At 38.8% G+C, this 288,358-nt stretch overlaps 3 protein-coding genes across 9 annotated transcripts; 1 reads left to right on the forward strand and 2 right to left on the reverse strand.

Annotated features, from left to right (window-relative positions):
• Positions 1 to 17,485: 17,485 nt before the first annotated feature.
• LRCH1 (leucine rich repeats and calponin homology domain containing 1) lies at positions 17,486 to 130,925 on the forward strand. Of its 7 annotated transcripts, none has more exons than XR_009114180.1 (21): positions 17,486 to 17,846; positions 70,752 to 70,896; positions 73,792 to 73,918; positions 79,212 to 79,317; positions 79,809 to 79,945; positions 81,150 to 81,277; positions 83,104 to 83,188; positions 87,513 to 87,618; positions 88,744 to 88,856; positions 90,352 to 90,419; positions 91,478 to 91,564; positions 94,406 to 94,442; positions 95,147 to 95,260; positions 96,571 to 96,618; positions 97,813 to 97,885; positions 103,696 to 103,803; positions 107,972 to 108,081; positions 111,567 to 111,704; positions 113,188 to 113,265; positions 120,796 to 121,053; positions 130,371 to 130,458. XR_009114180.1 is itself a non-coding variant. In XM_058019076.1 (20 exons), exons 1-20 carry the CDS (start codon positions 17,600 to 17,602, stop codon positions 130,482 to 130,484), a joined length of 2,169 nt encoding a protein of 722 aa, XP_057875059.1. In that variant the 5' UTR covers positions 17,486 to 17,599; the 3' UTR covers positions 130,485 to 130,925. The 7 variants fall into 7 exon arrangements, 3 of the variants coding, with proteins under 3 accessions (XP_057875059.1, XP_057875060.1, XP_057875062.1); XR_009114181.1 differs by having other exon boundaries at positions 103,699 to 103,803; XR_009114183.1 differs by lacking the exon at positions 103,696 to 103,803.
• A 3,847-nt stretch (positions 130,926 to 134,772) lies between these two features.
• On the reverse strand, positions 134,773 to 145,431 carry ESD (esterase D). The gene is made up of 9 exons (XM_058045644.1): positions 145,365 to 145,431; positions 143,908 to 143,983; positions 142,885 to 142,973; positions 141,449 to 141,547; positions 138,781 to 138,905; positions 138,334 to 138,453; positions 138,059 to 138,157; positions 136,078 to 136,245; positions 134,773 to 134,996 (listed from the first exon to the last, which is right to left on the reverse strand). The coding sequence occupies exons 2-9, from the start codon at positions 143,973 to 143,975 to the stop codon at positions 134,916 to 134,918; spliced, it is 849 nt and encodes a 282-aa protein (XP_057901627.1). The 5' UTR covers positions 143,976 to 143,983; positions 145,365 to 145,431; the 3' UTR covers positions 134,773 to 134,915.
• Positions 145,432 to 155,906: 10,475 nt separating this feature from the next.
• Positions 155,907 to 182,668, reverse strand: HTR2A (5-hydroxytryptamine receptor 2A). The gene is made up of 3 exons (XM_058019025.1): positions 181,191 to 182,668; positions 177,072 to 177,272; positions 155,907 to 161,034 (listed from the first exon to the last, which is right to left on the reverse strand). Exons 1-3 carry the CDS (start codon positions 181,588 to 181,590, stop codon positions 160,220 to 160,222), a joined length of 1,416 nt encoding a protein of 471 aa, XP_057875008.1. The 5' UTR covers positions 181,591 to 182,668; the 3' UTR covers positions 155,907 to 160,219.
• Positions 182,669 to 288,358: the final 105,690 nt, after the last annotated feature.

Below are 288,358 nucleotides of genomic sequence, written 5' to 3' on the forward strand. Positions count from 1 at the left end.
GCCTTGATTCAACAGCTTCAGCTGTAGCTGAAATTGTTCTGACATGGGCTTATAATGATTTAATAAGCAAATCAGTACATCTTAGCTTGTTGAATTAACTTGTGGTTGACTTAAAGAGGCAGGGCAAAGGACAAGGAAAAGGCAAAATTATCTGTCATACCACAACATTCTTCACTGAACCATGACTCATGATTTTAAATCAATATATAGCTATTGTTTTTCATCCCTGTTTCCATTTCTTGTTCAAAAAATACCTAATAAAAAAAAGATAATAAATCAAGCTCAAAATGCAGCTTGAGAAAAATTGAGGGTATTTTTTAATCATAGAATTGTTTTGATTGAAAAAGACATGTAATACCATTGAGTCCAACTATTTTGATTCAGTTATAGCTCAAGTTTCTCAGTTCTGAATCTTTATTGCTATGGAATATATATTATATATAAATATATAACAACATTATATATATATATGTATGTGTGTATGCAAACCACAGTGCAAGAAGTATCCTCTTTTCACCAGTGCCAAGGAACTGCCAAAGGAGCTACCTTTGATTTCCCAGCTAATCATTGCCTACAGGGGACAACCTGCTTCTGGAAGTGATCTTGGTTCTTGGAGCTGGGAGCATGCTGGAGCCTGGCAACAAATCTTCTGGAGGGAGACCCCTGAGGCTGAAGTGTAGCCGTGACACCAGGCATCACCGCTCACCCCCTCCAGCCCTCTGTGCACTGTGGGAGCTCCTGCAGGGCTGCTCCTGCCACAGGCAAAAGGCCCTGGGGGAAAGCTGGAGCTGCTGGCTGGCAGCAGCTCTCATGTGTGCTTGAAAACCTACTGGAGTTCAGAAATATTTCAGTAAAACAAAGCAACCAGCTCTCTTTTGTTACTTACTGCATTTAAAATAAAAAGAACAAAACAGTGAAGTGTGAACACATTTCAGAAAGCCTTTCATGGTCTGTCTTAGGCATCCTTGCTGCAAGGGAGGTGATACTTCCTCCTGTGTGCTAGCAAATGTTTGCAGGGCAGTGTTCAGGCAGAGGCAGTCTTTAGCAAAACTCAGCCAGCTGAAGCTGTTCTAAGGAGGGTCATTTCTATTTGAAAATAAAAACTGGAAATTGCTTGGGAAATTGATGCCAAAGAGAAAGCTAAGGAGTTGATACACTTGAGGTGAGGGTCAGGAATACAAATAGGTTACGAAGGGCTAAGGTGAAATACACAAGTCATTTCCTTATGGCACAAGTGTACACTGCAAACCAAGAAATTTCAGAGTAAAGAATAAACTTACCAGAAAACAGCCTAAACAAAATATGGTGCCATATGGAAACTTACAGCAAAGGCACATAATTAATCTTACCTCTGTCCTCGTAATGGGACTTGGCACTCCCTGTGCTTATGAATTATAAATGCAGCAATGTTTGCTACAGATCAATGCCTTTGGTCCAAGAAATATCAAATTAGTTGTTAATCAAAACAGACTGTTCATCTCCTTCTTTGTGCCCTGTATCCATAATGCTAAGATAAGGCAGTTTATCCGCTCATTTGGAGATTTTAATGTGCTATAAGAATCCAGATTTAAAAAGAATTCCAAACCCTGAAGATAAAATGAATCTGTTAGAGGAGCTACTAGGTATTCCAGCCAGCAATGCTGATCCCTCATGTGGCATTGACACTTGTGTGGAAGTGTTAAGCCAGCAGCTGCCTTCTCACCCAGCCTGCTAGCTCTTTGTTCTTCCCTAAAAAAATTTTCCTATCTTCTCATCCAGTCCAAACACCCAGTCTGACTTCCTCACCTCAAAAACAAAAAATAAGTAAGTCCCAAACTATAAAATCCAATGCATTTCCCTGAATGGCTCACTGCATGGCTGCATAGATAACTCTGGGGGAAGGCAGAATAAATAGGACCTTAGTAAACTGCCACTGACGCTGTATGGAGCTGCTTCTCAAGTCACTCTCTCATTGTAATGACTCTTCAGCACTGCAGCTAAAAGCAAACATTAGAGGCTTTTAAGGCTCTAAAGTTACCAGAATTCCCCTGTCCCTGGGTGATGTTTGCTGTGACTTGTATTAAACACAGGAGCAGATCCTATCGTGCTGTTTCCCTAAGGGTTGGTTTGATTCTCTTCCTCCTCATGAGCTATCAAATGAGCCTTGAGAAACTGTAGATGAGGAATACTTGGGGTAATGATTTTGGAAAACATTGTTAAACTCCAGTCACCCCCTGTACAGATAGAACTATAGATCCTTGGGTGTGTCTGAACTGCAAATTTTCTTGCCACGCTCTTTTCTTTTCCTCAGCTGTAAAGCTGAAGGTGGACAGGCTCTTTCCTCCCAAGAATACTTTATTTGCTTTTCAGTCCTGTAGCTCCTGCCTTTAGAGCTGTCCTGAACACTCTAATCCCCATGGGATGAGTGCCATGGATCAAGCTCAGCTCTGCAGAGGGCAGAGTCTCCTGCTTTCCTTACCCAAAGGTTATAAAACACCGCTCTGTTGCCACATTTTGGAGACATGCAAAGCTGGCACAGGTATTGGTGTAAGAAAGAGAAGGATTTAGAGAGCTGTATGAAACTGCAAGGTGTGGGAAGGCAGAAGGACTTGAAGCTGCTCTGGTCCTTTCTGGAATTACTTGATTCATGTGGTGTGTGGCAAATTCTCCACAGATGCATTGTATTGTAGTGGAATCGCACCAAAATTCTACTTCTTACCTAAGCCCTTTAGTTCTCTTTAAATTTATAACTTCCTTCCTTAAAGCTTGCATCTGATCCTGGTGCAGGAGTGTTTTATGTACCGTGAATTTTTGCTACACTTAAGATTTCACTGATCCATGAACTACAGAGACCATTTCTTCTGGAATGCCTTTAGCTTATATTTTAAGCTAATATTTTTATGCAATTTGGAGATCATCACAAAAAGCAAGTTTATGGATGTCTTGGACCTTGAAAAATTTGCTATAATGAAAATAACCCTTTTATGGCCTTTTCTCATACTACTGGCTGCTATGCAAAAAAAAAAAAAAGTAATTAAATTCTCTTTTAGGGAGGGTTATTGAACCACAGTTCAATATAGTTTTGTATAGAAAGCAATATGGAAATGATGTTCTAGGTCCCAAAGCTGGAAGCAATATTGTTGTTTCTGGCCAAGAGCAGCATGAACATTATTTCTTCTGTCTATTTCTTGCTTGTGCTAACCCACTGGAGGCAAACAAAAATTGGGTATTTTTCTTAAAGCACCTTTTAATTTAAGGAAATTTTTATCAGTAGCAATGTGTAAAGAAGAGCCCGGTCAGTCACATCCATTTTTTTTTTTTAATTACTGCTGTTGTTGAAAAAGCTTACAATTTTGCAATCACAGCACTACTTTAAAAAATATATATCCAAGCATTCAAAGGATGATAGATGACTGCTTTTAAATTGACAAATTTCTGCCATAGTTTTCAAATTCTAATGTATTCAGCTATATCTAAGCATGAACTTAACCCAGCTTTTGCAAGGTACTGAATGTTGGAACACCTATTTCTATTACATCTTTTAAGATGCCTTGTTGGTAACCAACAGGCTGAGTCATTTTCATTGAGGAATTAAATGTTGTTGTTCCTGTGTTAGTTAAAAAGTAACATGAGATTTTCAGTACCCAGGCTCATGTTTCTATTGTTCTGAATCTATTTTATTCATAACCTACATTACTGTTAAAAGGCCCAGACAGTAGAATCATATATTATGGAAATAGAAGTGTTAAACATTGTTTCCATGTGTTTTGGCAGTAATGACTCAGAGCTAAACTGATGTCTCTAAATGTCTCCCTCTTGTAGGTTATAAACTGTGCCCTGCAGTTCTGTTGTGTTAAAAGCCTGCCTCTCTGGCCTCTCTTTTCTGCAGAAGGTGTTCAGCTCACAGATGCCCCTGCTGCTGGCACAAGTGGGATGTCACTTGCCTTGGGAGTTCTGAAGGTGGAAATGCAGTGAGAAAGGAGTTGTCATTGCAGAGAGAGATGCTGTGGATTCTCACATCTTTGTGTCACTGGGGTAGTGACATGAGGTAGTGGATGAGCAGCACCTGACACTTGGGCTTGTCTTGCAATCCAGGTAAGCAGCAGCTCTGCAGGGTTTGATCTGTAGAGACATGTTCAGCAGAACCGAGTATCACCACAGACTATCCCCAGTAAGTATTATTTTTTTCAGACTAGACACCTGACCTTTGCTAATAGCTGCAGATTGAATGGTTTCCTTAAGTTTTGCCTAAAAATAATTGCACTGGGACTAGATAAAGCACAAATCTCTTTGAATAGTATTGCACAGTCTACTTAAAGGTTCTTATTTTAAGAGTCAAAGTGCACTGAGAGTCTTAGTGCAACAGATTAATCCTGAGCATAATTGCTGTATGATTTAGCTTTCATCATCTTGAAAGCTATGACCCACTTTCAGAGCATATGCCTGTGCTGCATTCAGAGCCATAAGTGCAATGCAGATGCACTGAACTGACCTTGAACAGAAGTGCTGAAGTGCCAAAAACAGCTGAGGCGCCTGCAATCACCTGGCTACAGCAGCAGCCATCCTAGAACAAATTACTTTGATCCTTGGGTGGGTCTCAACTGCAAATTTTCTTGCCACACTCTTTTCCACAGAAAAGATTTTGGTTTTGATGAATCAACACTCTCACGAGAGGTTTCCTCCCAAATATTCCTGAAGTTGAACAGTCTCAAACATTATCATTCAATGCGGAAATGCCGTGTCAGGATGCCACTAATTGCCTATGCTTTAAGGGGAGATGGTTGCTACAACCTTAGAGTAGGACATTCTAGACCTGGATTCTGCCACTTATTCTGTGTCTTTGGGCAAGTAATTTCAGGTCAGTGGGAACAAAATACAGAAATGATTGCCTAATTCCTGCTTAAGGCTCCTACTGCAATATCTTGGTCTTGCTCTTCCAGATTCCTGTCTATTAAATGAGATTTTCCAGCCTCACTGTGTTGCTATCAAGAACTCATGTATCATGGTGTGAGGCAAATGGCAAAAGGTAGCTGAATTTCTAAGATAGATAAATATAGTAACCAAAATGAGGACAAGAGTAACCTAAGTCTTCACTACATGAGGTGAAGGCTGCACTTGGCCATGCCTGGTGCAATTCTCAGTAGGCTGAAGGATCCCAGCTCTGATGCACTTGAGCACACAAGAGAAGTGTATCAGTGCACATCTGCTGTCTTAATGCTCTTAGTATTTAGTGATTACTGGACCACGGAAAGGGGACTTTCCATCCCTTCTCACTGCTGTCTGTCCACCTGTGTAATTAATATAAATCTGAGGGTACAATGCACTGTCCCAAGTTGAAAATTTCTTCAAGTTTCTCTTATCTCTTATTCCCTGTTTATAATTTTGTTCATAACTTCATAGTATTCTTATTGTTATTTGTTTTCTTATATGCAATCAAAATAGATTCTTGGTTACTATAGTGGTGAGGGACACATAAACTCAACTAATAAATATTGAGACTTTACTTCCCTTAGCTTTCTCGTATATTTTTGCTCTTTCCCCCTCCACTTCCCTCTCCTCTGCCTCCAGTATTTTTTAACCAGTAGGTCCAATTTCATAACACACTATTTGTTATTATAAAGCTGTCTCCAAAATCTCCTCAACTTGTATCCGTCTCAGCAGTTGGTTTGCACTTTATTGGTGCTATTAGCTCTCATTGATTCCCCAGAGGTTTCAGTCAAATGTTCATGTAGTTGCAGTGAAGAACAGTATTTCAAATTCTTCACATACTTAATGGAGATTTTATAGGAAATCTAAAAATAAAAATATTTGTATTAATGGTGGCACCATCTATTGTTTGTCCAATGCTTTCCATGATGAGCTCCTATTCCCTATGTTTATAACTTTGCAAAATGGTAACAATAGAGAATAAAAGCTTCCCTGCTGGGCATTTGCTCATTTAGCTGAAATTTAAGTGCATACATAAAACAGTTCAGTTGCTTCCAAGAATGTGGCTAGAAAATATGTGTTATTTTATGATGCTAATTTCTGTCTTTAATTTGGAAACTCCAGTTGGTCCCTATGCTTATAGAAGGGACATGAAACTAACTGTAGATGAGTTTTGTATACTTAGTATCTCCAGAAAAATGAACCCAAATATGGCTAAGTTGTAGACTTTTTAGGGCAGAAAAAATGCAGCTAGCACGCTTCGTAAATCTCTGCTGCAGCTGTGTGCTAAATACCTTGAAAAGTCTGTCTGAGCTGGACACCATTCCTTCTGGACTGTGTAATTGCAGCTCTGGGCTGTCATGGCCTTGGGTTCTGTTTTTCCTGGCCTTCTAATGTCCCTCTTTTTCTGGCAGGTGGTAGTAAGGAGAGATAAGTTCAGTTTAAATATAGGAAAAATCAGAGCTAGAGCTTGGATACATGACAGCAATTTTGAACAAGTATAGAGCAAAGGCAAAAGGGGATAATGAGGGGAGATTTGGGCTGGGTGAGGAAATGTAGGAGGTTGGGACTGGGAATGAGAAGTCAGGAATGGGAAAAGATGAGTCTGGACAGGCTGGGAGCAAAAGAGGTCAAATTTGAGAAGGACTAGGAGGAAAATGTGTCTGCTTATACAGGATCCCTGCAAAGTTGAGGGGAAATCCATGAGGGGGCCACAGACTTTGATTAATCCACAGACAGATTTGACCTTTGCCTGTTCTCTTGGGGCAAGACCACTGAGACAGTCACATGCAAAACACTCTGCAGTGTCCTACACTCCTCTGGCTATTGCTGAGCCAGTCAGCTTTGGCCCTGGTGCTGGCCATTCCACTGAAGGCAAAATCGGGCATTTTCAGGTGTTTTAAAAAAAGGAAGAATAGGCAAAAATTTCTCTGCATTCCTACCTTCTCTCCATAGCATTATATTAGAAGAACATGCAGGTTTGTTGTAAAAGGTAGGAACTCCTGGAATTCATAGAATCTCTATGGCTTTAATTTAGCTGTTGGCTCAGGATTTGCATTACAGTTTCTGTTCATAAAAAAGAATTAATGGCTATCATGGAAAGCTTTGGTTGCCTCAGGGTCACTAACCATGATCTGACTATGTTTAATATGGGCAAGAGATGCATACAGGCCACCAGTTGTCTATGTGTACTGGTTATCCTGAAAATTAAATTCCTGATGCATGATAAATTAAGAAAAAAGTGTATGGGAAATGAAATAGAAATACAAAAATAAAAATAAATATGGAAATTTATTTTGGAGACATTTATTCAGATAGAAAAGTGTCACATTTTCCCCTTTGTCAATGAAGGACTAAACACCAGTTATGATTCAGTGGCAGAAGGAAATCGGTTGTTGAAAAGACAACATCTATAGTGAAAATAAAGAACAATCCATAAAAGTAAGAAGCCATCAGGTGCTGAAAATAAGTAAATAAAAATCTTCAAATGACAGCCAAGGATAATATGAAATCATTCTATTGCTAGGAACAATGATAATGGTTTAGGCCCATGACTAGTAAAAGCAGAAAAAAATCAAAATCAGTGATGCAGAACAGGCAGAAATATTTCAGAAAATTATTCTTCAGAATATACCAGGGTGTGCTTGTATTCTGGCAGAATCATACACGACTTTCAACATATCAGCAGTTAAAGATGTTCAGAAAACACCTTGCAATCAGAAAATTCCAGAAGACTGGGAGTCTGCCAGAACTCAGAGGGTGTGACAAGCCACTAATTATAGGCTTGTTAGCTTACATCAGTTGTAGGTAAAATGACAGAAAAATGACTTGAGGCTTCAAAGGAACTGACATATACAAATATAATTATTGCCATCAATATGGTTTAGTGAAAATGAGTTATTGTAAAGCAAGCCTGATTTAATGCTTGAGGAATTTATATCGTTAGCTGATAAAAATATTGTAATATATTTAGATTTATTAAGGCTTTTGACTTAACACTGGGTGGTGTTCTGTTAAAAACACGAGTGCTGGCCAACTTTCAGAGGTTTTATTGCAGATATGTTGCAAATATGAGGCACACCTGGTAATTAGGCTTTAAATATATGCTTGTCTTGAAATCAGTCTTCCTCACTTCCATGGTTAAATATCCATGACCTGACAAAAGTCAGGTAATTTGGAGATGCTGTCTGTGAGTGAAAGGTGAAGTGTTGCTATGAATAAGTGCCTAAGACATGTACCTCAAAAACAGCTCAGGAAAGACAGAAATTTTCAAAAAGAAAATTTTATGAGTTTCATGTGAATGTGAATATCCCAAATTCTAGTTTTAACAAACTGCTGTGTCCAAGACTAGGCACACTTGGCATAACCATCCACACAAATGCAGTTTGAAGAGGTCCTACAGGCATTTAGAAGTTTGCTGTGAAGCCAAACTCACTCAAGGACTGGACCAAAAGCTCCCCATGCTCCAGTGCTGGTGGGCAGTGCTTGCTGAGAGATGTGGAGTCCTGTGATTTGTCCTGTAAGAGATGCTGCTGCAGAAGGACTCGCTGGCCTGAAAACAAGGAAGTGGCCATAGATCAAAGATGTGAGGAGATTGCTGCTGGTTTGTGTGAACTTGAGCTGTTTTGTATGTTCAAAAAGAAAGGCAATTTATAAGTTCAGAATCAAACTTTTGAAATTGTTTATGAAACACGCCTCATTTTTGTGGCCTGTGATTACAGAGAATGGTATCTCATCAGAGCACAAGATATTATAGTAGCATTGTAGAAGCTTCTACAATATAGAAGCATTATAGTAGAAACCATCCTAATAATTTCCCATGTTAGTATCTTGGGAAAAATAAATTGTTTTTTTGCAAAGATGGAGAATTCAGATTTTTTTTTGTGGATGAATAACCAAACAAAATAACAACCAACCAACCAACCAACCAACCAGTAAAGCACTGGTCTCAACATCTAGTTCCTATTTCCATTCTTTTTCTGTAAAAATAATCTCTATCCCCTACCTATCATGGAAAGTTTTAAATGGATGCTTTCCCTGACTAGCACTTTCCTTCTTTTATTTTTCTTTGGAGTACTAAGAACATTTGTTTCACTTTGTTAGCTATTTTCATTCTTTCTAAACAGCTGTCTAGGCTCTCATGAATCAGATAAAGGATATACCCTTGCCCAAATATATGCCCAAATGAGTTCAGGGAAAGGCAGCAAGATCCCTGAAATGTATTTTTCCAGGGAGTTCTGCTACTTCTCTTTCATTTGTTAGAATTGCTGAAGACCAGTAATCTGCATTACCGCTTGGGTGTTGTAGTAATAGCAGTGTTTTCAGTGCCATAGGCAACACATGGAAAAAACATCCCTACTTGAACTGCTACATGTAATGTAGGCTGTACAGGCTGCTCTGTGTTTTACGCATTAGCAGAGATGTACTGATCACAGATGGGGGGATGGGTGAAGAATTGCTTTTCCTTCCCCTTCTCTCTGCATACATTTCACTTAGCTCTTTCTGTTTCAGTGTTCAGCTCCTATTGTTCAAAACAGAGTGTGAGACATTAAGAAAGCACTTGAAGGCACTTGAAGGTAAAGGAGATGGCTGAAACAAAACTGGGAGAGAACAGAAAAGGACATTGATGCAATTGTCCTTAAATGGGTGCACATTGAGAATGAAAGGCTGTCCCTTACAGACAGATTCTGCAGGAAGGTGAGCACCCTTCACTCCCATCAGCTTCTGCAGCATGGGAGGACCTGGCATCTCCCAGGAGCCAAACCATTGGGAGAAAGTGGCCAGAGCACCACCCAGACTGTGGCACTTTCCTGGCCTTCACTACATGCAGGACATGAAAGCCTGCAGCTAATAGGGTTGCCTTTATTTTTCCATAACCAAGAGCAGGCTGGACCTCCACCTGCCAGTGAAAAGGAAAGTTATTTTGCTGGCTGAGCATTGCCCATTCTGACACTGTGTATCTGGAAAGAGGGGAGGAAAAGGGAGGAGTGTAGTCTGCTCAGCACTTCAAGAACCTGGACTTACCCCATGTGAACCATTTTTGAGCTCTTTTGCAGACAGTATTCCTCAAAACATTGCATACCTTTTCTTCCCAAGAGGAATCTATTGTTTCCATCAAGATCCTTGGTATTATGCCTCTTACTTCATGGTATGCACTCAGTCACCACACATGCAAGCCTCTATATATGAAATATTATTTGATTCTTATAGTGCAAGAGATTCTAGCCATTAATTTTCTTCTTGCACTTTTTAAATAAAAATAAGAGAAACTTGCCCTAAACACAATCTGTCACTTACTGTTATCTTTGGCAAAGACTGAGATGCTCTCATATGGTGGTGTGATTTGAAAGGTGACAGGGACAAGGGACAAGTTACATGGAATTTGGAGGGAGCCTGCAGTGGAGAGTGCTACTTCTCTAGCACAGTTCATCTGAGCACTGGTTCTGTCTGTGGTTCCCACCCATCTCCTACAGTGTCTGGTCACTCTCTTGTACCTAACACATGAGATTTTGGAGTCGTGGAAGGTTCACATCCCTGTACTGTGATTGCAAGATCCAGACTTCACTGGAAGGCACCAAGGGTCTGCTGAGTGAGGATTCTGCTCACTTCAGTGATGCTGCAAGCTTGGGATGCAGTGCTGGGAAGTACTCCCTGCTGCAGGTGGAGCAGCAAAGTCACACCTAGAAGAGCCATCTCACCTCCTCATGTCCCCCCCTCCACATTTCCACTGCACCCCACCTCAGCCCATGCTGAGCTCCAGTGACCCAGATCACAAACTGGGAAATAATGTCAAGTGATTACAGGTTGGAGGCTTTGTTATGTGCTGGAAGAAACTAAGATTGCTCTAAACTAAGTGGTGTGTTCTGTATCTAACTGTGAATAGAATGCCTCTAAAACATTGCTTACAAACTTACCTGGTATAGGGTTATTATAGTTATTTTAGATGTGTTAAAGAGTTATGATGAAACAGGATAAATTGCTGTTTTTCTGTCAAAAACCCAGTAAATTATATATTTCTTGCTAGTTATGCAAAATTATTGTTTTTGGGAAGTTTAATATGAATTGCTGAATGCCTTGATCTTTATGGAAGGGATGAGGACATAAATTGCAATTAAATGGTAAACTTTGATCTTGATTCTTTGCCACTGATTTTCAAGACCTGTACCACAGTATTTGCAGCATAGCAAATGTGGATTTAAGTTATTTTTGATCACCTGTAAAACACTATCAGTTGCTCTGGCATCATATATGAAATATAAAAGAATCAAGGTTGCTCTAAGACATTAATTTTCTCTGTAGCCATGCAGCCACAGTTCTTGAAATACAAAGTGTATTGAGTATCCCCTCCTAGCCAGCACTTCCCATGGCCATGTACCAAGTCAACATCCCCATGTGGGCCAAAATCTGTCTATAAAACACATTCAGTTTCACTTCCATGGAAAGTGATTCAAACCAAGTGATTAAACCTGAGAGCACATAATTTACTCTTCATGAAATATTGTATCTTGCCATCCTTATTGATGTTTGGGGGCTATTAGGACAACCAAGGAGAAGGTTACTCTTTGCTAGTAAAAGTCTTATTCTGATGGTGCTGTTATTGCAAATAACTCTTGTTTCAGAGGCCCTGGATACATACTTGGAAAACAAAGATACATCTTACAGGTGGAACACCTTCTGGACAGAGAGGTGCTGCTGGTTGCAATGGATCCATATTTGTGCACATTATCAGAGCATATCTGGCTACTAACATGCTTTTGGATACAATTCCTCATTCAAGAACTGCATGCATGGTGTGTTTTTTTCCCAGTGGCAGGTACCCTCTTTGCAATTTCACCTCGGAATTTATTGCTACCAGTTGGCTGGTATCAGCAACATGGCTGGAATGAGTGAGGACAAGGCCTAAACACAGCGCTGGTCAACTAAAATCAGTTGTCAGCTGAGTGGTTTGCAGCCACCAGGTTTGTATTGGTCCACAACTCTACTGAGTTCCCAGGTGTCTCATGAACTTGCTTATACCAAAGAGATGGTTTGTGTGGTTTGCAAGGAATATATTTGGGCTTGCATGTAGGATTGAGCTGTTATTTCATTTCCACTGCTGCTTTTGGCCTTTAGGCCTTCACTTTCCCCTTTCAATGTTACAACTGTTTACCAGGCAGTAGTTTTCTTTGGTCCCAGTACTCTTGCTTTTCTTTAAAGGGATATGAATCATGCTACCTGCTGCCTTCCCCATAATCATTAGCACAGGTTTTACAAAGTCTTTGCCTTATGTGCTCCACCTAGAAACCCGAATTCAGCTGGCTGGCTCATGTCTTCTATCTCCTTGCATTTTCTGAATTTTGCAATAGACTGATGACTCGCTATTTCAATTTTCATTTCATGTGTCTGTGCTAATAGTCTGATGTGGGTAGGAAATCAGGTTTGCATAGTTTTTTTGCAACAGACATATAAACTGATTTATTTCAACAGCATACACTGGAGGTATTGTGAGGCTGCCAGCAATGTGTCTCCATAGATGTCTCATTGCTATTGACAATAACTGGTTTTTCTCTCTATTTTTGTTAGAAGACAGGTTATATCTTACCCTGATGGCTTCTTCCCTTACCAGATGCTGTTCCAAATTTTCATAAAGGCAAACTCGTGGAAGACCATCTTTCCGAGCTTAGGTGTGTCTTTGTTTTTGTCTCCATAGTTCAAACACCTATCAGCTCTTCCTGTTTGCAGAGCAAGGCTCCCATCACAGTTACAGTCCCCTGAACCTCTGCTGAAGTTGATACAAGGTAAGAATGGCTATAGTTATCACTATCACATTGCATATTTCAAGGTTGTCTGAAAAACTTGAAAAAACTCTGCCAGTTAACAACTAATAATGTGAGCTAAATTAGTATTTCAAGTATGGCCACGTAAGTGCATTGCCTTTAACTCCTTAGTCATTTCCAGTATTTCAGTGATATTAAGTTTCTTTTTGGTTCTAGTTTGCATTCAGTTCTATGTTCATGACCAGTTAGCCGAGAAGTGAGCTTGTGGACATGATCTTCTGCAGCTTCTCTCCTCTTGCATCAGTGTCTGTGCAGAGCATCACTACCATGACAGTGGCAGTGAACCTTGCCAATTTGCCCAGTGTATGTGAGGGTGTTTGATATCCATCCTGTGGCAATTGAGTCCCAACAACCATCATTCAGGGTGTGTTTTGAGCCTACCCACCTGCTAGGTCTCAGGACACAGTGAGGGAGATGCTTTCCTGAGCTCCCAATGCTTGTCACAATCATTGGCAGGCACCAAGAAGTGCTTCTTTTTCTGTAGCATTTAAATAATTCTGTTCCCTTATATAATGAGCTTGCTTGAGTCTATGTAAGGAGGAACCTTGTTTGTCTTCTGAGTAGTGACTATCCTGCTTTTCTCCTTTCTGAGCTCCTGCTTTCTATGTAAGCTTCCCCCTGATCTCTTGTCTCCTATCAATTATTTGTTCTCTTCTTCCCCTCCCCCTTTTTTATTTTCTTTCTTTCTGAGTATTCTGATAGGTAGGTGGTCTGTAGATGGATTTTTCTGAGCTATTTCCTGATATAGCTTCCTTGCCTTACAAACTCCCTTCCCCAGCTTCGCTGCAAGGAAGCTCCAGTGCACTGTCTGCTCTGCGTAGGCTACTCATTCTCCTGGTGGCTCTGCTCTGTGTAGGCTACTAATCCTTCTGGTGTGTCTGCTATGAACTGCTCGTCCCAGAATGCTGTCAGCAGTGTAGGGAGTCTGTGCTCTAATGGAAAGGAACATCTTTCACTCTGTGCCACCTGATGCTTCAGTCTGCATACTTTTTCTTTTGAGATTCCTCTAGTAATTTTCTTTGTCCTGGTGCTGTTTGTCAAGCTACCAAGGATGTATAATGTGTCCTGAGTTGTAGCTGCTCTTTTGTGAGGCACCAGAGGCAGCCTTGCAGGCTGAGTGCCGCACACTTTCTGTTTGATGTCTTACTTAATGCAGGTGTTGTTTCTGTCTCCAGACCAGACAGCCTTGTCCACCTGTGATAATCATGTGAAGAAAGCACTGGTGTACCCTGACTGTGTCTGAACTACTTCACACAATTCCTTCTTCAGCGTTATCTTGGAGCACATGGAGCATGAGGTGAATGTCTTCATGCTGAGGTAAAGTAAGGCTCTCCTGCTGCATGCTGTGAAAGTGCCATGTCTAGCTCAGGACAGGTACTCACACTGAGGTCCCATGCTATCTTGTGAGAGACCAACTCCCCGGACGTAAGTCCCCACCGAACTCTGATCTTCACAAGGCACATAGGCCTTGCCATTTGCCTTTTTCTTGCCAATTTAGAGTCATAGAAATTCACTCCAAAACTCTAAGGCTCATGTCTCCCCTAGCTGTGGTACTTTCTGTGCATTTCTGGTATGAATTTTCTTCTCACAACCATTATGTGTGACTGGCAGAAGAGTCACCTGTCTTCTGATACCATCCATAAGACTTCCTTCTGCATTCTTCTCTGCTACACTCGTATCAGCTTGCTGAAGAGTATCCACTGTTTTCCTCCTAGAGCTGCTCCTTTTAAGCTGTTCTAGGTCTTACTGAAGAGACAAACAAATGCAAATACTGTCACATAGGAACTAGTGGGGGCAAGGAATGGAAGGAGGCCTGCTTGCAGGGACACCTTGCCACTAGCTTAGTTTAGCTGCTGTGCCAGGATGTGCCCACTTAGTGATCTGACCAAAGCCAAAATATGGAGTGTGACCTTCCAAATGCACCTGCATAGATAGGAAACTGGTGCTGGTGTGATTGGTCTTTTTGCTTTCTGTAGTGCTTCCAGTTTCTAATCCTTTGTATCTATAGGAACAGAGTTAGATCTGGCACAGTGCTCAGGCAGAGAGGAAAGTGAAGGCAAAGTACAGCCTCAGCTCTCTGCAAGTTTTGCAGGTTGCTGTGGTTTTTTTTAAATTTTTTTTTAATTTTTTTTTTTCTTTCTACAACCTTGGTAACATGGACTGTTTTCATCGTATTACTTCTAGGAGTTTGAACTTAGTGTGTGATAAGCACAGGTCATGCCTGCATTGCAGATCAGCTGCTCAGATCAAAAAGCAGTTTAAATCAGTCTTGATCCCTGATTATTGCTGTGTGCCCTTGCACTCCTATAAAGTCAAACCTACATCTTTAACCCCTGCTAGGCCAAGTGCCCGTGTAGCCTCAGCCTTTCTGTAATCCTAGCTGTCCTCATGCTGCATGTCTTCAGAGGGAAGGCTGTGCTGACTTGTCTGCCTTTGCCAGCCACAGCCCCTCATGTGAGCCCAGCAGGGCAGGCAAGGTGGGCACACGGTGTCTGCCTGCAAGCAGGGTAACCTGGTGGCTCCTCTGGGATTTGGGTACCTCCTGCAAAGGAGGATGAGTTGTCCTTGAGTTGTCCTTCAAATAAGGCTGAGAAAGGTATCACTGCTAATGTCTCTTCAGTGAGATGCTGTGAATCAATTCTCAGGATTGGTGTTATGGTGTGAGGTCAATGAAGAGAAATATAAAACCATCTTTTTTTTTTTTTTTTTTTTTTTTTAATAAAAATAGTTTTTAGAAATAATGTCTTACCAGAAGTGGGAGAGGAAGGGACATGGTGTTCCACTGGTGAGAAAACCTCACCAGAAGACAGACCTGATTCCTGACTGTAAAGACCTGATGCTGGAAGAGGAATTTTTCATCTATGCTGCCTGAACGTTTCGTTCTATATTTAAAATTTCCAAATAAAATTCCACAATGCTGGGTAATTTAATACACAGGAAATCTCCCATGCAAAGTAATTTACTGAGTTATAAAACCTACAGTATTTCAGATTTATTTAAGTGTATAAGAATGTAGTACTTAGTTCATTAAACTTGCATTTAAGAAATTCCATTTAAAAATATAGGGGGAGCCTAGCAGTTAGTTCTTATTCACAGTTTATTCAACTTGAATTGAATAATGATTTTATTACTTACTGTTTATCAACACTTTTCTTCAAATTGCTGAGAAGATGTAGCTATTTATCTATTTCTTTATGCTTTCCAGCAGCAATGCAAAGATTGCACGCAAACTGGAATTAAACATTTTAACAAAACCAAAGCATGCTGTGACTAGTGGAAATTTGTGGGTAATATGATCTTCATAACCCACCAACAAGCTTTGTCAAAAGCAATGTGATATCTGGGCACAAATGTTGTGGTAACTGTTGGTTAACTTTGGCTAGGGACTCTTCCAAGGAATGTTGTCAAGGCTTACCCTCTGGTGCATCCAAAATTTTCTTGAACTGGTAGTACATTGATTTAGTCATGCCAAAAACTAAGATCTCTGCATCGAAATAAAGAACTGGCAGTAGTAGGTGCTTGGGTAGCAGTAGTAGGTATGAGGGGAATTTGCACTGGAAATTAAGTTCAGGGGTTGTATTTTAGGTGCATTATAAATGTAATTACAGTAAAATAACATCCTTTACCCATCTACCCTACAGCTCTTTCCTCAATGTAAGGCATCTCTTTAAAAACACTGCTGCTTGCTGACACTTTTGCAGTGACACAATGCATATAAAACAAAAATGAAAAATTCTGTTACTGAGAAAATATCTTAATTATAAAGAACAAGTTTTTAATGGATGCTATGATATTTTTATGTGAAGAGGTCCACTTCTAACACCCTTTCTCCCATTCTCGTTCCCCAGTGCTGTTTCTGGTTGTGACTGCTAAACTCGCTATGATGTCTCCTGTTCTTCAGGAACTTGGGGTTATTTCCTTGTGCCAGTTAGGTCTTCCTTGTCCCTGTAGCACTCAGCGGCTTCACTTCCTGGAGCTGGGAAGGCTTTGGTTTAACCATTGATCGCGGCTCAGGGTGAGTGAAATGTAATGGTCTGTAAAGCACAGGTCAGGGGTGACGTTGTACAAGTCCTGTGTTAACTTTAAACTCTGTAACCCCTGTGGGAACACCTGGTCTTGCTCCTCTCCATCTCCTGGGCTCAACTTTGCCAAGCTGCAGAGAGGAAGGGGAAATAAACCAAACCCACCACCCTCACCTCTCGGAAAGGTCATCCCAGCGGAAACTGAACGGATGGTGGCTCCTACGCTTGGTTTGTCACTACAAATCCTCCGAGGGTCCCTCTGGGGCAGGAGCCACAGCAGTTGTGCACCGGCCGCTGGGGAGAAGCACGGCACAGAAAGCCCTTCTGCAGGGCAGATGCTCCCGAGGCCTCGCTCGGTGGCAGCGGCCGCTGCAGCCTTTAACTTCCCACTGCGGAGAGCCGAGCCCGCACACGCCGCTGCCGGCACACCTGCAGGCTCACACCGCCCACCGCCTCCCATCCAGCCCCCGGGCCCTGCCGGGGGACAGCTCTGCCGGCTGCCCGCAGAAGGGGCCCAAGTCGGCTGCGGGCAGGCCTCCCGGGCTGGCTTTCCAAGGAATGCTGTGGCAAGGAAACAATGGAGAGCCGCCCCCTCTCCGCCTCCCCACTGGTACTTCCAGCGCCGGGAGCACCGCGCCGCCGCTAGGTGGCGCCGCGGCGGGAAGCGCTGCCGGGAGGGGCGGAGCATGCGCAGTGGGCGCGCCTCGCCCGGGCCGCGCGCCTCCGCCCCCTGCTCGCGCCGCCGCCGCCGCCGCGAGCGGGAGGAGGAGGAGGAGGAGGAAGGAGAGAGAGAAGAAGGGAAGGAGGGAGGCAGGTCCGGTGGCCCTCTCGGGTAGCCCCAGCGGCGAGGGAAAGATGGCGACGCTGGGAGGCGAGTCGCAGCCCTTCCCCTCTGCTGCTCTGGCGGCGGCAGCCGGGGTGGGCGGCGGCGGCAGCGGCAGCGGAGCGCTGGGTCTGCAGGCGCCGCTGACCCGCGGTCTGGAGCGGGCGCTGGAGGAGGCGGCGCACTCCGGGGGGCTCAACCTGAGCGGCAGGAAGCTGAAGGAGTTCCCGCGCAGCGCCGCCGCCCTCAGCCACGACCTCTCCGACACGGTGCGGGCAGGTGAGCCCGGGCGAGCGGCGCGCAGGGCGGGGGCGGCCGGGGAGCGGGGAAGGCGGGGTTGTTGAATGGCCCGGGATGCCCTCCCCGCCCCCTCGGTGCCCCCCGACCTCCCGCGAGTGGGCGAGCACCCACTCCCCACCCTTTGGTTCGCCTTCCTCGGGGCCCGTCCCCGCACGGAAGCCGAGGCCACCCCCATCTCTCCGTGGACCCCGTGCTTTCTTTATTCCCCCGCCTTGGTGTATGAGGTAGGTGTTTGCTTCCATATGGCTGGATCTGTGCACGCTCCCCTCCATCCCCCCGCTCGGCGCTTGGTGAGGCAGAGCTGCCTCTCCTCTGGCACACTGGGGGAATGTGTGGGGAATTCTTGCTCGCCCCGTCCTCTTCTCTCTCTGGGGGATGTGCGTGTCTGTGCCACCCTTCCCTGACTGCTGAGGTTTGCGGTGGCAGCCAGCCCACCTTTGATTCAGCCGCGGCAGGAATGCACACACGGTGCCAGGGTGGATACCTGCTGCTTGTGACCTGCTGCTCGCGGGTGAACCCACCTGGCACGGAGGGGATGCAAGTCCGTATGTAACCACATTGAGATACTCGTGTGCCTCTCAACGTGTCGCCTGTTTGCATGCCGCAGGGGAGCCATGTCCATAGGAAGCCTGTTTGCTGTGCAGATGCCCCAGGGGACATGCTACCTTTCGCAAATGCCACTTGTTCAGCACTGGGGTTGACGTGCCCCTCAGTGTCATTACAGTCATGTAGCCGCAAGTGCCAGCTCTATGCAATGCTGTCTTCCAGGGCAAATGTAGAGAGAAATCCTCATCTTCACAGGCACTGTATGTACTCTACAGTGGGGGACACCATCATTACATAAATCTGTAAGGGGACAGGCCTGACAACCCTGCAGGCAGGAGTGGTGAGGGGACATGTATTCAGTCTGTGTTAACTTGCTCTCACACCTTTTTTCCAACATGAAAAAGGGCACACTTATTTCTCACCTAGGGAGGCAGACCCAGCTCAAAGGGTCATGTGAGTTTTCCTGCTCCTGTTTATCCCAGGTGATGGAACCTAATCCCTTCTTTACATGGTGTCACTAGGTAGAAGGGTGTAAACCCGCATTAGAGGAACATTAGTGTATTGCTAAGGTCTTCAGCATACAGCCTCCACATGCCCTTGTGTCCCCATTTGCCTGCTGGAGACAGTTGTATTGTGCAGCAGAGCAGGAGACATGTAGTCACTTGTTCTTGTCCCATAAAACAGCAGGTGCTATACCTGCATGCAGACATGTGATAACATAAATCTAAATTCTCAGCTACTGCTGCACATGAGGGCATTTATGCCTTCCTGTATATGGAGACAACACGTGGTTGTTGTGTCTGTCCCAGAGTTAGTGCCTCAGATGTATGGTAGGTGTCATGTGTTATTGCTGTTCAACTTTGTTACTTGATGGCTGTTGCTGAGTGGATTTCACACTGGTCTGTGTGAGCACCTATATCCTGATATCAGTTAAAGAAGTGAAGGAAACTTGATGAATGAAATTACCATTCTAACCATCAGCTGACTCAGTAGCAGAAGTGAAAAGGATAGGCATGGTAGGGGAGCTCTGTGAGGTTAGAAGAATGACTTTCAGCTTGTCATCCCAAGCATGGCATTTTTTATCTCATTTCTTTTTCAAAGTTGAATTTCAGCAGACATGCTGCAATATGAGATAATAGTTTAATAGAAGATAATAGAAGTTGAGCTTGTTCAATATTGAACCAAATTGTTGGAAAACCAAATTGTATGCTGAGGGGGTTGTATACTGGAAAGAAAATAGTTTGATTGGTAGTGATTGCATGTTAGTATTTGTGTATTGTGTAAGTATGTGCTGTGCAGGCATGAGCTGTGTGTAGTATGTAGAGGTAGCACCTGCTTCTTACATGCTTGCTTGTTCTACTGGTTTTTCTAGGGAAAAAAATAGTCTCCGAGCATTATTGTGCTTTTGCCAGAGTTTGCATGGAAAACATGTAAACAATATGAATTCAATATGAAATTGAATGTAGGATTGTGTTTTCATTCTCTTTTTGTTTGATATAAAAAGCAGTGTAGATCAACCCTTGTCTTAATCTTGTGACAACAGCAGCCCTTTTATCATTGTCCCTTTTTAGAAGAACACTGTGTTAATCTATAGTTGCTTTAAGGTTTTGTTTGTAACAGCTTGTTGTAACTGTTTAATGGGAACTGCCTTGAAAGTTGTGTGTTGATATATTTCCAAAATATCCATGTTTTTTTCCGTTTGTTACATTACATAACAAATATATAAACAGAAGAGATGCTTGGCTTAAGGCCAAGTTTCTGAAACTCTTGATGGGAATTTTCTCTTCTGCTTCCTCTCCATAAATGTGCATAGTATAAAACTTTCTTGTACTACTTGGAATGGATCCTTGAAATGAGTGATTTGTAGTTTTGGATCTGATGTGCTGACGTATCTCTGAAGTCCTGAAACATTGGTTTTTGGGGTAGTGGGTAGCCTTTCGCTGGTTTTTTGAGGGGAGGAGAGGATTGCCAGGCTCACTGAAAAATGAAGTTACTTCTTGATGTAGAGGAGATGATTGAGGGGGGTTAAGTTTAGGGCTCTGAGGAGGAGGGAATTTCCAGAAAACTGAAACCCTGTCTGCACTTGACAGTGTTTTAGTACTGCACACTGAAAATACTTTTTGATTCAGAAAGTGAGCATCTGCAGCTTCTCTCAAATAAAATATTTTCAAACTTGTTTTCTAGAAAGGTTCTGAGTGCTTTTTGTAGGTCTGAGGAAGAAAAGAGTGAACAACTTCAAGTTCTCTGTTCATGCATTTATTTTGTTCCTGAAGTTAGAAGTCAGATTTTCTATAGCAATTGATGCACTTACGAAAGGGACGTGGCTTGTTTGCCTTTTTCAGCTGGGATGGGATAGTTTGATTTTTCTAGTTCTCACTGCATTTACATTCTGTAATAGCTACAGAGGCTGAACTGTACTTGTCACTTTCTATTCCTGCAGCTTCTGGTTATGCTTTTTCTTCTGTGACTTTTCTTTGCATTAAATCCATCTTGGTTATAGGAATGTGACAGAGCATTTCTTCCTCAGCCTTTGAGAGTTCTGCTCAAGTGCTGAGTGACCTGGTCAGGTCTCTGCACACAGAATGGAGTTTTCATGGTGTACAGTACTGTTAGAAGAAAATAAAACCTCTATGCAAAGTGTCTTGAGTTTAGTCAGGCATTTTAAACCACATCAGCGTGAATGCAATGCAGAAACCATTTCAGAAATAATAAATGCTATTCTTATCACTTTTATTACAGGCTGGGTTATGCGGAAGGCAGTGGCACAGTAATCACATAGTTCTTAAGTAATAGCATGCAATTATATTCCTCCAAACCACTGGGAATGCTGGAAGCATGTTTCTTTATAAAAGAGCAAGCAAAGGCCCAAAGATGTAACCATGGCTGCCTGCTGTATTACCTCAGCCTCTTTCTGTGGGCTTTGATTGTGTATCTGAAGACAGATCTTCTGAACCTGTTCTGGTGAATGACTGCTTCATCCATTTCTATTGGATGAATTTGCACATGGGGAGGGATTACTTGCTGCTGCTGGTAGGGACCTGGCAGAGAAGAAAATCAATTCTTTAAATTGCATACCAGATTATTAGAAAATAATTACTTACTGAAGTTTTTTATTGCTACATTGGGCAGTATGAAATTTTGGAAGGAATGTGTATTTTTTTTTGTGCAATAAAATGCTCTCTTGATAAAAGAGCTCCTGCCTGCTGTTTTTTAAAGTGCTTCTGAGTGGACTATACTTGTCAGACAATGCTGTGTTGAAGACACCTTTGCCTGGCAGCATCTTTGAAATAGTTTTTTCAGCTGTAATGATGGACTTGCTTTCAAGGTTGAAAAATCATAGTATTGCTGTGAGCCTTGATGCTGGTTTGGGTAAAAATGTTCCTTTCATTCCTCTTTGCTGATAACATCAACAGTAGTATTTCTTGTTTTCCCCCCCTTTTTTAACATTAAATATGATGTGCATGGATTGCTCAGAGCAACCTTATCTAGTCAAAGATGTTGCTGCTTCATGCAGGGGAGTTGAACTAGATGACATTTAAAGGTTCAATCCAACCTAGACCATTCTATCATTCTGTGTACATTAGATTGCTATAATTTATTCTTACTTATTTTCTCCACCTGCTTTATTAATGTAATTCTTCCTTCACATGTGAGAATTCTCCTAATTTCAGCAGCAGATGTGCAGTTGGTTCCTCCTCTTCTAAGTGCAGGTTGTACTGGGCAGGATGTCATGGCTTGTTTGTGCTGCTGCACACTTCCAAATACCAAATATGCCCATTATATGGACTCTTTAGAATTTGATTGTTATTTGGCCATTAGAGAAAAATATGTTTGATATGCCCTGCTCCTTTTAAGAATTCTCTCTGATAATTACTTTGAATAATTCATAATTTTGAATTAATATTTTGATTAAATTGTGGATTTTTTGGATAAGGCTGAGAGCCTCTCATTATGGTCATTTAACTTAAACTCGTATCAATAAATAATGTCTTTATAAGGCTAAAAAATAATAGAACTCAGTTTCTTTTTAATTTCAAAAGTCAGTCTCTTCCTACAGCCTTTCTGTGTTTATTTGAAGATTTCTAACCTTACTTACTGTTTTTTTACACAAGAGTACCTTAAGTATATTAGGACAGGGAGAGAGAGTAAGTATGTTTGCTTATTATCACCAATGAATTGAGTATTACCCTGCAGCCAAAACTTAGGAGATGTAATTCTTATGGCTAAAACATGAACATAAATCAATTTTGTATTCATTATTGTGTATTTAACAGTTTCTGACACCACCTAATCGTGTGGTCTGTCTGGGCATCTCTGTGCCAACATATTCTAATTTCTGGTTTTTTACTCATAAGCAATACTTTGCCAAAGAGCTTTACCAAACTAAAAGAGTTCTTTTAGAAACATGGATGTGCATAGCAACTTCTAACTGCAGAATACCATCTAAACCCTCTTGGTCCTTTTGTTCCTCCTGAAGCCTAAATGTATCCTTGCTTGTGGATCTTATAAACATCAAGCCTATTGAGTTCTATTGAAAACGGTCCATTAGTTCTCTTGCTGTGGAGTCTAGTCAGTGGTGCGTTTGAAAGTTACCTCTTTTGTCTGGAGATTGATGCTCCCATAGCTGAAATGTAGCCACTGACTTTGCAGGCACTGTTACACACTCCTCAGCACAAAATAAAGTGAATTGGCTCAGGCTGTTTGTTGCATGGAACAAATTGTGAGTACACAATTGTCTGGTTACTGTCTCAGAATGTGGCTTGAGCAGATTAATGGCTTTCTACCACTGGCTGTGTGTGTGTGTGTTTCCCTTGTATTTGTTTGTTTGTTTTTTCTTTTTGACTTGCTTGCTAGTCAAAACTAGTGTGCAGGCTGAGAGGTAGGAGAGATGCCAGCCTAAAAACCATGGGAAGGGGTAGGAGAAAGGGTGAAACCCCTCACTTTCAGCAGGATTAGGCTCTGCTGTGAATTGAACCTTTACCCCCAAAGAGAACTTCCCCTTTGGGGTGGCAGTTATTTAAACAGCTCTGCCTGGAATTGCTATGTTTGGACATGCTGTGCATGTAAATAGATAAAAGCTGAAGGCTTTTGTAGAAATATTGTTGCTTTGTGCATCCTTGGCCAATCTGTTTGGAAAATATTGATTCAGCTCCAGAAGAGCTGTTATGGAAGTCAATGTGCTACAGGTTCCCTTTCAAATGCTTTTAGACAAGCACTTCTGCAGATCCATTCACCTGTGATCACTGGTGGAAGGTAGAAGCCAAATATCCCTGCATTGTTTGTGAGCCTTCTTTCAGTCCTTCCCTGGTCTGTTTCTATTGTGTCTTCAGCAAAAAAAGGCATCTTGGTTTAGACATCTCTTAAACAGGAGAGATTGTAGGAATCTTAACATGGTTACTGTACAGAGAGTTTTGAAAACACTGAATATTTCTGTGAGGGGAAGAGGCTGGGACAGAATCAGCTATGACAAAGTGGAATGAATATTTGCACAATAGGCTTGGAAGAGGAAAGGGACAAGTGGCAATGCAATACAGATTTGAACAAGGAAATAGGTAAAAGATTATACTGTTAAAGGTAGAAGTGTCATAGGGAGTGAAAACCTAGGAGCTATTGAAGAAAATATATGAAGTCAAAGAAGAGAAATGTGTGTAAACTATTATTCATGCTACGAATAATAGTTTCAAATTCATACTTTAAAATACTAATTGTTGAATTTAAGTTTGGAAAGCTTAGCATCTATTCGTCTGCATTTTGAAAACCCAGTGATTTTGCTGCTTGCAGAGTTACAAGATCAAACAAGATGGAGAGACTGGTGTTTTGTGTATCAGAATGACCATTCTAGGAAGGATGAGTAACTTCTCTGGGCCACAGGCTGACTGCTCATCATTCTGCCTGCTGTTTTCTTGCTGACTGTTAGTAAGCATTTATTAGGTTTGTGAACATTCTCAAGCTGCTTAGATTGCTAATTCACAGTTAAAATCAATAGGATTTAAATAATTGAAATGGTACTTCCCAAACCAGAGATATCTTAAATTTGTTCTGCTGAGACCAGAATTATGGCAAGTGCACCCATTTATTGTCCTCTGATGTGTAAAAGTGAAAGAGCCAGAAATGTCATCCCTGCGTTCAGTGAGCGGATCGCTGTCAAAACTGGGAATAGTGGTACCTCTGACTTCTGACTGTTCTCTGCTGACCATGTTGTGCAAGGTGTTATACACCCATCCGAGCAGTTCTTTGGAATGCAACTGAGGGGTTAAGCTTCTGGAGGAATAATTCCTTTCTGCTAAACTTGTGCGTAGATGTTTCTTTGTGGGAGGAGTTCATTTATGAAATTCTGACGCTTTCTCCCCAGCCTCTTTCTCTAAGGGTGTCTTGCTGGCCAGCTTTTTATTCTTTTTTTCCTTGTATGGTGCAGAACACCCTAATGCCTATAAACCTCCTAACTATTTAAAAATAGAAATAACAATAACAGTCTTTTGTCCTCCTGTCCCAGGCTGTAGGAGAAATATTCTTAAAGGAAAAAACAAAAAGTCAAAAGTTGTGAGTTGATGATCGTGGCAGAGCCAAGTGGGGATTAGTTTTGCACTTAATTTGGAGCCTGAGGAGGTTTGCACTTGCTTTTGAAGCTGCATGAAAGTGTTTCATGTTCAGCTGAGCTTATGTGAATTTAAAACTTTTAAAAGCTAACTGCTAAGTTCATGGTGATTATGTGAGGTGGTTCTTCTAGGAATGGTTAGAGAAATTACTGGAAGTAGCTGGAAGTTTTAAATGTCAGAATAGAGTTCTTGGTCTTTATGAGAAGCAGAACAAGGGCAAAATAGCTGAGCACCAATGTTAGCAGTGACCTGTGCTGCTGGATGGAGAAGGTTTTTATGTTGATTTTCTGTAGATGGGTGATTTTATTCCTTGGTGTGAAGTGCAGTAGTTGTAATATTTTTATTTCCTTTCAGGACCATGGTGCTTTAAAATACTAGATTAGTAACTGCTATAATTTCTAGGTTTTGGATTTAACCATATAAACTAGGTATTTTCTACTACTATTGTCGTCTGGTAAATACTTTTTTCTGGTAGGAAGTGACATTGCTGGAGCAGCTGGCATTCATATGTGTGTGAAGGATTTAAGGCAAATAGTTTTTTGAATTAAATAAAATTCAGCAAAGTGTATCTTGGAAATATATTTAAACATAGCATGTGACTTGATTTCTTTATACTGTAAAGAATACTAAAATACTATTATAATACTAGTTTATATTCTAAAGTAGTATGTTTCAAAAGTAGCCAAGTGACTGCAAATGACATTTTCACTTCAATTTATCTTATGTGATCGGATGTGAGGTTTTTTAGCATCTAAAGTGTGCATGTTTGGTTGTGCTATTTGCAGTGACACCTCTCCTTTGTAGCATTACATTAGACAGCCAAAAAGGAAAAATGAAAAATAAATAAGATGAGGGGAAAAACCCCACCACATTTAAATGTGAAGAGAAAAGCATGAGTAAGAAGCTGGATCTGTTGTTTGGTGAACAGAAAGAAACAGGTTCATAAAATGTGTGTGCAAATAAATCACTGAAACTGATAGAGAAGTTTTGTGAAATGGGCAAGAATTGGGGTAGGAAAAGAAAATTGAATCAGAGGGTAAGCTAAGGAAAGACATGGAGCAGAATACACACTTGGGTAACCCTTACAGGGTAAGGCAAAATACCAAAAATGCAAATACAATAGTTTATTGTATTGTATAGTAAGAACATTATGTCCCATTTTAAAGACAGTGAAATATCATGGTCAGCAAAGCTTTTTTTTTTTAATAACTTTTTGTACTATTTGAATTTTAAAACTTAATGACAAGAGAAATAGGGATTATTGAGCTATAGACAGGTAGTACCTATCTATTGCTGCTGTTATATTACTGTATTTTGAGAATAGTGAGGCTTAGCTGAATTCATTCGATTCAGTCTTTTTAAGGCAAGGCAAATGAATTAACAACAAAGCTGTGTGTCTATTCAGTGGGGAAGGAGGAAGAACGTAGTGTATTTCATATGTTATATAATTTAAAAATGCAGACTGTTATGAAGATTTCTGGAATGGGTGTCTGGTCAAAGCTGAAAGGAGCTTTCTCAGCAGTTGGAGCAGGACAAGGATGCTCTGGTTACTAAATACAGCTGTGATTGATCAAGGGGAACAACTTAACCCAGGGTTTCCCATGCTCATTTTATGTTGTGTTGCTAGGGCTTCTTGTTTGCTTGTTTTGTTGGGGTTTTTTGAGTTCATCCCAGTTCAAGAATAATGTCCTTTTGCCTTCCACTTTGTACAGTGTAGTTTCCCTGCTCAGTAAGTTTTGTCTGTGATCCCCTTTCCAAGGTTTGAATTCCAGTCTGGCTGAATGCCTACTCCTTGCTTGTGTTCCACTTAGCAGCCCTTCAGATTGCCTTGTGTTACTGGCTTGATTTTTTCCTCACTCACACATGTCCTGTCACTTGCAAGGTTTGCTAGACATGGTATTTTATTTCCCCCTGCTTACTAGTGTGTTTGAAGGGAGATGTATGAACAAGAACATCCTTGTGCCATCCATCTGAAATGTTTTGACTTGTTTTGAGACCCATCAGTACCATTTCCTTCTAGTTTCTATACAGCATCAATATGATGATACAGCTTCTTAGTCATAATGTGCAGAAATTAAGACTGATTTACTGAATTGTAGCCATGTTATAATGGATGTTTCTATTCACTGTCTGAACTTTCAATTGTGATGGAAAACTATTATGTTAATTTGGCAATGTGTAGTTTTATATGTTATTTTTCTGAGGTTTTATTTAGGGGGGGACAAAAAAGACTGCAGAGCCTAAAATTGTTTTTCATTTTAAAAAATTGTCAAGTTTCTCCCTCGTCTTCAGAACTTTCTTTTTTTTTTCTTTTTCCATGTGCTGTCTCAAATTCACCACAAAAAGTGAAGATAATCTGGCAGACTCTCTGCAAAAAAAATCTTTCAAGCAAATGGTGTGGATCTTATGATTTGAAAGAAAATTGGAAGTAATTTAAAATAACCAATAACTTTAATTTGCTGACATTTTTGTAAGTGAATTTAGAGATAAGACAGACACTATCATGGTGTAGACCATGAGACACCTTTATATCATGGTATTGCTGCTATTACTGATCTGCTGAAGTGTGCTGTGTGTGACTCTGACATTCAGCCAACCAGTCAGGAACTTCTAAGGGTAGAGAAAGTAGTCTTTTGAATTCCTTGTAATTTGGAAGCCTTTTATGTAATTATATTGATTGTTAATGTAATGAATTTAAGAGCTAAAGTCTTTAAGTCATTAATATAATGACTTTAAGCTTTCTACTTTTAGGTGTTCCTAGCATAGCTCTTGCTCCATGTTTCCATTAAAAAATTACCGTGCAAACTTTGCACAGTGAGTTATTTCATTGTTCTATAATGATGCAGGTTATCCCTGGTTGTATAGATTGGAAAAACTGAGAAGCAGGAATTTTGAATGGCTTAATCCAGATTTCAGAACAGATCAGAGACAAAACTGTGAATGGAATCCAACTTTGATTCTCTGGTATTTTTTGAAGATTTTTTTTTCATGTTTTTTAACTGTCAGTGTATGATATCTTGAAGAATGGATGTTGAGGTATTTGAATTAGTTTTGTCCTGGAAGATGTTGGGATAGCAGTAAAGGCTTAAAGCTTCCATTCAGGTCTTAAGTCCTGGGAGTGGTTTTAAATGTATTAACACAATGCAGAAGCTCACTTCATAGTAGCTTCTGGCACAGACCAACAACTCACAAATAGTCTCAAAAAGAATATCACTATAGATTTGCAATCAGTTAAGAATCGGGTAATATGAAAGAGTAGTAACTGTACACAGTGAAAAAAAAAATCAGTATTTTGGCAAGAAGTGCTGTACTCCTTCTGCCAGTTTTCATATCTTTGTACATTTGGCTTCCTAGAGAACTGAAAAGGTTATTTTTGGCCTAGTGCCCTGGGCTAAAAATGGCTTCTGGAATCTCATAGCTCTGTTTGGTGTTGAGCAGTTCTGTGCGGTAGTAACAGAACTGCAGTAATTGGTAGTCTCAGAGAAGCATTTTAGTTATGCACTTAAATGTTAAGCTGTGGGAGATGTGGCTCTGGGATCCCTCCAGCATCTCATTTATCAGAAAAATTTAAGCCATGTTTATCTATGAAGCATTGGTAGCCTGAAGAAAAAGAGGCTTTTCTACAAGTACTTGCTAAAGAGAAGTAAGAGACAGTGTAAGGTTTAGCCTCTACAGGGAAAGGCTCTAAAATTAAGAAATAAATCAGGGTATTACTGTGGGAACTCAAGCATTGCAGTTGAGACTGTACATGTAGGCAATAGAAGGAGCCTGTGAAGTTTCCTTGTGTTTCTATCCAGTGTTGCAGGGTTTACCTTTAAAAAGGAAAAAAATCCACCATAACCCTAACACTGCCCTCCCCCAAGAAACAAATGTACCAGTTACTAGATGTGAATGTTGGCTTATTATAAATATATGTTTTTGAATGATCTCTAAATACTTTGGATAGAGTTTGAAATAGTCAGGGAATAGTGAACAGGTTAGTTAAATCTGAAAAATCTTACACCAATAAAAGGTCTGAAACTTGCAAAAAAGGCAGGAGGTTGCTTCCCTCTATATGCCTCACAAATCTGTTAACTTTTTTCCCAATATTTTGAATTAGCCTAAATGGAAGTAATGCATGGTGCTGCAAGAAAGTAAAGTTTTCAGGAATAGAATTCATTTAAAAAACCACATTTTCTTTTCTTCTTGTGTGTGAAGTCAACATGGACAAATACTGAATGAGAATCAGAGGGTTTTCTACATGTAGCTCATAAACATCCAAAGAACCTCATTTTAAAATCACCCAAGAAATCAGTAGCAGGTTGTGTTCTAACTTTGCAGTGTAAGGCTTTGTTAACACAATCATCTGGAAATATGGCCATACTAAAGTGAGTTCTGATCAAATTTGTGATCACACAAATTTGAGATGATCAGTCTAGTGTATAGCTTTTCAAAGACAGTTATCAGATTTTGTTATTGCTGCTAAGGCTCTAAAATGAGGAAATAAATAATGGTGTTGGTATGGGAGTAGTAAAGCATGAGCATCTCAGAAAGCTATCTATCTCCAAAATTACAGTTTATTTTTTTTTCCTGTGGAAGAGTGTAAATAAATAATTGGGAAGCAGTCTTGCGCAAATGAAAATGGTAGAGGGTAGTAAGTTGCCAGGGTTTTTTGCTTTATGAACAGAACTTCTTGCTTTTAGAGGAATTTCTCTAATACCTAAAGAGTATTTAGTCAGTCCTGTTGTTCCAGACTGTCTCACCTTATTTTGTGCTGCTGTTTACATTCTGATGTAGTGGACTATCCTTGCTGAAACATGTTGAAGCAATTGATTTGTCTTAATAAAAGAGACTTTTATGTTGATACAGTTTGTCCCTCTGCCTAATGCTGGCCATCAATTTCCATGCCTGAGTCTGTGTTTCTAGATCAGAAATTTATGGCTCATGTGTCCTGTCTCAATTTTAAAATATGCCAGTGATAATAGTATGATTGATTATATATTTCCTTTGGAAACAAATAAGAGATTACACAGCAATTTTGTATTTTAGCTTCAACTCGTGGTCACGTATTCTTTTTTCTTAACAAGATCAGCTAATCCACTGTAGCAGGCATTTACTCTCCTGCAGTTGTTTATACACTTTTTTTTACTTTTGTATCTGATGAACTTCTGTATTTGATTAATGAGGGATAACTCCAGTTACAGTAATTTAGGATGCCATTGCAATTGTCCATGTAGCTTCCTGCTGAAAACTTCTGCCCATGTAAATAGGATGAAGATCTAAATGGTTATGATGGTGGATTTAAACTCCTAGGCCAGGCTTGGAATTGTGGCATTAAGGAGCTGGCATGTGATTTTGCCTGCTGTGCCTTTTCTTGGGGAGGAAGCTACCCTCAGAGCAGTGGGGGACAGAGTTGAGGCTGCTCCTGTCTTACATTGCTGTACTAAATATTGCAAGGGCTTGTGAGACAGTCCTAAACAGATGAACCTTTGGTGTTCTGCTGTGAAATATGACTTCAGATCCCCAAGTCTTGCAGTTTCATGAAACTCTACAGATTTTGGGGTGTTTTAACAGTTTTATTGTCTTTTGCTTCGTTGTAAACAACTGGACATAGCAGTTTGTGAGCTGCTTTGTAAACACCTTCCTTCGGATGATGTGTGTTCAGTTTATTTTACAGTAGTCACTGTTAGCGCACCCAACTTTCATTTTAGTAACTTGCACCTCTAGACTTGGTGGGAGCTCATGATTGCCATTGTTCCAGGCTTATGCTGTCACTTGCCAAGACTGTGATTCTATGATTATATTCCTCCTTGTTGTATTTTTAATTTTCCATATGACAGAGTTAAATATGACCTTGCTTGTGTCTGACCTCCCATGTGCTCCAAGGCCCCATGTATCCATAACTTGGCCTTGCGTTACTTATAGCACCATTACCGTCAATCACTCGCAAATTTTATCAGCAATGGCTTTGTATTCTAAGGAGGAAGGTCTTGAAAATCCTGACTGATGCTGGGTGGTGAAGAAATAAATAAAACTAATTTTTTGTGTGAGACATTTAATGATTTCCTTGAGGGTATTGGTCATTCTCTCTGAGTAGATGTCGGATTAACATTCTACAATCACATCAAAATGATGATGTTCTGGTGTGAGCAAACAAAAAATCTCTTATAGTAGATAGTGTATTTGTATGAGGCTGTAGAATATGATTTGTTTCAATAGTCTACAAATCCTAGCTTATGACCATGTCTTTTTAAAGATATCAAAGTGGACTTTTCTTCTTGTGATAATTTTTCACTTGTGTCTCCTTTCGTATTTTGTATTATTAATTAGGAACATAAAAATGAAGGTTTTGCATAATATTGAGGAAGGTTCTAAATGAAATAGAGGTAAAACTGCTTTATAATTAAGAATTCCTCCCTGAGTATCTGTCCTAGAATGGATTGCTTGACAACTCCATTTATAGAAACAGGATGTTTTGGTTTTATGAATGTAGATTTCTTGGGAACTCATTTTGAGAAAGTGTTTGTCTGCCTCCACCCTTGGTGGAATGCAGATGACATCAGAATTTTTTATGTACTGGTGCTATGGATACAGAAGGACCAGCTTTAGAAGTGTCAGTGACATAAAAGGAATTGCATTCTAAGCAATCTTACTATTTAAGATTGGTGGTACAGATGTCCAGGTGATCAAATCTAAGGCAATAGAGTAGTAGGTGATTTGGATTTTTACCTATTCCATAAATAGTAGAGTAGATTCCAGGTAAAATTTTTTGAGCTAAAACATAACTGTTCAACTGCCTTTCTTGTACAGCAGAGCTCTGCTGTTCCCTTCGTTTGGATCTCTTATATGTGCTTTTCTCTTACTTGTGATAATTTTGGTCCCACTGGCATTTGAGTTGTCCTTTTAAAAACTTTAGGTTAAGATCTAATTGCAACTTCACAAAAACAGCTTCTTTAAGAGAACATTTGTTTGTAAGTAAATGGTAAATATCACTTAGAATGAAGTTGTTACTAAATTAACTGCATATTTTAACTTTGTATCTAAATTTTATAGGATCACAGGATAATTATGAAAGGACCTAAGATGCTGATGAAGGGACCCCTGTAGGTCGTCTAGTCCAACCACCAGTGCAAAGCTGGGCCAATTCTAAACTTGTTCAATCTGTTCTTGTCAGCTGAAGCATATTTCATTTAGCTGAGGCATTCCCAAATATCTTGAAGTCCCAGGTATTCCTTCTGTTATGAATTCCCAGCATTTTTGTGGTGAAAGAATACCCAGGTTTGGAAGCCCTTAGTGCTCCAATGGGTGATGTGGAAGCCTCAGTGGAAAACACTGACCCTCCTGAAGATGATGAACCATTTACCAACCAGGTAAGGGGGGGGGGAAGTCTCAGGGGGGCAAATGACACCTGGATGCCCAATGTCCCCAGGGCTGAGAGGCATCTTTTGAACTTTACCAATCACACAATGCTTTTGCTGGAGTACCAAGACTGACAGCTCTCAGCAGGAGGCAAGGGGAGGGGAAGGGAGAGGTTGTTGGCACACCTGGGGAAAGAACCAGGATGACTGAAACAGGCTATTACATCACACTGCAACACCCAAGGTGATTAGATTTGTTTTACAACCTTGCTTTGCAGCTATGCAAAACACACGATTCAGACACCTTTTGTTTGCTGACACATTTACCCACAGGCCTACTTGTAGAGTTTTGCTCCAGTTGTGTATTGACATAAATTCTGAAACGTTTTGCATCTATATTACCAAATGTAGATTCTTATTGGTAGTCTGTTAAGGAAATACTGAAGAGAGGACCTAGATTAATGCATTTTGGAAGTGCTTTTACAACACTTCAAAAGAGAATGTGATGGGAGTCTTAATTTTAAATCCTATTCTGTGTGCCTTGGTGTTCCTCCATTAGAAAGATGTTCATGAGGAGCTTGTAGCACTCAGGACTGGAGTTCTCAGTAAAAATACTCAGAGACACAGACTTGCTTATGTTGAGATTAGTGTGTGGTGTTTTTTTCCCTTTAAGTTCTGGTGGCAGCTGTGGAATGCCTGTGTTTAGAATTGCTAAACTGTTTAAAGTTGTATGGCAGTAAATTTTACTTATTTGTACTGGGTTAAGCCCAGTAGGCAGCTAAGACCCACACAGCTGCTCACTCACTCCCCCACAGTGGAACGGAGAAGTGAATCAGAAGGGTTAAAAGTGTGGGTCGAGCTAGGGAATTTAATAGACAAAGGAAAAGCTGTACATGCAAGCAAAGCAAAATAAGTTGTGGGTGGGTTTGTTTGTTTTGAAAATTTGGTATGCAAATGCAGGTAGCATGAAATGTGGGCTTGAGTGAAGTTATTGGCAAAATCCCTTCTGAGTGATGTATGTGGAACTTTCCCTGTTCTAGTGTTCTAAAACAAATGATATTTCGGACTAGGTTATACCAGTGTAGGGAAGTTTACCAGTCTTCTTTCATCTGTATAACCCTCAGCACAGGCTTGTTTAACCTACTTTCTGGGCAAAGTCTCCTGTCATGCAGCTGTACTTAGCCTGCTCTCAGCATCTGAGTTTAGCCAGTTCAGCAGGAGTTTGAATACGTCTGTGTCACCATGACTGTAGTAGTTGGTAAATAATGTGACTGTAATGCAGTGAGAGCTGTTGGAATATGGTTATTCTTGCTCACTAGTTAGTGTGTATGGTCTCACATGTTATGCTTTGGTTTTCATTCTTTCTCACTGTCTCGGGGAATCTGTAACAGCAGGAATGTAAACAATAAAATATTTAGGAAAATTTGTTCTTATATTCCGGGATCTGAGTGTTAGAAAATTATTCCTGATTTTTCTGTTAACTGCCAATGTATTTTAATGGTATGCAGTGTGTCTATTGTATAACTTCATGAAATATGGTTTTAAGATGTGAAAGGTCTCCTCCCACACAGATGGAGCAACAGAATATATGATACATGACAAATCCCTGTTTTTCTTAGGTTTCTTCCCTTTGGTTTCTTCTCTTTAGTTTCTTCAACAAATTACCAGAAACTATAGCTATTAAAAGGAGCCTGTTTTCTGTATTAAATCAGATGAAAATCTGCAGGAGAACTCATCTGTGGCAAGATGATACCAGATTACTTTCGTGATTCAGCCATGTATTAGTGTGTAATGAAATGCACTGAGGACTGTGCTATTAAGCATCACTATTGTCACATTGGATTTTGTTGTTTGTTTTTTTTTTATTATTTGTACCATATTTTCTTGAAGAACAGTAACATTTAATCAAATGAAGTCTTAGAATGTTATTCTCACAAAACTCTCTTTTATTAATAAAATTTTCTACTTCGTAACATGGTTACCAGTATGTTTCTTCCTTGTAAAACATTAAGGCATCATTTAACAGTATTTGAGGTTTTTTGTTTATTCCCATAACAACTGTCAAGGGCTATAAACCTTCAGAAAGTAGATTTCAACTAGTGAGAATTTTGCTGTTATAACTGGAGAAATTGATGAGAAATGGAGCAGGCAGTAGGTGTAATGGGAAGTGACAAGTTTCTAAATAATGTTTAAATGCTATTAGTCCTCTGAATGCCTTCTTTTTTGTTTGTTGTTTGGGGTTTTGTGCTTTCTGTTAGCCTTTATAGCTAATGGTGAAGAAACAGGGAGTAACTGTTAGGCAAAACAGTAGCAAATAGTTATGGTTTTATGGGAAGAGTTATGGTTTTACTCTCTTAGGTGCCTTGAATAGTTTTGAACTTGAATGTGAATAAATCTGAAACTGCCTCTTATATTGTTCTCATAAAACTAGTAAGCTGTAAGTTTTAAAGAAAAAGGAAGTACAGTGAGTATAATAACTGAGCTTATATCCCACCATGCTGTATTTCTGTAGTTCAATAACATATATGTATTTTCTTTGGGAGATTGCTCTTTGTTCCTCAGTTTTTGTTTAAAATGTTTGTCAGTCAGTGTACCTGGCAGTAAATTAACTGGAGGAAGTTAGTGTTTAAATATAAAATCGTTTGACTGTTTCATCTATAAATTTTAAGGGATTTTCCACTGGATTTCTACTGTGGTCATAGGTAATTTTTTAGACGGCAGCTTGTTTTGCTGTTGCTGTTAAAGAAGCTTGTACTTCTGGTCTCATTAAACGGCTGTGTAAACACTGAGCTACCGTTACACTTTTAGCTATTCTCAGGGAGTTTGCTGGTTTAGAAAATTTGTAAGTTTTGCATCATGAAAGCAGCATGAACACTGTTTTGCACAGTGTTTTAGTAGCTGACTTGGAGTTGCAGAATGAATAGAGCTGTACTGTATATGAGAGTAAGATGGCAATACTGAATTTTAGGATACCACTTGGAAATTTTTTTCTCCCCTCTTTTGGTTTAAGCTCATTTTACAGTGATGAAACCAGTTTGTTGATTGAAAAGCTGAGTCTTGGTGCAAATGCTTTCTGGCCTCCCTCTGACACCAAGGAAAAATGAGGGGAACAGAAGATTGACCCCACCGTCTCTTTTTGCAGAGAAACGAAATCTGAAGTGTAACAGCTTGAAAAGAGCATCTTCTAAGAATTTCACTTTCCTTTTTAGTAGTGCTTCATCAGATATAAGCCTCTCTAAGCCTTGCTAGGATTGGTAAGATACCGTGATTGGTATCTTTTTTGCCAGATAAAACTACAGTTAAGCCAGGAGAATGTATCTTCTTAAAGACTGTTCCCTAGGATAACTACTCACATAAAGACACATCTGTTCAGAGTTTCATAAGTACATGCAGAAAAATATTTCAAATCATACTGGCTATTGAAATTACTGCTAACCAGAGTTCTGTATGATGCAGTTTGTCAAGCAAGGGTGGATTTGAATAAAGAACTGCCCCAGACTTTGTGCATTGTATTCTCTCATTTGTAGGTATGTGCAAGCCAATATCCATAGATGTGTGGGACATGATGTAAACACATGTACACACTTCAGACATATGGACTGAAAATTTTGGCTTTCATTTCCTTGTAGCTGGAAGGAAAAATAGGCACATTTTTATGTCCATAATTTTGAAATTAGAGGTAATTAATGTAATCATTGGAGCTTTTCAGGATCAGTTTTAAATTTTTGTGATTTATGCAGAATTTATTCACAGAAACTATATATATATATATATATTTCATATATATTTCATTCGGATTTTGGTTGCTACTCACAATACACACTATGTTAGTTTTACAGGAATTTCTTCATACCTAAACTTTATTGTATTTAGGTAATAATGTGGCATTAGCTACTTTGTTGTGTAACTATATCTTATGTAGTAATCTTATGTAAAGGATGCAGCTGATCATTGTTTAAAGTCCCTATTCTGTTTTTACAGGTCAAGTAAGTAGTAGAAGAGTTTTAGCACCTCATAATTCTATCCTATTGTTTTTAATTTTGTGTCCTTGTGCATTTGTTTTTCTAAGTATGTCTGGTTACAGTTTAGCAAGAAAAAATATATTTTACCCTTCACTCATGATTTTATGATTTCTGTGAGTATGTCCATATAGGTTTTAATCATTATTTCCAAGATTGCTTAGGGTCTGAGAAGAAGAATATAATGCTGATACAGGTGTGTCCCTAACTGTGGTGGTAGTAAATGCCTAAAGTCTCTTTAGACAGTCCTGATGCTTTGGAGCTGCAGAAATGGGACCACTGTAACAGCCAGGGCATCCCTGTGTCTTTGTCAAATCAAGATGTATGATGTATGCAGACTTGAAAGAATAGATGAAGGTAGGAAAAGTATTTAAGAATGCTGTCAGATATATAATGGTCAAGTGTGTGTAAAAATTTACTCAGATGTGACTTATAATTTCTTACTGAAACAAAGGTATGGAAAACCTTTTCCTTTGAGCTTGTGTTGCTGAAAATTTCATATCAGGGAGACTTTCTGTAAGTGTTTTCAATCTGTTAGAATTGGAGATGGAAGAGATCTTGTTCTGATTTTTCACTGCAGAAGACATCTTGTACTGATTTTTCACTTTGGACTATTTCTCAAGAGCAGTGCTTTCCAAGTTGGAAAACATTGATTACATGAAAGTTAGAAAGTTGCATGCCATTAAAACTATTTGTTGATCCTTGACATGAAACCTGAGAATTTTCTGAAGAATGTCCTCTTTCTCTTATGAGTGCTGAAAATACAAGCAATAGCCAGAAACGAAACAGAATTCTCTATTAATCAGTTTTCTAAAGGAGAACTAAGCAACCTAGTAAAGAGATTCTAGAAAGGATTTTTTTAAATTGATTTAACAACTTCAGCTCTCTGGGTATTTTTTTGCACTTGATATGAATATTCTAGACTCAGAAAAGATCCTTGATTTAAATATCTGGTTTATATTAAAGTTCAGAAATACTCTGTTTTAATTTAAAAGTATAGTATATTTTTAAAATATACTTAGAAATATTCCAAATTAATTTTTTGTTTGAGAACTAGAAGTAAGCTTAATTTTCTCTTCTGGCTTGTATTTTTTTATGGTGCCTTATTAAAGTTCTTCTCTGCCTTTATAATTGAGGTGCCTAATTTGCAAGGCTTTGAACAAAAGAGAGGTAGGAAAGAATGTAAGTTCTTAAGGGTTATGCTGAGGTCCCTGACACTGGCAGTGCTTGTGTGTTCCTTGCAGAATTGTCTGAAATGAATGTGAATGAAGATGGGACTATTGGGAAAAGGAGGAAAAGTAAATAAAACTATACAACAAAAAGGTAACCTAGAAGTAACTTAGCAAATTAGTAGCCTGTGGTTGACCATAACTAAATAGACTAACCACAGCATAGACACAGTTTCTGGACAATGTTGATAGTAAATGTTAGGACAGACCCATTTTTTGACATGCAATTACTGTGTGATATCTAAATTGTCAGTAGAACTGAGCCTTTTTTATTATTGGATATAGTTGCTATGTGAGAGCACAGCAGAAAAGCAGAGAAGAATTTGGCTGTTTAAATGAATGCCTAGCCTTTGATTCTATATAAAGCACTGCAAATCACTTTTTAATTCTGAAAGAAATAGTGCCTTATTTAAAAATGGTGTGAAAATGTTGAAACCAATCTCAAAATCATAGGATTTTTTTCTATCCTTTTATAGGATCATAGGTAAAAAGACCTTTTAAGGCCATATATCATAAGACATGCCAAAAGGTATCTTGGATACTGCTATTAGTTTATGGTCTGCACTCTTACTGTTGTTAAAGCACCAGCACAAACCAGAAACCTGAACTTTGCCAGTGTAGGCATGTTTGCTGAATCTTAACATTTACATTTAGTAAATGCTGGGCAATGGAACTCTTCAATCTTCAGCAAAAATAAACTGAAAGTGTCTGGGATTTTTCAGGCAAAAGTTGGCTTCCTCTCCTGGTTTTTAAAACTGTGTGTGGTAAAGAGGGAGAGTCCCTCTCTCTTACACTCTTTGTTGCTTTCACCAATATTACTGTGCATTTTTTTCTTCCTTTCAATCCTTTTACAGCCTCTGTGCCTGATAATTTTCCCTTAGGGAAACAAGATGTCATCTTAGAACATACATCTAGGGTAAAACAGACAAATCTGGCTTTTCTCTATTAGTCTGGCTTTGCTGGCTTGTGTTACTTATTAAATATGGATAAAACAACTCCCACTGTTCTTGAAGCAAGTGATGTGTGGTGTCTTTGAAAAGCTAATTTCAAGGAAGTCACTGTGTCTCCAATTCCATGTAAAATAGACATAGCAGCAATTTTTATGTACTAGAAGCATGAGAGCAAGTATGATAAAGAGGGATACACCAGTATCTCAGGACTCATTAAAATGTGTCAGCAAGATACAAGAATAAGTGCTGGAATTAATAGGGAAAGATGGACAAGAGTTTGGAACTACAAGTGGGGGAAAGATGGGTTGTACTGTAGTAGGAAAGATTAGCCTTGCCCTCACCTGCAGCTCTTTTAACAGTTTGGTATAATTTGCAGCTGCATTAAACTGCCATGAAGGTTTTCTTTTGACTTCTTATTTTTCAATGATTACACTACACTGAAAATATGAAATTATGTGTGAAAATATGTGTATAATCATGCTTATTTGTTAAATCATGTTTAAATATTTTTAAATAAAAACAAAGCATGATAATACAATAAAAAAGCTAAAATGTTGGTGAAATTGTCTCAAAAGCTTGTTGCTTTTTGAGGTATGTGTAATGATATCTGATTAATGGCTATTCAGATAGTTAGATAATGACCAGAGGAGTAGTCATAAGATGAAAAACTGAGCCACTTAATCTCTTAATCTATTCCTAAAATGAGCAAAGTTGACCCAGTGAAGCCATTATCCCTGTTGCAAAACCTGCTGAGGTGATTCACTGGAAGAAACTCTTTGGAATGCCAGGCAAACTGGGAGAGGGGGGTAACTGTTAAAAAAGGTGCATAAGATGTATTAGAGTGGCACTGGGGACAGGGTAAAAGAATTTTGAGGTTGTACAGGTCTGATGTGTGTTATTTAAGGCAAGGATCAGAAGTGGAAAAGCATTCAAATGAAGTGGGGAGGAAGGAGTGTGGGAAAAGGAGAGGAAGAAGGGACAAAAGGGGACAGTTACATTTTAAAGCAGGCTAGTACATTTGCCTGGTGAGGCCCTGTTGGCCTATTACCATGGCTTATTTTACAATTATTTTCTCTTGTCATTCCCCTGCCTTGTGAATGTCTGTGGGATGCGTGCATGATCTTCTACCAGGCTTCAGACTGGAGTAGCCAGCAAGTAGAATGAGTGAGAGAAGTGGAGGAACAAAAGCTTGTAGAGAAAACAGTGAGAGGATTTTATCTCTTAGTATTGATCCTTAGGAGCAGCATGGATTTGTCTGTGGTGTCTGTGTTTGTGTAGACATTCAGTGCAGTGTTGCTCCCTTCTATTCAGTTGTGTGTTTGTGGTGAGATGTGTTATCGACAGCATGTCTCTCTGTCCTGCTCCACCTTCCTATGCTTGGAAAGTTTCTAGGGAGCAATAGCTCTTACCAGACCAGGAGAGGAGGGCTTCTGTGAGTCCCTCAGTATGCCTTATTTGCCTGCCCCTAACAAATAAGCTTTTTGCTTCAGTTGTTAGTTTTCTGTGAGGGATCCTTTGCAGGTTTTGATGCTGCCCTCAAGGCAAGTTTTCTGTGTCAGGATTGCATCTAACAGTGTAGAACAAAATTTTCAGCATTGGCAGCCTGGTATTCAAAAAATGGTTAACACCCTAAGCTCTTCTGGAATTTGATATGTCCTTTGGGTGATTATCACTTCTGAAAGTTAGGGTACTCTCAGTTTTGGATTTTAATGCCTGCAGAGTCCTGACAACTTTCTTTATATAACAGTGAATAAACACTGTTACTGATTTATATGTACAGTGTGTTTTTTTAGCACATCAGCTAAGTATCCTAGTTTGATTTTTTTTAATTAGTCCTCTGTTATTGCTATAAAAATATGTAATAGAAACAAGTAGAAAGTAATAGCAAGGGAGAGAGATTAAATGACTTATGCAAAAACATATGAGAAACGATGCAAAACTGTTTTAACACAAACACTGGTAAAGTTGTAAGCATGAGTAGTTAAGTGTGTTTTAGGATTACTCCCATTCCTAACCCTTGTTTTTCAATGTTTCCTGAAGTGCTGTTAATATAAAACTCAGTTTCCAGTGTAAACTCCAGGAGATGAATTTTCTGTTGGGTATACCTGCCTTCCTTCAATCGCAGTTCAGTTGTCCCTTTTACCACAAGGAATCCAATTACCTTAACTCAGGGATTAACTCAGTGATCAACTCAGCCATCCAAAGGACTGATCTGCTGTACAGCTGAGTTGTGAAGCACCGTCTATGTCAGGGGAAAGAAAATCTGCAAGATACATTTGGGGGTGAGTTTTCTTAATGGTTTTCATAGTTTTATAATTAGGTTTTTCAGGGGCAACTCTAAATATTGGTTTGAAGAGGAACAAGCAGCAGTTGTATGATTTCCTTCCATTCAATTTGTTTCCAACATAACTGGAAATAGGGGGCACTGCTTGTGTGAGAGAAGTTTGCCTCCATACTACAGAGTGTGATTAAAAGTAGTGTAGTGGGAGATTCAGAAAGCTTTGCTGTTTATAATGTTCTGGTTTTATTTTAACAAAAGCTGCCTGGTTGATTTGTCAATTGTGTTAATAAACACAATGACTGAAGTAGAGAGCTTCTATAACATGATTTTAATCTCTGAAGCCTGAACAGTTTGTTTTATGCCAGCTTTATGCCAACCAATGTTCTTAGAAAGCTGGTTCTGAATTCTTAGAATACTTAGTTCTTAGTCATCTCCCCTCCAGCTTGAAATGTAAGGCTGTCCTGCTCCACTTTACTGTTTACTTTCCTTTAGTTGACTGAGTGTTGTGTTCTCATGCAGTAATGAAGAGAGTTTAACTCATTCATCATCTCCAGATTCATTTGGTGAATACTGTCAAGGTTCATGTGTATGGCATCAGAGTGCTCCCTCTAGTTTTAGATGCCCTGTAATAAACAAAGTGGTACAACTTTGCCAGGTGCTATGGCAAGACACATGAGTTTTACCAGGTCTAGTTAAGACATAAAACATTGTTTGTTATGGATTTGACAGAGAGTAACTGTGATCTAGAAACATTGTAGAAGTATCTGACTGCCAAGAAACATAATGTCTTCACTGCATCCTACTAATTTAAGTCAGCTCCTTCAAGCAGGGATGGCAAATTTTATAGTAATTTGCCACTTGCAATTTAAAGCAAGGAAATTGGAATTAGCAGTGTTCCTGCCATTCTATATGGGGCGTAGCTTCATTGTTTGGGTACATTTTACCAATAAGAAGCATGATTGTTTACCTAGGTTTGTGTTGCATACTGCCCTGATTCCTGGGTAAAGGCTGTGCTCCCTCCCCAGTGCTAGTAATGACTTTGAAAGAATGCAGGTAAAAAAAAAAAAAAAACAAAACCATACAACAAAAAAGTGAGGGAATTGTATCACTTATCACTTTTTCAGTTGTTAAAATATTGTTTGATGTTGTTAGGTTGAGAAGTTCAACCACTTTCTCTGCTTTATAAAGAGTGTGAAAATTTACTAGTCATAAAAGATACAGAATTCTTAGGACTTAAAAAGACCAATGTATAAGCCATAGGCTCAGTAATAAAGCAGTAAATGCAGTGATTGTTGTAGGTACCCAAAACATAATCCTTACATTAGGAAATGGCTGATGGAAGACAAACTGTGCTATTGCTGTGGAAGTGACTGATATCTGGTGAGCTGCCTGAAAGAAAGAGGGCCCAAAAAGACAATGAGGAAATAAAAATTTCGGTCAAGCTTGCACTGTTGCTATATTAAAAAAAAAAAAAAAAACTTTTGACCAGGTTCTTGCACAGCTGTGTTAGTTATGGCACTGACAGCCAGGGACAATTTGAGCTGTTCCTTTTCTTTTCCTAAAGGATGCCCTCACCAGAGCATGCTTTTACCTGAGATTGCAGTTCAGCTTTCCTGCAGTTCATGTAGTCACAATGTCCCTCATGGACTCTGCTCATGAGTTACAGCCTTGCCTTAGGTTTTCCCTTCTGGAATTTCTCATCTTGTACCAGGTATGTAAGCCCAAGGTCTGACCTCATTTCTGACTAAGATGGGGCACCCTTTCTTTTCAGAACAGTCATATTTAACACTAAGGTGTTATAATAGGTCATCCTTTTTCAGATGTTAGGTAGTCTTGATTTCAGTTGCCTGTTGGAGTTGTAGCCAACAAAATTAAAATATTACAGGCAAATCAGAACCATGATATGTGGTGTTTTTATTGTTTTTATTTATTATGTGGTGCCATTTTTCCAGCCAAGAAAGACTGGAAGTTTTTGAAAATAAGTTTTCTCCAGTGGTGCTCTCTCCTATTATGTGCTATCAATCTTTATTTACTTTTTTTTTGCAATTCCACAGCATTGCATGATTAACATTGCCATAAAACCCTCTCAGATCTTCCAACTCTTAAAATAAATGTGGACCAGAAAAAGAAACCCCTAAAGTGTAAAGTATTTTATTAGAAGGAAGAAGATAGAAAGCGAATGCGGGGTGCAAAATTTGTGTGTCCTCTGAGTTAAGTATGTTGCTTATATTATGGGGTTACTGAATAACTTAATACAATTAAATCTGGAGGTAATGAATTTGAACTAGTGTAGAGAGGCAACCCCGTTGGTGTAACCCAGGGATTGTGATTGGTGGGCTCACTTATCCAGTCTGTCTTACTGACTTGATAGTATGTTTGCAGAGAGACTTGCAAAATTCCAAGAATTAGGCAATTTGTTTCCCTATTGCCAATTGGCATTTTCTGTGGGCATGTTGCATATATTGCATTTTATTGTCTACATTGTACATTCAAGCTCTTCAACATGTGTTCTTTATTGAATACTTAGTGAAGACAATCAATAATAGAACAAACAACTGTATTGACCTCTTAGAAATAAATTATGTGGGTAGCTTGTTCAGTTGTGCTCTGAAAACACTTAAAATTCTGATGAATGGGTGGCTCCAGTTTTCCTCTCTGAGTGATCCATTATATAACATTCCCCATGTGTTTGGAATAGTCATATTGTTATCATGTTATCTCTTTTACTTAGCAATAGAGAAGTCTGTTTGCTCAGATGGAATTTCAGAATCAGCGTTTACTGGCACAAAAATCTAAGCTTTATTTTGCCAGAATACAGTTGGTTTTACTTCTGGATGCACCAGAATTTTAAAAGCATAGTTGAATTTGATCAAAAGTCATATTTTCATTAGAAGTAAAAAAAAAATTTAAAAAAATCCATTATCTGCAGCCTGTAAGGCACTCTAAAAACTATTTTTTTGGTATGTAAATTGTACATGTCAGTGGCATACTTCAGATTCTTTGACTTGTCTCTCTAATGGGGTGATAAAACAGGGAATTTTAAAAAAATAGCAAAAAATTATTTTTCATAATAGCTACCAACCATTTCAGGTTTTTAAGAAATTAATTTCAAAGAACTTTGTTCATAACAATAAAAGAAATCTGTTTTGCTATGTATAATGGTTATTAGGAATTCCCTTACAGTAAATATTTTTGTTTCTGCTTTTCAGTGTTTGTTTTTTTTTCTCCATTGAAAACTGCTATCGTCTGCAACTGGCAGAAGCAGTTTTTCTCTGAGTTTCATGGCTGAAAATGCAAATCGCTAATGAATTTGATTATAGTTTAATATTTAGCATCTTTCTATTTCTAACAGTTTTGAAAATGCTGATGAATCTTTATGGTACTATATTTACTTTTTAAAAAGATTTTTTTCAGTTTTGTTTATAGTTCTCTTAACTGAAGTTGTTCTTCTGTGGTACAACGTAATTACATTCCTCAGGAAATGAGAGTCTTTTACTTGGAATAGTGTCAAATGCAAAAAAGCTAAATCATGACTTTCATCAACTTCTTTTACCTCACTCAAATCCTGGAATTTCAAAGCTTAAAGTATTTTTTGTTTTTGTTGTACAGCTATGTTTGACCATGAAGAAACAGGTTTTGTTTGGCTGGGTTTTTTTATCTAGTACAGGCATTTAGACTGTTTGGTAAATGTTCATAAAAAAGTTTGCTGGGAGCCAGTTGCATTAGTTGGAAAGAGCTGAAGGAAAGAGATTTGTAGGTGTGCAATTCATACGCCACTGTAAATCATAAAATAGTGCATATATGTTTTAATGGATTATACACCTAGATATTATGTGCTTCTTATGGGTTTGAAAAGTGGTTATGTATATAATATATCATTAAATAACGCACTTTTTGTGCAGTATAAATGACTTTTTATGGGGTTTTTCCAACTGATTCTTTACCCCAGTCATTATTTCAAAATAAAAATTTAGTAGTTTATGATAGCTGCTCACTTTCTGTTTTGTTTCTTCAGTTTAACCAGTCTGATGTAAAACTTGGAGGTACTCCATACGTCTGCCTTGAATGATTTTGTCCCCCTGCCCTTTGGTCTTCATGTTAGAAATTCAGGTGTAGCTTTTTTCTGGAAGGATTTTGAAACAGCTGAGTTTATAGGATTGTAATGTTAGAAGTGCAAAAAGGAAATTCAGAAGGGAGCTGGGTTGGTTTTCAAGTCTCAGCCATTTAAAATTTTTGCATCACAGAAATGATTAGACAGAATTTTGCTAAAAGTTGTGCATTTCAAAGAAACTGCCTGATGGAATGTTAGGTGGGGTTGAGCACTGTGCTTGAGCCAGAACATGCAAAGCCAAGTTAAATTTGGGCTTATTTATCTTTTTTTGCTGGTTTGTTTTTGTTTGTAAGATGGACCACACGGGACAAACTACCAAAAATACTGATGACTTCTGTAACTATGTGGTCACTTGCTATCTCTTTCTTTCGATCAGGATTTGTTCCTGTGAGTCATGATTTTTTTTGCAAGTAGTTTTAAACTCACTCTGTTCCTGCCAGGCACTTCTGAGGTAGATGACTGTGAGGAACAAAGACTTGTACGATGTGGGAGTGTGAGTTGTGCATCAGTCTGCCTTGCTTAAAATGTCTAGCTTCCATTTGTGAAGGTGATAATTGGGTAAAGATGTTGTTAATTCAAGTATCATATGTTCTTCTTCTATAAGCAGAACTTTTTTCATGTTCAGTTCTCTTCTGATATTATGTGAGTAACAAAGTAGTTCTTCAGGGCAGAGACATTTTGATTCAGGAGACCTGAAGCCATCTGGCCAAACTGAGGCTTCACTTTCACAGTTAAAAGAGAAAAATAGTAGTGGGAGTGGCATGGGCTCAGATTTTTTTAACCATGGTAACTGTGCGTGGGCAGTGCTGGCAAAACAATGAGGACAAGTGTTTCTGTTTTACTGAAGTAAACTTGCTGAGGCAAGACCTGTATTTCTGAGACTGACCTTGTGTTTAGTTCCCTAGAGGTAAAAATTTTGCTACCTTACTCAGCAGTGTTGAACAAACCTGAAAACTTGAGGCTGTAAAACCAGTTTGGAATTAAGTTGTTAAAATGCAAGTGGCTTGAACTGTGCCTGTTTGTTTGTTTGTATATGAGCTGTTACTCTGCAGTGTGAAGTTTCATGGTTGCTGTCTAGTCATTTTCAACGTATTTTTCCTTTCCTTTTAGAACTGTTTTTGACTAACATGCATATGTATGAGATCTCTGATTATTCTGGATTAATGTCATGCTGTGAAAACAGGCTAGCATAAGATTTTGAAAGACTCAACTGATGAAGAGGTCTACCTTGAATTTCATCAGAGGTGAAGGAATTTTGGGAGTTCAGAAAGATACTGAATGCCTCTTTTGGTTTGAATTCCTCAGTCAAAGTCTAGTTGAAAGATGTATCTTAAGTTAAATGGATGCAGCTGAATAATGAATCATCTCTGAGGAAATGTTTGGGTTTTTCTTTTTTCCTGCAAAAAAAGCGTGTTTGGTCTGTATTATCTATGGACAACTGCTAAGAAACAATAGAAATTAATGTAAAGATTGACATATTCAAAGACTCATATTGCTGACTGTTGCAGGGAAAAAAATGCTCAGATCATGTAGTTTAAACTACAAAAAGCAGTTTAGTGACTTATTAATGCAATGTAAACAGCAATCAGAAAACTGTGTACTTAGGATTGATATAAGGAATGCAACTGATAAACCAGACTGTCAGACCATTAGAAAAATTAATAAACATCTACAAATATCTGAACACTCTTGATAATTTTTCATGAGAAAAATTATAAAAAAGAGAAAAATTCTAATCCCTTTCTTGCCCCACACAGTTACTGGCACACAGGCTCCATGGGCAGTGTGGGTTACAAGCAGCACTTGTTCTTCCAGGAGTGTGAGTTCACCTAATTGCACACACATCTTCCAGGAGTGTGAGTTCACCTAATTGCACACACATCTTCCAGGAGTGTGAGTTCACCTAATTGCACACACATCTTCCAGGAGTGTGAGTTCACCTAATTGCACACACATCTTCCAGGAGTGTGAGTTCACCTACTTGCACACACATCTTCATGGCAGTAAAGTGTGTCCCAGCTTTATGGCAGGGCCCCCCAATCTGCTAAGCTGCAGGCTGGCAGGAAAGTGTGTTCCCCATCCCAAATCACAGAGCCCAGCCAAGCCATGGCCTCCCCCACTTCCTGCCCTCCCAGCTGCCACCGTGCTGATTGGAGTGTGGCTGCCCGTGTCACTCTGTGGGGAGGCTGATCCCCAAGGCATTGAGGGGGTGTGATGTGTTGGGAAGGATGTGGGGTGATTTCTTCATCCTCTGGTCAGGCCTTGGTGATTCTCTCTTGCCATTATGAGGTTCTTCCTCTCCTCCATTATAAACAAAGCACAAATGTTTGTCCTTCTTTTCAATGACCCTTTGTTTTAAGTGCTCATCTTGTGGTTGTTTTATATCCAAGGTCTTCAGTAGTATAAAATCTGGGGCATGGTTCTGGCTCTGTTAAAATGGTTTAGTCTGCTTTGCTTTTCTGGAAGTGCTTTTACAGCAAACTGATTGGAGAACATCTTAATCAGGCGTGCTGCTTTTTTGTCTTTTTAATGTTGTAGTTTGGTAATGAATTACTGAAGTAATCTAGAGGGGTTTCTCTTCCCCTGTGCCTTAATATGCAGAGTGCTCTGACATGCTGAATTAAATTGAATTTCCTGATTCGAAGGCCTTTTGGACTGTTATTTATATGGCAATTGCTTATATGCTTCTGTGTAGGTGTTTTTTCAAAACATCAGCTTTCTTAGTGATTTTAGACTTTGAAATCACTGAAGGTGGAATTTGGTCTCCTAAAGTATCTAGGCACATATCTTTAAATGTTTTGTCATTTATTAAAATCAGTCTTTATATGGGACATACGTTCTTTTTGCATCTCTTAGGCAACATCATGTGGTTTTTGAGTAAAAAGTCACTTGACATCTAGTTTGCGCTTATTTTTTTCCACGTTGATCAAGTTCCATTCCAGGTAGAATTACTTTTACTCTGTCAGCCTGCAATAAAGTAATTTAATATAAAAATTAATGTTGCAGGTCCAAGCTAGGCAACATTTTACATAAAAATAGATTTTACAGCAATTGAATTTGAATTATTTCAGATCTTGTCAGTAGATGAGCCTTGCTGAAAGCTGTTCCCAATTTTAATTGAAAGTTTTACCAATCCTGTTTTCTTGAAAAGCTTTACAAAAATTCATCACCCTTCATAGATCCATTGTGAGGTTTGCATTTTTGTCACCTGCTGCTGAAAAAAAAAATTGTTGCAGGGGATTGATTGATTTTTGCCCAGAATTACCAAGCAACTGTTTTTCTGTCTATTGACAGTTTATGAATCAGTTTATTTTATTTAGGTAATGATTTTCTTAGACAGAAGAGCATGATGTTCAAGCCAAAGGGGGAAGCAAATGGGAATAGTTACACTTGAACTCTCTCATGTTTGCAGAATGGTGAATATATTATTAATGTGGTTGCTGTGAAATACTGTAATTGAGAGGCAAATAAATTCAGTGTACCTTTGGTTCTTCATAGGAACTCAGTTTCCTGTGTTAAGCTCACTGTCACCATTGTGCTTGTGAACCAGTGCCCACCAAGGTGTGAGATGCGTGTTCAGGCTCATCCCCTTCTTAGGTGTAATTGCTGAATTAATTGAATAAAGCAATTCAAAACAAAGCAACAGTATGTTTTGTTTTATCACATATAATTTATGGAGAATTTTGGAGCAAGCATATCAAAAGGCCAACCAGAGATTCAAGCAATGTGGTTTTTTTGTCTCGACTTCACACCTATTATGAAATCTCACAAAGCTGGGAATTTCAGCATATAACTTCACAAGGCTTAAGAGGAGTGGCTGAGGGAGCTGGGAGTGTTCAGCCTGGAGAAGAGGAGGCTCAGGAGGGATCTTATCACTCCCTACAAATGCCTGAAAGGAGAGTGCAGCCAGATTGGCCACTTCTCTCTGGCAAACAGTAACAGGACAAGAGGACAGAGACTGAAGCCCTGCCCAGAGGAGGTTTAGGTTGCACATCAGAAAGAATTTCTTCATGGAAAGGGTGATGTGATACTGGAATGGTTGCTCTGGGAGGTGATGGAGACATCATCCTTGGAGCTATGTAAGTAAGGAAAGACTGGATGTGGTCCTTAGTGCCATGGTCTAGTTGACAGGGTGATGTTTGGTCATAGGTTGGACTTTGTGATCTCAGAGTTTTTTCCAACCTAATTGATGCTGTGATTCATTTATTGTTACATGTGAGGTCCTATCAGAAAGGTGTCTTATTTAGCACTTTTTATTGCCTACTGAGAACTGCTTATAATCTTATGCATATTACACATCTTCTGTGTGTAGTTGTTTATGTCTAGATTTCATAACTTTCCAGAAAAGAGATGATTTTGTTCTTTGTGTAACGTGATTGTTATTTGTATAAAGTTACCAACTCTCCTGTAGAGGTTGTAGGGCTGATGTGCCCCTAAAACAGTACTGCTTATTATCTTATTAAATGAGTATATTGCTGGAATGTGAAGAAGCTTTTTTGCAGTCTGGTTTTTGTAGAGTACATATATGTTCCATTCAAACTGATAAGCCATCATTACAGTGGCAGAGGGGCTGCAACCATTTTCCCTTAAAAGTGTTACTTTCATTTGTCTGTCATCTTAAAATATCAAGCAGTTGTTCATACAGAACTTAAGTTTGAAATCTTGAAGTATATTGACTAAATGTCTGCTTTAACCTTAAAATAGCTGATATTGAAGTAAAAAGTGCTGTATAGCAGGTTTGCAGTGCAGGTAGCACAGTGAAATGACAAGAGTATGATTTGGGCAGTGAAACAGACTTTGCTGTTCATTTTTGTGCAGCAAAAAGACTACAGTAAATCAGTGAACCGCAGTCATTAATCATAATGTATGACTGTTAATTGGCAATTTTAACAAAGCCATTTCTCTGAATTTTTTCAGGCTTTAACTTAGTTTGAGCTTTTTATATGCTCAGAAGAGCATGAAAAAGATGAAAAAGAAGAGTTTGGAGCAGTAGGTGTTGCTTAGCCCAGGAGCCCATCTCAGTGGGCCCCATGTGCCTGGGGAAGGGAACTGATGTGCCTGGCACGTGTTCTTACCCTCCCAGAACATATGGCCTATTTTCAAAAATTTTCAGCTGAGGGACTTCATGAGGCAGAAGTGTTGCCTTTAAATCTTTGGTGGCTATTTCTTTCAGAAAGTTTGTGTTGTTCCTTTTTGAATTCCAGTAAACACTTGTAAGGAGTTCCATGCTGTGTTTTGGTTTGGTTTTTTCCTTGAATTACAGAGACAGAGAGACAGTTGAATTACCATTCCCTACTGACCAAGTTGGTTCCATTCCTGACTTTGACTCCAATATCTCTTCCACCAGGTTGTCTCCATCCCAAACAATCTTAAACAACTTAATCTTCCTTTTCATGGAAATTGTTCTGATATTTTCATTGTTTTTTTTTAATCTTCTTTGACCTTGTAGTTTTGGCCATATTCTTTTGGTAGAGTCTGCTAGAACCATATACAGTCTTCAAAATAGATCCATAGCTCTGTGGATTTATTTGGGACATAGTAATTTGCATTGTCTGTTTATGCTTTGTTCCTTGCTTGCTTTTCCAAATGATTTAATTACTTTTACAATTCATAATGAGCACTGCTGAGTACTGCTCTTTGATAATCCTATATAAGTCGAAATCCCTATCCTCTGAAGTAACATAAGTGATGAAGGAGGGGACAAAAGTGTCATACAGCTTTGCTTAATGAATGCCTCTTTCTAGGATTTGGAAAGGTATTAAACACACCAGAACACCGCAAATCTTCTGTCAGTACTTTGCATTTTTTGGGGAATTTTGTATGTCAGTCTAATATGCTGTGTTGGAGGAAGATTTTATTTTCCCGTTAAATCCCATTATTTGATGTTTAAATCAATTTTCCACCCGCCCTATGCATTATTCTTATGCTTCATTCATCTTTACATGTAGCACTGGTTGTGCAGTGTTCATGTTGTTTGGCAACACTTGATTTGGCTTTTGTCTTTACAGGCATAAGTGTAGTGTTATCACTTGTGGGGCTGGAATGGGTAACTAAGTCATGATCTGGCAGGCCACTGCTAGACTAACAGAATGCAAGCAGCATTATTGACTTAGCAAGAATATAGAGAAATATATGTATGGGCACTGGAACAGCTGCTCCCAATTTCTCCCTTTAGTCAGGATAGAATTTCTTTACAGCTGCAAAATAGGTGTTAAAAGCTGAGCTCCTTTAGAAATATAACAGCTTATAAATCTGCTTTGATCTGACCCTGATAACTTTATCAACCTTCTTCACATTCCTTCCTCTAATGTCCTTTTTTCATCTTGTAGCTGTAGAGGAATAAAGCCAAAGGCCTTGTGGTCTGTTCTTTTACTATCTTGCATGTATGGACACAGGAGCCTCTTACCAATTTCCCCTTATTTGATTTCAAATAAGGGGAATGTTGTGGCAGTCCTAACTTCTAAAAATTCTGAAACTAAATTAATGGAGGATGAACAACTTCTTTAATACAGTGGTAAAAGGCATTGCTCAAAATCATATAGGTGAGAACTTTTCAATTGTAAGATCAGACTAAGATGGAATAGTAATAAAAAGCAATACATGTAGTTTCTTCTCATAACATTATTTTAAAGTTTATTTTATTTTTTAATTTAGATTCTTAAACTTGTGCAGAGTAATTTGTATTAGATTTCTGTGATGTTAATTTCAATTTCTGTTCAGCTCTTTAAGTTTGTTTTACATAGACATTTAGTACTCAGATGTTCTGTTTGGGACTTCCAGTTAAGGCAGTTGAGATGGTTGGGCATGTTTGATGTCAGTGTAATGTGAGTTCATTCAGCTGGGTTTAGCTCTAGTGAGTATTATATCTAAACAACTTCTCACCTTCTGACAGCAAGGGTAGGGATAATAGGTTTTTTTCTGTAGGGAACAATAGTATATTTGAGTTTCTATTTAAGAAGTTATTTGTTCAGTGTAGAGTAAAATGTAGTGTGTTTTGGATGTACACAGTGCAAGTTACTAAATTAATTGTAGTACTGTGAAAACATCAGTATAAACTAAAGCTAAACTTCTGTTGTGTATTATGAAGTTCTGAATATGGTTTTTTCTCTTTTTTTTTTTTTTACTTCCTTTTTCTTTACTTGTGTTGAGTTGTTGATTTTGTGTTTGCTTTAGTTCATATGCTTAAGTATTCAAAACAGCATTTGGGGAAGTTCAGTTCCCTGGGAGTAAATGCATTTGCAGTGTTACTAATAATAGCACAGTCAACACTTTTCCCTCATACACTCACCACTTTGAATAGATTTGGACAATAACTTCAGAAGGTTAAGTTGAAAACTACATATCATAATGGTCTTGTTTTCATTCCTGTCTACTGGTAGTCACCAGCTACTGATTGCAATCTACAGTGAGGATGTTTGAACTCCTTCAGAATTTTGTACATTATGTTCATATGGACTGCCACTTTGATCTGCCTGTGATTTAGCTATTCCTGGAGCCATAAAATAGCATGCTTGTGAAGCTTTATTTTTATCACACTGGTTATTTTTTTCTTGTTTTTTTTTTTTGGGCAATTGTTCTCATCTTCAGACTTAGATTAGTTTGCAGTGTTCTAGGAAGATATTAATGGACTATATTGCTCTGTTGAAGATATCTGAGTAATTGCTGGTGAGTTGAAAAACTGTCTTGAAGAGGAATCAGGATAGTGCTGGTATGAAATAGGAAATGGAGTGCTGTAATTTGCTGTCACACGTAAATCAAAATGTAGATTTTTGTGTAGAGCAAGAACATGATGAAGTCCTATGACCTCTTGCTCTCATATGTGTGTCCCTGAATGCCAGGGGCATACCAGAGTTCCAAAACTAATTACAAAGTAATTAAAAAAAAGAAATTCTTTAAGCCCTACATAGTGAGTTTGAAGAGGATACCTTCATTTTTACAGTTCCTTGGCCATTCCAAACTACTTCAGTCATTTGGTGGCCTTTTTTTTAAACTGCGCATGTTAAAACTCCTGGCCAGAAAATAAAAAATAAATAATTCTTCAAATAATTCAATAAAGAAAAATGTTAAAATACTTTTTCCCCTGCTGTTAGGATGGCTGATTCTCTGTAGAAAATAGGTGAAAAGTTGTGTGAGAAATTGAAGTGGAATTAATTCATTGTATTAATAGTGGTTCAGGAAGCTGGTAGGAAAATCTTAGGGAATCAGTGTCTGGCCTGTGTATTTGGGCATTTGCCATGGCAGGATAGTATTAGGGGTCACATAATCTCAGTCAAGAGGGCTCAGCCAAGGAATGTAGCCAAAGCAAACTGGAGAGGATTTGTGTAGAAATTTGGATGAGAAAAACTGTGGATGGTTTAATTGAATTTAAGAAACTTTTTTAAATTCTGAAAGACAATGTGAAACAATGCTTTGTTTCTGACTGAAGTATACTAGATTGCTGATTAGAATGTTTTTTACCTCATCCATTTCCTGCAAAGAGTATAATCACCAACTTACCTCTATCATGCTGTACGGAGAGTAATTTAGAGCAGTGTCTGAAATCAGGATTATTTTTTCCATCGCTTCATTAATTTTTTGATTGAATTAACAATCTGAATACTCTATGGGTTACCTGTCAGTCTGTGTAATCCTTCTCATATTTACAGTACCCAGACAGTGATTTGGTTAAATTCTTGGTGAACTTTATGGTTCATTGACCATTGCAGTGGAGTTAGGGGAAGCTTTATAGCTTACTGAACTTAGGACTCTGGAAAAATTATGATTTACAGTCACTATATAAATTTTTTGAACACTCTTTTCCTAAGTCAGTGCATGATTAGTTGTGTTTCAGTCAACACTGGAAACCCATGTGAAGGCAAAGAATATATAGTTTCTTATACAGCTGGATTTTCTTGTAAGTATTTAAGACCAGAAAAATTATAGGAACAACTGAAAAGTTAATATGAAAGTCTGGAAATAAATTTTGAAGAGTTCTGATAAACGTTCACCAGCTGCTTTTGTAGTGCAGTCGTATGTATAGAAACTGGAGTTCATTTATTAGATACAAGTTTTTTGTTGTAAGACTTCTTAAAATCAGTATGTGACTTACTGAAAATATATGAAGGACTCATAGAAGTCTCAAAAGGCACTTTACCCTACAGCTTAATTAGTTTTAAGCAAACTTTGAGGCCTAAAAGGGGCTTTTAGCCTGTCAGAATTGGGCAGTGAAAGCTGCTAAAGCACAATTGAATGAAAGCTACTGAGTTGTTTGCTTTGGCTGGCAAGGAAAGGCTATATTTCTTGTTTGTTATACCTTTTAATGATTGGGAGAGAGGTTTTGCATGTTTGGTTGTGGTTTTTGGAAGATACTGTTGCTCGGAGGCCAAGTTTCACTAAGCTGTACTGAAAGCTGTTATGTGCTGGTGGAAAACAGTAAGGACCAAAGAGCAGCTGGAAATGACATGAGTCTACCACATGCAAATAATTTGGCAATCTGTATACAGAGAATGCAGAAACAATTTCAAAAATGTAGACTGCTCCTGCTGGCAATAAATTCCCATCTACATCTAGAAGCAGCTTGAGGCAAATCAGTGATATGCTTTTTATCAGTTGCTTTATGTTCAAGTGCCAAAAGAAAAAAAAAGAAATATGTATTAAGAGACTTCAAGTAATTACTTCTGTGCTTAAGGAGATTTTTTTCATGCTGTCACTTAAATACATATACTATTACATGTATAATAATAATACTTAGACTATTGTAGTCTAAAGAGTTAGTGTGCCAGTGACATTTGTGCTTCTGAGAGGGGTTTTTTATCCATGCTTATTTATGAGTGTAGCATATGCAAGGATTGAAATTTCCTCCTTCCCTATTTTCTTGTTCCAGTCAATGACAAACTGTTCTTGTAACAGTCATGCAATGTCTGAATTGAAATTTACTTCCTTTTAAAGAAATCCAAAGCCATTTGGGTACATTTAGACTATGATAATGTCTACTGACAAAAAGTATGATAATTACAATGTTTAAAAAACCCCACACACCTTAGACCAACCTTTTTTATATCTCCTTAAAATAATGCTATCTTATTTATAGAAGGATTTTATTTCCTCTAAAGCATGTATCTATGTTGGAATCTTAATTTGTTCAGGTTTTACCTAAACCACCTGCATTTTACATGGTGATCCCAGACTGTCCTATTACTAATTAATTATCCTAGAAGGAAAATTCTGCTTTCAGCTTTGACATTGTCTTTAAGCATTCGAGAGCTGATAAATAGATGGCAGTGATGAAAATTTTTCCTCTTCACTATCTGTAGCATGAAATAATACAGGAGGGTAAACTCTTTACTCTAGCCGAAGCAAATAGTCTGCATGCATTGCTCATGTGAAGTAGAACCGCAGTTAGAAGAGAAAATTCTCATTCTGTTATTATCTTTTATTTTTACATTTGAAAAAATTGGGGAAAATCATCTTTGCTTCTTTTGCTTGGAAAACAAGGGCAAGTGAATTGTTGAATACACTCTACATTGGCCATTCACATGCTCAAGGCAGCAGAATTTGGCTCTACCTTCCTTTCTGTCAAGGGCAGTGATCTCACAGATCTGTTAATAACTCTGATTGAGTCATTCTTTAATTCATGGCCCTGAAATATTTATAAGTGTTGTGTTCTACATGGTGCTGAAGATCCCTTGTTCAGTGGAGCTAAGCAAATAAGGGTTTTCCATCTTGGGTGCTGTTATTCCCTTTTCCTGCTTTGTCTCCAGTGTATGCAAAGAGGACTCCAGCGGGACTAGGCTGTGTATTTTTGTTACGATGTTGCCTGAGGAAGGAGATGCTGGTCCAGGTCGTTGCCAGCTTGTCCCTGCTCCTGCCAATGTCCTCTTGGGCAGTCCCTGTGTTTGTTCAGAGAGCTGCTGGTGTGGACTCATTACCCAGTTTCTGTGCCACAGTCGCTAAGACGCTTTGCTCATCATGCCTGAAGGAGAGGCTAAGTTCCCTCCTTCCTCTGTACAGGCTAGTATTTGTTTTCCTCTTTGAAAAATATTTGCATATAAATCCAGTGTGCATATAGTTTATAAATGATGTTCTTGGAATTTGGCTACAATGTCCAGACTTGTAAGTTACCTCGCCTCCTTGAAGCATTTTTTTCTTGTTTTTCAGTTAAAAAATGAATTGTGGGATAACAAATGAGTCTTCCCTGATGGGAGTTGCTGAGGTTGTTTGCATGGATTCTGTCACGTTGGAGAAGATGCAACATGAAGTGAATATGCTCGTGCATACCTCTGAGTTGTTGATGGGGAATTGCTGATGTCATTTCACATCAGCAGACTGACCCATGGGTATAATGTTCTTTATTAATTTATAAACTGTATCTATAAATGATATATGCTTTATATTAAAAAGTATTTCTTAATAAAATATGCATACTTTATTAAAATAAGTTTAATCTGTTCATACTTGATTCAAGCGTTTTTATGTTGTGAAAGTTTCAATAAACATTGTTTCAATAACATTGCTTTAGACCTTTATTACCCTCTAAAACAAACCTTAAAGTAAGCCTAAATTTTTTTTCTTCTTTTTTAGAGGTTTATTTAACCTCTGGAATGAGCTTTGCTAGTGGAAAATGTCAAGAACATGTTTCATGGTTGAGATATGGCTGGTGTGTTGGCAGGAAGGAAGCATGTGGGCAAGATGCTCTTCAGATGTTTGAGAGAAGCAGACCTAGTGATGCTTAGTAACAAATGGCAATGCTCATGTTTTCAAATAATCTACTGATAAACCAGTGGTTTGGCTATTGGCATAGTTTATTAAAGGATCATAGCTTTTATCTTTGGAATTACAACTGAGATTTGTAATGCTAGATATGCTTGCAGATACTTGCCAAACACTTTGTTGTTACAAACTTGTAGGAGAAAATGCTGTGGTTTACAGTCTACTTGTGAGCAAAAAAGGTTTGGTGGTGTTTTTTCCATTCTTTATTTTTATGGTGTTGGTTGTTTCTGTTTTCTTTAATTTAATTTGAAGTAGGTAAATTAGTTATGTGACCTGAAACTTTGTTATAGAGACAAAGTATTTTCTATTATCAGGGTTTGGGTTTGTGTTTCCCCCCCACCCCCACCTTGTTTTGTGTTTCTTAAGCACTTTTACATCTTTATGGTGAGAACACTGTTTTATGACAGCATTCAAGATATGTTTAGCACTGGAAACATTCATTGTTCTGTGAAGAATGCTCCAGAATAAAATTTAAAGGGTCACAAAGTGGAGTGTCTGCTCTAGGTTACGGTTTTATCACTGATAATTAGTGAAGGAAGAAAGCTTGCATTTGATACTTGTAAAGGTGGTCACAAGCCACCAGTATGACAAATTGTAACCATCTGATTTTGTCTTGAGGCTTTATCAGAAGATGTGCTCAATGCAGGTTAGAAATTCTTCATGATTTTATGCATGACAATGGTGTAACATAAAGCTTCTATGGTGGTTTCTGTCCCATTCATGTTCAAGGAAGATGGCTTGAGACTGGAACAGGTGCAGAAAGACTTGAATGTGGTAAGAGGAAACTAGAAGAAAGTAGCTTGCTCATTAGTCTATTAGGGGAATGACTGGGAGAAAATAATGTTCTCATGAATATCACTGGGAAAAAGTAGGGGGAGGAATTGTTAAGAGGACAGTCTTTGTCCTTAGTGTTACATATCCATGTGGGTGGTTGTGTAGCAACTGAGCTGTAGAATCAAGAAAAAAGCATGTCAGGCATTGGAAAAAGCTGGAGGAGAATTTTTTATTCACAAATGCTTCCAGTAAAAGACTTCAGATGATATAGCAGACCTTGACAGAATATATCTTAAGCTTCCTGGCATTTAAAATCTTGAGATGCTTGATTTGAAAGCACAAATTAACTGTTTGACAAAGTTTTAGAACCTTTTAACCTTTTCCACTTGTTACAAGACCATGGTATAAAATAGATATTTCTGTCCTCAGTCAAGAGTTAAAATTAGGTTTCTGTGAAACCAAATCCTGTTGTGTACAGAAAACAGATTAACTGACAGTTTATAGCACAACAGTTGTCTCCTATCTTGCACAGAGTATATAACTCTGGAATAATAGTCTCAAATAACACCTTCAGTCTGTCTGCAGGTGTGCTGGCAGACAGCTCAGCACAAGCCACATTAGAAGCTTTTTGTGTTAGAGTTGATTTTCTGCTATCTGCTAATCTGGAATAAACAAACTTCAGAGATGAGATTTTCATTAAGCAAGCATAGGAAACACATGGGGGTATGTGATGTTGTCATCTCTGCAGAGAAAAAACTGCTGGTTGAAATGATTCATAGTTTCTGCATAATCAGAGCTTTTTTTTTTCCTGAAGGAAAATGCATTTATAATTGTACATTTTCTGGTGAATCTCTTTAGAAGTTCTTCCCAAAAGAATGAATTTCCTATCCAAATGTTTTGATGGTGCAGAGGGAAGAGGGGATGTGAGCTGAGGAGAGCATGTGTCAGTCACAAGGATTACACAGTTTTGGAAAAGTCCAAAAAAATTTTAGAGCCTCTAGTGAGCTCTTGGCTTTTTTTTTTTTTTTTTTTTTTTTTTTTTTTTTTTTTTTTTTTTTTCTTCTTTTTTTCTTTTTTTTTTTTTTTCTGGGTAAAAAGAGGCTGAATTGGGAGTGAGTTAGATAAAAATGTGAGACTGTTGGTTTTTGAATGCAGAAAAGAAATAGTAATGTGAGAATGCCAGGCATTTTTTTAATTAAAACCACAGTTTTCTCAATATATGTAACCTTTTCTTCCTAGGTATGACTGAACTACTTGATGTTGAGTCATGAGCATTGATTTGGTATGACTCCAAGTCCTGACAGGATGACTTTTAGTGTTGTATGAAAAGTCACAAAGTTGTCTAAATCACCAGTGGGCCTCTTTACCTGTATATTAATGAACTTGTTGGGGGTACCTTTGAAATACCAGTTATTGAGCCAGAATGTTTAAAGGGTACAGTTAAAAGTATGTTATTAAATCAGTGAGTTTTGCAGTGCATTAATGAATTAAAAATGGAATTAACTCAAAATTGCACTGTTGGAATGATGTCAGTCTGATATGATTAATAATATCAGTAGAAGTTTAGCCATTGAGTAATAGATGTGGTAGTATAAGGTTAGCAGGTTCAGCATTCTGAACAACCAGGTTCAGCACCTCCTCTGGAGGCAAACTTAAAAGTTAGCAGTTCATCTCGTAGTAAAGATTTTAAAATGCATATGCTGGTAAACAAATCAAGCCAAAAAGTTCTTAACCTCCCACCTAAAAAATCTTTTACATTTTCTGGTGTTATAGTTTAAGGTGTATTCCCCAAATCTTTAGCCTTCTAGGCCTGAAGCTTTTAGCCTTATCTATTTTTCACAAAACCTGACCTGGATTGGCAGGAGCATAGGTATGAAAATGTTACTTGTCATCGATTTGAGAAGGTTCCCAGCTTGTACGATGAAGATGTTTGTCTTCTGACAAGGGCAATTTAACTCCAACTGCTTCATTAAAGCATTATTATATTTGTCAACAGGGAGAAAGTGGATTGAGTAGAAGGTTGAGGTTTTGCGCTGTTATTTTTTAAAATACAACAACAGTGTTATGTTAAAAACAGTTACTGGACCTCTTAAATCTAAGATCTATTAAATCTTGCATAGACTTTGCCATGTACCCATCAGGCCATGATAACTGAAGGGAAATGATGCTTCCATCAGCTCTTCACAGGACTCCTCATTATCCACCTGCAGGGGTCTCATTTGGGCATAAATAAATGAGCTGATGTGGCCTCTTCAGGAAAAGACTTCTGAGTCTTGTAATGTAGTTCATTACATTTTGTTTTAATTATTGATAGGGATGGCATTGTGAATTAACACTTTCCGTTCCCTTCCCTGCTTTCGATGCAACCTGTTCTGTGTCTGTGATAAGCCACTGTTACCACAGTGAGAGCACACAAGCCATCAAACCAAGATAAATTTGTGAGGTAAGATATGAGTAAAAGCAAAAGCACAGCAGAATTCCTTCAGAAAGAGTACTCAGCCCAAAATCATTCTTATAGAAAAATATAATGATAATACTTAAGCCTGTAAGGTGGAACTTTGACCTCGTGAAGGGTGGTTTGAAAGGAAAATGAATAAGGAAGTAGACATTAATCTACACCAGAAGCAGAAATTTAGTCCAGGCTTAGTAGACTATGCTGTGTTAAATTATTTTACGCCTTTCAAAAGACTGACTGTGAAGTATACCCCCCAAAAAAACACGAAATGGAAGAAATTAGACCAGAAGGAGACTTTTCTTTTGTCTCTTCAGAATACACATTGAGATGCAGTTGTTAAACAGCAATAGCACTGATACTTACCTGTGATTTCAGGCTGCCCACGAGTGCCATTGGTGCGTGTTGGCTTGTTCCCACTTGTATGCCCCAGCAAGAATTATGGCAAACATTGGGCGCTTTCTACCTGCCTAGTCACAGGCACTGGGTTGTTTATAAGTAGAGATTGTATGTCTGAATTTTACTTCCCCCTCCCAAATCTTTTTGGAGTCTGTGTATCTGATGTGTCTCATCTTGTAAAGATGTTAGATTAAAATCTTGTTGTAAACTATGACTTGTTAAAACAAGTTAAAAAAAGAAGTTGCACATGTTACCCATCCAACCCCTGCCTGACCAACAAGCAGCATACTGGATATCTATTTTGGTTTTGTTTTCCCCAAAGAAGGCAAGGTTCTTTGATTATGAAGGAAAGAAAAATTAGAAGGTTGAGAAACATTGTCTTAAACTTAAGGAAGAGCCATGGGAACAGTTACATAGGATAGAGATCTTAGTACAAAAATTACAGGTCTGTAGTTCCAGTGATTCCAGCTACGTGGTTTTTAGTTTGTTTGGGGTTTTTTAAAGGATGGATAAAATATGTACTGTGCTCATTTTGCTTTCAGTTCAAGGAAGTATGTTTATTACTTTTCCTTTTGTTTTTCCCCTCTGTCTAGGAATAGACATCTGATTTTTGATTATTTATTACAACATAATTTGTTTATTCCAGGATTTTTCTTTCTTGGTACCTTTTTGGTAATGTTTTAATGGATTTCTGTTCTGTTTAAAAGTCTGGAATACTTCTTAGCCTTTCTTTCAGATGTTGTACCTCCTGTGTAACAGGCACATAATTACTTTATTGTTTAAGGTTGTGCTCAATAGTGTAAGTCAGCTTTCATGGCACAAAACAGATTTGTATTGATAAATTGTTGCAATTATGTTGTGCTGACTTCAAGAACTGTTGGGGAGAAGGACATGAATAATGTAGATAAGGGAGATTAACCCTGAGATCTGTGGGAGATGGGCAGACAGAAAGGGAAGTGATTAGATGAGTAATACTCTGCTTTCCTGTGCCACTGTAAATTAGCATCAGGTAGCTTTCTCATGTCTTTGCCCTCATGCCTTTGATGTACTTAAAGATCAAATAACTTTTGCTCATTTCCATGATTGTAGCAAATTTTCTTACAGAACAGTGAGACTATTCGTGTGTAAAATGAATTTTAAATAAGCAAATGTAGCATTTAAGTCTGTCAGGTGTGAAAAATAATTTTCCTCAAAGTGTGGGCAAGTGAGCTACTTCACAGGAATTGGTTTATGTGCTACTTCTACCAGATGGTAAATGTGAGGTACCTCCTCTTTCAGCAGGTCACTGAGGCAGATAATGCATAGCATAAGCAGTGTCCTCTCTTCACAGCTTGAGAGGAAAAAATAAATAATAGCTATTAAAAGAGTGAATGGCATGAAAAACAAATCTGGACATGGCATTTGTTCGTTCTTACTAGTGATGTCTGTGGGCTGGGAAAGATTCTAGACCATTAGATTGCATCCTGCTGTTTTTGAGAACATCATGTGGAATTCCCCAATGGAGGTGGAAGGTGTTGACTTCCAAAGTAGACAGCTTTAAGAAAGATGATCTCTGTGGCTAAAACAAGAGATTTGTACTACAAGGTATTGGAAGAGTATGTCTCTGCAGGGATCCACTGCCTTCTTTGGGCAGAATGTAATTCCTGGTTTTATTTCACATCTCTTTCAGTTCTTCAGTAGGTGGAAGTTGCTTGAATGGAATAAGCTTGTGTGCCTGCACATGTATATACATGCAAATGAAATTTACATGTTTTTCAACTTTACTTTTGTATTTGATGAAAGTAGTGGTCATTGTTGCTCTTTCAGAAAAGAATTACATAATTTCTTAGTTCTGTTAGACATCTCTAATATACCTGGAATTCCCCTTATAACTTGCCGTTTTACCTGATCTCTTATCATTCCATGCTAATAATTTCAGTGTATCTGTGGTGGCTGAAGCTAATCTTGAGGACTTTCCAGTATCAAGATATACTTTTTGTTTCCACAGAGAAGGCAGGGAAAGCCCTGCCCTCATTTGTGGGAGTTCACTGTGAAATTTTCTTTCATGTGCCAATAGGAGCAGTTCAAGCAGATGAGGGGAATGTAGTTCCATACAGTAGAGGGGGAATTCAGCTGGACAGAGTATGATGTTTACACTTCAGTTCCCCAGTGCTATGAGTCAACCTACTATAAAGGCTAAAAATGGGAGCTAGATGGCAGTTGTAAAAGTTTTTAGAGTTGAATGAGGATTTATTTTTACTGCTACTGTCTGAAAAAACACCTGAAATATTTGTACTGCTGAGGCTGATGCATACAATACTGGCATGATACAATCCATTGATCCTTCCTAGGGCTGGTTGTTTATTGAGTGAAAATTAATGACTTGTATCCTCCCTCTTGTGCAGAAGGCGTGGGAGAAGGAGGAATTCTTCATGAGCCGTGAAGTGGGTTTCATACCAAATGTTTGTTGTGTTGGTGGAACATGTTTGTTGCCAGATCCTTCTTTCCCATCTCATAATACAAGTGTTTGGGTGCCTATGTGAGGTTCACATGGCAAGAGGACACACACAGGAGCAGTTCTTGAAGGATGCCAGTCTGTGGGAAGGACCTGTATTGGAGAAGTTAATGAAGGACTGTAACCCATGGGATGAACCTGTTCTGGAGTAGGGGAAGAGTAAGAGGAGGAAGGAGTGACAGAAATGAAGTGGACTGCCCACAACTCCCATTTGCTGTTCCTTGCACCACTGAGAGACATGGAGGCTGGGAGAGAAATAGCAGAATTATCAGAGAGGTGTAGTCTGGAAAAGGAGTATAAAGTGATTTTAGTTGCTATTGTTTCTCATTACCCTACTCTCTTATTAATTGGCAGTAAATCAAATTCCCCAAGCTGAATCTGTTTTTTGCCCATGACAGTGATTGGTGAGGATCTCTCCTGTCTTTATCTTGATCCCTGAGCTTTTGCTTTGTGTTTTCTCCCTCTGTCCTGTTGAGGATGGGAGTGATAGAGCCACTGGGTGGGCAGCTGTTGGCCAGCAAGGGTCAGTCCACCACGGTCCACATCTCTTTGTACCCACATGGAGGTCTGCAGGAATAATCCTGTTGTTTTACTCTGTCTTTTTAGGGAGTCTTATGCACTTTCACACCAGATTCATCTCCCAACAGTATTTTTTCTGATAATCTTAACCCCAAACTGCTGTTGTCCTAAAGAGGAAGGAATAGAAGATGAAGGAAACATTTAAATGTTGTATGTTGTCACATAAAAGCAGGTGCAATAATTAAGCAGGCTACCATAGTAACTTTCATTTTTTTTATTCCTTCAGACTTGTGATACTCTTTTTGAACATGTTTCTTGCAGAGAAATTTAGTCTCATGTCCTTTGAACTGCAGTGTGCCATGGAGATATTAATATCTCAGTGCTAGCCTATTGCTTCCTCCTTCACCTTTTATTTCATACAGAGGAGACAACCCTGAAGTGATGTTTGCACAAAATTTGGGGATCACTGGGAGAGCCAGTTTAAGCTGCTGGATTGCTCCAGGCTAGTTAGGGCACTACCTGAGGAAAAACGTAGGGTGCACATTTCTTACATCTGGCCATGCTTCTCTGCAGATTACTGTGGAAAAGTAAGCTGTGTATTGTGGAGTGATGGATGGAATAGAGTAAATAAGGATTGCTGGGGTGGAATGCAAGGAGGATGTTTGTTAAATGTATCATTTTGGCCATACTTTGCTAGCGTTGTACAACAGCCTTCTATTCTTGCATCATCTGAGTGAATGTTGGGGAGAAGTACTTCAATGTGACTATTTCAGAATAGACTTTCTTTTTAAGGGCTTCCTATAGTAATGGTTGCAGCTGAGCAGCAGCATTTGTAATCTTTTCAAAACTGTGGTGTGCGACAGGTTCACAGGAGGGCCCATGAGTGTTTTAAAGTGAACCTTCCTGTTTCTGCCCCCTGCATCCGCTGGGGATGGGCTTTGAAAGAAGCAGCAGAAACACCCGTGCAGGGTGCTGGCCAAGTCGTGAGATCGAGGCCCCCTCTAGCGGTGACATCTCTGCCTGGCTCTGCGATTTCCTGCTCTCAGCCTGTTTTTATTCAGTCCGGGGTTTTTTTCCCCTTTCTCTAAATCCCACATTTAGTTCCTCTCTGTATTTGCCTTTTAACTTGTCCACGTATTCTACACAGTGGTAAAGAAGAATATTTTGGTATGTTAAATCTAGTGATTAAAAGTGGATACAGAAGTAGATGTATGATCACTTTTAAATGTCCTACATTTCTAGTGTAATCTTAATTTAACTGTGGCTTAGGTGGAAATTTTTAATGTTGGTTCTTAAATTAAGGAATGGGAGCCAGATGGAAACATGCTGACAGTGATGCAGCATGCTGACAGTGCTCAAAAGTAGTGCTAACCAAGTGTATGAGATGGCAGAGTTCCTTCCTAATCTCTTCAACGTACTCTGTATGTTTTTGTCTTCCTGCCTGAGACAGATGCACTTTCTACATATTTTGATTCGGCATCTGTACATATGGATTCAGGGCTGATCAATATTCAGATGCTATTGTTGCATACTATGGGATCAGTAATGATGACTTTGCTAGGAATCAACTTTAGAGCTACCCCTATTTCTATCTGATACAAGTTGTACTTTTAGAAAGAAAAACTTTGAGCCTATGCATTACTATGTCATGTTTTTTTCTAATAGGGAGCAGAATTGTTTTTACTTTACTGGATGTTGTTTGTCTTCTGTTATTTATTACTCTGTTTGCTAAGTAATTGAGATAGAAATGTCTCTTAGTGAAGAAATGCCATTCATTTTTTTGGTGTAACTGTCATGAGTAAAGCAGAATGCATTTGATGCCAGAGGCAGTGGAGGTCTTTGCTGCTTCTTTTCCACTTGTGTAGCATCCCTGTCCTAGAAGCTGCTGACTGCAATAAAAGCTGGCTGTACACCCAAGATATTATTCATAAATTCTGGTGGAGAGAGAGGATGAGTAGGTATCCTGCCATGAGTATGGAGATCATGACAATTTGTAGGACATGTCTTAAATGTGTGTAGCACTTCATAGTTCCATGAGTGTTCTTATGACTAATGGATAGCCTTTGCCTCTAGAGTGGTGCATTTTCCTTCCATTTGGGGGGAAGGCTAGCACAAAGTAATTGCTTCATTAGAGAGCATTGGCGTTTGATTGATTCTCATAGGTACAATTACATTGATGGTAGATGACTTGCCTTCCTTGCCAAAGTGGGGACAGCATTGCCAAAGATCTGAAGTGCACTTTAAGTAGGTATTCTAAAAGGTGTCTGAGATACAGTGCCATCATTTGTGGCTTCAGTTCCCAATGAAGATGTACCTTGCTAATGAGGAAATACAGGCTTCCACAAAGCCTGATAAAACTATGGGGAGCTTACAGTATAAAAGGAAGAGCTCCATGTAGCTGTGCCTTTATAGACTTCTTTATGTATTTTTTAATGTTCTTATTTGCATTATGAAACTAGAATTGAACTGACTGATTTTTTTAGGCTTTTTCAGTGAATTGTTTGAATTCCTTGTCAAATTTCAGACATCTCATTTGAATACCTTGAATGGTATCTTAGTGCAAATGCAAATAGCTTCTTCAAAATGATTCCTGTCTTTTATTCAGTCAGTGCTGAATCCTGCAGAAAAAAAGGAACTTAGTGGCCTGGAATTAAGGTTGTTTGGGTGACATTTTTCCCTTGCAATTTCTTGATTTCAGGACTTCATAGCAAATACAGATATTTCATATATATATATATATAGGTAGATTTAATTATTTTTATTGTTCTGTGGTGGATAGTTTTTCTATTGCAGGTTTGTGTTCTAGAAACATAAACTTAGACTGAATTTGTCTACCATCTGAAATGTGTAAATCACTTCCTTTTAATAAGCTGCTTTCTTTAAAGTTCTTTGTCAAGATTTATGATGTAGTAGTGCATGTGCATATTTGTTTAAGGAATTAATTTTACTATTTAAACTCTTCAGTTGTTTAGTTGTCCCATAAATAGTGTGCAGCTTTAATTAAATAATGCACTAATAACTGATATTTAAACATCTATTAATCACTACAAAGTAGTGAAATTGGAGCACTTCAGGAGTTTTAGTGAAAGAAATGTTACTATTTGACTTCTAATTTTTTTGGGGTATTTTGACAAAACTGTTTTGGTCTCAGCACTGCAGTTTTTTATAGCTTGCATACATAGTACATATGTGTATAGTGACACTTGTTTGTCTGGCTGTAAATTGTGAAGTCAGGAAGGTCGTATGCCATGGCAGCCCTTCATTGTGGTGGAGGTTGTCAGAGCTGTAGGAATGAAAAGGTTTTGCTGCAGGGATGGGGGCCAGTAATTACTGCTGTAATGGCAGTGTGGTTCCTGGCCATGCAGTGTGCCAGTTACCAAACAAGGCTTGGAGTCTCCTGTTAAATGCTTATTTACCAGTGTGAACTTTTTTGCTTTTAATTGTTCTCTCCCAGCTAAGGAAGTGCTTATTTTGTGTAGTTCCTGTCTGGCTTCCAACATAGTAACACTTCTCATACAAAAGCCAAATCATTGTTCCAGAATTCTGCTGACTCTTTTAAAGATCAAGATTCCATCTAATATTTTTCTAAACTGGATTGCTTATTTTTTTGTGTTCTGTTACTTTATTTTGGAGTTTTAACAAACTTGTTCTTGGCAGGAAAAGATGAAGTGAAGCCAGATGTAGTTTGAAAATGTCTTGGTGTCACAAATAATGAATGAATGGTGTATTTCATTTAACACAGGAAACTCACTCCATTGCATGGACTCCCCTGCCCCATTGTTTCGTGTTTGTGTCACCTATTTCATAATGGAAGTTACAGGAAGTAGTGACCTCAGGTGAAACCTACCTGTACTGTCTTGGCAAACATGAAATGTTCTTCTGCTGTCATAGATTGATTTATTTGTTAGATCTCCCTTATGTTGCATAGTCAAAGCAAATTGTTTAAAATTCTTTTAAACACTAGCAAATTCCACCTCTCTGTTCATTTCCATTTCTGTAGCAAAAGCCAGTCTGTACAGTAACTTATTATTAGTAATTACCATCAAGTGTTATTCTACAAATTAGTCATGTAAGGGGTCTGTGCAGCTTAGCAATTTGGGAAGGGTAGAGTTAAAGAATTGCAGGAAGAAACGAAAGGTTTGCCAACTAGTTGTTTCTGTACTTTAAAAGTATTGTCACAAGTGGTTTAAAAATGTAGTTTCTGCATTCTTTTCCCTAAATAACCCAGGAATGCCTTAGCAAAAAAAATTCAGAAAGTTTATGAATGGTGACAAAACCAAGGTATAGGCATACTGTTTTTTTCAGTATGCCTCAAATGATTCTGCAGTTTCCTAAAGTCTGAACCCTTGTATTTTATGCTAGAACTTGTATTTCAGGTTAACTCTGAGTTTTATACAGACTTACTGTAAGATGCAGAAATTTGAGGCAAAAGTGCCTTCATATAAAATAGTATCATAATAATTATGTGAACTTCAGAGGTTTCTCTACATGTTTGTGTGGGCTTATAAAGTACAGTATAAAACTGTTATGCAGGCTGTTTTCCTTTTAGGTTCTTACAACATGTGCCTTCCTGTGTGGAATTTTCAGAAAGCTGCTAAGCTTTCTTCACAGCTGCATCATGTTCAGAGGCTTGCATTCATTCTCGGATTGTACAAAAGCGATCTGTTTTCTTCTTTAACTTTCATATGATTGGGGAGGTCTGTTTTTTGGCAAAAGTGATACCACTAGTTAAAAGTATGATGGGCATTCTGTATGTCAGATTCCATTGCAACACTGTGTAGAATGAAAGATATTCAGGTTTCCTGTTAATTATACCTTCTATCAGTAAATTATAATGACAAACTTCCGCTTTTTCTATTAAGTTATATTACAACAATGTGTAAATAAAATGTGCAGTTTTTATTACCCTGCCCTATACTGTGAATAGGTTAGGTTTTTTTTTAAATATTTTTATTGTCATCATTATCATTATTTAGGAAGCAGCAGTTGATAGAAGTGTTGAAATTATCTTACTTTGATGACTACACAGCAAGAAATAATTGACTTCCTTTGTTGTGCATGTAGTGTCTCCTATAACCCATGGTCCTGTGGATGACAGGAAGGGATTTGTCTCTGATGATCTGTATGGTTTTTTGTTTTTCTTTCATCAGTTTAACAAAATTAAAACCTTGAGAACAAAAGATAGCAATAAATAATGGGAGAAAAGGCATTTAACTGTGTTAGTAATGCCTGTTTTAGGAGTGGGGTCAATCTGGTTGCTATTTTGCTTTTTTGAGATACTAGAATTTTTGAAGAGTGAGTCAAATATTGTGGCAACAGTCTTTTGTTTGATGTGTAGATAAATGAGAGCAGGCATGAAGAGGGAGTTAAGGTGGCCGGCTGCAGTTTTAGGAGCTCAAGAAGAAGTAACATTTTAGTGTTCACAGGTTTTGAGCTGTGTATCACTGGAGCAGGATCAGGTGAAGGATGGGTTGTCACTCTTATCTAGTGCCAGGTTGTTTTCACCCTAGACAGAAGAGTTCACTTGTCTAGATTTTGCTGCTCCTTCCACTTTAAAGGAGAAAGTAAGCAGGATTTTCCTGGCAATGTCACCCCAGAAAAGCATGATTTTAAAAAAGTGAGGTTTTCTTTGCACTTGAATTGTAAAATATGAATAGCCCCTGCATTATTTGAAAAGTTACAGCATGGCAGTCTTCTGTTAATATCTGATAATGAACATAGCTAGAAAGGCAGCAGAATTCTTTTGGGATACTGTGCTAATAAACAAGTGCTCTCAGGATAAATAGAAAACAGTAGAGAATTAAAGCACTAAACCAGAGGAACAATGAAGAGCTTTCTCCTGCTTTGAAACAATAATAAGAGTCGCTCAACAGGAAATGCTTTAGTTTGATGTCAGAAATGAAGGGAAGCAGAAGGTGAGGTAATGCTGTGTGTAACCACCATCAAAGCCTGGTAGGAGAAAGCAGAGCAGTTAGAGTTGCTGTTGTAGAGTAACTTAGAAGTGAATAATTTTGGTTGCAGTGCTCAATTCGATTGTGCTGCCATCAGGGTCAGCAGAGCTGCTCTCAGTTACTGTGCCTGCAGGCATCACAATGGCCTTGGTAGGGGATGGAGTAATGAAACCAATTTCTTGTTGAAGCAATGAGGTGAAGCCACGTGGAGGCTGACAAGACTAGAATGTGCTGAGTTTCAGGCTCACATTGCAGGAACAAGAACAAAACTAATAAGTCCTGGCTGGTGATAGGTTTGAATTCAAGCTGTGCTGCAGTACAGCCAGCTTCAAAGGAAGTTAAAAAATTCTTCTGACTTCTATCTGTTTGTTCACAAAAAGCAAAAATATGATTTATGGCCGTAAGGACAGGGCCATGGAAATAATCCATACTTTAGCTGCTGTTTTCTTTTTATTTTAAGTAAGCTTTGAAATAAGCTTTGAAGGATCAGGCACTAGGCTTAAAATAGCAGCAGTTAAGTGAGGAGATCATTAAGTTCTATTTTTTCCTTACCATCAGACATTTTGCTTTTTGCATAGGTGCATTCCTGTTCCTTCCACTTCACAGGTGACCATTCTTCAGGGCAGGTTATCAGGCTGGTGACATGGCCAGGTAGCATTTGTCTAGTTTCTGAGGGTAAGATTTATTCTGCCACACTACTTAAACAATGATTTGAACCCAGTTGGTTCAGTTGAATGCTGGTATGCATTATTGTTTTATGACTTGAGCTCACATCAGTACTATGATACCTCATTCTTCATACAGTGGTAGTTAAGTAACAAAGCTCAGTAAAATTTTTCCCTCTTTATTTTCCTTTGTGTCTGTGTGCTTAGAATGGCAAATGAAGAATGAATAACTAATCAAAAGTCAAAAGCTTTTGTTATGTGGGTACAAGCAGGGTCTTGGGGGTTTGGAATCCATCACTTATATAAAATCCATTCTTGAGGACCACCACTGTTTCTTTGGGTAGCATTCATTTATAAATGGTTTAGACTCAGGAAATACAGGCCAATTTGAAGAATTACTTGATTTATTTATTAATCTGTTTAAATAAGTTAAACATGTAATCCTGGTTGCTTGTTTTTCTCAATGCTGTCATTATTTGCAGATGTCTGTGTATTGGCTAGATCTTTGGGTATATTATATGAGCTTTGGAATCTGTTTGCAACTATTTCCTCAGCATATTGAGTCTTGAAACTAATTACTTTTTATTAGACCAAATAAATCATAATTGAATGTTTGCTCTTTTATATGCAGCCTGTTCCATTCCAAAATTGTAGAAGTTTGCACTAGCTTTACTTTGCATAATAAAGACACTGATCTAATTTGCTGTGTCCCTGTAAATTATATTTATTCACTTACTTTAATAAAGTGCAGCTTTTCAAAGTATAGCTTTCTAATGGTTCAAAATATATACCTTCTCTTTTTCCTTTTTTCAGATTTATCCAAGAATAGGTTAACTGAAGTTCCTACGGAGTTGTGCCATTTTGTGTCACTGGAAACACTAAATCTATACCACAATTGTATCAAAGTTATACCAGATGCCATAGTAAACTTACAAATGCTAACTTACTTAAATTTGAGGTAAGTTTATCTTTGCTACATTTTTTTGTTTATTTGCAAATATGTAAAGCTTTTTTTGTCTGCACTTTATAATGTTCTGGGACAACTGATTGCATTTTTTCATGTTACTGAAAAGGGTAACACAAAAGCTCATTGGCTGCAAACACAGCTCTGCATGAAGGCATCATAAATACCAAAATGTAAAAATAATTGTTAAAAGAAAACCAAGAAAGTTAATCCAGTTCTGTCCCTTAATATTCCAACAAATCCAGAATGCTAATCACATCCACACAGTTGTTTTCTTTTAATTCACTTCTGATGACAAATTTTGTAAAGCTTGACATACTTTTTGCAGCTCAAAAGATGGAGGGACACAAGATTTATATTTTTCACCATGGGGAATAGAATGGAGGAGTGAGATACTGTATCTATCACTAGCATAGTCACATTATGAAAGAAATATAGCTTCTGCCGTTTTGAGGAGAAAGTGGCAAAGAGTTGGACATCTTTGCCTCCTTTACAGGAAAATTCTATGTGAATACTAATCAGTACAGAGAATTGGTACTAGTTAAAGTGCATATGAATGAACATCTGCTCTTGATGGAGGGCAAGTGAGCCCTTTTTCCGTTGGGGCAAGGTGTGGAATTTTCTTTGTAGTTTAATGTGTAAAAACTGTAATAGTGAAGCTCTATCAGTCTGTTCTTTGTGAGAATGAGGTCTGAGTAGAAGGTGAAGTGGCTCTCAGTCTTTTAAATTCAGGTAATGAAGTCCTGATCATCAGTTTTATCAACAATGAAGATCTTTCTCATGTCTTTTTTTCTCAAGTCTATATTATTACTATACTGCAGTTTTGGCCACTGTGGAACAGTATTTTGTCTCAAAAATTTAAGTAGAACAGTGTGTCCTGAGTATCTACACACATACAAGAAATAGGACTTGAGATTTTGAATTAGTGTTTGCTAGATATACATGAAGAACTTGAAGCTGGATTAAGTCATTAAATATAGATAAAAGATCTTAGTAAATTTAGGAATTAGAATTAATTTGTGTCATGAAACACTGAATTAGAACTCTGTGTAGTGATAGAATTTGTCTGAATCATCACAAAACTATAATAGATTTCATATCACATATGGCAGTAAATTGGACAAAATAAAAGCGATTTTTCATTTGATTAACTAAGGTGATTTCTCTCAGTTTAAAATCCCCCCTTTACTTGGATGTGCCCTTCCCCATGTTAGCTGAATGCATTGAAGAGTCTGAAGAAGGAAATACATCCTTGAGTTTCTAACCACGTTGCTTCTTGGCAAGAAATAAATGATGGATTTAAAATGTGTATTTTTCTGCCTGTTACCAGCAGAGCCCATATGTTGAATAGCATTAGAAAGTGATGCCAAGAGATCTATATATAGTTTTTGGGCCTTGGTGGATACTGTTCATGTTTTATTTAAAGAAATTCCTTTGAAACTAATGATGATTTATTACTCACTTGCCCTGGTTATGTTCTGTTCCTTATCTCTTACTGGGTTCTTGTGAGTTCTGTGGAGCTTAAAAATTGGTTTTACTTTTTTTTTTATCTGTGTCTGATCTGCAGCATAGGGGTTACTGTTTTAGACTCTAAGCTTCCTCCGTTTGAGTTCTTTAGAACTTGAAACAATACTTCCAGGTCATTTTTCAAAAAAGTTGTGTCTTGGTCTTCTGTAAGGACATTAGAATTAAGAAACCTGGCTCCACAATAAGTGCTCATATTTTTTTCAGCTTCTGCTGGTTAACAGTCAGACTTCTCATTTTTATTTTCTTTGGGTTTGTTACTTGATGTCAGTCTGTATCCTGGCACGCAGAACAGAGATAAGATGGTAGTTTGCTTTGTGCAACATTTTGAGACCATTTTTTAGAGCATGAATATGCATCCCTATATGCAGCTTTGTAGTATGCTGCTGGCCTAGCTCTTGAAGAAATGCTTTGCAGCTTGTGGAATTTTGATTTTTCCTTGTTTTTGTTTCATGTCAATATTGCAACTCTTACTGAAATTACACAGGACAATTTTTACCATGTGTTCCAGAATGGAGTCGTATGTCTTTGCTTTCTGAAGCTTTAAGATGTAGGCAGGAGCTAAAAAAAATGGTTTATACTGGGGTACCACTTCAAGTTACTGTTCGTTGTTTTACTACATGTTAACAATCATAAGAAAGAAAATGTTGTATTTTAAGGAAATTTTTAAATATTCCAGAAGAGAGTAACTATATTATTCTGATAAGCATAAAGTTTCTTCTGGGAATTGAGCCACGAATTACTATTTTTAATCTTGTGGACATCACAAAGGGTCATGATATTTGTCATCTTTAAGCTCTAGCCTATGAATCTTGGGAAGAAATGAGCCATTGATAGTCCCAGAAATTTTTGCTGTATTTACCTGAGTTAATAGCACAGAACCATAGACCAAGATGTACCAAGTCATCTTCAACTATAAATGTGCTTTAAATTAATTGAGAAAATAACCATTTTGTCTGTGATTTATATATTTGTCTTTCCGCTGGAACAAAAGGCATCCATTTTAATGGCACATAAACCCACAGGAATGTTTAAATATTTGCAAAATACTGTCTCAGTTGACTTTCCTGTATTCATTAGGAAGGGAAACAGCTGTTCTTTGTGGCAAACAGATTTGTTACAATGTTGTTAAACTGATACAATGCATTTTTTTCCACAGTGGTAAATTCTGCAATATTGTTAGTCAATAATCAGGTGTTTCTAATATGCAAGTGTCTTCTTAATTATTGCCTATTGAAAATTTCAATTTTATCTGCATAAAATATGACCCACAAAAATGAAGACATTTTGCAGCTCTCAGAGTTTGTGAGTATACAGTAGAACATCACCAATGGTTTTAATATATTTTGTTTTGTTTTGTTGCAGTCGAAATCAGCTTTCTTCTTTGCCAGCTTGCCTGTGTGGTCTTCCTCTAAAAGTCTTAATTGCAAGTAACAATAAGCTAGGTTCCCTTCCAGAAGAGATAGGTCAGCTAAAACAGTTAATGGAATTGGTATGTTACTGATCTTTTTTTCACTTTTTATTTTGACTTCTTTTTAATTTAAATAGAAACAGTAAAATTCACTTTTCACATATATTTGGACAACTGCTTTATACTATAATGTAGTTTGCAGAACTTAAGTTTTTAACTTCTCAAGTGTGTTGGATAGTAACATAATAGGAGTTTCCTTTATGTTCTTCAGGACTCTTCTAAAAAACATCACTGCCCTTGGTTCATTCAAAACTCAGTTTCAAAGTTCCTCATCTTTACCAGCGTTTCTCACTGCCTGCCTTGGCTCCTTGTTTCAGTGTATCAAGTCCTTAAGTTCTGGCATCAGGCTCTGCAAGGTTGTACTCCCCTCTAGCACCCTCCCCTCCCTCCTGCTTCCTTTCGGTGTTTTTACTATCTGCTTACCACACTGCATTCCACTCGAGCTACTAGTCTTATCAGTCTATTTTCATTTTATTTCACTACATTTGTCATGCAACCTTCCTTTCCTGGAACACCCATCTAAACAGATCTACAAAATGATTGTACTCCTTGTTTTCAAAGCTGTCTACACAAGTATTGTTTCTACAAGAAGTAGATCATTTAGAATATATTGTCCAGTCAATGACAGTCTGAAAAAGCAAAACTTATTTGATGCTATAGCATAAAATTAATGTAAGTGCTCATGTTTGTGGAAAATATATTTGAGAATGCTTCCCTTTCTCTCCCTTTATCTTCCTCTGCTATATATTGTAGGCTGAGACTCTGAATTCTTTATGACATAAGTCTTCTGGTTATTTCTATTCATTTTGACCTTTTGAGATACAAATTGACAAACTGTATTTTGACATTGGTAATTTATGCATAGTCAGACAATCAAATTTGATCTTCCTTCCAGCTCCTGTTATCTCCATTGACAGCATTTACTTTGCATTGCTTTTCTGTGCCTGAAAGTGCCTTATTATCATAGTCTTGTTTTTATAACAGTAGTTCCTCCAATAAATTACATTACAGAAATTAATAACATTGAGGCCCCAACCCTGCTATTGATTCTTCATAGGTAGTATGAAATAGCAACTTTGGGGCTTTTTCCTTTTGATATTCTTGAGCAGAATCCTGTGGTATCAGGCTCCTGTTCTATATTAGAATTGATGTGGCTGTTGATGAGGATGGTTAGGGTAGTTACTTTTTCCTTTGTGAGTTATGAGTGAGTTCAAGACTACCAAGTTTGTTTTCTTTGGTGAGCATTATTAATTTATCAAATATTTTAAATTTTTGTGCGTGTGTGGTGGGTTTATTGAGATTTACACAGATGGTTCTGATTTAATTATTCCTAAAAATATGTTAGGTGATAGCACTGTTTTTGTTGTGCTTAAAATAGACACAATAGAAGGTGATGGTTCCAGTTTTATAAATAATTTAAGCTAAATTTAGTAAAAACTTTAGTAAAAACTAAAAGCTTGACATCAATGTTGATTATACCCAGAGCAGATTTGGTTTGTTTGCTTCAAGCATATAATGTGTTTAAATTCTGGAATTCTGGATTTTCATATTGCTTTCCAGTTATAATATAGTTTGTGTTACTATTTGTCATGAAGAGCAGAACAAATCTTGCTCTAAAAGTATTTCATATGAGAGCTCTAGCTACATGTCACTTTGGTATCCTAGAAGATACATGAAAACTGAAAAAGGTCTGATGCTTGTTCTTTGTGACTTAGAAGGCATTGGGGGGGCTGAATGAAAAACAAGTTTTTGTTAAATTGAGCATGAGCCTGTTCAGATGACCTGATTGAGTGCCACCATGTGTGTTTGGTACATTTCTAGTGAAATGAGTTGCACTATTTAACTGGAAATGACATAACTGTGATGTATTGGGAGAAGCAAATAGTGGTAGGATTGAGAGTGGGGAATCTGTGTTGGCATGTAAACTGTAAAGCAGCTTAGATAATAAGGTGATCATTGTTCTAAAACGAGTAAAAGAAACAAACAAAAAACATGAAGTCATATTGCAGTTGTTGCACAAAAAGTTCAGCTGTGAGAGCAATGCCAGCCTGAATAGCAGGGGATTCAAGCAGAGGCATCACTCAGCCCTCTGACAGGGAGTGTTGTTGTTTTGGTGTGTACACAGAGCTGGTGCTGGCCTGGGCCAGGGGATAGACCCTGAGATGCCACCTGGCTCCGTGCAGTTCTTGTATCCATAGGACATTTCTGAGCTACCTCAGGTTCCCCAGCTGTTCCATAAGTGGCATGCAGTGAAATCTGTATCTACATAGCCAAGGGTTCTTTTTCTCTACTTTTTTAATACAAAATTTACCCCTATAGTCACTGTAGAATGATGCAAATGTAATTTGCTACAAATTAGATCTTTCCAATAAACTCTGCATTTTCCCTTCTATCCTCCAAAATGGGGTAGGTAATGGTTTTCCTTTTCCAGGTATGTATTTTTATGAATTTCATACCTGTAGCATAGAATAGCTTTGATATTACATGCAGAAAACTTTCAGGTATTTTTATATTTAGGGTTCTGACAGCTAACTTATTTTAGTGCTTGTAGCATAAGTTTTTGTCCCTGCAGAATACATTGTAATTATTTGGTAAAAAATTTGGTGGGGAAGTTTACTTGTATTTGCTGCAAAAAAAAATCTTTGACTCAATCATGCCTCTACTGTCAGCCAGGAGAGTGCAAAATTAGTGTGAAGATAGTCTGAAACTTACTTTCTGCCAAGGAAAAGTAATTATGCAGAGATGGCTCAGTAATTGTACTCAAAACTATCAAAACAAAAATTCCATTCTCCATCCTATCAGGCAGTATTGCACTTCTGCCTTCTTCAGATAACAGCCCTCTCTAGCTCTGGGATGCTCCTATCTCATGTTGGAAGCCTTCAAATTTCTCACTTAAGGATTTGTCTTTTACCTCACTCATCTAATCAGAGACAGCAGCCTGACCACGTGGGACTTGCTGCCTGCTGTTTTCTAAAAGGGTCCATGTGTTCACATACTGTCTAGCTTCTTTTTACTCTTCAGTATGGCTGCTGTGTCACAAGCTCTGACTGAACCCTGGTGCTTTTTAGGAATAATGACTCAGTCAGGAGTCCTGAGTTTAAAGTTATGTAAGGAGGAAGTTTGCCTCAATTGGAATGGTTTGGATAAACTTCTGTGTGTGTATGAATAAATGTGTTAATGTGGAGTCAGAGTACCTTATTGTTTTTTCTGTTTATCTTGCTGGACATACATGCTGAATTGGATTGGTTTAAGGCCATTTAAACATTGCCATAAGCAAAGGGAAACAGTTGATGATTTTGCTTTCATGCTACAGAAATTAGTGTTAAATTTCCTTAATTTAATAAATGTTAAATAAAGCCCTTACATTTCTCTGATTTTGACAAATTGCCTTGTCATGGCAGGACATGGTCTATCTGGTGAGAACAAAATAGAATTAATACCAGAAGTCTGACCTCAGCAAATACTAGTTCCCCATGGAACTTGAGTGTTTGCACTTCAGTTACCTGCAAATGCCCCTGAAGCCGAATTCCAAACTGCTGGTTGCATAATTCCTTAAAAAATTAGTAGCTTGGAAACCATAGGTGTTTGATAGTATTGCTTCCATTACTGCCAAAGTAATGAGAAAGTTTAATGCTGTCTCTGTCACAAACACACTCATGAAGTCTAATAATAGTCAAGAGCATAACTATGAGTAATTGTTGCAAGTCTTTGTTTTCCATGGCTATTCAAACAAAGTATTAAAAAATGTAAGTTGGACTACAGTATTTAGTAGGCTAAAGGATACTGCTGTCTCTAGAGATGTTGTGAGTGCTGACATGCTGTCACAACAGATCAGTCTTCTCAAGGATGTTTTGAAAGGCTGTAAGTGGAAGTGGACTTTGTTTTTGAGGTTCCACACTGCCAGCTTGCTTTTTCTTTTTTTGATGCTTCCTCTAGAATTCTCTTTCCCCGACTTGTTCTGGTATGTGTACCTAAGTACAATTGGTCTAGGGTTTCTTTGCCACAAGGTGACTTTAAATTCTGTGCCCTAAAAATCAAGTATCTAATTATGAAGTAATTTAAAGACTGTAAATTAAAAATAGGACAGTAAAGCTTTAAAAATAAATTATCAAGGAACAGTGCAATTAACCAAACTTTGTGACAACTTGGGCAAAAATGCTCTCATTAGCTGGGATTTCTAATTTCCTTGTCTAAAAGCTACAGTAATTTCCTGACTCTGTTTTGAGAAGGGAAGGAAGTCTTGGCAGTAATAGGATTCTATTACAAGAAGAAACTTGTTGGATACAGGCAACATCATTGCCAGATCATATTTTGGTTTTACTATAAGTTTTTTGTTAAGTAGATTTTAGGCTCAAAGATAGGGAGTTCATATAATGTTTTTGACTGGCATTAAGCAAGCATCTTCAAAGACATGACTTGGAAATCTGGCTTCTCAAACTTTTGTAGTTGAAGAGCTCCCAGATAGTTTTAAATGCATTTGAAACATTGAGAGAGTAGGAGTATTCAGTTGGCTTTTCAGGAAAATGGGGCATTACTCCATTTAGCTTTCATACTGAGAGCTACTATTTCCTTCTTTTAGTACTGAAATGACAGCATAATTGGGACATCTCTGAAATTTGCACGTTGCCTGGGATGTGAGCAGAGGTTTCAATGTCCATTTGGCAGCAAAAATGATAGCTAGTATTTAACAATTGTCTCATCACAGACTGACTTAATCCAAGAAGTTGATCTTTCATGCACATTCATAGCAGTTTCTTGCTTGAAAGAGTTAAGTAATGCCTAATAAGCTCTATCCCTTTTCATTATAGTCTACTACATGCCCTGATGATCAAATATATGCCTTTACTGAGGATCATTACAGAATGTTATTGCTGTATTACTATTATTATTATTACTATTATTTATTTTGCTTAAATATTCCATCAAGAACAAGAACCTTTTTAAAAACTCAGATTCATTAGTATTTTTACATTTCCTCCTAAGATATGTGGTTATATAATCACTATACTGAATTCTTTACATGAAGAAAAGAGCAAAAAACTGGAACTTGTTAAATAAGTAGTTTTGAATATTTCTATAGAATTAACTTTCAAAATTAACTTGTTTTCCGAATAACAGTTGACTCTGGTTTTAACTCATGTGCAAATATTTTCCCATGTATTTTTTATTTTGTTGTCACCACAGGACATAGATTGTTGCATTTTTTCTGGTTAATAAAATGTCACAATGATAATAGCATATTAGCTATGTTTGTATTATGGAACATGTAGGAGCTGAAAGTTCATTATTATTTTTTATTACTGTTTTACTGTAGGATGTCAGCTGTAATGAAATCACAGCTTTGCCCCAGCAGATAGGCCAGCTGAAATCTTTAAAAGAACTGAATGTCAGAAGAAATTACCTCGAAGTTTTACCCCAAGGTAAAAGCAAATGAACAAAAAAAAAATCTTTACAGTAGCTCTTCTTATTATAATTTTGACAGTATTTTTAATCATACAAATAGAAATAATTAAAAAGTAGCTATTACCCTGTGTTCAAATTTATTGCATTTGGGTCTGCAGAACATAACATTCAATGGTATCTACTGAAGAACAGTGTGTGAGGTTTCTTCAATGTATCTTTATGATTCCAGGCAACTTTTAAGTTAAACAAGTGTCTGAATGCAGTATGGGAACTGTCAGCTGAGTTTCAGGGGAAAAAAATTTGAAGTATTTGGTTTAGAATTTCTTGTCACTTGTATAACAACACTCTTTTATTTCCCAGTATAAAATGGAGTAAATGTTGATCTCAATTCCTCCCTGAGTTTGTATTTTTCCTGAATGCAAAAGAAGTGTTATTCAAAAATACTTTATTATTTTATGCCAAAAATAAAAACAGATATAACACTTTCTCTCCTTTTTATTACTTTTAGAACTAGTACAGCTTCCCTTGGTAAAGTTTGACTTTTCCTGCAATAAAGTGCTTGTGATTCCAATTTGTTTTAGAAAGATGGTGCAGTTACAAGTATTACTGCTTGAGAATAATCCTTTGCAATCTCCACCAGCACAAGTAAGTAATAATTTAAGTTGTGCCTTAATATTGGATGGCTGCTAACACATTTTAGAGTGTTAAATGTCACCTTCTGCAATTGCAAGCTTCTGAATTTCAGCTGTTGATAGTTGTTGATATTTAAATAAGACATAGGATATATCTAAATAAGATACAAAAAATATCCTCTGTTCCCAGTATGAATTTGCACAGCACTTAAAACAACACACATCTAGAAGATGTCCATTCTGATAGCTGTTAATTTTTGTGATTTCTATCTGCATATGAAATTTAACATTGGAATATGCATGTAATTTTGGAAAAGACTTGTGATAAACTTCCTGGGTTATTTTTCTTTCTGGTAAAATGAATACAGTTCTAGAAGGTTCTACAGTGATTTGCTAACTTTAACTTAAAAAATATGCCTAAATAGTCTAAAACACAATCCATATGAAATTTATTTCACTTTAAAGTGTAAGTTCATAAATTTTGATGCACAAAGAAATAAAACTCCTCTTTGGAACTGTAGGCCACTCTGAGTAATAAAAGTAAATTAATGCATTCTGTGTTTGCTGCTTAAGGACAATTTTGTTGTTAACTTACTGGACAGTAAATTCAAACTGCATTTCTGAAAGCCACAAGTGTTCTGGCTCAACAGTTGTTGAAATACTTAAGAATTTTTATTCCAATTATTATTGGAGAAATGCTGTTCATAATTGATAGTGATTATGCCTTTAAACTAAAAAATACAAAGCAAGAGGTGTGCACTTAAAGAAAATCCTAAAATGAAGGTGAATTGCATCGTAAGTGTGCTTGAACACTATTACAAACAATGTGACCAAGAATATAAAGAGCACACTAGCTAATTAAATGTCATGATACGCTAATTCTGAAAATAATTAATTAATTAATCTATTTATAGTGAGTAATAGGCCATACCATATATTTTAATGTCCTTTTTTTGAGTTAGAAGCTCATTTGGATTTTTTTAAAGAAGAATACATTATTTTCTTGTTTTCTGTTTTAGTCTCTGAGGGTATTTATACTGGTACACACAAATAATTGAGTATATAATTGAAGTACTTAGTAATTTAAAAAATCTATTTTCTTTTAAGTGAAATTTGTAATATTAGTTGAATTTCAGGGAAGTTTATACTAAGTGACACTTGGAATAAATTGCTTTTTAAATTCTAGTTATAAACCTAATTTTTTCCTTGTTCCACAGATTTGTACAAAGGGTAAGGTGCATATATTCAAATATCTGACTGTGCAAGCATGTCAGATTAAAACAGCAGACTCGCTGTATCTTAATGCCATTGAACCACAGCATTTGCCACAACCTGTGGAAGAGAGGTATGTATGAACAATAAAATAGTATTTATCTTTGTGTTTCACAGTTTTGTTTCTTTAGATGCTATTCAGCATCTAAAGTACCTTTTTGCACAGAGATTTCATTTACTTTTATTCTAATGCAATCCCCGTAAGAGTTCAGAAAATTAAAAATCAATTCTGATTAAAGTTAGCAGCACATTAGTTAAGAGCTTAAAAGTGAACCTTAGTTTAAATCTAACCTCTTTCTAGTGGACTCCTGGAATACATTGGAAATAATCAGATGGTAGTTACATCAGGTGTTGGCTTGATCTATCTACACATTAAATAAATTTTATTTTCATGTGTTGTTTTGTGATTTTTGTGATATATTTTATGATTTATATGTGTTTGTATGTTTGCACTTTTGTGACATTTTAATCTTTTTTAATTCATCCAAAGTCATCTGTCAAACAAAGTGAGTTGCATGAATGCTTTTTAAATGAAGTGTGCTGATTTATTAGCAGAATGAGGCAAAATCTTCTGTTTCATATCAGACTTGTAGGAAATAGCATCTTGTGCCATGGTTTAAGGACAGGAACCAGACACAAAGCAGCTCCTTTCTATGAGAATCTCCATAGCTGGTTGGAAATCAGCTTTTAGCCGAGTCTTTCTCTGCTAACAAAGACAGAGTAATATAACCAATCAGAGAAAGTATGATACCTTTGAAGAGAAATACTCAATGAAAACAAAGTGTTGATATGAATAATAGTAGAGATGTTACTGCTAAAATCCTGAGAGAAAAAAACCCAAGAACTGTTACAGAATCTCCCTCTCAGTCATCTCAATAAGATTTGAATGAAATTGGTTTTGTCCATGTACCTTTGGAGATCCCTGTGTGAATTTCTATCAGATAAGTGAGAAGAATCCAGGATGAGGAGTAGGTATTCCATTTGGGAAACACTTACTGGTTTTCTGTTTTGTTCTTTTAGTATACAAGAAAACTGACAGGATTGTCATGTCCTGTTTGATATTTGTTCATACTGGAGAATGTAGGTTAGGGTAAGGGGATGGTACAGAGTAGATTTCCAAAGGCAGTTTCTGCAAAACAATCTTCAGTGTTTACTGGCAAGAGGTAATTTAAGATTAGAATTATTGAATCAGATGTCTTGTTCATGTGAAGACTGATAAAGCACTTTTCTTGGGGTGTCAATCTGAATTTAGTATCACAGCTTTCAGGATAGCAAATAAAGAGATAAAAGATATATTTTTTAAAAACACTTTAGGTGATGAGAGTACTGCATCTAATAGTGCACTTCAAAATGAGTAGAGGTCATATTGGGTAATGAAACCAGAACAGTGAGCCTTTGCTGTTGTTACAGTAATTTTCTCAGAAACCTAAATTCCAAAGTCTATTTTAAGGCACCAAAAGGAGGTTTCTGTGTTAATAATTATTTCAAGCCTGAGGGAGATATGAGTTCTGTTTTAATGGATCAGTGATTGCAGTTGTATCAGTTGAATCCACTTTGAGTTTTACCATTTTGGTTTCTTCTCCCATGGCTAAATTGCTTCATTCCTGTGCTGCTTAGTTAGTAACTAAGTAGTTTTGCATAGTGTATGGACAAAAACAAGCTTAGCAGCAGATTATTTCTGTTGCTTCATTAATCCTTAGGCTAATTAGCCATTCAGTCTGATCTATTTTACCATCACCAGATCAAATGTTTGGTGTTTTACTGTACTAGGCTATTTCACCTTCTTCCATTAAGGATAGTTTGAAACTTGCTCAGAGTTAAGTGAAATTAGAACAGAATTTGAATGTAAATGCTATGATAGCTTTTTACTGAGTTTTAATTTTTTTTTTCCACATCTAGCATTGATGACATCTATCCAAGTAAAAAGGACTCAGATTCAGGTGTTGGTAGTGATAATGGTGATAAACGTTTGTCAGCAACAGAGGTAAGTTACCTGCCTTTTGTGTCAAACTCCTCTCCCAGCACTCGTATTTTGATTGTATTTTAAGTTTGGTAAGAATGTGAAAAGATTTTTAGACCTCTGCAACCATATCCTTGACATGAATTTTACACTAAGAAATGGTTAAAACAAAGATAAAAGGAGACTCTGGGGTTTTAAATTTTTTTTAAATTTTTTTTGTCTGTGCCCTGTCTGGAGTGGGCATGAGATACTTGCTTCCAAATGGTTACAGGCTTACCAATAGTGCAAATCCTCTACAGTTTTCTGACAGTTTACATAATCTAGAGAATGAGAAACAAACCAGAATTCATGTCTACTGTTTTCAACAAAGTAAACACTGTAACAGGTTACAAGCTGATGACTTCTCACATATTTTTCTCTTTGCCTGATTACTCTTTCCTGTTGGGAATTTATGGTGCCCAGTTTCAGTATATTGTGTGATGTGGTTATGAAACATTGTTGTAGTGTAGAAACTTGAGAAATTTTGCAGATTTTAATGTGTTTAAATATTCTGTCAGTTAGGCAAAGCTGAAAATAAACCTTCAGGTCTTTTCCTGAACTTTGCTGTCTGTCTGAGCAAAGAGAAAGGGTAGCTTTGTGGGACTAGTGTTGTCCTAAGCTGTTAGAACTGATTCACAGAGGTTTTTTTCTGAGGCATTCTTTAGCTGAATAGGGCACCAAATCTGTGTGGAGTTGAACTGAATAGATAATGATAAATAAGTAAATAATTAGTAGTATAAACCAGTGATGATTGTCTTTCTGAAATATACAGTAATGGGATTTGTGGTCTGACTTAATGGGAAAGGCCTCACATTAAAAGGGTGACCTTCTTGCTACTTAAAATATTTTACACTGATTCTTTAGTGGTTTTGTCCTCCTTTGAGGAAAAGGGATTTTGTTTCTTTTGGAACAAATGTATGAAGAATCAAGCTTAGATACTGAATTTATAGTTACTCAAAAGCAAATTGAACATGAATCCACTTACTCACTGATTGGTCTTTTAAATACAATAGTACTTTAAAAAACCCCATGTGAATTTCCAAGTATTTTGGCAAGTTTCATGGTAGGTGGAAATGAAGTAGAATTGTTATGAATTCTAGCCAAATCTCTAATGGTTTGCCTCTAGCTGTAAGAGTATTCACTCTGTTCAGAGGCATTTACAAACCATTTTGCCAGTCTTACTCTTCCTGAAGCTCAGTTGGCTTGTTAATGAAACTTTTATCCCAGAATTTCCTCTTTAGCTATAAATATCACCTTTAGAAAATAGATCATGCTACCTGTAATCAAAAGATAGCAATTAAAATACTGCAAAAAATATTTTTAAGTCTACCAACAATGAACCAATACATTTTTAATAGCACTAAACTTTTAAATATAAGAACAGTTTACTCATTCTATCACCACCTGACTGCTGCTCTGCTTTTAAGGAAAAATAGATGCTGAAATCATTAATCCCAAATGCATTTGTTAGTAAATTTACCATGCACTTCTGATGTGACCTTTAATACCACATGGGAATTGTGCAAAAAATACTAGCATGATGCAAATACAGGCTCACATGTGTTGTTAATTACAGTCAGAAAGTTACATACCAAACTTTGGATAAACATTAAATGATCAGTCATAATCATTAAAACATGATTCTGGAGGTTTTTTTACGAATATAAACTACTGTTCAGTGCGGAGGGTAGTGGTTATTGAGTTTCTATTCTTTTACAGAAAATACATTGTCATTTTTCATGTGTAACTTAATAACATAAATGAATCACTTGTTTGAACACTAATGTAGTCTTTAGGAAGCTTGCTAATTGACTTTGGATGAATACACAGAAGAGGGAATACTTGATGAAATGAACTGTTTTATAAATCTCTCTTGGACTTTGTAGGGTCCCTACAGCATCAGTTTCCCAGCTGTAGCCATTCTGGGCACTTCAAGTGGAAGGTATCTTGTAGTGTTGCTGTAAAATTGATCATTGCAACTTGAAGGCAAATTCTGCCTTAAGGCAGTCTACCATTTACCTCACCTTTTAGGAAAAATACAGCATTTTGATTATTTTTCTCCCTTCATTTGACCTTATTTTTCCTTTTGTTAAAATTCATTAGAATGAAATTAGTATGTCGTCTGTGCTTTATTATGTGTATGAATAATGCATTACTACCAGCAGGAATATATGTAAAGACTCTTTCAAAATGCATAATCTCAATTCTGTCTTAGAATAATGTTAAATATTTTTTATTCTGATTTGTCTATTGTCTTCTCTTGCTGTCTCAATAAAAAATAAAACTGTGGAAGAAGGAACTTGGATTCAGTATTTCACCTGTGAAGGAGCGGTACTCTTGTATTATCCAAGGCTGCTTTAGATAGTTTTTCTTTCATTGTTTAGTGGCAGTTTCATAGTATAGTGGTGGAAAATAAGTTGCAGAATTCTGTAGGTCCTGAAAGGAATTGGTTTCCAAATTGAATGGTCAGTTCCTTTTTTTATGCCAACACTCCAAAATATTTTCCTCAAAGTGTGTGTTACGCTGGTAAGAAAAAATATTGTACTTGTTTTGGATCCAGAACTTCTAATAAAGTGTGTAGGAACATTTCAGTGTACTATTTTCAAAATTAACACACCATCAACATTGATCAAGAATAATGAACTTTAATACTTAAATGTCATATGAGATACAGCCTGAAAGAGAAGGAACTTCGCTGTAACCTTGGTTGTCTGAATGAATTCATATTGTACCTATCTTATTTCTGTTTTTTTAAAGTTGTTGGATTGTCATTGCTTCAGATCTAAAAGAGTTTTGTGCTTAGAATACTTGGAGTGTCATTTATTTTCTGTTGTAGTTTCATTTTAAAATATCACTAATTTTAAAATTTAAAATTTATTTTTAAAAAAGCTTTATGAAGTCCCTGAACATCCTTTTTTCCTCCTTAAGCTGAGAGTACAGCCAGTGAATTCATAGAGTTAATAGCATGTAGTTTATTCATCAGAAAGAACATTCATCATTGTCCATGTTTACGTGTTTTGGGTCCAATGTATTCTTGGAAAATAGGAATAACCACGTGTATCTTTGATTGAGGTTTTAAGAGCAAGGTGGATTTGCTCTATCCTTTATCACAAACTTTAGCTTCAGGAGTAAGAAAAAATATTTTCTACATAGATTATGAACATCTAAAAGTAGCAGGAATGGCAAACTTCTACTAGAAGCTAGTGAGAATTAAATAACTGATTATATGTAACACATTTCATTACAGATCTTTTTTGTTACAGCAATCTTAACTGATAAAATGGGGAATATAATTTCCTTAAAAATGTATTTTTAAGGATATGGAGCAGAGTGCTGTTTGTATTATGTAGGTTATAATTACAGAATACATGTGTGGAAAATGTATGCACAGAGTAGCAAGTTACAGAAACACAGGGCATTTAAAGAATGAGAAATACTCATGGACTTTCTGGAAAATATATTTGCAAAGTTCTGAGACTCTTGTGGTGGTAAGTTCTCTGTCTCTGAGGAGCAAGAATAAAATCTTGGCCTCTTCTGCAAACTGTGGTTTTGCTCTAGCTCACCTCAGGAGAGGATGTGAGCAGGTTCCACTTGAGCAGGTCACTGTTGGCCCTGCAGAAAAACAGAGCCATAGTGACTTAGAGCAGAATTGTGTCTGTGCTTCCTTGTGCAGCTGCTATCTGTAAAATCATAGACAGGATAGGTTTGTTAGATACACGTCAGTGTTTTAGTGTACCAGCCAATAGAGCTGAAAAAATGGGTGAGCTTTTAAGTCAGAAAAGGCTAGTGTACATGAGAGTCTGTGCTTTTTTTTTCCCAGCTGTGTCAGTTAACATAATTAAAGACGGTGCCTTCCTTGATGTTGATCTTGCTTGCTGTAGGCGTTCAGTTCAGAAGCTGCATGGTAAAGCAGGAAAGAAGAGTCATGGAAGGAAAGGAAAAAAAGGGCTGTGATATAAGGCTCAGTGTTTCTGCAGATTTTGGTGGCTGCAAGGAGGCCCTTGTAGTTTTCAGCTGCCCAGGGAAGCACAGAGAGCAGCACAGTGCAGTGGTGTCAGTGCAAGGAGAGGACTAGTGCCATGAGTAAGACAGGAAAAGAGGACATGTGAATTATTCTACTTGGCAAACCTCATGTGAGGATATATTCAGCATGACTATAACTTCTTACAACAGGATGTGGTCATGTTAGATGCTCTAGTATCCTGTTCCATCTTAATTTGCAGCCCTTTGGTGAGCAATCTTGTTAACATGTACATTTTTATCATTCTTGGTTTGAGCTTGGACTAGTGTTTCTCTTGCTTTTTCCTAGCCATCTGATGAAGATACTATCAGCTTTAATGTTCCAATGTCGGACATTGTGGAAGAAGATCATATTATAAAGGATGATTCAGGTCACCATGCTAACTCAAGAAAAGGTTGGAATGTAAAAAACATGGAAGTTAAATACAGGGAAATTCTGTTGTTGATTCCATGCCTGCCTGCTTACCCAGAAGGCTTTGAGCATGCATATGCAGTTGTGTAAAAATAAAAACACGTATGTTACTTAGAAAATCTTTACTATACTGAGTCTGTCTAGTAATTTTCAACAACAGTTCCAAAAAACTTGCTGCACCTTGTCTCAAGAATTAATAAGATCTGATTCTGACTGGGTGGAAAAAAGTTAAAGTTGGTTTGAGCCATACTATCCTTCAGCTAATATCAGTGTTCAGTAATTTAGCAAAGTGCAATAATGGAGTCTATTTCTATAGCTGGACTTAGTGTATATATAAAGCTTTTTTAGTCAGTCAGCATCACCTCTGGAAACAAGTAAATTTATTTGTATTTTATGAGAGATCTAATTTTATCCAATTTTTTTTAAAGTAACTTACGTTTTTCTAAATTACACTACATACTGATAGATAAACATTTGTTCTCCCAGTTCTGCACATACTAATGATAAATGGCAGGATGAAGTCAGCAAGCTGCATAGGGAAACCACATGGATAGGAGATGGCATACCCTCATTGTTACCCACTTTAATGAAGTTCCATGGAGAACTCATCAGAATTTGGTAAAATATGAAGAGCGTTAACAGGATTTTATCCTACAGTGTTTATTAGCAAACTGGAGAGGGTAAATCATAGCTTCATATCCTTGGAAATAGTATGCATAGGGAAAAGATTGGGACAGGCTCTAACTAATTTTGCTGGGTGTTTGGTTTGTTACAGCATGGTAACTCTGAAATTGCATTCAGTTGCAAGTAATTGCAAGTCACTGCCTAAAACATCTGAATTTCTTAAAACACTGCACAGCTCTCCAGCTGTGTTGTTGTATTACTACTGGCAAGACAGACTTGGTGTAGTTCAAAACTGGCTTCTTCATGCCTGCTTTGGTGCTTCTGATATACAACTGTATGTGCCCAGGAAATGGATTTATTACAACTTAGAAATTGGCATCACTGGTTACAATGACAGGATCTTAACCTGTTTGAAATGTTTAATGTGAATTTAAACTTCATTTTTAAATCATTCTTCTAATTTTTTTTTCATTGCTGTTCCTAGTGGAATTCCATCAAGGATCTGCTCACACGTTTGTCAATGATAAGTCACGAGAAACAGGAAACCAGTTTGATGAACAGGATACTCTTACTACTGAATTTATGAGCTACATTAAGGCAAGTTTATCGCAATGTTAAGTGGGGAAAATATTTCTGCTACTTTGGTAAGTGCAGAGTAAACAGGAACGATAAACAGCAGGTATTTTAATGAATAAGAGATGCAGATGATAGTAATTGTTCTAAAAATACGGAAAGCAAAAATAGGCAGGTAAGTTTAAAATTATTACAATTGATCTAGGACAATTTACCCAGAACTCTTTTTAGGATATGTGAGAGTTATCCTTTAACTATGTTTAAGGCTTTAAGGAAAATGGCAGGTTTTTTCTGTGCTATTTGCTTTATATTTTTAATTGAGTGATTTATTGTGTTGGTTTCATTGCTGAAATGAGAGATGACTTTGTTCTAGCTGTGGTGGCTAAAGTTTTGAAATAATGTTATGGTATTAAAATACATTTTCTCAATTTTTTAAGTATTATAGTAGCATTTGAGAGATCCTTAAAGACAAATTATATCAAATCACCTTCTGCTGCATTTTTGTTGTCTTATGGTATGTACCCTTGTTACAGGAAAACATCATGGTCTTTATTCCTGTAAGGTGAAGAAAGATGAAAAAGAATGGCTTTATTCATTCTAGTAGGGATTGTCACTGGGAAATGAGCCATCATTGGAGAGTGTTAGAGAAGCTGGTACAGTCTTCAGTGTCACATACAGCAGAATTGGGCAGAATTTATTGGTACAGGATGATGCAACTGATGTGCCAAACACATGACATGAAGGAGGATGAGCCTCTGTTTTCTGCTGTGTTTTCTCTAGAAGTACAACTACATATTCATTCAGAGAGCTTCTGTCTTTACTGGCAGCTGAACTACTTCAGTGCTCCTGCCTGAGTTGAAGGAGTTGCTAAATACCAAGTGGAAGCATAAAAAAGATTCAGGTTTTCAGATAAGAAGCGCTTCATGTTTATAGGTGTGGGAGATCTAATTTGGCTACATTGAACCCAAAATAACTGGCTGACTGATAGGAATTCCTGGATGCAACTTTTGTTCCAATTTGTTCTCTTTAAAAAATAAATTATTCATGGCTGTCAAAACTGTAAAATATGAATCCTGTTAATAATTATGCATGAAGTATGTAATTGCCACTGTTTGCATGTTTGGAATTTCCTTGCTTTGAAAACAAATCTGGCTGCAGTAGGAGAGCGAGGAGAAGGAGAGTTGGGATCATGCTTAACTGAAGCATTGTTTGTATGTGCCAGAAAGTCACAAATGGAATCTGGGACATAGAACAAAGAATTGTTATGCTGCTTGACTTTCTTTTCACAGTTAAGAGAGAGTAAGGGCTGTTGGCCTCAATAAAATCTTCTGAATAGAAGATCTTGTAATCAGTATCTTAGAAGGGGGTAGAGTAAGGAATAGAGCAGAAGTGTTGGATTGCTTCAACCAGCCAGCCTAAAATGTTACATAAATTAGGTCAGTACTGAGTTGGAAAGCAAATTTATCTGCCTACTTAATTGCAAAGTTCAGGTCTCATTATCACTTTTGTCTGCTTACAGAGCAGAGCAGCAGAGTGTGATGAATTACTGAGAATAGAAGAGGACACGCAATGGCAAGCAGACGAAATGTGAGTATTTTTTATGCATCTATTAATAATTAGCTATGTCTTTTAATTAGTTTGACCAGGACTGGTATAACTTTGCTGATTAATAATTCTGCAGATTTGGAGGCAAGGCAATAACAACCTTGCATTTTGTGTGTGCTCAGTATTTTACATTTTATTGCTAAATAGAGTGGATGTTATATTACAGCTAATTAATTTGTATTCCCCAATAACTTTTTATCTATGTAGAATGCAGTCTTTTTTAATTATGTACTTATTTTGTTTATTAAAGGCATTGCTGAAAAAAGATAATCAAAACTTGCAAGATCTAAATTTAATGTACATTTAAAAAATCAATTTAATTAGAAAACATATCTTATTCTTTTTCTTACTTGTCGTAATTTTAACCTTGAAGCAATCATTAGTTTATAGATATTAATTCCAGAGTAGTACAAATGAGCATCAGTTGCTAAGTACATAAGGAAAGGAAATTCAACATGACTGTACTGTGAAGTTGTCACTCATCAGAACAGTGTAGTCCTACATAGTATTAAAAAAAGACCCAAACCTGAAGGGAGGAAAGAATGAATATTTTCTGAAAGAGCCTTATTGGCAAAACTAATGGGAGGTTATATTTCTAATCCCCAAAAAGAACTATAAATGTTGAAAAGCAAAAGAAAGCAAGCTGGCCCTTATAAAAACTCATTGTATTTACTATTTGTGCTGAAACAATACATGGGATGAGTGCCTTTAAGAGCACTCATAAATAAATGCTAAATGGTAAATAAATGCTCAACTTTAAGAAGTCATTCTGTTTAATTCAGTGCTAAAAGTTTTAGCTTCATTGCATTTATTTATGTATGTATTGGGCTGGGAGGCTTTGTTAAGGACAAAGTGTTGAAAAGTTTTTTTCAGAAGGAGCTTTTCCTTAAGTTCAGTACATCCCAGTGTGCAGAGAGGCTGTTTTTCTCCCTGTAGTATTTGCATGCCAGCTGGAAGGTAGACATCTCACACTGAAATTCAGACTACCCTTGATAATTGCTGTTGTACCTTTTTTTGAATGTTTTTGTTTTCTGTTATAGAATAAATTTATCAGAAGAACAAACTATTGATATAGCAATGATAGAACAACTAAGAGAAGCTGTAGATTTATTACAGGATTCCAACAGGTATGCTTACAGTAGCTGATATATAGTAGTATAATAATATAATGTAATATATTTTATTTTTTTTATGAATTACATTAGAATTCTCTTTTAACTGACAGCTGAAAGCTCTCTGGAGTTAGCAAGTGCTTTGTTAGCATACCAGTGTGTGCAAGGTAGTTAAGAAGGAAACTCAAATTCTCTCTCGAGTATCTAGACAAGATTCCCAGTAAATTAAGAAGAGACCAAAGAAACCAGAGGCGAGGACACCCCTTAACCATTCATCTCATGCACACTACTGTGATTATCTGAAGTTTTGTCTAGGATTGTCACATTTCTTGTAGGGACTATAAATTTTCCTCTTACTCATGCTTGGTATATATTGTTGGAATGAAAAGAGCTTCTGGCCCATCTTCATGCCAATTCAATGACGCACCTAAAGGAGGTGCCTGAATTAGTGGTGGAGTTTCTTTAGTTTTCTGAAATCCAAAGGAGGAAGAGGCAAAGAAAGTTAGTTATGTTTCCCCTGACTACAAAAGACAAGCTTTTATAATTTAGATGCCCATTTTAAGTGGCCAAAGTCACGTAGAATGGCTCTGGAACTGTGGCTAAACAAAAGAATAAGCGTTTAGAAGAAAGCAAATGATTGCCCTACTGGAGAAGTATGACAGTAGTGGTGCCTGTAGTTCTGTCTGTCTGGATGCTTGCTATTGCTTTTCTTAGTGTAATCACCTTCAGAAATTAAGTTCATTTCAAAACTCATTTTAATTCTTACTTCTATGAAGTAGCTGGTTTGCAGCTTCATTTATTTGAAGATTGGAAAACCTCCTTGTCGCTTCAGCCTTAAGTATGCTTGGTTCTCTTTCCTTCCTTGATAGCTACTTGCTTTTGTGACTACACTGTTCTTACTTTAAATGCCTGTTTTGAACTGCTTTTCCACCTAGTAGACTTTTGTACTTTTAGGACAGAAGTTGATTCCTGATAGTATTTCTAAAGAGACAATTAACTGGTTTATTTTGCATCATGTAAAGAATACTTGAGTGTTTGAATCATACACTAAATACTTGAATCAAAAATATTTTTGCTTAATAAAATATAAAATTAGGAAATAAACAATTAGGAAATTTCTTTAGCTTCCTAGTACCATTTTTTCTGCATCTCATATGAGGCTTATTACTTTCTCAGAAGAGTCTTGTAGTTAAAAAAGGAAAGCGTTTGTTTTGGAAAAAACACCAGCAGAAATATTTCAGTTGATAGCCTGATAAATTTAGTCATTTTGGTTTTTTTTTGTTTTCAGACATTGCCTTAATATTTCCTACATAGTTAGTACTTCTGTTAAATTAAGAAGGTCAATAAAATACAGAAAAACTGTTTTTTGTTTACACACAGATATACTTTCATTAGTAATACTATAGTAAATTTCAAAAATTACTTTTAGAGGTGACTAATCATGTTATGTATGTCTGTATTTCTCTACTGTTGTTTTTACAGCATGTTGGGGGGTTTGTGGCTGCACTTTCTTTTTCTAACCTTAAAATATGAGCATTTATATTTAATTTTCTGAATGCCTTATAAGCTTTTGAATGTATACCTCCTGTGTATTAGTATCCAGTCCTAAGCAGCAAGATACCTTTGAGTACCCAATACTTGTCAAATGATGCCATAGACTTTCAGTCCTCTGAGCCATGGGTTCCTCATAATTTTTTTAAAATAATTATTTTATTTTATGGCATTTTGTATTTTTCTCATACTCAAGAAGTTTTATGTCCAGAAAGGAATGTAAATGCTATTGTTGCTCCATATTTTTAAGATGCACAAAACTTGTATTTGCTTTTAACTTAAATCTAGAGCGTGTCAGCAACTGTAACTTTTTCCAGTTTCCTTTGTGCATCCATATAACTCTGGTGGCTTAGTCAAGGTAACCTGGTTGAAATAACTAACTCTATGCAGGACCATCCTTATCTCACACTGAAGGCCCTTTAGGAGAAAACACTGTAGGGGCTGGAGCAGTTGGTGATTCTGGTGTGCTTAATGTGCACTGACTGGAATTCTTTCAAGCTGTTTTTGCTAGTGGATGTGATTATTAAACTTGTCCAGTTACTGTTCTGCAGGACACTGTTTCCAGTGTTCTGCAGAATTTAAAATCTGCATACTCTATTACACATAGACAGCATTTTGTTTCTGGGAAGAGACTTCGAATTCAACCTTTTTCAGTATTTTTGATGTTTGCATTGTATTTCTATATTTGCCTTCCTATATTTCCTGCTTTCTCTCATTTTCTGTTTCACTGCGTTGTTTTCAGCCACTGTAAATTAAGTGGAAATATCTGGGCAGGGCTGTGGCTTTCATTTGAATTCTGAATGCTAGAGATTAGATACAGAAATCTGCAGGTTTCTAGATAACAACATGGGTTTTGGTAATAAACAGGTCCTTTTGTTTTGATACAAACCATTGCTCAAGGTGGTACTTTGCAAGTGAAATCATGAATGATGCTTCAGACTGAACTGAAGCATCAGGAGGCATTTCCAAAAGCTCTTAAGAGATGACACTGAACAGGTTAAAATGATAACTATAAAAGTATTTCATGTATATATTTCTTTGTAATTAAATATTAAACATAATGGTTGCCAAAGTTATAGTCCAGTACAATGATTTTATTTCAAACCTTGCAGATTAAGCATGGGTATTTCAGAGATCAGTGCTGTGAATCTGTATCCTATAGAACCAGCAACAGTTTTAGAATTTCATGAGTCTACAGTAAAGTGTGTTTATATACCTTCTTTAGAAAAAAAAATAATTGTTAGATGCATCATGTTCAAGTTGCTACACAATGAATTACATATTTGCCTTTGTCTTTATACATAGTGGTCAAATGCACATGGACATGTCTTCTCTTGGTCAGGTATGTTAAATGAGGGTGTAATTACAAAATATTCTGGGGGGCGAAAGACAGAAAATGAGTCCACAATTTCAATTTCAATCGGTAATCTGCCAAGTAGGGAAGGTATAAAGTAAGTAGGCTGAAGGGCAAAGCTAATTTATGGAATTGTTGTGGGGTTTGTTATTTTTGTCTGTGTGTGTGTGTCTCTATATGTGAAGGTTTTCTGTGTTTATCTGTTACTTTTTCATTTTAGTTTCCCCACCCTGTCTCCCTGTATGTCAGTTCAGCTATTCATCTTCAGCTACCATTAGATCCCCCCCTCCTACCAAATCTCCTCCTTTTGGTTTAGGAAAACAGTAGTATATTCATTAAGAATAACCCCAAAATAATTTGTAAAATAAAAATTAGTGGTTTTCCAGACTACTGTCACTATAGTTGCAGAGAGTATAGTTATAGTAAGGGGTTTGAGTTTTACAGTGTGATATATGTTGCTTATTATTTGTTCTGTATCCTGTCTGGTGAAATGATGTTTTTTATCAAGTAGCTGGTTTAGATTTACATTATCCACCTGTTAGTGCTGGAACTGCTCTTACATAGTATGTACTTGCTTTTCTGTCTGCTTTTCATCACACTATTTGTATTAAATACTTCAAGGTAATGCTATGCCAAAAGGAAAAAAAAATCTATTTCCAGTAGTACAGACAGAAGAGTTACTTGTCTTACAGAGAGAAAATGTTGAAGAGGAACTGGAATTCCAGAGGAGGAGGGACTTGATTATGGAGAAAGCAAAGCCTGAAGCAAGACCTTGTGAACAGGGTGAAAAATGGTCATTGAGCCAGGTATGGAAGTGTCCAGATACAATAAATGTGGAAGCATTTGGAATGGATCATTGCATTCTCTCAGTTGTATGTGGGGATAATCGGTTTAGGCCCAGTGTGGGGATTGAGCTTTTTTTTGCCTTAGCATGAATCTCAAGGTTTGACTGTAAATGGAAAGTTGATTAAGACCTATCCCTTTGGAAAAAACTTATATAACAAATATATCCAACAAAAGAATAGTAGTTGCAGGGGTTGCATTCCCCTGGAAAAAATGTCGTCACAAAGTTTGATCTTCAAGAAAATGGAGTACCTGACTCCTTTTCTCCCCTTACCCCAAATACTCTTTTGTAGTTATATAAGTTTCTAAGTTCATGTTGACAGCAGGTTTTTTTATTGTATTTAATATTGCAAACAGACTGTATATAGGTTGAGATGATAGTTTTTAAAGTTTCAAAAATATTTGAAGATTTGTACATTGTAATGATCCAGAAATGTAGAGCTACAAAAAAACCTTGAATAAGGAGATTGTGAGTACAAAATTGCAGAGGATGCTGTCTGTATTGGCAGTACCTTAATATTGTCTGTTCTATCCAGAAATAGGTGTTTTTTTTTTTTAATTTATCTTGATGCTTTTCAAATATTTGTATGTATAATCATAATATCAAATACTACAGTGATAAAGCTCTGTGATTGTTGGGACCTAATGTTCCAAGTGCTCTCTTGTGTTTCTATGTTTTGTCAATTAAAAAAAAAAAATTGATACTAGGGAAGTTGTTTTGGATTGAATTATAATTTATGTAGGCCAGTTGTCTTTCTGCTGAGTTATGATCACTGCTGAATTAATGATTTTGTTTCATATTTATCAATGGGGTGTACATGTTTCCTATGTAACTATAACAGAAGTGGTAACAAAAGGTATGTTATGCTGTAATTATAAATGTAATTGTTTACAGAATTTATCTCTTCAAATCTGCATTTGAAATAATCTGTTTTTGCTAATGAAACCTTTGTGATAGTTTAATTAAAATTGACATTTTAACCAACAAACATTAAAATCTTAAAAAAGTACTTTTAATCCCTTAGTATTGAAGCAAAAAATTAATGACAAATCTGTGTGAATCGTTTCCACATGCTTTTTAATAAAGTTCTTCAGCTAGCAATAGATGCATTTATGATTCATGCAAATTACTAATTTCATTGGAAAAAATAATTAAGTATTAATATGTATCTGACTGTAATTACTAAAATTTCCCATTGCAGTGTATCACTAATACAGGTTCTGAAATGTTTTTTGTCTTTTCTTCTTTTTTTTTTACTTTCCAAATATGCAGAATGATCTAATTGTTTGGAACACAAGCGGGCAAACCTCTCACAATGAGGTAAGATGTCATTTGTTTGTCTCTTATATGTTTTATATTAATGTTTCATAGACTAAATGAAACATAACTGAATTCCACAGAACATATGGCTGAGATTTGCATCAGAAATGAATATGTGGTTTGCTTGGCATGTGGTTTAATCTTGTCATCTCAAAGATTTTCTAGGGTATAAAATATGCTTTCTAATAGTTTTGTTTCACAGTTATGCAGTTTAGTAGAAAACATTTAATTTTTTTACATTTTCTCCATTCAGACACAATTTTTATTTTCTTTTTTTAATTCTGCCTTGTTCAACAAGATTTTCTATTGATTTCAGTGCAGTTTCTTTTTTGCACAGTTGTGTCATGTCCTTGATTAGTTATCAGAGAGGAATCTAATTTTATTGATCCTGTAGCTTTCTAGTGTAAATCTCATTGGAAGATCAAAAAGGCAAAAACCACATGGAGCTCCTTATGGAGATTATTTACCTTCTTTCTGGTTTTTTTGGTGCAGAAATAGGCCCTCTCTCTCTGTATTGCATTGGGCATAAGCATATTGCAAATTTGTGAGCACCCAGCCACCATCCACCAGTCTTGGTGATGGGAATTCTGTAGTTCCCAGCTCCCAGTGAAATCACTTTTTAAGTGGGATTATCATTATAGGGTTTGGTCACAGGACTCTTTCTGTGTTGCCATTGGTGGTATGATGCTGCTCCATTCTTCCTGCTGCAGCTCTTAGCTGAGTTCAGGGTCAGGGGAGATCCTACTCTGAGGCATAAGCTTAATTTCCTCTTTTCTGTTTTTAATGCAGAAATTCAGTGTTACCATGCAGAGTAGTAATTAATTCTGTGAAAGAAACAAATGTGTCTAAGGAAAAAACATGCCTTTACTTTGGTTTTTTAAATGTACTCTGCCACAAAATGTATGTTTGATGGAACCAAGTGATGACATGGGAGAAAACTGATAAATAATTGAGCTTATTTATAACTAGGGGGAATATCTTGCTGTCTTTTGTCAGAATCTAGTCTTTTCTACCAGAGAAATAGGGTGCAATAAAAAAGGGAGATTATCATAGGTTTAGGACTATATTGTGATCAGATTATGGGAATAGTTATAGCATGCAGTAGTGTTAATTTTTGCATTTTGCATGGTCAGATATGCTAAGATATTTTCTGGGTGTTATTCTAACTTTGATGTATGTTCTGGAATTACGCAGAATAAGGATAAAAGTCCAACAATGTCTCCTACTACAAACACCACAATCCCTTTTGGCCTGAAGCCTCGATCAGGTAATATGGGAAACTGGTTTGTGTGTACTGGTTTGGAGTTTTTTACATCTCTGTTATAATTAGGTACCTCTTTTTCTCCCCCTTAAGAAGTAAGCAATGTAACATTTTCCATACAGTTAGGAGAAGCTTAGAATATTTTGGAGTTCTCTAGTTTTGAATAAAGATTGAATTTGTAAGAAGTATTTATTTGGCATGTTATATATGGAGCAATTTTCATCCATTACTAGTAAACTGGGTGTTCTATAAAATTGTATGTATATTAAAAATGTGTTTGGATATAACTACACATATTTTATATACATATATGTATTTATCATCTGTGCTGACATACTAATTGAAATAAGATTTTTTGGTTGATTGGCATGTGATGATACAATTTAGATTTTGTTCAATAATATGTGTGAATAATTAGGCTATTTTGGAAAACATTTGTGTTGCTCTGAATATTTTTCACTTCATTGAGTCTGTCAGTAGTTAGGCTTGAGTAAAGATCAAGCATTATAGAAAGATTACATCTTTACTTCAGCCAGCAACTGAGTTCAATGAATTTGCAATGCACTGTATCTAAATAACCGCCAGTCTTTTAACAAGCAGCAGTTTCTTTGAAAACAAACAAACTAAACCTAAAACCAGGTAACAACAAAATTCCTCCCAAACTTAGAGATGTATTTGAGGACTTGGTAACCGCTTCCCTTAAAAATTGGATTAGCTACATGATTTAATTCAGTTTTTGTCTTCTCTGTGTGGAGGTAGTCAATATTAAGTCATGCCATATCGCCTCTAATGAGTGGCTGTAGGTTTTCAATATGTTTCAGCATATTGAGACTGTAGTTCTGGTTTCTCTCATCCACCACAAATGCTTTTAATCAAGTGATGGTAAACCCCTACAAGCTTGTAGTTTCCATAGCAAAATACTTGGTAATAATGGCAGCAGTTTGTGAAACTGCTGGTGGAACATCACGAAAAGGTTTAGGAAATTGTACCCATAGATTTAGTTGGTTTTTGTTGTTTGGTTGTTTGTTTTTTTTTAAGTATTAGAAAGCTGTTTTTGTGAAGGAATATACTTTAAGTTTCTCATGTAGTTGTGATATATAGTTAGACAGATCTGTTCAACTGCATTTCTTTGGTTGTTAGAATGTTAAACTTGGTCTGTCTTGTTTGTGATGATTTAGAAATGTTGATATTTCTACATAAAATTAAAATATAGATTAAATTATTAGCAAATGGGTTCTTTCAGAATCTGTTGAAAATAAAACATTGAGTAATATTGCGTAGTCCAGTGGCAATATTGCAATATCGCTGTCAGGAGAAAAAAATAAAAGGAGCCTGGGCCATGTTGCTGCTTTCACAGGATGTGGGCTGTGCTCTGAGCCCACAGTGAAATCTGCTGAGGATTGGAAGTTGCTTTGTGGAAGAATGTGCAAGACTGTGACTTCTTGTTCACATGCACTTTTGAATCTTGGCATGCTGTGCCTGAGTTTCTTATACTTCATGACTAGAATAGGTCCAGGTGAAATAGCCTAGTGACTCTTTTTGAGAGAATTTCTAGAAAGACTGGATTGCAATGTTTGCAACAAAATCTCCAAGTCACGTGATTCAAGACCAGGTGTTCACAAGTCCTACACTTCATCCTTTTTTATATATTGCAGCTCTGTGTAGCCTCATTGAATACCAAAGGCAGTTGGTTAGAACATGCTGATTTTCTGCACTGTACTAATTGAAGTTCATATATTCTAAAATCTTTGAGCATGCCAGTACTAGGGATTCTTTTGGTCATGTTATGGTTGCATTAAACTTCATAATGTGAATTTATTTTCTTTTCCATATGAGGTACTACAGGGACTAAGATGAACCCATTACTGCACAGTTTCTCACCTGATCATGTCTAGCTTCAGTCAACTTACCTTAAATTTATACCCTGTAAGATAGAGGAACTTGTCAATACTAAAACTTTATGTCCAGTTTCAGATAAAAATACAGTATATTAGCTATGTAGCACCATGCAGCAAAATGAAACCTTGCACAGGCATAGGAAAGCTTCATATTGTTTCATCTTCTGCTGTTTTGCTAACACATGAGAAATACTCAGAGGTAGAAGTAGTACATGTCAGAGAATACTGGCATGTTTGTGAAGCCTGCATGTTTTTCCTTTTAAAGCTGGTTTGCTTGGCAGGTCTGTAGTTTCTTCATTGTATTTCCTTTAAAACTTTGTACAACTTTTGTGCATTTGAACCATTCTACCACTGATTGGAATTTGTACTTGTTAATTGTACACTGCTTTGTTTTCATAGAGCTGAGCTAGTGAAGAGGTCCAGCATTTCTGTGACCCAGGATGGTTTTTCAGCTTAGTTTGTAGTGTATTTTAATAGGTTTTTTTATTTCAGTTCTTAATGGCCTTTGGGGAAATGTTAAAACTTACTGGAAATGTAAGCTTTAATGAAGTTAAATAGTCCTAATGAGTTCTAGCTGTTTAATTTTGTTAGAGCTTGCATTTGAATTAATTGGCTCTATAAATCTCTTAAATCCAAGTGCAACATTAAAAGGACATTGAAGTGTTCTAACTAAAATGTGTCCACCATGCTCTGTGGAAAAAATAGTGGCAAATTTTCAATGAAAATATATGCAACTGTATTTTTTCTGAAATTGCAGAGTTTATTTTCACTGTGTTTATTTTCATCTGTTTAAAGTGAATGTTGCTTTCTATTTGACTTTCCATCTTCCTCATCATTTCATAATGGTTTATGTCTCTTGGAAAGGTGAAAGTAAACTGTTCTAGACTTGTGGTAAAGATTCCAGTTTTTTGAAGTACACACACAAATATAAGTGCTTCCACAGGATAAACCACAGTAGCTTAAACTTCTGTGTCAGTACATACTGATATGTGTTCAGGACTGAAGGTCCTTTTATACTTTCATTTTTAAGCTAGGCAAAACATCGGGAAAATTCATATCTGATGGCTGACAGAAAGAATCCAAAGTACCCAAAGAAAATACTTTGAAAGGTAATGAATGTGCTTGCATTTCTTGAAAGATTTTTTCCAAGGGTCAGAAGTTTACATTGCATGTAAAAACGATTTTTAAATTTTTCAGATTATTTCCTTCTGTATTTTAAATATTTGCGAGAGTATGGACTTTTCAAATTCATATTAATTTTGAAAACCTTGAAAAAATTCCATTGAACAGAAACAATTTGTTAGAGCTGTAGTTCTCCTCTTGGGAAGTGCATTGGCTCTCTGAAAAGGAATCACTCAAAATAGCAAATAAATTTAAATTCTCTTTTCTTCATCCATGAATTAATTAAAATGTTCAAGGTGGTGCCAAGGTCTTGTGTTATCTTTAATATGCCAGACCTTCAAGTCTGGCTTGAAGCAGACATTAGAACAGCTTCTGTATTAGAACATCTTGCAATCAAGAGTTGTTTTTCCTTTGTGTTGTGCCATTTCTAGGTCACTGTATTTCTTAGTTTCTGCTGAAAAAAGTGACAACACAGACAAAAAAATTTCTATTGTCAGAGGCTGAAGCAAGCACTGACAAAACTCGAAGTCGCAAAGCACTTTGTATTCTGAAGTGAGAAGTTGTTCCCTTGCTCCTGTTCATGTAGTGTGACATTACTTGTGAATCTAGTGCCTTCAGTTTGGGTGGCTTGTAGAGACCTTGAAGCCCAGTGTTAGTAGCTATGCTGGGACATGCTTGTATTTCAAGTTAGTTGGAACATATAACGATCAATGAAACTTGACAGTATTTTTTTCTCATCTGAGTGCTCATTACTTTCTTTCTATCTCTGGATATTTATTCCTTCAGTTTGTTTTCTTCCCTAACTGCATTATCTGTGTACTTTGAAAAATAGTTGAGAATCCCAATTGCTACCAGAGTCAGACTGTTTACTTTTTGCCATAAATCTGTGTACTGTTACCCCCCCGGTGTTGACTCAGAGTTTGCTGTGCTGACTCTGAAGTTCAGCTGGTGTCCCAATAGCCAGAAACAGTGACCCAGCCTTGGGAAAGTCTAAACAGAGTGAGCTGTGGAACTCTGAAAAGAAGTTTAAGGTGAAGTTTTATATGACACAGTCTGAATTACTGTCATGTTAATACAGATTCCAAAATTGTGGGAAGGAAAAATCCTACATGAATAAGATCCTTCTGAATATTAGTTGGGAATGTTAGAAAAGAGAGACTTCTTGTGCTTACTGAAACTTTAATTTGGACTTTCTTCTAATATTTGGGTGATTTTAGTTGCTTTTAGATCTACACAGCAATCTTGAATTGATTTGTGTTTATGGTTTAGCATTTAGAGTAGAGGTAGTTTATAGCCTCTAGTTTGGTCTGAGGAACATGAATGTTACTAGTGTGTCAGATTCAGTAGATAAATATGAGGATACATGTAGAAAAGCAAGAAATGAGTGAATTAATTTTTCTTTTGTAGAAGTAATAAAGGAACACTGTGATCAAATACAGAAAGAGTTCGTTAAGGAGCAACATCACTGTGAAAGGCAGAAAAGACATTTAAATCTCTGTCAGAAAATAGGAAACCAGGGTGAAGCTTTGAAAGGATGGATGATATGCTGAAGAGATTCAGGAAGGAGATATTTTAAGTGTGTCAGTATCCAGTTCTGAAACAGTGTAGAATGGAGGTTTGAGGAAAGCTTGGGGAGAAATCCTTGCCACAATTCAGACAAGAGAGAGAACTGCAGAGTAGATGTGGTGGGGAAGGAAAAAAATTTCCGCAGAAGGATCTGAGGATCAGTAACAGGTGGTGTTGTGACTAGTTAAAGGAGAGAAGGCAGAATGGATAGGGAGAACAGGAGCTGTATTGCTGCCCCAGTTTAGTTCATGAGTGGTCATGAACTGTAGACATGATATGCTTTTACTGTCATCTGGTGAATAGTCTGCAGACTGTTGCAGCTTCTGTGGAAATGTACAGTTTTGTGTACTTCAGGGACCCACGTTGAATCATTAATGATGCTGTGTTTGTTAGAAGACTGTCTGTGGTGCAAGTTTGCCAAAGCTTGTTGTGCAAACTCAGGATCAGCCTTTGGGGGTATTCTATGCCTATTCTTGTCCCTGGGAAGCCTCTCCAAAAGTTGTGGAGGACCAGTACTTACATGACATGGTGGACCCATTGTAGATCTGAATTTATTGCTGGGGGAGTTAGCAAGAAAAAAAGGTAGTGCTTCATTGATTATTAAGTGAATTAAAATGAAAGGAAAGCATCTGTGGTACATGTACTTACTGAACTTCCTTCAACAAAATGAGAAGTGATGTCCAAGTGACAATGTAGTTGCTACTTCCAAAATCAGCTGGGAAATTGTAATGTAATAATATTTTCATATGGATATGTAAATTTTCTTTGTGAGAAATGTTCTTATTATGTAGTTACACAAATATATAAAAATCCTGATTCTGTGGTAGTTTCCTTCTTGAAACTTCACAGCTAGTATATTTACCTCCTGACTCAGAGTAAGGGTTTTTATCAGGCTATAAAGTAAAATCTATGGGTACTTTTTCTTAAAACTTGGTTGTAACAAGTTTTGTGAAGTGCTATGGTTACAATGATCTTGCTAAGCTTAACAGCCTTAACTGCACATATGATGTATGATTTGCAAGTACTAACATTTAACTCTTCGTTCTTTTTATTCTACACCATCTTTCATTCTTTTCTCAAAATTTATGCATTTTGTATTAATCACCTTTGAATTACATCTTTGCCATTACCATACAACCCTAATGCCATATATGAATGCTGCTGCCCACTTTTATCCCCACTCCGGTCCTTATTACCACCATGGTTGGACTGGTTATCACTCCCCTCCAGCAGACCCATCCCTCAGTTTTCCTCCTATCTCCTTCAACACACTTACACAGGCACAAACATGGGACAACTTTAGCTACAGTATCCCATCTGAAGGAGACAGTGACAATGGTAGGTGTTCCATATATAACTTACTTTACTTATTTTCAGAAACATGAGTGTGTGGTGAATGCCCCACATGGCTAAGAACAAAAGACAATACTCTCCAGGGGTTGTTTATAAGACTCAGTTCCTCAGAGGATGCACCTTAATTTGCTCTGGAATATGTAGTGTTAAAAGTCACAGTGAAGTTTCACTCTCTTCTACTCTGGCAAAACAACTTTTCCCATGATATTTATTCCAAGAACTGTTTTCAGTGTGGGTTTATTTACTTGCTTAATTTTCAAGAGTTGTAAAAGTTGTACTCAAACAGCAGTTAATTTTGCTGCTCTCTCTTCTGCATTTTTTTATTTATTATTTTTTGAAAGTTACTTAACTATTAAAATATCCTTCTTCCATCTACATTTATTGGTGCAGATGCATAAGTAGCATAATAGAAGAATCCATAAAGAAACAAAGCTGAAACAATCAGCTAAGCAAAGATAGTGATTTCTGTCCAATAGAAACTGTTGTTAATAAGCTGTTCACAGTGAAGGTCAGGTACATTAGTGGACTTTTGTTACTGTTGCTTTTGTTTTGTTTTTCTCCAGGGGTTTGTTGTCAAAATACACTGAGGCACAGCACCAATATGCAAAGTGGGCCATGTTTTGCCAGTTGCCCTAAAGTAGAAAGGTATTTAGATATTAAAAGGTTGCAAAACTTTCACAAGCATCAGATTGAAACCAAGACCACAATTATTGAATGATAAATGCAAACATTTAGCTTACAGTTAAGGAAACTTTCCTGTCTGACTATTCAGGTGCCACTCTGGAAGTCACACTTGTACCACACGAGACTTCAGGATTGAAGCCTCTTCACAAGAGGGCATTTTGTTCTTAGTTCAGGTCTTTAGTTGGGAGTATTTCCTATTTGCCTCAGTGTTCTTGATTATAAAACCATAAAAGATAGCATATGTAAGGAAACAGCTCCATAAGGAAAGTGAGTGTGGAATATAAGAATTCTGATACTGGTAACTTGAAAAAACTGGATTTAGTTCATGATGGTTTTAATCTAAGTTAACATTTCACTGATGAATAGCATAACAGAGAGACCTAGAGGTGCTTCTTCTATCAGTGCAGAATTTGATCTGTGTTAACCTATATTTTTTAGTGTTTTAATCTTCTAAATGAAAGGAGTGGCACAGACTAGCTTGTGCATTTGGAACAGATAGACGTTTCATGTCACTCAAATCTTAAGCCAAATGCAAATGTTAGCATTTATTATCTTAGAGTGTTACAGCAGAAACTGCTTTTGCAACTGCATATTTTTTTTTTATTTGGGACTATTACATTTCTGTTACTTAAATTTAGACTGAATAAATCAATCAAAAAGAAAAGTAACTATGAACTTGCAGCCTGATTTCAGCTCTGCCTGTCATAGTCCAACCTTCTTTTTGTCTGTTATATTTAGAGTCAGGTTAATTAATTTTGTGGTTTGCCTGAAGGATGACATTGTTACACTAAGTACTCAGTACACTGAATTCCTTGATTTACAATTAATAGTGGAGAAATGTGCACTGAAATTCAGTGCAGAAATGAAAATTTTCGCCAGGAAGTTTGTCCTTGACAGTGGTATGTTGAGCATGTTATTAACTATGTTATTAACTATTACTCATCTAACTTGTTGACACTTTTGTTGGCAATTTAAAAAAAATTTTTTTGCAACAAATACTACTTAATAACCTGGCTTGAGCATGGATTCAAAAAGCAGAAACTGATTCTTTGAAAAGAGTGAAAAATAGACATTCAGGTGTGTGTGAGGTATGGGCTCCCCTTGCTGGAGATTGTGTGTAATGCTGAGAAGCAAGCAACACTTAGGACTGCCAAAACTTCCTCTCTGGGAACTTTTTAAAAAAATTCAGTACATAACTAAAACTTATGTAGTTAATGCTTTAGAGTGTGGAAGTTTTTTAATTCTGTTTTTAATAATTTAAACTTATTTTATTGAAAAGCTTCTTATTGTAGGTAAGGTACACTTGTAATCTGAAATTGGAAGGAAGTAAATCTTGGAATTTTGACTTCACAAAGGCCTAAAAAAGCTGTGGCCTGAATGAAGACCATAATGGTACTCTAATTCTATGAAAATTGAACATAATTCTGTACCACTGTTTTTGTAGATAATTATTTGAAATTTTGCTACTGCTAATAAAGCTACAGTGGCTTTTAAGTACCATTTAAAAGATGGTTGTACTCTTCAAGAAGGATTTTTGTCTAGGTATTTCATCTATGATAGGCAGCAAAGCTCAATTATTAGACTTGTATAATGAACTAGAAAATCTTAGTAATTGCAGCTACTATTTTTAATTAATGTGATAGGAAATTTTTATTTCGCCTCTTAAAAATTTAGAAATAGCCTCCAGTAAATTATTACTGAGTTGCTAATGCAGAAATTTTAATACAGTACAGTTCTGGAGTTAATTGAAGTCCTTGATAAGGGTTTCTGCTCTTGAAAAACTCAGAATTTGTTTTGTTTTGTTGTAGCCATCTTAAATGATACAATTTATAAATAACATTTTAGGTATTTTTCACCATATATCCATGTTCTAACAGCCTCTGGTTTTGGGCATGAACAGTCCTAGTCATGGGTCACCTTTCTACAAGATGTTAGGAAGCATGGATCTGTTCATACCCCCTACTTTGGATTTAGAATTCAATTCCAAATGTTGAGTTTGCCTTCAACAGAGCAGAAGATTAAATATTAAGTAAAACCTTTGTATCTGAAGGCATGGCTGTGGTACTTGCATGCACTGTGTGGCAGGTCAACATGAAGAATGTTTTTATTTATGTGTGCACCTCTGTGTAGAGCATTTTGAGTGATGACAGTACTGAGGATGTGTCGGAGAAGGGATTTGAGCTGCAGTCACTCTCTGTAGTTCTCAGTCCTGTACATTCTCTACAGGATGCTCTCCCACTCTATCCCTGGGATTTCTGATGACATTAGTTTGCTAATTAATATAGAACTGTAATATTAGGTGTTCTGTTTAAAAGCAGTTCTGTTTAACAAATAGCATTAATATGGCATTCCAGAAATTACTGATTTTACTGAAATTATAGCAAATTTCAGTTCACTGAGAAAAGTTAAATCAGGACTGTATGGGTCAAGTAGTGGAAGGAAGCAAGTTTGGTAATTGGCCATGGTTTATTCTGTCTTGATACCTAAGATGAATAGCCTAAAGATATACAAGGAGTTTGTTGCCTTAAGCTTATAGTAGCTAGGGGAAAGACCTCTGCCTATTGGCTGAAGTGCCATAGGTGCTGTCTGTCTGTCCCTTTGGCTAGAGAAGTAACTTAGATCAATTCTCTCATTACTTAAACAGCCTGCATACAGGTAAACCTACACACAGTTGGGTGAGATTCCTCGTGACCACACTTGTGTGAGGTGGCAAACAGAGTCACAAGCAGGGACAGTTGCATTTTGGCTGTACATCCTCTTGTTCTTCCAACCCATTCAAAGCAGTCACTGCTCACAGAAATGGAAGGGTGGAGGTGCATATTTGCAGAAATGTCATGTAATGATTTCTAGGGACTGTATTGTGGGCAGTGAGAGTTGACAGGACTGGTAGGAAGGAGAACTGCCAAGGGTGTGTGCTATGCTGCGTTTGCAATATGACTTTTTAGTGTAGGTACTTACTGAATGGCTGAGTCTTCCTACATTTGTCTTTGTTTGGTGGGTTTGTTTTTGTTTTTTATTTTTTTAGCATAACCTTATCTAGTAAGCATTTTGTTCTGTGTAGGAGGCTTGTCACAGCTTTTTACACAATTCAGCATCTCGTTAGGAGAGAGTTCTACTTAAGAGTAAGAGGTGTTTCCTGCCATGTTAAATACAGAGCATTGTAGAGATCAGACTCTCTAAGGGACACTGCTGGTGCTTGATCATCTGACAAAACTTGCCTGTTCAGATTAGGATTTGGATGATAAATTATCTGCACCATTGCTGCCTCAGGACACTGTCCACAGCAATATCCCAAAAGCAGCCATTCATAATTGTAATCTAAGATCAGATTTTTCTGTCCTCTGGAGGACAAAAAAAAATTTCTAGCTGTTTTTGCTGGAGGCAATGCCTAAGGATTTTGCTTAATTTAGAAATAAAAAAATAAAAGTGTTTGTTCTTAAACTAAAATCTGTCTTTTTAAAAATCACAGTGTTCTTAAGACCACAAAGAAATTTGGAATCAATAGACCCACAGTTCACAATTCGAAGGAAAATGGAGCAGATGAGAGAAGAGAGAGAGCTTGTGGAGCAGCTACGTGAGGTATGTGAGTGTTGGTAGAATTAATTTATGCTGATGGAATGTCTTTTTTAGTTTTTCTTTGGGAAAGTTGCCGAAGGAGAAAAATACAAGAAAGGTTATATGAGGCAATATTGCTTCTGCAAATCACATTGATGAGACTATTGCTGAAGTTCTTTATCACAGTCAGATGTCTGTATTTCAGGAAAGACTTTGTAAAAATGAGAAATAATAATGGGAGTTACCTGAATGACATCCAGTTAATCAGCATGGCTTGCACTGGTGGAATTAGCTACTTGTTTAATTTAATCAGAAAGGATGAAGTGAGCATTTGAGACAGAGAGAGAGGTCTAGGAACTATTTCCAGGCAGCTGGAGAAATCCTCAGTTTTGCATGTAAAAGGCAGAGTGAAATTTATTAGTTCAAGCTGAAAGTAGATAACTAATGCTTGAAGTGCTTTCTTAGAAATTAAATCAGTATTTCATCAGTGGAAAATCTGAATACAGAAGTCGATTTCCTGATACATTGTCTTGAATGTAAGAGCTAGAACCTGATGGGAAAATTGGTGCATAGGATTTGTGTTACACAACTAATACTGGGGTAGCAATGTTTGTGTGACACCTGGTTGTGTTGAAAAAAACAGCTGACAGCCTTTGCTGTGAGGAATGTCACAAGCCTGAACCTGTCAAGGTTTCCAGTTACATCCCATTAACAGGACAGAGGGACAGACATTAACATAACTGCAAATCCTGAAAGTGATTGCTGATTTTCACTTCACATCTGAATTACAAGACTATTTGTTCTTATCTCATTAGCTTCATGGAATAGTCAATTGAAAAATCATCAGTTTGTTTTAAATAACATATCTTCTATTATTTAATTTTAAAGCAACAGGGTTCTTCTCTTTACCAAATAGTGCTTAAAAGGTGGAATTTTTAATGCAGAACGTTACAGACTTGTAGATTTGCTTTGTCTTACCTCAGGCCCTCACCTGTTCTAAGTATGAATTAACCTAACTTTTCCCTGCTGATTATATATATTTTTTAACAGAACAGGTCTTATTAAAGATTTAACATAGTTGATAGAATGTAGTGTATTATCAATTCTAAACCTGAATGATGCCAAAAGGACAAGATGCAGGAATTAGTTGAGAGAGACTTGTTGGCAGTGGGAAAGAAAATGTGGTAATGGGGAAGTAGCAGTAATAAACTGCAGTAGTTTGTAGTTATTCTGAGCCTAGTCTGTTCAGCAGCATCAATGCAGCTTTTAAACATTTCTTTGAAGAGTTACCATAGGTATGTAGCAAGCCTCAAGTTCCTAAAAATAATCATAGCTAATTTTTGCAAGATCCCTGCCTTGTGCATTAGTTCAGTTAATCCTCACAATGAAAAGTAGAACAAGGTTATTCACTGTGTCACAATCAGGCATGATTGTGGAGAAGTAATAAGGATGTCTCTACACAGTATTAGGTATTACCTAATGCTACTACCAATAATGCTGGTTTAATGTGTTATGTTTTAGCTCCACTCACTATCCTTCTTTACTCTCACCCTGAAATAGCATGACCTGGAATGCAAATTATTTTGTTTCTTGTGAGAATTTTGATTACAAGTCATTGAGGTAGAAACTGACCGTGTTTGAAAACACAAAGTGAGATTTTCAAATTAATGAAACTTATTTAGATATACTGGGTCCTTTAGTGACATTGGTAACCACCAGAACATTTGATTATGTACTGCACAAGAAAAAAGCCCAGAACATACCAGTCATTAAGTTTTTACTTTATTCAATAAATACATATATTAGTAAATTTTGCTTTTGAATTGTTTAATGGTAAGTTAGCATGTAGTGAGATTCCACAGAGCCATGAACTCCAGCATGAAATGGTATTGAGTTGGTATTGTAGGTGCACTGTGCTCCTGTAAAAAGCACACCCTGAGCTACACTGAATAGTCTCCCAACAGACAAATTAGTGTTCTAACAAATACATTTTTATTTTATTAACTTTATATGAATCTTTTTGTAACAAGTTTTGGAAAAACAGTCTCAAAGTGTATTTTTTTGTGTGTATTACTAAAAATGTTTTCTGATTTGTGAATTAAACCAAGGTGAAAATGAAACATTTTATTAGTGAACATGATGAACTCCCTTATTTGCCAGTTGAGAAACCTACATGCAAGTATTTGAGTAGTGTGTCTAGTAAAAGAAAAAATGGGAAAATATAATGAAACCCTAGAGTGCTTCAGTGGAGGCTGTTTTGTGGTGAGGCCACCCAAATAAACAATGAATGAGAAAGAAGTGAAGAGCTAGATTTCTTTAGATTGGATTTGTTGCTTTAGAGTGCTGAGAATATCATGTGACTGCCTTCAGCTGCCTGAAGGGTAGTAAAAGAGAAGGTGGAAGGCCAGGCTTTTCAAAGATTAGCAGTGAATCCATGAAAAACAGTGGCATAAATTGCAGAGAAAGACATTTCTAATAGTTATAAGGAGAAAATTCTTTGCCATAAGGACAGTGAAACACTGACTAAAATTGCTTGGAGATTCTGTGGGCTCTCTGTCCTTGCAGATATCCAAAACTTAACTAACCAGGGCTCTGGTGTCACTTCAAATTTGTTACACTGTGACCTCCAAAAGTCTCTTCCAACCTACTTCCTTTATTCTAAAAAGAATTACCTATTCATAGGTATTCATATTCAACCAGTATAGGTTGAGGTAAGATATTAATAGAGAGTAATGACATTAAGAGGTTCAACAAAGAAATATCTATTTAAAGACAATGGAGAGTAATTATCTCCTAATGTAGAGTTGGAATGTTTTCAAAATTGGAGCACAGTTCAGGAAACTCATCAAATATAACAATCTGTTGGGTTTTCTGGATTTTTTAAAATACTTAAGTATTTTCAAAAGTATTTTATTTTACAATATCAAATTCTGTTTGTTGAGACTTCTGTTTTTCTTATAACGTGTATCCAGAATTTCTCTTTTATATCTGAATGTTTTGCCTTCCCTTACCTATTTTTCTGATCACTCTAAAGCTTCCTGAGTAATTTTTAGGCTACTAGGGAAAGATTGCCTTTTATTCTCTGCTTGTTCAGTCATTAACACAATGTAGTTCTGTTTCAGTTTTCTGCTGATAAAGAAAATTTAAGATGGATAAGTAGAAGACTTGGGGAAATGGTAAAAGGAAGGAGTCGCATACAGTCAGTCACATGACTAATTGCATGAATATGTGTTTCTATACCTCTCTGTGTAAAAATAGTTGCATATTGTGGCAACAGCATTGCAGTGTTGAGTTCATTTAAGGAAGTTTATGTAGTTGAGTGACCAGCATAAAGGAGGTTGTGGTTTAGTTTCTAAAGAATTAGTTATATAAAGGAACTGTGGGTTTTGGTAATAAAAGTTCCAAACCTAGCTATGTGCCCGACAGCATAGGAGATGAGGATATTTATTGCCTTTTTGTCCCATTCATGCATTTCTATATCAAGGTGTGCCTGCATTCTTCCTTTGCAGAACATAGAAACAAGGCTAAAGATCTGTTTGCCCGAGGACCTGGGCTCGGCCCTGATGGACGGCGTCGTTCTGTGCCATTTAGTGAACCACGTCCGCCCTCGCTCTGTCGGCAGCATTCATGTGCCCTCACCAGCAGTAGTGAGTTGCAAGTTTCTTGCTGCACTGAAGTGTTTTATTGATTACTGTTTCATTCCCAAGTGATATGTGGGTACATAAACCATGTTACTGTTCAATGAAAGATCTCTGCTGTTACAGGCAATTTTTGTATGATTGCAAATGTTCATTAACTTTTATATATAATTCATTTATATATATCATCTAGGTATATGTGTGTGTATATATACACAAGCACACTTATAAATGAACAAAATTATCCTGCCTTGTTCCTAACCTAGCAACAAGATCAGGTATTTTCATGACATTTCTGTTCAGAACAATATGAAAAGCTTTGGTTACAAGTTTTCGTTCTAGTACACCCTTAAAAAAGAAAACTAGCCTGTCCTTCATTGATTGAAAAAAAGTGAGGTTGGCTTCAGCGGTGTATGGCTTAGCAGATGTCATACCACTAAAGCACTTACAACAGTTATTGCTATATTTGTCCTGTTGGGTAATACGTAGAGGTGATTCCTTTTACCCGCAGACAGAACAGAAACTTGCACTATAGTGATTTAATATTGGCTTACCTAAATCTAAGGACCTGAAGATTACAGTACATAAACTGTGTATACTTATTAAAACTTAAGAAAACACTATTGTGTTTTCTCTGTTTATATCTGTTTATTGGATAGATCATTGTTCCATGTTTCTGGTAACAGTCTGGTTCTGAAGAGGTTTTGTGTGTTTTCAACTATTTGTTTTTTTTTCTTTTTAACATAAAATTTGGTAAAAATTTGCCATGTGCACCCTGATTCTCAATTCTGAGAATACCATGTGGATTTTGGAGGCAGTCTGTAAGAACTTTCAAGAAGACAGATTTAAGAAAAATATACTTTTTCAGATATTCTGGTGCAATTTCTTATGCTGTTCCTTGACTTGAAATAATTTCTATCTTTGGTAAAAATATAACATTGCCAAAATTTGAAAACTTGAATATCTGGCGTAAAAACTTCTCATGCTGATTTTGAAAAATAAATATCTTGTGGTATTTTCTGTAACAAAAGGCGCATATTTTAATTTTTTTTTTCATTTTGTTTCAACTTTATATTGATATTCTCTTCCTTGAAACAGCCTTCAAATTACTTTAGCCTGGAAAATCAGTTCTTTGAATTCCTTGCTACTGCAGTGAATTCTTGGTTTAAGTGAATATTCAGGAATTACAATTGTTTCACATCTGATAAAATTAGAAACTAAAATAGTGAGGAGTTTGGGTTTTGGTTTTTCTTTTTGGTAACATGATACTTTTGTAAGTATTTGGTAAATAGTTCTGAGTGAGACAAATTGTAGAAATGTTTGAGATTCTAAAGTAATGAGACATTAATACTTCTGGGACATTAATATAATGTATAGCTACTATAAATTTGTGAGTACATAAAAAATTTTAAAGGTGTGAGCCTGTTAATTACAGTTAAGTCTGTTCTTCATGACTTCTTTAGCCATAGACGATTTTTTTTCTGTTCTACAGCCTAAACTTAGCATGGCCAAATGCAGGAGAAACGTGGAAAACTTTTTGGATGCATGTAGAAAACTGGGGATACCAGAGGTAATTTAATTGACTGTCATTTCTAGATGTTCAAAAATGAAAACACATTAATTACATGAAAGCTGAATGATAATTTTATGCACTACAGGTTTTTAGCAATAAAGACACAATTTAAAAACTGAGCTAAATAATGTGATTTAATACTACTTTAGTGCATTTAAGTGGCTTATTTCATAGCACTTAAAAATTTCAGGTGTTGTCTCAAAAGAGTAATTCACTATTATCTCTAATATATCTTTTTTGCTATGAAAAATAAATAAGGAATTATGATAATGTATTATGTAAGTAGCCAAAAGCTTGCTATTTTTTTCATTGCACAACATAACTGCATTTTTACCTCATGCTTTTAGAATATGAACTTCATCCTTCTTAATTTTTACTTTTTTTTGCAATATTTCCATTTTTTACAATGTTAAGTACTCTATGCATTGATGACTAATAACAGACTCATCTCTTGTATTGAAATATTTCTACAGCGATTTGAAGAAAAGCATTGTATGTTAAGTATGGAAAGCATGTATGTGTAAGATTCTATCATGTAGTTATAAGTATTTCAGTAGTTGGAGACAGGGAAATTGCAGTGCTTGGTAATTCTGATTTTCATTTAAGAATGGTATCACTCATCATGTAATTTATTCTCATCTTCATAACTAATGTAATGAATACTGCAGTTGCATTGGGATTATTTCAAAGACTTCCTTCTTCTTTAGAAGAATCTATTAGAAAAAGTTAAATTTCAAATACGTGACCTTCAAAAGAAGGTAAAGGTTATATAAGGTCATTTTAAACTGAACACAGGAAAATTACATGATGTATTTTCACTGGTGCCTACATATGACAGTATAACTAAGGCTGAGTTCTTTTTTGTCTGTTTCAAGAATGCTGAAATGTAAAGATATTTTGTGTGATTTCCACCACCATCCCCTTGGGCAGCAGATGGTAATGCAAGATTTCACATTGAGAAAGAATTATAGTGTCAATTCTTTGTTTTATCTATATTTTAGCACTTGATTTGGAGGACAGCAAAAGTGACAGATAATTTTTGCTATTTGTAGGAATTTTGAGGGGGAGACTTTCTTACAGTTCCAATGAATGGTTCATCATGAATTTAATTTGACAATTCAGTGAAATGGCTCTTAAGCTGTAATGGTTCATTTAGTTCTTGTAGTTACATAATTTATTATGTTAGAATGATTTCAAATTAAAGGTAAAATTTCACTTCAGAGAAGATGAAAATCTTGTTGTTGTGGACTTCTAGACATGAAGCATTTTTAAAGCAGCCCCAAAATTTTTCTGATATATCATAAATCATCAGTGAATAGAATACAAGTCAAATTTTCTTGGCTGTAGCCTTTTGGGAAAGAAAAGGCAAAGATCTGTTTTCATTGCTGCTCTGAGATCTTTCAGAAAGCTTTCCTTCTTTTTGATTCTGGATTTCTCTAAGTAAGCTCTCTGGAGAAATATCTTCTTCGTATTTTGTGAATAGGCATTTCCATATATATATATTTATTACTCCTCCTTTTTAATCCTTTTATCAAAATTACTATTGAATTCTTTTGGATTTTTACAATTTTATTAAAGTTTATTTGTTGAAGAGTTGCATGGAGGCTTGGGCTCAAAGCCACATCTTACCAGTCTGATTTGTAAACTAACCATCTTTATGTATCTAAACAAGCTTTAACTTCTCTTGAAGGGAAAAACTCATTCACTTAAATATTAAATTAACTGCTTGCAATTGTAAACTTACAATAGGTTTTAAGTACTCTGAGCATATTCTTTTTTATTAGCCATTGGTAATTTGCAAATGTATGTTTACAAAATTTGCTATATTTTGTGAGAACACATTGTGTTGTGGAACTAGCTAGTAGATGCTAGAACTTTGCTGTGTGTTCCAGGGACATGGATTAGGAATGCAAAGTTGTGTAATAGTGAGTATGGCAGTCAGCTGTCAAAGTTTTTAAAGAACTACAGATGGCATGCTCATGCTGCTTCAGATGGATGAGCTGTGCAGTACCTAGCTATCTCTGGAGAAACCAGGAAAAGAAGTGACTTTTTTTTTAAAACAAGCACCTTATGTGGGAAAGTGATGGGTTCTACTTTTGAGTCCTTATATATCTGTAGGTATTGGGCTTTTCTGTGGTACTTATGCCCATGTCTAGTTCCTGAGAATTGACTTGAAATTCTGCTCCATGGGTTTGAAAAGGCTTGTAAATGGTCATAATTTGTGTTGGTTCGTTTTCAGTTATTTAAGGAATAGAGTATGTGCTGTTTCTTGAACTCCACAGGTTTGGAATAATTTCCTGTTTAGTCATGTAAAATGAAAATAAGAAAATAGCTAAGTAATTGCTGTGCTGTGCTGATGTACATGGTCTCTTACTTCTGTGGTTTTCAGCATTCAATTCTTGGATCAAAATTACTTTCCCAGAATGATCCTGGGAAGTTTCATACAGATGTAGAACAATGCAGCTGCTATCTAAATGTGTCACACTGAGTATTTGGCATCTTGACCAAAGAGTTGCAAATACAAAATTGAGGAACATCCTTGTCTCTTTATCATGACTGGTATGTAGAAGACTCTGAAAGCCATTATCTGCCAGGTGAGAGTTCCAATACAGTGGGGCACACATTGAAATTGATTTCTGTGAACAGCCACATGATGCTTTTGACTGCATGCAGAAGGGACGTGCTGGATCACACACAAGAGGGAGGTTTGAAGTCTGACCCTTAATAAGAAACTAAATAGCAATGCTCTGGCTGCACCAGGAGGCTGTTAAAAGTGTGAGAATTGCAAAACAATCAAATTGTGTCCAATTTTGCTACTAGGCTTTGCTGTAGCACTGTATCAGTGAACCTCTTAAATCACTTTTTGAGACAAAACAACCTTTTTGTTTGATGTGAGAAAGGGATGTTGGCAGGTAAGTATCTGAAAGTATGAAGATTCAGAAAATGTCTGCTGTATCCCTCAGGAGTTGTGTTACAAAAAGGTTCAATTCTTGTTTCTTAGAAAATTGCTAAAGAATACTTTATTTTACATTGTTAACTAAAACCCATCAAATTACCTGATTTACCTCAGCAGGGCTGAGGTCCTGCTGCATTTTTCAGTGACATACAGTACTTGGATTGTGCCATTCACTGGACTTAACATTGTTAATGTCATGTGAGCCCACAAATAATACCAACCTCACTGCTAACTCAGTTCATCCATGTTGCACTCACCCTCTCACACTTTGTGGGTTTGAAAAATAAAGCTGGATTTTTTACTTCTCTTTTGCGTGGCAGCGTGGCCCCCAAAGTGTCAAATGTAATGATTCTATTGCAGTTTTACTCTTCCTAATGACATCTCATGCCAAAGATATTAAAAATTGTCAGAAGAGTGAATTATCATCACATTACCTTGTATGTGAAGTTATTGAAGTATTTTGTTTACAACTACTCTTTCATAAAACCAGTAACTATATATGTAAATAAAGGCAAAAATATTAATGCAGTTTTCTTCAACTTGTCATTGCAAAATCAGTATTCATACTAGGAATAAGGACATAGACTTTGCTATTTCAACCTGCAAATTAATAACTCAATTAAACTTGAGCTTTTATTCTTGGTAGCTGTTATTCCTGGTAATCCATATTACAGGGTGTTATGCAATTTCAGTAGTGTGAATCAGTAGTCCTTTCAAAAGTTAAAAATTGATTTGTGGTGGGTTGAATGATACTTTACTATAAGTAATATTTAGACCAAAACAAAGCTGTACATGCAATATGTGTGAAAGACAAAAGTTACAAGTTTTGGTCTACATATTTTCTGGTTCTCACTTATGAACAAATAAGGGGTATCAGAAGTAGGATCTTTTAAGCATTTTTTGAAAAAGAAAATGTAGTCTTTTCAATGTCTGTGAAATTAGCTTTTTACAAAGACAGGAATTAATTTTTATAGTATTCAGCTTACACTAATGTAATATCTTAAGAAGCATATTTTGACTCTCTATTGGGGTCAGGTCAGAAAAGTACAATTTATCTTTTTAAAAGGAAAATAAATACTTCCCCACATAACATACTGTATTGATCATGATACAGTTTATCTATTTAAAAATAAAGATATACTGAAGTTATCATGATTACTAATAGAATGGTAATTTCTATTTGTAAAAGGTAGTGATAAAATGAAATCTTTCACAGTCAAATGTTCCAGTGTCTGTGTTCCAGCACATCAGCAGTGTGCAGCATGATTTGGTATGACAAATAATACCTTGGGTAGGTATGACAGACTTCTACCATATCTCTTAAATTTTCAGTCATTTACATTGTGTAAACATATTGAGCAGAAAAGAGAGTGATGATAAGGAATGGCTTTTTGGATCTCACATCATTGTACAAAGATGCAGACTACAAAAGGTTTATCTGTGCCCCTTCTGAGTGACTTTAGTCCTGCAAATGGGACCTAATACTATGTATCAGGCTCTCCTCTGATAATGAGATTCACTATGTGGCAATGTCAGACAGGATTATTCTAAAAATCAGTGTGACTTGAGTTAGTGTAGGAATTGCAAAATAAGTAAAACAATAATAAAGAAAAACATAACAGGAGGCTTTTGTATTCTAAAAATAACAAAACAAAGGAGGCAGCCAGGCAGTGACTGTAAAGTGTTTTACCTTCTATCCACCTGTTAGTTGTTCAACTGGTAATCATGTTTTTCAGTTTAATGCAAGGTATATTATCATTGCCACTTATGCTTGTTTTCTAATCACTTCACGTAATCAGTTAACTTCTCCATAGTTTCATCATGAGACATCCATGAAGTTGCAGTAAGTTTATCAGGTATGACTCATTTCTCCACCTTTTCCCTCTGGACTCTGTAATGGACACTGTGTGGCCTATGGTATGGAGTTAAGTGATTCAATACACTCTCAATTACAATCCTGAAATCAGAGTTCTGAGCTTCCTTTCATTTATGTTTTGAGTACAGTGCATATGCACTACAGATTTCTTTCTTTAATGCACTTCTGCAAGCTTACTCTTGACTTTTTTTACCAGAGTGTAGATGCGAGGAGGTCAGTTCTGAAATGCTCTCTGTTTTCAATTACTGCAGGGGCATGCAGAATGAGGGTGGTTTGTGCACGCAAAACACCTGGTTATGCTTTTGCTGTCGTATTTCTGTCTTACTGTGTTTATTCTGTGTGCATGATTGACAGCTCTATGATTTAATCATACAGCTTCGTAGATGTAATGTCAGTCCATAAATGTAATTATTAAATAGGTGTATCTTTGTCATTCTTACTAGCAATCATTTCAGTCCCCTAAATGAGAGGGGCAGTATTTGTCATAGATGGGTGGATGAGTGATTATCTTTGAGACTTTGTATGGAGGTCATGTGCTTTTACACTATTTCATGATGTCATGTTTTAGTTTTGTATTTTTATTGCACAAGATCAGTGCAATAAGTGGAAATACATCTACTGTTTTAGAAAAGCTATATATTTTTAATCGACAAATCTAAAATACATAAAGTAGAAATATTTTACATTATAAGGTGTGAATAAAACACCAAGTTATCCATCAACACAGAACACACAAAAATAGATATTCCTCAGTCTTCCCCAAGTTTCACTGAATTTAACCTAAACACATCATGGCAGTTTCTGTAGAAAGTTTCTTCTGCATGTGTTGGCTGGTTTTGTACGCTTTGGCTTCTCCTTATGCTGCTTAGGATGTTAATCTTGGGTTAGCAACTTCATCAGTATCTGTAAACAGTCAACCTATGACCATCTCTCAGTCTCTAAAGTCTGAAATTCCTCCCTTTTCCATTTGACTGCAGTAGGTACTGTTGGCATTGTTTTGGGGTTTTTTTGGACAAAAATTTTTAAAGGTCCTTGATATAAAGGTCTGGCATTTTATTTTTAAAATATAAATTGGACGTCTCTTAGATATTTACTTTTGATATGTATTTGCAGTACATAGGAATTGAGTCTTGGATGTTGTTCCAAAATTAATCCAGCATTTACTGGGTTTATTGGTGTCTTTGGTATAAACGCAGTATATTATGTGGTTGGTGATAGTTTGCACTAAAACTTGTTTCTGTGGTAAGCAGCTTGTGGATGTAGGTGTACTCAAATACAGTACTAAATCTATCCCGTTTTTAAACAAGATCAGCATGTTTTTGTGCTGTCTGTGAGTTTTCATACTCTAAAAAATAACAGAATTGCTCTGAAGTTTATTATCACATTAGAGTTTTGAGTTAAAAAATTCTGAAAAAGGACTGCAAAAAAAGTGCTGTTGCTAGGCAGGTTGGTTCTCTGCTCTGTATCGGCTGGCCTAAGTAACACAATTTTGCAGCTTTTGACTCCTGGTAAAGCTAGAACCACTCATGGTAAGCAAAAATAAAACAAAAAAAAAAGAAAAAACAAGTGTCACTATTTAATTTGTGTATAAATGACAGTCCTGACTTAGAGTTTCACTAGCCACTTTTCAGGATAGAAAGGCATTGAAAATATTTTAAAGTTTAATTTATTTAAAACTAGAGCTTGAAACTTTGCCCTAACAGAAAACAGACATTGAACTTCCATGTCTTGGTTTATTTGGTGTACTGTCAGTTCATTAAGGAAGTGGCACTGAAAAGCTTCCACGGGAGCAGTGTTCTTTCAAATTCTTATTGCATGTAATTTTGTTCAGTAAGTATTCATTATCTCAGTAAGGCCTTATTTACAATGTAAAATGATATCTTAGATTGCATTTTCAAAGTACTAGTGTTGCTTGGTTTGATTTAAATGTTAAATATTATGTGAATATATTGGTACTATTACATATTTCACCTCATATTGTATAGCTAGTCCAGAGTAAGTTGCCACATCAAGTCATTGATACTTTCCAAAAAATGGATGGGAATCTAACCTGCTAATAATTTAAAAAATGCTATGTAAGAAATTTAGTGTCCAATGCTTCAATTTAGAAACTTTACTAAAATTAAGTATAGTTAGTGCTACGATGCTTTTTTGATTTCCTATCCCTGGGTATCATTTGAGGTGATATTTGAATACCAAGTTTAGATTACTATATTAGAGAATTTTGCATACTTCTAATGATTTCTTTAAGTACTTTTTCTTTAGACTTCATATTGCTGCTGCTTGTGCTTTTAACAGCTTTCTAACCCACTCTTTGCTATTTTTAAGTTAGTTTTTTCAGTTGGTTCCATTTAAGCATTTGAATAAGGTCTAGATGGACAAAGGTGTGCAGACCTTATTGGAACGAGCGGATCACATGCACTTCCTAACCCTTGTGAACTTGGGCACAATTTTGGAAGGATTAGAAGACTTGAGCTTTTCTATCTTAACATTCTGATGTTATATGATAGATTCAGTATTTAGAGGAAATAAAAGAAAGCTGGGATGTCTAGTGACTAAGGCAACACTAGGAAGAAACTATTCCTACATGTTTATGCTAGAATATTGTGATAATTTATTTATCAATATCTTTCTATTTTTGTATTTTTAATTTTTTGCACTCTTTTTCTGTTCTAATGGCTGCCCTTCGGGATAGGCTGACCTCTGCTCTCCGTATGACATCCTGCAGTCGGATATTCATCACATTCGAAAGACTGTTGACACTCTGCTCGCCCTCGGGGAGAAACCCCCACAATCAACTTCTACTTTTCGCTCCTGGGATCTATTAGGCTTTTGTCTTTTCCATATACTTTTTATAGTCTTGATGTATATAACTTATCACTGGAATTTGCTAACAGCATAACCTGTTCGCATGTGCGCACAAACTTTCTGCTTTGTCTCTGAAAAATTACAGGTACTTAATTTCCTTCCTTTGCCTTTCAAACTTCTCCCTTTCCCTTGCTTCCTCGTAATATCTTTACTAATCTCTTGAAATAGAAGAGAGGAGTAGCATCCTGAAGGCTAGTCCCATGTCTTCTATCCCCTCCAGCTGTAGTTTAAGAACTTATGTATCTCCTTATTTATAGCTTTTCTTTCATGTTGCCTAGACTACTCACTAAATGTGTTGAAGCAGTGAAGCTCCTCTTATTCCATATTTGGGTGTAGGCTAGATATGTATCACAAGCTAAATAGAGCTGAGCCTCTTACTTTTTGTGAAAATCCAAGAATGCTGCAGATACTGAAGCAGTTTCAGGTGGAACTTCCAGCAGGTGATAGTATTTTCCGAGTGGGTGCCAATTATCGCTGCACATACTATGTTAAGAGCACTTGGAGAGCTATTTTTCAAATTACTGTGATTTTTTAAAAAGTCTTATATATTAACAAGAGTACTGTAACTTTAAAGATTGTTGTTCATCTCTACTGTTCTGATTAAATTCCATACTGGAGTAGTTATGTTTTCCTATGGTAGAATAATCTTTTTCTTCTGTCACACAAAACAGTGTTGGAGTCCTTTTAAACACTTGCTACAGTAGTCCCCAAAGGCGACTGTAAATTAGCAGTGGATATGAGCAAGACTTTAGAATGTTTCAGGATGAAGGTCATGCAGTACAGTGACACAGTTTGGGAATAAGCTATTAGATTCCTTGACCTGCCATTCTTTAGTGTGGCATCAAGCAAGTCCCATCATTATCTTCTCTGTTTCATCACCTGTGAACATGCAGATACTGTTTGTTTGTTTGTTTGTTTGTCTGACCAATGGAGCAAAGACAATATAGCTAGGAAAATGGATACTCTGGGAAGACTCTAGCTTTTCCATCCTACAAAGTTTTAAAGAGCAGTTTAGACGTACATTAGGCAGGAACTATTTTGGTATGTTTGAACTCTGCCTGTGGTTAGACTGCTGGACTGATGACTTCTATTTCCCTACCAGTTCTGGGTTCTGTTCATCTACTCTAAACTTAAAATAAGACAATTTTGGGATTTTCTCCTTATTGACATGAAATATTAATTTGATTGAAATTTAAATGTATTTATTATTTAAATTTATAATTAATAATATTAATTATTTATTTTAATTTGACAAATTAAGATTTATTGAAAAATGCAAACCCTCAAGAATAAACCTATATCGGCATTGCAATATTGGCCTAGATGCTGTTGCCTAAATTTGTAATTCAGGCTAGCTAACCAAAGGACCTCAGTTTTGTGTCTTGGAAATACATGCATTCATTTCCCCCCATCTAGTATATAATAAAATAAGTAATAGACTTTTAGTGTATAACTAGGATAAGAATTTGTGTGTTACTGATTATTCTGGCCATACAGCTGTTATTTAATGCTGCTCTCTAAATATTCCCACTCCACAGATACTTGTAAAATTTTATTAAAAAACTTTTAAGTGCAGTTCTATTCCTGGTTTCTGTGGCTTAAATATGTAGATAGATAGATATAGACAGATATACATAAAAATTAGCAAGTGTATTAGATATATGTTTTACAATGGAAAAATTAGTTTCTGATGATGGATAAATCAAAATTTTTAATGGGTTTGGTGTGGCAGCTTCCAGTGCATACATATAACAACTTTATTGTAAAGAGTGTCATCTGTGACAAAGCGAGAGTTCAGTGAGTGCGTCTAAGCTTTTTATTTGGTATGTAGCTGTAGACTTGTGGCTTCATCCTGCACAGGCCTGTCTTCTAACTGTGAGCCTAATCTCAGCAATTCCAACACCAGACACTTGTTTATTCAATCACAGCTTGACATTTAAGCTTTCACTTTGAGCAGATCTTTGCTTTGATGTTTTTGTTGTCTTGTTCTAATTATTTTGCTGTTCTGATTAAACTGAGTGACATATGGCTTGAATCAGTTCAGAATCTACTAATATGTTTGTTTATAGTCCAGTGTTGACATTTGAGACAGAAGTGATGTCTTCTATAGGGTTGGGGTTTTGCTATTGCTCCCATAAGTGGTAAACAGGTCTCCTGTGGATGGTTTGTGTTGTGCCCTCCTTATATAGTGCTGAGCTGAATGTATGAGTACATCTTTTCAAATGAGAAAACCATGTGGAGAAGGGTTTTGCTGCCATCCTGTAATACACATCTGTCTCTGTCTAATAACACATCTGATTATCCACTGTATCCAATAGTTTGGAGGGCAGTAAGAGGAGTGTGTGTTTTGCATTTTCAGTGTGCAGAAATGGAAGTTCATGTCTTCAGTGATGAATGCTTTATCAGAGTAGACACTGGGCTGGAAACTGAACTACTGTTGTGCCAGTGTTGATCAAGTGAATGTGCCCCAGTGACACTTAACTCTCAAACTTGTCTGAAGTCCTAACTTTGTATATGCTTACCATGCAAACACAGTCATCACTTAGGGACCATTTTCTGTGTGTTCTCCGCTATGACAATATCTGGTATTTGAAGTGTAGCATTATGTGCAGTTTCTGGTAGTTAGAGATGGTAAAGCCGTCTTGAAACAGATTGTGAAAAACACCAAACATACTTGGTTCATGACAAGCACAGCTGTGCTAACATACATGAAACTTATCCAGTTTGGTATTTTTTGGGTGTTGTTATTGATTACACTTCCAAATATCTATAAATCTTACAGGGAAAGAAGTAGTGAAATTACCCTTACATTTTCTGAATATAGTAAAGTTTTTCAAAATATATTTCAAATGTAATGCAAATATGAAAAATATCTGTCTTTCCATCTTTGAAGTCAATAATTCCTACACTAAATGGGGAACTGGAAACTAAAACATCTTTGATCTACTCTAATAGGTTTTTTGCTAAATTCAGAGTCCCACTTCTGTGCTGCTGTTCTGTGGCTTTAGTACTTGTGAACCAAACAGTTCAACTCTTTGATGGTTCCTCACCTTTGAGATGTCAATATTGAGATACCCAGTTAGATATAATTGGTACTTATTGCTCATAGCTAGTTACATAATAAGGTTGATCACCTTGAGTTAAAAAAAAAAAGTGCACTGTAGTTCACCCTAATATTCATTAATAACATTAATTATATTTGCTCCTCTGTTTCTTTTCCCATTCATTTTTTTGCATTGCGGTGATCGTCAGATTTTCAAACCATGGCATCCTAATAAATGGGTTTCCAGTCTGTACTGTGCCCATCATACTCTCATGTCCTGTGGAGGTCATCTCATCCATACTGCAATAAAATAATGAATACAGCTTGTAGTGGATATTCTTGCAGGCAAAATTTGTTTGCACTGGATCACAAGTGGCATTTTGATGTGAGAATTTGGCTTTTTCCTTGATACAGAAAAAAAAATATTTTCAAGTTCAGTGTAATGCAGTGTAGTAGTCCTTTAAATGCCTTTTACAAATTAACAAATTTTTATAGCTGAAAGCTGTATATAGATCCCATTGTGCTCCTAATAAGTGTTCTGAAAGTTGAACTTTTAGTGAATGGGGACTGAATTAGATGTGAGCAAATATTCAATAGGGTTTCTACTCAGTATACATTAATAAGTTACCAAAGAATTGCCATGTCATTGTTTTTCACAAAAATTTTTCTCCTGTTACAAAAAAACCCCAAAAATTCCAGTCATACATGCAAGTTGAGACAAAAATGGTACAGCTGGTTTTGTGAACCTGTGCCATTTCCTTCATTTCTATAACACAAGCTGTATTATGCAGAAAGAGCAGTAGAAAAATACTGTAAGATAATGATGTATGCTGCTTTGATGATACAAAGCACTCGTCACTTTCTCAGAATTTCATATGTAACTTTTTGGTATAATTGGTATTTCCCTTTTAAGACTGTGTTTTCTCTTACTGTTTCATGTGTGTCTTGTCTTTATTAAGATTTTTGTTCTTGAAGTTTCAGCTCACTGTTTTCTAAGCTTGTTAGAATAAAACTGTGAGGGATTTTATAAAATAACGTAGTCTACTTTTAAACTTTATGGCTCAATGTCATAATTTATTGAAGAATCCAAAGCCCATCATCAGCAATTACAGTTTTGCAAATATCCAATTTATTGGATGTGCAGAAGATGCATCCATGTAGATGTCTAGCTGGCTATGACTCCAAATACATGATTTTGCAGCTGCAGTGTGGTGTGAATTACTGTGCTTTTTTATACCTCTGTTCATTTTTACTTGAAATGGTAGTTCAGGGCATCTGGGCATATACAAACATCAACAGTAATAGTGGAAAAGGAAAAATATCTAAAAGGACATAATTTTAAATTGCCTTAGATATATGAAAAAGTAAATATTTGCTATAGCTTTCTTTTCTGACCTTTAGAAAGAAAATTAGTTTTGTCCTAAAAAATGCAAAGGTTGTGTATATTGGACATAAGTTTGCCTAATCGTAATGCCCTGAAGTTTCTTTTATTGACTTCTCACTTCAAAATAGTTGGCTTCAAACATGAAATCATGGGTATTACATGGACTTAGGTTTTTTAATATGTACTTTGAGAAATTGCACATTCCAATATTCATTGTTTTATGAATATTTTTCCCCTGTAGATCTGAAATCTCACATTCTACAAATACAAGGAAGAAAGAGAAAGGCTCTTGCTGAATCATGGGATTCCTTTCCTCTGTATTTTTACTAACAAATGCAGATAGTTGGGCCTTGCTCTTATCATGATGTGGTCATTTTACCCCTTACCAATCTGGCATTATGGCAGCAATGTCTTTTTTATAAATGCTTACTGTGTTTGAATTGCCAAGCTGCTTGCCCTGCCATAAACTAATTCAAACAGTTGTCTTGACTTTGAAGTCATCTAGTGTCGAATAAAAATAGATATGTCTGTGAAGTGTGTCACATGTTTTTGAGGGATTAGTGTCATTGTGTAGTCCTGACTTCTATCCTAAATCAGATATTTGTTCCAGGATTAGAGGCTTGCTGTGGCAAGCACATGCACACGAGCACATTTGTGTGTACATCTGTGGTACTGTCTCTTTGTGCTGCTTTGTGATTCAGCCTCCTGCTGCTGCCTCCTTTTTGTGCACTTCACATTTTTTCCTTCGGGAGGACTTTGTTCTTTTGCTTCATTATGAGTTTGAAGACATCTTTATCCATTCAAAATGTGTGTCTGAAGAAGGTGGTTTGCTTGCAACAAGTACTATAAGTTCCTTTATGTTCCTAGAGAGAAAAAAGGCAGTAAAAATATAATAGATTTTCATTTGTGTAGTGGATAGAGAATAGAGGGATTGGTGCTGCTATGAGGAGTGGCAGCCCTTCCCACCACAATTGTTTTAGGCTGTCTGTAGAATTAGTATCCACTTCTTCCATCTGTTCTTTTGGAGTTTGTTCAGTGATGGTTTCAACAGGGGTGTTTTTAGAGAGAGAGTTCACATCTCTACACAGAAATGCTATGTGTTTACATCTATTGTAATTGGGACAAGAATTTTATTTAATGTGGGGAGAAGTGAGTGGAGTCTCCTCAGAGTCAGGGGCAGGTTCTCCTCTTGCTTGGCCAGGCATTTGCTTCAAAATGCTAGGATTTCAGGAAAGCTTTGAAATCTCCATGGCTTGCAGCTTCGCAGCTTTGCTGTTGGTGGTTTCCAGAGAGCAGTTGTATCTGGTGAGGGAATGAGGCAGAGCATGGAAAGCAGGGACAGCAGCTGAACTTAAGTGCAGAGACACCTGGGATGGTACTGCTGCTATGGAAAGCTGTTGTTTGTGCTTTGGATTCCATCCTTGGCAGGATTTGCCTTTTCTTAGTCTGAGAAGTAAAAATGTGACTCAAAAACTCTGTTTTGAAAAGTGTGGGAGACAGAGTTGATGAGAGCCATTTACAAAGCTTTTAAAATAGTGTTTAGGGCTTACATATCAGAACTGATTTGTGACACATTAAGAGGAGCTTGTCATTTTTAGGCGATGGCATTGGTCTCATTGTCAAGTTTGGAAAGTTCATTGTAGCCATGTGTTTAGCTGCAGAATTATAAAATAAGAGCCAAGTGTGCTTCATAAGAGAAGGCTGTCAAGTATATATGTTTTGACCACTGGCATAGAATGGTACATAAAAAACTTATGTGGTGGGAAACTTTTCACTCCTACAACACAGTTGTATGGTCCTATTTTTTTTACAGACCTCCTAGAACAGCTTTCCTGATTGGAGTATGCATCTTGTAAATTCAGCAGGTAGAGAGAGGTTGCTTCATACAAACTAAATTACTCTGCTGTCTTTAAAATAATTAGATAATGCTTGCCTTTAAAAACAGAAAAAAAACATATTGGATGGGTTTTTTATAGGAAATAGGGCATGCATTTCCTTATACTTTAAGTACAAATGTGCTTACAAGCAACTGCAAAAATCCTAGCAAGACAGCATGACAGAACAGCTCAGTGAGTGCTACGAGGTGCCACAAAAACGGTGGGTTTGGAATTTAAATTTTTCTAAGTAAACATTCTTTAACGCTGGTGGATTAAGCAAATCTGACTTCAATAGCAAAATGCAGAATATTTTCAAACATAAATATCTAGCAAGGTAGGTTTTCTTAGTGTTGGGATTTTGGGTTCAGCCCATACCCTTCAGCCTTGTAATGCCAGTACCTTAGTTTTCAGATACTGGATTCAGCAGGCCTTCTTATTAAATGCCTTTTGTCTAGCCTGGAAGAATAATGAAATATTGGCATGCTAAGGGCCACCAAATCTGTGAAACAAGAGCCTACTCTGCAAGGACACTGGAAAGAAGTAGAAGAGTGTGGAAGAATAACATTTCACTTCAGGTGTCTGATTTGTATTCTCAAATAAAATTAATATAGTTCCTTTTAAAAAAAAAATCTAAATCAGAGCATCGTGGATTTCTAGATGAACTGGCTCCCAGGACAGTAGATTGGCAAAATGTCTGGTAGAAATCACACCTTTGAAGTAGAAGAGTATTGGGTGGTTTTTTTCACCCTTTTATTTGATATCTCTGTATCTACGTTCTTATGTAACTACTCCAGAGCTAATCAGTATCAGTTTAGGAGTTTGCATCCTAAACTGTATGATTTTCTGGAAAAGACACTTTTTTAGAGGAATAAAAGTTGGGGGGAACCATCTCTGAAAGCTTGCAGGTCAATATTTCAATCAGAAGAACAAACAAGAATGAACTGCTGACTCACTGTCTTTATTTAAAGGATCAGTTTATGGTAGGTAGGTTTGGAATGGAAATATGGCTGATGACCTGGAATGGCTGCAAGATGGGGGTAGTTCCTTGGCCTGACTGGACAAATAGTTGCAGCAGGGAGGGGCAGAGTGGCTGACAGGAGCAGGAGGCTGTTGCCACAATAGTTTGATTAATGTGACTCAGAATCCACAAACTCAATGGAAGTAGTAACTCAGTGTTAGCAAGAATATTACTATATATACTCTCTTCCATGTGGGAAATGTATGTTGTCCATCTCCTGCAGACCTACTCAGCCAAGCTCCCTGAAAATTATCTGTTTGAAGATGTTTCTTGGGTCTTAAATAAATCTTTCAAACATAAAATAATAAATACTAAAACAGCTTCAGTAGTAAATATAAAATGTAAACAAAATGTAGATAAATTGCAGTTACCAGTATCAGATGCTGTCATTGTAAATGAAGTTTGCCTCTTCAGGTAGTTAGTAAGTATGTTTTATGCATAAGGGAAATATTTGTTAACAAAAGAAAGTCATAAACATCAGAAGTAGTGGAACAGCTGTTTAGTGCTGATACTTTTCTGGAGCTGTGGCCCACTGGAGGAGGTCTCCTGAGCAAGGACTGGACTAGAGTGAAGGAGAGAAAAACAATTAAACATAGGTGCATAACATAGTAAAGAATGTATGAATTGTTCTTCTGTGTACCAGAAGTTCCATTGTATTTAGTTGTAAGGTCCACAGGAGCCAAGGACTAGAACTGAAAAAATGTGTCATGAGAGGAGAGGTTGAAGAGATCAGAGAGGTTTAAATTGAGGAAGTAATCAGTATGAGGAAGTGTGGAAAAGGACCATAAATTATATAAAGATTCAAATAAAGGACCCTTAGTTTACATTACAGACTCAAGAGGAATATTCAGTAGAAGACAGGTAGTTAATTAAAACAGAATCTCAAATGCATCAGTAGTTTTAAAAGCTGAAATTTTATTGAATAACTAAGATATTCAGTAGTAAGAATATCAAAACCACCCTCTCTGCAAAAAGTCAGTATTCCAAGTCTGTTGATGGTTATGTATGGATGTTTTGGGAAGGAAGAGGTTAGATCACACAGATGGTGCCTTTTTCATGCTTAAAGCAATGGCATAGAGCTGAAGTACTTCATGAGCCAGGCACTGTTTCCATGTGTTTGTGTTTAATAGCTCTGTTTGGATTTACTCTTACTTGTATATTTTTGTCATCTCACTTACGCTTTTGGCTTCTATGTTGTGGCAGTGAGTCTCACAGTTGTAATTATGGTTTATGTGATGTAGTCTGGCTTTTCCATTTATTTATTATAGACCTGCTGCCCAATTTCATAATTTCATTGATTTCTTAACAAGAATACCCAGCAACATTGAGAAAAACTTTCTAAAGAGAGGGCCAGTCATGGCACAAGGCTGCCTTTCTAACACTTTCTCTAGTTATTCATGGGTGGGTGTCTTGCTGTCCTTGTAGGAGATAGAGTATTTCCTGCTTGCCTGTCTCCTGCTATAGCAGCCTCTGTGCACAGCTAGTGAGCTCCATCCTGGCCATGACTGCTGTATCCTTATGGTGAATAAAGTCAATTCCCAGGTGTTTCAAATAAGGTGCCAATACTTGGATGAAACACTTGGCCATTGAATGCCCAGCATTGCACACATTTCCCTGTATGTGCTAGTGTGTAGTTTTCAAGGTGCATATCCTGGGCCCTGTCTAGAGCTCAGTGGGAGAATGGGGGTTTTTTGGTTTGCTTTTTTTTTAGAGTCAGCCTTCCATCCCCCATCTCACACATATGTCATAACAGGACAAATGCTGTGTTGTCCTGTTTTGTAGGTGAAAGTTTGGTGCGTGCTTGCTGGCCCTCACTCTTAGCTGTTTACATGCTGTAATGACTGCAGAACAACTTGGCTTCTGGGGCCCAGAATATTAACAGATCTCTCACTAACTCTTAGGGGTAGCAGGAGGAAAATCAGAGACTTTCTGTCAAAATCACAGGAAGTTCTTTTTAATTAAAACTAGGAAATGATTCCTGCTTGCTGGAATTTGTGTTCCAAATGTGATCATGTGAAGTGAGGTTCTGCAGTGAGTATTGAATATTCTAATTTTTACTCCCTTTTTTGTCTTTTTCTAGGAGAAGCTCTGCCTACCACATCACATCCTAGAAGAAAAGGGCTTGGTAAAAGTGAGCATAACAGTTCAAGCATTGCTAGATGTAACCACAGTGAAACAAGCTTTATTCACATGAAACTACTCTCTCTGCTGTTACCAGCTACACTGTGCCATGAACGAATCAAAAAGCTGCCCATTTTTACAAACTGCATTGAAAACAACTCCAGTACTCCAAGAGTATTCTTGTGATTTTAAACCCGTGTTTCAGACTGTACATATGTGTCAAACTACGAAGCAGAAACTGAACAGAAACATTTTCTAGAGGAAGTTGGCATTTCGCTGCTTTTCTAGCTCACTTTGTACAGTACTTACTAAAACAACACCTCTCTGCCACTTAAAATCGTGTGGAGTACACAGCTGTCTTGCAGCAAGATACTTTGTATTACTAAACTGAGAATCACTGTAATCACCTGGGGGGAGGGAGAAGGGAGAGTAAATCAGACTGCTACCACCTTAGGTTTTTCTGCAGTTGCTTCAGGCTATTGCCTTTTAAAAATATTCAGACATTAAATATTTATATAAATATTATTTATTAGTGAGTTGTTATTCATCCTTTGGATGCAAAATGTAAATTAGGAAACTGTATTTTATTACTGCTTTTTTTGTGGTTAAACACTTTATTTTAATATAAATACTTAGTTATTTTTTATTCTACTTGGTGTGCAGTAGCTCTAGATCTCAGTAAATTGTATTTTCTAATATGTAAGATAAAAAGCAAACAAAATAGGTGCTTCTATTAAAAGAACAGCTAGCTGGAATGGCATTCTTTATTTCTCGAATCTGTGGAATATTGGTAAAAAATTGTCTGCATTCCATTGAGTTTCCTACATTCCAGTAACACCTCTCCCCTCACTAGATAGACTAAATTGGCTGAAAGTGAGAGCACACCCATTTTATTTGTATATAGATGTTTAAAAACAAAAGGAAGTATGTAAACTTGAAAAATAAATGTGAAAAAATATTTTTGATTGCTTATTTTGCTATGCACAAGACATTTAACTTTTGCCACAACAAAATTATTTATGTGCATTAGGATCATGTGTCTTGAAATGTAATTTTGCACTGTAACTTGACTTCTTTTAAAGATTACAGCACTACAGAACAAATAGTAAAAAATAGCACAAGAATGTTAACAAGATTAACAGGTAGCCAAAAAATTAATTTGTTTTCTTCAGTGATTCCTTCAAGAGGAGACAAAATGACTGAAATTGCCAAAGGCAGTCTCAAAGACCTGATCTTCCAGATCCAGTCTGCCTGGGTACACTGCTTGTCTTTAAAAGTATCCACAGAATTAAGCACAATGTTCTGTAGTGCACATTTGCAGCACCAGACCTCTACTTCCACGTCAGCAATAGGAAATAAAAGTTCTTCTCCTTCTTTCCACTTTACATTTTTCAAAGAGGTTTTTAAAAGCATACTTTATTATTAAGACATGACTCATTTTAGATCAAAAAGTTCCAGCACAGCGATTCTTCTGCTATCTGGAACATCCCATTTTCATTCACACAAGAAGCCAGTGATGGGACTTGGGCAAGCAGGATGGGGCAGCAGCATGTGGTGAAAAGAGAAGCTGGCTGGGGACACACAAGCAGGGAGTTTGAAATGTAGAGTGGCAAAAAAAAGAAGTAAGGGGTTGTGAGGACTAAATATTTAGGCAAGAGGATGTGGAGAGAGCTGTTGTATGAAGGCTTTTGGGCAGAGTGATGCATACTTGTCACTGCCCCCTCCCGAGGCGCTGCCTTTAAACCCACCCACGTTCAGCAGCAGATCTGCTGAGCTCAGACGGTGTCTGAACACAGAGCACACACTTCAGCACCACCACTTGCTCCAGGGCTGGGAGGCAGTGACAGCAGCGTGTGAGGAGGAGCAGGAAAGGGGACTCGCAGACAATGAGCCAGGCAGTATGTATGGAATATCCAGTTACTTCAACCAAAGCAAAACCATTTATTTTATGGAGGGAACATAGACTTAAATTGTAATTTGATTGGCAGCTAGCATATTGTTTCCTATAAAATGTACTGTGCACTTTAACACTAAATGAAAATGTATTTTAATATTTTACAGAGCTGCACAAATATCTGTTTTGTCAAAAAGCACGAGCAATGTAAAGAAAATAAGTTTTCAAGTCAGAGTTTATCAAATTTTAGAAGCATTCAAGGATCAAGTATAAAAATAGGAATATTGATTTCTGCATCTTGAGGGTAAAAATGCAGGTTTCCTGAATATTTTTTTACAATGTATATATGGCATCATGAAGCTTTGTAATTATTATTATTTTGACAAATCTTGTTTTTTCATAATTAAAATTTTGTTTTCCTCCTGATAGTGTCTTTCAGTATTTGCTTGAAGTTGGCTGTAAATAAATAGCTCTAAGTATTTTGTAATACAGCTTTTTTTATGCAGTCTTAACCTGTATGGCTAAAAACAGAATCTTCATGATCCTTTGTACAATATTTATATGTGCAATAAAACATGCATGGCAAATCTGTAATACCCTCCACAGTGAACATAATGTATATAGAAAATCTTTACTGTAGCTACAATTAAACTATATTATTTACAGAAACCCTTTAATGCCTATTCCTGTGCCTGATGATTTCTTGTAAAAGACATGGTAGTTGGAGAGTGTAACACTGGAAATGATGGGTTTGGGGATGGGGGAAGATGATGATGTGATGCAAATAAAGGCATTTTGCAGCTAAAGTGGGCATAAGATCCAGCTGGTAGGATGTTGGGTACCTGGAATGTTCTCCCTGCAGCTTTCCTGCTGCTGTTGTGAAGGCCTCCTGCCAGTCAGTGGCAGTGAATTCTCTGCCCTCTGCTCCCAGGGCTGGGCTGGGCTCAGGGAGATGGGGGAGACCCTTCCTTCAGCTTGCTCCTGCTCACATTGGTGTGTGAGTTGTTCATTTTACTGCTGCAGGGCAGCCTTTTCTCCTCCTGAAAGGCAGAGATTGTTCTGCAGCCTTCTGCTTCAGCAAACAAAACCTGAAGATTCCTGGAGAGTGCTGAATCCAAGCAGCAAACACAGTAAGCCTTTGGCCCTGGGGATAACGCAGTGTGCCAGGGCTGTGCTCAGCTGCTGTGCTCTGCCCCTGGCTGCAGAAACAAGGAGCAGCTCACAGCATCCAGCCTTCTCTTGCCCATGCAGATTTCTGAAGTCAAAGTACAGATTCTCCTAGATTCCAATTTCTCTAAATGGAGTGTCTTTACCTTAGTGAACAGGTGAATTTATGGGCTGTCCTTTTTCACATTTGATAGGGGATTTTGGAAGCAGAGGATCCCTCTGCAATAATTTCCTTCTGGAGAGCTCTTGCAATGCACACAGTTGTATCTTCCCAGCCTTCAAAGCTTAATCATAAATTATTAGATGCAAGACTGATATAAATCAATGCATAATTTAAGGCTGTCACCAGCACCAGCCTCCCTGTAACTTAGAATCTAGCAGGAACCAGAGACACAGGAGATCATTCAGCATTGCCTAAAAAGAAACCCATCCTACATCTGTGGTAGCATTTCCTCTGGCAAGGGTGAGCCAAGGTTTGAGCAAGGATTCAGGTCCAGCTGAGCCTGAGAAAGCTGAGTTCACAGGTGATTACTTGCTGCTTTCTGGAACAATCTGTGTTCTTGTCCAAGGTAGCTGGCAGAATTATATCACCAAGAGCTATTTTAGATCTACAACTGTCAGGACTAAATTCTGCCATCTTTTGTAAAATAAGTATACTTTATTTCAGCCATGAGATACTAGATATTTAGACAGCAATTGCTTTTTTCAGATCTATTTAGCAGTTTCTTCTCAGTCCTGTCACATCTAAGATACACACTACAAGTTTTTCACACTCTAAGAATCAAAGGACAAGTGGAGAAAAAATCCTTTTTAGTACAGACTGCTTCCCTCACAGGTTTTTTAAGTGGTCTTTTCTATAAGTATCATCCATGGAATACTCCAGATCATTTGCTTGATAAGGCACAGGACAGTAAACAACTGTGCACAGCAGGCGTCTGTCTGCATTCTCCACCAGACCTTGTCCTTGGAAGGTATTTACACAGGCAAAACACCTAACACTTCAGATTAATTAAGGAGCTTGATTAGCTGTGCCACTAACAACTTCCTTCCTATTAAAGGCTGAAGTAAACCCCAGTAATTAATTAGCTGAATGGGCACACTGTTGTTAATGACAGGCTTTGCACAGTTGCACTAGAAGCTGTCTGCAGGTGCCACATCCACACCCACACTCATGGTGTGAAAGGCACTCATCTGCTGGCTTACATTTTGACCCAAAATGCAGCAGATGTAACTTCATGGCATCAAGAGTTTCCCAAGCATGCAAGAACACTCCCAATACTTACTCTAAAGCACACACATCAAATTAAGGGGAACTTTTATTTTTCTTAGAAGTACAATCAGAAGAGCTCCATTTTACAAACATTACTTCAGCAAATGATTTTTGTTTAGTTCACCACTATCTCTTGATTCATATTGTCCAGGCAGCACTCGCATCCAAATGGTTCAAGCATTGAGGTATTTTGCATGGTGTTTGATGTGGTCATTAATAAATGAAGCAATGAAATAATAGCTGTGATCATAACCCTAGAAAAGAACAACAATAAAGAAATCAGCAGAGAACATACCCCTCATGATAAAGTAATCATGCTAAGCTCTCTTAAAGAAAATGTAATGATTCTCCTGGTTTTATCCATCTTAAGAAATACCTGGAATATATATAAAAATGGCAAGGGATACATAACAGGCTAAGTACAGATGAGCACTAGGAAGCTGAACAAACAGAACGTCCCTTAACCTGCCCAGACCTGGGCCTGTAAGCTGGAGATGGGTAACAGCAAGGCTCAGCTGCAGCAAGTCCCTCCTGCCAGAAACAAGAACAATGCCTCCCAGGCACTGTTCTTCTGGTAAAACACAGGGGGGATAAAGGAGAGCACTGCCCAGGTCTGAGTTACTGCTCCATCACTGTGCTGAAATGTCACCCTCTGGTCCACAGCCCTACATCAGCGCTAACTCTGTCTTTAGGTGCAAGGCTTATGATAAAGCAGAGAGGAAAATCCTTCACTCTCCACAACTGAGCTCCGCACTGGGTCTGGGTGGAAGTTGCCAGTGGCTTACAAGGACTCCACTGCTCTCAGGACAGTCTTGTTCTGGGTCACTGTGCTACAGGTAAGAGTGATGTGAAGCCATGGGTCTTTACATGAATCTAGGATATCAAGCAGTTCCACCCCTTCCCTAATTTACACAAACACATGCAAACGAAATATGAAGTTTTATGGCAAACAGTAAACCCACAGCACAGATAAGGGGTGCAGCAGAAGGCCACGTCTCACTTTGGCTGTACAGTGACTGCAATACTCATTAGAAGTGATTGCTGCTGTGTCTCCACCCGAGCACCGGCAGCCCCGCGCAGGGATCAGCCTGTCCAAGCTGGAAGCACGACGGCACCTAGTGGTGACGCGCGGCTGAGCCGGGTGGGTGATGCACACCTTGATGGCCCATGCGACGACAGGAAAGTGTCACTTCTCACCCTCCTCCTTCTCAAGTGGCCAGGGACAGACCCACAGTGAGAGCAGGCCTGCCCCCTTACAGACACTCTTCACTGCCTGCTGTACAGAACCAAAAATCACAAAGAATCTGACAACCAAGGAGTGCAGGAGCAACTTGCCTGCTGCAGCCTGAAGACTACTGGGACTTTCCGCTCGGTGCAGGCGGCGATGAAGTTATCGGGCAGTAACTGGCCTGCAGACAGGAACTGGTCATCTTTGCCTTGGTCAATCAAGATGTCCAGGCGAGCGCCCGAGTAGGACTTCACAAGCTGTGTGGCATCATAGGCCTGCAGAAATCAAACAGAAATTACTTCAGTTACGTGTCTTTCACTGGCTTCAGTTTGTTGACTGCAGGAAAAGAATGGCACAGACAGAGCCCTGGGCAGTGTTGCTCAGGACACCAAGCTGCACTTTGGAAGAACGAAAAACCAGGAAAAATCCAGGCAACTGAAAAGTAATACCCATTGCTTTAAAAAGGGCAAATGTATCAGCTAGATAATTACCAAGTTGGCAGTTTAACCAAACAGCACATCCAGCCCAGGGCTGACTTCCTACAGAATGGAAGAGCAGCCATATAGTCAGTACTAATTCACACTCTTCTGCAGAAATTAGATCCTGCTGAAAAAACTTGGTGTCTTGGTGTATTTATTCTGGCAGCTAGAAGTCAAAATACCAGTGTGGCACAGCTAAGCTCATGAGCAGGCATTTAACCTGAAGGCTCCCATGATGATTTGACCAAGAAAATTTGGTTTCACTGAGAAACAAATTAAAAACTCTAAACATATATGTATCAGAATGTAATTAAGATGTGGAACATGTTACCCATGGGGTCCTGTGCTTATTACATGCTCAAAATAAACAACTCCTTTAAAAAGACAGCAAAGTGTTTAAATACTGTGGAGAAGACCAATCACCAATGGACAGCAAAATCCAAAGTCCTACACCAAGGCATCAGAGCCATCCTTCCAGGATGCCACCAGATCCAGAAATGACACTATAATGGAAGTGGGAGCTTGGGTCCAGCCCAGCACTGTGGCCATGGTATCAAGTTATCCTGACCATATTTACATGGCAGTTTTAAGGCAAACTAGAGAGATCAGAGGTTGTATATCTGTTTCAAAGGCAGATCCAGATCCTTTCAAAGGTATGCTCCTGATGACTGCTGTTGATCTATTGGACTAGGTTTGCAGAAGCACTCCAAAACAATTTAAGGGGACAGAAAACAGGTTTTTGGGAGGTTGTTTTATTTTGCTTCACAACAAATCCATTACACTAATTCTAAGCAAGTTTAACTGGTGTTTTCTAAATACACAAACTACTCAATTAACAATTAGAAAAGCAGAGAACACTCTCCAATCCTGTAAAGTTTTAATCAGACCTGGAAGTCTTCCTAAGACATACTTTAATCCAATTTACAAGGGACTGCATTGCAGCTTGTGCTTATTTACAAGGAAATCTGAGTACATGGTCACAACAATCCCTTCTAAGTTAATTATAAAAATACAGTGCAATGTTCAAGTTGAGATTAAAAATACTGAAGGGCTGCCCAAATAATGCAGCAACCATGCAGACAAACATTTTTATGTCTTAGCTATTCATATACAACTACTGATATCTCCAAATTAAGGTCCTGGAGCTAAAATCTAACTTTGTCTACTTTAATGCTGTTCTGCAGGATTCCAATTTCCAAGTGTCTGCCAGGCTCCTCTTGGAGGCCTCCCACAGGCTGCCCCTGCAAGATGTCATGAGGCTCATCAGGCTGAACAGTTTGCAGCAGTCTCTCTTCAAAATACAAAATATACTACAAAAATACACTGCTCACAATTGTTCTCAGCCCAGACTTTTAAATCTTCATAAAACTGGGAGGAATGTAGTTGATTTGATGAGAGGCCTGTATCTCATTAAATTTTCATAAGCACCCTAAGGCAACAGCAAGTCCCTCCTGCCAGAAACAAACAATGCTTTTCTGTGCTTAGGGGTGCAGTAGAATATCAGTACCAGCTCATGGGCAATCCAGAATTTTTTTCCAGGCTCCTGCTGTGAGGTATTTACAGATCACTCATTCATCTGTCATTAAAGAACTGCAGCTGCAACACATACCTCCCATTTGCTTGCATCTGGTCCCAGATATCCACCAAGGGCTTTCTTCCCCCACTGACACTGAATTGGGTTGCAGATAGGAGCAAATGCTGACACAGACTGTTCAGAAAGACAGCAGCAAAAAACCAAAAATTATGTAACAATGAACAGCGACAAATGAAATTATTTTTATATTTAATGCCCTCAAAGAACTCAGTATTATGTTTTCTTCTGTCACATTTACAGAAATCTATATAAGCATTAGTATACCTCATATAAACTATAATTCATATTACTTTGTACTTCCCAGGATTCTTCAGAGCAAGAATAAGAGCTCCATGACCTCCCATGGAATGCCCAAAAATAGACATCCGTTCAGGGTCAGTTGGAAAATTGGCATTTATTAGTTTAGGCAGCTGTAAAGGAAACAAAAGCATAATAAAAATAATGTTAAAGCAACTTGAGTATGTTTAAGAAAAAAGCACACAACTAACCAACTTTTAATGCCACTGAAACCAAAGGCAATCTCTGGTTGTAGCCTGACATTTGTGATCATGGCCTGAAAGCAGCTTGAAGGGGAACGTGAAATCAAAAGGAAACAGTTGAGCTGATAATAAGTAACCCAAAGTATCTCTCTAGAAACTCCCATAACCTTGTAACACAAGAAGTGGGAATTTCCTATGACTGAGCCACACCCCTTTATCTTACCCAGCAACACCAGGAGAACCCAACAGCCCATTTACCTCATCCTTTATGTAGGAATACATCCTGTAGTTTGTTTTCCAGGGATCTTCAGTGGCATCCACATAAAAACCAGCACCGGTGCCAAAATCCCAGCTTTCATCTTCTCCTTCAATATTGCAGCCACCTAGCATGACAAATCTTTACTTTACTGCATGTTCAGAATTGGAGAGCCTGCCATACAAATCAGACTCGCAAGTTTCTCAATCACATCTCTACCCCTTCAACTATAAAACAATTCAGATTTTAATTCATTAGTACAATGTTTTCAAGTGCTATTTCAACACTTTCAAAATTACACTTATATAATACCTACAGATATATCCAATTCTAAAGAGTGTATCTCCATAAATAGATATAGCATATACATGTCTTCTAAATTATTTCTGTTAAGCTTTGTCCAATTTACTCAGGAACTTAATCAAAAGTTGGCACTTGTTAATTGGGGCTACCATCTTATTTCAGCCATTAGACCTGTGTGACAAACAGAAGAAAATTTCTTTTTTCCCCAGAATGACAGAACCATGATTCACCAAATGGTGTGTCCAAGCCAGTTTATGTGCTTTAAATAACGCCTGCTACACCTCCCTTTATAAGATTCTCCAGAAGAATAATTCACTATTCCTATCATTTCACAAATCCACCTTTTCTGCAATTCATTTCATTTCTCCCACCCATAATTTCCATGAAACTTACATAATTTCTTCTTTGAATACCTGCAGGATTGTATCCTCTTTTCCAAGGCTACACTTTCAAACTAAATTTGCAAATGTATTCTTGAAAGTCAGTACATCCCACCCAGTCCTCCCTTTGCTTAGTCTGTGACTGACCAGCCTGGTCTGCAGAGCCTAATGTAATATTTCAGGGTATATGTGAGAGGAATGTTTTGGGGAAAGAGAGGCCATTATTTCCTACCTATTATTTTACCACAGTCAGATTACACTGCAAACCCACGTGTAACTCAGCAGTCCCTCACAATTTGTGCAGAGATGGCTGCTACCCTCCCACAGTGTGCAATCAGGTTTGTACAAGGATCAAAGCTGACTTTGCTCCAGTGACATGCCCTTGGACACTGAGTGATTCTGTAACTTAACAGTCCAGCAATCACAGGGACTGGGGTGCTTAAACATGTTGGATGTAAGGAGTCTGTCTTCAGTACCTCAGACATGGACAGAAACTCAGGAAGTCCTGACAGGCAATGAAGGCATAGTGCTCATTATGCTAAAAAAAACTTTCAGGAAGCCTTGAAAAAAAGAAATTTGAAAAGGAATCTGCACAACATTGCTCAGTATACCTGTGTGGAAAAACAAACCCCTTCAAAGTAGGAAAAGTGAAGTCTATCAAGGCCTGACTGAGGGTCTGTAATGACAAGTATTTAATGATTTCATGCAGTCTTTTTCCACATCCAGATACATCTCCTGGCTCTTGGAAGGTAATTCTCATGCACTACATAATTAAAATGTATATGTAAGCATTTTCAATACCTCTCAGCTCATAATTATATTTGAATTGCTTTTCACTTGTTTCTCCAGACAGCTCAAACTGACTTAAGAACATTTGGGGTCTCTGAGCTAAAATTTAAGGGAATCATATGAAGCTCATACCAAAACTCATTTAAATAGTAGAGCAATCCTTATCAGTCATTAGGCTAAAAGGCAAAAGAGAAGCTGCCACGAGGGACTTAAAATAAATTGGACAAAGCAATGACCTATGCAAAGGCAGTTACACATTGATGGAGACAATTTACACAGATAGTACCAAAAACAAGTTCCAGTCCAAATACCCAACATGAATAAAGCAAAGGTTAGTTGCCCATCTCTAGCCTGCAGCAAATAGAAACAACAAAGTGTGAAGTTCATTCATTCACAAATTTTGCTCTTCTCTCCCTCTTCTTCATTAGACGCATGTATTTACATTCTTTGACCTAACACAACTTCAAAACCTAGATGTAAAAAATACTTTATGGAAAGAACATTGCATCTTTTCCATAATGCCTGCAGTCAGATGCAATTCATTAAAGCTTGGTAAATATTAGAAGGCTGACACCTTTGTTTACAATACTCATGAGACTGTGGCAGAATCCAACAAATACAAAGCAATTAATCCGCAGTATTTCCAATAACTGCAGATCCACCATTTTCAGATTTCCCATAACATAAGCTCAGCCTTATACAAATAACAGCACATAATTTAAAAAATCCATCAGTGGTCTGTTGTAGCTGCAGGGTAAAAGGGTTTCTAGTTTGCTTTTCAAGTATTGTAATCCTCTGAAGGCTTATATTTAATTTGCTTTAGAAAACAAAATACAATTAAGAGCAAGCATTGCATCTTTGTGTGGCAACACAGTTCTGCAGGTTTCATAGGGTGTCAGCAAGAATTCTAACAAGACACATTTGTTGTTTCACTTTTCTTCCCTCTCCTCATCTGTGCTGAACTCTAGAGCCCCTCTGTTCTAGTTTTAGTGCCACAACAAAAAATTCCAATGTCAAAACCTCACTGCCTCACTATTAAGAACATATACAATGTTATCTGGTGAACAATGCAGGTGTGCAGAGGTCAATTCTGACTCGGGTGGGCAACACACATTTCAGCACACTGCAGCACCCCTTTCTCTGAGGACAGAAGTGCCCTTCAGTGTCATGACAGTCAGCATTCCCTTGTGGAACTCACGTGGGCTGGTGTCCGGTGCCACCACAATGAGGCCGTGCTCGGCTGCCGCCTGTTGGAACGCGGCTTTCGTTATGAAATTCTGCTCTGTGCAGGTCAGCCCTAGGGAAATAAAAACATCCTCGGTTACCCACTGCTCATGGCATTCTGGTTTCAAAACTCTTTTTGACAGAAAAGGTTTTAGTGCTTTCCAGCACTGTGCACTTAAACCCACTGACCACAGGCATTTGCTAAGGCTGACACTGTTAACTTCTGACCCCTCATCCTCCAACTACATTTTGCTTCGTACTGTCATCCCAGCTGTTTGCATTACACAATCACACATGTGGTCTGACAAATTCTACATACTTTAGACAGGATAAAGGGCCTGTGAGCACCCTGGCTCCAAAACCCACAGCAATACATGCCTTTTCTACAGCAGCAGGTCCAAATAAACTCCAGTTACAAATTAATTATATTTCACACCAATATTTCAATTTTGCTTCACTATGCAAATTGAGAGGAGTTAATGAGTCTAGTTTTCTCTGAGGAAAAGTTGCCAGTAACCTAATTTGACTGATATATTGCCCAAGATAATACAGTTTACATTCAATAAAATAAACGTGCTGCATGGCTTAGACTTCTTCAGACAATTTTGATGTTCCTAACTTCAAATATAAACATTTTTACCCAGCCCACTGTCATGACACAAATTAGACGCACCAGGTACTTTGTGACAAGGAACACAAGTCTCCACACTAACAGTCCTGGTGTCCAACTTTCTGAACACAAGTCTCAATAAAGCAACTCCTCAAATTGCAGAACAGAGTTTCTGCTTTTTATTTTGAATAAAAGACAAAATAATTTAATTAATTAATTTTTGATGAGACAACTTCACACCTGCTGCACAAGCCTCTTCAGCCCCTGGCCCTTTCTGATCCCATAAGTTTACTTCCCACCAGACATGCCTGTGCTGAGGCAGCTGACAGCACCTCTCTTTCCAAGTTCACCAGTTGCTTCCTGCAAAGTTGTACTCGGAACAAGGTAGAGACCACAGGACAAATGTGCTGGCTTCCATGGGCTCTTTGCACACCCCTACTCTGTCAGCTGAAGCAGTTTTAAGAAAAAGAAAGAGCAGGAGGTGTCCCAATGGGAAGGCCTTACAGGAGAACCTTCATAGATACACTTTGGACCTAAAGGTAGGAACATTTTAGAACAAAAGGGTAGAACACTTTGAACACAGAGCATTTTAGAACACAACCTGGTAGGCTACTCCCAAGCTGCATTCTGATTTATCACAGCACATTCAAACTAAGTGTGCCTTCCAGAAGATGAGCTTCTGTAGAATCCAAGAGCTGCCACTGCAGTACCTCTACATTAAGTTTTCAGCAACCGTAGTGCATTAGTTTAAAAATGCTTAAGATTGTATTTTTGAAGTTACTAAGACTCATGTTACTTACCCGAGAGCCAATACAGCACAGGACACTTCCCAGTTTCAGCTTTTGGAGGCAAGTAGATTCCAAATTTCATTTTGCATTTTAGCTCTGCACTGTATTAATAAAATATTCCTTGTTATCACCACTACCTAATTAACAAGACCACTACCATTAAAAAAAGGAATCAGTGGACCTGTGCATTTCATTGAAAGGCAGATCTGGTCAGTGAATTGTAACAACTAAGTTAAAGGAAGGGAAAATCAATTTTTAAGCTCAGCCTCACATTCTAGATTTGGCAACAGCTAATTTTTCAACCTTGTTCTGAATATACTTAAAACAGAAACTTACAAAAGTCTCTGTTAAGCCACATTTTCACAGTGCTGCTAACTGAGAACAGGTTGAAAATCAAATTTTGAATCCCAGCAATACTTGGCTTGAGCTTTGGCAATCAAATTGCAAAGCAATTTTTACTGAAGAACATATCCACATGAGTTGCACAACATAAAAAGCACAGTATGTGCCAGCAAGGGAGGTTTTCAATCTACTAAGTCTAACAAGTCTAAGACCAATTAGTTGCTCAATTAATGCTAAAGCCGAAAACTATCAATAAACTCTTATCTAAGCACAGCTGATGGTTTTATTTTTATTTGGACCAAAATTTTTTAAAAGTTTGGTTTTATACACCTTCAATAAACAAGAATCTATTCACTGAGTCACTGCTCACAGCACTTTGCCAGAGTGCACAGAAGTAAGAGACCCAGTAGCAAGTGGAACTTTGCAAACATAACTCTGTGTTGCAAACAGGACAACCCAAAGTAACCAAGCTCCATTTCCAAAGGTAAAAGTACCAGCTTCCCACCTCAGCTCTGCAGCACTAAATATACTAGATTATGTTAAACATTAACACAGAAATTCAAGAGCACAGCCAAAGCAGCAGTAGACATTATTCCTGACTGAAATATGGATATTAGTGAAAGCATGCTGTTTTCCTGCAGACTGAAAACACTGCCCCAAGCTAAACACCTTGCTTGCTTTAGTGGTGTTTACCTGTCATGTTCAAACACCTTCTGGAAACCTTCAAAGCATTTGTTGCTGGAAACCTGTTTCAGCGCCATGATTTTAACTGGAGGGGGAAAAAAAAGCAAAACAAAAAAAAAGAAGAAAGTTAAATTTCAAAATAAAACAATCCTGGTCTTAGACTTTTTGAGAACAGAAGAGTTAAATACAACTTGTAGTATCTTTGCTTAATGTTACCGTTTCTCAGAAGAATTTCATGCACACACTTTCATTAACTTTCTATTTCCCCACAAAAAAGGGACAGGGGAGGCTGAACTCTTGTGAGCAGAATGGGCAAAGCTTACCTGCTTTTCTATACACCCACAGCTCCAACGACCTTTTCCTCAACACTAACTGTGGCTTGCTCTTCGGCTACCAAAAAAGCCACATTCCCAATGTGCTGTGGTTAAGGCTGTAACTTCCACAATTACCATGCAGGAAAAAAACCTGTCCCACCTTTCCTTCTCTTGTGTGTGACAGTATCCAGCCACTAACTGCCACAATGCTGAGCCTTATTCTCATCTTTGATAGAAGTTAACTACCACATTCTAACAGTCTGTGGGACAGCAGAAACAGAGGAGCAGAAGGCTTATTTCCACAGTGAAGAGTACAAGCAAAGGAGAGCCACGGGAGTTTTAGAACAGCTGGTAGTGCAGGTGTGCTACAGAAACAAGGGAAGGCTGACACAAAAGTGGTCACTGTCAGCTTGCACGGGGCAGTAAGGCCAAGCAGGGAACTGAAAGGTGAACAGACTGCAGGGTCACAGAATCGCAGAATATTCTGAGTTGGAAGGAACAAGCGGGGATCATCGAGTCCAGCTCCCTGCCCTGCTCAGCATCATCCCCAAGTGTGACACCAGGTGCTGAGAGCACTGTCCAAATGCTTCCTGAACTCTGTCAGGCTGGTGCTGTGACCACTTCCCTGGGGAGTGCTCCAGTGCCCAGCCACCCTCTGGGAGAAGAACCTTTTCCTGATATCCAACCTAAACCTGCTCTGACACAACTTCAGGCCATTCCCGCGGGTCCTGTCACCGGCACACCAGAAACTTCTGAGGGGAGCCCCGGTAACGTCAGACCAGGTAACAATGTCAAAACAAGCGTCCCATCCCTCACACCTGCGCGCTCCTACGGGGCACCGGGCAAGGAGAACCTCGCAGCAAGGAGAGCCCTCGGAGGCTCAGCGTTGTCCCCACAGGGCTGAGGCTGAGGGCCGCCCGCCCGGCAGCGCCTCACCGCCATGGCACGGAGCGCCGCCAGGGCCCGGGCCCGCCTCGGGACGGCCTTTTCCCCGCAGCCAGCCCTGCCCGCTGCGCCACGGCGCTCCCCTGTGCCTCCATTGCCGCCCTCCCGCCTCCGCCAGCCCGCATGGCCCAGGCGCTGTCGCCGTCGCCTCCCCGCCCTCCCGGCCCGTCCTCGCTGCCATTCCCGGTGCCATTCCCGCTGCCTTACCGCGGCAGAGCGGCGGGAAGGGGCGGCCCTGTGTGGAGGCGGCTCCTTCTCCCGCCCCGGGGCCGGCCCGCACCGCCCCCGCCCGCCATGGCCGTGCCGGGCCCGGCCTCCCTCGGGGTCGCAACGCGTCAAAACGCGTGTAAACATTTTACTGAAAACAGTTGCTGTGAAAAATGCGGTTTTTGTGTTTGGCTTTTCGCAAATATTAAAATGAATATTATATGTGTTATGTTAGAAAGTTATGCTGTATTAATTTTCTTAAGTAGTGTGTTAAATATAGTTTTAGGTTGTAACATAATGTTAAAATAGAAACTATGTATGTGAGATACTTTTTAAAGAAAGGAATGAGGTATTCGCACCAGATAGCAGCCACAGGACGCCTAAATCTTTCAGAGAAAAATAATTTATTGCTCCACTATCAGAAGAAAATTCTTCCTGCCTCGATCAGCTGTGAAAACAACATTAGGATTCAGAGGACGAAGCTGACACTGACCAGACAGAATCCTGTGTTTGAATGGAATTTATGCATCATGTATGAGATGTATGAATGTGCAACAGGCTATTACTTTTAAGTGTTAATCCTCTGTTAACTTGGGTCCTTTTTCAGGCTTATTTTGCTCAGAAAAAGGTACCTGGACCATCCATAACTCTTTGTTCTTATTGTCTCATATTGTCCAAATTTTTATTAGTCTAAGTATATTACTATTTTTATAACCATTTTATTACTATTAAACTTTTGAAATTTTAAAAACAAGTAATTGGTGTTTTTCACAGTTGCTTTATGATGTTTGGTCTTTATATACTTTGAAGTCTAATCAAGAAAGGAGATTTAATCCGTGAAACAGCAGCGAACAAGCTCTAATTGATGTCCAGGTGCTAGAAAGACAAATTGCTTGTTGGTAGAATTGCCTTGTTAAATTTTAGGGCTTGACATGTTTCAGTGGTCTGAGACCTCGGGAGAGGTTAGCAAAGCTTGGGGACAGGGATGTGCTGCTGATAGTGGGCACAAAGAATGCAGAATTCACAGGCCACAAGGACATTTGGCAGAACTCCTAGGACAGGGAAGAAAATAACAAAGAAAACTCATTAACTGTGCTGAAATCAGTGCTAATTGGGTAGAAGATAATTCTGATGGGGAGATTGTGACCATCGACTCGCAACCTACTGACTCAAGAAATGCACCAGAGAATCCATAATAGTGAACTATTCAAAGCAGCCTTTGTGTTCCTGTCATGGTCCCTTGACCATTTCAAGGGGGAAAAGAAGTTGCTGAAGTGGCCTGAGCTGGGATCACTGCATTGTTCCCTTGCAAATGTTTTACTTCTCCTTAGGATTTCAGAGTTCTTCATAGCAGGTGCCACCAGACAAACTGCTGATTTTATAATAAATCCAAGTTCTAGTGTGGGTATTTTTCACTTTACTTGCAAGATCACAATGTAACAAAGATATTTGGCAGTGCTTCCATCTTATTCATAACCCAAATGATCCCACTTTGTGCTGGGCTTTCATTATTTATTTCTTTAATTTTAAATTTATTAATTTGCAGCTAAACATGCCTATCAGTTGTCAAAAAATGTCCTCAGCAAAGCTTCCTCCTACTTTGTAGTCTTGTACCATGTACTGCTTTGGTAGTAACTATTTTTGCCTATAACATTTTCCGGCCTTGACTTTTCCAATACCTTTTATATTATTGAATCCTAATTCTAGCAATGCACAAGTTGTGACAATTTTGTCCCCCCATTTCTTTCCATTCTTCCCCAGCAGATCCATTTGGACCACAGCTGCTGGACCCCAAATCTGGGCCTTGCATCCTTCTTCCAGAGCAATTTTCCTATTCTGCCTCTGTACTTGGATGTAGTTGGTCTCTGAGCTGTTTAAACCTCCTCATCTCAACTTTTCTTTTTCAAGCTGTGCTTAAATTACAATCAATCAAATTAAATTATGTACTTAAGTACTCTTCAGGTTGTTCCTTCCATTTCTATGTGCACATTTCGTAGCTCCCTAAATGTCTCTCACTAGCAAGAAAATGCCCAGTTAGTTATTTGAACTGAACTGTAGCCAGTCTGTTTTCTATCTTATATATATTATGTTTTATGTTAGATGTGTTACGTTGTTACACATATCTCATTTTCTCTGGTATCTGCAATTATTTATCTGCTGTCAGTGTGAAATCTGCCTATCTCAGGCAGTGATGCTGATCAGGTTTTGATGTGTTTGAGCTCTTCCTATCCAAGTGCATTAAATAACCTCTGACCTATTTACTCCCATTTCAGAGTGACCGTTCAGAAGGGTTCACCTGAGAGCTTGCTGATGAGTTTCCCTGGCCTCCCCACATCTCTGTGTCAAGATGTATGCATTATTTTTATGTCTTTTCAGTTAAAAATGGCTGAACATAAATGCATAGGTGAATGATGTGAGGGCTGTGTCTCAGCCCTTCAGAGAGCTGCTTTCATGGCACAGAACTGACACACCAGGATAGTGTAAAGAACAGTGTAAGGCAGAGGGAGCCAAGCTGGTGCGGTCTCTTCTGTGCTGAGGTATAGATCTTTCTAGTATCTTTGGTTATGGACATTTGTTTGACCTCAATTCCATTTCTGGATCCTTTCAGACAGCACCTGCAGTTCTCACCTGTGAATTCATTTTGTTTGCATTCCGCCTATCATTTCAGATTCTCTAAAAAATACCAAATGTGAAACAAGCTTCCTTTCCTTCATCATTAAAAGGTTTCTTATATGGTACAGCAGGGCAACCAGAAGAAATTAGGATATTAAAAGAATCACAGATGCTTACTTTGGAAAATATTTTGGCTTATGTACTCTTGCCTTGTTATATTACAATACAGCACATACTGTTCCAACACACTTTCTCTGTATTCTCTCTACACAGACAGTGCTTTGTACCATCTTACCACTCAGATCACTGGATGATCTCATGCAGTGGTGAGATATGATTTCACATCGTCCACCTAGAATTTCTCTTGGCATCAGTAAGAAAGTCTTTGCATTCTGTCAGAAAGGTTTTTGCCCTTTCACCATCTTTTCTGTACTTGGGGAAACATTACATTGGCTTCAACACTCCCAAACACATTTTTTGTGAAGCTTCCAGCAAGAAATTTCCACATTGCAGCCAAGCAGCCTGTATGTCTGTAAGCTTATGGCACCAAATTTTTCCTTTCCCATTTTCTTTGCAGTAAGTACAGTCTTTCCCTCAGCCATGCATCTGGCTACACACTTTTCTAATGTTCTAATACTTGTTGTGGTAGTCTGAATTCAGAGTGGTGGTTACTATCTTCCTCCTGCCTGCTTTTCAGTAATTTTTTCTCAACTTTTTGTATGTGATTTCATCATCACTTTGGTTATTCAGAGCTCTGAATTCACACTTCACTGTTGACTTTGCCAAGAGATTATTTGTTTGCTGTTCTTTTCTGTAAAGAACTTATCAGGTATTCTTTATAGCAATTGTTTATAATTAATTTAGAATTCTAATAAGATATTTATCTAAACTCTCTTAAACTGTTTTATGCCGTGCTATCAGTCATTTTCAAGAAACATATATGCTGGCAGCAGTGTCATCCATCAGCATATTTCATGCTGGCTGTATTGACACAACCTGTTTCAAGTCTTTAGCTTTTCATGGGAGAAAGTTTACGCAGGGAAAGAGAGAATTTTCTGCACAACTGTATTGTTATTCATTATCTTTATTATTTCCCCTTCCTTCTACATCCATCTATCTTTTACCTTTTATTCCTAGACGGAAGTTAGATCTGAGCTTCTTTTCTTTCTTTCCTACACATCCTCACTTTCTTTATCTGTGTACATTGAGGGTTTTTTCCTGCTTTGTTCTAATTCTTGATTTCATTATTTCCTTTCTGCTCATTAGTGTGTCGTTTGAGTCCCTAGGTATTTTGGGGACACAGCATTGTCCTTTGGTCTTGTTTGCACTGTCATCCCAGTTACATAGCTCCCCCGGCTCCTCTTTCACTTGGCTTTACCTTGGATTGGTGCTCCCTAAATGCACTGGGGGTCAGGAATGGCCTCAATAGCTCTGAGCTGCTATGAGGCTGAGCAGGTTCATAAATCCTCTTTGCAGAGAGGCTGTGGAAAATATATACACAGAAGATTTGCAGTTGCAGAAACAAGTAATTTGTGATAACAAAATAGAAGTAGTAATGTTTTTTGAAAAATTCTTTGTCCCTGGAGCAGTTAAAGCACTTACAACTTTTCCAAGGGAAAAAAACACCCAATCATGTTTCTTTTATCACAGTAATGTAAAAAATATTAATAATATTTTCTAATCACTTCAGAAAAATGGAAAATTAAACACATTGCAACTGGTATTAAATCAAGTGAGGAATATGCTCCTGATAATTCTGACAGAAAGTATCTTCCTCTTAATGTGTTACAATTAAAAATGAAGACGTCTTCTTTTTTCATAGTAAATTAATTGCACATATTTGTATTATGTCTTTTGTTTTCTATTTCTTTCTAGTACAGATTAATTTTGAACCTATGAAAAGTCTGCTTGTTTGAGAAATTTTTCCACATACAGTTTTAAATATCTCATGTATTTACTGAACCCTTGAGGCTGGTATTTTGAATTCAGATATTCAAGTACACTTTGATTATAGTTGCAGCTAAGGAAAGATATTGGCTGACAGGAATGTAATCATGAAGATCTGATTTAGCAAATGCCAAAGGACAAGTTTAAGTTCAATTTAAGCCAATAAATAATATAGTACAACATTAGGGCTTGTATTATTAATGGGAGCTGCTAGGAGAGGTGGAGGCATAAATGCCATTTGTTTAGGCTTGTGGTTGTCATTCCAAGGGAGACAGGCTTTACTTTAGGTCTTATGGAATAAGTTAAGATCAACACCAGCTGGCAGGCCTTGAACCTTACATGAGCCTTGAAGTAATACATGTACAGTAGACTTTCTTTCTTGGTTTTGGTGGACAGTTCAGGCCACAGACTTGAAGTCATTTATCAAAATCAGGGTCAAAGTAGCAGAGGGAGCTTTCATGTATATCATAAATTCTTCCTATGAGGATTATTTAAATCTATTATCTATAATGAGGTAAGACAGAGAGTCATGCAAAATTACAAGAAAAGATTACTTTAGAGAGCATGGATTTTAGAAAAGCTGAGGAAAAGTGTAATTTATTGCTGTCAAAGATGAGTATGGTAACATGCCTACATGGCTTTTGGAACAACTGACCTGATCCCCAGCAGAGAGAATATTTTTCAATAGTATTTATGACTCCTAGAGGGAGTACAGGCAATGAAAGGGTTGTACTTTCAATCCTTTAAGATGAAAAAGTAGAAGTAGATGCTTATATTGCCCAAAGAAAATTGGCAAAAAACTTGATTTTAAGAAAAGTCTTCTGAAAGTTAAAAAAAACCCAAAACCTTAAGGGGAACGAGTTTTCAATCACTAATATAGGGATTATTTAATTAGTGTCTAAAATGTCAAAATTAGTGTCTAAAAGATCAAGAAAACTAAAGGCAGGTCAGCCTTACCACCCTCTCAGGAAAGTAATGGGACAAATCCTCTTGGGAGCCATTTCCAGGTATACAGAGAACAAGAAGGTGAATAGGAATAGCCAACATGGATTTACCAAGAGCACAGCACACCTGACCAGTCTAATTACCTTCTGAATAGAAATATGCATCAATGGAAAAAGCAGGAGCAGTGGAAGTTGTATACATTATCAAGGGCTTGGAAAGAACTTCTAATAGGTCTCCTTTAAAAAGATTGGAGAAATAAGGTGGGCGGAAAATTGGCTTCATTGCTGGGCTCAGGGAGTATTGATCAGCTGCCAGAGTCCAGCTGCCAGAGTGACACTCCTCAGGGATTGATACAATGGACAGGACTGTTTAGTGTCTTTATTAGGGACCTGGGTGATGAGATGGAGGGCAGTCTGAGATTGTCGGTAAGAAAAAGCCACTCCTTGCAGTAACAAAGATAAAGAGAGAAGGATAATAGATCTTTAGGAAAAGAGGAGACTTCAGTTTAGAAATATATTCTGGAATTCTGGAAAAAAAATGTAAGTTACAGTGAGGAAGGGATTATTGATAATATAGGTCACTATTGATAATACAGCTCATTGAAAGAAAAGGAAAGAGCTTATTGATGTTGACAGTGACAGATCCACGGTGCAAAGCACTGTAGAAAAACCTATTGAAGCAAACCTTCTCACTTAAAGGGTTCACTGTCTACAAGACAGGAAGGAGGGAAAAATAATTTCTACACTTCTCATGTGGAGAACAGAAATGTTGACTTCCAGAGTGCAGCCATGGTGATTATGCTTCTGTGGAAACTTCAACCTCTATTTTATGCATAGTTATAGGCAGCAATTCCAAAAATTTTGGTGGTGTAACTGTTGGACTAGTCTGCTTCTGAATCCTGAGATTTTCTGCCTTGTTTGACCATGAATAGTTCCATCTTTCAAAAGAATTTCTGAAGTAGGTATCCTTCCTTGGATGAATTTTCAGGTCCTGTGTGCTGCTTTCCACACAGTAAAACACTTTTTTTTCTTGTGGGAATTATCAAATTGGAATTTTAAGATAATCTGCATTTCTTTGGGTCATTCAGGGTCTCACAACTGCTGTACTTCATCTTGGGAAGTGCCTTTATAAACCACTTTTGACCCAGATTTTTGCTAGTTCTACAAACCTAAAGGAAGTAAACCTGGCTCATTTCAAACACATAAATCTCAATTGCAATAACTGTGCATTGCTAGATTTTTCTTTTATGGGTCAATAGGAACTGCAGATTTCCAGATGTGTGTTTGAAATCTGTTTTCACTAGCATTGGAAAGTAGAGGTTTATGGGAAGGGGACCTTCATCCATGTCCTTTAAGTTTTGGGTTCTGTCCCTAGCTTACTGAGTGGCTTCTTTTGCTGATTTTATCTCACTGTACCTCAGTTGCCCATCAGCAAACAAGTCCCTAGCAACAGTTATCTCTTTCTGAAAACAGTTGTAAGAATAAATAAAAGTGGATGTAGTCTGACAGTGACTGCAGTAATCTGTTTAATTTGCTTCTTTCCCCATTTTTATCCTTAGGTGTAAATCTGTAATGTGAAACCTCCCTTAATATGCCACAGTGTACTCCTCTTTCATCAGCCACTGGCTTCTTGGGCAGATCAGAAGGATCTGAATCAGAATCTTTTTACCTTCTCCCAGAAGGGAGAATGGGTTCCTTAAAAGACCCATTCAGCAAAGAAGCTATTTCCCCTCAAGGACCCCCAATATGACTGTTTATAGTCCCATTACAGGGGGGAAAATATTCCCTATGCCTATGTCCAGGCTTAGCCTTAGCCCCATAAGCCCCAGGTATTTAGTTTTGAAAAGCAAAGTTATGTGGCCACATTACATCTGCTGTTAGTTGGGAATTGAGCTATTTTATACTTGTGGGATTTGAAGACTGGGATTTTCTTCAGTAGGTAATTCTAAAGGGCGATCCTTTCCACTTGCTTAAAATACTGATTTTAGGCTGCATCTCTTTCTCTATTGCCTCTAGGAGCTGGGTCAACTGGCTTAGGCCTGGACATTTAACTTGGAGTCATCAGCAGTTCTAAATGACTCCGTGAAAAAATAACTTTTTCAACTTGCAGACTTTTTGCTTTTTCTGCAAAGAGGCATGGATCACCCAAACATCTTTGTCATTTCAAATTATTCAGCAGCCGAGACTTTACAAAACAAGCATGTTGTAAATTTGATTGGAAACTCAGCAACCATCGTTTTAATTACTGATTTATTTTCTTCCATTTCCTGTGGCAGTTGTGTGGTTGCAGGAATACAGTTTTTACTGCTGGGTTCCTGAGAGCTGTGAAGAAGTGTTTAAGGATTCTGGGACTCTCAATCTCTTCTGTTGCTACAGAACACTTACAATGTAACAGGAAGAATAAAAGTGAACTAACAAAATGCTAGTATTTGCATTGTCTGTGAATTATGACCTGAGAATTTGCAAATAAACTCTTTGAGATTTTTTTTTTTAATGTCAATTACAAAGGCACTAGCAGAAACATTTATGCAAGAGCCGGTATCCTGCCTTCACAGTGACAACTGATGATAATGGCAAGAAACTGTCTTAACTTCTGGGGTTTTTTGAGCCTTTCATAAGGGACTATGTTGATGCATATGCAATGCTGACTCCTTTCAGAGAATACATCTGTAGGTGGAACTCAGTTCTTTTCCAAACATCTTTGCTTTTCTGTGTTGAAGTGCCATATTGATAAACTAAATGTATTCTCTTTCAATGATCAGTGCAAATTATGTAGAAACAGGTAAATCTGGCAGGGAGTTTTCCAAACAACATAAAAAATTATGGTACACTGAAGCCTACATACAGAGGTATAGTAGTACTGGGGTAAAACGGAGTGGATTTGCTGTTCAGGGATCTTATCTGGTACATTTCACCATACCACCATATGTCACATATTTACAGCTAAAACAATCTGATTCCCTATGTCTGATAGCTTCTGAAAAATACAGCTTTGTATGCTTTTTTCATGCACACTATAAAGCTCAATGAAATCTTAAGATGAGAGCAAGGTTTTGAAGGGGTTGTTATTAACAGCTGTAGTACTTTGATATGCGTTGCCATTGCAAACAAGAGCTTGCTTGCTGTAAGATCAGTTGGAGGAATAAATTTATTTTGATTTTAAGACAGGGAAAATGAAAACTATTAAAATCCACTTGAGGTTCTTATTTCAATGCTCTTTGTAAAAGAAAATACCGACAATAGATGGCACTGTGGTTCTGTGACCCGGGGTTATTTCTGTCTCTAGCGGTGCCACGATGTTTGTGCTGCTCTGTCGGTGGGGCTGACCCGAGCTGGACACCCCATGCCCACCAAACTCCCACTGCTCTCCTCAGCCACGCAGGGCAGAGGAAACACAAGGAAAACTTCATGGATCGAGATAAGGGGAGGAAGAAGTCACTCATCAATTACTGTCATGAGCAAAACAGACTTGACATAGGGAAATTAGTTTAATTTATTGTCAATAAAATCAGAGTAGTCTAGTGAGATATAAAAGCTAAATCTTAAAACAGCTTCACCCCTCCACCCTCTCCCTTCCTCCTGGGCTGAACTTCACTCCTGATTTTCTCTACCTCTTCCCCCAGAGTGGCACAGAGGGATGGGAAATGGGAACTGTGTTCAGCCGGTAGACTTTGTTTCTGCTGTTCCTCCTCAGGGAGAATGAGGTCTCTCCCTCTGAAGACAGTCCTTCATGAACTTCTCCAACACACATCCTTCCCTCTGCAGTTCTTCATGATCTGACATTGTGGGTCACAAGTCCTGCCAGCAAACCTGCTCCCGAGGGGCTCCTCTCCACTGACTGCCCACAGATGCTGCCAGGAGCCCCCTCAGGACGGGCTTCCCATGGGGTCACAGCCTCCTTTGGCAGGCACCTGCTCCAGCGTGGAGTTCTCCCTGGGCTGCAGGGGGATCCAGGCTGCCCTATGGACCTCCCTGTGCTGCAGGGGGATCCAGGCTGCCCTATGGACCTCCCTGGGCTGCAGGGGGATCCAGGCTGCCCTATGGACCTCCCTGGGCTTCAGGGGATCCAGGCTGACTATGGACCCCTCTGGGCTGCAGGGGGATCCAGGCTGCCCTATGGACCCCTCTGGGCTGCAGGGGGATCCAGGCTGCCCTATGGACCTCCTGCACCAGGGGCTGCAGGGGGATCCAGGCTGACTATGGACCTCCCTGGGCTGCAGGGGGATCCAGGCTGACTGTGGACCTCCCTGGGCTGCAGAGGGATCCAGGTTGACTATGGACCTCCCTGGGCTGCAGGGGGATCCAGGCTGCCCTATGGACCCCTCTGGGATGCAGGGGGCTCCAGGCTGCCCTATGGACCTCCCTGGGCTGCAGGGGGGTACAGGCTCCCTTACAGACCTCCCTGGGCTGCAGGGGGATGCAGGCTGCCCTATGGACTTCCCTGGGATGCAGGGGAATACAGGCTTCCTTATGGACCTCCCTGGGCTGCAGGGGCTCAGCTGCCTCCCCATGCTCTGCACCAGGTGCTGCAGGGGAATCTCTGCTCCTGTGCCCGGAGCACCTCCTGCCTCTCCTTCTCCACTGACCTCGGTGTCTGCAGAGTTGCTCCTCTCACATATTCCCACTCCTCTCTCTTGGCTGCAATGGTGCAGCTTTTCTTCACTTCTTAAATCTATTATCCCATGGCACCATCGTGGTGGCTGCTGGGCTTGGCCTTGGCCAGAGATTCATCCATCCTGGAGATGGCTGGCATTGGATGTCAGATATGGGCAAAACTTCTGGAAGCATCTCACAGGCCCCACTCCTGTAACTTCCTCACTTGTGAAACCTTACCATGCTAACAAATACACCTTATTAATTTTAACCTTATAGTTCTATTTCTTAGGGAAATTAATTTAGTTGGCTTTCTACTATTGCAAATACACAGTTTCTGAAACTGAAAATTACTAAGCTGTGTACTTACCCAAAGAATACCTCTTCAGTAGAAGGATGGTTGTCCTTAGAAAAAGCAAATGATTACAATGGCTAATTTTGGACCAGTTTACTGAGATAGTTAGTCTGCAACATGCTCTTTCTTTATCTCCAGCAAAACATTTAAAATTACTTTAGCCTTCAGCAGACATTGCACTGAATATTTATGGGAGAAATAAAACCAAACAAAATTAGCTATTTAACACAAACCTCCAGTTTATAAAACAACTGATTGCATTTGAATATTTTAATCTGCTTTACTTGCAGTGCGATCAGACAAAACAGTAAAGCATTGAAACACCATTTTACATTAACATTACAAAATACAATAAATTTTTTCTCTATGTATTTACATAAGCAAACATATAGGTATTCAAAATAGAATGCATCTCACTGTCTGGCAATAATTACATAAGTACAGTGCATGGTTGACTGGATGGGATAGATACATAGGAATTTTTACCCTGAAGTGTAAAAAGGATGCACACCAGCTTAGGAGATACATGGTGAGCTTCATGTCTTTGGACATTTTTCAGATGCAGTTTTAAAAGTAATAGAATGTCAATCTACTTGAAAAATTGATGCTGAGCAGTTTTTTCAGATGAAGTGGTTTTTTGGATGCAGATATGACAGACTGACTCAGCATGCTTTTCCTGTCAAGTAGGGGAAGGCCCTAACCTCTGAACCAGTCTGTATGAATGTCTTCTCTTTTTTTTTTTTTCAACCTGAAAAATTATAAAAAATTCCATTCCATTCTTATGCATAATGAAAACACAGCTTTTTGGAAGATGGAAATGCTGCTCTGAAGCTGGTCATATTAAACCATGGTGTTCATTCCAAGCATGGGCCAAGTGCTGTAAATCCTAGCTTAAAACAGCTGAACTTTTGTCATCTGTCTGCAGTACAATGAGTCCATTAATTGCTATCTACTGATGAACAACCCGTAGCAGATTTGGCATGGTGGCTAGAACAAATTCATATCCTGACTCTGTCATCCTCACTAAGGCAAACTGCACAAAAATCTATTAATATTTTGATGCAGGGTGGCAGAATCAGGCCTTTATAAGTCAAAAATGTCCATAAAGAGCTGGAGATATTGGTCTTTGCTGTGCATTCTTGGCCTTGAGAGGCTACTTAGGCAAAAGCTGCTGACCACTCAATAAAACCATCTGAGTGCTACAGAATCAAAATGTCAGGCATCAGTTTTCCCTGCTTCTAAGCAAAAACTCAGTGTTATGTTCTCTCCAGCTGTCAATTAATGAAATGCTGTTAAGTCTGTTATGTCCAAAACATAGGTTTCATTTTAAAATAAGCTGGGAAAAAAATGATTGTTCAGAGTCACCTTGTAATGAAACTTCAAGCCAGTAATTGAAACGCTCTGTGATTGTAGTGAAACATTCCCTGTCAGTATTTGCAACCTGAGCAATTTGACATTGTGAACAAGGAACAGAAAGTGAAATGAAAGAGAAACAGAGGGCTGATCTGCTCTGCCACATGGGCAAAATGCAGACAGTAAGTGGAGAGCAGAAGCATTGAATGTGAAATGTCCAGTAACAGTTTATTAGCTGCGAGCTGGTGAAGGAGACTCTGCAGAGCAGCAACTGGGTGCTCAGGAGATTTGGGAGGAATTGAGCTCTGGAGAAGGGCAGGGTGCCATATACATCATACAGGATGCAGGTGGGCTCTGCTCCCTGGCACAAATGGGCAATAAGATCCAAGCTGTCTGTCCCTCCTACTGCTTTTGATTGCAAAGCCAGAGAAACTTGCATCAGGTCAGACCTAAATGGCAAAAAATATGGTGATTCCCTCCCCTGGTGGAAGCCTCTTTGTTTCCTTTCCCTTCACCTGCAGGTTTAGAGATCTTCGGTCCCCTGTCAATATTCATCATATGAAGGCAATGTGGTTTGGGTACAGATCTAAAGCCTCAGACTCTTCTCACAAAACACCTTTGCTTTTATTACTGCCTCCTTATTCCCTGAGACACCTGTTTCCAAGGGCAGATCCTCAAAACCATCACCCCAGTTGTGGAGTGGAGACATCTGGCCTGTGGGTTATAAGATGGGCATTGTACTTAGCTCAAAGTACTAGATTTAGGGTCAATATCAAACTTGACAGGAAAGAGTGGAAAGTCATTGCTCCCAGCTACTGCTATGGTAGTCCTCATACTCAGCTGCATTTAGATTCCCCCTGGAATCTCTTTGCCAGTGTGACACTCCTCACACAGTGCTGGGCAGGAGCAGGATGTGTGCATAGGGAGGTGGGAGCAGTGAGTTCATTTTTGCTTCTGCTGAAGCTGTTCAATTTGACTGAGATGGTCAAATGTACCCAGAGATAGGGAGAGCACATAAAGCACCTGGTAAGCACAGCAATTATTCCACTTGAGTTATCAGTTCATCCTAAATGACCAGTTTTGGGGGAAACCCATGAATGTCTGTGAGGTGATAGGTGACATGCATGGCATCATCACTGCAAATAAGGATACAGCATGACACTTTGTCCCAGACATGGAGGCTGAGGTCTGTGGGGTGAGTCAGTGTCATCGTGTGCATGCAGAGCTTCTGTGTGACCAGTGCACAGTGGCTCCTACCTATCCCATGTCAGAGGAAAGGCTTCATAAAACTTGTAGATTTAGTTTTACCACGTATATGACAATAAATCAGTTTCTTGGAAATCAGTCAAATACCCAGCCAACTTTTAAGTCCTTGTCTGCCATAGATCAGTATCTTAAGCTAAAGGTCTTCTTCTTCCAAAGACTTGGTAAGCTAGAAAAGGGTTCACTTTCTCTCTGTGTCTCTCTCCTTCTTTGACTTAGTGGAAATTTAATTGCTCTGTAAAAACTGAACAACTTCAATAGAAGGACAGATGAAGGCATTGGAGATTTTCTTCTGGATGGGCAGTATTTTTTCCCACAGAAACTGGAATACATCCTGGTTCTGATGAGATTATGGCTGCAAAATTTATGGAATTAATCAAATTACTGGATTTAAACTTTGCATGTGAGTGCAGCATTTATATTTGTCCTCTTCAGCAAAATCCCACTGCCTTCAGTGACATCAGTTATGATGTCATGAAAAGAGTTTCATGACTAGACATGTCTGGCAAGCAATGTATTCTGCCCTTGGCTCTATGCAGGTGAAATGCAGTGTTGTTTACAGTCTTGTTATTTTTCAAGTGAGCCCCATTTGCCCATACATATTTCATTAAGGCTGAGTCCTAGTAGTGCAATCTTCTGACCATTCCTGAGCAATCTGCCTTAACAGCAATACAGTCAAACAAGGGAAAAATATTTTTAGCAACTAACAGTTTTCTAATAATTCTGGCTTTACAAGTCCTAAACCAAAACCAGGACATTCTTCATAATGGCCTTTTTTAACCAAAGAGAAATGATTAGAGAGAATCTACTTCAACCTTTTACTGAAGACTTTACTCATGCAGAGTTTCCTCTGACATTACTTAAATCAGATTTTGTTGGAATTGAACAGAGCCATGAATCTGGAAGTGGTGCTGAAATTATTTAGCAATGTTGTGCCTGGTTTTCCACTGTTCTCTCACTTCACTTCCTGTCAACACCAGTGGGAGGGAGCAGTGAATCAAGACCAATAATTTTGAAAATATTACTTTCAATTTTTAAGCTGAACTTGTGAAATTTTTGAATACAAATAAATTGCAAGTCCTGAAATAAAGAATATAAGTGGTGGTGGAAACAGAGGATTATTCAAGTATAATTTACCTTTTAAGATTGCTTATTTAAAATACAGAACAAATGACAGAAAAACCCAGGGACATTTCAGGATGGTTACTGAGGAAGAAAAAATAGCATAAAAACAGTTAACAAAATGTCCATATAATTAATCTATAGCAGTTTTAATAGATTTTTTTAAATACTTTAGGATTTATTTTAAATATATATTAGCAAATGAACCATCATTTTGTTTAAAATTCTGTAAAGTGCTCATTCAGTTAATGATAACAAAACTCAATTGTAGCAAGACAAACTAGCTGGAGCCTACTCTGCAAGAACATCAAAGGACAGCTTAGCTTTCATTTGCAAAGAGAAAAGAAATGCGTAGGTTTCTTCACAGCCCATATTATAATACCAGAAATTACATTTTTTTTTCTTTAAGAAATATATCATTTAGAATATTAAAAAAATAAGTTTAATAAAGCCTGTGCTTAAAACAGCCAACATACTGTATGAAAAAAAATTGCACATTTGATATCCCTTCAACCCTGCTTTTCATCCACAGGATAATGTGAGGAGTATATGATGTTGTTGGAAGGTCTCTTGAACACAGCTGATTTTCCTAAGCTATCAGAGCTTCTCACAGCAGGTGGAATTTTCAGCACACACAGAGTGGTTGTCATGGCAGCTGCTGACCATCACACACCACTAACATTTTCGTTCCCCGGGCCGGTACTTCCCTTGGAGGTACCATCTAAATTATGTGTTCCTATCGTGACCGCCGAGTAATCCTTGGCCATCATTTTTGCCTCTTTTTTCAAGCTCTTCATTTGTGCTAGCTGGAGCTGTCTGGAGTCATATGCAAGTGCTGGGATAGTGTTCACTAAAATCAGCTGGAAAGGTTTCTTCTCCTCCTTGTAGCGACACTGGATGTAGCGAGAGAAAGCTGAGCGGTAGGTTTTGTTGAACAATGTGTACACGAGTGGGTTGACAGCCGAGGAAAGGTAGCCAATCCAAACAAATATGTTAAGGAGTCCTCCAATGACCTCTTCTTTGCATGACTCCTTGCATATAACAGCCATCACATTGGTGATGAAAAACGGGCACCACATCACAACAAACAGAAAGAAGACAATGCCAAGGACCTTGGAAGCCTTCTGCTCATTGCTGATGGATTGCATGGTTCTCCTCCCTGAAGTCCCCGTATCTCTGTTCAAGGAGCGCTGAAAGAGTTTCTCTGAGGACAGGGAACTCTGAGGGAGGAAGCTGAATGAAGTAAACTTGGTCTTAGGGCCAATGTCATTCACACATAGCATAGCTTCCTTCTGCAGCGACTTGATAGTTAAAAAGTAAGTGACTACCATGATGGTTAGAGGGATGAAGAATGCCACAAAAGAGCCTACTAGAACGAAATTTTCATCTGCAAGTAAGCAGATGTCTTTCTTAAACATGTCCTTCTTAAATACTTTGGAGTCGTCTTGTAGTCCAAAGACAGGTACAGGCATGGAAATACCTGAAGGTGGATGAGAGAAAGAAGAGGTTAAAAACGATAATGAAAAACACTTCCAGACTCCAAGAAAAAACAAATAAACATCTACCTGTCTTCTTCCTGTGGCTGAGGTGATCATAGCTATACGCATTACGTCAGTCACACATAATACACATTTGCTTCCTTTCACCTGTCCTATGATACCTGGTAGCCAGAAAAGCCTGATTTTGAATCTTGGCATGCTTATAATGATCTCCAGACTTGCTCCTTGGTCCTTGACACCTTGGCAAAGGATTTTATGAACTATGACCAAGATGACACTATGTATTTCTTTTCTGGAGTGCCATAAGAGTGATTTTGGACTGTTTTTCATTAGAGGATTAAAAGTGTTCTGGCTTCTAAATAATTCTGGGAAATACTAATTTTAGGAGGAAAGATAATTTTTTGTCATAGGTCTAATCTTTCATTTTGTCTTTCTCTTTTCTTGCTGCAATCTCCATATAGTTAAATGCTAAATGCTAACAAAACCCAGCTTCCCATGTGGCAATGGCCAGATGAACAACAGGAACAAATTAAGCACTGAGAGACACTACGAGGCAGCCTGAGATGTAGTTTATCCTGCAGGGCTGCAAAAGTCCTTCCACTGTATTTCCAGCTAATAGAGGCTGCCTTCTCTGCACACAGCCATGCAAAATTTGTCTTCCTCTGAAGCACGCATCCTTGGCAAGACAAGGTGACAAAGTCCATTCTCCTTGGACTGCTCTGCATGTTTCAAGCCTACTCAGCCATTTCCGCAGGGATTTCTGCAAATGCTGCTACAGTCTGGGTAAAATCTAACAGCTGCTATTTCTCTGGTTTTTGGTTTTGCGTTGTCTTTCAGAATTTGTCTCGTCCCCTCCAAATGGATACTGTCTCTCCAAGAGAGGCAATGTTCAGACAATGAAAGAAATTATGTGCCGCAAAGATAGCAAAAGTGGAGTGAAGCAGGGGGTGATATTGCAGCCCTGTTTAGATAAAAGCAACCAGGATTCTGATTCCTATGGAAAGTTAGCATAATCTTTGAGCTTCAGTCCTGTTTGCATTTTGGATCAGAAATCTCAGTTGCTGTACTTGGCTTATGAGAAATAAAAACATTGACTACAGAAGAATTTCTTACCATGTGAGGATGCTGTGCCCTACTTTGTTCAGTGGATGCCCAGGAGTGACCTTACTCATTCACAGATGAGTCTGAAAGATCTGCATTTCAATGGTACTTTCCTCTACCTCACTTTTTTTCCCTTCTTACCACTCTGCTGCTTAAACTGGGAGTCCTTTAAAAGCACAGCCTGTGTCCTCATTTCACACATATCCAGTGCCCAGCATAACAGCTCCAGTCCTAGAGGAAGACTGTGGAGTACAGGCTCAATACCAAACAATAATCATCACAGTAATAATTATAATATTAGATTATTATTCTGTTCAAGTGCTTCATTCTTTTTGTTCTTCTGGAGCTTCTACAAAGACTTTTTTTTCTAGGAACACTGTAGCTTATTTTGTCTTTGCAACTTTGAACTGAGTCATGGCATTGCCTCAGGCCACTTTAGAAAAATGCTTTTCTTATCTGCCCAGGGCAGAAGCTGGTGGAGACCCTGTGGTATTACCCTTTCTGTTTCTCCTGCTCAAGCTCTAAATGTTTGAACTTGGGCTTGGAGAAGCCAGTGAGTGAGCTGCAAACCTATGCAGTCTGTGGCAACTCCTGAGCTGAGCTGACAGAAACCTCCAGTGTTTTTAGCTACTGGCTAAAAAGGTCAGAGTCTGTCTCACTGAAAGCATGGAGGCAGAGGTCACCATCAGAAGCCAGACTGTCCAGCCATGGCTGAGTAATCTGGGGTGCTGAACAACTCCAGGGAAATGAAGAATGCTTTGAAGTTAGTTTTCTCTTTTTGGATGAGTCGAAGGGACGCTGAAGGCATCCAGCACCTCCCAGCATCATACTGCAGTTGCACAAAGACACAGCATTAGTCAGAGTAATACCACAAGTTTCCCATCTGCTTCTGCCCTGTGCTGATAACAGTGAGGCTGTTTTTTCATTTAATTCAAAGACCTAGCTTGAGCTGCAGAGATAAAATAAACAGTGGTATTGACAGAGTAAAAAGATGCTTTTCATTACCACCTTATGGTTCAGCTGCATGAGGAGGCATGGGAGCAGCGGCTGCAGCATTAAAAAGAGGAGAATTTTGGTGTAATTTGCATGCTTTTTCAAGTAAAGGGCCAAAGTCTGTTACAACTTCTCGCCTGAAACAAGGGGAGCAGTTCCTCAACTGCTCTGTTTTGTTCTTAGCAGCTTCTGCAGACTGGCATCTAAATCCAGATTTCTGGCTTTAAAAAAGGGAAATGGCCTTCAGTGTGCAGCAGAAGTTCCTGCATTTCTTTGCCATTCCTTTAACAAGCATGGAAGTGCTGTAGCAGCAGAGCTGTAGCAGGCACTGATAGTCATGTAAGTTTTTCTGAGTGACCATGCAAGGCATCTTTCCCTTACAGCCACAGGGAAGTGGTCTGTATAGAGTTTGAAAACAGCAGAGATACCACACTTTTGTGGCAGAGAACACTGACAGCTGTAAACTGCTTTTTGTGTAACCCAGTTCAGTTGATGCAGGGCATCCCTCAAATGACACTGTGGCATTCCTGCATGGAAAAAGTTAATGTCCAGCCCAATTTTCTCTTTTCATATCTCTATGGGGACTAAATTTACTATTTTCCTCCTGAAAGGAACAGGGTTTGTCCCCTCTCAACAGTTGGTTTCTGCAGCATAAGTATGGCAAATTTCATGAGGACACAGGGACCAAATTCAAAGGCAGTCGTATTTAAACTGGCAGTAAAGGAGCTTCCATGCACAACTCACATCCACTATTTTGATGGGATTTTTAGGAATCACCACATATGTCCAAGAATATCACCCATATGTCCTGTTTGGTCAAGATCAATTTTGTCCTGTAAACCGATAACAAAACGTCCTAGTCTAAAGTTGCGTTAGCATTCTTGCAATTGACTGAATTAATTCTTTAAAAGTTGAATATGAATGATCTGTTTCACCTGGATGATTCAGATATATACTCATTGGTTTACTTGTCTTTGCTTTCCAGCTCCCTGCTCTTGGTGACTGGATGTTTAAGGAGACACAGATGGTGCCTGTGCATTCAAATGTCATAAGAAGAAAATCAGCTTCACGCAAAAGGATCATGCAGAGCTACCAGGTAGGGACAAACAGGTGGTTGGGAAGTGAAGCATGTGCCAACAGTAGATCTGAAGGAAACAACCTGGAAGGGCTGTAACAGCTATTCCCCACCCTGCCCATTCCATGCTCCCACTAGCTGAAGGTCAGTCTGGAAAAAAATCTTTGTATCCCCTGAGGGATTTTTTATGATTTATCTTCCTTGGCTTTCAAAAGAACCTTGGCATTCAGCACAGAATAGGAGCATCCATTCAAGCACTGAAGGTACATTAGCCACTCCATTTCCCGTTGACATTCCCACTTGGAACATTTTCCCTTGTCAACAAGCCCTAAATATTATGTTCCTCTGGCACAAGGTGGTTTATTTAGATGGTTTGATTTATACACACGTGGCTGTTTCAAACTGTGGATTTTAATAAACCACACAACAGATCCCAAACAATGAAGATGAGTAATGAATTCTCCATTAAACCTCAAGAATTTGGGCACAGTTTCAGATTGACAAAAGGCTCTTGAAAACACCAAAGGTTAAGAAGTAAAGCAATGGCATCTCTTTTTGTTTTCTCAAAAAGTCTGCTGAAATTGATAAAGGTTGATATAGCACTACACATTGCTGGCTTCAGAGGTATACAGCAGCCACAAAACCACTTTAACTGGACAAGTAAACTGGGTTTGCAGCTGCCTTGAGCTGCTGAGACTATCAATAAATCAATGCTATAATTTACAATAGGCATGTAGGGCAGCATTCTTGGGTTACTTGGGGTGAAGACAAGGAGGGGGAAGTGAGTTGATAAGGTGAAGGTTCTTTCAGTGAAGTCTCCTTTAGGCAGAAACTGTCAGTCACATGCTTTCACCTTGCATATATCTATTTCAATTCTGTTTAATACAAATGAGCATTATTCTGTGCCTTAATAAATGTCTGAGGGTTAGGAACTACCTTTTAGACATGTCACTACAGTTTCTCAAAAATTTGTTTACTTTCTCATAAAAAACAAAAAACTCTCCCCATCTCAGGTCTTAGCAGTCACTTTGATTCAGACATACCAGGTCATGGGCCAGCTCACGGGCCACTGCACAAAGATGTGCTGAGACACTGGGGACCTCTGAAAGGTTTGCTGCTTGACAAGGCCAGTGTCTCCTTCAAGCAGCTCAATGGGGCCATATTGTCTAATTTCTTTAGAAAAGCCCATGTTGGTATCTGGGGCCTGTTGGTGCTCAGAAAATATCCTCTGTCGGTACATCTACACATTCAAACAGTACACAGATGTCCATGTATAACTCACCTGCTACATCCCAAGGCATGCAATGCATAACCTCAGTTTCATGCTGTATGAAAATTTCCTTGTTGCACACTGACATCACATTATTTTTAACATTTTTGACTTAATTAACCACACAAAAGAATATTTCTTCCTTTGGGCTACCATGGTGCCATGTGTGGATGTTTGCTCAAGGAACACAAGCCACAGTGAGTCACTTGTTGCAGGGGGCCATGGACCATGTCTTCCTCTGAGTATCAAGGATGGCAATGTGTCTGGATCTTATATGAGGAGCTGGACTTTAGCAACAGTTACTTCCACTTAAACATCTGCAGAGGAGCTGCTCACTCTGGCTTTGTGTCTCTGCTTGGCGTTTGACACTCACCATTATGGTTGGTACATCCTTACATTTCATTGTCATTACATCATTATTTTCCCAGACCTGCAAACAGCTGCTCTCTGCATGCACCTGACAATGTTATTACCCCACTGACTCCTTTCCAGTCATGACAAACCCTTCACTATGATAATTTTGTTGCTGCCAGAGTAGTGCCAGCCATATTTCCAATGCGCACAAGTTGCTGATGAGTGGCAGTGCAGAAGCAGAAATTTCCACCTGGGAAGAGGGGATGTTGAAAACCTCAGTGTGGATTGGGAATTACCATCTGAGGCTGCATCTAGTTAGCCCGAATGTTAAAAAGCTTCTACCTCCCCTAGTCAGTGTGACAATGTCCCCAAAGTCCTGGGCTAGAATTTCTCCTCACATGTGAGACCAGCACAGAATTCTTCCCTGGTGGTAGGTATTGGTATTGGTGGAGGCGGAAGTGGATGAGGAGCATTCTCTCACAAATCCCCACATAATATTTGTTTTCAGATGGATTTCCTCAAGAGCTAAGTGAGTGAGTCACAGTGCTGGAGCATCGTCTCCTTTCTGCATCCTGAGAGGCTGTACTCACAGGAATGGAATCAGAGTGGGTCCAGGCATTTTCCTTGTAACTGTTGATAGACCAACTTTAGTTTTTTATTCAAGGGCACACATGAAGCTGGTTTTCTGTATCTTTCCTGTGGAACACTTCATTTGGTCACACACATTCTAGTTAATACAAGTGAAAGGAAAACAAATTTAACATCACGTAGAGGGGGTGCCAGGTAACAGCTGGATTATTATATTAATTTTGAAATGGCTTTGTTCTTGACAGCTCAGAAAATCTCTAAGGAAACATATTATTTAGCCCAGCAGGAGATACATTCTATTCTTTTTATGTGAGAAAAATATGGTGAATGATAATTTATACCATAAATTATCTATTTCACTTTAGAAAAACAAAATCAGCTAAGTATGTGTTTCCTAGTATGTTCCTCATTTATGCCTCAGTCCTGAAGCCTATTTCATAACAAGAACAGAGATATATGTCTCCAAATTAATTTGTAGAACTGTGATAGTAAAATAACTATTAATAGGATTAGAGGAGAATTACAGGCAGGACAGTGCAAGAAATTAAGCACAGCTGCCCCTTTTTGACCCAGCTGTTTAGAAATCCTGGCCTCCGGAGTGAGCTGAGTTCTGAGAGAGGAAGCTGCTGATGGAGTCGCTTTCTGCTTCGATATAAAGCTAAAAATGTGCACACAGCCCTATTTCCTAAAGGCAGCAAGAATACAACAGCAGGAAATAGTTTCTTTGCTTTTGGCTTTAAGTGCTTTTCCTGCCTATGCACTCCTCAAATTCTCTTTGCTAGTTATGCTGTAGGACTTGTTTACAGTCTGGCTCCCCTAATTTTCTTTTCGGATTTTTCAGGCCTTCTGAGTATTTGAGGGAGCTACAACCTTTTGCCTAGCAGCTTCCAGTGGAGCCTATTCCCCAATACAGTCTTTGCTTTTCAGCTGGGGACATTATTTTTCATTTGGACAGAGGCTTCTTCCAAGGTGTTTTTTAGCTTCTCACAGAGATCTCCAATTAAGAGAAGCTGTTAGCTCTCTGTCTAAGGTGGTTACTCAGTCACTAAAGGGCATCTACACCTATCAAACAGCTAGAAATAAATAAAGAAGGTGATGAAGCAACTTGCCTGGGGGATGCTGGCTGAGTAGAGCCCAAGTCCAAGGTGGACAGCAGCTACAACTCTGCTGCCATTTGGGAGCTGGAAGGGAGCTGGGCATGATGTGCTCCTCCAGGGGATATAGGCAAATGACAACTGTAGGCTAAGGACACTCTTCATCCATGGTGATTAGAAATGGTAAAAAGTAACTGGCCTTACAATGTAGAGCTTAATATTTAGTCTGAAAATTTGCAAGGGGTTCCACCTGTCTCCAGTCTGTCTCTGCACAGAGGGACAAGGTTCTCCTCCTGCTTTTTGAGCCTGCTGCTTCTGTGGCTCAGCAAAATGCAGTAGAGCAGGTCAAACACCCTTTATCTTTCTGCAAGATCAATTAATGTTGTTTATATTGCATTGGTGCTTTTAAGTTCCTGGTAGCGACGGTTTAATTTCTAGTCAAAAGAAGTTAGAAATGTATGGTTGGCACTGGCCTAGGTAAATATGTTAATTTGCAAAGGAAAAGAACCTGGTGTAGAATCAACTTCAGCCATCTGTGATACCCCCTCTGTTTAGCATATGACCTTTCTGCATTCCACGTCAGGTGGCCTCGCAGCATTCACTGTTCAGGCCCCTAGGAGAGCAGATTTGGGGATAAGAGTGCTTTGAGAAGAAGGAAATACCATACCTTTTTTACAGGATCTTCCTAGATCAGATGTTATTAATTTGTCTTTTTAGCTATGAAGCTTCAAAAGGATCCTGGGGCTAATTTATTATGTGCTATACATGCTATGTACACAGTAAGGCTTAAAAAAATACTTATAGCAGCAATAAGCCAGAAATTATGGAAAGACCCTAGATATTCCACTGCCATAATCAAATAATGCCTCCTAGAGCAGTCTAAGTGACAAGATCCCCTGATAGTCCTGTTTTTATATCTCTGTCTTTTAATTATTACATGGTGTGATTTGCTGAATGCTGATAATTTACTTAACTCTGCCCTAATCTTCCACTGAACTGAGATTTCTTCAGCAATGCTACTTGGCCTCATTGTGTAATTTAAAAGGACACTGAATGTAGCTATAAGACAAATTTTTAAATCATCATTATTATGAATTTTTTGTAATAATTTCACACTCCATCTGAAGGGCAGAGATAAAAAAACCTGTAATTCTTCTGGATTTTCTAGACCTCAGACCATGTCCCAGTTGTTTCTCCATGACTCCTTTTGTGGTTGCTTGCAGAAGCTGCTCAATAAGCAAATTGTCAGCTTCTTACTAGTTACACAAGGAGACTGCAGCAGTGGCTGGACAGTTATTGGGATAGATGTCCTGACATGATGGATAATTTGGAAGGAAAAACAGAATGAGAAGCAGCTTAGAGACCTGCACAGGTCTGAAGATGATGAGTCAGGATCCTGAGCTTTATGTTTCACTGTCCACCCTGCAGCAAATGCCCTTCAACCTGACTGAACTCTGTTAGACCAGCCAATGCCCTGGTCACATTTACAGGATAACGGTGTTGAAGAAGAGAGAAAAAGGGAGCATATCAGAAGGGATTGTATCTGCCCATATTTCCACCATCTACTGGAGTCTGTGTGGGTGCTACAGCATGATCCTAGGCTCATCTTTCTGTTAAATGTCACAAAGCACCTTGGAAATAAAAAGTAAAAACATGATCTGTTCTGTTAACTTCCTCATGTCCTGCAGTAGTATGCAAGGCAGAACTGTATTTAACTGGGGAATTTTCAATCTAAAACCTCTGAGTACTTCTGTGATTGAAAGAGGAAATTTACACTGCTCACTCAGTGCACCTTGGACCTAAAATCACATAGTTTTTCTCTCAGGATACTCACAGTTCAGCTCAGTCTATAATCCTTGCAATAGTGGTCAATTTGACATTTCAAAACTCTGATCAAATACAAGAAGTTGTAAAAAGGGCTATGTTCTGCCAAAAGGAAATAAGTCTTCCCAGTGGGTGTGATTTATTTCCAACATAAAGGCAGGATTGAATGCTGTGAAATACACAGATTCCAATTTTGATCAGGCAGAAAAGAAAGCCTTTATCACAATGCTACAGCCTGCTTTCAGGACATCACAGGAGCTCAACAAGCTATTTTCCATCAATGACCCTGGAGGACATCATAGGCAAAATCACCTGACAGGTGTTTCTAAATTTGTCTCAGGTAATTAGGAATATGTTGTTGCAGTTCTGACAAAACACTTGACTTTTATTAGCTGGGCTTCTGCTTAGAAGTGATGCCAATGGCACCGGCCAGGTAATGTGTGGGGAAAGTTAATTACAGTGTTCAATAGTTTGCAATGTTCCTGCTGGTAAAGATAAATGTAAGCCTTTAATTTCATAGAATTCTCTGATACATGAACCTTTTTTAGTGTCATAAAACACAACATCTGGCTTAAGCCAAATGTAATAAATATGGAACTTGTGAAATCTTTCTGTATAATTTTAAAATGAATGAAATTTTCTCTTTTCTTGACATTTTCTTTTATGCAACACTGTGCTGCTTGTGCTAATGTGCAGCACCATTTTTAATTTAGAAGGTGATTAAATGCAGTCACAGCGTACAGACAACAGAATTTATGAATCCCAACATAATTCCTTGTACCTTGTTCTTTTGTTATCATTTGTGTTGCATATGGCATTTTCCAGCTCCTCTGACTAGAGATGCTGCCTTTTTTCTTGAAATGTTCCATTTACTCTGATATATCCTACAAAGAGTGACTGGCTGATTGTAGGTCATGTTGGCACCCACCAACTTCTTATTCAAAAAACCCTCATAACAGGACAGGTCTGGTCCAAATGAACTTTATGCTTCTTGCTGGTAGCTTCAAGAGGAAGAAGAACATGGTCCTTATGGTCTTCAAAACAAAAACAAGTTTTTTTAGAAAAAGGCAACTAATTATTTCATCTTCACCTTGACTAAGCAGGCTCTTTTCTATCAAAAATACAGCTCTACTGTTTATAAATTGCCTTTAAAAATAAAACCAAAGCAGAAAGAAATGCCACACAATACTGATATGACCATCCCTCATTCCTTTTTTCACTTGAAAGGCAGATTGCTCCTTGCAAAAGGACTGCTCACAAAATGAGCGTGTGTCTTTTTCATAGGCAAACCCCTTCATCTCATCCTGATGTAATTACCCAAAGAACATGGTAAATATATACATAATAATTATTCTTCCTTTGATGAGACATATTTATTGGTATAATATATTCTCCCCCATCCAGATGAATGCTGGATTGCTCAGTGTCTTTGGTTTGCAAAAGTGTCCCTATGGACACTTGCCTGTGTCTCATATCTTTATGTTTCCAAATTTGGAGAATTTAGAAAGCACTTCAATCATTAACATTCCTTTAAGTATTTTTTCCATAAAGACAAGTAAAATGTTAGTAACACCTCCTTGTCAGATGAACAAACATATACAAGTTCAAAATGCAATGAATGCAGATAATTTCCTTAACTCTGTATAGAAGTTGAAAATGCAAGGTTTTTAAACCTTCGTAGTTAGGTGAGGGAGATATGTGTGGTAAGCTGATGGTCTGGTGGATGTGTTCACTCTTCTGGGAAGAACAAATCATGCAAAGGGTTCTGTTACATGGAAAACATGGGGATAATTTACTTCAAAGTAAATAGGATATTTGTGTGTCTTTCTCAGAAGCATCTGAAGTAATGCCTCATGACCACAATACATGCGCTAGTCAACTCAGAAATGTGCATCAGAGCACTGAATGTTCCTTTTCCACGGAGCTGAACCCCAGACAACCTGTACATGAAGGGCTGGTTCTCATTAATTGTCACTACTGTAGGAGTCATTAGTATGGCAATGAACTTTCTACTGACGTAATTGCTGCTGCCTACTGAGCCTCATACATTGTGTCTCTGTGAAGAAATACAGTGAAGATTCTATTTCTGAGATGGTTCTGAAGCTCTAATACTTTATTCATGATATTTCAGGCCAACACCCTTCATTATAATTGACGTAAATTTCTCTGTATGTTGTGCAACAATTTTTTTTCAACTTCATTTTATTTTTATGGCATCATCTACATCCACAAATCATAAAGGTCACAGGGCAGCCCGAACATAAAAACTACAGTGTTTGCCCCTGAGATCCTGCAGGTGGAGTGAGCAAACATTATTTTCGTTCTCTGAGAGATGGTTTCATGAGTATGAAAAAAATAAATGTTCCCTAGGGAAATGATAGTGTAGTAGATATTTTAAGTTTAGCTCCAGCACTTCCAAATGTAGGTGCTAAGCTTTAAATCTATATTGCCAGAGTACTATTCAGTGTGTAATTATTTGCAATTCTATATATTTTGGCTGTATATTTCATGTTTTAGCAAATGATCTTTTCCTATGCCAAGGCATCCGTGAATTAGAATTGATTGAAATGGCAAATTATGTCACCTGGAAGAAATGGATGTGTAGCAGATTCAGGACAGGGATTCCCAGCCTGCAGTTTATTAGCTGTTTGTGCCCTTTGAAACCAGTAAAGGGATTTTCAAATGAAAGCTGTCCTTGACAGAAAGAAGACTGAGCCTAAGGAGACCAAAGCTGTCAACAAAACACAATCCAGAGGCACAGGTAGTTGAAGTCTCCCAATCCCTGCTGCTTCCCTGGCCCTTCAAATGCTGTAAGGCAGCAAGAAGCCATGCAGAGAAATTGCAGGCTGCCTGTGAAGGAGGTGAGCCTGTGTATCAGCATAAAATGTTACACTGCCAAATTAGCTGGGGGCTCAGTTGCACTGGGCTTGATTTGTACACCTGGGGCTAACTTCACTCTGCACTTTGGAGAAAGTTGCTTCACATGCTACAGTATTTCTCATTTTCGAAGCCTCAAAAGCATTGGCAAAATTTTAGAGTTATGTGGTGGGAGGTATTTTACCAGATTCATCCAGATCCATGTTGGGCTTTTTTTTCTGCATGAAAAGTACTGAATAAATCTAAGTTGTTAGTGACTGGGGAGTGCAGAGACTGCCTGAAGGCAGTGAACAGATGTGTAGGCTGAGTGAGAAATGATAAGAGAAAACTCAGCTTAGAGTGCTTGGGCTTCATCAGACTTCACATTACTTAGACCATTAACAGAGGAATAGAAAGAAATAAGAAATGAGAAATGTTATATATAAGGACTTCACATTCATGCCTGTAATTCTTTTATGTTACCCTTCAAAGAGGGGATGATGCACTGTTGGCCTCTTGCAGAGCAATGCCTTTGTTAGGCCCATTAGGGACTCAAAGGTACTTTACATGTATTTTTCAGTATAGGCTCTATTTACAATTCTATAGATTCCAGTTCCATTCAAAATTCTATTTCTCTCCAGCAAGGGAAAATCCTTTGGCTTTTTACACCTGTTCTCAATAATAAAGCACCTCTGTGCTTTAAAAGAAATGGAATAATTTTCAGGGTTTAATGAGCTTTTGCCTTCAACAACAAATAATCTAATTATCTAACCACTGTGCACACTGGATGATTTAAGAATTAAAGACACAATTAGAATCTGTTACAGTAATTAGAATCTATTTTAAACCAATTGCCTGTGGCATTACATGGTCTAGTGAAACATAGGCTTCTGGCTAAATGCTCTTCTTCCACTAAATGCAAAAACAAATGTTACCACAATTTACTTTTTTAAACTGATAAAATCAAGATTTCAGAAGTGAAGTAAACTAAACTATCTGTGCTTTTTTTCTGCTGTTTTTAAAATGCTTCATATGTCACTGAAGCCAGTGGAAGGAAGATCACTGATTGCCTTTGGTTAAAATTGACAGAATATATTTGTGTATTTAGTGAATAAAAGGAAAATTACAATTTTAGGGAATGAAAGTGTAATTAATTGGGTACACTAGAAGTTATAATCTAGGTGAGTTGGGTTCAGGCCCAACAAATCAGCTAGAAGTATTTGCAGGAGTCAGTGAGCAGGTGGATAAGGGTAATCCAGCTGATGTAACATTCCTGGATTTCCAGAAGTCCCTGACAATACTTTTTATCAAAGGCTGTTAGTGAAATTAAATCCTAATGACAATAGAAGAAAGATCCTCTTGTTGAAAAAGAAGGGGTTGAAAGACAAGTGGTAGGATTAAATGGTTTGTTTCCATATTGAGGGTGGTAGAAGGCAGCATCTGACAGCCCTGTATGTTCATCAATGCTGTTCAGTTTAGCCTGAGCTGTTTGCATGGTCACTGGAACTGATTAAATGCACTGCCAACACACAACTCTCTGCTGCTTCCCCCTTCTTCCTCTGCTAAAATGAACCACTGTACTGTGGTTCATAACACCTTTCAGTTCTTTCTCTTGCTTTTTACCCTCCATCGCATACTTCACAAGAGTTCACAGGTCACCAGCTGAACGGAAAACTGTAGGAAAATAGGGAATTCAAAGGGTGTCTGTTTAAGGCTGGAGAGCAAAACCTTGGATCTGAATCTGTAAGTGAGATGGCAACATAACACCTTTCAGTTCTTTCTCTTGCTTTTTACCCTCCATCGCATACTTCACAAGAGTTCACAGGTCACCAGCTGAACGGAAAACTGTAGGAAAATAGGGAATTCAAAGGGTGTCTGTTTAAGGCTGGAGAGCAAAACCTTGGATCTGAATCTGTAAGTGAGATGGCAGCTACACCAGGTGCTGTGGAAGGTGTGTTGTGCCCAACACCACCTCTGCCTGTGCCAGATATCATAGAATGGTTTGGGTTGGAATGAACCTTCAAGATAATCTCATTCCAACTCCCCTGCCACAGCTAGGGACACCTGCCACTAGACCAGGTTGCTTGGAGCCCCATCCAATCTGTCCTTGAGCACTTCCAGGGATGGAGCATCCACAGCTTCTCTGGGCAATCTGTGCCAGTGTCTCACCATCCTGACCTCACTCATTCCAGTGAGAGTTCTTAGCCACAGCTGTGTGAAAATGCAAAGAGTTAAATAATTTATAGCCCTGTCACTCTAAGTAGCACTGAGAGCCTGGAGACTGGTAAATGATACATGGAGCACCTCTTTGTTCAGAAAGCATTTCCTGTTAGTAAGTGATATAGAAAGCACCTTCAGAAATCCATTTCCTACATATTCCTAGCTGGAAGGTGGCAGATCAGGAGGATAAGGGTTGATGACTGACTTGACAGGTTGCATGGGTGATCTGGGATCTGTCAAGATTCCTTACAATAACTGGCATTTTTTCTTTTTTCTAGTAATACAGAAATATGGCACAGTGCAAACTTAGTCCAGCCTGGCTCATCAGTTTCATATAGCTTCTTCCTATGTGTTTGCTTTCTTATCTGTCCTCTGGAGAACATCCCATTTGCCATAGCTTGTTGCCAGGTTGGAAACCAACCAGTCTTCCTTCAGCTGGTCTCCCAATGCCCCTTGCTTCCATGAGACTAGAAACCAGCTGAGCATCACTTCATTCATGCCCACCTAAGTGTGCTTGCCTACATCAATTTGTACCTATTTAACCTTCTCACTGTTTTGGTGACATGAAATGTGTGAATGAGATGGAGTTATCCTGTAATCCTTCCTATTTTCCTGACATCCACTGTTCCTTTACACATGTCCTTATCCAGCTGCAGTAAAGCAGGACTCTGTCCTCTTCACTCATGCCACACTTGAGTGGTTTCCAATAAAATAAGGAGTTGTATTTTTCAGAGTTCTATAAATAGGGACCACATTGCTATCACTTGCCATGATAATAACAAGTAACATCTGTGACTCATCTCCTCACTGTTAGAAGATAGTTTCTCCAGAGAGCAGAAAAGGTGTTTTTACAATGGATATGTTACTAGTTATTACTGCAAAAAAAGATGTAACTTTTGAAACAAAATATCAAGCGATCAAATAAATAAACCCTCCTGCCACAGGACATAAACCATGTTCTAACTAGTAGGGGTAAAATAACACGTTTTTTCCAGATTCCTTTTAATAGTGAGCTGATTCAAACACTCTGTCAGTAAGACTCTGTCTGAGAAAAGATGCTGAGCAGAGTGGATCACTGGTTTGCCCCTGTAATGGTCATTCTGATCATTCTATGTATTTGTGTTTAAACAGGACAGTAATTTCACACATACTAAGCACAAGGCACCACACACAAGTGCAGACAAACACAGTATGCACAATTTTAAGGGATGCTTGACTTACTTATGCTATACAGAGAGAAATGCACTGAAAATACTTGTACTTAGCAGTTTCAAAAACTGGAAAAACTGGACAGAGTAGGTAATATGTTTTCTACTGGATTAAAAAATGTGACTGTAGAAGAGACAAGATATGATTCATTTAAATGAAGACATTTACATCTGAGTTGCTATAGGCCTCCTTCATAGTTGAGAACTATGTATGTTTAGGATGGAGTTCACCTGGCCTGTGCTAGATATCTACATCTGATCAGGTGAATGCACCCCAGAGCCAGATGCTGTTGAACCTCATCAGGTTGTGTAGAATGCAGAACTGTCCTCCTGTTGAGTGAAGACTCCCATGATTTCTTGTTGTGCAGCAGAAGACACAGTATTTTAAATCTTAACAATCCTAGACTGCTTTTTCTCAGACTGTGGGCCAGGATCAAAAGGGAGGTCAGGAGACGATTTAGAGTGCCAGGCTGGCTGCATGTTAAGCATCATCTCCTTTCCCTCCTCTGGGAAGAGTGGCAAGGGATCACTGTTACCACTTGCAATAATTTGTATTAGCCAGGGAAGGAGCTAATTTCCTTTGATTGCTGACAGCTCACATCTCTTCTAGGGCACAAGAGTGAATTTTTCCTGCCTCTAATACAAGTGAGCTGCCAATGCTCAAGGGTCTACAAGCACTGAAAGGGAACTGTATTTTCAAAGCATTTGAGAACCTCCACCCCAGCTGTGTGAGGAAATTCCTGATGGCATCAGACACCTAACTGTCCAAACTCCCATGCCATAAGACTGCCCTGTAAATGCCACTATCAGGGGAATAAAAGATCAGTGTTCCCCTGCCTAGTTTTGAGGCTCTGGGTTTTGCCAGTGCAAAAAGAGATTTGTGTACTACGCCATTCAGAACACCTATTTTGGATGTAACTCTGAACTGTCCTCTGGAGAGACTCCTCTCACTCTCACTGCACACAGTACCTGTTGTCTCCTAAATAGGATGCATAAATTCCCCACCATACACACCAAGAAAGGCAGAGAAGATCTGCCCATGAGAAAAAGCTCTAAGCAAATTACGCAAATAAGAAATTGGGACAACTGACTTACATATAACAGGGAAATACTTTTTTTCAGTTGATATATTTTTTTTCTCTTCAGATGTTTAGGTAATGATGATTCATCAGTATGGGAAATCAACACATCTTTAAAATAAACTTGAATGTGGTCATGCTATCATTGATGTATATTCTTTCAGTGCTGCTCAGTTCTCCTCCATTTCCCACTGTTGCTGATTTCCATGGCATAATTACTACATTACAGCACTTTCACAGAAGTGAAAAGCAAAATACTGCAGGCAGAGAATAAAGTTTTAGACTGCAGTATATACATCAAATCCTCTCAAAAGCTGGAAACCTGCAATTACAAGCTGAAATGTTGCCTCACTTACCAACTGATATGGTCCAAACAGCAATGATTTTGGCAAAAGCCTTGGTTCTGGAGTTGAAGCGGCTGTGGTGGATGGGGTTCCGGATGGCAATGTAGCGATCCAGCGAGATGGCACAGAGGTGCATGATGGATGCTGTGGAGAACAGCACGTCCAGGTAGATCCAAATGGCACACAGCTTCCTGGGCAGAGGCCATTCGTATCCTGCACAAGAGAAAGCTGGCATCAGCTAAAGATGTGGATATATCCCTTGTTGTGACACATGCCTTAGTGCATATATCCTTCTAGGAGGATAGTAGTAAGTACTATGTAGTAGTAAGTGTTACATTTAGAAGCTGCCTGACACTGTTTTAAGAAAATATTTTTATTTGTTTGCAGCCTTCTAACTGTAGCTTTTGGGGTTAACTCAGCTTCTTTCCCAGGCTACAGGCAGTATATGTGTTTTCTTTTTAATTCTATTTGCATAATGCTAGTGCTTGGTGCTATGATTAAACATTTTTGGCAGCAAATCTATGAAAAGAGAAGCAATTTTGTCATTGTAAATCTGCAAGTTCTCAATTTTGCTTTAGGACTTTCTATCCACGTAATTACTGCATTTTCAACACCTGCTGATATGCAAAGCTGCCTTAATTCTGAAACTAAAACTTTGGACTTAATGGAAGCTAAAGAAGAAAAATTATTTATTGCATGCCAGTGATATTTATCTCACCTGTCTTTAGGCTTCTACCACATACCTAAATAAGGATATTCCCTCTGTCAATAAATATTGATAGGCTCCTCCAGGGAAAGCAAGCCAAAGCAGATGCATTAGTGTTTACCAATATCCAACCTACAGCTTCTTTGCTGCTAATTAAGCTTACTTTTTCCCTGTTTTTTCCACTATCTATGAAGATTAATTGATTACTTTCCTTTCTCAAAGCTATTGGGAGATGGCTATCATGGGTTGCCCAGTTTTGTGTTTATTTTTTTTGTCTTCCAGTCTAAGAAAAGCCTAGTACTTTATCTTTTTCTTACAGATCATGCTTTTAAAACTTTTTTCCTTTTTGTTTTTCTGCCCTGGAATGCATTAATTTATCTGTATAAATATGCATCTTGTATATCATTCAGTGACTAAAAGAGGACTCTTACTCTTGCAAAGGCCTCCTGACTGCTAAGTGAAATACAAGACCTCTTCATGGATCTTGAAGTGAGTGTCTTTACTTATACAACCTGGAATGGTGAGTGTCTTTTTAATGAAAATATCATTCTAGTGAAGGACATTTAGCTAATGATACATTTTGACAGCCAGATCTTGTTCAGCATTCTTGAAGGCCGGACAAATTTCACCAGCAGAAGCTGGTTTGCTTCTTTACCTTTGCACTTATCCTTGCTGAATGTTGTTTGTTAGTTTCTCTTCAGGGGTCCAGATTCTTGTTGATGATTCTCATCCTGTCCCTCTGAGTGCCTGTAACCTCTCCCAGCTTGGTGCTTTTGGAAAGCTGTGTAAGCTCTCACTCCAACTATACATGTTGTTCAGAGCAGTACTGAGCAGACCCAGGCTAAGCAGAGCCCTGCAGGACCCCCATTCAAAATCCCTTCTATTCCTGCAGGGAACCACTAATAGCTCTCCTTGGAGCAAGTTTTGCAGTTGTCTTGTAGTGATTTAATTCAGAGGATATTTACCCAAGCTGCCCATAATAGTGTGGCATGGGGACAAAGCCAAAGCTCACATTGTGAGAATATGTAAGTATTTTGGGGACTGCCTGTCTTCCTTTGGAGATACAGTACAAGATTTGCAGCAGCAGGAATGGAAGGAGAGGTTGAGGAGGGAGATCTGTGCCTAATTACATTTAGTCTCAGTGAGTACTGAGGAGACCTATTTCTTGCTGTTCTTGGGTTGCTGTAATACAAGCTGACCCTGACAAGCCATACAGCAGTTATGGATGTATTTTATTATGTTTTCTGCTCTTCTGTTGGGAAGTCTGGTCCCTGGAGTGTGTTATGTGATGGCTGGCTTTCAGGGGCATGACTTCCCAGTAGCATCTCTCTGTCAGGCCAGGCCAGTTTACACAGGGAAAACCATTAAAGTATTTTTACACTTGACAACATACATCTTCTCTTGCTTCAGTGACCTTTGGGAACACATTTGTCATATCCTTCTAGACTTCTCATCTTTGCAGTAGACCAGGATGGGGCAAGCATAAAACAGTATCAGTATATGAGAGGAGAAAACTCTGGATGCATTAAGGTGCCCCCTTAATAAGGGTGTAGATAACATCTTCCAGGAAGTTTTCTGCTCTGGAGTCATGCCCACCTTGGCAGGACTTACTGGGTGCTGCCTTTTCCAGCAGTCTGGGGCTGCTGGGTGGATGGAGAACCCTGCCCAGCCCAAAGGGTGCAGACTGGCACAGGCACATGTCTGGCATGGCTGGGCACCCAAACCAGAATTGCCCACAAGAAAATCATCTCTGGACAAAGCAGTCACCATACCCCTTCAAGGGGCTGCAGGAGGAGTGGTGGGGGCACTCTTCTTCCTCAGGCTTGGGGGTGTCTTGGCAGAGCAGGTGTGTTCAAAGGCCTCCAGTTTGAGCTCAAGACTCTCAGTATAGGTGATGTGGCTGAAGTTGAGAAGCTGCAGCCAAGAAAGTGCTCCCGTGGAAGGGGAGGTTTCCCTCCGTGCCAGCACTGATCATCCTGGAGATTGATGGTGCACCACACCACGATGGTTCTCCTGGTACCACTGCGTGCCACCAGATGATTTTTTCACCCCAAGTTATGCAGCTTCCATCCCTGGTCTAGCAGGGCAAGAAGCAGGGGAGAGGCGGCAAAGCCAGCGCAGCCCCTGCCCGGTGCCCCGGCCGTCTCCGGCAGGGCGGCGCAGCCTCGCCCGGCCCGGGCGCTCCGGCTTCCCGGCGTGCGGGAGCGGCATCCAGCCCCGGCCCCAGATCCCTCCCCGGACACGGCTCCGGCGCCTCCTCCCTTGGCAGCGGAGCCCGGCCAGCAGGAGTCCCTGTTGCTTGTCTCAGGGAATCGCGCACGACTCTAATCTCACCCATCGGACGATTCCTGCTTCCCGCTGCTTCTCCCGCCAAAGATAATCGCACACTAATACGGTAAATCACGGTGTTGCACCATGACTGATGCCAAATGCGGTCAGCAAAAGCTACTGGGGGCGATCTGTGTAGAGATACTGAAAATGGAAAATAAACTTCCAACTTTCTGGATTAAAACTCCATTAAGAACAAGCCCATGTTTGGACCTTAAGTCCAAAAGTAGTGAAGTAATAGAAATCTTTCAAAACCATCTACTTTCCTCCTGACAATGTGTAGCTTCTCTTTGAACTGCAGCAATTCAGTAGCATTGGAAGGCTCATTTCTGAAGTTTAAGGACACTAACAGCCTGACAAAATTGGTGCTGAACACATAGGGTGCTGCTTGTTCTGGCATGGACTGTGCTGCAAATGATTTTGGTGAAAATGAGAAGAAAGATCTACTATTAATCACCTGCAAGGGCAAGAACTATGAGTCACTATTAACTTTAGTAACTTCTCTTAAGAAATAATAATTTTGCATTTATAAATGTTACTAAACAGGCAGAAAGCCCATCCATTTCTTAACTCCTGCAATATTTATTCCAGCATTTGCTAGTAAGTAGATGTCTAAGCAGGGTATTGGTGATAAGAAAATTATTTACATTTGTATTATTAACTAATTAAGGAGGCTGCCTACTTTGAATCTAAAAGCAGTCATCAGTGTTTCAGTGCATATTTGCAGAGGAAAGCAACTGGCAGGACCCTACATTCTCATTGGGAATATGAAAATTATGAGCCAGGGAAAAAACCTGAAGGCAATAGAAAGAGTAAAGCACCTTCATATACACTTTGAGACAATTCATCTGACAACTGAGTGATAAACTGATGTTATGGACTGTGTTTAAAATGCCTGCAGCTGGAAATACAAAATAGGAAAAGATTCAAGTACTTCACCTGTTCCACCCATTAACCAGTGACACACATTTCAATTTATATGGAGTGATAACAATTTTCTGTGGTAAGAGAATGAAATCATAATGAGAACAAGATGTTATTGCATGCAATGTTTAAGGCTTATCAATACATGCAGCAGTTACACAGCTAATACTCACCATACAGTATGGTTAACATGGACACAGGCATGACAAGGAAACCCAGCAGCATATCAGCTATTGCAAGTGACATTAGAAAATAATTAGTGGCATTCTGTAGTTTTTTCTCCAGTGAAACAGCCATGATGACGAGAATATTTCCAGCAATGGTTAAAACAATCACTATCACTGTCAGCAAAGCTGGCCAGTTTTTCTGTGAAGGGCAGCACGGTGGGCTCATGTTACTTTCACATGAAAGATTGGTTAGGTTGTCAGAGTTCACAGTCAAGTTGCAGAGATGTGATATATTAATTTCTCCAGCTCCATAAACATTTCTGTAGAATCTTCTCTCATGGTTTATTTGTATGAAGGAGTTTGCAGTTGGGTTCACAGAGGTCTCTCCATCACAAAGAATATCCATTGCTAAGTCCAAAACCACAGAGATAAATTGCGAAAAACAGGAAATTATCACCCTTTGCCACCATTGGGCATTATATTCCTCAGCTCTCCATGCCAGAAGTTGAGGGTGCACAATCTTTTGTCAATTGTATTTTTGCCACTGGTGCGATGCAGAAAAACATACCAGAATAACTCCAAAAGCTGAAATGTTCTGTTTTCAGTTCCAGAGGAAGTCCAGTGTTAGCATATATTGAAAATCCAGCTGAAAAGTAAAACCAGGCTGTAGGATACAGAATGTGGACTTGAGGCTTCAGAGAGCAAAAATGTTGGAGAAATAAAAGACATAAAACTTTTGCAACCACTAGGACTCCCCTCTGGAGCTACATCTTATTGCTATTGGTAACTGCTATCACACAATTTTAAACACAGCAGTATTAAAATATCTTGCTGTATTAAACAGCAAAGCTCTTGCTTCTCTATTAAGAAAGTTGATTAATGATTCCATCCAGCATCTTTTTTCTTGAAATAATTAAATATGCTCTTATTTATAGTGCATCTTCCATAATATGGCTGATAGTCTCTGTCTTCTGTTGTATTTCAGAACCATTTTCAGCCTCATATCAGAGACTACACATTCTGTTCCATGCTGATTTTTGTAGCTAATTGTACCTTTTGGCCCAGCATGGCTTCAGAATGGAAATTAAACAACTAGATATTGTTATAAAAGAATACAATTTAAGGAAGACTTACATTGCACTTCAGAGCCCACTTTCAAACCGCAAACAGATGCACTTTGCACCCTGGTTTACAATATTCTTCGCTGCGTTTAGCCAGTTCTGTGTCTTTTTTTCTTCAGCCTCCTCCACAACGGTGGTATTTCAAATAGTTTTTTGACTTCTAAACTGCACACTTGAGTGAAGCCAGTTCCTGTGCTGCGAGGCTTGCTCTTTTCTTCTGAGAGATAGGCTGCTCGCCGGCTCTTTCCTTGTGCGTTTCCCCGCCCCGGGGCAAGCTATATTTAAAGTAATAATAATATCAGAGCCCTTCTTGAAGTGACACAAAGGAAAGCACGCGCACACGCTCCTGAGAAAGCAGCCTGCACGGAGGAATTACTGATTGCAACAGGAATGGAATTTCTCCCTTGCTGCCTTGTTCGGATCGTCAGACCTCCCACTCTCTGGATGTCAGAAACTGCAAGGTAGCAACAGCAGAGGAGGGCAGGGGAGGGCAGAGCAGAGAGGGTCTTTTTGGTAAACCAGCAGCTTTTTCAGTGCTTGTTTAAGAGGTTCTCTGCTTGGGGGCTTTTTCAGCACACGCTTTCAATTTGCAGCGGGTGGCTCACAAACAGCTGCATGCAATTACAGGGATTTACAGGATGCAGCCTTGAGAGAGACAAAATCTAAGGCTTGCAATGGTAGATACTAGTGAAATATGTAAGTGAGAAGTTTTTTCCCTAAAGAGGGGAAATTCCACCAGCCTTAAAAGGCAGGCATAATATTCAGTCCCCTTCAGTTTTAACTCTAGGTCTTGTGCTGACATATGAATCAAATTGGTAATAGATATTTATAAAAAACTGGAGTCACTCTGATGTCACACTCTTTTGTCAGGAGATAGATGTAAATGCTAACTCCAGCAGCCTGTCCCAAGCAGGCATCCCGAATGAAACAGTTCTGTAAAGCAAAGTGTGTAGAGCAAAGGGGAAACAAAACAGCCTGATACTGCTTCTGCCTTTTACTTCTGCTGCCTGGACATACATGAAGAAATAGCCAACTCTTCCATTTTCAACCTAAAAACAAACAGCTCCCAGACTTTCTGAGACTTAGAGTTGTCAAAAGTGTTGCTGAGTGGGTCTGCTGCTCACCTGCACATCCTGAAATATATTACAGACTTCCCTCATGGTGGGAACAATGGCTTTAAACAGGCAGGCTCAGGCAGTTCACAGTGAGAGCTCAGAGAGGTGCCAGTGTCACTGGGAACCCGTGAGTCCTGGCAGATCCTTGGGAGCTGCAGGCTGCTCCCATAGCTCAGGTCTGTGTGCAGCACTGATAACCCTGCTGCAGATCCCAGGGAGCTTCAGACACATGTAGCCTTACTAGACATGTGCTGATCCCTTCATGGATCCAAAACCATACCAAAGTGAGTCTCAGGGCACACACTGAAGCCCATTCAGATCAGTGGGGCACAGTTAAAGAAAGCCTTTCACAGTAAAGTTTTTTGGAGCCAGTTTTACCCACAGGTGAACCCAGCAAGACTGGGCAGATGAGGCAGTAGCTCCCACTAATGCCCATGTGGGACTTGGAAATGTGTCATGGCAGTGCTAGTTTCCCAGGTGAGGCCAGAAGACTATCAGACAACACAAACTGGTAAAAAAAAAAAGGTGGTAATGCTGGATTTAGCAAGAAATGTTTTGGCCCTGGCAGTCTAACCCAGAAGCCAGACAAGGAACTTTTCTCTCTCCTTTCATACAATAACCAAATGGGTTAATGTGTTCACCAAGTGAATTTGGCATCCATGCTCCACAGGGTTTGGTCCCCACAACTGTGAGAGTGCATATCTGATGCAGAAGGTGGGCTCCACTCCTGCTGAATGCAGCCACTGTGCAGAACAGGGCTCAGGACCCCTTGGCTAGGGCTGCATGCCACCTTTGTGAGGAGCCCAGGTGTCCTGCTGCTTTCTTAGAAGGCTGGCTCTGGGCCCTGACAGCTATAGCGTAGCAGTCATGGGTGTGTCATGGGTGCCACTCCTAAGAAAGAGTAGCAATATGTTTACTGATACAACCCAGTGATTTTGCCAAGCTTCATGGTAAATGTGAGGAGGGTTTAATAAGATCTGATGACAAGGTGCACTTGATTATTTATGGCATAAAGGACAGGGTCAGACAAAACAGGCAGGGAGAGAGACTCTCCTGTTGAGTCATGAGGCTCAGAAAAGACCTCCTTGTGTTCTAAAGTGTTCTAAACTCCTTCTTAGAAGGGAGTTTAGTGTGCCTAATTCCAAACTTAGACTTAGTACACAGTTTATATCTGAAGGATTATATGTGCACAATCAATCTTTCGTGTTACTTAGCTAAGATTTCAGAGTTTTACCATGCTATTATTCATTTACTGAGAATCTCTTGAGTCAAGGGATCTCTCAACTCTGAGGAGTAACCTTGAGAGCTACTACTCAAAGCAAAGGCCCTGGCAAACAGTCCACTGCTCTGCAGGAGAGATCAATGAGCCCTGTCTGTTCACTATTTATGAAGTAAGATAATTGACTTCTTGTCATATTTGCATACCAGCTACAGAAGTTAATTTCTTCCAAACTTGGCCTGAGTTGGACCTTGACAAACAGTGTGGTTGGGGGTGTGCAATGACTCATTTAAAACTGCAGCTCTACTCAGGACATCAAGAACATCAAGTGAAGTGCAAGCCAGCTGAATATTGCCTTGCCTAAGACCTTGCAGCTACAGTTGTAAACTCTCCATTTAAGGACTGCACTGTTTACTTTGGTGTAGCTGCAGACACATGAGTATCTACCACAAGGTCTGAGCACCTTCTGAAAATTTAGCTTTCCTGACAGAAAGCAGTTTGACATATGTGAAACTGAGGCACAGGCATATTAAATTTTCTTGTAGGTTTGCACAGGAAGCATTGATAAAGAAACTAGTTTTGTGCAGGTTGACATATCAGAAACAAATTTGTGATCTTACATCTTCTAGCAAGTGTGTTGGATGTGCAACTGCTCATGAGTTTATCGTATTATTTATCTCAGGATTTTTATTTTATTTTGACTGCAAAAGTTACTCATCTCACCTTCTCCCAAGAACCTGAAAATTGCTTTCCTTCCATATAGTATCACTGCAGCTATCAAGCAAAAGAGTGTCCAATGTTCATTTGCAGAGCCCAACAAAAAGAGGGTACCAGGGCTCTCATCCATCTGCAAAACCAAGCGTGAGCCCTACCTTGAGAATTCGGTATGGAACAACTCCTAGGTGATCAGTCATGTCCAAACCAGCCTTGACCACTGCTTTTCCTCAAGGTGGAAAGATCTGGGAAGGTGTAGGTGCCACGCTCTTCCACTTTAAACCAAGGAGCTTGCAGGTGGAGAGCAGCAGAGCCCTGGACGCTGCGACCTGCAGTCCCAGGCAGCGCGTCTGCACAAAGAGCAGGCAGCTGCGCTCTGCCCCAGCCCATGGAAATTAAGTGGAATATTAGCTTAAAACGGCAATAATGTGGTTGTGGTAGACAGAAAGCAGTCTCTAGAAACACAGCTGGCATGGGAACAGACTGCATATTGCTTTTTAATTTCTGGAAGGCACCAACGTAACAAATTCATGACAGCCCCTCCCCTGTTCCCTAGCTCTGCTTGGAAATTTTTTGTAGGACGTTATTTTGTTCTCTTCAGCAGGGATTTTATGCTTGGCATGGTGCACATAAACACTTCCTAGAAATGCTGCTTTTCAACAATTTTCATCTGAAAGTGGAGAAGTTAAAAATCTAGTTTACATAATTCAAATTTGGTGTTCTCATGATTGTTTCAGGTGTAAAAATCCCCAATTTCTGAGCTTGCCATTGCTCTTTGGCATTCTGAATAGATTTTGTAATCAGTAAATGTAGGAGTAACTGAGGATGTTAATCAATCACTTTTATATCTATAAGTGGATAGATATGGAGGCAAGTGAAATGTGAATAATTTGTGTTGCTGTTGAAACTACTACAGTTTGGTGTCTCTGTTTGCATTTATCAGGGGCTGTTGGATGTGAATCAGAGGCTAGTTATAACAAACCAGGACTAATAACTAAAAACCCTCCTCTCTTTTTGATGCAGTTAAGTTCATTCTGGACCTCAGCCTTCTAGACCCATGCCATCGTAGTGAGGTGACAACAGCTTGACATGAGCCTTCTGAAAATCATGCTGGAGCAACATCCCTCATCTCAGCCTTGCTGTTCACATGTGATGGTCCTGAGCAAGCTGGGTGTTGCAGCACCAGAGCACTGTGTCCTGGTGACTGTAAAACTGAGGTAACTGGCATGGTGTTGTAGGAGTCTTTGCTGTGAAACAGGATGTCTGTAATAATTTGCTCTGAATTGCTTTTGAATGACAATAGAGTATGAGAATTTGAGGCTGAAGGGAAAGCTGGAATAACTCAGTCTAACTACAATTTCCAAGTAAAAAGAAAATATGCATATGTATATATATATATAACTCAAGCTCTCTAAATTTTTTGTCTATCCCACACACTAATTCTAGTTTCAATCTCTGTTCAATCCCAAGTAAAGCTGAATTCATAGCTTGCTTTTAAAAACCTGATTGTCTTATTCATCCATGTGTTTTGGAAAGATGTGCCATATTCCTGAAGATTTGTAGGGTGTCATCCTTTCCAACCACATTATTAGTTCAGGATCTACAAGTTCCTGTGCATACTTACAGTGCCAAGGGTAAGTCAAATGTGAAAGAGAATGCAGAGCACCTTAAGACATATCTTTTATCTGCCTAAACCTATGCACTGGGGTCAGATTGGTAACACTGTACCTTCAACCCCTTTAGGTTGTGTCATTCCAGTGGAGCTCAATAGAATTACTGTGGCATAAAACTGATGGAATGATTAGTTGGCTGGAAATTAGAGTCAGAATTATTTATTTTTCTCACGTGCTATTTTACCCATTTAAAAATTTCTCTCCCTGTATCAAAATTTCTTAGTGGGCGGAAAAGTTATGAAGGATTTTGATTTGGAAGCATCCAAATATATTGCTTCAGTCTTGTTGTTCTAAATATGATACTTTAATATTGTTGTATTAATAATATTTTCTTATGAGCCAGCTAACCAGCTGTGATGCAAATTGTCTTATTCCCAGATTCTCCTGGGCAATTCATATCCACCATGACAGCACACCCAGAGGCAGTTTCAAGTTGAACTCAGTTGAAATAATATATTCTTGTTCAGCTAAAAAATAAACTGAAATATTTGGTTTGGGTCAAACCCATGTATTGAAGAAAATACTTTGTTTGTTTTTTTTTTTTTTTTTTTTTTCCCAGAGGAAACCTGAATGCTTCAGGCAAAAATGATTTGATTTTTCCTTGAATAAAAAGTTGATTTTGTGGAAACTTTATTTCCCAACAGAGGCTGAACTGTTGGGGAATGTCCCTAAACTTTTGTGCTGAAGTAATGAAAGGCCTCTGATGCTTTAAGGAGGAACTCTGCCTTATATAAAGAAACCTCTCTGAAAATCTATGCTTTATTTTAGTGAAACCTGAAGGGAAAGATTCTTCTCCGTATCTTGCTCTCAACTGTAAATATTAACTATTTATATGCCTGACAATGACTTTTCATACCACAAGAGGCATCTGCAGGCATTTAACTTACTAAAACTTGTTCTGCTTTGAATATTTTCATTTCAGTTCTGCTAGCTGATAGGTTGGCTTGCAATGAGACAATATTATGTTGTATTATGGTCAGCTGAGTTACAATTTGGTCGGTTTTTCTGTAGCTAAAATTTTACTGCATCCTGACACACATCACTGCAAAGTCCATTATATAAATCTCCATATTCCATGCATTAATACCTGAACCTGTTCCACTATCTTTTTCCTCAGTTCAAACTTCCAAGCAGTAGTGAGCCTTTTCCACTTGATTTGCTTCTGCTTATTGCTTCAAGATGCACTTGCTGCCCACAATTTACGCTGGTCATCATCCAAAGCCTGTCTCCTGCCAGCTGTTACCCAGTGAAAAAGCAGCTTTTTAATGGGGTGACCAAAACCTATACACCATATTGCAAAGGTGGCTTTGTGGGAACTTTCTGCCAAGACAGCATCATCTCTGGGGAACCTTACAGCTAAAAAATATTTCATCAGGTGATAGACAGTTCAGAAGAAGGTGGGGGCACTTCATCCTTTCTTTCTTTCCTTCCCCTCTTCATGAAGCTTCCATCACTTTGATGAGCAGTGCAAAGGAAGGGGAAAATAGGAAGACAAAAGCAATTTCTTTTTTTGTGTGTGCATGTGTTCCAGTCTATGATTTGGCCATATTTCTCTCTCTGGGCTACTTTTTTACTCTTATTTCTCTAGTAGCATGTAAACAGAAATGAAATAGTAAAATGAATCCATAAGGACTTCCCTACATTTATGCTTAGACATTGATGGATGGAGAAGCGTTTAAGAGAAAAAGAATCAATTGTGAATCCAAAGATGTGGCTCATCTCTTCTGGATTTGCAGCATTGCCTGGCTGCAGGGCTTAATTCAAATATATTTGTACTTTCTAGAGGCTCATGGGCTCACCAGTGTATGACAGACAGAACCACAGAGCTGTGAAATAGGTGAGCACCACAACAGTGATGAGTAAAATATTTTTACTTTCCATACATTTGGTAGAATCAAACAGCTGCAGCCCTGAAGTTTTACATGTATAAAAATATATATACATAAATAAATGTAGCTGCTGTATTACATCTGACAAGTGACAGCTGTTATGTTTTTCCTCTGTTATTCCTAGGATAGCACATTTTTCCAAGTTATTAAGTTACAGTGTGTAATTTGTAAACATCAAAGTGGAAAACATTATGCAGTGCACGAATTAGCATGAATGTCTGTTATTGAATATGTGCTGTATTTCTAGAAATATGTAATTATTCCTCAATAGCAAACTTAAAATTTTAGCTATCCGGTTTTGCTTAGTTATATTTAACTGATTAGAAAAGCTTTAATGGATGGAAGCAAGAGTTCTGCAAAAGACATTCCCCAGAAGGTCTAATTTTGTGTGAAATAAGAAAAATTGTTTTCTTGATGCGTAATAGTCCAGCATAAAATCAAGGTTGTCTGGGCAATGTGGACTGGCAAGGAGGTGCAAACAAGTAACAGAGTTCCACACTGGCTGCTGGAACCCTTCAGTGTCAGTCATGATATTGTGACTGTGGCTTGCCAGGAGTGTTGGTTGACATTACCCGCTGGGATCCAGTTTGTCTGTTCAAGGCAGATGTGCCCCTTAATTGTAGGTGCATGGAGGAACAGATCTTTCCATGGAAAGGTGATTGATTGCTGCCACTGATGCTGTGGCACTGAATTTAGGGCCAGTCTTCCAGTGGGCTGCTGAGCTGGATCCCACCCTCTACTCATTTCATGTAAGGGGGCAATTGACATGTCCAGCTGTTGATTGTATCTTCCTAGGAGTGTCTGGTTCCTAAAACAGTGGGAACCATGACAGATCCACGAAATGCAGTACAAAAATTATGTTAACTGCAGATATGTAAATTGTCTTTTACATCAGGACACTCTCTGAACTAGTTGACTCAAACAGCTGGGCTGATATTTTGCTGTCTTTCTCACAGAATTGTTTTGCTATAATTTAAAGTGTTCTGGGGGAAATATAGCGACTTTTTCATTTAGTAATGGATCTACTTCCCACCTTCTTTTTCAGATACAGCAAGTGAACAGGTACTCTCTTCAGAGCCTGCAGAATTCTGCTGTGATGGTCCTAGAGAGAGCACAAAGCCCAACAGCTTGATTTGCAAAAGGAGCTGTAATTATTTTTCTAGTTTAATAGACACTGCTTTATCTGTGTTCTAGTTCCTAAATATCGCTGGAATCCAAATGTTTTTCTTTAGCACAATTAAGGCAATCAAAAGTATTTATTTAAAGCACTTAATCACTTAAAGAAACAAGTGGAATACTACTAAAATAGAGAATAATTTTACAGTGAAGTTTGATATCTCTGTAAACATTTTAGATGTAATTTTCTTCTGACTCATTTTTGAGTCCACTGAGGACCCAAATATCAAGTTTACTCTCAATTTCCACCTGGGAAGCAAGTACTGTGAATTGGGCTACAAGTGAAGAACTGATTGCTTTATGTAATTTAATTTATACCATTCTAACATATGTCAGAACACCACTGTATTGTGGAGTGCAATAAAAGGCTGACATGTTAAGAGTCTTTTAAAAAAATCCACACTCACTGGGCTTCTCCAGATTTTACACATCCATATTGTGCAAACATGAGCTACAGCTGAGTATTACAGACATGCAGGGCAGGCACAAGAATCCCTGAGGGCACCTCTGATCTGAATGTTAAATTAGCTTTATTGAAGTATGTCTTTTAAATGAACTGAGCCTGATGTCTTTCTTGTACTGGAATAAGCCATCTTAATGATGCTTCCTTGAGAGCTGCTGATGAGAGAAAGGAATGAGGGAACAGTCATTACCATTAGGAGCAAGAAAGTGCTGAATGGTGACTTACCCCCTCTCTTCCAGCCACAAGTTTTTATAGAGTCTATTAATACCTTGCAGGGCACTGCAGCTTTCTGTGGTACATGCAGGGTCGCTGAGCTAATGCACACCCATAAATCCCAAATAGCTGCTACTCTGCCCTGGTCATCTGTGAGAAAGTCCTAAGAGATGTGCTGGCACAATCCAGAGCAAGGAAGATATGTGTGTCTGGGCACAGACTAGAACTAATGTGGATCAGAATACTTTTACTTCCCAAAACATGCATATTCCTCATGAGGATGGCTGCTAGAACATTGTGTAGCCCTGGCAGCTACCCCTTGTGAGATACCACCAAGGAAAGACTTCATCAAGGTTGCCAGTTCCATGGGTGCAAGGGCAGGGAGGATGCAGGAGCACCCTTGGGCTGGCCACAGGAAGGGTGGGAGGCAGCCTGGAAAGCCCAGACAGCAATTCCTGGGACATGTGGGCAGTGACTAACTGTGACAGAGCTCTCACATGGTGAGAGAGTCATGGGCATTTCAAAAAAGGGAGGCATTTCAAAGAGCATTACATACTCTCATGTATGAAAGTAGATGTTCAGTCTGGTAAGGTGAAGAGATACCAGGAGCAGGGACTGCTGCATAGTGTCAGGACATGCAGAACAGAAAGTGAAGGGTGTATAGGAAGCTAGAGAAGCATTTGGTGTTTGAGGGATGAAGGAAAGAAAGGAGAGAGGAGGAAGATGTGATCTGATGTGCAGATTCATGAGTCAGGTATCAGGCATGCAGAGTCAGATGAGTCTTTGACAAAAACTCCCTTGTAAGCCCAGGAATGACCCTTTCCCACATCCATGGTTTGAAGTTTGTTACTTGAAGTGCAAAAATTTGCAAAAAACAAAATTCCAAAAGAATCTTCATGTTCCATGGTTTTCTTTAAAATTTTAATGTGTTTTTGGCTTTCATACACTATCAAATACTAATTTTAATGGCCATTTGTTCTTCAGTATTTCTTAGACCGTTTTGTTTCCATGTGTTTGTCAAGCATGCTGTAGAAAAAAAACTGCTCCAAGTAACTTAGACCCGTGTTTGTGCTAAGAAAAGGAGAGCTTGCCAAAGGACCATAGTGTCCTTTAAACCATTGGTCAATCAATGTAGATGGAAAATCTCCTGTTTTCACTCTAACATGTTTCCAGGAGGAAAACAGCTTATCTTTGCCAGGTCCAGAATCTGGTCATTAGTGATCTTACTGCCATATCCCAAGGCACTGTTCCAGTGTACTCTCCTGACTGAGACTGACTTTTAATACCTGGAACAATTGAAATCCCACAACAGTCTAAAAAAAAACAGTGAAGAACCTGCTTTTATAAAGGAAGGCTTGGAATGGGCATGTGTGCACAGTAGAAACTGTGCGGGTAAGAAGTTGTAACTAGTTGCACTGGTTATAATGAGGAGCAAATTGAGAACAGGGATTTGTGCTCTTTGGGTTGAAGAGGCTCCGGGTGCCAATGGAAGTCTCATCACGGACTGCTTGGCAGAGGTTGGAGCCTGTATGTTTATATGTGTCTGGTTTTATTTATAGGGAGTTTTGGGACTGCACAGTCCAAGGGAGAAAAGGCAGTGGGAAAAATGTATCTCCTTTCCTGGTTGCCTCATAGAGTTATTATGAACACAACTCACTTCTTAGCAACACACTGTTTACTGAAGTCAGAAGTTGTGTGAAGGGCATTTGGGGAGTGAAAATGGCAGAAGTGCCTAAAGCACGTTGACTTTGAAGAGACACTTTTGTTGTAAGGAGAACACTTCTGCCATTTGTGGCTTATAGCTTGTGCCCAAGAAGCCCACCATGAGGGGAACAGAAATCAAACTGTTCTGTGGTGTTGGAAAATTTCAAGGCAATGAGACATACCTGGCACTTGGTAGATAGAATCAGTACATCACAAGACAGCTGAATTGCTTCCTTGATGTTCTTTGTGTAGTGTTTAATTTAATGCATGGCATTAAAATGCAAGATTCAAGCCAAAAATTTGCCTCTGAAAATAAATCGGGCATCCACCCAAATGCTTGACAGGAGACAAACCTGGTATTGTGGCCCTGTCTAATGGCTGAAACCCCTGGGCCCTGCCAGCCTGGTGAGTCCGAATCCTGAGTCAAGAGCTGCTCAGGGAATACCTTTTTCCTGTAAATATGTGCTTAAATATCAGGCTGCTGAAATGGTGCATCCGGCTTGAGTTATCCTGTGCTAGTGATACGTGAGCAAAGAAAATGGCAGGATCCAAGACAAATAAAGGAAGACTTTGTGACAGCAAGAACTTCTTTTTCCTCACAGTGAATTCACTGGTCGTTCATTAACGTTCCCACTAATGTGAAGTTAATGGAGAACTGAGCTCCCACAAAACTTAATCTGGAAAATGTGGGGCAGGTGTTCTTGTGTCAAAATGCATTAACTATCTCAGTGAATCTGAAAAGATGTGATCCAGATCCTATTTTATGGGCTGCACTCTTCAAAGTGCTTCCTGGCATTGGAGTAACCTTACTTACTGGGACCACTAGTAGGTGGTTCTCCAAAATAAGTAAGTCAGTGCTACCGACCTCACTGCCCAGATTGGAAATTTTCAGAGCTCCAGAAAAACACAAACATGAAGGTGAAGAATGGTGAACCTCCTGCCTGCAACTGTCTAGGACAGGACTCCTAATTTTCCCATCCTCCTGCTGCTCTTTAGATGTTTAGATATGTTGTTCCAAGTTCCCATAACACCCATGAGTGCTGGCAAGGGAGATCTGTGAGCTCTGTGGTGTCCAAACTAAATACCAAATTAGCACCCAAAGTCTGCTTTCTGAATGTCCCCCTACCCAGTTTCTGGGGTGAGCTATTGATCTGGATTCACAAATGTTGTGTAGCTCCTGACTTTTACAAAACAAGCACTCAGTGCTTGCACACTGTGTCTCTGTCTCACACATGCACCCTGCTAAAGAATAAGAATGAACCATTAGAGTCACAATCTGAAAATTGGAAACACGCCGGTGTGTGTCATCCGCTGGAGAAAAATCCCATCATTACTCTGCTACTGCAGCATCCTCCTTATTTGTGCCTCCAACTCAAATGCATTAAATTTAATTACACAGTACTACAACTCCAAGACAGATTTAATATATTTGGATAAAAAAAGCTTCAAAAAAACCCCACTCCTTCGTTTATAATTGAAGTGGCACTTGTGCTGGCAACAGAGGAAAGTAAAGTGATTCCAGGCTGTGGGACATGGAGCAGAGGGGCAGCTACAGAACCGTAGAATGGTTTATGTTGGAAGGGGCCTTAAAGATTGTCTACTGACAACCATGGGCAGGTGCACCTTCCATTAAACCAGGTTGCTCAAAGCCTCATCCATCCTGACCTTGAACACCACCTGGGATGGGGCATCCACAATTTCCCTGGGCAACCTCTTCCAGTGCCACATCACACTCACAGGAAATAATTTCTTTCTAATATCTAATCTAAAGCCAGCCTCCTTCAGTTTCAAGCCTTTTCCTTTTGTCCTATCGCTGCATATTGTTGTAAAATGTCCTCCTGTAGCCCCCTTTAGGTGCTGGAAGGTGCTATAAGGTCTCTAGAGGCTGAACAACTCCAACTCTGTCTTGGGAGTACAATGGGAAGCAGTTTGAATAAATACAAAATTTTAGTAATACAAAAAGTGAATTTATAATAATTTAATCCAGAACATGGAGTGAACAGATGCAAAAACCCCATTAGGTCAGCTACTGTGTGCCCCTGACTGTATAGAACTGAGACAAGAAATGTGCTTCTGTTGGATTAGTTCTCCACACTCCAAGCAATGGGATGCCTGCTTCCTAAAATATCTTCCTTTTTAAAGAGGTTTTGTTTTTTCCCCTTGACAATGGGCAGTTTAAATTCACCTTGTGATTTCATCCACTGTTACTAATTGCATCCTTTCTCCTGGAGGAGGTAACTCCCCTTGGTATGCAGACCCTTCAAATATTGATAGGAAAATAGTGGTCCCTTTTCTTTTGCAGATGTGTTTAAGCCCAGTTGTATTCATAGTTAGCCTTTCAAATCTTCCCTCCTGCAGCCCCCGCATCCTTCTTGCTGCTCTGCTTTTACAGTTTCTCACTGGGCATATGTCTTAGCATTTCAGCTTTGGTGGTAATACAGCAGCCAGGACAGGTTTGCCAAACCCTTGCATATGGAATGGAAGACAAATAATACTATTGTTCTTCCATTTTACAGTAGGAGATAGACAATTTGCTTTTCTTTGGGCTCTTTTCCCACCACCTTCTGAGCTGGAACAGATTGTCCCCTCCAGTGTAATTTCAGCCATATTCAGTCCTTTAAATTGTGTTTGGATTTTTTCCATTAAATCAGGGGGGGAAAAAAAGAGGAAGTAAATGAGAAGCTTTTGCCCTTCCCTTTTATGAGCTATTTCATTTCATCATTAACTGTATCTGTGTTAAAAAGATTTGGGAAAAATAAGGCATGAGAGGAGGTTGTAACAGGTGAAGGGGATAAAGCAAGAGAAATGCAGTGGAGGACAGGGGATCGGTGGGTACTTTTGAGGAGGGTGCTGAAGAAGGTGTAGCAATGATTAAATGGGAAGGCTGAACTGGGGAGGCCAAGTAGGCAGTCAGTAGCAGGAAGTGGCATCTAAGGGACCTTAAGCACATCAGTGGCAGCTAAGGGACAGTGGGGGAAAAAACTGACTTGATCACCTGCTGGGTGTGAAGGGTGAGAAAAGCAATCCTTGTGGTAAGCAGAGAACATGGAAAGCTGGATTTGTAACTTGAAAGACAGTTAATGATGTGGAAAATCCTTCTGTACTGAGAGGATGGCTTGATATGGGAAGATGTGGCATGGTAAGATGGAGCAGAGTGAACATTAAGAGGGAAAGGTCTTCCACCAGCATGTGCTTGACATAACTTGACATGGCACTGTTACACTCTTACTCCCCAGAAGGTAATAGGCAAGAAGCATCAAGAAACCTAATGGGGTTCGCAGACAACCCACCAGGAACAGACTAGAGTGCAAACATAGTGATTGTTTTACTCTGTTTCTGAGCAGTTTTTACACATTTCGTAAGCTGCTTTATTACTCATAGGACTTAACCATGTTTCTTTTATTTTCTCTTTAAATGTGCAGTCCAGACTTTCCTGCTGGAAACAGTGTCCAGCAAACAAGTATTTAAGGGTTAAGCAAACTTGACCCTTCCTATTTTAATTCTTTGGCACTGCCACACCCATAAGCATCCTGGACAAAAAATGAATATAGTGTTCCAAAGCACAGTGGTGGGGTTTCCCAAACGCATTTGAGGTCGGAAGTCCCTTGATTATTTGATAGACTGCATTCATTAGTCACAGTGGTGTCGTCATGCCCTGTTCCAGCTGCGTGTGCTTGGGCAGGGTTTTGGACACTGCAAGTAACCTTATTTTCCATGGTATATGGGCAGGCATTTGCATAAGTGTTAACTGCATGACTGCTTGAGCACAGCAGCAAGGGCAGTTCCTTTGTGTGAAGCAATTCAAGCTGCTGAAGCAGCAACTATGCCCCCCCCCCCCCCCCCCCGCTCTGGGCAGAAAAATATTTGTAGGCGCTTACCTTGTCCTACACATAAAAATAAATGAGCAAAACAAAGTAGGACTGCCCCCAAGTGTAATTCTGACAGCTTGTTTATGTTCCAGAAGCTCAAGAAATGTTGAATTGTTCTTGACTCCTGGAAAAATAAAAAAGAAGAACCTGTGCTTGAGCAGACTTACAGGGTAGATTATGCCCATGGGGTGCCTGGCCTGTGGAATGTTATCTCTATTTGTTACACCTGCTGATTTCAGCCCTATCAGTATGTTTTATGGGTTACTGAATGTGTTTTCATTGCAGAAGTCTGTACATTTGGCTACCCTAGTTTTGACTCACTGTGCTGCTTTTCTGAGTGCATGTACTCCCTGCCACAGAAGTGCCTTGAGAAATTGCTTTCAAAAACTGATCTGAAATTGCAAGGAGTCCCATGTCTCTGTTTCTGAGATTTATTTACGAAATCTCGTACTGGATCTGGTGCTATATTTTACACCCACACTGGAACAGCTTAATAGTTTAAGCTTTGTACTAAATAAAATTTTTAAAATCCTCTTTTGGTTTGAAAAGCGAGTCTCTTTTCTCACTTAAGATGAATAAATCTTCTGTCTGCAGCAGCAACTGGTCTAGCTACAGAGCTCTCATAATAAAAGAGAATGCTTGCTTAAAGGGAAGGTTATCACTTTAGATGGTCTGCTAAAGGATTTAGAATTCCCAGTCTCTTTGCTCTAGCTAGTCTGGTCTGAAGGATGGCAGAAGAGCACACAGAAGCCAGGCGAGGAAAAGGCAATGCCTCCAGCTGTGACCTGCTTTGGCTACAGCACTGTTGGAGAGAGAGAAACCACCTCATCCTCTCCTCAAGTGTTATTGGCCAAGGAGTGACCCACCCTGGAAGCCATGTAGGGGTGGCATTGCTGCTGTTGAAGAAACGTGGAGGACAAGAGGCATTGAGAAACAGCAGTGATAAAGCATTAAACACACCCTAAGAAAGGACAGGTGGATGCAGTCTGAGTAGGACTTACTGTGAATGGAGAGGTGCTGACTATCATTCCTGAACATTTGATGCAAATGTACAGTGAGAGTTGGTTGTGTTTTTTTTGTTTTGTGGGTTTTTTTTATTATTATTATTTTGAGTAAATCCAGCATAGAGTAGTTGGGAATGAAAGTTCTAGATAGAACTTTAAATTTCATCTGCGTAAGAGGCTGGTCCCGTCTTAGTGAAAGTGGTCTCTCAGTGAAAATGAAAGCAGGTTGGAATTATACACGGATTTGAGGGATGGTAGAGTATTTTCACCCAGGTTTGGTTGGAGTGTCCTGTTTGGTTTTCATTCCCACCTGATGAAGCTCTGTGGATCAAAGATGGGGTCTGCCTGTGCAAACATACACAATTTAGTATTATTCTACACTGGATGCAGAACATACCAGGTCTCAAACAAACCCCAACAAGTGCAGGGGTTTAATTCAACAGGAAAGATTCAATTTATTGGTTTATTAGTAAAGGTATACAAGAAGGGACAATAGAAACGTGAGGTATTTGTAGAACTCTCTGCAGAATAAATGAAAATAGCGAGGAAAAGGGTAGACTAAAAACAAGTTGAAGCAAAGAGACAATTTTCTTTCATCATCTTGCCTCTTTCCATTTCTGGAGAATTCTACCTCAGGGAACTTTGTGAATGAAGATTTTAGAAAACAGGCAGATGACAGCAAGTATTTTGCATTAAATTAGATTCAATTTCTGGAGAGGTTTTTTTCTAATTTCTAATCTGATGGTCTAGAAAATAACAACAAAACAAACAAAGCCTGCTGCTGTATTTTCTACTTGTACAGTAACAGGGAATTTTGTTAAGAGCAATATTGGTTTGAGGAAGCACAGAAAATAACATTTTCTGACATTTCTTTTTCCATCAAAATCAGATGAAAAGCTGAATTGAAAATAAAGGTAGTAATTATGGTATTAAGGTAGGATTTGTAGAAACTACAGTATGGTCAGTGTAATGCTATACTGGTTTGGTAATGTACATGCTGTAGTTTGAAAAGTCCACATCCTTATTTTCAGATTAAATTCTTCACAGTCAATAGCATTTCCAGCTAAAACATCATTCTCTGGTTTAGAAGATTAAACTCCCCTTCATGTCATGGCAACAGCTCTGGTTGGAATCCTAACTCTGCTGTTGCCAAATGATTTTGTGATGTTGCACGTTCATATTAAGCTAAATTAGCAGCAGGAGTCCTGCACTGAAGTCACAGTATATATCATCATCTCAGAGTGGGAAATTGTTTGATTGAAGCAATTTCCTCTCTAGCCACAGTGGGCAGCTCATAAGCTGTTCAGGCCTTTTGCAAGTGGGAAATGTGCAAAGGAATTTAGAAGAAGGAATACACTCCTGCCCATGCTCACGTGGCCAGTGGTGCATGCAGCCCTGATCTGAATGGGGAAGGAGATGTTTAAGACTCAGTACATTAATCACTGCAGGTTGAGAGGCTGGCATCAACAGAGACAGGACAGAGAGGGGTGCAGAGCTACAGACTTCCCAGTATCTTGGAAAATTCTCTGCCTGACTGTGGCTTGTTCGACTTCAGCAGAACTAACCTGCACTACACAAGATCAAAGATTAACCTCTAAATGATTGTCAGTTGCAAAATTAGTCATTGCCATAAGATCGCTACTAGAGCTGTTTGGAAAAGAAATGTTCTTTAAAAATACTGATATTTCATTGGGGAAAAAAAAGGTATATATAGTTGATTAAGAAAAAGAAAGAGTGGTTTTGTTTTTTTCCCTTAGAATCTGAAAACATTTGAAAGAGAGCAAAGCTTTGTGCAAAAAAGTTTTGTTTAATAAATCCCCTAGTTTTCCCATTACTACAAACATTAGTTGAGTCCCAGGGTTTGGGAGTTGATGATCTTATCAGACTTCCCTAGGAACAGAACCACAAGCTCCCTTCCCTTACAGGGGCTTTGCTTAGGAAAGGCAATTAGAAGTTCACACCTGAAGACTTCAGATGCAACTGTGCACCCCTATTTCTACCCCCAGAGAAGATAGCATTTACCTCCATGAGTGTGCTTTTGTGCATGTGTCTTAAAACAGTCTTTACCTCTTCTTCCCACCTCTGAAGCCATTTCTTCATTTGTGCACATTCCCATCTAGAGTGCACTTTGTTTTAGGGGAAGGCTTATAGTTCCCTTAGTTTTAGGAAACTATAATTCACAGAGGCTCAGAACCTCACAATATGTATTAAAAACTTTTTTGTGGCCTTTTAAATATTATACCAAGAGCTGCTAAGCAATTAAGGCAATAAATCTGTGTAAACTGAACATATAATTTCTCTTAGGAATATAAATGTGAAAAAATTAAATGTCAACATCTACCTTGGTGTTCACAAGTGCAGCCATAGAATGCGAATTCATTGTTTTACCCGAATCCCAGTTTTGTTTTATATTGCTGTTAGAGGAACTTTATGTCATTGTGAGGTTGGGTTTTTTATGTTTTTTAAGAAGTTCAGATGCAGAGTCTCTTTGGTAGCAGAATGTCCCCCTTGTGAGGGCCTTTCTCTGACTGCTGATCCTGCAGAAGCAGATGCAAAACCTTGCATGGTTTTAAGCAAAGCTGAGTTGCAGCTCTGGCTGTGGGTAGGCAGGGTGACATTTTTTCACCCCTTTGCATTCTGTTTCTTTTTACAGTATTTCTCACCTTATCAGACTTAGAAATTTCTGGAGGAAAGAACTCTTTCCTATTCTCTTTTCACACCATCTCTGGGACCATCAGGGACCATGTGCTCAGTCCCAGCCTCAGATGAGGCTTTTACATGGTACATAAACACTAACATAAACACACTGCCCATTCCTGTCTGTGCACTGGGAAGGAAAGCGAAATGAAAGCAGGAGCATTTTTTATAATACAGCACCAGCCAGAAACTCATAATATTTGGAAATGAGACTATACTAGATCTGTGTCTCCGAGTGACTCAAGAATTCACTTCAAAATTCTCAAGAATTCGCTTCAAAAAGAGATAAAAGAAAATACTTCCCTTGGCAGGGAATCCTTCCCTTCTTGTTGATAGAGTACATCCCTTGCATGTCTTGCAATTCAAGATTTAGGTTAGGAAGTTGTCATTGGGAGTTTTTTATGTGCTTCAGTCCTGGTTTTGTAATACATCCTCAGCTACCTAGTCCTGCCAGAATACAGGAGGAACCTACTTTTATTGTAGTGTAGACTAGTCTGGTTGTTCTTCATTGTTTTACTGAATTTACTTTACTTAATACAGCAAAGGCAACTGACAACACTTCTGCAGACATCACTCTGGTGTCATCTACTAGCCTCAGCTCAGGTGGATCAGTCACTACAGCTTCATGATGGTGTTGTCAAGAATATTTCATCACCAAAATGTAAATATTCTCCCCTTTAATTGACTTTTTTTTCCTTGACAGTTAAGGATATAGCCTGATGTTCAATTTGGTGTCAGTCTAATTAATATTTCCATCATTTAAAAATGCATCCAGAAGGAGAAAGTTTGATTTTAACATTCAATTTTCTTCATTTTTATATTAGTAAGATAATAAAAATGCAGTAGATGCCACTGTCTCAGACTGACATCCTCAGAGAGAAATAACCTTGCTTCTGGTGCTAGCTGAAATGTAAGAATAGCATCTGTGAAGTCAAGCCAACAACCCTCTTTTCTGAGTTTCAGAAAAGTTGATTCACCCAAATCCAATTAAAAGAATAACTCTGTGAATTAATTAAATTGCCCTTCCACTAAAGTTGAGGCTTAAATAATTTGCTGCACTTGACAGAAAAGCAAAATAACTTTTATTGAATAAAGGATGACCTGAAACAGAGTTTCTGCCTTTGAGGTAAGCTGGGAATTGAGTGCTCAGCTCAGAATAAATGATAAGCTTGTCTATTTCCATGTAGTTCCTTGATGGGTTCATCTATACACGCAAGTACTTGCATGATCACCTTGGTCATCACCTGCAGGGATTAATTGCTCCTGAGCAGGTGTATGGTGAGAATCACCTTACACTCTTCCAAGAGGAGACAGAGTATTTCCAGCAGACGTTCTGTTGGCTACATGTCAAGTTGCCCAAGTTCCAGCTGTGCAATTTGTCCCCCTCCTGACCAGGACCAGGAGAGAAAATTGTGTGGAAAATCTCATAGATCAGGATGAAGACAGGGAAATAGCTTCCTGATTACTGTGATGGGTAAAACAAACACGGCTTGGGGAAAATAAATACAATTTCTTGCCAGACAGAAATGAAATAGACTGATAAGAAACAAAGACAATTTTTTTACAGAAAACTAGAAAACATTTTACAAGCAGACTTTTTTAACCTCTGTCAAGAGGTGATAATAAATATGGGCACTCCTCTGCAACAATATGTTATTCCCTATGCAAAGAATTATCCTATATTTAGCTGCACTCAACATAATTTAGAGCCTCAAGTATTGGTGAAAACAAAAGTAATTCTTACCTACTTTATGCTGATTCACACTTTGCATAATGCTGAGCAATTGCAATGCCCCTTAAAGTTAAGAGCACATTTACTGTGCAGCATATAATCCTTCCATAGTTTTTGCTACATTAACTTTTACAAGTTGTTTACACACCAGCTGGGCTGTTATGGATATTTTTTGAATAATACACAGAGTCAGGGCAAAGGTGATAACCAAGGTACTGGTGTTTTATTGGTGAAAGCAAAGGGTATAAGAGAGGTTGTGTTGACATGGCTTGGAGTTTTTATATTTTATTTCATATTTTTATAGAGAGAATGCTTCCTTGTTGAATACATTTTACAAAATAACCTGTGTAGGTATGTAGAATATGACTGAGAAAAGTATCTGAGAGCAGAAAGTTTTGGTAAAGCTGGGAAATTGCAGTGAAAACAAAAGAGACAGTGCTTTGTCTAATGACTATATTTTTCTTAAAGAAAACAGGTAACTGAAGTCTAACAAACAGGCTGGACTAGAATTTAATCAATGAGTAAGTCAAGTCTCTTCAAACATTGAGCTTGATCAAGTTTTGAAAACTTCCTTTGACATTTCCTACTTGCATACCAAATTGGTACCCTACTTCTTATTACATCCCATGTATAGTACGTTTGCACATATTGCATAAATATATATATAAAAAATATTGCTCAATGCCAAACTTTGGAACTGGGGGACTTTGAACCTTTTCTTTGTAGAGGATTTCTTCCTTTGCCTATGGAACTGAAGTAGTCTTCTGTCCTAAGAGACCATAAAATACTAAGACCCCATTCTTTCATTCTGTGAGATACCTAAGTCAGGACTTCATGCACACGAAAGAAAACTACAGAGGTGCAATATGCAGACACTGATCAATACCAGGACACTTAGGAGGATGCTATAAAATCTCTATTTCTGTGATTGAAGATTTTACTTTAGAGCTCAGCTGAAATATACCTATACCTGTTTCTATACCTGCTTCTGTAGAGCAGTTGATCAATTCTGATTCATAAAGAAATGAATTCACTCACTGAATGGTCAGATCACAGGTCCAGGTGACATTCAGAGCTGTGCTAGAGGCAGCTTGGAAGAGCTGGCCAGTAATTGCAGCCATTTCTCTGACTGTGACCAGGCTCTAGAGCACCTCAGACTTGCCTGGTGCTGCTCCACTCCCAAAAAAAGCTGCACTAGTGCTGGGGTTTGTGGGCGGCTGTTCCTCTGTGACCTGCTCAGCCTTAGGCCCCAGCCTTGTGTCCTGGTGGCTGAAACCAGATCACATTTATCGTGCAGAAGGTAATCCCCTTGGTAGTGGTCTAAGGCAGATGGTTGAAAAAATGCTTGAGAATTATGAACTTGAAAATAAATGTAATTTAAAAACTAACTCTCCAGACATGCAGTCCCAGTAGTTCTTGGAAACCACAGACATTTCAACTGGAACATAGAAGCTGTGGGATCAAATAACTTCTTATTAATTCCTTGCAACAGGTGTCAAGAGCATCTCATGGGAGTTGCAGGTGTTTGCTCTTTTCTCTCCCTTCTAGCAAAGATTCCCGAATATATTTCTGAATATATCACTGCTGCTAGGTGGTAGCTGAAACCTTGTATCTAGGACAGCAAAAGTTCTTGGAGTGCTGTTATCCTCTCCTGGGAGGAATTACTGTTCTTTATAGCAGAGCAAGCAGAACTACATTGCATTTTCACTGTAACATTTTCAGTTTGAGAAAGTTTGCTATAATGTTATAAGAAAGGAAAACCTCTCAACATTCAGAATAATTCTGTCAGTTGTTTTCTGTCCTAGCTAAAGAAATAGCATTAGTTTTCATTTTTTTTCTTCCAAGAAAGAAGACAAATAGAAATTTAGATCTAATTCTTCAGAGGGGTTTAACCAATTAATGATTTTTGCTTTAGTACTGTAGTCATTTACTGTGATAAAGTCCTCTGCTTCTGAGAGGAGAAATGTGGCCCTCACCACACAGCTTGCTGACACTGGCTAACAGAACATATGCCTGTGCTTTGGCAGATGCCATCCTGTGGGAAGCCCTGGGGGAAGGTACAGATGTGACCCCAAACTGTACTTTTGCCTTTAGCCTGCAGCACAAACCTCCTTCTGTCACCCACCCAGCTGTGTGCTGTGCCTGAGACCTGCACTGCCCAACACTGGGGACGCTGCATCCGTGGGGACCATAAATATCCAGAGCTCATTGCTCAGTGCTTTGCAGCTGCAGGTCTCCATTGTGTGCTTGTCTGGTGTTGTGGGTGTCTGGCACAGGTGCAGGTTCCATAGGGAAAAGGATGGCAGGAGCTGTGTGGGGCCCCATTGACAGAATATTCCCTGCTTTGGTGTGGCCACAAGCAGGTGGCTGTGCTTGTGGCCTCACAGAGCAATGCGGTTGAATTTCTGCCCTGCTCTCCTGAAGATGGGCTCTTTGTTGATCCTTGCTCTTCCATAGCTTAGGAATCTTTCACAGAGCAACCACTGAATGCGCAACAAATTCAGTTCCCACACAGATCTGAGCATCTTCTGACGCAGCAAAGGAGATGCAATCTCTGTGCATGTAGGGAAGTCAAATATCCCTCTGAAACACAGAGGTGAATTCCTTGGGGAGATATGTCGTGCTGCAAAGAGCTGAGGGCAAATTGAATTTGAGAAGAGAGACAGTCAGAGGGTAAAAACTCCATGAATATTTAAGACAGGGGGATTCCTGCAGCAGGCATTACTGCAGATTCAGCTGTAACTAAGCTGTCCGCAGCTGCTGTTTCTCTGTCACCTTTGGAAGGAGAAGAGCTTTAATGAATATCAAAGTCAAACTTCAGGCATAAAGTAACATCTCAAGTTGCTCACTTTACTTAAAGGAAAACAACTGTATCTTGTACCTTACAGATACCCATGATCAGAATTGAATAAGCTGATTTAATTTGGGAAGATTTTGGCGTAGATTGTCTTGAAAATGTGGAAGATCCCTTCATTCTTATGTGCATGTCTTTAGTTTATTCCCCTTCTTAGTGGTAAGGGAGAGGGAAAATTTAAAAGAAAACATCCAGGACTTGTTTTACTTTCTTCCTTTCTATTTTAAAATCATTGATTAGACTGAGGGAGGGCAAGAAAATGGAGAACGAGTCTCTTTAGAAGGAAGAAAATTTGAGAAATTGCCCCATTTACTCCACTGCTTCCTATTCACTCTTTCCCCTACTTTTTTTTTTCCAGCAGAAAGAAGGAGAGAGAAAGTGAAGAAAAACAAGTGAAGAAGGTGATGGCAAAGAATCCATGCATTATAGGGTTCACTTTACAGAAAGCAAAATATATTGGTTCTTTAATTTTTGGTCAATGCTTCCTATGGGAAGGACACTTTTAAAACCATCTCAACATGTTGCACATCATTCTTTGTGTATATAGCACCCTACATGTCTGCAAGAGCACTAAATCATTCTGGAGGGTTTGCCTCAGTGCAGACAGATGTGGCAAGCAGTCTAGCTTGAAGTTACAGTAGTGGAAATGGATGTTATTGTTGTTGACACAGGATAGGCCTCTCTTTGAGTTAAGAAGATAGTCAGAGTTCTGTAATGCTGCAAAAAATATTTGGGTATATACAGCCAAACTGAGTTTAGCCCAGGGAAATTCAAATTGAATTTCCAAGGTAGCACTCAAAAAGCCTGTCTGAGGAACAGAGTAAATCTGCATAGGTGAAAAAAAAAATCACAAAGGTTTGCCAGGAAGAAATACAAAGCAAATTGGTAGCCATAACATAAAGGCTGGGGATAAAAACGACAAGCCTAGAACAGAAGGGAAGAAAGTGCAGAGTATGGCAGATCATTGTCTTTAATGGCACCAAGTGTAAAGTGAGATGCAACTGGCTTTTGTACCTTCAAAGGCAGCATTAGATAAGACTAAACAATAACTCAAGGAAAAGTGTGTTCCCCAGGTTGCAGGCAACATGTCATACCAGCAATGCAGTAAACCCTTCAGTACTTTTCCAGTTAAAACCAGTAAGTGTGTAATTCAGATGCCAGCTCCTGAATCTCTCTATGGTGAACTATACTAGTACAAAATACATTTGTGATATGAATTTTTCTTAAGGGTAGTCATCAAAACTACATTGCTAAAGAGCTGCTTGCATTTTGTAAATGTTTTACTTTTATCTGTCCTATTATTTCTTAGGAGCTTTCAAGTGGGACAACTGTAATTTTCTTAATTAAGGATATCAGCTCCGAACAAAATGCTTGTAGGTTATTAACGTTATATCAGACTTTCATTCAAATGCTCTACTTTCCTTCTTGAGGGATTCTGCAGCAAAGTGAGACACTATGATCTGCTTAATCAGAAACTATAAGGTATCAGAGTTAAAGCTAATTGGAATTTATGAGATTGCAGGGAATATAATTTGTGTGTGAGCACTATAGGTGATAAGGGGTTTAAGATGATGACTATAAATCTCAGCTGAGCTTGGGTACCACAGTTTTACAGGACAAATCCTTAGGAGTACATTATACATTATTTTTTCATTTAATCTCCTTTTCAGCCAGAAAGCTAAGGCACAAAAATACTGTGCATGTGACACAATTTTGTTAAAATCTAGGCTGGGACTAAAGCAGCAATCAACACTTCCTGCTTAAAAATAATTCCTTTTCAGAATCAGTCACTGAAGCAACACCTCCCCATTCAAATATCCATCCTGTTTTCCTCTTAACACCTGGTTCATATTGCATCATGAGTAGGTGTGTGCTTGCTGAGCATTTACTGGGGGCTCTGTCAGAGGAATGCAAACCTGCTCCAGTGATTTTAGAGTAAGTGCTCTTGAGGGCTCTTTGAACCATCCCACCAAACCCAAGGCAGGTGTTCTATTGTAAAAGTCAGCTTAACATGTGGTTTATAGAGATAATAAATTTATATTATATACAGTATAAAATAAAGTAAAAGGTGCTTGAGTTCTGTGAAGACAGCAAATTTCTATAAGCGGAAATGAGGAGAAAAATGTGATTATATACAATATGTACTAGACTAGCATGAGACATTACCAGCAAAAGAAGAGAAACCATGAAAGGGAGGACTTTACTGGGACAGCTGTCTAGTTGGCAGCTAATACCAACAGATTAATAAATCTGTCTAGGGGCTTCTGGTAATGACAGCAACATTTTTGAATTGTCTGTGGGGGCAGCTTGGTGGGATACTCTGAAAGTTTGGCATGTAGAATTTATGTTGTGCACAAACTAAAGAAAGTATTAATCCTGTAAGGGTCTTGAAGAAGTCCTTTTATCCACCTTCCTTCTGTGGGGAAGATGAAGTGCATGTTCTTGGCACTGCTTTGGAAGTGCCATATATTCCTAGTATCCATGTTTTACCGTATCACTACCTTTGGAAGGGGTTTTTCTCTTATATTTGATTATTTCTCTTCTGTGGCAGAGAACCTTCCATTCCATGCCTGGTGCAAAATGAAACCATTGATTACAGTCCTTTATGAAAACTGTTTATTTTGGAAGATGTGGGAAACATTTGACCTCTATTTCTCTTTTTCTTTATATCTCTCTCTTCTAGATAGAAGCAACAAAATTCTTGAAAACAATTTCTTATCAGTCTGTTTTCTAAAGCTCTCAGAAACAGTGTTACTTTCTTCTGTGATCTTCATGATATTTTTACAAATTTATACTCCAGACAGGTTCTCAACAGTACAGTGTGGAACAGAAAAATTTCATCCTTTGCCACTTATGAAGCCTCTGTTTGTACATCACACAATTGGATTGAAGTTTCTTGCAGCAGTATGCTTTTTATTCATAGTCAGTTTCTAACCTACTATAACCTCCCAGTTTGTTTTTTTTTTTCTTCTGTAATGTCCTTCCTTTGTTAACAGAGACAGTGACAGAGTGGTAAACAGACCAACAAGTGGTCTGTTTACAAGCTGATCCCTGGTTCTACCTGGCTATATATCCTGGTGCAATCCCCAGTCAGGGTCTTAAAAGACAAAGATATAGCAAAGTCCTTTGACAGGGAATGGAGGCTCATGCCACAGGAGATAGAGCTGCAAAGTAGCAAACTGAGGGAAATAATTGTGTAATGATTTAAAAAATATAGGGCTCACTGAGTCTCCCAATCATAATTTTCATAGAAGAAAATAACTTATATTTAGGACACACATGGTCAAAAGTGGCAGAGATAATTTTGGGGGCTGGATTTTGGAGCAGTTACTAGATTTCAATCATCTGTAAATTACTTGAGAAATTGAAGTCAGAATTCAATAGTAGTAAGTACCGGTAGTGTTCTGGGCTTGTTTCTGGCACTATTTTGGGATAGATGGGGAGAAGATGGGATATTACACACAGCATTAGTCCATGCTAATACCCCATGGAGCTCTATATATTTCTTCCTGATGTACTTTCATGAACCTCAAATTGACTCCAGAAAATTACAAGAGTAACTCAGTTTAACTGGTTTCCTGCCATGACAAAGGACAGAACAGTCATAACCAAAGGAAGAAAATTTTGAGTTATTTTGAGATGAGAACAAGGCAGTGTGGCTTTTTTAATGAGAAAGGCATCTTCTAGTGAAGGAAACAGACTTTAGTGACAGAGCTGTGGAACTGTTGTTTCTTCTGCAGAGAGTTTCAGGCTGCATTTCTATTTAATTGGCATCAACCCCACTTTCAGAGTTACACTTTCCTCTGAGCTTTAATTTGCACTTAAAACTTCTCTCCACTGACTGAACACTGTCCTACAATTACTATTTTCTCACCTGCAACTTTTCCTTTTAGAAAGAAACTCTGCCCTCACTTAAGCTGCTCCTCTTCTGGTCCCTCACTCTTTTTTCTCTGCTTCACTGTCATGGCTGTGGTAGAAAGGATAAATCCAGACAGCAAGTAATCAAACAGTTGGTAGAGAAGGTTAAGATAGTACAAATCTAATGGAGAAACTTTCTGGGAGCAAAAAAAATTGTACAAAGCTAAGCAGTGAAAATAATATCACCTGACTTGTCTGTTGGGAGCAGTGGGTATTTGGTGTTTCTGGAGTGCCAAGGGATACATGAGTACCAAGCCTCAGACTGTGTGTGCATTCAGCTTTCTGGTCCAGGTGTCACAGTTTCTTTGTTCTGACCACTTTTACCATTTTTCCATTTTTTCCTTTGAGTCTGGGAGTGCTGACCTCAGCAGCTGCTTTTCCTATGCCAACTTTTATATTCATTTTTTCTCTTCTTCTGTCTTGGTTAGAGAATGGTAAATCACACTGTTGCAAATACTCTAAATTTTTCTTTTGAGTGTCGGTTTAAGTATAGTTATTTTCTGTTCTTGGGTGCTAACTGGGCTTCTCACACTTGCTTCAAGCTCTTAACCTACAGCATCACTTCCCTGACTCTTTGTCTTCCTTCATCCTGCCTATTAATTCTTCAGCTGAGCAGAACTTCCTAAATTATAATGGATAAGTTTGGGGTACAACTAGATAGAAACCTTTAGATTAAACAACTAATTCAGGTCAAATTAATCTCAATGAACATGCACAGGGCACAACAACCTGCATGGCAAGTTCTGGGAGGTATTGTTTTTCCAAATCACAGCTCCACAGGAAAACATTAGACAGAACTTGGCCTTAGCTTGAAGTCACAGATCTGCTACCTGCCCGTCTGTAAACCTGAGTAAATTGAAAATGTAGTTACTGTCAAGCTTTGGGAATGTGTCTCTGACCATGCTCCTCGCACCTGGCACACAGTGCTGGGCTTTGTCCCAAGCAGTCAGAGATGGAGCTTTTATGTCAGTGGAGTTTGTGAAAAGCTTTGGAGGAACTAAAATTTGAATTCCAAGTTTAGGTTCTTTCATTTATTTATTTTTATTTCAAAGAAACATATACATTTTTCTTTATGTTTCCATACGAGAAGTGTGCTAATGTATGAAAGGAAAAATAAGTAGTGGGGTTGGAGAAAACTAAAACTATCCTATTGGGTGTTTTTATCTTATTTTCTACAACAAAAGCCACTCCTTTATCCTTTTTCCTCTCCTTGCTGCAGCTGTGTGTCCATTACAGTGTTAACAGGAATTATACCGTAGGGTTAATGGCAAATGTAAAGCTCAATACTGTCAACAAGGCTTAAAACTTGTTGCACAAAACCAGATGATTTTTTGCACAGCCATTTGAAATGAATGTGCATTTTCTCAAACCATGTGCTAGCAAAATAAACACACATGTTAAGAGCCATTTTCATTTAGTTTGCTTTTATGCCCACGTTCACATTCCATTAATGTCAGTACATTGCATGGAATCTGTCAACACAAAAGTTCCTCATTTTCCCCATATGCAATGAAAAGCTAACATGGATACATTTCAGAGAGATAGAAGTAAATGGGATTTCTTTAAAAAGCTGTTGGTTCTACAGACAATGTTTCTGCTTGAGAAAATATCTTAGTGAAACATTTACTGATGGCAAAAACGAAGAACAGAGTAGAGCAGACAGCTTTATGGAATGGATATCTAAGAACTAGAAAGAAACTAGCTCACTGCAACAATCCCCTCAAAAGTGGAAGAACTAGTCTGGGTATAGCTTGAGCTGGATATAATAAGTGGTTCATAACCCATATGATTTAAGAAACTGAAACGACAAGATTTTAAGGTTGAATATTATCTATTTTCTAATGAAAAATTCCTGAAATATGTATAAATCTCTTACTGAATTGTTCAGTACAAAATTTTTTTACACATATATATTTTTATGATCTAGCTTTTTGTCAGGTTTTAACCTTTCAGGAATCTTTGTCTTCCTTAAAAAGAAATTGTATTTTTTTAAGGAAGTGAATAGATTAAAGTGGTATACTGTTATTCCTCAAAACAGAAAATTATACAGATTTTATTTCTCTAAGTAATGTTTCACTTCTACTTTCACCTGCTTTGTCATGTTATGCTTTTAAATAGGAATGGCATTCTTTACAAACAAACCTGATATTTTTCCTATTATATTTTACTTTTGTATGAGTTCATAAACTTCATCACATATGGGATATTCTAATTTTGGAAGTGTTGTAAGATGTATTCAGTTTTTGAGAGAAATAAAAGCCACCAAAAATATGTCTGCTTCTTCCCAAAATGTACTACTTTAAAATAACTTAAAAGTTTCAAGGCAGAAATTCCCACCATTCTGTAGGAACCCCTTTTAACAGAAAACCATTTCAATATTTTGTCAATCATAAGATACTGAAAGATCCACAGTGCAGGCACTACCCTACCTCACTGCTTCAGACTGACCAAATTTAGGATCTCCAGTAGTTTTGAAACTTGGAATTCCAGAAAAGTCAAAATCTTTGCTACACAGTCCAAATTGTATCTGTTGATTTATCTTTTGAATGCATTGCTGTGCTGTATAGGTGAAGGCAATTGGCAAGAAGCCATTTGTTATCCTTCTCCATTTATCTGTGGGCAGAAAGGTGTATCCCAAAGTCATCATTAGCAGTAGAGTCATAATGTTGTCACAGATGATTTATGACCAAATTGAAGCTAGTGGAGCGCAGTGCACACTTTTCACATTTTCAAGCATTTCTTTCAGTTCTCTCAGTGTCCTGAACATCATGGAATATTTCCATGTTGATCATGCAGTTACAAACAGTTTATCATTAACATTTTTATATATCCATGGTTTGCATTATCAGTGGCCAAAGTAAAAGGTTTGCCAATTTCTATGTTGGCTTTTAAATCCTTCCCAATTGAACAGCAGGTTAATATTTTGTGAAGGATGCCTGGAATTGTTCTCTTATGAAGATAAAACATTTTATGGAAAACTTGAAATATAATTCATTCTCTTGTCAAATTAGAGTGACTTGCTTTCAAAAAATTGTGTGCGATATATGGTAGAGATCTGTGGTGGCTGTTTTATTTTCTTTGGCTACGTGTTTCAAAAGTTCTTTTTTGTCTCATGTTAGGAATTTATTATCATCATGTACATGCCTACAAGCAATTAAGAAAATGTGTTCCTGTTAAGTACATTAAGTCTTATGGGAGCTATTGCTTTCTCTACTGAACCATGCAAAGTCACTTCTATACTAATTCCAGGAATGCTCATTCCTGTGATTCAGCTTAAGGACTATATCTTGATTAATTGAGAGAATGTTATCACGATCTCTACTGTCATCAGCCACACAACAAAGCAGTGACATCAACTGCTTCTAAATCAATGTGCAATCAGTGCAGATTCCTGCTTCAGTCCCTCCAGTCCACAGTATGTGGGGACAATAAATACCTTTTGTAATACAGACAGCAGTTAACTCTGCATTTGATGAACATTTTGCATAAAGAACTCTTCAGATAAGAAATGTTGCATGCGTGATATAAATTCAGCTGCAGTTCTTTGCTTTTTGCATTGCTATGGCAGGTGGAATAATTTTTCTAAACAATTTATAAGGATGTACTACATCCTTTGGTTTTAAGTGTCCTCTGTAGATTTAAACTGATGTTTGAGATCCTGTCCACAGGCCCTCTCCTCAGACACCTGTGTGCTTTGGAGGAATGGGAGCCGTCTTCAGGAACAGACAGTTCCACTCCAGTTGTACAAAGTCCCCATGGAGTTTTAATTCCCTCAGCTCTTCCTAACTTTTTGATGGGTTTTTTGATTTGACAGCAAAATTGTGAGGCAATTTTCAAATTTTTCTTCTTCATGTCATCTTCCACCCCAGCTGTCTCTAAAATGCTTTGCCTGGAGGTTGAATGTGAAGCGAGCGCGTCACTTCTCCTGGCTCCAGCTTCCTCATCAACCAAGGACAGGCTGACACTCAGTGTACTCAGCTTGATGGGGCTGGAGTCCTTCTGTCCTCATAAGCTGAAGAAATTGGACAGAAATATCGAGTTTCTGGTAAGACATCTGCCAAAGAACTTTCACTTCTAAAAGTAAAAGGGCTTATTCCCAGGTTCAAAGCTCTTCTGTGCACACACTGTGTACTAAACCTTTGCAGTAAAATATCTGAAATCCATGTAGGGCAGCTCTTCATTAGCCTTTTTAGGAGTTTCTCACTTCTGTGCAATCTGCCTGACCTGTAAGTGAAGGAAAGTTTTGCATATAAATGCCACACAATGGGCTAAAGGTTCTCTAAAGGTTCAAACATGAAGTCTTGTCTGTGATTTTTTCATTTCAAGTGTGCATTTCAGAGCCATATTAGAACAACAGATATTTCCTTTTTGGAGGTCCTGTGGCTGTGTCCACAGAATGGGTCAGGTGGGAAGGGACCACAGGTGGTCATCTGGTCCAACCTCTGCTCATCCCAAAGGACATTACCCAGGATTGCATACAAATGGTTCTTGAATGGTTCTTCCCCCCAGTGAGGGGGATTCCACAACCTTTTTTAAAATTTTCATTTAAAAGCACATTTTATGATGCTGAATTTTATGCTGAAACCACTGCTTATCTAAGAGCTACATGACTCTCTGTTTTTCTGGACAGGTTTCATGATTGATTCATCTTCCTTTCACTGATACAAGAAAGGAAAGGGTTTAAAAATCTCTTAAAATAAGAGCTCACTAGCTATCTTAAAAATGCCTGTAATAATCTTCCATCTTCCTTTACTTTTCTAACAGTGGTTGCAGGTTGCAGTCTTACTCAGTTGTAGTTGAACTCTGATTTTTGTATGCTCTGAAGCTAAATTATCTGGCTCAGATTAATTGTTCATTAGAATTTAGCAGTGTCTGAACCCCTCAACATCACTGTCAAAATGCCTGTGACTTGGGGGAAAATATTTGAGGAGCTAAATTAAAAGCTTTAAACTTAAATTAAGGCTTTAATTTGTGCATATGCTGATTAACTGAAAACTTTCTTGCCTGCCAAGTTTTGAGTAGTATAAAGCAGTGAACCTGGTGAAGGTGCTTTAAAAAGACATAGAAACAAAGGCATGGAGTTATAAGGCAGAAATGTGAATTTAAAAAAATTTAAGGAAACGATTTTTGTCAGGAAAAAATTTCCATCAGTAAAGTCTCAAAGAGGAATTAATCTCACAATAAAAGTTCTGTTAGCTCATCACTTAAGATAGCTGCAACATTTTAAAGTATGCTAGTAGTGAGAAAAATGTAGTAAAATTTTTATGATGCTAGGGGGATTGATTAAATGACACAATAGCTCTGACTGCAGGGAAGTTTATAGACAGAACTAAATTAAATAAAACACTCTGTGACACATCAAAAACAGGAAGTTAGAAGAAAATGCTCAGAAATTATAAAAGAAAATTCACCAAATGCATAATGATTCACCAATATTTCTTGTATGTTGTAGTGGGGGGAAAACACCTGATCAGCATTGCATTACATGGCCATTAAAGGAGGGAATAATCATATCATGGCTGCATGTGCTATCACTATTCTTTCCCCTCTGCAAGGAATATCATTACACTACGTGGGATGAATTGGATCACAACAAGGGAAAAAATAGCTCAGAGGAATAAAAGTAGACTATATCATGATGGATGTGAAGAATTAATTAGAGAACCAAGATTATTCAGGTAGTTATAAATTTAGCTGGTTTTTTTTAAGAAAAAAATCGAAAGGAATATTTGTAACCTTAACCTTTACCTCCTCAGGAGCAGGCTGTCATGTGGGACAGCCTTGCTGGCACAGTGGTGCAGTGCTCCAGCTGCTGTGCCAGCTGTTGGCCAGAGGTGTGACCAGAGCAACCAGACCTGATGCAGGCTCCCATGCTTTGGTGTGTCCCAGGACCCACTGGTGCTCCTTGGCAGTGCAATAAACCAATACACCCTCTTCCCTCCCTGTTTTATACTTGTTTTATCACTTTGCTGGAAATCATTTTTCGTGATTGGTTTTCAAGCTTTAATGGGGATCTTGAGGTTTTTAACAGTTTACAACTCAAACAAAGTTAAATGGAATTTGATGGGAGAAAGTATTTTTTTTAGCCTGAGGGCTTTCCGTGTGCTGAATTTTCTCTGCAAACTGCAGAGATAAATTAGAGCAGCTTTAAAAAGCAAAAAGAGTCTAGCTAGAATGGTATGTGTCATCCTGTCTTATGGGGGCTACAAACCCTCTTGCAAAGTGGTCTGTAGTCATTTTAAGGGCCCTCTGTGGTGTGTTGGCATTACCTCAGGTGTGTGAGATGAAAGTGGAAACAGCACTTACCAGCGACAGGAAAGCATCTGACCATCTCATACATGGATATTACTCTTGACTGAAATATCTGTAATTTTATAGTACTCTATATTAAATAATTTTCCTTTATCCACTGTTTCTCTCAGAGGTTTAACAATTCACCTTGCATGGTATTGCTTTTATATAATTATAATATATCTGATAGTGCTTCATTGAAGGTTTAACAATTTCTTATTTTGTTTTCTTAGAGTATATTAATGACACTAGATTTCCAGTAATGAAGAGGCTTGTCTTAGGGAGCTTAATTTACCTTTGGATGTCCTTTCCTGAACAAGCGTGTATGAAAGGATTTTTGGTATTGAGAGAGTTCTACAATATCTCCCATCTCATAGAATTCTGTAAATATATTTAATAGCTTTTTTGTGAAATATTGCAGTTTATGAAATCAGTACCATTTTGCCCATTTCACATGGTTATTTAGTCTGGTTGGTTCTTTATTTTAGGGTAAATGTGATTGACAGGATGACCTGTAAGCTGAGCCTCCCTCCTAGAGAACTTCCAGGCACTGCTTGGGAATCTCTATTAAATTATCAGCTGCTAATTATCTACTTCCATTTTTAAGGTGCTCAGTGATGTACAGTGTTAGCAGGATCTCTTTAACCTCTTGTTAGCAATGAGCTAACTGGGAATATGCCTGAGTCTTCCTCAGCTACCTGAGGAGACAGCATTCCTTGGAGATGTGAGCTGCTTGCCCGCACAATGGCTCAGGAAAACTGAGTTCAGTGCTAATGTGAAGATCAGTATCTACTTTCCTGTGGTTTGCAGAGTTACAAAGTGTCCCTCTTTTATCTAGCTAATAATTTGAACACTCTTCTGACCTGCTAAAACCAGCGAAATCTGATATCTTATCTTTTGATCAATATTAAAGTTCTAAGTACATTGATCTACTTTTGGCTAAAATGAAAGCCTCTTGACACTATTCTACCATCTCTCTGTTATTTATGGTGTTGCTTTCAGAATTATTATGGTCCTTTACTGTGGGCAAACATTCAATAAAATTACTTTGTTTCATACAGGAAGACCATGAACTTCTGTTGCTAATTTCTGCCCTGTGGTCCCAAAAATTATATATGTGACAGAAGTGAGATGATAACTGAGGATTTGGCAGCAACTATCCCTCTGTGCTAGATTTTGCACAATACAGAAGACTGAATGGTTTTGGTGATACTGTTCATAACAGGATTGAAATTGTCAGGCACCATCTGTTGGGATATTGACTGACCATGATTCAGACAAATATCATTTAGAGATTTAGCACCATTTAGAAAATCTTGTAGAAGTTTTGCTTTCTCTTTTTTTGCTTTCCTTTCCCAGTACTTTTGTACTATTTTTTAAATGGATTTATATTTAACTTTTTGTTTGTATAAAAAAGGAAGGCAATGTAATACTGAACTTTCAGTTTCATGATAATAATATTGTGGTATAAAATTTCATTGCACACAGCAACATACACTTCTTCCTCTGTTATCTTTGGTACTTTCCTTGTTCAAATAATCACTGATGTAAAGTATATGAGAATGAAATCAAATCTGACATGTGTAGGTTGAAGTAAAGTAATTTATTAATCTGTATGAAGTGATAACCTAGTTTTCTCAGAGGGATAAAGCAATAGTAAATACATTTTAATAGTTCCTTGAGCTCATACACCCAAAGATGAGTGGTAAACCTGTTTTTACAACCTTATTTTAGGGACTATTCATCTTAATGAGTGTCAGTTCTTCAGCTTTTAGGAATCTTGCTTATGAACCAGAAGCACACAGGCTTGGGTTTAACTAAGAGATTGAGGCTCCTCTACTGCACAGTGGTGACACAAAGCACCCTTAGAAAAGGCATAAGAGTGTAAATGGAAGTATGACTCACATCCCAGCTGTAGCAGCTTTCCAGGGAAGGAAAAACAAGATTTACATTAAGGATTGAATCTTTCCTCTACTCTCCTGCCATCATTTGTTTTCTCCTGTTATTGGGCATTCACCCTTGGCAAGGGCTGAAAGGAGAAGTCCTTACATGGACAAAAGCTTTTGTCTCTGTCAAGCTCCCAAAGTCAGAATAGATGTCCTCCCCTGACCAGCAATCCTGTTCTGTCTAGGGAAGGAGATTGCCTCTTCCTTCCTAGGGCTAGAATAGGATCAGGCTCAGAGACCTGCAGGTGGGCTCTTGGTTTTCCTCTCCCATCCAAACCAGTCTCACATATTCCATGCACTGAGGGCCATCCTTGTCTCCACTGCCTTCCTCTGCCACGTCTGCTGATCTTACTTCCCTATGGTAGTATTTAGCACAAGGAGACTACCAGCATCAGCCACCCACCTTTCCATGCCTCTCCCAGCTCCTCAGCCGTCCAGAAAAAGAGAAAAGGCATCCTTAATAAAGCTGTATTACATCTCCACTTTAATGAGGAATATTGTGTAGATAGTTGTAATGTGAGTAAAAGGTTTGTTATGTACCTGAGAGTCCTTGTAGATAACTTCAAAGATGAAGCTAATAACTAATGTATGTCTAATGATCACCCTGTGACCTGTGAGGTTTTTTTTAATCAAGGAGCAAAAATAAGCAGAAGCCAAATTCACATCACACAATTGAAGCTGCATTTATTCCTGCCAGCAAAATTTATATCTGTTGAGATGTGAGCAGGCAGCTAAGTCAAATTTGAATGAAACTGGAATCCATAAAAATTAAAAACATCATTTATATTCCCTATCACAGTGGTATGACTGCCTCTAAAGACAAATACATATGCAAATAATTTAAAGCAGGGCTTAGGTATATGATTGAGGTCTCTATTTGAGCAAGAATGCAGACAGTTGCACAATTTGTCCACAAAATCAAGTTATGCACTTGTGATTTTTGCAAATGTATGTGCTGCTAGCATTTCGATATGGCATCCTTGAAACATCCTTAAAGCAGAAAATTTTCTGTTAGTGCCCCCCATCAGCTTCCCCTGTGCACAGAGGAAAATTTAACCAGACAATTTCATTCCATAAGGCTCATCCCAGAACATTGGTCCTTGCCTTTGAGAAACAACCATTTTGTGACTGCTCTGACAGCCACAGCTGTATTGACAATACCAAACATAGCTGCCTACTCCCAAATCTAAGCCCAAGAGACCTATTACTCTGCATTTTTCCCCAGGGCTGCAGAACTGGAAACTCTGACAGTGCAAGACTGGAGAGAAGTTGATGGTGTTAGTTGTTATGCTCAGAACTTTGGGGCTTTGTGTCTTGCTTTGGGCCCCAACAACCATCCCTTGCTGAGTGTATAGGGAGACATGATTGTGGGCAGAAAGAAGGTTTTTTCTTGGATTAACATTCTGGAGTTTGTGGTGACTATGAAGTCCTGTAGTGGGTGAGTGAGGAGGGGACAGGACCTCACAGACCTGGAGGAGGAGCCAGGAATGCTGTGCTGTGACAGGCAGGCACACATCATTCATGCTTACCCCCACAAATACAGTGTGACAGTACTGCAAAACAGTTTTTCCCTCCAGAAATATTAATGCTTAAACCAATTTCTGCTAATGATTTAGTACTATTCAGGGATGAAGTGAAGTGAGGTGAAGCTAGGAGAAATTGGATCAACTTTTCATTAGTTTTGATGAAATAATTTGAAGAAAGAGCAGCTGAAGGCTCTCAGTGAATGCAACTCAGTGTATTTTTCCTTATTATGAGCTCTTCCAGGGGAACTCATTTAAAGCATGGGGAAATATCATTCTGTCTGGACTAGCCTGGGCTGCAGGAAGTGCTTAGGTTATGCATCAGATCAGTGGGAATTAAAATGAACTCTTATCAATGAAAGGAGATTTGTGTGACTGAAAAGTCTATCACTACATTTCTGATGGCAAGAAGAGTGAGCTTCTGCCTGTCATGGGCTGTGAAGTCTCTGGTTCACTGTGATGGTGCACTGGGACTAGCCTCTGAAAAAGAGGAAAGCCTGGGACATCGTCCTGCAGACAGGGCTATAGTGCTGTTGGAACCAGAATACATGACTGAGTGGAGTTGGATGTACTCAGACACCTCTCATCCAGACAGAAAAACTTAGAAATAAAAGCCTGTTTTACCAACTTGCTTAATTTTTGCAAGCCCTTACTGTGCATTGTTGGTGAGACACTGATTCTGAACAAATGGGCACAAATGCTGGATTGCAAATATCTATTTGCCAAACTACATCAAAACCCACAAGCACTATAATGAACTCCAGCATGTGCAAATGTGTCACTACAGACAGGGAAAGAAGCCAAAGTGTCCAGGAAGGAAAGCTGCTCCCTATTCCCTAGATGGAACAGCTAGTTTCTGTGTGTATGTAACAGTGATGAAACCAGCTGTTTGACATCAGCTCCAGAGATGTACAAGATTCTTGCGTGTCACATTCTGTAATATTGATGCAAATCCCCACTCCAGATAGATGTGGAGATCCAGGAGGACAAGCCTTTCCAGCAAATGACCAGCATTGCTGTGTGCAATGAAATGAGTCACTGGCCTAGAGGTTCAGACTTTTTGCTGCATTCCCAGGCTAGAATGAGGATGGGAAGAGGAGGGCTGAAGGACAGAATATTCCCAGTCCCCCTACCAGCAATGATCCTCCTGCCTATGATCACAACAGCCCACATTATTTTTTGGTACTTTAGTCTGAAGGTCCTTTCTCTCTCCACTCATGTGCCTTTGAATGGTTGCTGTTTAATTTCTGCTTTCTCCCATCTCTCAGGTTGGCCTCAGTTTCCTCTCCTCTGCTGCTGCCTGTTTTGAAACTACAGTATTTGGCTGCCTTTTACCAGAACTTCTAGACTTTGCAGAAAAATTTTCTCCACATCTCAACTTTCATTTCTTCTACTATTTTCCCCTCAAATCCTGCCTTGGGGACCAGTTCTGCAATGTCTACACTGCATCAAATGGTCCCACTCATCAGGAGAGTACAGCCACTGGCAGGGACAGAAACCAGGCTGTACTCTGTATCCTTATGATGCTTTACTTCTTCCACTGCTGCCATTCCTAGTTTTCTGATGCATGTTAGAAAATAAAGTAATAAAGGTCAAAATTAGAAGCCTGTTGGTATTGATAGTAATTTCTGTAGACCTCCCTTTTAGCAACAGTCATGACTTAAGGGTTTCTGTGACACTGGGTCTGAGTTTGCAACCCTGTTATGATTTCATAACATATAAGGAAATATAAGATTCATTTTCTAAAGATCTTTATCACAGATTGCTGTAAATTATTATTATCATAATCATTATTATTATTATTGCAGCAAGTATACTTACTCCTAATAAGGCAAATGTATATATGAAGTTATTCAAAGGTTGTGCCAGAAAAGTAAGTTTGTGTATATGTATATATCTAGCAATAGTAACTGTAATTAATATTAACAGCTAGTGTATATTTGAATATCACAGGCTGCTATGAAACTATAGCTTGTAAGCAGCAGCTACAATCATTATTTATTATTTATTATTTATTAGCTATATGCATACCTATTACCAGTAGAACACTCACCAAACTGTTACCAGGAGCAGAACCATAAAATCAACAACAGACAAAGTCACACCAAAAATTGTGCACATCACAATGTTGGGGGTCACTCTGGTTTCCCCAGTGAAGGTCCGGCTTATTCAGAAAATCTCATAGAGTAGTTCGTGCAGGGGTAATACTCAGAGAAAAAGGGCTCCATTTTGAGTAATAACAAGTCAGAATTATATCACAGGGATGGATATAAAGGGTTGTAGGATTCCAACACCTGGAGCAGCCAATAGATGATGCTATTCTCTATTTTTCACTGGGACAGCCATTAGACAATGACATTTTCTCACAGATCAGTTTTTGGGTTTGCAGACTGTACAGAATATGCCATGAAATAAGTTTAACATGAGATCAGAATTACACAGAGCAGTGGAAATGGTGTAGGCCCTGGAAGGGTAGGACATTGCAGGCAGACCATTGCAGGTGGAGAGACTTGCTATCATTATCTCAGTCATGGACATTGTTTGGTTTTCCAACCCTCATCCCAATCTTCAGAAAGATATAATGCTTTTCCTCTTTATGGGGTGGAGAAATTGTAAGACAAGAACTGAAAATATAAAATATAATAAAAATCTCTGAGTTGCTGAAAAACCACAGCAATGAGATTTGTGCAAGTATTAAGATTACATCTTTTCTGTAGAGACCTTTTTCGTGAGGTTTCTCACCCTCTGTGCTACCTCTCAAATCATAACTCATTGCTCGTGAACTAGAACAATGAGATGTACATTTACACAGACCTGGAGTTGCAGGAAGGACGTTCCCATGGCTACCCAGCAATAAATTCTTATTCAGAAAGATGAAAACCTTTTGCCTACAACATGCCAATTTTCTGAGGCCACTTTAGGTTCTGCAAAAGAATTCAGTAGGGGGGATTATCAGAGTGTGTGTGGCAGGATGTGCTGCTTGCGTGAGGAGAAGGGAGTTGGAGAGCCTGAATTAAGCAATTCCCAGAAATACATATGTGTCCTGGGGATGACGTAGGATACTGGGGCAAGGTGTCAGATGAAGTAGGATTTAAATATAGCCAGTAGCATTGATCTGAGCAGGAGTTTCTGGCAGTATTTCTTTGCCCTCTGGTCCTCAGTTTTAATTGTTTCATTCACACTGCTCTCACGGAGTTATCCACAAAACTGGCTAAGGGATTTCCAAGAGGATTAACAAGATAACTCCTTAGAACACAATGCAGTTGCATCCAACTCATGATGTCCTGGAAGAGCAGAGGAGGACATCAAAGATATCATGCAGTCCATCCATCTGTTTTGGGGAGGAATCCGATCTTAATTTTTTTCAGTCAGACATTACAAACAGTAAAGTGAATCCAGCATTTCTTTGCATAACCAAAAATTCCTACAACAAACCAAATTCTTTCCTCCTATATGATATTTTCTAAGTTCCTTATCCTTCTTGTAGGCTCCAATAATTTTGCATTTCTTAAGTGTGCAAGGATCACAGCTGGACCCACTATTCCAGTTGTGTATTACTCTGTAACAAAGAGAGCAGAATAATTACTTCCAGTGTCTTATGTGTAACTCCCCTGTTAATAGAGATAGAGAGCTGTCTTTTCTACCCTGCAGGTTCTTACTTATCCATTATGCTCTGTAGTACTTCTCCCTACTGCATCATTTCCCATTTAGACCCATTCATTCAGTGTCTCCTTAGTGGACCACTTTGCAATTCTCTTTGCAGAATACTACCCTTCTGATTTCCTGCTTTGGGTTTGGTGTTTTTTTTTTGCAGTTTATCCAGATTAATTTTCGTTTTGAACCTATCCTACAGAGTGCTTATACACTTTTCTCCTTCATGTTATCTGCAAATTTATATGTACTTTCAGTTTATTAACAGTCCACAAAAAAGACATAATCAGTGGGGTCACAGCAGGTTTCTGCAGGGCTCCATCTCTTTCAGTGTGACAAAAAGACACTAACTCTTCCTTCAACTCTGCCTAAAAGTGTATGTTTACAACTTGCTGTTGTAGCTACCGTTTCTTTACTACTCCAGAGTCATTTTCTTTTCCATTGTCTCTGTAGATTGCTCTGTCTGATATTCAGGTCTAAGGGACAGTGGGATAGGGGACTGAATTAACAGTGAAATTCAACAGTTTTTGATAAACCAGCAGACCTGCAGCAAGAAGAAAGCAGTGTAAATTCTGGCTAAGTAAAGTAATCACAGAACAGGGCAAAGAAAAGTTCATCACTGAAATCACAGCAGTCATCAGAACTGTGATGCCTGTTCTTTACCTGAAAGCATTAACCCAGTGTTGTGAGGCTTGGATGGACAACATGTGATCAGTGCTTGGAGTAGCTTCAATTCCATTTTAAACCAGCTTGAAAAGAGATGTTGGCTACCTACAGGACAGGTAGGTGAACTTCACAAAAGCTTAAAGATGGAAATGACCTCAGGAGGTGATATAGCCCTGCCTTCCACTCAAAAAAGGATGGACATCAAATCAGAATTAGCACTTCTGGCTTCATCCAGATGAATCCCAATAACATTCAAGGGTGGGGTTTGTACAACTGCCTCAGGGATCTGTCCCAGCTCTGTGATACCTTTTGAGTAATAGCGTATTTCCTGATGTCCAGTCCTGTTTGCTTGGCTCCCTGGTGTTCCTGTCTCCACTTCAGACAGACAGCACAAGGAAATTCTGATGGAGGGGGTTGTTGGGTTCAGCATGTTCAGAGGTGGCAGCTGTTACAACAAATGCAAGTTGCTTCACAGGACTCTGCTCTGAGAGGTCGTGATTGAGCACTGCTCCATCCTATCTGTCATCTCTCTAGCCCCCGGGCTGACTCATCTAGACCTGCTATCACACTGTAATCTTCTGACTGCAGGAAGCTCCTGACACTCTGAAGATGAGATCCGGTAGCTGTCTGATGGGTGGAAACACGTGGCAACATCTCCTGAGTGATAGCTGCAGTGGAGGTGGCTGCAGAGCTGTGATCAGGACAGTGACAACCCTGCTGCCCTGCTGATTTGAGAATATCTGGTTTTGAGAAGCACATTCCCCCTGAAGATGGAGGGGCTAAAAAAGGCAAGATATATATGCATGTGTGTCCTCCAGCAGTATTTGACATCTCTCTATCATTTCACACAGTGGCATCATTGGTCCTCATGGTATTGACAGTATGGTTGAAGTCTTTACTGCACATGAATCCAAGGTTTAAATGGTTAGGAATTGATCCACCTCTCTTATCCCTTACCCCATATTAAAAAAAAAATCCCCTTTCTTTTAGCTTCTTTCTCTTTCTTCCACAAGTCTCAGACAATCAACAGTGATGCTGGAAATAGTACAAAATTTTAATAATTGTGAAGTATAAATATTGCATTTTAAAATTTTCATAAAGCTACCAAGCAATTCTGGTGGCTTTTTAGGTTTTATGTACATCATATATAGCAGAAGAAAAGGCATAACTTGATCATAAAGAAAAAAAAATACTTATTGTAAAAGAATCCAATATTGGCAATATATTGGATAGCAATATACAATGTCGGCACCTCATTTTCCATTTTCTCTATGGAAAAAGGAAAAAGTTATAAAGATCCAAATACCGAAAGATGCTGCTTCTTACTGGAAATGCCCTTGAATATTACTTTTGGTAGAAGATGCCATATATGAAATTTGCTCTTCCCTTCTCAGGATTTTCCTAATGTTTCACAGCTTGAAAATTATATTGCTTCTGATAAAGTCTGTAAGGCCTGGTTGAGGTTTGCTCTGATGGGGCAGGAAATGGACATTCCCCATAAACAAAAAAATCAAGATTAACCAGAATAAAAGGTTTATTATTTCGAATAAAAATAATTTCCTGATAAAATTGGCAGATTGTCAAATCTAATTAATTGTCTCAAGTTTTGGGAGACAGACGAAATTATAAAATTCACAGATTAAAGCTGCAAATATTATGGGTTTTCTGGCAAACAGACTAAGACTAGCACCAAGTTTTCTTTTCCTCTTCCACTTGCACCAACAAGACTAGGACTAGCTCTGTCAAAATCCAGAAAATGCCTGCCATAGTGCGGGAGGATGAAGTGACAAGGGATTTATTCCTTGACTTTGATGTTAAAATGCTCATGCAGTGCAGATCTGTCTTCTGGTTGTTCCTCTCCTGCAAAAAGCTAACATCAGGAGCAAAAATTCAGCCTTCACCCTATTTTTCAGAACACTGTCACTGCAATTGGTGTAAGTGTGGTAGGTATTTAACTCTGGGAAGAAACGCCCTGGTTCTTCTTGTGTGAGCTGTTCATTAACATTTAGAAAACAGGCAAGGCTCCTTTCTCAGTAAATGTCAAGAAAAAATGTGCATTTGATTTTTTTCCTCTACAACATGCACTTCCCATCCTAGTCTTTTGTTCTATAATTACACTTCAAATGAAAGTATGGAACAGGTCACCATATTGAAAACGCCTCCTCAAAAATCAATGAGTCTTTCCTATTCTGGATTGCATTACAGATAAGAATGCTGCAGCAATCCTTTTCATGAGGGAAAAATATAGAGACCTTTATATAGCACTATAAATGATGTCTCTCCAGAGTGAGCAGCAGCGTTTCTCAAATAGCTGCTAATAAGACTAAATATGGTAGAGCATTGCAGTGAATCACAGTGTTGTGCGGGTTATGCAACCCTCTAAGGTCACTTACGTAAAGAAGAGAACAACTGAAGTGCAAGCAAATTCCTCTGTTAATGAATTTGTAAGGCACAAGTGGCATTTAAAGACAAAACATCTCCTGGCCGGCTTTTGCAATGGGGTGTGAGACTGTGGCACAACGTAATTGTTCTTTGTGTTTTCTGAACCACCAGATCCATACACTGTTGGGAATAATTCTGGTCGAACTCACTCTGCACCCCTTGGATTCCCTCTGACCTTGGGCAGAAGGGAGGTTGCTGATACAGCTCAAATTATGTGGCTGTTTGTAAAATTATCTTAAGGGTGTATAGGAAAGAGGAGGAAATAAATGCTCCAGTAAATGTCATCCTGTGAAAAGTGGGATCAAGAGCCTCTTCCTGTAGGTCCAGGAGGTCTTGCCCCTTCCTGACTGCGAGTATTACTGACCTCTAAAATTCATATTGCTGCCCACTTTTGCTGTTTATCAAGAGGAGATGAATTCTGGGTTGTTCATGGCAACTGAATTGCCTTTCAGTGCTTTCTGTGTTTCAGAATTTTCTACTGGAATAGGAAAAGAGGATCCATAGCACTCAATCATAGGTATAACTTGAAAACTGAGCTGCAGTAGAAACACGTCAGATCTTATGATAGGTGGGAATATCTCTGCATGCAACATTTCATTTTTGCCCTTTAAGTAATTTAAAAATATGGACATTTGTGTAAAATTATTCAGATTCTGTGCAAGAAGGAAGTATACCTAAGACTAGCTCATTATAAAACAAGAACATGTTTCATCTTGAATCCATTAGATGCAGCTAGAAACAAATTAGCCAGTGAGTTAATTACTGGCACTGTGGATGGCAATGCAAATTGAATATTTGCTTTACAAGCACTGTGGCACTTCCCCACATGACTGAAAGGGAGGAGAACTCCTGTAAAGAGGTTTTTCAGCTTAGGCTCTGTACCCAGAATCTCTCTAGTAATTGTTGTATTTCAGACATATGTATTTCTGAGAGATGCCCAGAAGGACAGAGAGAAAGATTTTTATTCTGTGGCAAAGATTCCTGATTTCAGACCTTTTTTGTGATCCGAGAGATATTGAGGAGGATGCAGATCACAGGAGAAGAGCTAGATAAACTTTAAATTAAGAGCTGTGAATCACAGAAGTGTTTTAAAGATGGTGTCTTCATGCTGGAGCAGGGAGGAGGATTCTAAGAGTCCTGGTCAGCTCTTTAGAGGGATGTGGGTAGCTGCTACAATTGATCAAAACTATGAGTGAAGGGAAAACACAAAAGAACCCATGGACCATTGCCTCATAGACATCAGTAAGCTGGAGGTGAAAGGAATGAGATGGACTTTTGCTAAGCCCTCTCAAAGGATCAGGATACAATTGCAGTTTACACGGCACTTTCCTTAGTTTTGTCTGTGCCGTCTTTCACATGTTTGCAGAAAGGTTCAAATACTTGTGAGTGGAGGCACTCTGCCTGCTGAGGGTGCTCAAAGTGCTTCTTCTTCTCAGGTGCTGGGAGATGGGACAGGGACCCCATCTAATGCTCTTTGCTAGGGCAGATCCTGGTTACTCATTCCTTAGCCTTTACTGCCTTTGTCAGCCACAGCAGAAAGTTTCAGTGTGATTTGTTAACTAACTGCAGTGAGGCTGGTCAAAGCTACTGTGAGCATCCTCACAGCAATATCTTTTCTCTGGTGACCACTGGGGTGCTTTCCTTTTACCTTTGGAAAGAGCTTGCAGAGCTCATGGCTTTCTTTCTTGTGTAGGGTTCCTTTGATTCTTTCAACAGCTCAGGGATTCCCCTGAGAAAGTTTAGCCACTTTCTACACACTATTTTCACCACCACAGGAAAAGCTAATCATTCAACACTCCAGGGAAGCAGCAGGAAAGCCAAATGTCTAGATTTTTTTTCTTGATGCCAAACCCGTGCAATTTATAAGAGGTTTTAATTTTGCTGGAAAGGTCCCTCAAAAAGAACAGCAGGGTGCACAGATTTCATTCCATCCAACAGGATCAGCTATTTCCTTATAAGAAGCTGTGGCTTGTCACATTTCTCTACTCTGTTCAAAAGGTTACAGTACAAAGAAATCAGAGGACTGCGAGAACACAGATGTGTCAATGTGGTGCCTGAAGGATGCTGAGGCAGAATTTGCAACTGAAATATTTGACTTGGAGTATGAATTCTTTCATAGACCAGGAAATCTCTTAGGATAGAGCCTGGAACCACGTACCAGTCACCATGGTACAGGCCAGAACTGTAGTGTAAATCTTTAAAAAATGAAGAGTTTATAATAAAATGCGTCAGTAGCACACGGAAGCCTAAGAATAGATTGAAAATATTGCAACATAGCAACGGACTATGACAAAGAGCTTGTGTCTGCCACAGTTTATCACTGTACCATGATTAGCCTAATACATCATCATGGACTAACAGTGGCTTTTTCAGTATTTCCACCTTCAAGGGTTTGGAAAGAGAAAGTCTTCTGTCCATAAGTCTCTGGGAAGGGGATGGCATAAGACAATCATCTCAAGCAGGGTGATAGAGATGGTGCTGGAGGTACCTTTTTTGAAATGTCTCTTTTACTTCTCTTTTTCTCTTTTACTGGAGTTTACTTAGAGGAGAGGATCTGTCTGACTACTTTTTTATAAACAACCTGCTGGATTTTGTCCAGGCCTTGAAATACAGCTTGGATAATTTATATTCTGAAAAGGTTGAAAAATAGTTTATTTTGGCAAAGTCTTTCCCATGAACAAGCTCAACAGTTTGGGCAATTTGTCTTCCTAAGTTTTAAATATAAGTTATTATAGATAGAAAGGAGAAATTCAAGAGAGGGAGTTAAGAGAGGAGAAAGAACCTGCACAAACAATAAAAAGATAAGAAAGAAATGTATTGGTTTACTCAGCTTTTTTCACTTGAAAAAGAGCTTTTGTTTTGATTTTCTCTTGTTTAAAAACTGTGCTGAAAGGTGTGAAACAGCATGAATCCATTTTTCACAATTTCATGTTGCCTGAGAAGCGTTACAGCACCAGGTCTGCATGAAGGATAGAGAGAGACAAGTAAGTGCAAATAACAAAAAACGAGCAGGGGGTGATTTAAAGAGAAAAACAGCAAACAGTTTTTCCAGCACAGAAGAAAAGAAGGAAAGATGAAGAATGGGCAGAACACAAGGATATGTCCCTTTCTCCTTCTAGGCTATAGTGTAAGAAGTCATGACTGTTACCTCTGAATCATTCACTATTAACCTTAAATCTGTGATAAATACTTGTGATGGATCTCACTTCTAGACATGTATAAATACTAGCAATCAAAATTTCATTAATTTTTTAATCTTCAAAGAATGCTATGACTCAAGTGAGAAAAAATCAGTATTATTCTCAATCTCAATGAGAAATGCAGAGAATAGATCTGCTTTTTTCCCTGGAAAGTAAAGTGAAAATTCTAAGGTCTGATTTAGCAGAGTCCTGCAAATAATGAAAAAAAGATTAAAGATGCTTGACAGAGAGTTTATGTTAATCAGTGTCTTCTCACGTGGGCAAGCCTGTAAACTTCAATTCTGTGTAATTGTGAGGTTAAAAGTTCTCCGAATTAGCATCCATTTCTATGGGCAATGTAGAACCTATTTTATAATCATAAAGGTAAGGGGATGTTAGAATGCTTCTAATTATGAAGTAAATTTGCCCTTTTGGACAAACCTCTTATAGCCTGTACAAGTTTGGTATCAAGTGTGGACCTAGCTGAAGCCTCAGAATTTTTGTCAATGTAACAAGGAAGGTTAGATGACTACATTGGCAACTTTTATGACTTTGGAGCTAGTAAAACAGAAATGAAGAACTAATGGTCAAATATGTCTATTTACCAATCGTTTAATGATTATGGTCAAATAATTTTGTTTGCCTCAAATGCATTTGCTGACTTGTAATTTGTCTCCTAGGAACAGAGAAACAGAGACTTTTCTACATTGGAGTCAAGAGGAACTTGCTGGATAAATATTTGGGTTAGTGAGATTCATTGGAAATAGCCCTCAACACAGATTTACCTGCAGTTTACTACAGAATTACTTGATGGACATGGCATAGGATTAAATTATCATTTCAGAACAGCATAACTGAAATATAAACACAAAATTGTGGATTAAACTCTGCCAATCACTAGTCCCTTTGATTCTGAGGAATGCAGGATTAGTGAATAATAAATAAACCCAGTTTTTCCTTAAGACCAAAATAGAAGTTATAGTGGTAAAGTGTATTTTCCAGAGGTAGAGAGTTCAGGTGAAAGAGCTCAAAACAGGTGCCATCTCACAGGGCCTTGTGCTGACGTTTTTTCCTGTGCACACGATATATTCAATGTACTGGAACAATCACTCTGCTTGTAAATGAAAAATTAGTGTTACACCCTGTTTTATGAAAATGCAGTAAGACAACAGAGTCTACTTTTCATCTGCTAGTGACAGCTTGCCTTTTACACACAGCTGTATTGCATGACAACCCAATATTGCAATATATTTTGGTTGATCACAAAACCTTCAACCCTCAACAATGCAAAAGCAGGTCTTGCTTACAACCCATGTTATCATATTTCCAACTTATTCTTTGTCCCACTTTAATTTCAGCCACACATCCCAACTTTCCAGGAGCTCAGTCCTGTGGGCTGGGGGGACCCAAACACAAAAGGTTCAAATGGGTATCTCTTGTAGCTCAGCAGAGGTCAAGATATCCCATCATACAGAAGTCATAACTTGCTTGGGAATTAAGAGGATAAAGGCAGTGTTGAGGCACAGGGATCAAAATCTGCAGAAAATATGACACTTCATGCCATTTCAAGTACAAAGCTCAAGTCTTTGTTCTTGTCTTGCTAATGGGAACAAACAGCACAGAAAAAGGAGGTCTAATGGGTGAAAAAGAGCACACTGTCTAATGGGTTATTAGTAGAATCTCACACATAATATTGAGGCTTGGTATGAGAAACTAAAATATGTTTCCAGCAACAAGAAGATCAAATGGACATAGATTTAACCCTTCTTCAGTCATGTTGTTATATGAGATAATTTGAAAATTATGATTTGAAAATTGAAGAATTGTCAGACTGTGTTGAAGAAAGCTGTAATAATTCGGTAGCCTTATGGAATGAAGGCCAAACTTCTCTTTTAATGACAAATATCTTTTTCTGAGATACATCTGATGCTGTGGTACAAAAGCAGAACTGAATTTTTAAAGAATAGGACTTTGCCTCACCATCTGCAGTGCTACTGCATGGCTGAGTAGATATGAAAAAGGGTAAAATTAACACTACTTTACTCTTGAGAGTAAAAGTAAGGAACTAAAATGCTTCAAAACATGTTGAGAATGAGCAGTTTAACTAAAAGGAAAAAACCACACCATCACTACGAGACTGAAAAGTTTTAAGGGACTACAGAGATCACTTTTGCCTAAGAGGATTAGCCCATCTTGGCAATTAACTCAGTATGAGATGACAACATTCTAAAATAAATATAAGGAGCTAAAGAAGAAAATAAAAAGGCTCAATTCCAGGTTGTCATGAAGGAGCCAGAAGGTTGAGACTCAGCTCAAAATCAGGACACATTAATTTAGTTGTGCATGCCCAAAAACTCTTTAATTCAGGTGTCTACACCTAGGTCAGTTCTCCTGTTGTATGCTAAAAGCTCTGTGTGGCAATGTGCTGCAGGTCAGCTAAAGTCTCAGTCACAGGATGCTAAACTACATTAAATATCTATGATTTGCTGTGGTTCTTTGCCCAAAACGTACAGAGGTATTAGATTTTAGTGCTTTTCTGATAATTTTAGTATATATCTGAAGGTGATGTGCTGTCATTCATCACCTTCTTCAAAAAGCAGGTCCAAATTTGTTAGGAGGTTCTGTGAGGTTCTGAAATTTGCTTCATGCATGTCATTGCTAAACCAGGAAATACCTTATAAGAATATGCAACCAATAGAAAGTGGTGGGCATTGGGGAAAGTCTGTATCTCTCTGAGTTAGAGGACAGTATCAAGGAACTGATATTTTTGGAACAAAAGAAGCCCTGGCACTGGTATAGATTACGTACTAGATGGTAATTTTAATAATGGTGCTGAAAATGCAAAGATACTAAAAAAGGTTTTACAGACTCTGTTCAGAAAGTGCAGAGTGAGGTGAGAATTATGAAGTGTATGTTGCTGCAGGATGTCACACTGCCTCATTTAATTGTTGTGATTTAACCCCAGCCAGCAATTAAGTGTCACACAGCTGCTCACTCACTCTCCCTCCCTGCCCAATGGGATGAGGAGGAGAATCAGAAAAAGGTAAAACCAGTGCATTGAGGTAAGAACAGTTTGTTAATTGAAGTAAGGTGAAATATATTAATGCTATTAATAACAACACCACCACCATAATGGAAAGGAAACAGAGAAAGGATAAAACCCAAGACAAACAGGGGATGCACAATATAATTTCTTACCACCCCCTGACCAATGCCAAGCCCATCCTGCAGCAGTGATCAGCCCCTATGGAACAACTGCCCCCAGTTTGTACACTGGGCAGGATGTGCTATGGGATGGAATATCCCTTTGGCCAGTCCAGGTCAGCTGTCCTGGCCATGTTTCCCCACAGCTCCCTGTGCTCCTGCTGACTGGCAGGGCATGAGACACGAAAAAAGTCCTTGGCTTAGTGTAAGCAATACTCAGTGGCAACTAAAGCATCAGTGTGTTATCAACATGCTAAATCCAAAACACAGGTATTAGGAAAAAAATTGACTCTTTCCCATCTGAAATCAGTACATCAATGGATGTAGATTACGTATATTGCTGTAACTATCAGTCCTGCACTACTTGCAATCAAGAGATGATAAATACATTTTACATTTGTAAGCAGAGTAATTTCCCACTAAACCTTGCAATATCAGTTGAAGTGTGCAAAACGCTGAAAGTGCTACTCCTGTGGCAATATTTAAATGTGCAGTGGGACAACCTTTAAATTGCACAGACATTTAAGTACATCTGCTGCAGGCAGAGTAACACACCAGCTGACCTAAGAATAAGTACACAGTGAATGTAAGCAATTAATGACAGTCAGTATACCTTAAGGATTCAGCTGTTTTCAGACAACCCTGTTCTCATTTTTTTATGAGATTACAAGTTCTGCTGGCAGTGGCAATTAAACAGGTGTGGTACTATTCAGACTTCCACAAATTGTTCAGATTAGTATCACACAATATGGTGAAGAACAAAGGAGCTCTCTAGGGTATCAACAAAATAAATAATGTATGTTTTCTCAAAGATCTCAAAAAAATTGTCATTGGGAGTCTTTATCAGACAGGGTTACTTCTAGGAACTTCAGTAGAATCTGGTGACAAATTTCATGGTGTGTAATTGTCTCACCTTTTTAGGAATCTAATACAAAATCCCTAGTGATGCAGTACTAAGTACTGGCAAGAATAACAGGACTGCTAAAATCAGGAAGAGGTTCACCTCCAGTATGGTTGGGTAAACCCTAGACAAACCAAATCATTCATTTCAAAGCAGGCAATGCAAACCATTCTTGCAGAAAGGTGTTCTGTACTCTGGAAAAGCACTGACTGAAAATAGCATTGGCTTCTAAGAGGAAATGGAGTAGCAGGAACTCCTGTGTGATACAGAGGCAAAAAGTGCTAATTCAATTCTTGTCATTATAAACAACAGAATAGTGAGTGGGAGGAGGAAATTGACTTTCCTTTCTGTGTGACATTATTGGGACTGATGTGGAATAATGTATACAGTCCTGATGTCAACATTTTAAAAGGGATGTTGAAATGCTACAAAGGATATAGAAATAAGCCACAGATATGTTTTGATGTCTGGAAGGGGAAATAAAAGAGAGAACAGTGAGAGCTCAATCTGTTTATCTTATCAGACAGATCAGAAGACAGCTTGATTATAGCATGTAAGAATCTTCATGGGGAGTAAATATCAGTTACTGAATGGCTCTTTAATGTAGCAGAGAAAGGCACATCAAGAGCTAGAGGCTGGAAGTGAAGCCAAATTCAAAGCAGAAATTAGGCACAAATTTCTAGCAGGGAAGGTAATACGCCACTGCGTACAAAGGAGATAATAAATTCTCGGTCGCTTCATTTTCTGCAGCCGTTTTTTGATGCCCTTCTGAGGCCCAAGGGATCCAGCTTAGTATGGAGGTAACAGTATCAAAGCTCCTAGCTCAAGAAACAGATCAAGTTGGATCAGGTGGTGTCTTCCAACCTTCACCACTGTAAGTCTCAGGAGTACATCTTTTAGTACTGAGTCCAACCCTATCCTTAATCCTTGCATGATTTCCTCCATAAACCATGATGAGGTTCATTTTTGTGCTGTTAGCAGTGGGGTTAACACATCCCCTTAGAAAAACACCAGAGAAGTGATAGAGAGGAAGGATGGAGGAACAATTCACCTGGATGCTCCTCGTGGGGAAAGAGGGGCACAAGCAGTGAGGGCAGGACAGAGGTTTGACCACTTCTCAGTGCCCCCCAATTCATGTCACACCACAGAGAGGTCTGTAGCAGGCTGCTGGTTAAATACTAAGCTCAATAAAAAAGGGGAGAAAGAAGATACTTGCATCTCAGGGATATACAGAAAGACAATGTTCATCCTGCAAGGAGGATTTATTGCCTTTTTATTAACAGTTTGTTCATTTTCCTATGCCTCAGGAAACAGGCTTTGCAAGCCTGAAGTCAGTAATATAAACATTCAGATTTGAAAAATTGGCAAGAACAAAAGAAAGATGTTAACTGTGTTGTGACAGTTATCTAGCAATTCATTGCAAGAGAATTTCAGAGCTCTTTATATTATCTCATGGCCAATAATACAAGAATTAATTCTAGGTCAAGTTCTGACATTTTTACCAACATTTCACATACTTGTCTCTTTACACAGTTCAATCTACTGAAAGGGAACGTTTGCATGAAGTGATGGCTGCTGTGCTGTTCTGAGCTATTTCCATACCCTGTAATTGTTGAAGAAGATAAAAGATTGACAAGAAAACAACTTTTAGAGTAAATTTCCTAGTTCTGAAATCCCTTTCTGCTCAGCATGAGAATTCTTCCTCTTTACTTAATGAGATGCCTGAATTCCTTGGATGGAAGGAGAAGGAGACACAGATGAGTCATAGGCATGCTTTGCCCTCTTGAAACAAATAAAGATATTCTTTTTCAGAGAAAGAAAACCCTTTTGAATATGGTGGTCTGATAGCCTTTAGAATCCTCCAGCACACAGTCTCAGTCTGGGATGTCTAACACTCAAAGAGCAAACTTCAATTTTTAATTTGTTTACTCATAACAAAAACTTCCTGAATTAACAACCAATTGATGGTACTCTCAAAAACGTTTCATTAAGTCTCAGCACCTTGAAAATATTCCCACTGAGTCTTCCTCAGCAGCACAAGCTTTGACACCCTGTTGGATGAAATGCTCAGTGGGAGGAAGAGCAGATGTGCCGAGTCAGCTGAAGCTCAGTGAGCAAAGCAGAAGGGCAACATCTGACGAGTATGCAAATATGATACCTGCTAAATATACCCCCTAAGGACTGCTTGTGTGCAAGGTGATGCATCCTTGGCACTGCCTTCATGGTTAGAAGCCTTGGCCAACTTTGCTTCAGACTATAAATCTCTTTGTTATGCAGCTCTGAATCTCACTGTGGTGGTTTTGTGCTTCTAACACTCCTGGGGCTGTGTGACCCAGCATACAATGCAGAAGCAGATTGGTTACCTCCAGGCACCTTTAAAAGGCTTCTTGCTAATGTGGTCTGAGTCAAAAGCGTGACACAAATTAGCATGAATCTCAAAGCTGTAAAAACCCTCCACATTTACAATGCTACGAGGTTTATTTAGTATCAGTGAAGACAAGCAGGACAGATTATGATACTTTCTAGGGCTACACAGGGAATATTCATTGCATCAGATGGCCACATCTCCAACACAACTTTTATCCACATGCTTAGCTGACAACTATTTTACATGACAAGAGAATCATAGGATTTAGGGATTAAAATAATTTACTAGATTATCATGTTCACATATGTGAAAATTTTCCCTTTCTTTTGGTGTGCCAGGGTAAGGAACTCACAATTATTGTCTGCATTTTTCATGGCTTCTGTCTAGACAATTTCTTTATCACTAAATAATAAAATTTTTACTATTTATATAGAGCATTATTCCTCAGGCTAATAAACTTCACAATTAAAATACTTGTTCTCTGCTTATCCCAAGTCCTTTTATTCTAGGGTCATATTATGAAGTGCTGAATGCCAAGGAAATTGTGATGAACATTATAAAAAATTGCTAGGGATTAAGTTGCAATCCTTCTACAATACCTGTGGTTCCATTTAACTATTCCAACTTTGTTTGGAATACTGCAGTTAAATTTCTGCCTACTTAGTTAAAACTTCCTCTGTTGCCACCTACTTGATGTTCTGATTTATTGATAGCTGAAAGAGAAAATAAGCCAAGCAGCTCAGCAAGCAGATTCCAGTGGGAAGAGGTCAGCAGAACATCTGCTTTGCAATTTGCAGTTTTCTACTTATTCATCTGCAGAGCTCTGTTGTCCTGGGAATAGTTTAAACATGTAATATACAGACTTTTATTAAAAGGGAAAAAAATGTGTTTAGCAAGTTCTCAGAAAGTTGGATTTTGCTTCACTTAAGCCATAAATTCTTAATTTTCCTCCACAATTTGGAAGTGAGCTTGTCGTCAGGTGTACCTAAAATCTTCTTGTGTGCCTAAAGAATTATCTCCCGTTATTACATATTTGCAGATGACTGGGGGGTCTTTTACTGTTTTTTTTTCTGTTAATTACTCCCTAAAATTAATAGATTACTCAAATTGTGCCTATAAATGGCACAATGGGGCTGAATGAAAATCTAGTTTAGAACATCCTTAAATAGTGAGAAATCTTGGATGTTCAGATAAGCCTCACAAACAGCATTTCTCTGTATAGTGAGGTAATGCAGTAAACAACTGCTCATTTTTCCCCAATCCAAAAGTCTCCAAATGTCTGAGCAAGCCCTATCTTAGCCTGCATTTTCTCACTTTCTAGAGCTCTAATAAATAGCATTTATTAATCTATTACAGCTGTAGTAACAGGGCTGCAGTACAGGACTCTATAACATGACATTTGCCTTTTTGAATTGGCCAAATCATCTGTCTCATTCTGGACACTGTCTGTGGCGCTGACAAATATTAGATACTTGTGCAGAAGTAGGGGAAAGGTGAATAGTACACCAGAAAAAATATTAATAGTTTTAAAAGCTTTTTATGCCCTGGGTACTGAGAGGCTTTTCCCTGACATTAGTCACGCTTTGCAAAAGTAAATTCAAAGGTATGAAGGTCTTCTACTGTATCTGTCCCAGGAAGGCAGGCCCAACAAGGTGTCTCAGATACCTGGGGCCATCCCAAGTGGCACTGAAAATCCCTGGGTTTAGACTCATGCACGGAGCACACAGTCAGTGAATCCACAAGCAGTCAATGAATCCAAGAGAATTATTTGGCATATTCAGAGCAGCATGGAAGCCTTGCTCTCCACTAACTCTTGAATACCTGTCTATCAAAATTGCAGCTGGGTGTCTTAATGAGATTAGTGAACTGATTAAAGCTGCAGATTAAAAACCAAGCAGAGCGGGGGACGAAAAGGGTGTGTTTATGTGTCCCATACCATCCTGCAAGTTTTGTCCTGGGAAGAGCTCTGATCCTCTTGAGCATTTCGTGCTTCTCTCCTTAACAATTTTGCTACCACAGACATGAGAAGCTTCTCTTCTGCTGGAACCTGCTTCAACTCCACTGGGCATGATTCACCAGTACCAGCATGTGCCTTCCAGAAAGTCAGCCTGCTGCTTGCTGGACTCCCAGATAACAGGGACTTCCATAGGATCCCTCTCCCTGTAGGTTTCCTTCTTTTATGAGATCAGCTCAGGGCACAGGCAGGATTAGGGGATCAGACAGTAGCACATCCTGCAGCTAAATGAACTCTGATAACTTGCCTAAGAACATTCAGATTTCCATCTTTTGGCTCTCTGTGTCTTCCTGTACTTGAATGTAATTACAGCTATCTCCTCTGGCTGGCTGCCCATGAATTATTATCCTGGACATCATCCACAATTTGACATTTATTTGTTCCAAATTAAAATGACCTTTGCTCTTGGGAGATAATAAATTATTTTTGGAATTATAGTAATTCTCTGTCACCTGAAATAATGCACAAAGACATGTTAGGACCAAAGGCAGGATAAGAAAAAGGAAGCACTTCAGATATGTGAGCAATCAGGATTTATAGATGATGTGTACTGGTGACTTGTCATTATTTCTTTTACTGTGCAAATACATTTAATATTCATAATATCTTTTAGTAAAAAGTATCACATTTATAATATATGGAAGGTCTCCTCATGAATCTTCAAGAGAAAAATAACCAAGGGCTCACAGTTTTATCCTAACCAGAGGTGTTTACTAACTCAACAGACGTTCTTGTTAGAAATATCTGGTCCCTTTCTTCCTGCAGCTCTGTAGGTCACTTTTTGCAGGTGCGTCTTTGGGCAGGCTATGGGGCCAGGAGGAAGTTTTATTTCACTTACTCACACGAGGCATTTGCTGAGAGTCTCTAACTCATTTCAGTAGTGAGTACCAGCACCAGCCTGCAATAGAAGCAAGAGATTAGGAGATTCCTTCTCTCTTTGGGAAACAAAAACTCCCCTAATGCTCCACAAACTTCTATAATCTCAATATTTGACAGTTACTGCTGCTGTCTCTCTACAAGATGTGTCACAGACTGATGTACGTGACCTTCAGACCAGTTGATCAGCTTGCAGAAATTCAGATGGGCTGAGAAGATTTGTTAAGGAGCATGCCCAGGCACCCTTAACCCTTGTGATTCTATTGCAAAGTAATACTTGTCAGTGCAAGTGGGACATTTCAGTATAATGAACATACTTCAAACATGCCCAAGGTGACTAGGAATATGGAAAGTAACCCAGATCAGAGGTGGATGGATTTGAGAATCTCATTTCCTATCCATCACTAAGTATAGGCACACAGCCTTTGAGACCAGCTTTCCTGTGTCCCTGGCTGGGAATCAGCCTCTTCACAGTGGTCTGCCTAAGCAGCAGAGTACTTGCGTCCCACATGTTAAAATGGCACAGTGCCAGCACAAAGTGTATCTATCACATTTAATGTGAATTCGAGTTCAGAAGAACATCCACATTTTCTTCTGTCTGTCTGGGCAAGGAAGCCATGCCTCAAAAATTATTTTCAGAGCACTGAAAAATTTGCAAGGTAGATTGGTGACAAACCCTCTCTTTGCATGGTCTAAGGGGTCTCATGGTTCATAGCAAATTCAGAAGCCAAATGGGTCAGCTGTTTTGGAGCCTTTTTTGATCATGCTCAGAGGTAAATTAGGAAGAAGTAAAAAGGGAAAACCTGCATGCTGAAATTCTGAAAAAACACAGGCTTAATATTACATGCTATTGAAAGGGATTAAGTACAGCTTGCTAAGCACTTGCTGCAGGACATAAATGAGGTGATTGTTTGGAGGTTGTTACACATAATATCTCTAGCATAATAAGGAAAGTTCTTTCTTGATGGAAAGTCAGACAAGGTGAGAAAGACGGGAGAGGTAGCTCAGCAGTCCACATTCCTCAAACTGAGTAGAGGAGGGGCCAGCTTTGCACATTTGCAAAATCTGGAGGGGAATTAAGTCCAGCAGTACCATCAGACATCTTTAATTGTCTGTTCCAGGTTTGTCACAGCACAGGGTCATTTTGACTTATGCACAAAAGAGACTCTGTACAAATGGAGAGATTATTTTCCTAATACCATGAAACAACTATTTTTCCTTTCATCCAGAAAATGTTTCTGACCACTCCAAAGACACTTTAGGATATTTGTGCAGATCACAAAGAAACAGGTGAACTTTCCTGGTGCTAAGGAGCAGCACAAAGCTTTTATTTCACCAAAGTACCACTTAACATGCAAAATAGGATTTACAAAGTGCTCAAGAACAATCTGCAATTAATTTTTCCCCCCCACTCTTCTGTGCTTCAGTCCCTGCTTGTGTATCCAGCTCTTCTCTTTTTCATTGAGAATAAAGACAAAAGTCTTAACAAAAAAACCCCACCCAAACTAAAGACCCCAAAACAAAAGAAAAAACCCCTCAAACCAAACAAAAGAAAAAACTTCTCAAACCAAACAAAAAAAACCCCCATACAAACAAAAATTAAAACCAATCAACCAACCAACCTAAGAAACTAAACAATAAAAACCAGAACAAAACAAAAAAACCCAATAAATATCCCAAACCCCCAAACAAAACCAAAACACAATCAAAAATCAAAACAAATAAAAAAGCTGCAGGAACAGTCAGTCTCAGGGAGTACATAATATAAAAATGGTACTTGATATGAGGCTCATAGGCCCCCTAAGGTCAGATAGGGGCAGATCTGGGGCCTCTGAGGTGCAGGGAACTCCTAGGAATGGTGAAGAGAGATCAAGGGAGACTGGAAAAACACACAGAAAATAGCCAAAGCCTGAACTAAAGCCAAAAATGGGACTGAATTTAGTCTGGTCCTAAGTGCAGCAACATAGGGCTCAAAGCCCTCTCTCTTTTGTCAGCCTGTCAGGAAAATTGGGTTAAGCTCAGAGATATTAAAATCCTTCTTCCAGAATTGGGGGAGACAGTTCTAGGAAGGCAGGTCTTGGGCAGGTTTTTCCCAGGCTGGCGGGAATGAGCTGGTATCATTCCAGCCTTGCTCCAAAACTCCCCAAGGGCACTGGCCAATAAACATCACACAGAGATCACTGAGAAGTAAAGGCTGTATTTCTTGAGAGCATGTCCTTCAAATTTTATTTATTTGAAGCAACTTCAGATGGGAATAATTTAAAGGTCTAGGTTCTGTCACTTCATTTTTTTTGTACCACTGAGGCAAGAAATCTTTCTGTGCCTTTCCTTCTCCTCTTTCAGTGTTTCTATAGACTGTATCTTGGTTCCCACTACTACCTAAGAACAGGTTCCCAAATAAAAGATCCTGGAGAAGCTAAAGTTATAATTAGATGACAGAATTATGTGGATCCACATAAAGTGTCTGCTTAGGAGAAGCAAATTTATTCAGGAATTGTGGTTAGATTACTAAAATGGGAGTATAGGCATTAATAATTGGTGTGACAGATTATAGTAAGTCTAAATTATTGTTTCTGCCTTCTACATTTACTCATGATGTTTTTTCATACTCTATCTATTTCTAAAATTTTTTCCAGCAATTTTCTGAGCCTTTCTGGTTCAGGACCTTTCCTGGGGAGCTTTTTAGTTCCTACGTCAACAGTATAAAGAAGATCTGCAATGAATCTGTTTTTTAAATGTCACTGTAACTCCATCACTCAGAACACCTAAAGGGCTTCTGATGTGTTACTCTGGGAACACTTCATGCTTGCATAAAAGGCTTCCTTGGAGAATCTCACAAACAAGGGTTAGCCTGGCTGCAATTTTCTATTTTACTTTCACAATATGCTCTCTCCCTTCTCTTGAAAATGTTTCCATTCTTTCTTCTTTATATACTAATACATGTTAACAATAGCAGATGATAAATTGCTGGTTGATTGACTCACAAGTACAAAATCCAACACAGCACTACAATACCAAGATTATGTGAAAGTTGCCATTCTTGGACCAGCCATGGGAGCTAGCCTGAGTGTGCAGTTGAATCACAGCTTTAAAAAGGAAATACAGTGCTTCAGATAGAATGGCTTTTTATGAAAGCAAGATTTCACTATCTGTTCCACATATTCTCAAACTTGGCCTCCTGGAAAGGCAGACTTGAGGGAAGAATCAGATTAGCAACATGAGTGAGGATGCAATAAGGTTTCCAGCTTCTTATTATAAGCACATTTCCCCAAGAATATCCTGTCTCCCCCAAATCCTTTATCAAACCCAGAACAACAGTTCTCATCATTCTCATCCTTCCAACTTCCAGCCAGCCTATACAATGCATCTATATTCCTACTCCTCTGTCACTTTCATGTCCTTTCTGTTTTTCCTTTGTCTCCATGCTTCAGCACTCCCAGAGCCACCTATATTTCCTCAGGTCCCTACGTTGTTTACTCCATACACTTCTTCAAGTTTGGCTGTTCCTGGACTTATGGAGAGGTGATTATAAAGGCAATGACTGCAGTGATGCTGCTGGAGGTACCATGCATTGTTGGGTGGGTTGGTTCCAGGCAGGAGGGGTCCCATGTGAATTCTCTATCTTGTACCCTGAGACATTACTAAGTGGTGACTCTCACCTCTCCAGACATCCGCGTCCATGAAGATCTGAAAAGCTTTATACTTGTACATGTCAAACTTCCTGTCAAATCAGGTAGAAATTGGACAGTGGCTTCAATAAGTGGGAATTGGCAGAAACAGAAGCAGAGAATCAAGTTAAGCATATATAATTTTGCTGTCAGGAAATTGGGGTAGAAGCAACATAAAAGGGTTCATCTTTAGGATTGCTGCTTTTTTTGGTGAAAATGATGAGCTGCACTCAGTGGTGTGAAGGACTGAACATCAGATAAAAGTGAAATCCAATCATCTGCTCTGCTTTAAGTTCCAGAAGTAGTGCCATAATAGCAGACACAAAACTATCAGTCATAAAATGCCATAAAGTAAAATCAGACAATTATTAAGGTGAAAATCATTGCCTAGCAAATAAACCTGCCTGTTATCAATTTAGACCACATTTGAAAAAAAACTCTATATAGATATTTTACTATCTCCTTATAACGTCATTGTTTTAAATACAGATTAAAAATATCAGACATTTGTTAGTAGTCTAGCCACCAAATTTCATGTCTACATGGTGTTGCTTGTACATTTTATTTTTCAGATATCTTGTATTATTTTTAATATCTATGCCTGATAGGTCTCAGAAAACATTTCTGCAAATGCAAAGCAGACTATTAGCTTTTACTTCTGCAAAGTTCATGTTGAAAGAAGAGTAAATCTTCTTCGCGTGGCTTCTCTGCCTGAAAAACTGTGTGGAAATGGAGGAAGTAATGTATTGCAGGGGAGAAGCCATAAACTGTGAATGTGAGTTATATTAAGAGCTCACAGACTCCCATTAATCATTTTACCTCACACACTCTCCAGAAAAGCTGGGAGCCTAAGGAGACCTGAGCATCTTTCCAAGGTACATAATGCCATGGCTTCACATGAATTAGCCCCAGCAGGTATCTACCAAAGTGAGGGAGAATCAAGTCTCAAGGCAGCAACTTTCTTTCATGAATAATGACAGAAGGGCACAAAGAAAAATACTTAGCAGAAAATTTGTGCCAGTCTTCAGCATCACCCTGGTTTTACTTTGGAAAGCCTGCTTTGTTCCTGGGGGAGATGAGTCAGGTACCTGGCAGTGACATTTATGGAAATTGTTTGTGTGTGTTAGGATCAAAGTATCCACCTGGAGGCTGGTAGTGCTGTTCAGCGGGGAGAATTGTGCATGCTGGGCTTATGTTTCCTCCTAAATTCATGCATGTATTTCTCAGCCTTGTCATGGGAACTGCAAGGAGCATTTGTAGATGTAGGAGCTTTGAGACAAAGCTAACAAGACAGGCAGGAGGACAAGGTACTGAGGGGAGAAAATGGCACAGATGTACTGAAATCATTACAGCAACTCTGGTTTATACTAGCTGAAAGTCTAACTTGGAGATGAACAACAGATTTAAACAGCACCAAAAGAGCAAAATTCTAACCTCAGCTAAACTAAGGATTGAAACTTTCACCTCTTCCGGTTGCATGAATTTAAGGAACTAATAGTTATCAGTATTCAATGCTACTGAACATAGCACATCTGCAGCTGTCAAAATGTTGATAACTATAAAACATGTAGTTAGGGAGATAAGAAAAGCTCCCTGTCCACATCCTCATCTGACTATTCAATACATTTTGCTTCCAAAGTGAAACACAGAATTATTTAAAATTAACTGACTGCAAATACAAATTGTACTTTGCAGGGTATGTGACTATTTGCTCTGTTGAGGATGAAAAGAAGAGGGCTCGTGGAGGGAATTATTGTATCCTGCTACTTCCTTTAAAGCAGTTTTAAGGAGCGTCAGGTGCTGCTCATAGCTGTGACAATATCTGACTACCCACTCCAGGCAGGCATGAAGGAGCCATAAGAGGCATTTGCTGGCTCTCCACCTCCCAGGGCTGAGCAGCCACTGAGATCCTTCATGAATTTTTCTTCCAGAAAGGCAAAAAAACTTTTGTGTGGCTGCCTGTGATGCTGCAAGAGGTGGCATTAGCCCCCCTTGTTACTATGGAGATGCATTCTGTCATCCCACTATAATCATTTTGACAATGACATTTTGTTGTTCTCTTATGAGCCTGCTGTTAGGAGAAAGCATTTTTGCCAGAGATTAGGAAGAGCTGTTAGAGACTCCTGCTTGTACGTCACAGAGAAAAGGGCTCAATCACAGAGTGCAGAAGTGCTTCAGCAGTGAACTGAGCAGGACTGCAGTGTGCCTGAACTAGAAAATCCCATACTGAAAGTGTGGATGTATTTTCAAGAGTCTACAACAGCATTCACAGCAGGAACCAAGAGCAAATTATCTGAATAGTTGTATGCACATTAAAAAAATATGTGCTATGTGAGGCATGAGATCCATCTTTTCATTTCATCATGTCCAATACATTTTTTAGCAGTTGTTGAACAAAAATGCTGTGGGCTTCTGACCAGTTCTCACCCCATAAATTTGGTCATCCTGGGGCCTTTAATTAATTGTCCATTCTAATGTCCAAAATTAGGAGTGGTTCCATTAGCACTGTAGAAATTTGTAGTAATAATAATAATAATAATAATAGTAATAAAGAGTGGTAGGACTGGAGTAAGTAACATGTGTGCAAAAGCACCAGAGGAAAGAGCAGAGCAAAATTTAAAAGGAGAGGAATGTGTTAATCACCATGGAGCTCATTATCTGCTGTTTCATGTGAACAAACTGAACTAAAGTTAAAGCTGACAAGTGGATAAAGAACAGGACTACAGCTTATCAAGCAAGGAAAATGAAAGTTGTGAAATTCAGGAATTTTGACAAACATTTACAAAGGGTGAGTCAAAATCACAAGGCAAGCAATCCAACACAGCATCCACTCCTAGGAGATACAAAAGAAAATTCAAAAACCCAAGATACATGTTGAGGCCATAGCTGCTGATGTCCTTTGTCCTCCCTGTTGCATACAAATGGGCCAAAACTGCTTGGGCACAGGTGTCTTGGTACTCATGAGTACAGAGGAAAGTGTGTGAATGAAGCCCATAGGAGATTGAGAAGGAATGTGTAAAAGTGACTTGATTAGGGATTTTTGTATTGCAAAATCGCATTTATTTTAATAAGACTTCTTGCAGAATTCAGTTACAGTAGTTTCTTGCAAAGCCCACAGAGTAATATGAGTACATAGGTCTGAAATGAGCTTTAAGACTTTCTGAATATTAGGATTCCTGAGATGGCTTTGTAGTTATTTCATCTTTTTTACTTTTTTATTAGACTTAATAATGTAACTGGAAAAAAAAAAAACTAGAAGCTTTTCTTCAGCATGCTTCCTTTCTAGGATTTGAAAAGGAAAAAAGAAGATGAACTTTTTCAGGAAAAGGCCTACTGCTCTAATTTATCTTATTTTGTTAATTGCTTAGACAACTTCAAGGTATAATTGCATGAATATTTGCCTGCTGGCAAATTTATTTGATGTAGATCAACCCCAACTCTTCATAGCAGCATTGCATGGGGGCTGTGCTATAGTCAGTGTCAGCAAAATGAGCCAAATAGCAAATAGCCAAAAAAACCACTACCAACAATAAAACCATCAGACTTCTTCTATTTTAATCTTTCTATCTGCCAGAATATTGCCTTGATTTCATTTAGAGCATTCAGGTCCTCAGAGAATCAGTGCAGACAATGGAGGGAGCAGGAAAGAGAAGTGTGAGAAGGAACCATGGTGTCTTTTGAGGCCACAAAGGCTATCCTGCTTTCCCTCACTACCTTTGAAGTAGAGTCCTCCTGCTCAGAAGTCTCTGCCTTGCTTCTCTTTCCCCTAGGGCTTGTCTTTATTTATTTAGGCATGCTAGAGGAAAGAAAGGGAAGGTCAGAGGGCCAGAACAGCCTATATGGGGACCAACCCATGCTGGTGGATTTGCTGCCCAGGGTCTACCAGGCACAGAGAAGCTCCAAGCACTGCAGGCAGAAATCAAGCACAGCTGAGCTGCTCTGGAGAACAAATGGTTAGACACTGCATTAGGGGCAACCTTAAACATGTCCCAAGTCCTGCCATAATGGAACTGCATTTGCCATGGGACAAATCTACTTAAGGTACTGTCTCCTGCAGTGGTCCTTCTTCACAGGGATATTACCCAGCATAATAATCAGTGATCTTAACTTATTCTAATAGACTTCGATGAAAAGGTAGCAAATATATTCCGTCTGAATTTGGCATATATCTTTGCAAAACCTCTGAATGTCAAGGAATCAAAGGGCAGACTAAGAAACTGCACATCCAGCAGCTCAGCAAGGCAAACCAGGGCTGTGCAAATTCTGCCTGGCTGGAATAGCATTGTCTTTGTTTTGTATCTTTTATGACAGCCACAGCTTTTTCCTGAAAGTAATTGATTTTCTAAGTGATAGTCTGGTGATGAGAGACTGCAAGAGGACTGGAATTATTTCTCGCTGACAACTATGCAAGGACATTTTAACTACTGCAAAGTGAAAGCAGACAGGCTGCAAGAAAGAATGCATGGCGTGACAAAGGCCTGACTTTTGCTCTGCCTGTCTTCTAGATGACAGTTAAGTCAAACTTCTCTTTTCTGGTCACTGAAGATCTCAAAGATTTATTGGTAGGCCAAAAGATCTGGCCAGTCTCAGCTTTATATTTTAACTATTCTTCTTTATAAAGGCAAAAAACCCTTGTTTTGAAAAAGTAAACCTGCCAGATTTAGAAACAGTGCTTGAAGTACATCTAAAGCGAAGTGTGTTGCTTGCCCCAGGCTTGGCACACTCACTGTGACAATACAGGGTGCATGTGGTTAAGCTTCATACACAAACTCTAACCCTCCTTGGGAATTGGGATCAGCACCTTCTGGGAAGGAGCCCATGGACCTAAGCACTGATGTCAGCCTTGGCATGACTGACCAGTCTCTTCTGCAGGTGAGAACACTAAGACTGTGTTAAGTAGTGCAGTGTGACCAAAGTCTTAATTCACCACCTATCCTACATGAACTACAGCTCTTGTAAACACTGGCTGTGTGAGGATATGATCATACAAATATTTTAATTGTCCTTTAGCACCTTTCCTGAAAAGATTTTAAGTGGAGAATTTCCAGCATCTGTTCTGCTTTGGTTGTCTTAAGCGTGGAAGTTCTGACCATATTCAAGATTCAAGAGGTGTGTCACTGTTACCTAAAACTGTGGAAGTGATAATCCCCTCTCCTTCTATGGAATCATCTCACTTCAATTCAGCTTAGCTTTGAAGTTTTCTTTCAGTGACTGCCTCACAAAGAGCTTGAAAATCACCCTGGAGCTGGACACAGTGCTCTGATCACTGCTAATTCTGTCTGCTCCTTGAGCTCCATCAGTAACCCCATACCATCAAAATTTCCTCTTGAAGGAAATTCCTCCTTCCTTCCCATCATGTCCCACATAGCTGCTTCCTGTCAAACCATGATTTAATCTGCAATCTCCTGTTTAACTGCAGCTTACAATGCTTTACAGAATTTCAAATGAGATATATTGCTTTGTTTTTTTTTTTAAACTGAATTAAGAGCTAAGACAATATTTCACAGGAAAAGTTTTCATTTAGAGTGCCTTGGTTACATCAGCAGCATCAAATGTTTTACTGCTTAAAGTTGTTGCCAAGACTTTGCATTGGAAAATTAATTTTAGTGCAAATGAACTTTGTAAAACCCAGATGTCTGCTCTTAATGATTCTTGAAAGATTTTAATTTCCCACCATGCTTCTTTACTCACACTTTGCATCAAGCTCATTAACTTTCAGCCAAAATACAGAAATAGCTTCCTTCAGATTGTAGCCTCTGATTTGTTGAAAACATGGGGTTTTTTGGTGTCAGATCTATCATACAAATCACAATATTTTCTGTTATTATTATACCATTTGCATGGTTTGTAACTGGGCACGATTTTTCTGACTTCACCACAGTCCCATTAGCTGCCTCTACCCTGCAGTTGAGTGAAATCTACCTCTTATAAACCAGAAAATGCTTCGGAATCTCAGATGTACAGAATCCGTGGGAAGTTCCTCTCCTGCAAGAGACAGTCCTCACTGGAGAGTCCTTAACACCGTGGATGTAATTTTTAGAGAAGAATCCCATACACTTTGCTGTTCTGAGAAGTGGATTTTGAAGCCAACACCTGTTACAGGCAATTGTATACCCCTCTAGACACCAACATTTGAACAGGAAAGGTAACTGCACAGCAGGTTTTCATTCAAATATGAACAACAGAGGAGAGAGCAAGAACCTGTTAACAGAAAACATGGATTTCTCCATCCTGCTGCTCACATCCTCTTTGTGCTTTTCTAAGAATAACACTCTGTGTCTACATAGTGGGTTTCTTTTTATGTAAAGAGATTTTTCAGGCTTCAAAAGGGACTCTGTGGGCCAATGTTTATTGAGATGTTTAAAAAATGACATTGAAATGTTTTTTGAAACTTAATATTTTTTCAAAGTATTATTTGAATAGTCAGCATTGCAGTTCTGCCAAAACAGCAGATTAACTTTGCTCAGCATAATTAATATTGTTTATTTGCTAGCACAGAGCTTTGATCACTTCACTAACTCCTTTAATGAAATTTTAAATGTGGATTTCATGAAAATTTGTCAAATTGCTAATGAAGTTCTTAGAAGCACAGCAATGAAAATCTTCCAGAAAAAAATTCAGGCAATTTTTTTCTTTTATGTTTTGTTTTGCTTTTCATGATAGTATTTGTGAAGTTACAACTATTACCTTTTTTGATTGAAGATTCCAGATTGTTTTCCAATCATCTTTTTCCCTTTGATCATTTCACAGTTTATTAAATTCCCATGTCCTGAGATATGTAGTAAACTCTGCAGATGACTTATGTAGATTTCTAGATAGGTAAAACAAACCTTAAGAGAGCAATAACTTTCCCAAAGTCACAAAACAAGGTCAGAGTAAAGAAGCACCAGTGTGATGGCTTGTCTCTGTGGGGAAAATTGTCACAGTAATTGTTTGAAAGATTAATCTTTGTCACAAATGATTGTCACGCAAATTAATCTAGAGCAGAAAGAATTAATCAAAAATCTGCTCCTTGTGACAAGAATTGTCACTCATGAGCCTCAAAATGAACTCATTGCAAAGCAAAATCAGTAAAAATGAGTCCAGGGAACACAACATAAAATTAATTATTGGCAACTTAGTGGCAGCTTCATGTCAAACTTTCTGCTGAGAAGCTGGGAGGAGGGGCATGGCATCTGTAGGAAAATTTACAAGCAAAAACCTTCCTCAAACCCGCTCTGTTAGCTCCAAAGACCAGTTTGTCCCTGCCTATGGCTGATGCAAGAGTATTTAGTTAGATTGAGCCAAGTCATAGAAGAGAAGTGTTTAATCCTCAAAGCATAAGCAAGAGAGATACCTGGCTTTCCTGGAGTAAGAGTTAAAAACTTTAAAACTCTCTCTTATGTCATAATGCCGCTTTGACCTATGATTGTTGAACCACTCACTTCTAGTGGAGTTAAAAAGACCAAATAACTGGCTGGCACTCCCTCCCTGAGGAAGTTCACACAAAAGTGTCTGAGATGAGAATTAGAGCTTCAAAATCTATATTCTGTCCACTTTCAAGCAAAAACCAGCACATCTTACTCTGCCTCTTCCTGTTACCTGGCACTCTGCCTCTAGGAGTTTCCCTTGCAGCCTTACAGACTTTTTTTGCAAGGAGCAGCAGACAGATTTTTGCAAGTCTCTTCAGTATCTTACCATGTTTGAGCATTTCTCATTTCCAGCCTGAATTTCCAGATGCCCTTTTGCCTCTTACTTCTTTGGCTAACAAGGTCTGTTGAGATGCTCTTACCCCATCAATATTTATGGTGGCTGACCATATAGAGTGTAAGCGGCTGGGTTTGTATCATGCTCCAGGTACAATCCTTACTGATTTACTGTTCTCCTCTGTCCCTGTACTGGAACCATCATTCCTGATAAGCACACAATTGCATCAACCTTTGTGTGGCTGAATCATGTTGATGACTCATGGCCATACTGTGAATGATTATTTCCAGTCTGGGCTTTCTCCTTTCCTCACATTAGCACAGTTCAGCCTCCAGCTTACAGCAAATCCTTTTATTAGTGCCTCTGTGCCTGACCCAGCATCTCGGAATGTTAAATTTAATCTGACTTTTATTGCTTCATTGCTCAAGATTATCAGCTGTCTCCTATATGGCACTCTAGCCTTCCTCTCTGTTAACACCATCCCCCAGATTTGTGTCATTAATTATTGTTTTGGGTTTTTTTGTGCTTGTTATTGTGAACAATTGACATAATGGCTGATCGTGATCACTCAGAACCATGCACTCAGAACCAGCCTTTTGCTGGTTTCATCTTCCCTCAGTGTTAGTTGTTGTTACCGACTCTGGAGCCAGATCTTTTTCTAAAACTAAATGTAATAATCTCCCATGTCTTTACCTTAAGCACTAATAATTTGTCCTTGGAATGTATGTGAGCCTTAGCAGAAAGTCGATTTGGTTTATTTATCACATTCCTTCATTTGAACATAGTCCAATATACTACAGGAAGGTACCAAGTTCATCTGCTAAAATCTATTGCTGTCAATTTAGGTTGTATTGTATCATATTTTCTGCTTATCTCTGATTTGTTAAGTGGTCTTTCTCTTGAAATTTGTTCCAATATCTTGCATAGACTGGAAACATGGCTAATAGTCCTGTAACTTCATGAGTCCTTCTTCTCTTTTCAAAATACAAGTGCCATGCCTGCCAATTTCTAATGCTAATGCACTAGCCAGAGATGAATAGGATAATTTAGAAAAGCTTTGCTGCAGGACTTGCAATTTCACAATCTAGTACTTTGTAAATAACCTGCTCCAAAAGTTTCAGCACACTGAACTTCAATGGTTTTTTTTCATCCAGGTCTGTTGGAATTTTCCTTTTTGAATATTCATTCCTAATAACCATTCTCTCATCTCCTCCATTATTAAAGAAAAGGGAAAATAAGCAATATAAATAAGCCTAGTTGTCTTCTGTCTCAAGTTTGCACTCTCTGCATGGATCGTCCCAGGTTTAATGTGTGCTTTTTTTCATAGACTGATCTAGCAGAAGATTTTTATTGCTATGATTTTTAACCTACAGCTATAAAAAATATAGTTATTTATCTTAGCCTCTAGCAAAAATTTCATGTAGTGCTTATGGCTTTCATTTGTAAGAGCTAGTCCACAAAGCTTCAGGCAAATATCACAGTGCCATTGAGCTCTATCAGGGTACATCCCTATTGATCCACCATCAATGCACCAGTAATGCCTTTTGCTGGAGTCACTTAATGTTTCATAAAGTCATAGGATCACAGGATTATGGAATGGTTTTGGTTGGAAAGGATCTTAATAATTCAGTTCCAACCCCCCACTCTCTACTAGGCCAGGTTTCTCAAAGCCTCATCTGACTCGGCCTTGAATGCCTCCAGGGATGGGTCATCCACAACTTCTCTGGGCTATCTGTTTGAGCCCCTCACCACTCTCACAGTGAAGAATTTCTTACAAGTATCTAACATAAATCCAGCTTCTTTCAATTTAGGGCTCCCCTGTAGTCCCATTTTGGGTACTTGAAGGTGCTCTAAGGTCTCCTTGGAGCCTTCTCTTCTCCAGGCTGAACATCGCCAGCTGTCTCAGCCTGTCTGTGTAAGTGAGGTGCTCCAGCCTCCTGACCATATTTGTGACTGTCCTCTGGACCCACTCCAGCAGGTCCCTGGGGTCCTCCCCGTGCTGGGACCCCAGAGCTGGACACAGCAATCCAGGTGGGATCTCACGGAGCAGAGCAGAGGGGCAGAATCCCCTCCCTCACCCTGCCGGCCACACTGCATTTGATGCAGCCCAGGACACAGCTGGATTTGGGGATGCAAGGGGTCATTTTTCCTAAATCCTTTATGTTGATGTGTTTACATTTCTTTTTTGTTCTGATCGGATCCCATTTTTCAATCAACTGTTCAGGAGGAAAACCATTTCTCTCCTCTTTAATTAAACCTGCAATCTTAAATCATTGCTTATCATTTAGTTCAGCTTCATTTTTGTCTTACCCATTAACAGATACAGATCTAAGTTTGTAATCCTGGTTTGCACAACAGATGTCATTATACAGTCAAACATATCTCTGCATCTGGACACTTTTCCCCCCAGGTGAATTACATTTTGACAGTTCTCTGTGCCAGATGTTGTTTATGATCTGGTTAAACTAGAGGCCTCTTTTCTACACAAAGTTGCTATTTCCTTTAAAGTTCCTTGTAAAGCTAGCTAGAAAATTATCTTTTTTTCCCAGAAAAATTCTGATTTGGCAAAAGCCTCATTGTTCAGGAAGATTTTATGTAGTTCCAATGTCATATTTTTCTGGCATTAAAAAAAAAATTACAAAGACTTATTTTTGTCAGAAGTTCAACAAATTGCACTAATGATATTAGCAATAATAATTAAGTCAATTTTAAAATTAAAATATATTTCATGATGTCTCAAAATTTTGTCAGGGCACTTTTTCTTTGCGTTGACTTCATTTTAATTGATTTCTAGCAGAAGGGAGAAAACAATACTGCTTCTAAAAAAATTCCAACGCAATCCTGCTTCTAAAACAATCTTCATTTTAAAGCCTCCTCAATGAGTGTACAATGAGTGAGAAGCACTTTGGATGAGCAACATGCAACACTCTGTGTGGATCCTGCACTGCCTCTTGCTGCCTTGCTGCTGACCCCAAAGGAGTCTGCTGTTGCTGGCTGTCATGGAAAGCTGCCTGAGTGCTCTGACCTTTCTTTTCTGTATACACCTCACACTTGCTGAGTCCCTTCCAAAGCCCATTTTGTAGCACAAGCCATAAGAAATCTGCATTTTAGTCTTTACTTTCCCCAGAATTTATTTGTTTTCAGGCAATACCTTTCCTCTAAGGTGTTTGTTTGTGCTTTAGTCCTATTACTGAAAGGGGAATTGAAGTAGACCCTTGATTGGATCTACTTATAAAAAGTAAATGAACTGCTTGCAGTAAACATTAAGGTTCTGAAGAAATGTTGATACAAGCACACGTTAAATATTTTAAGGTAGGAAAGGATGACCTGCAGTTTTGGTGGAGAGACTAAAGTTATATTTTTGTATTCCTGTATCACATATAGAAGGGAAAATTCTTTTGAGCTCAGTGACTCCTCCAAATCCTGCTGACTACTTCTTGTCCTTTTCCTTGCTTTTGTTGAGCTCAGTGCCCAGCTGTCTAAGCAGATGGCATATACCATAAGACAGCTGTGAACTGGATGTTTCTGACAGGTACCATTGCAGGGACATACCATGCAGCCTCCTGACACACATCAGAGCACTGTGGATAACTAGGCATGATGAGTATGTAATGAAATAATGAAAACATAGTGGCTTTCAGCAGGATCTTTATCCCAAAGGAACTTTAATGTGCTCTAAGTGTGGAGAGACAAAGGCAGGAGTCTTCCTTATTTCTGAATGAGGAATGCTATGGTGGTGAGTGGCACACTGAAATACAAAAAAGATGTTTAGGCTAGGAATTAATGCAGATATTGCATCTACTTGACGCTGGTCAAAATGTATTTGCTGTGATACAAATTTCCCTTAGAGCACTGGAGTGCTATATTGGCAGACAGCCTCCAGAGTGGGATGACACGAAACACTCAGGATGGGAGCTTCCTGCTTCACTTGAACAAAACTACCATTAGCACTACCATCAGTGTTTTACTGATGTCCAACATGCCAAGTCAGTCCAATCTGGGTTCATGGAGAAATATGCATTTTGTTCTTGCCAAGCTTCTTTGCCTTTATTTTCTTTTCTCTTGACTCCGCTGGTAACATGGGAAATCTGAGTCACTGGCATTTTCTTCACTGGTCCCTCCACCATCAAATCTCTCCAAAATTCATGGACAGGGCACCAAAAAAGGAGTTTTGTGTTGCACAGTGCTGGAATCTCATCCTTAAACTTCACTCAGGTCTGCACTAATAACTGTATTTCAGGAGGAAGGACCGTATTGCAGATATCAGGCAAATCTGGTAGGTGTTAGTATGCTAGCAATAAAATAAACAGAATGATTTTTAAAAGTGAATTGTTATTATTGTGCACATACTTTTAAGAACTGTAGCAGAGGAACTCTAGGACTCATTACTATTTCTTATTTGGGTGTGAAGTTGTCCCCCATAGGTCAGCTGGTGGCACGGTTTGATAGGGAAGAGTTTCAGGGCCCAGATGGGTCCAACGTGCTGGCAGCTTTTGTGTCCCACACAATCCCTCAGCTCCAATTCTGCTCCTGACAACTGAATCCTGACAGGACTTAATGCAGCTAATGGAGGAATAGCCTCATTAGTGAAGTGTCTGGACCTTTTCCTGGCCAGTTATCTCTTTCTTAACACTTTGATCTTGGTGAGTTCTCCCCGTGCTTGGGTGTGTAACTGAAGGCAAGAGTGCCGTCCCTTGTATTGAAGTCACTGGGTGAGGAGCCTTCTTTGGCCAGTATCTTGCTCTAAATGAAGGGCTCAAAGGCTAAAGGCAGCCATGGAGCTGAGGATGTGGTTTGCCATGGTGGCACACACAATGTGTGCAGTTCCTGGCACTGACACTACTCTGCCCTTGAACTCTGTGTTACCACATGCATAGAAATTCATTTCACCCAACTTCAGACAGCCAAACCCCATCTTAACCATTTGTTTAGTCTCCCTTTCCAGCTGGTGAGAGAATAGGCACCTGGGGGAAGAAACTCACCCCATTCCTCTCATGAATGGACACAATTCATTTCTCTAGGACACTGGAGATTTCCTGGAGCACCTGAGTATGTGAGAATGCAGGTTTACTCTGGTGCATCTCAGGTAGCACTGGATGTCTGTGTTCACATCCCTGACTCGTGCCTCAGACACCCAGACCAAGGCATTACTCCCACATCAGAGATGTCTTTCTGCCTTACTGACTGGAGGGATGCTCTATATCTGAACAGATGATTCACACTCCCTAAAAATGGCTGCAAGAGGACACCTTAGCATTTTTAACATAGCATTTATGATTATATGTAGGCAAGAGAATCATGCCACTGACAATTACCTGAGTCTAAACACTGCACTGTTAATGATTTAACATTCAATGAGCCAAAGTCAACCCTAAAATACCCCTGAATCTACCTTGGGAGTGGCCTGTTTCAAGCCCTGTGGTTTCTATCTGCCAAGAGCCCATACTGATTCCACTGCAATGCCTTTTGGAGGGACCACAGTGATTTTATTCCACTACTTTGAACTGAATTCACCCTTCAGAGTGAGAAGCTGTGTTATTAATGACTTCTTGTTTGCACTGAGCTCTTTACAGTCATGCTGGACTGCTGTTTCAACTGGACTTGACTTGAGCTGAAGTACCTCCATGCTCCAGAGCAGTTGCCTGCAGTGCAGACATATCCACTGTGATTTCTTGTGACATGAGAATGAATGTAAATGTGCTTGACTGATGTTAGTAACCATTTTCTGCAATGCCAGATCTGTACAGTGAAATATTTAGAAATGCCTATTATTGCTGTGCTGAAATGAAAACACAACTACTGGGTACTTGTTGTTATCAAACACAGTTTATGTATTCCTGGCAAAATCAGAAGGGATGTGGAAATGGCATATTTCCCACATGAAGAATGGAGGGAAACACTTTCAAAATCCTTTCTCACTCCCTTTTCCCATCCCTCACTGCCCACATTTTATCCCTCTCCCAATAATTTTTTCTCTTGCCAGTAACTCTCTGAGGTTGGCACAGATCAGCAAGATCTCAGTCCAGGCTATGCATACCACAGCACACACAGTGTGATTCGCATTACTAGTAGGGAATGGCATCCTTACTTAAAAAAGCAGATTTCCACTTTGCTCCAAATATTCCTTGGAGTTTTTTGGAAAGTCTAATTTGTGAGTCCAAAGAAAAAGGAGAAGTCCCAAAAGATGTGACTTCTCAGAAACCAAAATGCTGTTGTTTAACACCAGAGAGGGCTATAGGGTGAACACCAGAGCCTTACCAGCTTTCTCTGACCAATAGTGTAATGATAGTTTCTAGGAGGAGTCAGCTTCCTGCTACTGGATATGACTGAGAAGTTTATTCCTGGAATAAAATCTTGGGAGTCTTTATTCTTGGAATAAGTATTCAACCAGTTTTTAAAAGAAAGAATTTCTTAAAATGCCCCAATCATAACTGGGGTTCCCAAGATTCATGAAGCTAAGTACGCTCCAGCTTGCTGTGGGGCTTTTTACTATGAGAAGCATTCCACAAAGAAAGCATTGCTACCAGTGCTCTGCTACCAATGCTCAAAAAGTAACAGAAAAATTGTGGGCAGCAGTGACTGTCCCCTGTGCATGGCACTGGTGAGGCCACACCTCGAGGGCTGTGTTCAGTTCTGGGGCCCTCATCTCAGGGGACTGAGGGGCTGGAGCGTGTCCAGAGAAGGGCAGCAGAGCTGGGGAAGGGTTTGGAGCACAAGTCCTGTGGGGAGCAGCTGAGGGAGATGGGGATGTTCAGCCTGGCAAACAGCAGGCTCTGGGGGGACCTTACTGCTCTCAGCAGCTCCCTGAAAGGAGGCTGTAGCTAGGTCAGGGTTGGTCTCTTCTTCTAGGCAGCTAGTGACAGAACAGGAGGACAAAGCCTCAACCTGTGCCAGGGAAGGTTAAGGTTGGACATTAGGAGGAATTTCTTGTCAGAAAGAATGAATAAACATTGGAATGGGCTGCCCAGGGAGATGGTGGAGACAACATCCCAGGAGATGTTTAAGGAAAGACTGGATGTGGCACTCAGTGCCATGGTCTCGCTGACATGGTGGTGTTTGGTCACAGGTTGGACTCGATGATCTCAGAGGTCTTTTTCAACCTAATTAGTTCTGTGCTTCTGTGAAGTAAGCATATGCTAGTTCTTCCATTTCTGCATCTCTATCCCGGTGAAATGGGCCATTTATGAATTACATGGGAGCATAAATACACAAGTAAATACCAGATGAGTTTTACTAACCACAGTTATGTGGGAGGAAGATCAGCGTTCATGTTTCATAACTGCAGGATAGGAGTGTATTCTCCATGGGCAATACAAAGAGAGTAGGTGTGAGTAGTGGCACAGGTCTGTGAGGTGGAAAAGGAGCTTGGATAGGGGCTGTGGTCCCTCCATGAGCACTGACTCTGTAGGACAATCCCCATACCACAACCTCCAACGCTGCTGTAAAAAGCCTTGAAAAGCTTGCATGTTCCTTTGCACAACTTTGTCTTTGGGCAAGAGGACACCTCTGAAATATCATGGGCCAAATATCTTACAGAAAAACATCCAAAGACTGTAAAGATCTACTAATTTTTAGTCCAATTTCTATGGAAAATGGAACATGATGGTGTTGTAAATATATTTCCACCTTTTCCTGGTAAAGTTTTGAAGGAATTGACTAATTTCAGCCACATGGGCAAGAGGAGTGAAGCTCCTAAGAATATTAATTCTCCCTGTATCTCATGAAAATAAGGAGCTAAGGGAAGAAGTACTTTTAGATATTTCAGAAAGAGAAGGGCTGGTGGGTTAGTTCAGCTCTGATCAGAACATCCACATAGGAATACTTTCCTTAAAATGTAAATCCTCAATGAGCTCAGTTTTAATTTGTTCTACCGCTCACAGGAGTGTGTATTTTGCTCTAGCTGCACAGGCCTTATCTCACTTCCCTCAGCTCCTTCCTTTCTTTACCTATCTGCCCTTCCTCTGCCAGGGAGTGGGGGCCTGTTCTTTATTTTGCTCAGTCTCCAAATCGGAAATACGTCACGTGAATAGGAACCACACACACGCAATGCTGACAGTGACAGTGATGAGGGTGAGCACTGGGAGCAGCTAGGAACCTTTAACTTTTGGAATTTCGTGGTGACAGGCCCCAGGGGGCTGAGGTGCAGGTATCTCTGGACATGGACAAGCAGCAGCAGGGAGTGAAGCCAGGTGCCATGAGGGTGCCATGCTGTGTGCTCACGACAACCCAGAAGCAGCAAAGTGGTCCAGGTGTGGCATGAAGCAAACCAGCAGTGTTAGCAGAAATGAGCAAGGCATGTACAAGCCCAGGGAGGAGAGTGAATGTTTAGGAAAACAGCCCTGTGAGACCAGGAGGCTCGTGCTCTGCAGCTGCAGCAGTACCCATGCGCCTTGGAATAAACACCACCCATGCAAAAGGCCAGTGTGCAAAAACTTCCTGGCTGAACAAGCCTGCTGAAACCATGACTTCAAGGATATGAACAACATTTCTGTCAGTTCATAGCTGTCCCTTTTCTCACTCACAGTTTCAGTGATCACAATGGCTAGATCTGTATTTAAATCACTCTACCTGCTGGGGAGTCAGGAGAGGACTGTAGGAGTTCATTATCCATGTCTTTCTCTTCCAGTATTCTTTAAAAGTTGCTGCTTTTTCCAAAATAAGAAAATTACAAAGGAACAAATTCAAAGTTCATGCTTCTTTTTTTTATGACCTTATAACTTTGTTTACACATTCATCAGTCAGTGTGGTGGTTTGACCTTGGATGGAGGTGCCCACAAAACTTCTCGTATCACTCCCCCTTCCCAGCTGGACAGGGGAGAGAAAATATGATGGACAACAACTCATGGGTTGAAATAAGGCAGTTTATTAAGCAAAAGTGAAAGTCTGCACATGCACCAGCAAAGAAAACACCAATTTATTCTCAGCTTCCCATCAGCAAGATCAGGCCACTTCCCATGAAGCAGGGCTTCAGGACATGTGATGGTTGCTCTCGAATACAAACATTGTAAATGAAAAATGCCACCACCTGCTTCCTCCTCCTTTTCTTAGATTTTATGTCTAATCTGACATCATATGGTATGGAATATTCCCTTGGTTAATTTGGGTCAATTGGCCTAGATGTGTCCCCTCCCAGGATCTTGCCCACTCCCATCCTAATGCTGAGGGAATGTTGGGGGCACAGCAGTGATGCTGTGCCAGCCCTGCTCAGCAGCAGCCAAAGCACTGCTGTGTTATCACCACCTTTCCAGCTACCGAAGCAAAACTCAGCACTGTGAGGGAAAAGTAACTCCATCTCAGCCAGACCCAATACACACTTCGCTTCTTATCATTTGTGTCATGCTCAGATCCCATATAATTTTATGTCTTTTCTACCTATTCCATTGTATTTATTTTCTCATTAATGAAATCCCTTCTTACCCACACATACAAATTAAAACTACATTTTTAAACCATCTTTTTACCCAACATACATATTAATACATTTTCATTAACTACTATCCCTAATCCTTCCACAGATAGATATTATTGTCCCACTTCATCAGTTTCCTCCACCCCTCCAGATGTTCAAAAGCAGTCCATGCATGCCTTGGGCCCCATTCCATCAGGATGGGTGCTCAGGACAGGAGAAGCAGCACACTTGCTCATCGGACACCAACACCAGCCCATCCCAGGTCACTGTCACATTCTCCTGCAACTTAACCCCACAAATTATATGTCCCCTATGGTTAAATCTCCTTGAGGTGTACACTGGGTCTTCCCAGCTCTCCAAATTACCCACCAAGTAACCCCCTTTGCTTGAGCAAACAAAATCCCACAAATGGGTTTGCCTTTTACATGTGAGGAGAAATCCACATCAGTTTCCCCATCTACTTCTCTATGTGTAGTACAGTGACCTTATCACCTCCCCAAATGTGAGGATGGTTTTTTTGGACAGGACCAGGCCTATTAGCTGATCCTCTGGTGTTAACCAACCTTGGGCTTGCTAAATTTGTGTCCCAGTGCTTCCAGGGCTCATTACCAAATACTCTTAACGTAGTCTTCGGCAGTCCATTATAACAATATTTCCAGAGATTTGTGAGCGATTAGGGATATGAAATATGACACAGTTGTACTGAATTTGTTGTCCCAGAGCTGAAACCTGCTGAGTTTCAAAGGGAGATAATAATAGCTGGCCACAGGTCCCCATTGCTTTGAGCACTCTTGACTATCTGCTCATAAAAATTCTCAAGTTGAAAAACAAGGTAGTTTTGTTGAAAAACAATGCTTGTTTTGTCTGCAACTTTCCAAGCACCCAGTTGTTTGTACTATTCTTTTCATAAGAAGAGCTCTACTCTGAATACTGAACACTGAAGCTCTACTCTCCTGAATTGCAGTGTTTCCTTAACTTCCCTATTTCCCATTAACTTTGCTGCCATTTCCTCTGTGGGCTTTTTGTTCTTACAAGAGGAACAAAAATCTTCTCTTTTGAGAAGCTTGAATGAGAAAAAATTAATTTGGTTTGTCCTGCAGCTGCCACAAAGCACTGTGTGTCTTTGTCCCCCATCTTGTGGGATGTTGATTATCCATCAAAGATGAAAGCTTTTAAGGGCAAGGTGCAGGCAAAGATGAGCATTATCTCCTCAAGAGTATTTCTGGTGCTCTCAAGACCTCTCCCTGGCACTTATATTACCTTTTCCACCTTGATAAGATTTTTAATGGGACTCTTTATGTTTTGCTGGTTCCCTGGCCAAAGTATCAGCTTTGTTCCTGAAGGAGAAGACCACAAGTGCTTGTACAGCTGCATGCCTTCCAGAAAAGCTGCCTGTTCTTTTGTTCCCTGATTGGTAAGGAGTGATAATATCTCAGACCCATCAATACCAGTTGTGAAACCCAGAAAGGCTTTTGGGTACAAGTTTTGCAGTTTGCTTGAACAAAAGCCCATACACCTGAGAGACTTCTTTCCAGCCTCTTAAGCTGGTGCAATATATGGCATTGCCTCTCCGTAAACTTTGTCAACTTGAATTTGGAAGCTGTATGGCTACCCTGGTGCAATCTCTGTATTTTTAAAGTGCGAATGGACATAAATAAACTAAATTGCTGGCAAGCATGGCAATCTGAATTAATCAGGTTCCATCTTTCTTGAAGAACCCCCCAAAATATGGGTTGAGTTTAATAAATGGCTGTTACATCATTCTTATGGTGCCATTTCCCTATACCCTGTGCAGAGTGGAGTGCTACAAAGTAGAGTCTTCAGCTGACTTCTCTTTACCAAATCCCAAATAGTTAAGTGAAACAGATATTATAAACCCTTTTAAAAACTGCTATGAGCAAATGTTTTTATGGCAGTCTTCCTTCAGGATCAGACATAGCAAAGATAACCTAAGTAATCTAAACCTTTTTCCATTCAGGTATACTAATAAGACTAAGAAACTTTTTGTCTTATATGATGCAGGGATTCAATAATGTAGGAATTGCAAGATTTGCAATGAATGCACATTGGGATAGACCTCCCAGCATATCCTCTCTTAATTTCAAAGGGAGGGGTATGCTGGAGGTCCTGGACTACACAGTAGCTTTAGCCAAGCACTCTGAGCCTCAAGGGAATGCACCAGCAGTGTGCTAAAGGTACCCACCACCTTGTTTGCTTGCAGCTTCACTAATGAAAGCAGCCTACAAGAACATTTAAATAAAATGTCTGCAAATACCTTTCTACCAGGGAGAGAGGTAGAATATGCTCCTTATGAATAAGGAAAGAAAGAAGACGTGTGTATACCTGCCTGGGCAGTACTCTTAGTCCTGCTCATTGTCTTTCATTTCTCTAGCACAGAGCTTTCCTGTTAGGTTTCCTACATGGTCCCAGAATCCCAGTCCACTGCTTGTGCTCCAAATCCACCTTCAGATAAGCTTATTTTAAAAAGGTCTGCTTTGATCCTAAACTTCATGGGTATGGAAAGCTAAAAAAAATCTTCTAAAATGATAGGATGTTGCTGAGGGACAAGTGTATAAGGATAATTTATGTGAGTTGTTTTCAGTTTCTTTCCTTCAGCTTTGTACTTGCCCTGGTTACAGGGGAGTCATTCGTCATCTCTTCCCATGGTTTATCTTAGGCTCTTCTTTCTCTCTTCTGTGTTCTTTGGGAACTAAAATGAGAGTGAAAAGTCATGTTCACCTTCTCCAAAGCAGCTATTGAACTGGAAAATCCGTTTTCTATCTGAGTTTTCTTCTAAGGCAATGCACCAAGAGCTCAGGGGAGCCAGCTGCAAGATCCACCAAGCCTTTCCTCGCAGGCAGTCTCCAGAAGTTTTTCTAGCTGCACCTACAGACCCTTCCTGCAACTTTCCTCTCCCTCACTCCCAAAACTCTTTGAAGGATAAATGAAAGTTAGCACCATTAACTACAACTTTTAGCAGCAGCCTGCAACAATGTGGACATGTGACCAGAGAGAGCAGCTTGTCCTCTGCAGCGCTCTTACACCATCCACGGTGCCTGAGCCAACTAACCCAGGTCAGCGAGGTGTCGCATGAAAGGAGGGCTGGGACACATGCCAACAGCATAAGAGAAACCCTCTCCTGTGTCTACACACTTTTAGCTGAGTACTTTATCCACTGCCAGCGACTGGCGGCACCGTGAAGGGCTCACCCCGACAGTTTACATGGTAACACTGCTGATTAACTCACACACTGAAATTGTGACAGGCTAAGCGTCAAACATTGACTTGATAGTAACACTGTGACAGGTTAAGGGTCAAAGATTGACTTGATAGTAACTGACTGCAAAAATATATTCAAAGCAATACACAAACAAGCTCTAATAACCAACAAAAATGACTCAAGATAACCATTCAGCACACACAGAATAGGGTTCTTACCTGAGAGTCACCCCTATGGGGGAAAAGATAGGTCCAGCCTATTTGACTGACCCCAGAAGTTACAATGAAGTCTTCACTAACTTCTCCCTATTCTTAACTTACTTTTAGATGGAGCTTGAGTGACTCTAGTCACACATATCTTTATTGCTACTTGGTATAAAATTCTCTCACTTTGCTCTTAGAAAAATAGTCAAAAATATGGAGTGTCTGCCCATGAGGGGTGGTCATATCTTGAGGTGAGTAACTTTGAGTGTGTTGGTGTTTCAATTAGATTATAACAAGCCAAGTCCATCCAAGGAGAGTGATTTCACCACAATTGCTGTTTCAGTAGCAAGGCCTCTTCTCCTATCTCCCTTGGCTGGCTGCTGCTATGTGGTTTATCAGCTACTTGGTACCATCAGGTTCCCATTCCTGCAAGGATTTCAGCACAGCCTGGCAGCCCTGTCTCCACTCCAATCCACTCCACACCCATTTAATCCCCCTTAACCTGTGCTTAAGCTTGCTCACTGTGAGTGTGGGGAGTCCTTGTGGAAGAGGTTTTGAGCATGCCAGCTGCATTCCAGCCAGAGTGCAGGAAATGCATTTCATCCTATAATTCCTGTACTTTTAAAACTTCTGTTAGAATATAACTTTCCATTTTTTTCTCTAATTTCACCCCTTGTCATCTTTCCACTCAGGGTACTCTGGTTGTTAAGGAAGAGGTCAGCACCTAGGTTTTGTGAGTTGGTTTAATTCACCTCAAGGTGTTTCTCCTTGGAGAGGGATCCCAAAGAAGGAAATATCTGGGCCTTTATACGGCCTGTGCACCCAATCTTCATGTGCTCTTTCTGTGCCCTGCATGTGCCTCTAGGACCGATGAAGATTTATGGTCTGGAGTCCCCTAACATCTCATTGGATTATTTCTCTATGTCCACATGGCAAGCTATTAAATGTTCTTATTTTCCAGCTTGGACCATCCCTCAGGCCCTCCAGTGTCTCAACCTTTATCTGGAGATAGCCATCTTTCTCTGTTACAATCAAACTGTAACCTATACAGTTTCTAATATTTTATAAGTAAATTTATTTTAACCTCCAACATGGCAATCTGCAGCCCACAAAACTCCGCTGTGCATGTAAACCCCCAGGTTGACCTAGGAAATATTCACAGTGGTGTCTGTACATTTTGCTGCTAACACATTAAGCAATTTGGGAAAGAGAGGAGATTAGAGGAGTAGGACTAGGAGTCAATTAGAGCCTTGGAAAGGGGAGGATAAAGAAATTTATGCTTACTTTGTTAACACTTGAACCATTATTTTTGAAATAATGAGAAAATTGGAAAATTATAAATGGGAATAGCCACACTAAGTGCATTTGGAATTTCAGGTTTTTAAATCTCTAATAATATTTCTAATTATAGTATGAACAAACCTGGTTTGAAACACCATGTTTAATGGTTGGACTCAGTAACGTTAAGGGTCTTTTCCAGCCTTACAGGTTCTCTGAGCTAATGTCCAGACATTTGCCATGCTCTCCCTTTGCTCCCTGTCCCAATCAATTCCCACCCACCAGAACAGGTACCTGCAATTCACAGTCTAGTGAGCAGTTTCAGGGATGCATACTTCCAAAAGCATGGCAGGGGCTGTGGAGGGCAGCCCACCCTTAATTAACAGTTTAATTGCCAATTAGCAGTTTCCACAAAGAAAATGTCTCCCCTTCTCAGCTGAAGCCCAGCTCTTGTTCTTGCCCTGCTCCTGAGCATCAACAGTGACCCAGTGCAGGGGACTGATCCAGCTGGAAACAAAGCAGGCTCTCTGCTAAGTGTGAATTTGAAGAAATTAATCTGAAATCTCTGATGGATAGATATAGGTGATGGAATGCAAAAATAATTCATAGGCATGCTTTTCCCTATTGGCTTGGCTTATCTCAAAGTGGAAAGAGCTTGATCACAGGGGCATTTTCTCATTGTTAGCAGCTCCCTTTTAAACACATTAAGTAATTAAGTACTAGTCACTTCTGTATCTATACAGATATACCACTGAGAGTGTACACTTTACTTAAATTTACTTCAATTAATGAGCTGTTCCCTGGGCAATTCCATGACAAATGCAGGTCTCCAAAACCCATTTTTTTCCCAAAGTGTTTTCTTATCCTCCAGACCAGTACTTCCATACAGGTTTTCTCTTGTGTTCTGTTAGTGAGAAGGCCCACAAATACAAAAGGAGCAAAGAGACAGAAAGAAGAGCCAAATCACTAATATCTGTACTCCATGTGAGGCAGAGATCTCCTAAGACTGGCTAAATTCTCTGTTTCTAGCTTAGGTCTAAAAGGTTTAATGCGTTCATCACTTTCTCCAGCTTGCGTCCACTGGCAGCTGGAGTTGGTAATTTTGTCTTGTAGGCACAAACGACAATTGATTAAGGAAAAAAACAGTGAAGGATGATCACTTCTGCTGCCCTGTTGGAGGTTCTGGTCTTTGGCAGAGCCTTACACAAACAACAGAGCCAGGGGATTTGAAAAGGCATCTCCAGCACAGCCAGCGAAAGGGGAAGGATCTGGGAACAGACTAAGGGATTTCTGGATTGGGTTTCTCAGAGTCATCAGGACACATTAGGAATGCCTGCTTCCTTTCTCCTCCCTCACAAGCCAGAGGCCTTCCATCACCTCACTGTCCCAGGCACATTCATTGCCACCAATGAGGGGTTAGCACTTCCCATTGGATTTGTAGGAACTGTGGTAGTGAATGGTGAGAATCCTTCCCATGTTAACCAAACCCTTTGTGATCAGGGACATGGTCACCTGCAGGTTTACCTCCTTCAGCAGCTCTCCCTGACTAAGGACACTGTCTCCTCTGCTGATCCAAATGGGGAGGCACAAGGGGAAGACAGGAGTTAATCAGATCTTACCGATCACCTAATGAATCTCTGGAATCTGGGTACAGGCAGATCTGTTTACACATGTAAAGTGTGACTCTTTAGGATATCCAGAGCTGGGGCATTTACATTTGCTCTTGTTACCATGAGCTCCCTTAATAGGCACCTCTAGGACAAAATTTATCTTGCTCAAATGAGATTAGAGCAAAATAGGTCAAATTAATTGTGTCCTTATTTCTCCCTGGTGAGCACAAATGGAGTCTAATGTAATTAATCCAGAAATAAATATCTCTGCCATAGACATTTGTGGTTGGAGAAAAAAAGAATCCAAGCCATCGATTTAATTCTTCTGCTCTAAAATAATCTGTAAAATGAGTGTCTATGTAGGCTCCTCTTATGATCAAACAACAGGAAAAGGCACTACTAGAGAAGTACATAGTGAATGGGCCAGTCTGAGGATAATTCACATTTAGAAGTACCAACCAGGTATCTAAAATGTGAGAATAAAACTGCATTGAAATGATAAGAAACATGTTCTGGTTAAGTCATTAACTCTGAATCCTGATGACCATTTTATTTCAGAGTAAACCAGCACAGTATCAAAAAAAAAAAAAAAAAAAAAAAACCAAAAAAGAAATCTCCAATTTCTTTCTGGAAAATGACAGAGAAAATGAATAGAGAAAGAAAAAATCTGACTTCAAAATGTTGTTTGGGGTTTTTTATCCCAGAATGAAAATTCCCTATTCCCCTCGTTTTGCAGACAGAAGGGAATCTCCTCAGTTGTCCACACATATGCCCTGGAGACTTTTGAGGCTTCACAGAACATCAGAGACCTCCATCAGGACTGGCAAATGTTGTACCATACCTAAGGGAAACCCATGCCCTCATTACCAACAGTGAAGTGACTGACTTGTACTTAAGGCATCTCAAATAGCAAAACATATTCATGTTTAGGTAAGGGATTCACATTCAAAAATGTATGATACAACTGCTGTAATTCAGACATCTAAAAGTTTGACCTTATCTAGTATTTCCTCTTCCAATTCCCCTTTGAATCTTTCTCTTTCTGTCCTGGCTTCAAAGCAGTTAGAAAGATGTGATCTACTACTTCATCCGCCTTCCATATGGTCAAGGACAAAGAGATGGTGATACAGAGGTCAACATGGAGTGGAAACTCACCCCAACTTGAAAGAGATTAATTAGTATTGTTTGGATCTCTCTATCTACCAGATCATCCAGTAAAATGCAGACTTGTCTTAAATCATAGAGGATTTATTTTTTTTTTGGAAATTAATATCATACAACCCACTGATTTTATCATTGCGTCACTTGGTCTTCAAAAGCAAAACATCTATGCCTTAATATGATTTTGGAGCCATAGACATTGATCCAAGCTCTTCTAATTTCTTTCTTCAAGAAAGAAATTTTTATTAAGCCAACAGCAAAATGATGGCACTCAGGTCACAGAAGACACTGTCACTTTCATTGTTTGGAGTTAAAAAAGTAATTTTATCATTTCAATTTCTCCTGTATAGGATCAATCTTCTGACAATCCAGCATCATGACTGACCTTTAAATTGTGACAAGCAATCAAAGATACTGCTTCTGTGATCCTCTACAGTCTTCTTCCTTTGACTCCCCTTTGACTTTGAATCAGAATGAGAGTTAGCAAAACCCTTGATTCACTTTTAAAAATCTTTAATGATTCTTTCTGCTCTGGAGGGGGGAAACTGATCAAGTTAAGCAGCTCACAAACCCATGAGTAATAAGTCACTAAGGCAGAATAAAGTACCTAAGACAATGTTAAAATTCACTTCTCCTGCAGAGTCCTTACTGCTGACCCCAGAACTTTTCTTATCCTTTCATTTACACTTATCCTTTCTTCTCATACTGCCCTGGACATCTTTTCTCAACATACAGAAAACTTCTCATTACATCTGTCTCTACACTTTTCTTTCAAATTTATTTGCCTCCTCCAACTATTATCTCTTGCCCTGCCCCTTGGAAGGAGCCTTACTCCTAAATTTTGGTTGTATCTTCTTGTGGAGGTAGTTTCCATCTTTTACACTATGTCCTTAAACTCTTACTCAGTGATATCTCACAGAGGAGCCTGGCATTTTTTGCTACAGGAGTGTTTGACTCCTGTAGCAAAAGATTACTTTTTTCATCTTTTACATGACTTATTCCTCCAAAAACATTGTCTTCTTCTGGTGACTCTGACTGTCTTCCCTTGGATCTCCCTTCAGTCTCCAACAAGACAGCCCGTGTGTCTAACCAGCCTTCTTCTATTGGAATAGATTGGAATTGGATACACACAAATCTCAGCCTGTTTCTCTGACATCTCCTCATGGATATGCAGCTTTCACCTATACTTAACAGAGTGATTTATCACTCCCTTCTTCTATTATTAATTCCTTCACGTAGCACCCATTTCTGTGTCCTTAGCCTGATCATCAACTTCATCTATAGCTTCTCTGCATCCCCTGACATTCTGAACTTCACCCTGAGCAGCAATTGCATCAATTTCATACTTGCAATCTCCATCCACATGGCTAAATCTCTTTTAGAGCTCTCATTATCAGCTTGTCTTGCTTGTTGCAAATGTTTTTTTTCTCCAGCATTGATAAACACATTTTTCCCCTTACCTGTTCAGAGTGCTCCCCTTTACCTATTATTTTCCGTGTCTTGCATCTTGTTTCTCTTATTTCACTTCTTTCAAGTGATGTGTCTATTTTCAAAACCTGTCATGGCCAGGCTCTACTCTGCCTGTCACCTGTCATTCCATTCTTCAAGCACCACTGTTTTCTTTGATTGCTCTACTGCTTCCAATATCTTGCTTGCTAAATTCTGAACACATTTGTGATAGCTTTCTTCCATTCTCTTCCATGCTGTCGACATAATGACATAAACATCTACTTTATCTTGCTGTCATTTAGAACACTTCTAATTTTCCTTTACCTAATATCTATAAAAAGCTGTGGGAAAGCTTCTCTTCTTCTGGCAATCTGAAATTCCCTTCCATCTTGCCAATTAGAATGTTTCCTTGAAGAAGCCTCTTCATCTCTCTGATGTTGTTGATAATCTTTGTCTTAAATTTAAATAGTGACCTTCTGTGGGGTAAGGGACTACATTTTATTCTGTGACAAGCTCTCTCTATATATATCTATAGATACAATAACAATGTACAACATAAAGTAATAATAACAATGATAATTACAAGAAATCTGTTCCAAATTAAAACTCTACAGAAAAGATTTAGTGGCTTTAAAAATATCATTCACCTCTTGCTTTGGCAAATATTTTACAGCTTTATCACTGGGCACAGCACAATGTTTATGGATCTATAAACATATTTGTATAAGCAAATAGATAAATGACAACAAAGCATCACTTATAAAGAAGGTTTATTGATCTTTTATCACATGACTCTGACAAGTAAATGTGAAGACATACTCTAGAATTACCTTGCAAATTGCCCTATTGCTGACTGGGTGGCACTGCCCTCTCACTGCCTGAGCCATCTGCTCTGCTGTCAGCAAACTCTGGTCCTCCATCCCCTCCTCCTCCTCCTCAGCTCTATTTCCATGGAAAATATTATGTGTCTGTGGTGACTGACTGGTGTTCCCTCCGACCTCCAATCCATTTGTTGTCAGCCAGGTTTCCTTTCCTGAGTCCTTTGTGTGAAAATTGCCTTTTAACCGCGCTGCTTTGTGCCATTTCTCCCTTGTCCAAAATGACATATGACAAGACATCCTCAGCTCCTCCAGCCTGCCAGCTCTGATAGCATGCTGCCCTGCCTGCTATTTTGTGTGTCAGACTGATAAGAAATTTCCATCAGCAGAAAGAGGAAAATAAGAGTGCAATGGCCAATGACATCTGATTTCCTGTGCACTTGAATTCAGTAAACTGCATGTATAGAAGCAGAATGGCAAAGAGCCAAGTGCTCTGTGGCCCAAGGGAGGACAGGGTGTCCTGGGCACAGCCTGCCTTGTGCCAGCTCCTTCCCATCCCTGCCAAGACTGAGCCTCTGCCCTGGGATGAACCAGAGCTCAGTAGTCACTGTGAAACCACCATATCAGTGTTACATTTGGAGTGCCTTAATATTTTGTTTGGGATATTTTGACCTCTTACCTGGAGTCCCATAGTGGGAAGGGTAGAAAATGAGCAGATTTTTTGCCCCAGGTTTCCCATTCAAGAAAATCCCAGCTGGGGTTTGGCTCAGATGCTCAATGTTCTAGCAAGGAGCCCGGGGAAGCAGAGGCCAGCTCACCCTGAGATTACCCAGCCAGGCACTTGTGCAATCTGCTGTGACCTGCTGGCTGCTGCTGGGATACAGGGCCACATGCAGCTCCCACTTCCAGTGGAGCACTGCAATTGCTGGGGGCATGAGGCTGTAAGTATGGAGAAAAAATTAACTCATTATACTTACAAATTATATTTGCAGGTGCTTTGTTGGCTGATTGAGCTCTCAGTTCATAGCTCTTCAAGTTGTGGTAGCGTCCTCTGTAATTGAAACACACCTAGTAATAGATGTGCAATTGAATATATATCAAAAAAGTAATGGGGATAGTGCAGGAAATTAATCTATTTAACAAAGGACATATTCTGGTAGTCACCTTGCAGCATTCCAGACAGAATCAAAAAGAAAAATATTTTCACAGCTCCCTGAAAGGATTATTACAGTATGAGATATCTTTTTGATGGTCTCATTTTGGTTTTTTTTACATTTAGAAGTCCAAAGATCATAGGAGGCCATCTGTATGTCAGCCCACGGCTCAATTTGCCCCTAATTCATATGCGCAATCACATAAGAATCAGCTCATTGTGATACATCCTGGAGGTGTGTAGAGCTGAAAGTGATTTACAAGACACATATTCTTTTTTTTTATTTTGAAAATTTCAATTTGTCAAAACCATACTTTTCTTTTTATGACAAAGGATTGCTTTCAGTATTTTATTCCAAGTCAAAAAGTTTGACATTTGTTTAATATCTTGTTCCAGTATCTCCAAAAGGAAGTGGTCTGCTTTTTCATTTCAGAAATACTTTCCTTCTGAAACACAATTACATTGAAAAGTAAGATTTTTTTTTAATTAAAAAGATCAGCATGTAAAAGTAAGCATTTCTACTACTTTAAATCTATATTTGTAGGGGGGGAGGAAGGTTGTTTGTTTAATTTTGCTCTCTTTGAGGTTCTTGGGTTTTGTCCCAGTTTGGTAGAGGAATATGAAATATTCTGAAACCAAGAAAATTATAAAATAACTTCTTGTCCTATATAACAAGAAAATAGCTTATTGTAGAATTCAGGTATGGTGATGAGTGAGTGTGGAGTGATGAACTGCCTCACTTGGTGATCTTCTGGCCTCTCTGTGATTAGGCTGGTGGGATTTACACCAGGCCTGTTTAACGTGAAATGCAGTTTGTTACTGGGCTATTTTACTTATACACTACATCACAGAAGTTTGAATAATTACCTTGATTGTACTTTTTCTTCTCAAAACCCGTATGTGATGTGGAATTAAGTTTCAACAAAGAACCATCTCACGCCTGCCAATCCATTAGATGTATTTTGGCCAAGGAGACAAAGTAATGATTCAGTATAGAGATTCATACACAAACCTGGTATGTTTTGTTACACAGTTTTGGTTGGTTTGGTTTTTTTTGTTTTTTTTTTTTTGTCAAGGTACTTCTGGAGCTTTCCAATCCCAGCATTTCATTTTCTGAAAAACTTCAGACAAAAGAAAAATCATTCATAAATAAAGGGAAATTATATATAAGGCCCGTGTGCAAATTGTCTCAAACTAGGCCATCATATTTATTAAGAGCACTAAGAAAGCATAATGAATAGTCAAGAATGTGTTTAACATGATGAGGTTTTTTTCAGTTCATCTCCAAATTCATACTAGGTAACATGTCCAGAATTTAAAAGCTTGATGTTTTTTAAATGGTAATCTGTATGAAATTCCTTTACAGAAACATATAATTATTAGTGGCACTTTGAGCTTAGGGACTTTTTCTATTTAGATAAATACTACTGATGTTGAGAAACAGCTTTTATGTCTAAATTGTCTTTTCACAATACTGCATAAGTAGGTAGTTCTTCTGTTGGAGAACACATTGTGTTTAGTCATATTAGACTACTTAACTGCAATTATTATTCAATTCAACCTCTATCAGTCATTTATTTTCAAGTCAGTTTACTGGTAGAAGAAAGGTTTTCTCAGTCTCTTTGACTTTTTCACTGCTACTAAAATTCAGAATTGTAAGAAGTGATTCTTCTTCAGCTACCTGCTGTATTTGCAGTTATTGATCATAAATTTCTTTTTCAACAATTGCCTTGATGTTTGCATCCAAAAAGGCTTGATTGTCATCAATTACTTTCATACTTTCTCCTGCTTGGGACACTGGATAATAAGGACTGTGAGTAACTTCATTACTCATTGCATAGCATCAATTCTTTTTGTCTCTTGTGAATCAACTACTTGCATAGATCAGATCTTTTGGTTGACAAAGTTCAAATTTAGAAATGTTCAAATGTATTCTTGGACTTAAAACTCAGAAGATTGTGAAATTAGGATTAATCACACATTTCAGGGCAGTTTTCCACATTTATTTTCTCCAGATCCATCTTTCTGTTCTTTCCCACTGCCTAATGGGCTGCGGTGGTTTTTTTTAATCTCCAGCATTGGCCTGTCTCCTGTCCTTTGGAACGCTACCAGATGGTCAACCTCCTTTCCTTTGGGGAAGAGAGTCCGTACTGCTGTGAAGAATTTGAGCCTGAGGAAAGGAGATGAACATTCTTTTTTCTCTTAGTATTTAAGAGAGCAAAGTTGTGGGCTTTCAGCAATAATAGCATTAATTTCTTTAAAAAATTTCCTTCATATTAAACCACAAGAAACTAAAATTCCTTTAGAAGGTGTTTACCTTTTTGACACCATTATTTGAACTTTACTGCTGTTTCAGTTTTGGCTGATAGCATATCAAACTGTTTCCATGCAGCTTCCCTATTCACTTGGGTGCCTTTCTGAGAGTTAGGTAAGGCACAAGGCTTGCTGCAAGATTTTACCAATCCAGCCTACAAAGACAATAAAAAGTGATGAGTGTGATGGCAAACACACTTAGAAAATACCAGACTTTTGATGTTTGTACAACATTGCATGTCTGTATTTTGATGCAGACTTCCACTCTCTGGTGAGAAGATGCATTTTCTCAGATGTTAAAGGCTTCCTCCAGCTTGCACAGTCGTTCAAGTACAATAGAGAAAAGTCTCTTATTGCTCATGTTCTCTCAAATAGCCTCTGACTCATCTGCATTGCTGTTCCCTCTGCCACTTTAAGCCTTCCAATAAGCACAGAGGTCTGGGAGACGTATGTTGTGAAGACAGAGACAAAGAAGGTTGAATACATCAGCCTTTTCTGGAGCTGAAGCCAAGATGCCAAATGAACTTGCATGGGGATTGCACAAGAATAGCTTTGGTACCAGGTCATTAGAGATGAATGTCATCTTGGACATGTCGTGTGACAATGACAGGACTTCTTAGTTAAAAGGCATTGTAAAACTTTGGATGAGAAAATCAAGAGATTACTTCTCCTTAATCCCTCCCTTTGAAACAAACATGCTCAAACTAAGGCACTTTCTTCTTGAGAAAACTGTTGGCCTAAAACATTCAAGTTTGGCAAAGAATTGAAAATAACAGGAGTCATCATCTGTGACATGAAGATTTTATTTGCATCTTAATACAGAAGTGTCTGTCAGCTTGATGGTGTTTGATAATAATGATGTCCTTTTATTTTTAGCTGCTACTTTTGAAATGTCTCTCACAAAAAAACAGTGGAGAAAATTACTTATACCTGCAGGCTCAAAAATATCTCCCTTACAGTCTATTGGCAGCCCCCTACTCAGCCCCCCACCCAACTTCAACTCTTTGCAATTAATTTTTTCATTGCCAAGTTAATGCCTTGTTCATTAGCAAAGGTTACTCAGTGAAAAAATAATTTTTCTACTTGCACTTCTAATGCACACTGAGCAAATGCCAGGAATAAATGGTTGCTCAACTGTCATGTTTTATCATATAAAAATGCTGTCCATTTTGTAGCCGATAAATTTAATGGACAGACCACATATTTGGGTAATTTAATCTGTTGGGCAGTTTTTGTGTCAGCCTTACATTTCCTGACAGATTTTGGTGCTTTTAACATTCTGTTCTTTTTGTTTTCTGTTGTTAAGATTCCTTGTATAGACGAGCTCTCCTAATTGCCTGTTACAAAAATAGGTAAAATTCTAAATTATTCTTCTTTGTCTGTTAAACCTTGGCCTTTACACAAAGAAGAGGAAATGAATGGAACATTTTTTCTTCATTTCCTTCACATTAACCCTGGAGCTGAAGGAGCTTCAGCTGGTTTTAAGGCATTTATGAGACAAAAAGATATGTTGCAGCTAGAAGCTTTTGTCAGAGCTGGCTTCAACATGAATTGCTCCAACACTTAAAATTATCAGACTGAGAGGATAGAGATCTTACTCAATAACATACAGTTGTTGCTAGAAAAACTTGCTCTTCACATCTTTGCTTTAAACTGACTGCCATTTATACTGCTATGTCCACAGTTTTGTCAAGCACATGAGGAACTGCAAGTCCAGATCTAAAATAAAATGTTACCAAAATGTTTCAAAGTAACGCTTGCTGCTTTAATTCCTTTCAATTAAAATTTTCGGTTTGAAAAGCTTGTCAATATTAGCTAGGAAGCACTGCTGAAAATGAGTCTGGTTTGAGCACTGCTGAGTGTTTGCAGTTCTAAAAACAATTTCAGTATTATTCTCTCAGTTCCAAAGATCTTATTCTCCCTCCAATCTGTGGCTGACACTGTAGACCTAGAACAGTTTTGCAATAAGATCTTTTCTGCAGATTAACATCTTATTTCCTTTTTAATCTCTTTGGATGAGGATCATTCATATATATTCTATACCAAACAGGGAGTATTCTCTGGAGACAGGATTTAGCACAGGGCCCTTCAGAATTTTTTTTTTTTTTTTTCTAGCAGGTTGATTTTTATGGAGTCAGGCTGGCAAATAATGGCTTTTACTGAGAGGGTATTTTTCAGAAGTGTTCAGCACCTGCCATAACCCAGGGAGGTGCCTGTGTAATTGCCTTGGTATTAAAAACAGAGGAATGAGAACAGTGACAAACTCCTTGCCTTTGGAAATGTAGTTCAAATGAGGTGCAACTACCCAGTGCATATACATGCAAAGGTGCAAGCTGCAGAGCTTGAGACTTGATTTCACTGCTTTTTTACCCTATCCACCCACAGGGCACCTGCTGCAAATGCATAACTTGTTTTTAAATCAAATGTTAAATCAAATTTCCAGTATAAGGTTAATTGAACACCCAGTCCGAGGCACACTACATGACTTTTTTCTGATTTGGTTTCTTATGGCTTACTTTTGTGGACAGCAGCAACAATGGCCAAGTGAGGTCCCTCTGTTTATATGTCTTATCATTAGTTTAATGAGAAGCTATTGCTGTGACTCATTCCTTCTTTTGCTCTAAGGCCTTTAAAAACCCAGCAAAAAAAAAAAAAAAAAAAAAAAAGGCAAGGCTCTAATAAAAGCAACATCGAGCTCTCCTCCTTTCTTTTTCTCCATGCTCATAATCTGGAGTAAGAGCAAGTTCAGAGTGTCATTTAACCATTTGCTCCTTTTGAAGTGCCAGATGCCCAGCAACATATCTGAGAGTGGGGTGGCTACCTCTGGGAAGTTGTTCATTCTTAGGGGAGTTTCTCTAGAAGTACAGCTAGTTAGACATGAGCCCCAGTGAGCAGAACAGGTCTTGTCTCCATGCATTTTTCTGGTTTTAATAATGGACCTTGTTTGTCAGGCTGCCGGGCACGTGTGGCTTCACAGACAGGCATTTTAGCCCAGCCATGTTCTCCTTCCTGAGCGAGCCAGCACCAGCCTTATCTGCTCTTTACTGAAAGGCAACCCAAGAGCTGGAGTTCCAAGTGACCTCTCTTCTCTATCAACACCACCACGTGATAGCTAAACCAGTTTGAAGCCCATAATATTCTAAAAAGTAACCTGCATGAAGGAAAACCAAACTCACCCAGTCCAGAACAAGGGTGGCTTTGATCCCACAAGCAGACACATGAAAATCCTCATTTTCACAGAAAAATTATTTAGATCTCTTTAAAAAAATTTAAATCTTTTTAGATTTCAATCAGTGCTTCAAATGGGATTTAAGGAAACACTGGCATTTGTGGGGATAGGTTTGGGGGAAGGCATAAGAAATGTGTCTCAGTATGTCTGTCCTTTTCACTCTGTGACCACACAAGTGACAATAAACCTCTTTGAAGCACTAAGACGGTGTGTCAGCAATGGCAAGCCAAGTCCTACGACTGCTTCCAGTACCTTCTGACAGCCATGTATTGCACAATTCCAAGCAGGATTTCAGTTCAAATGAAGACTGTTTATATGAGACTATTTCACAAGTAAGAATGCAAGTATTCCAGCCAGTGCTGGAGTTGCCTCCCCACTCTCCTTTCCTTTGTGGCAAAGACTTTTTATGACAAGAGCATTTTCTGAAACAATTATTTTGCCCCTGCACCTGGCATCAGCAAAGACTCATTTTACCTTGTTTTCTTGTTCTCACTTTTTTAATATGCTTCTCCTCCTTGTCATTGCTTTGGTCTTTTGTTTTCACTTTCTTCTTCCAAAGCTGCAAACATCAATGTGAAGGATGCATGGTGGGATTGAACAGCAGGTACTGAGGCTCTGAAACACCAGCTATCCTTTCTGGAGGCTATTTTCCCAATATCTCTCCTGTGAGTTGAAGATACACATATCTCTTCTTTCTCCAGGTACACTGCTGGCAAATATTTCAAACAGGCCATAGCCTTCAAATCCTTTTGTTCTAAAATTTTAAAAATTATTTCATAGACCACTTAATAAAAAATACTTTTAGTTGATTGGATTTTAATGAGAGAAAAGGCATTAGGAAGTTTGTGCCTAGGGGTGTTACAGAGAAATAAATGATTGGTATAAGCTGTATTTTCCCTCTAATTAGTGCTCTTGATGGGTGGCTGGTGTAAATGCAGTGGGAAATGCAAAGACTTAGGAGCTCAATATGAATTCAACATTACTATGTGAGCAGGTATCTGACAGAGCACTGTATAACTGAGCCATCCTCCAGCCCTTCAACTTACTAAGCAAGGTATGAAAAGGTCTGAATGATGCCTAAGTGTCACTGACACAGCATGTATACCACTTCTGAAGAGTTGAATTGCAGCCAGTCTTGCTAAGGATACCCTTGAATGGCTGCTCCCCAGCCCTCAGTACTGTCACGTTTTGGGCTCTTTTCTGAGAAAGCCCTCTTGCAGGTCACAGAACTCAGATAGAACAATCTGGTTTTGATTTTCACTGAGGAAGGAATTGCTGGATGATGGTGACCAGGAAAGGACAGGTTATCTTACTGTTCCTGCAGAATGGCACAGCTCTCCAGTGGCACTTGTAATATGTGCCAGATCCCTATGAGTGCTCTGGACACCCTGAGGTATCTCTTCTTTTGTGTTGAAATTGCTAAACAAAAGTTCACCTTCAAAGAGGTCTTTTCCCTCTTCTTGTATATGAGATATAGTACATGACTATACAAACATAAATTAGCAGAAGGTTGCCGTTGTGCTACATCTTCCCTTTCTTGTTGTGAAAGAAACATTCTTGCAGTCTGTTCTGGTCTTTTTTTAGGTGCTAAAATAAACGAATAGTGATGGAGCACAGGAACTACTGCTGCAGCACTCACGAGGGAGTGTCACAGCCCAGCCTAATCTTTGTCTTCACCTTCTCTAGCAAGAAAAACAAGGAACACCACATGGTGTTCCAGGCTGTCACCACACTCTTCATTGTCCTCTGTTGCTATGAATAAAATAAGTATTTTAAAGTTATCAAAAGCCTTTCTATGCTAGTTTTTAATTCTCCCTACTGAAGAGCAAAACTGAAATGAACAGTTATTTTGTGTTGGCATTGCTGTACATCGGGCAACCCAAAGCTCAGGGGGGCTCAAATCTGAGATGTCTGCTGAATTTACTTGTGAAAAATGGAATGGAGGCAAACATCTCTAAGGAGAGATTCTGGCACAAGCTGCTGTGGCTGCTGCCCCAGACTGAGCACACCTATGTTAGGGGATGCTGTTTGCTCCCAGCTTAGGACCTTGGTGTGTACCCAAAATACCAGGGGATTTTTTTTAAGTAAGTACCTACATTATCAATTTCCTCCATAGCAGGAGACCCAGAAGGCCTCAGAAGGGAGGGCTTATGTGTCCATTTTAGATATACATTTGGAGGGTCACAAAAAGACTGTGCCTGACTTCTGGCTGTGCAAACAATGCTGGCTCTTGCTGTAAATGTACTCCACTGCATGGATGAATTTTATAGACAGATTAAGTGCCTACATTTTGCAGTTATCCTTAAAATTATGCCCTAAAACCACCCTACCTCTGTTTTGGGATAAGTTTCCCAACAATACACAAGAGTCTGAAGGATTGTATCCAGCTTTCCTGGATCTGAGCCCGGTATCTTCAAACAGTCTGAATGTTTGTTGGAAAAAACAGCAGTGTTTTTTTGTGATGATCATATTCCTGCACACACCAGCATCAACACTTGGCTTTAGAGTCTGAGCTCACACCTGGCTTCTGCTCTATAAAAAATAGTATGCTAAAATAAGAATGCAAATTCTACAACAACAGAACTATCTATAAGCAGGCTGCAAATTCACAGACTCCAATGAGTAGAGGATAATTGCAGGACATCAGCTGATGCTAGGTTAAAAAGCAGATTTCTTCATTATTTTCTTTTTAAATCCTCTATTCTGCATATAGAGCTCTCCACTTAGGAGATTTTGTATTCCTTTCAAGAATATAAAATAATTATACCTGTCAGTTTCTATTTGATTTCCTTGCAAAATTTTAGACACGTCCTTTTTATAATTTTAAATCCTAAAAATAAGAGTAATTTGTAGCGCTATGTAAGAAATAATTTTGTTGAGTTGTTACCCACTACTACACTGGTGCAGTGTTTCATTAGATTGACATAGCATATCATATTGAAAATTATATCAAAATGATAATGGCAACTCTTGATTTCTTAGAAATCTCTGAGTCTGAAGAAACCCTGGAGAACAGTACAGATCTTTTTATAATTACATCAAGCTGAATCGAGAGCAATTTCTGGGAATAGAAACGAGTTATTTGTATTGACACCAGTTAGAACAAAATTTGGCTGGCTGTCTAACAGGGAGAAAGTCAACAGTGTTCTTGCATTTATTTTTTTATTTCCATTTATTGTTATGTTTACAGTAGCATAACTGCCAGAAAAATGGGCAAAGGCTCTACGTCTGCAAGCAACACACTGATCATCTGTTTCAGTGAGACACCCCAATCACATGGGATGCTGTCTGGACCAGCAAGTAGCAGGGGCACCTGAAATCCAAGTTCATCCCTCTAATGCAAGACACATAACTGAGGATACTACATCCCACACTTTGAGGCTGTCCATGATAAATTGTAGGCATCTCCAAGAGTAATTTGGGCTTTAGGAGGAAATCCATCACTCTGGGAACATATCTTCCATATTGTCTGTCTACAGAGAGATTAGGAGAAATGTGCCTCAGATCCTGGAGTTTGATGCAGTAGAACTGAGCCTACGTTGTTTTCCCTACATTCAATGTTTTAACTAAATAACTTGTGGCATCAGTATGTTACACTGTGCTAAAAATGTATGTAGTCCATAAAAAGGAATCTCTTGAGCAGTAGTGGGAATTTTAAGTTTTCTTGTATGTAATGAGAAAACCCCAGTAGTTCTAATTTTAAGTTGTTGGACAGGGAAGATTAAGGCACAAAAAAAAAAAAAAAAATCAAGCAGAAAGAAGAGCATGACAGTAGAAATGAGAGAAATCTGTGCAGTATTTTTCCACAACAGTCTCCAATGTTTTGGGAACAAAATAACAGCTGTCTTTGCATCTGCATGTGCACATCTTAAACAGAGCAACTGAAGATGCAAAGAAAGGGATAAGATTTCATGGGTCACAGTTGCTAGATCTTGGCTCCCAGAAGCAGGGAGACTTGAGGGAAAATTTTAAATGGGAGGATGAAACTGCCAATGTGCCAAGAAATATGTGTGTGTGTGTGTGTTTGTGTGTGTGTGTGTATAGGTGCATACATACATATTTCAGAAAATAACTTTAAAATGGAAAAATGCCAACTGTCATAAAATTTAGTATAACAGAGGCGCAAAATGACATAGGAAAATAGTATACGTCTAACCTGAGTGCTAATTAAACTCCAATTTTCTTAGTTATTGCCTAGACTTTCTCATTTTTAAAGGTCATGTGACATTTAGACATCTCTTTTTGGGCATGAGCAGAATACTCCTCAAGTCAGTGCTAAGAAGCCACACAGTTGTGTCTCTGATTAGGACACACACATACTCCTGCACATATTCCACCTTCCACCTGGAATCAAATCAGTTCGTGTCTCCAGAGTGCAGCTTTGGAGAGTGCAGCAGCTTCTTTGCTCTAGCAGAAGCCAGACTTCTCTTTCTCTCTTCCTGCTAATGTATCAGATCATCTCTTGGTCCATACACTTTCTGAGGCTGTGTTGGTCTTGGGTTCACTTCCTCTCTCCATCTGAAATTATCTGAAGCTGCCTCAAACATGAGGCTGTATTTGGTGGGTGCTGCTTGGCTCTCCCATGTGTGCTCAGAATGATCATCCCTTGTGTCTGGGCTGGGGAGGAGAGGGAAAGAAAAGAAGGTCCTTTAGGGCCACCATGCAAGACAGCTGGTTTGGTGGGGGTTCAGCTGGGAATTTCAGCACTTTAAATAATGATATTCAGAAACTCACTCTTCTGCTTTGTGGAGCTGTAAATTCAGCTTAAAAAAAATGAAAGAGACACGCACCACTTTCCAGCAGGAGCATTAGCACATCTGATCCTGAGAGGCAACAGTGACATTATTGCCATAGAACCTCTTACCAGCTTAGATGTCCTCTCTGCATGGCTCCTGTGCACCACATGGGCATCCCATCACCCTCCCCCAGGAGTGTGCCTGCCTCAAGAGTTGCCAAGGGAAATCTCAGAGCTGTAATGCTCAATGTCTTTTAGAGAGACAGCTTTTCCTGGTAACAAGCTTCTACTTCCCCTTTATGGTAAGGGATAGATTTACATTTCCCTACCAGCTATTAGATAATTGATAATAAAAATAGCATAAGATTGAGTGAGGTTTAGAGACATCAGGGGAAGACCATAGGATAATATAATTATATTTTCTTTGCATAGTACTTTTCTGTACCAAAGAAGAATTCTAATAAAGGCAGAGGAACCTCACTCATGTCCAGGTAGGATTTCATCCCATGCCTTATTGGAGAGCCCAGGACAACAGCAGCATCCTTTCACATCCTACCACAGCACTGTTTTTCCTTACAACTTACAGATGTGTTTGCATTCAATATTTGTTTTTTATTGCCATCCTTTCCACTACCTTTTAACTACTCTAAATTACAGAGTCATTACTCTTACTGTTCAATTACTTTTCTTTATTTTCCTACTTCTTTGCTGGGCAGGCAGGAGGAATAGGAACATTTAAAACCAGACACACTGGAGAGCTGCCCCACTGCTGAGTTCTTCATGTGAATTGCTGCATGGAGGAAGCCATTTGCAGAACAAGTGATTTTAATGATCCTACCAAAGATGGAACTAGCCCACGGATTCTTAAATGCTCAAATGCCTATTAAATGATTATTTACCTCTGTATTGATGTTGAATTCTCTAGTAACAAAAATTTCACATGGTGCTGAAGAACATTCAAACTAACTTAATTTTACAACCAGTCAGTTTTACTATTTATTTTGTGCTTTGTAGATTTCATTTAAGGTGCTCAATGCTAATAAAATTGTATCCTATTAAAAAAACAACTGAACAGCCCCACAAAAAAATCGAACCATGAACCAGTCTAGCACAATAATATAATCTGCCAAGGGTACCTTTTGTTATCACCTGAATTGTTAAAAAAACGCAGTAGTTTGAGTTGGAGATGTTGCTCTGTCCCAAATTTTTCCCTTTTGTACATTGATCTTGGTTTGGAGGAAGCAGGCTGGGAGTAAAGAAAAGAAACTTGCCCTCAGCAAGGAAGGCCTAGGTGTCCACATTGTTGCTTCCACCCAAAAGGTTTGTCCACCCACAGTAGCTCTGCAACACCCTTAGGCTGAAGCCAAAGTGGGTGCTTCAGACAGAGACCTCCTTTTCAGCTTCTCAATAAAAGAAGTCCCCTGGGAAATCTTCACTGTCTCAAATGTTCAGCCTTTTTTTGCTCACTGACTGACAGAACCATCCTCTGACTGGGTACCAAGAGGGTTCATAAGAAATTGGTCAGATGTCTCACTCTATGGAGATGCCTTCTCTTCCACTGAGTGTAAGGGCAGGCGTTCTGTCAAAGGCAGGGATTTCACATCCCTATCTGCAAATTAACCCTCTAAATCTGGTACCTCCAGTCTCAGGGGCTCTGCTGCCATTGGTGCAGCCTCATCAGTGCAAATGTCAGCACCAGGTGAATGGCAGAGACCTGAGTGACAGCCAGCCCCACCTTCCTGCACCCTCGTTTCCCTGGAAAAGGAACTTGGGAACATCCTAGGCAGAAGTTGCAGTGTGGTGCTGTCCCTGCAATCCCTCTGGCTCCCATCTCCAGATGCCTGGAGCCTCCCAAGTGGCCCTTGTGTGGTATTTCCAGATCTTCATGTCAGGTGCTGGGAAACCCATTCCTAAAAGTAGCTCATGTTGGCAAATGGCAATGCAAGACATGGACAAGGGACACTCAAACATACAGCCTGAGATGATCCAGCTCCACTTTTATGTCCCTGTTTTCAGAGGGAATGTTTGATCATGTATAAATATAAGAAACATTTGTTTATTTACCAAAGAGGACAGATGATGGGTTCCAATACCTGTAGCTTGCTTGTGAAAGTCAGGTATCTAATAAAACAATCTTCCTAAAAAAATCAAGCTGTATTATCTACACAGACAATGCAGAGACATAGGGAGACAAAGTAATCCATAATGATTTCCCAGTGGAATTCTTTGGACTAGGATAGGTGTTGACTCATTTTTGGTGTTTTGGCCAAATATATTTCATTAACCTGTGTGAATTTCTCAAATACTGTTGTAGCCTTGGAAAAAGTATCAGTGATAATGTCATTTTCCTGTAGGGTTCCTGCATAGGCAATGTTTCGTGATGAACGTCGTAGAACTGCTAATGTAGAGAATATTCTGATTAAAATTAATTCTCTTTTGTTATGTGTAAAATCCACTGAAGGATGAGCAATGATATAGCTCAGAAATCATCACTGCATCAAGAGAGTACTGCATGGTATACACCACAGGGAAATGGCTAATATGTGTCAGAGCTTGTCATCATTTTAAATACAACCTAATGCTTAAGGAATAAATCAGCATAATTTCCCTGATTTGTCATCACTAGAGCTTTGCTGATCTACAACACTCAAGAAGTGGATCCACAGTACAGTAACATTAATATAATTATTTATGTGCCTAAATAGTTTTGGACACAGTTTGCCAACCAGTTGAAATACAGCTTGAACTCTGAGGAAACATGTTGGACACAGCAGATCCACAATGGCATCAGAGTTTATAGGGCACCAGGTGATTTTGCTGCTTTTCATGTCCGAGCAAAGAGATTTAGAGTGTTTGTGCTGGACAGTGAATTAAATTTTAAAAATTAAATCAGAAGGAAAGAGAAAAGACAAAAAAAAAAAAAAAGCAGAAACTACTTTTCTGTATGCCAGCAAAGAAACATCTAATGAGAAGAGCTTGTGAAGGCAGTTTGTCCAGTTAAATAACAGGAAATGTCAGCTCTGAACCAGACTGTACTCTGACTTCAGCAACACTTCTAAGAGCATACAATAATGCTTCCCACTGCTCTACTCTGTTCTGCTGCTCTTCCTACTTTCCAGGAACTGGATGAATAAGATCCTGTCCTTTCAGCATCTTTGCTGTGTAAGCAAGCAAAAAGTAATGAATTGTTTTGAAGATAGTTGGAAGTCCTACTTCCTTCACACCCTTTAGCTGATGCCTCACAAAGCTTTGTCCCACTTCCTGCCCATTTCAGAGGGTAGGTCTGAGCTCTACCACAAGTAAGGCACATGCAGTACACTTTGGAAACAATGAGATGAACATTCCCTACGCTGTTATTTCAAACATTCTGTATAATTGCTGTTATTAACCCACTTCCTTTGTGTTGCATGACAGCTATGTTCTACCCTGTTGAAAATAATAGAGAAAAGTGTAAAGAAGAGCAGAACACTTTAGAAGAATCTCAAAAAACTTTTACTTGGTCAAATTTTTTTTTTTAATCTACTGTATTACATTTTCTGCATTATGTTTAGCTGTGCAATATACTTTATCAAGGATATTATATACAGTTAATTTTAACCTCTTTTTCCTTTTTTTTGAAGGAAATATTTGTTTCATTGGTTTTGGTGATATTTGACGAATTTAGATGCACATCAATATTGAAGCCAGTTTTAAAGGTTTCCAAAGCAAAGACATCCTTATTTTTATTTCCATTTACCTTTTACAAGGAAAGTCATGTTTTTCTTGGCTGTTATTGAAGCCAATATATTCAGTAAAAGATTTTAACATCTTCAGTGTCTCCAGGTTCAGTTTCTTAGCCCTTAAAGTTCTAGCTTGCATGATGAAAGTTGTTATTCTGTCCTATATTTGCAATCAATTCTGTAAGAAATTAAGTTGGAAATTGCAGTTCTAGAAGAAATATCCAAATGCTACATATTCCAGTTCTATATTTTTGTCAAACAATATGCTGTTTTCAATCTCACTTAGAAGAATCCAGTAGAACACTGCATGCATTATTTGCTGTATCCTTGGAAGAATCCATGGTCCACGTCTGCCTCTCCTTCTGGAAAGGATGGCCTCCATGCATCCACTCTTTTTTCTTCTGTGCTTCTCATGTCTTTAGTTGTGAATATCGAGCTCTGCTTTTTGACAGTACTTACTGTTTAACATAAACTTGCTTCCAAAATCAAGAAAAAACTATTATTTTTTTTAATAAGTGGATTTTTGACAAGTCAGCCAAAGAATCCTACCAAAATATTTTGGTTTTGCAGGAGTAGAGACTACACAGTCTCTAGTGTTAGCAAAGTAAAATAGCTGTTTATTCAAACTCATCTACAAAACGTAATAGAACATCCTCTAGTGGAAACCTTCAATTCTATTAACTCTTGCACTCCAGTAACCTCAGGCTCATGTAGATTAGCTACAAATTTGGTTTTTTTCAATTGCCAGTGCAACCTTTTTTTCCCCAGTATTTTTTGGTGTGTTTTCTGATGCTGCTGTCCAGGTGAAATTTCCTCTTCCTTTTGCCACTTTTAATTCTGGAACATAAACCTTTTCACAAAAAGCATTATGAAATGCACAAAAAAATCCAAACAAAAATAACACATTGGCTTCAAATCAGTAACCACTGCAACTTTTGCACTGGGAGAACAAAACTGAGAAGGCAGGGGGTTTTAAAGGTAGGTTAATCTAAGAAAGAACAACTAAATAAAGAAGAGTTATTCTTCATGACAAGTTAAAGGTTAGTCAGCTCCCAGGAGCTCTGTGCGACCTTATTCTTTCAGATCATCTAATATTTTAGCTGATAACTTTGTGGGTATAAGGTGACCCCTACACTGAGTTTTCTTGGATAAGACTTTGCTTATGCTACCCATGGTTTGCAGATAAATCTGACAATAACACTATACATGTTTCCAAGCCAATGCACACACAGTCCCAGACCCTTAAACTGAGCTCCTTGTTGGAAGTTCAGATTTCCACAGACCCTAAACCCGGTGCCTCATAGGCAGCCAGCAACCATTTGCATATTCGCATCATCACCCTTGGGTTATGTTCACATCCTTTAGGTTATGTTCATATGTTAATCTGTTTAATGGACCTAGATATTAGAACACAGCATCTTAACAGCAGTTATGTTACTGACACTACTAGAAAGCTGAAAATCTCTCATCTAGCTTCACTTCGCTGCCTAAGATTTCTTCAGCACTTGAGCTACAGAAAGATCCATGCCTTTTCTCTTTGCTGTTTAAATATATTGACATGCTGCCCTCTTGCTCTTTAGTTTGCTTCCTCATGCACTGCTCCCAAGCTGTTGACTTCTCAGAGAAAATAAGGGAAAAGCTATCCCTGGCAGTGAGCCTCCGAAGTTCAGGCACCTGGCTTAGGAATGCAGCCTCCCTGGTTTCCCTACAGGGTTTTTGGAGAGGTATGAAAATCTGAGGAGGACAACAGAAGTGTCTGTTTGTTAGTTCTGCTCTGGAACACTCCCTGGAAGTGTCAGAAACTTTGCATTGCCTTTTCAAGGGCTTTATTGAAGTCTCCTGAGTTACCTAACTTGCATGAAAATATCCTTCCAGATTTCCATCAGAGAATAGAATTTTGGTAGAGCCTAAAATTTATTCAAAACATGTCAGGATGGATGGACTTTAGAAGAGTCCATTTAGAGATATAAAATTTCAGCATGTACCACTCAAGTATCCAGGAGCTTTTAAGCTGCCTGTTATGAGGACAGCAATCTATCCAAGCTCTCCTTTCCAACCACCACCACCACCCTCACAACTTTAGAATGTTCAGCATGACGTTGCTTTCTTATCAAGAATTCTCAGCAGTCACATGGTCAGGAAGGCATTTTTTCTTTAGAAACCCCTGTGAGTTGGTGGCTTATCTGAATTTCCCGGTCACAAAACAAAAATTTTAATGGCCTTAGTATTATTCAGATCAAGGAAGGAAGGAAGATATGAATCTTCAATCAGTTCTGGGTGAAATGCATCATATTAGCGATGTATTGGACAAGATCAGATCTGGTTCAGCATTCACTACCAGTTAAAAAAGGCACTTTCACTTCCTAGTCTGCTGACACAGAGAAAACACTGGGAAAAATTCTGCCTAGTATTTTAGCCAAACTGTGGGAAGCCATTGGTGCAAGTTCTGTGCCAGATGGGTAAGTGAGAAGCAAAGGGCAAAAGAACAACATGGAGAGGGTAAGAAGAAGGATATATAGAGGCTAAGCAAATGTAGAAATGAGACATGTGGGAAGCAGTAAGACATTTCATAAAACTGAGCTGTGAAAAATTAAGAGGCAGAAAAATGGTAAGAGAATATAGAGGCTAGAAAACTGGGAGGACATGGAGACTGTATCTGGATGTTCATTTTACCTCCTGCAAGGGCAGAACATGAACAAAATTCATTATTATTTTGGACCGAGAAAACAAAAGTGCTGCAGTAGAAGGACAGTACTCATTGTTCCTGTACTTGCAGTCAAAGTGAGCAGCTGACCAGCAAAGCACAGATGATTTTGCATGCCAGAAGACTTAAAGACGTCCAGACCATTGAGAGAGATTTACAAAAGAAGCCAGACTCGATTCTTACATGTTTTGCAATAAAGCCTTGGAGATTAGTAGTGACCTCTCCCACACCAATGCTGCACAGCTGTGCACACATCAGTTCATCCTCCAAAATGTTAACACTTGTTCACTTCAGTGGGAAAACTGGGATATTTCTCTTTTCTTGCTGATTTGGCCTGTGCTTGATGCTTATTGAATCTTTTTTTCTTACAATACTATAATTTGATAGTTTTTTCTCAGCTAGCATCTTGTCATAAGCTAAAAACATTTAAAAAAAACATTTTAAAACTACTTGTGGCTAAGTGAACAGCATAAATACTGCAAAGCTCGCCCTTGTTTAGAATATTTCAAGGGCTGTAACGATCTTGGAACTGAGATGGTTGATGTAGCTTGAAAAATGAATAAAAGTGTGTCATTAGGAGCAAGATGCAGATGTAGTGAGATTTTGTTCATCACTTTTTGAGTCATTTTCACACGTGTATGTTATGTGGGTGCTCTAGAAGCTGAGAAACAGCCCAGAACAAAACTTCCTCTTCATTATCACTAAGCTGTGAAGAGGAGTAGGAAGAATTGGGAAATGCATGCCTTAATGTTATTTCAAGTACATTTTTCATGAAATAGATTGAGTAGGAGAGATAAAAAGTTCCTACAGAGAATACTAGATGTATGAGTATAGCAGAAGAAAAAATTCTGCAGCTCTGTCTAGACTACTGTTTATGTAGTCTTCTAAATTAATTTGGTATGTTGCCAACTCATTCTACTTAACACTCACCTTGGAAAATTATGTTGCAGCCATTTTGTAAAGCCATGTGTTTAAATCTTAAAGCTTTGGATGCATGATGGGTAGGAGATGATCTCACAGAGTCTTGCTCCAAAGCACAGGCTTGATTTAAGCTGATGACTTTGATCCCATCTCAATCAGCAGGGCCACAATCATAGATGCAATTAAATGCATTGTGGAACTGGGACCCAACTAACCTTTTCTTATTCAAGCTCCCAAAAACATTTCTTACAAAAAAAGTCTACAGTAATGGACATGCACAGGGTGTGACATTGGGAAGACTGAAGTAACCATGATTTTTCTTGTCATCTTTAGAGATCAAAGTCTTTTTGGATGGATCCTCACAGTGAATTGTCAGTGGATTACTGGGACACTTACATGGTGAAATGCAGTGCTAAAAAAACAAATAATAAAATAATTCTGCAATTTTATTTGTTGTAATGAACAAATGTAGAATTTGGTCTCATAGAATATTTTAAATGGTAAATATTACATTTACAGGAGAAGGTTCAGTTTGGGCTCAAAACATTGAGTAGGGAGAGAATTATAGTTTTGCTGGTGCTGCATGTCTCCTACTGTATCTGCACTGAAGGATTCCAGGTGAATATTATGTTACTTTGGCCAAAATACACATTTTCCTTCACTATTGAAAGGCTGTTCCCTAACTTAAAGAAAATTGATGTTTTCAAACCTTGCTCTTTGTATTAAAGACTTGAAGGAGAAGCAATTTAAGGCTTTGCTGAGAACAAAATAAATCATTTTATCTTCTGTAGTGTGAGGATTTCTGAGGACATCACCCAGATAAGCCATTAGGTACAGGCACACAGAAGGCAACACAGTTGGTATTGTTTGACATCCCTGTGACTTTTAATCTTTGTTTAAGCACTCAGTACCAGGGATGTTCTTCTTGTTATTTACACACACACAAAGAATATCCCGACCACTGACAACCTGATGTGTCACTATTTACAATTCTGACAGGGGATTTCTTGAAAAGATCTCTTTTTGTGACCTGAAAACCCTACTTCTAAGCCTGGCGATCAAATCAACTTTTGTTCAGTTCAAGATAATTTTCAGTTTTACTCTGACGGTTGTCTTACTCCTGGTTGAAAACCACTGCCTGTCACAGGGCACAAGTGGTTCTTATCTGCAGTGACACCTCAGTCATCCTGGAAAATGCACACATGCCTCAGGGCAGAGCTGCTCATTCATCCCTGGGCACTTCCATTTTGAATGACTCTGGCTTAGTGTCCTCTAAAACAAAGAATGTAAAATCCATCAGAGCCCAGGATGTTCCTGTGTAGTGCTGACCAGGGCCACTCTGAACCCAGCACAGGGTGACCAAAGAGAGCCTCATCTCCTCCCCAGCTGCTCCCCAACTCTTCCCACCTGCATGCTGTCAGAGAGAAAGCAGAATCAAAATGGAGCTGGCTCTCTTTTGAGGTGAGCCTTTGCTCT

This window comes from Melospiza georgiana, chromosome 2 (genome assembly GCF_028018845.1).
Source record: "Melospiza georgiana isolate bMelGeo1 chromosome 2, bMelGeo1.pri, whole genome shotgun sequence".
In the NCBI taxonomy this organism is placed as follows: domain Eukaryota; kingdom Metazoa; phylum Chordata; class Aves; order Passeriformes; family Passerellidae; genus Melospiza; species Melospiza georgiana.

What these genes read in the sequence shown, in the direction of transcription:
- HTR2A (XM_058019025.1), bottom strand. Translation starts at nt 181,590, where the DNA reads ATGGATATTCTTTGTGATGGAGAGACCTCTGTGAACCCAACTGCAAAC. An exon ending in CATGTTAACCATACTGTATG is followed by an intron (nt 177,273 to 181,190) that starts GTGAGTATTAGC and finishes TCTCTTGTGCAG; the next exon opens with GATACGAATGGCCTCTGCCC. An exon ending in TGTTTGGACCATATCAGTTG is followed by an intron (nt 161,035 to 177,071) that starts GTAAGTGAGGCA and finishes ATCCACCTTCAG; the next exon opens with GTATTTCCATGCCTGTACCT.
- ESD (XM_058045644.1), bottom strand. Translation starts at nt 143,975, where the DNA reads ATGGCGCTGAAACAGGTTTCCAGCAACAAATGCTTTGAAGGTTTCCAG. An exon ending in GGCACCGGACACCAGCCCAC is followed by an intron (nt 138,906 to 141,448) that starts GTGAGTTCCACA and finishes TTGTCATGCTAG; the next exon opens with GTGGCTGCAATATTGAAGGA. An exon ending in TAGTCTTCAGGCTGCAGCAG is followed by an intron (nt 134,997 to 136,077) that starts GCAAGTTGCTCC and finishes GTTCTTTTCTAG; the next exon opens with GGTTATGATCACAGCTATTA.
- LRCH1 (XM_058019076.1), top strand. Translation starts at nt 17,600, where the DNA reads ATGGCGACGCTGGGAGGCGAGTCGCAGCCCTTCCCCTCTGCTGCTCTG. An exon ending in CCTCGAAGTTTTACCCCAAG is followed by an intron (nt 79,318 to 79,808) that starts GTAAAAGCAAAT and finishes TATTACTTTTAG; the next exon opens with AACTAGTACAGCTTCCCTTG. An exon ending in ATGTGCCCTCACCAGCAGTA is followed by an intron (nt 111,705 to 113,187) that starts GTGAGTTGCAAG and finishes TCTGTTCTACAG; the next exon opens with CCTAAACTTAGCATGGCCAA.